At 39.9% G+C, this 202,247-nt stretch overlaps 1 protein-coding gene across 1 annotated transcript; it reads right to left on the reverse strand.

Moving 5' to 3' along the window:
* Positions 1-32,298: 32,298 nt before the first annotated feature.
* On the reverse strand, positions 32,299-168,033 carry LOC124798487 (pre-mRNA-splicing factor ATP-dependent RNA helicase DHX16). The gene is made up of 16 exons (XM_047261925.1): positions 167,881-168,033; positions 150,745-150,993; positions 150,476-150,656; positions 146,019-146,145; positions 137,486-137,707; positions 116,956-117,075; positions 114,395-114,574; positions 101,267-101,382; positions 92,722-92,897; positions 78,347-78,633; positions 73,829-73,969; positions 71,408-71,626; positions 69,564-69,694; positions 56,688-57,012; positions 39,984-40,160; positions 32,299-32,575 (listed from the first exon to the last, which is right to left on the reverse strand). The coding sequence occupies exons 2-16, from the start codon at positions 150,986-150,988 to the stop codon at positions 32,441-32,443; spliced, it is 2,781 nt and encodes a 926-aa protein (XP_047117881.1). The 5' UTR covers positions 150,989-150,993; positions 167,881-168,033; the 3' UTR covers positions 32,299-32,440.
* Between the last annotated feature and the right edge of the window lie 34,214 nt (positions 168,034-202,247).

Below are 202,247 nucleotides of genomic sequence, written 5' to 3' on the forward strand. Positions count from 1 at the left end.
TTGTGTCAAGCATTCAACAACAACATCAGCAGAGTATTATCAAAAGATTGTTATGTAGAATGGCTTGTAGTGTTAATTATCTTGTGATGCCTGTGTGTTGGTGGACAAAATCTTATTAGTGCATCCATTGTTATATTAGCTTCTGTGGCCATCATTCCTTCTTATTAGTGCAGCTGATGTTTTTATATTTTTGCAATTTTTGAAAAACAATCTTTCATTCTTTGTGTACTTCTTGCATCTGAAGTGCATTCTTCTCTAGTCAAGTAATAAAACTTGTTCATCCAAAGATGTAGTAAATTAATTACAGTCTGTCCAGCAGGTTACAGGCACAGTAAAACATGTTTACTGACTAAGCTAATGTTTGATTTTCCTTGCATTAATCAAGTCCCGGAGTGAGTTCAGTTACATTGAAGGTCTTCACTTGAGAAATGGAAATGTAAAAAATGGATCAAATGAGTTTTTTAGCATTAAGAAAACTGACAGAGGTAATTTTCAGTCATGGAAATGTCAATGGAAATTATTTCTCATGCTTAGAAATTGCTGAGCATGGGTGTTACAGACAAGACTGCCAAAATTTTAGGTGGGCTTCCGACAAACTGTGGTTTTTTTGTCATTACTTGAAACTCCTGTGACAAAAGCAGACAGATTTTCGAACATTTAACAGCCAGGTCACTGAAAGAGGAGCATTGTTTGTTGTGGACTGAAGAAATCGCATTTGCTTTCAGTGCTATTATGGTTACTCATAAACAGGACAAACATCAGTGTTCACAAAGCGGTTTAAACAAAAAATCTGTGAACAAGAAGAATGTTGATTGCTACTGCTTTCACAAGAAAGGCTGAGTGCAAAAAAAGACTGTTTAAATTTTTAAGAGAAAGTTCTGAGTGCAGAAATTAGAAACATTTTTACTGCTAATCATAATAATGTTTGGCTCGTTGATAGTTCTGCATCTGGATGGTTTTGAACAGTTTAACCATTGGGGAAGTTCAAAGTTTCTATCCACATTAGAGATAATTCAGTTGTTCATGCTGAAGATATTGAATCAATCAAGTCAAATTTTCTAGTAAATGGTGTAAGGGAACCCCTTACACTGGAGGATATATTATGTGTAGCTGGTTTGAAGAATATTTTGTTTTCTCTCTATGGGGCATCAACAACCAGTAAAGGTTTAAAATGTAACAATCCATCTTGGATTTTCCATTGTTTAAAGGTTTAAAATGCATATTAAACAACAACAAGACAGAGGCACATAGTGAGAAACCAGTGACAGTATAAAAGCTGAAAATCAGTGTTACGGAGTGTTATTTTCTATGGAGGATATTGAACAAACAAATTGTGCATCATCTTACTTAGCTCTGTTATGGTACAAGAGGAATTTGAAGTAAATGGCTGAATGTGATTTGATTCCAAATTTAAATTCACACCCTTAAATTTCTTTTGTGAATCATATCAGTATGGTAAACTGCATATGAAGGGATTTTAATCAATTTTGCCAACTTGTTCCTTTACTCCAAGAGATTTTGTTCGTACTGATGTATGTGAAAAAATGTCACTCTCATCATTAAGGGGAGCCAGCAGTTTTCTTTTTTCCTTGAACTACTGCTTGTGGTTCTTCAGAAACTGAATCACTAAAAGACAAATCACTTACTTAATTATCACTATTGAAAACACTATCCAAAAGCTTCTGTAAATCCCCCTCCTCATCACTATGAGCTATTCTTTTGGCCATGTTGGTTGATTACTAAGACTAGTTACCGTTACCCCATGGCACATGTGGTCTGTGCTTCATTTTAGAATACATATAAGAGCCACCCATTAGCTAGAAATTGAACTCCATGCATTGGCTGGAACCTGAAATTAATAGGAATGAGATTTTTGGGGAAAATATAAGTGTATATTGGAAGGATAGGCAAATTGGAAATGGAGGTGGTGTATTTGCTGCAGTGGACAAGGAACTCAAATCCACCAAGGTGGATATTGAAGCCGATGTAAGCCTGTCTGCACAAGACTCAGTATCGGGTGGGCAAAAAATGATCATTGGATCCTCCTATCACCCACCAAACTAATCTCCTGTTATAACTAAAAACTATAGAGAAAACCTCAGATTGCCAATTATATCGTAATCATCGGTGGAGTCTTTAATCACCCAACAATTAATTGGTAAAATTATAGTTTTGTTAGTGGTGGGTATGATAATGCATCCTGTGAAACTTTACTAAATGCCCACTCTGAAGACTACATATAACAGATAGTTAGGAACCCCACTCATGATGGAAATATATTGGATCTAATGGCAACAAATAGACATGATGTCTTTGAGAATATCCACATCAGAACTGGTATCATAGACCATGACACAGTTGTGGCAACAATGATTACCAAAGTACAAAGGACAACTAAAAACAAGCAGAAAAATATATATGTTCAATAAACTAGATAAAAAATCAGTAGTATCTTCTCTCTATGAGGTGCTTGAAACTTTGAGCACAGGGCAGGAGCATGTAGAGGAACTCTGGCTCAAGTTAAAAGAATAGTTGACCATGCATTGGACAGATACTTACCCAGTAGAACAGTTCATAACGGGAGGGAACCTTCATAGTATACAGTCCCTGCAGAGAAACAGATATTAAAACAGAGATACTTCATAATAGGTGTAAAACAAAATGTAGAGCTACAGAAAGAGAGATGCTGAATGAAATGCATTTGTCTGTTAAGAGAGCAATGCGTGATGCCTTCAATGACCACTGTAGTAGAAAATTGACAAGTGATCTTTCACAGAACCCAAAGAAATTCTGGTCATATGTAAAGGCTGCTAGTGGCTCCAAAGCTAGTATCCAGTTCCCAGTGAATGAGACAGGAACTGAAATTGAGGATAGCAAAGCTAAAGCTGAAATGCTTAATTCCATTTTCAAAAGTTCCTTTGCAAAGGAAAACACAAGACTGCCCCAATATAATCCTCATACTACTGAAAAGATTAGTAAAATCAGCATTAGTGTCAGTGGTGTTGAGAACAGCTGAAATTGTTAAAATTCAACAAAGCTCTAGGGACTGTTTGAATCCCTGTGAGATTCTGTACGGAATTTGCAGCTGAATTAGCCTCTCCTCTCTAACTATAATCTACCATAAATCACTCGAATAAGAAACTGTGTCCAGTTCTTGGAAAAAAGCACAGGTCACACTCATCTACAAGAAGGGTAGTAGAAGTGTTCCTCAAAACTACCATCCAGTATCCTTGACATTGTTTTGTTGTAGAATCTTAGAACATATTTTGAGCTCAAGCATAATGAGGTATGTTGAACAGAATGACCTACTCAATGCCGACCAGCATGGATTTCAGAAACATTGATCTTGTGAAACCCAACTTGTACTTATCTCACATGACATACTGAAAGCTTTGGATCAAGGCAATCTCGATTTCCAAAAAGCATTTGATTCAGTACTAAAACTATGCTTTTTGTCGAAAGTATGGTCATATGGGGATATCAAATTAAATTTGTGACTGTATTGAGGACTTTTGTAGGGAGGATGCAGCAAGTTATCGTGGATGGAGAGTCGTCATCAGATGTAGAATTAACTTCAGGCATGCCCCAGGGACGTGTGTTGGGACCATTGTTGTTCATGTTATACATTAATGACCTTGTAGACAATATTAACAGTAAAAATCATACTTTTTGCAGATGATGCAGTTATTTATAATGAAGTACTATCTGAAAGAAGCTGCATAAATATTCGATCAGAGCTTGATAAGATTTCAAAGTGGTGCAGAGCTTGGGAACTTCCTCTAAATGTTCAGAAATATAAAATTCTGCACTTTACAAAAGGAAAAAAATGTAGTGTTGTAAGACTATAATATTAATGAGTCACTGCTGGTATCAGCCAACTCATACAAACACCTGGGTGTAACACTTCATAGGGCTATGAAATGGAATAATCACATAGGTTCAGTTGTGGGTAAAGCAGATGGTAGACATTGGTTTATTGGTACAATACTGGGGAATTGCAATCGGTCTACAAAGGAAGTTGCTTACAAATCACTCATGTAATCAGTTCTAGAATATTGCTCGATTGTATGGGACCCATACCAAATAGGACTAACGGGGGATATTGAACGTATACAGAGAAGAGCAGCATAAATGGACACAAGTTTGTTTAATCTGTGGGAGAGTGTCACAGAGATACAGAAGAACTGAAGTGGAAGACTCTTGAAGTTAGTCATAAACTATCCCAAGAAAGTCTACTGACGTAGTTTCAAGAACCATCTTTAAATAATTATTCTAGGAATATACCACAATCCCCTATCAAGAGGATAAGTTTAGAGTAATTACTGCATGCACAGGGGTATTCAAAAAATCATTCTTCCCATTGTAACAATTCATGTTGAATGTTACTTAACTTGAATTTCTTCTGCCGGGTCCATTGATGAATGAATGCAAAATTTTCATGCTTCACAAAACTTATTCACATTAATTGACATCCGAACTGCACACTTGTCACGTAAACAAAACACAGACAGACTTCACTGATCTCTTTGACTTCCAAAAGTAACTTCAAAACTGACTTATCACTGCATCGCTTTACATAAAATTTTAACAATAACTTCCAAAATAAAGCATTATTAATTTTGTACAATTTTGATGTTACAATTAAAATTTACCAAACGTAAAGAAACTGATGTTACAGCCGAATAAGGTATAAAATACAATACTGAATGACAATTTTTATAGTAATATCTTTAGTTTTCCATAAGAAAATCATTCTGAACTTTAATTACAATAATGTCTCTTGTATTGTTTTAGTTATGTAATTAATTATAGTTTGAATTTGGTTACTAACATTTAGTGGTAGTACAGAGCTCGTGCTTTATCTGATTACATAAATAAAATGCACAAATAAGGCCTCAAATTCCAGAAATTGGAAAACTGTGAGATGTGAACAATTGGAGAGTTAATTAGAAATGTAATTACAAAGATTATTAATTGCAAAGGAAGACATAAAAATAAATAACAAATGAAAATACATTGCTTGGTAATAACTTTTAAGCTGTTTCTCAAGATAGTGAGGTCTTCTGTTACTGTATTTTTAGATTACCATTTTGTTAATTAGAAGCATTGATTTTTCATGCTAGCATCTCCGCAGTCTCTAGTTATCAATTTCTTGATTGGTTACTTAATTTAGTATATGTAAATAATTTTATCAATGACAACAATCCACCAATAATTACGACAACGCACGTCCTTCCAGAACATCCCACATGCCTTCGCAATGAATATCAAGTTTTTTATCAAATAGGACAGAATGATATATATAAGGACACATATACAAGGCCTTAGGAAGCAATAAAAAAAGGTGGTAGTGGACATTTCATATGATTCCTGGGGGGAGGCTGTACCGTTATACCATTCTCAATGCGTGAATGGAGCAGGAAGAAACCCTAATAAATGGTACAGTCCTCACGGTGTTTTGCAGAGTATAGATGTAGATGCATTCATGTAGTCAAGTGTGCATTTGCGAACTAAGTTTGTCATACAGTTTAAATGCCATAGCATCTTCATTTGACTACAGCTTGTCATCTGACGTGATCGACTTAAAGGTAAAATTCAACAACCTGTGGTAAATGGAGATACAGTCCCTAAAGATCAAGGACCTTGTGACACTACGAAGGTTTCTCAACTTGGAATGAATCATAGAAACAGCAGCGAATTTTGTCCTCCAATTTGTTTACACAGTAATGTAGTTACATGTAGCACCCATTGATGAATCAGACATTCCAGGAGGCAATGGCATCTAGAGACTCTAAGAAATGGTGCAGAGCAATGAAAGATGAAATTTACTCATTGGAAATAAATAATTCCCAGGACTTAGTGGACTTTCCTCCAGATCATCAGATCATCAGTCGTAAATGGCTTTATAAACTTAAACATAAACCATAGGGCAGTATAATGAAGTACAAAGCTAGATCATGTTGCAAAAGACTCTTCTCAGAAACCTGGACTTGAATATGGAGAAACTTTTCACTTATTGTTAGGTATGAATCAATTTCTATTCTTTTAGCTTTGGCTGGAAAGTATGATATGGACACAAAGCAATTTGATGTGAAAACTGCCTTTCTCACTGGTGAATTACAAGAAAATATTTTTGTGCAGCAGCCTGAAAGTTTTGTTAATAATAATATATCCTTAGTGTATAGATTAAAGGAGAGCCTTTATTGACTAAAGCAGTCTCCAAGACGTTGGAAACAAAAATTTGTTCAGTTTACAGAGTTTTTTTGATTTCAAACAATATTATTCAGACAGCTGTGTGTTTCATGCTCTAGTTGATGGTCATGAAGTGTTTTTACCTATTATTGCTGATGACAGAAAATTCTGAGTAAAGTAACCACAGCTATAAATAAAATGCTTGAATTCAGGATTTGTTCTGAAATTGTGGGTGATCATCCCACTTACTTTGTAGGACTGAAAATCAAGCAAGACTGTGAAACTTAAGAATTGTTCATCTGTTGAGGGCTATATCAGTCGCCTCTTAGAAAAATACAACATGAACAACTGTAAGCCTTATGTAACACCTACCAATAACAGTTTAAATTTGCACTTGGCACAGAGCCCAGCTAATGAAGACAAGAAGTCCATGTGAAATGTTCTACTTCACGAGACTGTGGTGGGTTGATGTTTGCTACCAAAGTGACAAGACCTGAAATAACATTTTCTGCCTGTCAAGTAAGTCAGTTTCCCAACCACCCTGGACCTGAGCATGGGACTGCTGTTAAATGTATCAGTCAACAATGTGTTGCCAGATTCACAGTAGAAGCAGAGTATGTTGCATTCTCTGACACAGCTGCTGAAATAATGTGGCTTCGCACATTCTTGCAGGTGTTCAGTGTCAACACGGAACAACCAACTTAGCCATTTGTGGACAACCAGAATGCATTGCAATTTTTAAAACATAATGAAGATCACAAGAGGACTAAAGACATAACATAAAGTTCCATTATCTTTGTGAAAAAATATATGATAGTTATATTCTTGTATCCTGTATCAAGTCAGAAGATCAGTTGGCAGATACATTTACAAAAGCAATTACTAAAGAAAAGTTCCAAACTACTTGTAGATTATCTTCAATTGTGTCTTTAAAATGTACAAACAAGAGTGGGAGTGTTATTTAGCAGGGCTCGTTGTGCTGATTATCTTGTGATGTCTCTGTGCAGGTGAACAAAATCTTATTACTGCATCTGATGCTTTTCTCTATTTGCCACTTGCAATGGACACACAATCTTTTATTCCTTTGTGTATTTTCTTTTATTGTTACCTTTGCTAATGGAATCTGTTCTGTGTCTTGTGTTTGAGTTACTTTCTTGGGTATTCGAGTAATATAACTTACTCACCCCAAACTGTAATAACTTGATTACAGTCTGCCCAACAAAGATCACTCACAAAACACAAAGTAGTTCTGCAGCATTAAAGCTTTTGCCCAGTCATGAATCAAAACTTAGGGAACAAAGAAAGCATAGAAATGCTGAATCCTATTTTTAAATATTCCATTACAATGGAAAATCCAGGAGTCCTTGCTGAAAGTGTGGAAGAATTAGTAGAGCTGCTGTATGTTTTTCTGAAGGTTGGCAACCAAAATAAGAAGCACAGTGTGAATTATCTTGGTGTGAATAAAATGTATCTGTGGTCTGTGTTATACAAAGACAGCAATAAAATAACTTAACACTAGAAGTTAAGTGCTCGAATACAGCAGTACTTTCAGCATGTGGGATGTCAAAATTAGAATACTGTTTAATATGCAAGATCTATGTAATAGTGTGGATGGAACTGAAACACTTGAAAAATGCAAAGGGTAGAAAAAAGAAGAGATGGTAGCAAGGCAAAACATTGTATAATGAGGACCATTAAGAAAAAGGTAAAGCCACATATGATGTGATGTGTTGCGTTGTGAAACTTCCAAGGCTATGTACAATCAACTTAAAGCAACATACAAAAGAAATGATTCTCCAAGAACTCAGCAGTTACTTCAAGAATTTTATATTTTAAAATATGATAGAGCTAAAAACATGACAAGTAATATAAATGTGCTGCAGAATATAGCATTTGAATTGCATTGACTTCAATGAGGAATGATGTCAGATACTATGTTTCATATCTAAAATACTATTTATTGTGCCAGACGAATTTGAGCAGGTCCCCCCCCCCCCTCCCCCCCCCCCCCCCCCCCAGCATGGAATTCATCATCCAGTTGTGAGCAGACTGGAAAATCTAACTGCAAGGTGCAAAAAATCCGAAGAATAAATAACACTGCTCTATATGCAAGAAAAATAATCACTGAGAGATGAGTGCTATTTTAAAACTAGCAAAAAAATTCAAGAATCAGAACCTAGATCTTTCAATCCCCCCTCCTACCTGCAAAAAGACAAATCTTAAAGAAGAGTACTGTAATTTTAAAAACAAATACAACATAAATAGAACATTAGAAAACTTCAGTCACTCTAGAAGATATCACTGAAGAGAAGAAGAGAAAAATAATCGCTAAAGAGAATGAGAAAGAAGACATCAATGAAGGAATGAAGAAAAAAGGCTCTGTGTCTATTGTAAATGAATGCAACAAGCAAAAAAATTCAGAAGAAGTTAATGATAGAGATGAAATGGTCATGGTTGTTCATAGTGCATGTATGAGGTCTGTTGACAACATTCTGGAACATCATAATTTCATGCCAATGGTATGTAGGAGAAAAATGTGGTTGGCATCCCTGCACACACCTGTATTTAATGTGTAACTGTCAGAATTTCATTGTTGTATGTCTGTTAGTTATTGTTCAGTGCCGCATTGAATAGAACATAGTGTCTCACAGTTTGCGAATTTCATTTCGAGATAGCAGAGTTAGAGGAGCAACGTGTCTGAATTAAATTTTGCATGAAACTCAGGAAAACCTTTACAGAGAGACACCAAATGATGCAGGAAGCCTTTGGCGATGAGTGCTTTAGCCGTACTCAGTGTTATGAATGGTTCACATTGTTTAAAAATGGCTGAATGGAAGTTAAAGATGATGCTTGTTCAGGATGCCCTTTGAAGCCTACCAACAACACTCATCTCAGGAACATCAACAAAATTGTGCATTCCAATCAAATATAAACTGACTGACTGAATGGCTGACTGAGAAATTGCACAAGAATGTAACATTTCAGTTAGGTCATGTCATGAGATCACGACACAGCAGCTTGGAATGCATTGTGTTGCAGCCAAGTTCGTCACAAGGCTCAAGAGTCAAGACCAGAAAGACCTTTGCCTAGCAATCTGTGAAGAGATTTTGGATCACACAAATGAAAACGAGATGTTCCTTAAGAGAATCATGTGGCCCCTGTGGACTTTTTTTATTTCTGAAGTTGAAAGCCTAGTTGAAAGGACGAAGATTTGCAATGGCAGACAAGATAAAAATAAATTTGCAAATGGTGCTTTGTACAATCCAGTAAGAGGTGTACCAAGACTGCTTTCGGAAGTGGAAACAGTTTTGGGAGCTGTGTATCAATTGTGGAGGATACCATCCACAATAAGTAAAAGGTAAGCGTAGAAAAATTTTGTGGACGAAGTTTCAGAATTTTCTGAATAGACCTCACATAGGAAGTATGTGTTATGAGGTGGACAAGTTAATAAACATGAAAGACTGTGACAAAGTCATGAAAGTTGCCAATCAAGGTGGATCAACAAAACTAATAGCAACAGGGAACTTTATTTGTGAAAATTAAATTCTCAAGGATGTTATGTATGTTACTGAACTGAATAGAAATCTGATGCCTGTAAATGCTATCACTGAAAAACACTGCACAGTAGTAAAGGTAAAATATCCATATTAAAAGTACAAAAACACAAAAATAGATTTATAAGGTGAACAGTAAACCAGGAATGCAATCACTACTGATAGAAGAAAAAAAACAAGGATGTCATAATAAGCTAGGTCATCCAGGCATTAGTTGTACTTTAAACATTAAAAGAATGTGTAATGAAGTTCCTAATATAAAACTTCCTGACAGATAAAACTGTGTGCCGGACCGAGACTCGAACACGGGACTTTTGCCTTTCACGGGCAAGTGCTCTACCAACTGAGCTACTCAAGCACGACTCATGACCCGTCCTCACAGCTTCAATTCTGCCAGTACCTCATCTCCTACCTTCCAAACTTCACAGAAGCTCTTCTGCGAACCTTGCAGAACTAGCACTCCTGGAAGAAAGGATATTGTGGAGACATGGCGAAAGACAAAGGTCCCGAGTTCAAGTCTCGGTCCGGCACACAATTTTAATCTGTCAAGAAGTTTCATATCAGTGTACACTCTGTTGCAGAGTGAAAATCTCATTCTGGAAGTTCCTAATAGTTTAAGCTCAGCAGAAAAATTGTGTGAAGCTGGTGTGAGAGCTAAGCTAAAAAGAAAGCCATTTTGTACAGTGAGAAAAATGGCAATAAGACCACTTGAAATAATATGTACTGATATCTGTGAAGATACCATGAAAAGGATAGTTGCTGCTCACCATATGCATGCTGAGTTGCAGATAGGTGCAACAAATAGACTGTCAGAAGGTGAGTTTTCTGCCAATAAGGCTGTTGTCAGAAGCGCATGCGCGCACACACACAGACACAGACACACACACACACACACACACACACACACACACACACAGAGAGAGAGAGAGAGAGAGAGAGAGAGAGAGAGAGAGAGAGAGAGACACACACACCACAGTCTCTGGCTGCAGAGGCCACGATGCAAACACAAGGAAGAGGCTGGGGTGGGGTGGAAGATGGATAGGAGGCTAGATGCTAGATGAGGGGGATGGTAAAGTGCTGCTTGTGGGAGTGTACAGGAATGAGGTAGAAAAAGGATAGGGCAGCTAGGTGAAGTTGGGAGGTAAGACAAAGGGTGGAACTGGGGGGGGGGGGGGGGGGGGTAGCAGAAAAGGAGAGAAGTAAAATGACTGTGGATACATCGGTGGAACAGAGGTCTGTGGGGCTCTGTAGTACTGGAAAATGGGAACAGGGAAGAACTAGGTGGGTAAGGACGATGACTAACAAAGGCTGAGGCCAGGAGAGTATGCAGGACATATATTGCAGAGGGAATTCCCACCTGTGAAATTCAGAAAAGCTGGTGTTGGTAGGAAGGATCCAGATGGCATAGGCTGTGAAGCAATCATTGAAATGAAGAATATCGTGTTGGATGGTGTGATGGTGTGCTCAACAATGGGGTAGTCCAGCTGTTTCTTGGCTGCACCTTGTAGATGGCCATTCATGAAGACAGACAGCTTGTTAGTTGTCATCCCCACAGAAAAGGCAGCACATGGTTGTAGCTTAGCTTGTAGATCACATGACTGGTTCCACACGTAGTCCTGCCATTGATGGGATAGGTGATGCTTGTAACCGAACTGGAGAAGGTGGTTGTGGGAGAATGTATGAGACAGATTTTGCATCTACATCTGTTACAGGGATATGACCCATGAGTAAAGGGGTTGGGAGCAGGGGTTATGTAGGGATGTACGAGGTTATTGTGCATGTTCGTTGGGTGGCAGAATACCACTTTGCGAGGGGTGGGAAGGATACTGGGTAGGACATTCCTCATTTCATGGCACGATGAGAGATAGTTGAAATCCTGACAGAGAATAAGATTAAGTTGCTCCAGTCATGGGTGGTTCTGTGTCATGAGGGGAATGCTCCTCTGTGGCCTGTGACTGGAGAGATAAGGCATAGGAGATTTGTTTTTGTACAAGGTATGTGAAGGCCTCAGTGAAACCCTCAGTATATTTTGAAAGGACTGCCTGTCACTACAGATATGATGGCCAAAGGTGGCTAGGCTGTATGGAAGCGACTGCTTGGTATAGAGTGTGTGGCGGCTGTCGAAGCGGAGATATTGCTGGTGGTTGGTTGGCTTGATATTGACGGAGATACTGATGCAGCTATCTTTGAGGTGCAGGTCAGCATCAAGGAAGATGGCTTGTTGGTTTGAGCAGTACCAGGTGAAGCGAATGGGGGAAAAGGTGTTGAGGTTCTGGAGAAAAGTGGATAGGGTGTCCTCATCCTCAATCCAGATCATGAATATTTTGTCAATAAATCTGTTCCAGGTGAGGGGTTTGGGATTCTGAGTGTTCAGCAAGGATTCCTCTAGGTGCCAAATGGATAGGTTGGCACTGGATGGTGCCATGTGGGTGGCCATATCTGTACCCTGGATTTGTCTGTAGGTAATGCCATCAAAGAAGTAGTAGTGGGTGAGGATATAGTTCCTCGCCAATGGACACCACCTTGACGAAGCACTGTCCATGTGGGTGGAGAGGCTTGTGTATCCACGTGAAGCTAAGGGCTATGTCAAAGGTAGAGGACCTTCTGCTGGAAAGGCCTTAGCTGATGGACCAGACTAAGAGTGTCCCACAATGTCCTGTCTTCCCTATCCACTCCTAGTCCTTACAAATTCCCTCCACAACCCAAGGTGTGATGTAATCTGTGCCAAGGGGTGGGTGGCACATGGGAAGATGTCTTGCAAATGGAGTCTCAGGCAAACTGGGTGACCTCCCTGAGTAAGTAGCTTCACACTGTGCAGGGTTTTCATGGTGTGGACCGTGTAGATTCCCAGATCTCATGGGACTAAGATGGACACAACTGATGAAAATAATTTAAAATGAACTGAGGGGCAAACTGAGACCTCAGACACCCAAACATTGGGGTCAGGACCAATCGAATGCACTCCCACTACTGAATCAGGGTCTAGACCTGTGTAAGAAGTGGGAACTGTAACTGAGAAGTTGGACCAGATCAAGATTAAAGCCTTGCCTGGGGGCCACAGGAGGAAAATTCTCAGGGAACAGAAACAAAAGGAAGGGAAAGAATGGCTTCCCAAACAAAAGTGGAGGGAATTAAAAGAGCTTGAGCTCAAGACCCCCAAGAAAAAACTGTTTCAGGGGGACACACAGACCTCCTCAACATCAAAGACAGGTAACAAAAGGATAAGGGAGGAATATAGGACTCCCTCCTCTGAGGGTAAGTGAGTCCAGAAAAAGGAGAGGCAAGAAATAGGGAAACAGACCCAAAGAACTGCAGTCTCAGTTTTTAGGATGGTGGTTATCCAAGAAGGCTATCCACTGGTAAGCATCACCTCGCAGCAGGAGGAGCTTGTGCAGATGACCCTTTTTGAAAAGATTGATCCAGGACCCAAATTCAGGAGGGTCTATCTAGATCCCGGTGCCCTCATTTTTGTCTGTGAGGCAGTGCTTCGGTAGAATGGCTCAAGGACAAGGTGCCCATGATATCCCTGTGGGAGGATGTGAAGCTGCTGGTCAAGACAGCAGCTGAGCTTCTTAAGACTGCAAACGTATCAACATGGGTACCAAAGATCTTTAGGGATGTCTCTCTAAAGACTCTGTTTGAGAAAATAGGGATCCAGAACGAAAAAGTCTTGACAGAGGATGGACAGTAATCAACCAGAAGGCTGTACTGGAAGGACGAACCCTGGTGATGAAAACTGGAGAGAAGTCCCTGAAGGTGATGTGAGAGCAAGACCTGAAATTGTTTTTAGGGTTCTCGCAGGTCACCGTCAGAGTAATAAAAGACCTCAAAAGCAATTATGGCAGCGAGGTGGAGACTTGAGGTGTTGCAGATTAATCTGCAGCACAGTAAAGGGGCCACTGCTGTCCTGAGCCATCGCCTGGGGAGGCAGGAAGTGGATGTGGCCCTGATACAAGAATCCTACTTATATAAAGGGGAGTATCAGACCTCAGTGGTACTGGAGGTAAGCTGATTTATGCTAGAAATCTAAGAAACTCCAGAACATGCATTTATGTGAGAAATGGAATTTCTTTCATGCCAATGATGGATTTCTGTTCCAGGGACCTGATGACCATCAGGATGCAGCAATGTGAGGAATGTATCACGAGAAAAATTGTTTTCGCCTCAGCATACCTTCCTTACAAAGACGGCTCTCCTCCTTCTTTGGAGGTGAGGAGACTGATGGAAGCTTGCCATCAGCAAGGCAACCAACTGTTGGTTGGATGTGATGTCAATGCCCACAACCTAGTGTGGAGCAGCAAGGGCACTAACAGCAGAGGTGAGTACCTTCTTGAATTTCTCTTGTCTAACAATTTGGAGGTCCTCAACAGGGGTGATGAACCTACATTCAGGAACAGCAGAAGGGAAGAAGTAATTGACATAACCTTTGGTTCCATCATGATGGGCAGCTATGTCAAACAATGGCATGTGGCATTAGAGCCATCCTCATCGGACCACAGGTATATTAAATTCAAGTTTGAAATGGAAATCAGACAGACCACAGCCTACAGGAACCCCAGGAAAACAGAGTGGGAGACATACAGAGGGACCTTGACTTCAGCTTACCGGAAATTAAAACCTCGATAAGGAATCCAGTAGAGTTTGAGAAAGTAGCAGAGGCTGTAACCTCTGCCATAGTGACCTCATACCAGGACAACTGCTCAATCACCAAGAAGTGCACAAATAGGAGTGTGCCTTGGTGGAACAACAACTTGGAAATGCAAAGAAGACAGGTACGAAGATTGTTTAACCTTGCGAGACATAAAGGACAATGGGCAAGATTATTGTGAAGCCCTTGTCAACTACAACCTTGCAATTAGACAAGCAAAGGAGGCACCCTAAAAAGCATTCTGTGAAGAAGTGGAGGGCACGGCTTCTGAAGCCAGACTTCACAAAATCCTCACTAGTGTACCAATTAATCCAGGAAGGAGGATGGGGAATATGCAAAGACAGCACATGAGATGCTGGAATTGCTTTTCAAAACTCAATTCCCTCAATATGCTCTGGTGGATAACACAGACCACAATGCAATCCCTGAGATACAATGGTTCTCAGACATTCAAAGAGAGGACTGGTAATCGGCCAAGGAGTGTGTCGACTTCAGAAAAACCAATGGGTGATGGGAACATTCCAATCATTCAAGTCACCTGGCTCAGATGGTATCTTTCCACTCTCCTGCAACAAGCAGGAGAGAATCTTATAAGAGTCCTATCCAGGTTATTCAGTGTTAACCTAGCAGCAGGAATCATTCCCAATGCCTGGAGGGCAGTGAAGGTTGTCTTTATTCCAAAGCCAGTGAGAATTTATCATACCAAGGCCAAGGATATGAGACTAGTTAGTCTGTCCTACTTCATTCTTACAACATGGGAAAAACTGGTTAATGTACATGTTGGGGAGAAGAGGCTAACTAGGGCTCCTCTACATTCAAACCAACATGCATATTAACAAGGTAAATCATGAGAGACAGCTCTCCACCAACTCGTTGGGAAGGTGGAGAAAGCACTACACTTTCAGGAAATAGCCCTCTACATCTTCTGGGACATCGAGGGGGCTTTTAGTAACACAACCTTTGATTCCATGGTTAGAGTAGCAGAGGTGCATGACTTAGGGACCACTATATGTAGGTGGACTAGGGCCATGCTTAGTGGAAGAACGGTAGAGGCCGCCATGACGAATGAAAAGATGGCAATTAACACCACTAGAGGTTGTCCACAAGGAGGAGTTTTGTCCCCTTTATTGTGGAATCTAGTGGTGAATGAGCTCATTGAGGAACTAAATTCCAGACAATGCTTTTGCCAAGGATACGCAGATGACCTTGTCATAGTAATACTTGGCAAATTGACTGACACAGTCAGTAATATGGCTCAAGGTGTGCTGGACATTGTGCATGATTGGTGTAGCAAACAGGATCTAAGGGTTAATGCTAAGAAGACTGTTGTGGTACCATTCACGAAGAAGCATATCCACTCTCCAGTTGAAATGTAAAGCTTTTCGATGAAACTCTACCTGTGAAGGGGATAGTGAATTATCTAGGGGTAACCTTATATGAGAAACTAACATGTACCCCTCACATTTAGAGCACTGCTCCAAGGCAAAAGGTGATCTAGTGAGTACCAAAAGAGCTTGTGGCAAAAACTGGGGCCTAAGCCGCAGAGGAATTCACTGGATATACACCATGGTGGTTAGACCTAGGATCTCCTACAATTGCGTAGTGTGGTGGAAGAAGGTAGAATAGCAGGTTGCAGCTAAGGAGCTTGCTAAGGTGCAGAGACTGGCCTGCTTAGTCATAACAGATGGAATTAGCAACACACCAACCGTGGGGATGGAAACCATGCTGGACATGCCTCCATTACACCTATGGATCAAGATGGAGGCAGCAACTGGTGCACACAAACTCAAAACTGGTAAAAACTGGATCTCATTGGGATATCCAGAATCACACACCAAAATAGTGAGTGAGGTAAGTATAGGAATGGTTTGGGAAAAGGTAGCCAGGTATATAATAACTCCCAACTACTTTAACAAGCCTACAGTACTATAATTGGAAGCAGGGAGCAGTGGGAAAAAACAGTTTGACACCATACAGGGGACATTGTCTGGTTCACTGATGGGTCGAAATCAGACCAAGGCACTGGGGCTGGGGTGTATGGGGTTCAGCCAAGACTGGAGGACTGATGGGTCGAAATCAGACCACGGCACTGGGGCTGGGGTGTATGGGGTTCAGCCAAGGCTGGAGGACTGATGGGTCGAAATCAGACCAAGGCACTGGGGCTGGGGTGTATGGGGTTCAGCCAAGACTGGAGGGCATCATCTCTCTTTGAAAACTGGCCTCAGTGTTCCAAGCTGAAATCACTGCAGTCATGGCGTGTGTGGAGGAGAATGTGTGTAGGTGCTACTAGAACTGTAGCATCTACATCTATTCAGACAGCTAGGCAGCCCTGAAATCATTGGCAGCTCCTGAACAAGATCTAAGGTTGTTGCAGAATGTCACAGGGTTCTGGTGGAGCTAGGGGGAAGCAATAGGTTAAACCTAGTGTGGGTCCCTGGCCACTCAGGAATCGGTGGTAATGAACAAGCCAACAGATTGGCCAAGATGGGGGCAAAGACTCCATTCAATGGACCAGAACCTGTCCTGACAATCACCAAGGCTATGATCAAACTAGGACTATGGAACTGGCTCAGAAGACAGCACATAGAATACTGGACCAACGTCTATAAACAAAAACATGGCAAGGTAATGATACCAAAACCACGTTTTAAAAGAAGCTCTGTAATCATGGGCTTGAACAGGAAAGAGATTAAACTCATGGTTGGACTGATGACCAGACATGGGAATTTCAAAAAACAACTACATACAATGGGTATAAAGAAAGAAGACCCTATAGGTAGGATCTGTGATGAGTGTGAAGAAACTGAATCACACCTAATCTTCGAATGCATTGCATTGAAGAGCAAGAGAGACAGAATTTTTGGGGCAACTAGACCTGAAGAAATTGTGTCTAACAAAGAACTTGTAAAGGGAGTCCTTGCACTATTTAAGGGCACTGGTTGGCTTTACTAGATATACAGGAAGTGATACCGTACAATAAAACTCAGTTTTGGTGCAGGCAGTGGTGGGTTAGACCGAAGCTGTTTTAGCTTCCCTGCTAAAATCAAATCAAATCTAATCTAACTGAGAATATAGTTGGCAACTAGGAAGGAGGTTGTAGGTTTGGAATCCATCAGGCGTTGGGAAAGATAGTGTCCAATAGCAATAAGGCCACGGGCATTAGCGATGTTAGCATAAAGGGAGGTGGCATCAATAGCGATGAGCAGAACACCATATGGTAAAGGAAAAGGTGGAGGAAATGGTTGGTATCTTTTATTTAGGAGGTTAGGTTGCAGGTAATAGACTGAAAGTGATGATCTACGAGAGCAGAGAGTCTCTCTGTGAGGGCACAGTATCTGGTCACAATTGGGCGTCATGAGTGGTTGGGTTTATGGACTTTAGGAAACATTTAGAAGATATGTGGGGAACTCTTGCAATCCAAGAACTACAGCCACATGCACAACACCACCTCAAAAAAGTCTCCACCATGTTCACTTCCTATTCCCACCTTGGACTATCCCTATCCACCACCTCTACAACAACCTATAAACCTCTGCCACATCCCCTCACAGCTCTGTCTCGCAGACCTACTACATTACTCCACCCTCAAAAACTCCCTCCCATGACCATACAGAACCCAGAACCTAAACAGGTCCAAAACACAGTCATGAACCTACCTCCAAAAGTTTTAGTCCCACAGAGGTAGCAATCCTTTCCAAAGGGCTCATCTTTTGCCCCACTCCCAAGTGGACTTGTTAAATATATTCTCTCCTTCTCCTGGTCCCTACAGTGGGAACACATTTTTGCCACCAACTGTACCAATCAGACTCAACCAAGGACCAATGTTGAATCCTGCATGAGTCAGTTCATTCCTTCACCCATCCGTGATCCACCCCCACTGCCCCCCAAATCACCCGTGGTTAACTTTCCAGAATTTCTTAACCTTGAACTTTGCCACATCATCATTCCCCAAATCCCTCAACTTGCAAACCAATCTTACATCCGCAGAAAGAATCGCATTCCACCATCTAAAAACTGATCCCAACACTATAATCCTACTTGCTGACAAAGGCTCCACCACTGTTGGATTGGATTGTTTGGGGAAGGAGACCAGATAGCGAGGTCATCGGTCTCATCGGATTAGGAAAGGATGGGGAAGGAAGTCGGCCGTGCCCTTTCAAAGGAACCATCCTGGCATTTGCCTGAAGTGATTTAGGGAAATCACGGAAAACCTAAATCAGGATGGCTGGACGCGGGATTGAACCGCCGTCCTCCCAAACGTGAGTCCAGTGTGCTAGCCACTGCGCAACCTTGCTTGGTCTTCACCACTGTTGTTTTGAACTGCAAGCATTACCCAGCAGAAGGACTTCACCAGCTCTCAGATTCATCCACATACAAGCCCTGTTGCAGTGACCCCATTCCAGAAATCCAGCAGGTTCTCCAGTCTCTCCTAAATCCTTAGGCCCATCCCAGAACCTCTCTCTGAAGTCCATGTCTCCTCCCTCTCCCTTACCACTCCCTGCACATGTACCTTCTACATGCTTCCTAAAGTAAATAAACCCAACCACCTAGGACACTCCATTGTGACCAGGTACTGTGCTCCCACTGACAGAATCTCTGTTCTCGTAGACCAAGACTTTCAGCCTAATACCCACAACCTACCCTCCTGTATAAAAGACACCAACCATTTCCTCCACAGATCCTGTCCCTTTACCACATGGTGCCAGCTCATCACTATTAATGCCACCTCCTTTTACACTAAAATCTGTAATGCTACGGCCTTACTGCTATTGAACACTGCCCTTCCCAACATATGATGGATTCCAAACCTGCAACCTCCTTCCTAGTCGCCATGACCAACTATATCTTCACCTGCAACTACTTCTCCTTTGAAGACATTACCTACAAACAAATCTACGGTATAGCTACGGGCACCTGCACAGTGCCAACCTAAGCAAACCTATTCATGGGTCACCTAGAGGAATCCTTCCTAATCACCCAGATTCCCAAGCCCCTCATCTGTTCACATTCACTGACATCATCTTCGTAATCTGGATCAAGGGTGAGGACACCCTATCCACACTCCTCCAGATCCTCAAACACCTTCTCCGCCATTCACTTCACCTGGCCCTACTCAACGCAACAAAAGTCACCTTCCTCAATGTTGACCTCCACCTCAAAGATGGCTACATCAGTACCTTCATGCATATTAAACCTACCAACCACCAGCAATACCACCACTTCGACAGCTGCCACCCATTCCATATGAAGAAATCCCTTCCCTGCAGCCTAGCCACCCATGGACATTGTATCTCCAGTGATGAGCAGTCCCTCATGAAATATAGTGAGGGTCTCACTGAGGCCTTCATAGACCATAATTACCCTCTCATACTTGTACAAAAACAGACCTCCTGTGCCTCATCTCTCCAGTCACACACCATCTCCGAAGTCCCACTGTCGGGTCACAGGAGAGGATTCCCCTCAAGACTCAGTACCACCCATGACTACAGCAACTTAATCACATTCTCTATCTGGGTTTCAAATACCTCTTGTTGTGGCCTGAAATGAGGAATGTCTTATCCACTATCCTTCCCACCCATCCCGCAGTGGTATTCCATCGCTCACCAAATCTATACAATATCCTTGTCCGTCCTTATACACCCTCCACTCCCAACCCCTTGCATCTTGGTTCACATCCCTGTAATAGAACAAAATGCAAGACTGTCCTATGCATCCTCCCACCACCATCTACCCCAGTCCAGTCACAAGCATCAGCTTCCTATCAATGGGAGGGCTACCTGTGAAGCCAGTCAAGTGGTTTACAAGCTAAGTTGCAACAACTGTGCTGCCTTCTATATGGGGATGACAACCAGCAAGATGCCTGTCCATATGAATGGCCATCGACAAACTCTGGCCAAGAAACAGCTGGACCTCCCTGTTGCTGAGCATGCTACCCAATACAACATTCTTCATTTCAGTGACTGCTTCACAGCCTATGCCATCTGGATCCTTCCCACCAACACCAGCTTTTCTGAATTTTGCAGATGGGAGCTCTCCTGCAATATATCATGTTCCCATAACCCTACTGGCCTCAACCTTCATTAATCATTGTCCTTATTCATCTAGCCTCTTCCTGTTTCCATTCTAGCACTACACAGCCCATTATTCAATATCTATATCAACATGGAGACTCCGCAAATCACATTTAAGTGCCTGGCAGAGGGTTCATTGAACTTACTTCTCTCCTTTCCTGCTACCCCCTACTCTCCATCTAACCTCCCGACTCCCCCTAGCTACCCTACCATCTTTCCGCCTCGTCCCTGAATGCATCCAGAAGCAGTACTTAACTGTCCTCCACCTCTACCATGCTATCCCTTCCCCTCCCCACCCCAGCCTCCTCCTTACCCCCACCACCCGGTTGCTTCTCGCATCATGCGCTGCTCCTTGCAGTTTGGCCTCTGCAGCCAGAGACTGTGGTCGTGTATGTGTGTGTGTGTGTGTGTGTGGGGGAGGGGGGGGGGGTCTATTCCCGATGAAGGCCTTGTTGGCTGAAGAAAGCTTACTTTCTGACAGTCTTTTGGCTGTGCCTATCTACAACTCAGCATCTCTGCTATATGGTGAGTAACAACTGTCCTGTTCATAATATTGTTACATTCCTTCCTGGATTTTCCATTGTTTGATATCCATGGAGAGATAGATCACCCAAAATTTGATGGATACAGATACCACTTGACAGTGTTAGATTATTTCACTCATTTTTGTGTAATCTGTCTATTAAGATATAGGTCATAACCTGCAAGATTCAAAAGAAAATGTGAGTTAGAAAATGAAAATCAGTTCAATCTGAAAGTGATAAAAAGCTGATAAAGATGGTAAATACATCAATCATAAATTTAAGAATTGGTGTGAAGGAAAAGGAGTTGCGCTAGACTGCAGTTTTCCTTTTCATCCTCAACTGAATGGAAAAACAGAGATACTAAATCTGGCAATAATAAACAAAGCAAGAGATGTAATCTCCAATAGCAAACTGGAGAAACAGCTATGGGGAGAAGCAATGCTCACAGCTACATAGGCCTATTTATTCAATAGGAGCCTAACTATAAACCTGTGGAAAAGTGATCTGGGAAAACACTTGATCTACCAAGACCTCAAACTTTTGAATCGAGAGTTTTTTCCAAAAATCTAGGCCACCTGGAGAAAGTAGGTTAAAGAAGTAATTTATACTTCTTTGTTGGTTATGCTTCAAATGGCTGTACACTGTTCAATGCAGAAATAAGAACTATTGTTGTGTTGACAGATGCTGAATTTGAACAGCTAGTGACAAAAGAAACTAAACAGAAAAATCTTGTTATTGGTGAAGTATCAAATGACACCAACAATCAAGTAAATGAAATTCAAGATCAAGAAAATAAAAAAGAAGTAAACTGAGGAGGAAGAGAATGCAATAAAGAAAGAAGGAATTACAATTTTTGGGATAGAACCAGTCTGAAGAAACATTTAAAATGGGAGTATTATTAAACAGCATAACTCCCATATGAATAATGTATTACTTGTTCACATACAAAAACTGGTTAAAAGCAATAGAAGAAGAAAAGAAATCACTTCAACAGAACACATGAAAATTGGTGTATCCAGAGGAGGCAAAATCGAGAGAGATCTTGACCAGCAAATCGATCTCTAAAGTCAAAGAAGATGTTCAATATAAGGCTAAGCTGGTTGTCAAAGATTGTCAACAAGAAAATGATATAGATTTCAAGGAATTATTCAGCTCTGTTGTAGATCCCTGTTCACTAAGATTGTTGTCTGATCTGTCAGCACAGAAAACTTTACACATGAGAGTGTTTTATTAATAAATGGCCTTTTTTAAATGATAACTGGTTGAAAAAAGTTTCATGAAGGAAGAAAGATTATGGACTATTTCTACTATAAGAACAGTGTGTGAAAAAAGTACTGGAGAAATTCAGTATGACTGACTGTGAGGCCTGAAGACTCCATTTGCTCCAGAAGGGAGACAGATGAAGAAAATCAAAAGGATGTATACATTAAATTTTCTTATAATGAAGCCATAGGAACAGGGCTTAATTTCAACCAGAATGGTATTCCAGCACCTCCCAAGGGATTTTTTTTAACTCAATGGAACAATTTGGCACTGGAGATTTGAAATAGTACACATGTATTAAATAGCAACGTAATTGTAATTAGCTGCTGTGCCAGCACCCGGACGGTGTAACACTGTGCCAAGATGTGCTGGCCGTGCACCAAGGCATGTTTAGCCACAGGGTGATCCTCATTACCAACAAACATTGTCTGCCTGTGTCCATTCATGCGAATGGACAGTTTGTTGCTGGTCATTCCCACATAGAAAGCTTCACAGTGTAGGCAGGTCAGTTGGTAAATCACGTGGGTGCGTTCACACGTGGCTCTGCCTTTGATCGTGTACACCTTCCGGGTTACAGGACTGGAGTAGGTGGTGGTGGGAGGGTGCATGGGACAGGTTTTACACCGGGGGCAATTACAAGGGTAGGAGCCAGAGGGTAGGGAAGGTGGTTTGGGGATTTCGTAGGGATGAACTAAGAGGTTACGAAGGTTAGGTGGACGGCGGAAAGACACTCTTGGTGGAGTGGGGAGGATTTCATGAAGGATGGATCTCATTTCAGGGCAGGATTTGAGGAAGTCGTATCCCTGCTGGAGAGCCACATTTAGAGTCTGATCCAGTCCCGGAAAGTATCCTGTCACAAGTGGGGCACTTTTGGGGTTCTTCTGTGGGAGGTTCTGGGTTTGAGGGCATCATCCCCATGAAATCCCCAAACCACCTTCCCTACCCTCTGGCTCCTACCCTTGTAACCGCCCCCGGTGTAAAACCTGTCCCATGCACCCTCCCACCACCACCTTTTCCAGTCCTGTAACCCGGAAGGTGTACACGATCAAAGGCAGAGCCACGTGTGAAAGCACCCACGTGATTTACCAACTGACCTGCCTACACTGTGAAGCTTTCTATGTGGGAATGACCAGCAACAAACTGTCCATTCGCATGAATGGACACAGGCAGACAGTATTTGTTGGTAATGAGGATCACCCTGTGGCTAAGCATGCCTTGGTGCACAGCCAGCACATCTTGGCACAGTGTTACACTGTCCGGGTTATCTGGATACTTCCCCTTAACACCAACCTGTCGGAACTCCAGAGATGGGAACTTGCCCTTCAGTATATCCTCTCTTCTCGTTACCCGCCAGGCCTCAACCTCCGCTAATTTCAAGTTGCCGCCGCTCATACCTCACCTGTCATTCAACAACATCTTTGCCTTTGTACTTCCGCCTCGACTGACATCTCTGCCCAAACTCTTTGCCTTTACAAATGTCTGCTTGTGTCTGTGTATGTGCGGATGGATATGTGTGTGTATGCGAGTGTATACCTGTCCTTTTTTCTCCCTAAGGTAAGTCTTTCCGCTCCCGGGATTGGAATGACTCCTTACCCTCTCCTTTAAAACCCACATCCTTTCGTCTTTCCCTCTCCTTCCCTCTTTCCTGATGAAGCAGCCGTTGGTTGCGAAAGCTAGAATTTTGTGTGTATGTTTGTGTCTATCAACCTGCCAGTGCTTTCGTTTGGTAAGTCACATCTTCTTTGTTTTTAGATATATTTTTCCCATGTGGAATGTATCCCTATATTATATTCATATCACAAACTTGTAAAATTGCTAGATAGAAATTTTGACAGTCAAATCCACGTAGCATGTTGGTGGTTTAATTCAGAGGTCTCACCACTCACTGCAAATTTAAATGTTCTTGTGGAATTAACTACAGTGAGGTAATGTTACGCGATGCCATTACTCAGACTGTATCAGGTGCATGGATTGGTGCTGCAGTTCTGAAATTGCCTGACCCTGATTTAAAAACAGTACTGTCTATTGTGGAATCTCAAACAACTGTAGACTCAACCAAGATTGATTTTAAGACTCCTCTTGTTTCAGTTGTTAGTACTGCATCAGACACTCAAGTCTCACGTACAGCAAAGAATTCAAGTAGTTCAGAAAAGAACTCTGACAAACAGTAAAAACGTTGTCTTGTAGTACACAGCACTTATTACAAAACTCTGGTAGAAAATTGTGTCCTCCGTGTCTTTCGAGGCATGATTGAAGAGATTGTCCATGTTGTACTGCTCATTGCTTTCAATGTGGATAGGAAAGTCACATTCAAACTGTATGTTTACACAGCTGGCAGAGCAAAGGTGACAGCCACCATCATGCTAGTGCACAGCAGCCACAGCTATGCTATCACAGTTCATGTAAAGCCACTCACACAGATGTGAGCTGAACCAAATATTGGCTTGGAGCTTACATTCATAGCATTTTTCCATAAGTCTAATAATCACAACAGATACACATAAAATGAACTTAAGTCATGAATAATATATTGTCCTTCACTGTTCACAACAGTCTGCCAGTGCTGGGGAAACTTTCCAAATTCCGCAGCTATATAAATCATGTGGTTTTGAGATGAAGAACTCATTGAACCATGTTCAGAGTGCATTTTCATCTGGAAAGGAAGTTCCTTGGTGGTTGTTCAATACGGAGTGAAAAAGGTGAAAATCTGAGGGCGTGAGATCGGGTGTATAAGGTGGGTGCAGAATGACTTCCCAACCCAATTCCTGTATAGCGTTCTTTGTTAGTCTAGCAGAATGCGAGTGGGCATTATCTTGTAGTAACAGCACTTTATGCAGTCTTCTTCATTGTTGTTCTGGGATTGTGTGTGCAAGAAATCTGAGTTGTTGACAATAAATGTCAGCAATAACGGTTACATCTCGGGGAAGCAATTCGTAGTACACCACACCATCACTGTTCCACCAGATGCATAACATTATCTTTTGTGGATGCGCATAGGTCTTTTTACGAGGAGTTGCTGCTTCGTTTGCTGCACTCAACCAATCCTTTCTTTTCCTTATGTTAACATTAAGACATAATTTCTCATCACGAGTAATGATACAGGATGAGTAAGCAGAGGTGCACATATGACCACCTGCTGGTTTTTGTGATTTTGGGTTAGAGCATGCAATTTTTGAACCTTCCCCATTGCATACAAATGTCTCATGATGGTGGGCAGATCACAGATCATAATATTTGCCAGTTCTTGAGCACACTGACAATGATCACTGTGGATTAATACATTTAAACGATCTTCATCAAACCCTGTAGGTCTTCCTGAATGTGGAGACTCACAAAATGATCCTTCTTAAAACAAGAAAACCATTTTCTTGCCATGCTCTATCCAACGGCATTACCCCACACATGGCACAAATATTTCTGGCTGCCTCTGCTGCTGCCACTCCTCCACTGAACTCATTCAGAAAAATGTGTCAGCAGTGTTCAGATTTCTCCTCTTTGCACTCCTTTTTGTAGTATCCACAGCTCCACTCACTATCTCCAAATGACAAAATTACAATATGTAAATGCAGATAACAATAGTGAAATACAAATAAAAAATGACAATTGATAAATAAACCCACAGCAACTGTAATTCCAACGTGCAAAACAAAAATGCACCAACATAAAACTTCTGCATTGCAGATTTCTTCCGTTATCCCAGAACTGGTAGTCCACCACTACAGCAGCCTACTTCTACTTTGTCTGAACAAGAAATTCCAGTATTTGGTATGGGCTATTGTATTGTAGTTTGCCAGTAACTTTCCAGAGAGTGACAAAGTGTGTTTCTTTCTATGTACTCAATTCTGAAAACAGTGCAAACATATTTGGGTTAGATTTATTTGATTTGTTCAATTTCTGCATTCAGAACAATGTGTCACAAATCAGTGTTTCTGGGTCTCACTCTAACATTTCTGACTTTTGTAGTGAGTACAAGGAACTGTTTGAACTAGGTGTAGAAAGTGCCCAAGGCTCTGAAGCTCTCATCATCGTGAAAGACAATCTGCAGCTGTGATTTTTTTGTACATATCTGTCCCCCATGCAATATAAGAGCAAGTTGCTCATGAACTGCAAAGATGGCATGAAAATAGGATTATCAAACCCATTTCTCCAAGCCAATGATCATCACCCCTGGTCGATCTGAAGGAGCCTTTAGATGGTTTACATTTGTGTGCTGACTTTATGGCAACAGTAAACCCAAAAATTGTAGTGGATTCTTTTCCCCTTTCACATCTGGAGGAATTGATGGACAGAGTAGGAAAAGGCAGATACTTTTCAAAGACAGATTTGTGAGAGGTATATGCACAGTTACCGCTGGATGAACAGTCCAAGCAATACTTTGTGATAAACATTCACTTAGGTTTTTTCCTCATTTCAACAACTACCGTTTGGAAGTGCTTCAGTTCTGGCAATTTTTTAACAGTTCCTGGAACAGTTAACAGCAAAAGTCCCTTCTTGTACTGTCTGGATGATACTGTCGTCGTGGATCGTATGCCTACAGAACATTTAGTGACTGCTTGTTTCAAGTTCTTTCTGCTGATGGCTTGAAAATGCACTGGGTACACATCCAACTAAATCACACTTGGCTGCAATTAGTGATCTGCCAACACCCCATAACATTAAACAGCTCCAATCAGCCATGGGGAAACTTACCTATTACATAAAATTTATTCCTAACAGTGCGTAAATTGTTGCACCGCTTACATGTCTACGCTGGAGAAAGACTGCCAGTCCACATTTTCAGCAATTGAAAGAGACATAGTTAAGTCATAGATGCTTGATTCACTTTGATCCAGCTAAGCTTGTCATCTTAGTTGTGGATGCATCTCCTCATAAGATCAAAGTGGTGCTCTACAATGATTGGTTCTTCTGACAGACATATTGCTTTTGCCTCAAAACCTCTTAACAAAACACATTACAACTACAATCAGCGTGAAAAAAAGGCACTCGCCATTATCTATGGTGTTACAAAACTCCACCAGTATTTGTATGGTGGGAAGTTCTATTTGATGACAGATCATCAGCCTTTGGTGGCCTTATTCAATCCTGCCAGGCCTGTCCCAGCTTGGACAGCACAAAAATTACAACATTGGGCTCTGATACTGTCTAATTATCAGTATAAGTTATTGCACAGGCCCACTTGCCAACACTAACACTGACATGTCGTCTCAGTTACTGATAGATACCAACACAGCATTTGACTCGTCTGAGGAATCATGTTGTCAAATTGACTTTCAGAATATTGAATGTTTTCAAAATTTTTCTCTCAGTTTTCAGTGTGTTGTTGCTCCACCCCCTGGATCAGCTCTTCAGGTTGTTTTGCAATACAGGCGCCTTGGGTGGCAATGCAGTTTAAAAGAAATTCACCACCCAGTGGCGCGATGCTGTTTTTGACACTGTCACACATTTTCTGCACAATCAGGTGTTCTGCTCTTGCATACAGAGAACGATGATGCGCATGTTCTGATTCCTCAATCCCTGCAGTGGGAAGTCTTGTCCGTATGTTCATATTGATTTTGCAGGTCCATTCTGGAACATGCCACGGTTGTTAGCAAACAGTTGCGGCGGGCACCTTTCATTGCGGTGCTCATGGGGATCATTGCCTCGCCACAGCTGACATCACCAGTGCCGCCACCTGCCAAGTTGCCTGAATCATGCTGCTCCAGAAGATCCTCTTGCCATTCTACCACCCACAGCATCTACATCCCTGGATGCGGGCGTGCACCCGGCGTCTGGTTTTTTAGCTGGTGTTCATGGATTCCCTCTTGGTGAATACCGGGGTGCAGCCACGGAGGTGCCATCTGCTACAGTTTCCCTCCCTGCCTCTGCATGTCTGTCCACATCCAGTCTTCCCCCGTGTTGTCATGTCGTCCACCCTACACGATCATGGTGCAGGAATATTGTATCATACAGAGATTGCCTTGTCACATCAAAGTTGGCAATGCAAATCGATACCACAGGCACTAGCGAGGGCTTGCTGTAATCCACAATGATGTATGGGAGGCACTCCTGATAACCACACCTCCCCTTTCAGCATAGCAATGGCCTCACACTGAGATCAATATAGTGCTGAGCCAGCAAGCTCTCTGAATATTGTATTGCGAGAGAACCACTTGTTCATCTGTGCATCAAGTGATGCTTTGCTAGTCCATGATGGTTGTAAATTACCCAGTACTCCTGTGGCAAAGAAGTTAAGTAAATCTTTTAATCATGTATGTAATAAAGTGAACTAATATTTCATGTGTTTTAGTTTGACGAACCTTCTCCCAGAGCAATGAAAGAACCCACTGTTGTGGCCAGATGAAAGTGGTTTTGCCTGGTCAAAACTTGAAGTATGATCACATGGACATTCAAATGAAACGTGTGACTGGATTGAGGATTTCTTGGCAGTGATTATGTACCATGTAATCTTGAATGGAAAGTTACTGACAGAAGTGACTTCACATGTGCCCCAGAGGAACTATGCCTGAACCCTTCCTGTGAACGAACTAGCTGACAATATTATTAATAACCTTAGACATTTTGCAGACAATAAAGTTGTCTCTAATGTAATAATATCTGAAACTGTTGTACAAGTATGCAGTCAGATCTTAAGAGCTCAAAGTAATGAAGAGATTGACAACTTATTTTAAATAATCAGCACTGTAAAACTGTGTACTTCACAAAATGCACAAATTTAGCTTCAATGAGTCACAACTGGAATCACCCAACTCTTACAAATACATAGCTGTAATAATTTGTTGGGAGATGAAATAGAATGACCACAAAGGCTCAATTGTAGGTAAAGTAGGTGGCAGACTTTGGTTCATTGGTAGGATACTGGGTAAATGTGGTCAATCTGGAAAGAAGATTGCTTACAAAATACTTGTGTGACCCATACCAGAAGAACATTCAAGTGTGTGAGACCCACACCAAATAGATATGGATCCCACTATAATATTACTAATCATTACATCCACAATGGTGAGACACATTGCTTAAATTGGATTTTGGAGATTATTTTATGTTAACATCCCTATTATATTAATTGATTTTTATATAGCAGAGCTCTGGTAATTCAAGCCCCAATATTTCAAGGTTCTATCTAATTCGAGCTGGTCTTAAGAAAATTAAAATTTTACATAAAACTAGAGTAAAAGCCTGTTTTCATGTATAGTACACATGTACGTTTTACACTCTTTCATACTTTCAATTTCCTGTGTACAATATAGGTACTACTGTCCCACTTAGGATTTTTCTTCATAATGCACAGAAACAACCTTGGCTTCAGACTGCTAATGAATTTCTATTACAGATGGACAGGTACCTTTAGGTTTCGAGGAGAGTGCTTCTCTTGCTCTGTAGATCCTTCACTAAATGGGATCACCTGACAATCAGCTGTACAGTGTATACCATTCTTATAGTTAACTCTACTGTTGTAGAGTTGTCATTAAGATACAGTGTGCCTAAGTAACAATACAGCACACATTTTACAACACTGACCAACCATTTTTGTATGTACTGTAGTTGGTTGTATAGCAACATCTGTACTGTAGCTAGCTCAACTGTGCCACATTAAAATTAAAGTGTTGTATGCATGTACAGTGTACTGTACATATGTAACTGTGTGCTTCTTAATGTTTCGATTCACACATTACAATGAGTAGCAGGAGTAAGAGAAAATTTGTGTTGTTGAATGTGAACATGGAGGCTTTGAAAAGACTAGCCAAAGCAGAAACATTAAAAAATCTTGCTGCTGAGTGTGTAGTCAGTGAAGTGACAGTTGGAGATTCGTCTAGAAATAGAGGCAAAATTGACAAGTTTTTGTCAAACAAGTTGTCTATTTCATAATCTGAACAGAAGTCAATGAAGAAATTTCAATCTGAAAAAATGAGTGGAGCTTTGTTCTTTTGATTTACCCAACAAAGACAAAACAGAAATCCAATTTCAGGGCCTAATCTGCAATAATATGTTATATTTTTTAGAAATGAGTTAAAGGAAGGTGGGGATGATTTTACTGCAAGTTCAGGATGGTTGGATAGGAAAGCGATATCGTGTAAGGCAGTTTGAAATTCGTGGTGAAAACTTTCTGTGGATTTTCAAAACTGTTACACAATTTTGTGAGTAATTAAGAAAAATTATACAATAACTGTGATGAAACACAGCTAAAATATAAAATGCTTCCATATAAAACTCTGGCCTCAAAATAAGAAAAGGCTGCCCTGGGCAATGAAAAAGTGAGGAAAGGTTAACAGTTCTTGCTGCATCCAATGTAAGTGGAGACCATAAACTAAAGCTGTTGGTAATAGCAAAGTCTGCCAAGCCTAGAGCTATAAAAAAATATCATGCTTCTGCACTGCCTGTTACACATGTTTACCAAAAAATCTGCTTGGATGGACAAAAATATTTTTAAGAAATGGTTACTTGAAGATTTTGTTCCACAGACAGAAAGATACCTAAAGAAAAAGTACTTACCTTCCAAAGCAGCCTTAAAGCTGCACTGTTCTTCGACCCTAACATGACAAGTTTAATAAAACCTATGGACCAAGGCATCTTACAATGCTTCGAGAAAAGACAGTGTCGTCATTTGCTTCAGATGCTTCTATGAACAACAGGAGGTGAAGGAACCATAAGAAGCTACGATAAAAGACGTAAATTACTGGACAGCTGATTCATGGTCTGTAATAAAGGTGATGACACTAAAAAAGTCTTGGAACCAGATTTTACGAAGAGAACCAAATGCCTACAATTCAGACAAAGATGACCTACAGTTGGCAGAATGGATACAAAAGCTTGCTGGATGTGAAAACGCAAATGCCAGTGATATTTCAGAATGAATGAACTGTTTGAGGTACTGGTCTTGCAATTGTTGAGATGGTTAGTGGATCCTCTGAAGACAGTGATGATGAGTAATTGCCTGAAGAAAGTGTACCACTGATCGCTCACACTGGAGATTTCACAGTGGAAAATGTGGCACAGCATTATATCTAGCAGGAAGCGGAAGTTACTCTAACTGAAACCATGCTTCTTAGAAGACTGTGTGTTACTGCTGCTAAAAAATTTGGTTCTAATTTAAAACAAAGGACTATGAATAATTTCTTTAAAATGTAACTTATATTTTTCCAAATTGGAAATGTGTGCCTATATGTATACATATAACACAGGTATGTACTACGTTGTTGTCTTATTTATTTTTTTAATCATCACTGTGCTCATTAAACATTTATTCATGATTTAACCATTAATTTAGTGATGTTTCTGTATTATCCAGGGTTTTTCTCAAATTACCAGGACTCTGCTGCATACCTATTATACGATCCATTGGAAATACTTACCTGTCCCAAATTGCTGTTCGTTCAGCATATAAATGTCCTCTTCATTATTGTTGACTGTTACACTTGATTTTACTGTTATTCATACAGGGGTCTGATGACAATGTAATGTAACATAGAAACCAGTAGCTTAATAAAGATTTTAAAATTTACAGTTGAAGGAGTACTGCAGTTTACTTGAAATAGGATAGTGTCACACAAATGTTAAGAAATCTGAACTGTCACATGCTTGATCTATCTCAATAAGGGCTACATAGAAAGCTTCAAGAACCATTATTATGGGAGGAATCCAGGAATGTACTACAGTCCCCTGCACGACCCCCGTCTGGATCATGTAGTCAATATTAGACTAATTACAGAGTTCACAGAGGCATTAAAGAAGTCGTTCTTCCTGAACGTCACACATGGATGGCAATGTGAAGTATTCTCCACCATGCACTTCAGTGGTTTGCAGAGCATGAATTCAGATAGCACAATGTGTGTAAGGCAATTCCTTGAAGTCTAAGATGCCAAGGTGCAAATGATTTTACTGTAACTTTAGTATGATCAAAGTAAATACATGTAATCCAGCACAGACTTTACAACTTTTCTGGGGAAATGTGCTGTGCCATAAAAAATGACTGCTACTTTCAGTAGTTGTTGCACAGCTATATAAAAACATGGAATTGTAAAAATACATACAACATTTATTTTCCTATAAATTATGTATTATTCAAAAGCATAATTTGTACTCTTCCTTTTTTTTCAAATATATCCTAAAGACATCAATGCAAATACAAAACAGAAGTTCAATGCAATACGATTATTAGTTACAATGTGCAACATAAGTGATGATATATCTTCAATGGTCTCCCAGTTCTGCTCTTGATTTGCCAATCTGTTTTGGCATTTTTTTGTTAGTAGAGTCTTCCAATTCACGTGGTTTGTAATAGTGTGGAGCTACTTCCAATAACCATTTACTTTCAATTTCAGTAACCTGAAAAAGTAAAATAACGAGTATGAAACAGCTATACTTGTAACGATATGGATACTTGCAAGTGAATACTCTTAAAGTAAAGTGATAAGTATATCAGGAAGGAATTATTCAAGAAACAAGTCTTCCTGAAAATGGCTCTGTGTTTCCTATACACACATCTACATCTACACTCATTGCTATAGGAACTGGTATGCCCTGTAAAAGTTAATGGTAACTACATGCATGGTAAGCAACTATGTTGACTGAAACAATCCAGAAAAATGCAACCGATGTCTGATCATTTTCATGCAAAAACCTGAAAGAAAATTATGTAGTTGGTTGGTTAGTTTGATGTTGTAAATATGGCTACATGCTGACAATTTGCAACTTCTTTTTCTCTATATGTTAAGTTGGTAATTCCTACCCATCACCTTTTACACTTTACAAAAATAGAAGTTATTCTATGAAATAGGAGTTTCCAAGGAGCAGTTATTTACTTTGCATGGTGACTACTCAATCTTATATATGGCAGTTTCCAAAAACAGGATAATTCAAATTTATCGATAATTTATACATATATGGAATAATATGCACATAATTTACACAATGTTAAAAATTAAATATTTTAAAATTTGTCATTTATAAAAGTCAATAAAATTAAACTTCAATGCTTTGTTAAAAACATAGAATTCCCTGAGATTTTATGAAATTTCTGAAATTCCCTGTGATTTACTGAGAATTCCAGGTTCTCAAGGTTTTCCAGAAGAATCACCCCCCTGCTTTGCTGCCTGTCAGACTTTTATATCACTGGATAAGTGATCAAAAATTTTGATGGCTGCGTCTTGCACCTTTTGTACTAAAGACAATCTTACTGTCGAGTAATGAATGTCATTTTTTCCTTCTCTCATTATAATTATGTAAATTATTGTTCCTTTTGAACTGCAATGAATTATTTACAACAAACTTCATGAGAGAATAAATATACTGCAAGGCAGTAATTAAAATGCCTAACTCTTTAAACAGATGTCTGCAACATAATAGTGAGTGAGCACCGCATATTATTGCTGCAGCACATTTTTGAGCAATGAAGACTTCCTTCCTTCCTTCCTTCACAATGAGTTGTCCGAGAATATAATTCCATACGACATTTTGAAGGAAAATAGGCAAAATAACCCAACTTTTTGATTTGTCTCTCCCCAAGATTTGCTATGATTAAAAGTGCAAATGTGGCTGAAGTGAGTTATTTTATCAGCTCAAAAATGGTTTTTTTTTTGTTTTTTTTTTTTTTAAAAAAAAAGTTGCCACCTTAGCCATTATTTCCTCACCACTGGTGCAGTACACCTGAATACCTGAATACACTGTGTCTTTTTGAAACTTAGACGGTGACCATTTGCAGAAAACCACTCAATAATACTTTTAAGAACACTGTATACATGTTTCGACTGATAACAATACTAGTATCATCTGCAAAAGAACTAATTTTGCTTGTTCATGGTGTATAAGTGGACAAGGGAAAATAATGCTCGGATTTTTTTCCCAGATTTCCCAGTTAAAAATAAACTTTCTCCCAGGAGAAAACGCATTTTTTCTATGTTAAGTGACAGTATATTTTCCCTTGGAACCGCAAAACTTATCAATCCTTTGGGTGGTTATGGTTTTATACATGGGTGTAGAATTTCCTGGCACGTTAGAAAATGAATGCCAGGGAAAAAAAAACAAGTTTTGGAAAGACCTTTGATTTGCAGCAACATGCATGCTGCATATTTTTGCATTACAAAAGGATGAATTCGAATTACTTTCTGAAGCACTGAAACTGAGATTGTGATGCGCTCTTGTAACACCACCATAGCTCATGTCACATGATCTCACCAGCTGATGACAGCGGATATAAAGAGCATAGGGTACATGTTGTAGTCAGCCAATAGCAACATCACTGTTAAGTAGTGCGAACACACAAACAGGAAAAAGTTAATGGTTTAAATTAACATACATAGTGTTGCTACAAGAAAAGCAAAGCTACAAGAAAAGCAAAGCTTTCACATATAATATTGGTCTCCAAGGTTAATAAACTGCAAGAGAGACTAAACTTTCACAAATCATGTTGATTTTTTTGCATATGTTACATTTTAAGATATACCACACAAATGAGCCAGTAAAATTTTTAATACTGACATAAATGTCTCATTTTCTGGGTCCAAAATTCTTCTAAAGGGCTCATCATCAAATAGTTGATTTTTAAATGAGAGTCAAAAGCTCTGTGATTTACGAAATTCATCGTACATTCTCGCACATGGTTCAACTTGCATAAAAGGAAATTTACGTTGAAGGTAATGCTTTTCAAACCACCATTCGTGATATTTTCCCTCGACATGTTAAAAATATGTTCATTTCAGCACTTGCCAGAGAGCGTCAGATAACAGGCGCCACCACACTTGTGCAGCTACGACGACGTAGGAAGCCCGTATGTTCATACATGTAAAACATTAAAAGATCTTTCATTATGTTATAAAAGAAACAAGACAAAGAGACTTCCTGGCAGATTAAAACTGTGTGCCGGACCGAGACTCGAGTCTCGGTCCGGCACACAGTTTTAATCTGCCAGGAAGTTTCATATCAGCGCACACTCCGCTGTAGAGTGAAAATTTCATTCTAAAGACATAAGAGGATCCCCCAAGAGCATCGGAATTTCGTGAACCATACTAAAATGTGCACATCTAAAGCGCATACTTAAAGGGCACATTCGTATGTCCAAATTCCCAATTAAGTAGGCCTCGACCTGATATTAAGCTTTTCAGTGTGGTTTTCAGGATGTAAATTTTCTTGGAGTACCAGTACTGTATTATCTCATGTTTGGTTCTTTATTATGGCATAACGTCGTATGTGCTAGAAGACAAAAATGTGCACTTGAAATGCAGCACACAGTTGAAACTGGCCATTAGAGTGGAATTAAACACTTCATTTCAAACACACTGACTGCCTCAACAGGAAAAATAAATAAAAGCCAAATTTGTTTAGCAAACCAACAAAAATAGCTTCATTGTTCTGCAAGGCGATTAATGCTTGACTGTCAGGAAGGTAGAAATAAAATAAAATTTGAAACTAATAACATATTGTAGCCTTCCATAATTATGTGAATGTATTTTAATTCACTTGATAGCTCCCGGCCACAGAAATCCTTTTTGTTTTCATTTGACGTGAGAGCAGTAAACAAATAGGAAACAGCAAAATCACTAAATGTAAACACGGATCACGTGGAGACTAGCCACTTCCCCACTCTAACCCACACTGCTTTGTGTATCAGCCCCAAGTCTACAATATTTCCAAACCGGTGCAATACTAGATAGTGGCCCCTCCCCCTCCCCCTCCCTCAAGCATCTGAGGTAGGACGTCAAAAAAAGTAATAATAATAAAAAAAAAAAAATGAATTTTTAAAAATAAGTTCATTTTGTAGTGCACATCTTTCTGAGGAGTCTGATACATAAAACATATGTGTTCGAGGAAGTCTAAGACATGTTATTTGATCTTAAGTCTGCCAAAGTGGAGTGCCACGCCTCTTCACACAGCTTTCTTCTATCGCAAGTCACTGTATTTCGCTCTGTGGAATTGAAACATGTATATTTTGTAACGGATGGCATCAAACTATATCCAGGACAGCGGAAATTAGAATGTCCTGCGGTGCCTCTCCCGCTCCCGTTTGGATGGTTTGACATTTTGACATCCTGCCCCCTATTTTTTTCTTTTCTTTTCTTTAAAAAAAAAAAAGACTGCAGTTAATACTGAATGGGATTATTTGCAATTGGGAGAACAAGAACTCTTCAGAAAATTTGCACTCTTTATTGCCTATTAGCTATTAACTTCCTGTTTTGTCTGACATAAAATTAACCAGCAAAGACAAGAGACAAGCAAGACAGTACACATTTATTCAATCCTTAGCTCCCAGCATTTTTTCCTCTTAACTTTGCTACAGCTTTACATGACATGCTTTCCTTTCTGTGAAAGAATCTATTACTCATCATTGTTCGTCAAACATTTTGCTACATGAAAAATCGACAGGTCGTTGTTTAACATGGAAAAAGCGGTTAATATAAATAGTGCCCAAGACTGGTGTGGTTTCTCGATTTGATAGCATCTATTTTGTCACCGTCTGCTGGATGAAACAAAATAGGTCATGTTCTACATCCTGGAGGACCTCCTCACTATGGATCAATTGGAATGAAAGTAAATCTAATCTAATCTAATACTGCAGCAATTGAAACACACACCAAATAAAGGAGACTGTTTTGGTACAAATGGTCATTTTTATAACATGACAGATTATAATTCATGAAGTACCAATATCAAATGCCTATTAGGCCTACTACAAGCAAAAGGCTTTAAGTTGGGAAATAGTTTCACATTTCATTCATACACTCCGGGTTCTCAAGCATGAGATCGAAAAGTAGTTGTACAAATTTTTTATATAAATTTGGAATTGTCATATTCTTCCATAATTTGTGTGAGTCCTCGTTTCTTCTCCTTCCTCATTCTAACAACCAATCTTGTCATCACTAATCCCGTAACTCTTCCTAACCTTGCCAAAACTTATTCGCCGGTTAACTTCACTAACCCTGTCAGAATCACTGGCTTAATTATCCCACGATTATTCTCCGGTTAGGCTTTGTTACATGTTTGAACAATGTGTTTTCCATGCTACTTCCAGAATAGAACTTCAGAGGCTGCTAGCCAGGGACAGCACAACTGGCCACTACTAGTGTAGCGATCTGGTCAAAAATTTTCTGTCAAAATTTCATTTTGTTGGATACACTGGGAAGATAATACGTAATCTTTCTTACCTGTTACTCCTGTTAGTCGTTTAATTCCACTCTGGTAATTTGAATCTATGGATTTTGCTAATAATTATTAGAACGCTAATAATCCACACCCAATCAACCACATAAACAAACAGCAATTGATATTCACCCGTTCGGGTTTATTCGGCTCAGCTTGTATAGCCTCGTCCCCTTTTGTCCGCAGGAAAGTTTATTTCTAGATGCGACAAGGATTCCGTGACAGAGACATCATATTCACTAAGCATGCATTCAAAAATCAACTTATGATTCATTCAGAAATCAACTTAGAATGTGTTCAAAAATGTTCAAAAACCAACAGGGATGCATTTCAAAATCATATAAATAATCGATAGACCAACATGTGCTGGATGCTAGGCACTTTGTGAAACAAGGTTTTTTTCCTCAAGAATATGAATGTGCTCCCCCCCCCCCCCCCCCCTCGGTTTGCCGTCTCCCCACCCCCTTCCTTAGATCTGGGTCTGCTGGGCATGCATGAATCTGGCAGCTTAGGCGCGCCAGTAAAACTTCTCCCAGTAGCATCTAGCAAGTTGCTGTGACTGCTTACACAGCCAACAGCTACATTTTTGTAGCCAGAAGTAGGAGAAGGTACTACTCACACGAGACTCAACTGCGCCTGCACATGAGCCCACTCGTAACTGGTAAAATGAATCTAATGTAACAGCTGTGATGTCACGCTCATTGGAGGCAATTTGTCCGCTTGTATGAGCACTGTGTTTTGTTGTTGCATATGGCGCATTTCCTTCGCAACTTAAATTTTATATTCGTTTCTTTCTCATTCATGTTTTATTGCTGCAGTATTATTTTGCAGTAGTGGGGTACAGTAATATCCCTTGTTAGAGTATCAGTTCTCACCAGTCAAAATTACAAAAAATTAACTGAAAATTAAAACAATGAAAAATTCTTGGGTTTCTCCCAGATCTCCGGGTCGTATACACCCTGCATTAGATGAAGGTCATTTGAGAAACAACAGTGAGCCTAGATTGAGCATTGTGTTTTCCCAAATGTGATTTCTCCCCAATCAGAAGAATCTCTACATTGGTTGAATTATTACGTACAACTTTCTGCATTCTGTTGGTTAAATATAACATTATTCATTGGTTGACTACGCCATCATTTCCATGTATCCTCAGTTTACTTAGGAGAATATTATGATTCACACAGTCAAATGCATTCTATATGTTACAGAAAATAACAACTGATGCTATTTTATTATTTGATGCTTGTAAAATTTGGTGACTGAATATGGAAATGGTCTTCTCAGTTAAGCAATTCTTCCAAAATCCAAACGTGATTTATTGAGGATACTATTGTAGCTCAGGTGGGATACTATTCTAAAACATACCTTTTCAGGAAGTCTGGAAAATTTTGTGAGTAGTGAAATGAGTTGGTAGTTATTGTCATCTCTTGTGTCATCTTTCTTGTGGAGGAGTTTAACAATGGCAGTTTTCAACCTCTTTGTAAAAGTGCCCTGGGTTTGTGATGCAGTACTTATTTCGGGGAAGACAGCACTTATTATATGGGAACAAGTCTTTTAGTACTCTGTTGGAAATACCATCAAATCCAGGTGAGTTCTTATTTTTGAGGTAATATATAATTTTCTTAATTTCAGAAGGAGAAGCGTGCGAGGCAACCAAATGACTGAATTTTATGAGATTTGCCTGTTTCTATATTTTCTGCTACATTTTTGACTGATTCAATTTATGTCAATGGTGATGTTCTCTTATTCTAAGACTTCTTGTCCTCCTCTAACTTCACTACATTCCATACAGACTTAAGTTTGCTCTTTCTCTGACATAATGTGCATGCTCTTTAATTTTTGAAATAATTTTGAACAGTTTTTGCAGCATGCAACTACTGCAGGATCTTTTATTTGTTCCTGCCAAAAGTTCCATTAACTTTTTCTTTCACAGGATACTTTAATTAACTCCAGTGATCCATAGTTTCTTACGTGGTTTTTTTTATGCCACTTCTAAGTAATTTCAAACAAATGAATTTTTTGTGAGATAGATTAAATTTTATGTTTGCATTTGATTCCTTATACTTTTCATCCCAGGTAATCTTGTCTAAACTGTTCATAAAAATAATTTTCCCAGAGTCATTATATTCTACCTAATTTCCATGGAGGAATGCCTACACTGTAAGGTATTATCTTATTTATCCTAACTAACTGTTCATCATGATCAAAGAGAGCTATTGCCTTTACCTGTGTTGTAAATCTAATTACTGAGATCAAATTTCATGATCCAGATAAGGTTTCCAGATATACAAAGATTTACAGATGAGGAATACAGTCCTATAGGGGTAAATCTGCCGCATCATACTACAATACACAGCAGAGTACAGACTTTGATTACAGTTCTTATATTAATGAGTTCTATGAAACGTTGAAATAATATTTCTCCATTCCATTATTATATGCATCAGAAAATTGTGGCAATTATGATATTTATTTCACTCTGACTCCACCTTCAAAAGGCACAAATTTGTTACATAAACATGCTGATTGATGCTTTTCTAACATAATAAATATTCCTAAGGCTCTTGGGTGTAGTGTTGGACAGTGTCTGTAAAATACTAACCTGTCTCATAAATTCTTTAGTAGTGAACACCAATTCATGGTAAAGCACCCAGCGAGGCAGGTCTTCAAATAAGGCACTGTTTGGATGAATCATAACTGTTTGCTGATGCTTAACAGTTTTGTATTGACCACCTTTTGAAAGCCGTGCAATGTGATAGAAATATCCAGCCGTAATTGCCTGTAGGATGAATTGTACATTAGTAATTACTACCAAATAAATATGTTTTACATGCAATATGACTATGCAGTAATAAATACACTATCTAAGAACATTCAGCCATAAGAAAATGTTACAAAATTGTTGCAATGAATTAGAATTTTTATGATTTTTTGATTACAAACTTCATTTTACAGAGAAAACTTCAACTAAATACACAACCTGGATTACTTTACTGTGTCTTAAAGTTAAGCTGATGTTAACACAGGAGATTTATCTGTTTGTACCTCCAGTTTGGTCAGAAATCTTGGAGATATACATTGAGAGAGAGAATGTATTTTTTGTCTCATTAAATGGAATTTAAGGTTTGCATCTAAGAATATTCCAGAAACAACTGACCTTAATTCAGAATATTCAAACATTAAACACCGCCATTAGGGGCAGGCCTGGTCTAAGACTGTAGATTTGCAACAGTTACACATAAATAAATTATTGTAAGATGATTAAACTAGGTGGTAACATTATAGTGAACACAGCTCAAATTGATGAATGTTTAAACGAATTCTTCATAACATTGTGAATGTTGATCTTGACATTATAGTTTAACAGAGTAAAGTAAATCTCTTCAGAATCCCTTTGGACTTCATCAAGAAGGTGGGTGCATTAAGAATTGAAAAAAAGAACAGGGAAAGATTTTATAGTAGATAATCATTAAAACAAAAAAGTTGCTGGCTGGGATAGGATACACATTTAAATTATAAAAGCAGTATATCACACTGTAGCTTCTTTACTAACTCTAATAATAAAGCAAAGTTTTGAATAGGGTAGCAAACTATCAAGTACAACTAGGTAAACAGCTGTACAAGAAAAGGTCAAGCGAAGATACAAGAAACTGTCAACCTACTTTTAGTCTTCTAATCCTGTCGAAAATGATGGAAAAAATCAGCTGCAATCTAAGATGCAAAATATATTGTTCTAAGTAACTAATTTGGATTCCAAAGAAGAAAGAGCCTATAGATGCAACTTCCTCTAAAAATAAACAAAGTATTTGAATGGAGGCTTCCTCTGTGAACCATGGCCCTCGGATGAGCTGCAATGGCTTGTGTGCTTCAACAATACAGATAGTCATACCAGAGGTACAATTATAGCAGAAGGGTGTCTATGGAGAGGCCAGACAAGCCTATGGTTACTGAAGAGTGGTGCACAGCCTTTTCAGAAGTTGCAGGAGAAACAGTCTAGATGACTGACTGATCTGCCATGTAACATTAGCCAACGTGGCCTCACTATGCACGTACTGTAAACAGCAGAAAGTAAGGGGAAACTACTGTTATTATTTTTCCATGAAGGCATGCAGCTGTACTGTATGGTTAAATGATAAAGACGTCCTCTTGCGTAAAATATTCTGGAGACAACATAGCCCCCATTCGGGTCTCTCGGGACAATGGTGTCAAGAAAAATGAAACTGGCACTCTCTGTGAAGGAATGTGGAATGTTAGATCCCTTAATCTTAGAGATAGGTTATAGAATTTTTAAGGGAAATGGATAAGCTGAAGTTGGATATGGTGTAACGTGGTGGCAGGAAGAACAAGACCGCTGGTCAGATGAGTGCAGGATTATAAATACAAAATCAGCTAAGGTTAATGCAGGAGTAGGAATAATAATGAATAGGAAGATATGAATATGGGTACACTATTATGAACAGCAAAGCAAACACATTATCATAGTCGAGACAGACATATAACAAACGCCCACCACATTGACACAAGTTTATACACCAACTATCTCTACAGATGTCGAAGAGATTGAAAGAATGTATGATAAGGTAAAAAGAGATTACTCAGATGGTTAAGGGAGATGAACATTTAATTATGTTCGGGGACTGGAATTTGACAGTTGAAAATTAAGACAAGGAAAAATAGTAGGATAACATGGACTGAGGGAAAGGAATCAAAGAGAAGAAGCCACCTGGTAGAGTTTTGCACAGAGCATAATTTAATCATTGCTAATACTTGATTTAATACTCATGAAAGAAGATACTTGGAGACAGACAGAGATTTCAAAATCAGATATTAAATTGAAAAACATTTTCAGAGGCACATGTGAACTCCAACCACAATTTATTGGCTATGAGTTGCAGTTTAAAACTGAAAGAACTACAGAAAGATAGTAAATTAAGGAAGGAAGATTGAAGTTTAATGTCCTGATGACATTGCACTCATTAGAAGCAGATCACCAGCTTGGAATGCTTCATGGATGAAGAAGTATATTGGCCATGTCTTTTTCTAATGAACCCTCCCAGCACTTGGGAGGCGGGCTGCTAGATTGTTGCCGGTAGGTTGGAACAACATGTCAGTTTTATAGAGATGCTTCGGGAACTCAAAAGGGAGGTAAGGTGATGTTCTTTTTGAGGAACTATTGAGAAAATTTAGAGAACCAGCTACTGAAGCCGACTGCCAAATGATTCTTCTACTGCTAACATACATTGCATGAAAGGACCACGAAGATAAGATAAGATATGAAATTACAGCTCATACGGAGACATATAGAGCGTTGTTTTTCCCCTGCTCTATTTGTGAATTGAACAGAAAGGCAAATGACAAGTAGTGCTACATGGTACCCTCCGCCACGCACCATATAGTGACAGGCAAAGTATCTTCGTAGGTGTAGATCTAGATGCCTGGAGCAATTTAGGGAAACCACAGAAAATCTAAATCTGGACGGGTGTAAGTGAATTTGAACCACTGCTCTCCTGAATGTGAGTCCAGTGTGCTAACTATTTCTACATCTATACATGAGGTTACTACTACTACTATCCTATGGATTAAATAAACCTGTGACCATTCGTGCTGCCATTCTCTGTACACGTTCAATATCCCCTGTTAGTCCTATCTGGTATGGGTTTCACACACTTGAGAAATATTCTAGAACCAGTCACACAAGTGATTCGTAAGCTGTCTCCTTTGTAGACTGATTGCACTTCCCCAGTTTTCTACCAATAAACCGAAGTCTACCACCCGCTTTACCCATGAGCGAACTGATGTGATCATTCCATTTCATATCCCTATGAAGTGTTACACCCAGATATCTGTATGAGGTGGCCAGTTCCAACAGTGACTCATTTATATTATAGTCATAGGATACCACATTTTTTTTCATTTTGTGAAGTGCAGAATTTTACATTTCTAAACATTTACAGCAAGTTGCCACCCTCTGCACCACTGTGAAATCTTATCAAGATCTGACTGAATATTTATGCAGCTTCTTTCAGACAGTAGGCAAAAAGCCTGATTTTAGTATGAATATTGCCTCGAAGGTCATTAATATACAACATGAACAGCAAGGGTCCCGACACACTTCCCTGGGGCACACCCAAAGTTACTTGTACATCTGATGATGACTCACTATCCTGTGTCCTCCCTCTCAGAAAGTCCTCAATCCAGTCACAAATTTCACTTGATACCCCATATCATCGTACTTTTGACAATAAGCGTAGGTGTGGTACTGATTCAAATGCTTTTCAGAAGTCAATAAATACCACATTATCCGACTGCCTTGATCCAAAACTTTCAGTATTTCATGCGAGGAAAGTGCGAGTTGCGTTTCACACGATCGATGTTTTTGAAATCTAAACAGGTTGGTATTGCGCACATCATTCTGTTCAAGATACCTCATTATGTTTGACAAGGGGAGGCCGCCAATTGTGAAATTCAGATTCGATTCATACTGCGCATAATAAATGCTCATGGCCAGAGGTGTAATGTGGCAAAGCACCAAGATGCACTTCTCAGCCGTTGTCGAGAAAATCGACAGTTAAAGTAAACCGTTGCGGTGAAATACTCTCTACGATTGATAATTCTCTACAGCATCGTGGCGCAGCGGTAAGCGCTCGGGTTCGTTATCCGAAGGTCGCCGGATCGAATCTCCCGCCACGCAACTTTTTTTTTTTGGTATTTGTTTTTTGTAATTCAAATGTGTGTACACACACACACACACACACACACACACACACACACACACACACACACACACACACACACAGATATAATTCCCGGCAATCAGTTGCAACAATTATGCATATAATAAGTTGTTGAAAGTCGTTTGTCGTGGAAAAACTGGCGACTTCGAACATCATTATGTTTTCCGCAAACAAAGTTGTATTTCATAAATGTTATTAATTGTCTTCATAATGTTGACCACGGATAGTTAACGGAAGACGTAGAAACGATATTCCGAAACGAATACGTATAGCGTAAGTCAAACGTTCGAATTAGAATAGAAACCCCACGAACACAAATTTGCTGTGGCAGGTATGAAATATAAACTCCGTTACTCGCTGGTTACACTTGAAGGACAGATGTTGAATGGGCCGAAACAAGCCGCCGCATAACTGCGTAGTTGCCTGCTAACTTCGAAAGAAGGTAGATGTGGTCCCTAGCGCAAGTTATAACATCGTCGAAAATCAGTGCGGACGTGAGAGCTTTGGTACACCCTGTTAAACAAACGCAAAAATGGAGGCGGTACAATTGGAGAGCGATCCGCCTTCACCAACATGCATAAGCAATTCATTAATAATGTAATAATTAAAAGTAGTGTTGCATGGCACGAGATTCGATCCGGCGACCTTCGGATTACGAAGCCGAGCGCTTACCGCTGCGCCACGACGCTGTAGAAAGTTATTAATCGTAGAGAGTATTTCACCGCAACGGTTTATTTTAACTGTCGATTTTCTCGACAACGGTTGAGAAGTGCATCTTGGTGCTTTGCCACATTACAACTCTGGCCATGAGCTTTTATTATGCGCAGTATGAATCGAATCTGAATTTCACAATTGGCGGCCTCACCTTGTGAGCTCAGAACATGCTCTAAGATTCTACAATAAATCGATGTCAAGAATGTTGGATAGTACTTTTGTAGATCACTTCTACTACCCTTCTTGTAGATTGGTGTGACCTGTGTCTTTTTCCAAGAACTGGGCACAGTCTTTTGTTTAAGGGATCTATGATAGATTATAGTAAAAAGTGAGGCTAATTCAGTACAAAAGCTGATAGGGGTTCCATCATGCGGTGGAGCTCAGTTCAATTTTAACAATTTCATCTGTTTCTCAAAACCACTGTTACTATAGTTGGAGTCATGAATGATGGTGGTCGAGTTTAGGCTTGTTTTGCGCACCTATCTCACACATTCTCCGACAGGCAATGAGCGTTCAGTAGTGTTATCAGCACTCTGTTCTGAATGCTACAAGTTGTTTAGTGAATTTTTATTGCATTTGTTGTGAATTGTCCTCACTGATTACGGTTTTATGTGATAAGTGCTGTGTAAGAAAGTGAGAGACATAATTTGCAGGATATATGCTTTCTTCAAGCAGAAAGCATGCACATGTGCATACCGTAACTCTCGCTTAATGCAATACTTGTCTGTGCCTTGACATGCGAGAACCATAATCATTTGTGAATTGGACACTAAAACTTATTTCATTCATCTTTTCAGTGGTTTGAGGATTAAACTGGGCAATTGTCGTGGGTTTTTCTTTGTAAAGGAACATTTGAAAAAGGAGTTAAGCATTTCAGCTTTTGCCTTGCTATCATCAATTTCAGTTTCTGTCTCATTCAATAGGGGCTGGACACCAACTTTGGTGCATTCACATATGGCCAGAATTTCTTTGGCTTCTGTAAAAGATCACTTGACAATTTTCCACTACAGTAGTCACTGAAGGCATCATGCATTGCTCTCTTAACAGAAAAATACATTCCATTCAGTATTTCACTATCTATACCCTTATGCTTTCTTTTACACCTATTCTGCAGTAATCTCTGTTTCTTTAGAAGTTTCTTTACAGTGACTGTATACCATGAAGGTTCCCTCACATTATGGAATGTTCTACTGGGTACATATCTAACCAGTGCATGGTCAACTATTCTTTTATACTTGAGCTGTAACTCTACAGGCTCCTGTCCTGTGCTGATAGTTTCAAGTTCCTCATGGAGATATGACACTACTGATTTTTTTTATGTAGATTACTGGAGATATCTTCCTGCTTGTTTTAGTTGCACTTTATACTTTGGAAACCATTGTTGCCACAACCACGCCATGGTCACTGATACCAGTTACAATGTAGACATCCTCAAAGGGGGTAGGTCTATTTGTTGCCATTAGATCCAATATATTTCACCAGGAGCGCGGTTCCTAACTATCTGTTCTAGGTAGTTTTCAGAGAAGGCATTTAGTACCATTTCACAGGACATCTTATCATGCCTACCACTAACAAAACTATAATTTTCCCAATTGTTGGGTGATTAAAGTCTCCACCAATGATTTCAGTATCAGTACTTACCTCACTCACTAACAAATTACTGAAATGAGACTTGGATAAGTTGAAAGATCCAGTGGTTGTTGTGAGTTTCAAAGGGAGTATTAGGCAATGACTGACTGGAACAAAGGTAAAGAACACAAATGGATAGCCTTGAGAGATGAAATAGTGAAGGTAGCAGAGGATCAAATAACAAAAATACAAAGCCCAATAGAAATCATTGGATAACTCATGAGATACTGACTCTGAGTGATGAAAGCAGCAAATGAAGCTGACAAAAGAGGACACAGACATCTTCTACCTATGAAAAGATTAAAGAGGCCTTTGGAGAAAAGTGAAGCAGCTGTATGAATATCATGAGCTCTGACAGTGAGCCAGTACTAAGCATAGAAGGGAAAGCTGAAAGACAGAAATCATATATAGAATGGCTATAAATGGGATATTAACTCCAAGGCAGTATTCTAAAAAAGGAAGAGGAAGTAGATGAAAATGAGCTGGGAGCTACAATAATGTGAGAAGACCTAAATCAAACAAGACCTGTGGAGTAAACAACATTCCTGTAGAATTACTGAGGTCCTTGGGGGGAGCCAGCCATGACAAAACTATTCCGCTTGGTGTGAAAGACAGGTGAAGCACCCTCAGACTTCAAGAGGAGTGCAATATTCCATCTCCAAACACGGCATCTCCAAACACGGCATCTCCAAACACGGCATCTCCAAACACGGCAGGTGCTGACAGGTGTGAATGCTGTTATATTACCAGTTTTATAAATAAAAGACTGACATGTATTACTTACAGAAGAATGGTAAACTTCTAGAGGCCAATTTAGGTAAGTACAGAAGAAAGGAAAACTTCTACAGGTTGACCTCAGGAACGATCAGTTTGGGTTCAAGAGAAATGTAGGAACACATGAGGCAATATGGGCCCTGTGCCTCATGTTAGAAGATATGTTGTAGAAAAGCTGGGAGATGAAAAAGCTTGCACAGGATAGAGTAGCATGGAGAGCTGCATCAAACCAGTCTCAGGATTGAAGACCACAACAACAACAACATATTTACAGCCTTTATATTTAAAGAAAGCTTCTGATAATAATGACTGGAATATATTCCTCGAAAATTCTGGGGACAGCAGGAATAAAATACAGGGAGCAAAAGGTTATTTACAAATTGTATGGGAACCAGACTACATGAAAGGGAAGCCATAGCTGACATGGGAGCAAGACAGGATTGTAGCCTGACCTCAGGTGTTATTCAGTCTGTGCATTGAGAAAGTTATGAAGGTAAGTAAAGAGAAATTCGGAAATGATATTAAAGTTCAGGGAGAACAAAAATTAAAACTCTGAGATTTGCCAGACACATCATAATTCTGCCAGAAGACTTGAAAGAGCAGTTGAACAAAATATAAGATGAACACCAACCAAAAGTAAAATAAAGAGAAACTTGGATGATCAGCAGTTCACATAAGAAGAGAAGAATGCTAAAGATTAAGTGGGTAGATTGATAAGGGGGGTATTGAATCAAAATGAGGAAAAAAGAAGAGATTGATTGATGGTATACATCCAAAGGCATTAAGGAATCATCAGTTTGATTATGCAGGCAATTTTTGGCGGGTAAAAATTGTAGGGAGAAACCAAGGAATGAATACAAAAAATGGTCCAAGTGCATATGTGAGGGGGCTTTAAAAATTAAGTTACACATAATTATGTCAGGCCAAGCAACTTTTATTGAATGCTGCCCTATACTTCAAAGAGAGACAGATACACGACACCATTTTTCATCATAGTCACCGAATCTCTGTGCACAACAATTGGAACATTCTGCCAATAGCTCAATTCCTTGAACACAGAAATCCACTCCTTGGCCATGGAACCATTCTCACTACTGGAAAGCTTACTTCATTCCAAATGTTCCTTGAGCTTGCCGAAAAGATGAAAATCACATGGTGCAAGATCTGGACTTCCCTGTTGGCATCACTGATGTCTATTTGGCCTTGGCCAAACTGTTGGCATAGCACCATTTAACTATATCTGGAAGCGAAACTGCGTTTGAGCCATGCTGCACCAGAAATTCATGTTGAACCTGTGTGCAATTTAGGCATTTTGCCCGCAAGAATCATCCTGTCCTATAAACTTCAACTTTAGAGTATATTTCCAATTTTTGTGCCTTTTCAGTTGTACACTGCAATGCACCTGTTACCTGTACTGCAGTAGGACTGTTTCTGCAGGAAACCTGGAATGTGTACTCTCCTCTGACAATGTGCCATTCTTGTTACATGATGGTCTTAGAGTGGGACAATACGTTAACTTGCTTTCTGATGTCCCTATGTATGTCTCAAGGTTGTTCAATGAGGAAGAGATTTGCACAGGATAGAGTACTGTGGAGAACTGCATAAAACTCATCTCTGGACTGAAGATGACAACAACAACAGAAACAACATGGAAAGGAGGGGTACGGCTGCAGGCATTATCTGTGATTTAACAAATGCATTTAACTAGTTGAACTGTAACTTGCTCATCTGCCAACTAACATTATACTAGCGAGTCCAGAGTGGAATGTAAATAAATAAAAGAAAGAATACAGAAAACCCAGCACACTATGGCTGAGGCCTTGTGCAGTCTACAGGCACATAAGTAGGACTGAAAACACAGTGCCTCGATAACGTGGTCGGGAGGACATAGCTGAGTGTATGCATCTGCATTTTTATAAGTTAGCTCTGAAAAATGACTTCCTGTTGACAGCACAGTTCCTCAACCATTTGATTAGTGGTAACATTCACTCCTTCTGTTATTCGTTACCTATGAATTAGATAACTATGGGATTACTGTTGTAAGTAAAAAAGGTAAGAGTGAAAGGTGGAAGCACTGTATAGAGGGTCTCCACAAATAAATTAAACTTGAAGGCAATAGAAGAGAAATAGAGGAGGAACTAGGTCAAAATGAGATGGGAAATATGATAGCGTGAGAAGAACCGTCTGCAGCACTGAAAAACTTAACTAAGACATCTGAAGTATACAATGTTCACTCGGAGTTATTGAGATGCTCATGACAGCCACTCTTGACAAAACTATTCAACTTGGTGTGCAAGATACACGAAACAGGCTAAGAACCCTCAGACTTCCAGAATACTGTAATAATTCCAGGTACAAAGAAGCTGGGTGCTCTCTTGTGTGAATATTACCAAACCATCAGTTTAATAAGTCATGCTTACAAAAGACAGATACAAATTGTTTACAAAAGAATGGAAAAGATAGTAGAAGATAATCTCAAGAATGATCAGTTTGTGTTACAGAGAAATGAAGAAACATACACGACAACACTGACCCTATGACTCATCTTAGAAAACAGACTGAAGAAAGGCAAAGCTACATCTATAGCATTTGTAGATTCAGAGAAAGCTTTTGCCAAAGGTGACTGGAGTACACTCTTTGAAATTTTGAAGGCAGCAAGGATAAAATACGGAGAATGAAAGACTATCTAGAACTCCTATGGAAACCAAACTGTAGTTATAAGAGTCAAAAAACATGAAAGTGCTACAGTAATTGAAAAGAGAGTAAGACAGGGTTGTAACCTATCCACAACATTATATCATCTATACACTGAGCATGCAGAAAAGGAAACCAAGGAGAAATTTGGAAAGAGAATTAACATTCAGGGAGAAGAAATAAAAATTTTGAGGGTTGTCAATGACATCGTAATTCTGTCAGTGACAGCAAGGGACTTGGAAGAGCAGCTGAACAGAATGTATAATGTTACAAAAAGAGATTATAAGATAAATATTTAAAAAAATAACAATACTGGAATAATAATGAATTGAATAAGGGTATTCAAGGGAATTAAATTAGGAAATAAGATACTAAACAAAGAAAATGAATTTTGCTATTTAGGCAGCAAAATAACTGACAAAGATCGAAGTACAGAAAATATAAAATCCAGTCAAGCAATAGCAACAAAAATGTTTCTGAAAAAGAGAAATTTGGCACAGAATATAAATATAAGTGTTAGGAAGCATTTTTCTCAAGATATTGTCAGGAGAGTAGCCTCGTACAGAAGTGAAAAGTGGACAATAAGTAGTTCAGAAAAAAAGAGAATAGAAGCTTTTCAAAATGTGGTGCTACAAAAGAATGCTGAAGATTAGATGGGCAGGTCAAATAATTAATGAGGAAGTACTGAATCGAATTGGGGAGAAAAGACATTTGTGGCACCACTTGACTAAAGGAGAAGGGATCTATTGATAGGACACATAATGAAGCATGAAGGATTGTAAATTTGGTCATGTAGAGGGAGACCAACGAGTGAATACTGTAAGCATGTTCAAATGCGTTTAGGTGCCAGCATTTATTAAGAGATGAAAAGGCTTACACAAGACAGAGTAACATGAAGAGCTGTATCAAATCCATCTTCAGACTAAAGAACATAACTCTGGCATTAAAGGCAGAGGCTTATAGCACAGTTATAGAAAAGAAGACACTGGGTGACTGAATTATATTAGGCTAACTGGAGTACACTATCATTCAAAGTGTGCCTCAAGGTTCTATTCTAGGGCAAGTTCTATGTGAGTGGCTTAATAATAAATATAACTATATGTAAATTTTGTTTTCAGATAAATGATCCATCTTAATCAGCAACAGAGATGCAGAAAACATTCCTAGCTCTACTATGTTCATCTTCACTAACTTCGAATAATTGTTCCAACAAACTAGGTTGAAACTGAACATCACAAAAATCTGCATGAAACAATTCAAAAGCAAACATTAAAAATTACAAGAGATTAAAATATATCATAACAATCTAATGGGTCATATTGGGCACAACAAAAAGATTCACACAATTATAGCTTTCGGCCATTAGGGCCTTTGTCAGCAGTAGACACACACACACACACACACACACACACACACACACACACACACACACACTCTAAGGAGGAGGCTGGGGAAGGGAGGGGGAGGGGGAGGGATAGTATGGTGGGAGTGGCGGACAGTGAAGTGTTGCAGTTTAGGAGGGCAGGAGAGAAGGTGCGGAGGGGGGAGGGGGTAAGTAGCGGAAAGGAGAGCCTATCACGACTCAGCAACTCCGCTATATGGTGAGTAGCAACTTTCCTTCTCTGGTATTGTTACATTCCATCCTGGATTTTCCATTGTTTGATTAATGGGTCATATTCTTGTATCTGAACAAGAATGTTAACTGGGACACACATAATGAATACCAGCAAATACTTTCATCAGTTTCAGATTTGCAATGCATATACCAAAAATGCTACTAGCATCAATATGCATAACATAGCATAGTTAATTTGAATCCTTCATTTGGTATGGTATATTTATAGTATTCCGAGGCTGTTCAAACAATGCATCTCAAATACTGAAGTTCCCAAAGACAACTGTTAGATAAATGTGAAGCATACATCCAAAAGAATCTTGTGACTCATTATTTCACAATCCCTAGCTGTCCTTTCTCTACACACTTACATAGTTATAATCTCCTTACACATCAAAGTAAAATTAATTCAAGAAAATCAATTTTTTTAAGCTGTAAGTGTAGCCAAAGTTAATTTTATATTTCCGATTCGCTAATTAAAATTATATGCAAGGACTCCATGGTATACTGTGATGAGAGTTTATAATGAATTAATAGGCAAAAATATACTTAACATGAAGCTAGATCCTATAAAAGAAGGCTACAAGACATTCTGTGAGAGACATGCTACTACTACTCAACAGAAAAATTCATACAGGACGAATTAAGAATTATAGCATGGAGTAACTTGTATGAGATGTATTGAGTAGCTTTATTCCACAACAGAACTGTATAAGTATTATGTTACTACTTTTATTATTCAGAATTCACAGTGCTAATGAACTTGCCAGCAAGGAAGTACATTAGAGATTGTAATTAACTCCCACTGCATTTGCAAAAGCCCCAAAAATAGGATATAAATATTGCTGCTTGACGGATCATATTCAATTCACTACCCGATCTCTTCTCATAAACTACACCAATCAAACAATATCAAAGCGATAAATAAAATTCTCTGAGTTTTGCATCTTAATTAACTATTGTTAAATACTGTCAAATTAGTGTCACATTTTACTGATCACAAATAGATCTTTCTTTTTTCTTTAATGAAAAGAAAATCCAGATCTCATTTCAGAACTGGCCTAAGCCTTAATAGCATAAGACAGGTAAAAAGAAGCATTTCTTAATTTTCTATTCATGAAAGGTATAACCGAATCAGATATACACAAGCAGTCAAAAAACTGGTGGAACTAGTGAGACAAATGAACAGAAATTACAGACAGGCCGAAGAATATTCCACACAGCAAACTCATAACATGTGACTTACATAAACTGTGCCCATTATATGTTCTGCATTCAAAGTATGAAACAGTAATATCACAAGCAAGTAAGGAAAATTAAGGTTTAACGGTCCACTGGTGATGATGAGGTATTTCGAGACAGAGCACAAGCTTGGACTGAACAAGGATGCTGAAGGAAATTGACTGCCCTTTTTAAACGAACTATTCTGCATTTTGCTTTAATCAAATTAGGCAAACCACGCAAACCTACATATGAACGACCAGATAGGCACTTGAATCCTGTTCCTTCCAAACCAATACACCATCTCCCTCATTGCCAGTAATGTCTAAAACAATGCTGGCTGATACTGCTGGAATCATGCATTCAATTAATGAAATCAATTTCAATGTAAAACAAATTTTAAATAAAATCTAAATAAGCAGATATTATGAGATGTAGTCAAAGTTTTAATTATAACCTTGAAAAAAAAATAAAGTTTAATAATTAAGTTTTGTTTGTTTGTAGGTACATGTCTGCAATCCTGGTAAACACCAAAATCCCCATACAACAGTACTGTACCACACCCCTTGTAAGTCAAAACAAATTGGCTTGATCCACTGATGAAATGGAGATAGGCAGTATTTTGTTTTGGCTCCTCTATCACATAAATAATAATAAAAAGGCTTCTATCCAGTCACTAATTGACCAGTCTGGTGTGGCAACAGGCATAGCTGAGGTATAGAGTTGAAAACAAAGTGGTCGCCAGGTCCAGATGGAAGTCCAATTTTTGGTTTTACAGAGAGTGTTCTACAGCACTGCCTTGTTAATTAGCTTGCATTTATCATGAATCTCTTGCCCTGTGCACAGTCCCAAGTGACTGAAAAAAAAAGTGCAGGTGAGTCATGTACATAGGAAGGGTAAATGAAGTGACCTGCAAAATTACAGACCAATATCTGGTCTGGTCAACATCGGTTTGCTGCAGAATTCTTGAAGCTATTCTCAATTTGAACAGAATAAGTTCCTTGAGAAAGAAAAGGTACTGTCCACAAATTAGCACAGTTTTAGAAAGCATCACTCATGTGACACTCAGCTTGCCCTTTTTTCACATGATATCCTGCAAACTTTTGATGAAGGGCACCATGCAAATTCCACGTTCCTAGATTTCCAAACAATGCTTGACATGGTGCCCCACAGCAGACTGTTAATGAAGGTAAAATGATATTGAATAAGTTCACACATATGTGAGAGATTCAGACTTGTTATGTAATAGAACCCAGTCCACTGTCCTCAGCGGTGAACGTTCTTCAGAGACAAGGGTATCAACAGGAATATCCCAGGGAAGTGTGATACAACTGCTCTTGTTCTCCACATACATAAATGATTTGATAAATAGGGTAAGCAGCAATCTTGGGCTGTATGATGATAATGTCATGGTGTACGCAAAGGAGTCGTAGTTGAGCGACTGTATAAGGATGCAAGATGACTTAGACAAAATTTCTAGTTGGTGCCATGTATGGCAGCTAGCTCTAAATGTAGAAAAATGTAAGTTAATTCAGATGAGTACGAAAAACAACCCCGCACTGTTCAAATACTGAATTAGTAATGTGCTGGTTGACACAATCGTGCCGATGTAATATCTTGGCATAATGATGCAAAGCAATATGAAATGGTATGAGCACCTATGGACTGGAGAAGGGAAGGTGAATGGTTGACTTCAGTTTATTACAAGAATTTTATGAAAGTGTGGTTCATCTGTAAAGCTGGCCACATATAAAACATAAGTGCAACCCATTCTTGAGTACTGCTTGAGTGTTTGGGACACTTACCAGATCAAATTAAAGGAAAGTGTCAAACCAATTCAGAGGCAGGGTGCACATTGTTTATGAGTAGGTTCAATAAACAAGTGAGTATTAGAGGGAAATTCCTGGAGGGAAGATGACAGTCTTTTTCCAGAACGCTATTGAGAAAATTTAGAGAACTGGCATTTGAAGATGACTGCAGAACAATCATATTGCGGCCAAAAGTGCATTTCATGTAAAGACCACAAAGATAAGAGAAATTAGGACTCAGATGAGATATAAAAAGAGCTATTTTTCATTTGCAAATGGAACAGGAAAGGAAACAGCTAGTAGTGGTACCAGTTAGTCTCTGCCTTGCACCAGGTGGTGGCTTGTGGAGCATTTATGTAGGTATTGATGTAGATGCAATGGTACTGTGGCATGAGGATTTTCATGTGCACCACAACTGTAGATATGCAAAAAAGCAAGAAAATAATTGCTTGACTTCATTTTCTGGGATGACAACTGAAACACAGCAAAACGTTGTACATGATGAAACAGGAGTAATAAAAGTTGGTCCAAATGAGCATGTAGCAACTTGACAAAAAGACACACTCTTTGTATTATGCTCCTAAAATCTGCAGACAGAAACAGGATTCAAAGCATTTTTCTTAACTTTTTCTGTTTTTGAAAACTGCTGAATGCCTCCTGTTGCCCCTCTTTATTCCTTTTGCTTTAGGTTCTTTCCCTTTAAGTTGTCTCATAAGTATAAAAATACTTCATTTCTTTTTCAGTGTGCCAATTAATAATTACTTTTTCCTTTCTTTAATAGAGCTGTGACATTTAGTACTGCATTTCTGCAATGGGTTGCTTACGATTTTTACTTTGCATTACTCTCATGAGACTGGCACAGCTTCATTCTCCTACAAGACCATTTTTAAATGAAACCCAAGCTGAAACTTGTATACTGAAATCTTTCCCACATAAAAGTACTTCTCACCATAAATTCTGCAGCATGTTTGTCATTCTTTTCTTCAAATTTCTGCGGTTGAGCTTCCAAAGAATTGTTGCAATGAACTAGTCATGTGGAATGTTACATCAACCCCATTATGTTTTATGTGCATTTCTACATCGTGTGGAGGGCATAAATGCGATGTTAATGGCTTCACACAGGAACCAGTGATTAAAAAAAAAAAATCATTTGGTTAACATCACATCATAAGAATGCGGTGAAAGTTCCCAATGTAAGTGATGTGGACAGAATGTAGGTCATAGCGGGCTAGCAGCTGCACATCATTAGAACAGAAATGGTGAAGCTTGTAGGGCTTTATAGCATTCCTGTAACTAATATTTATGAAAAGTGGTTTTACAGTGGATAAATTATTAAAAAATTGCAAGGCATTGATTGACTATACTTCATCCAAATCCTCGTGTCAGAATATTAAACCAGTGTAGATGGGAGTCTGTGCCACAACAGCAGAAAACGATGAAGGAGAAAGACATGAGTAGTTTGGAGCACATCATTCTTGCTAGATGTGTAGTTTATCATAAACGACACACATATGAGATCATCAGTTACAGTTTTAGTCCACATGAAAACATTGTGGAATACTTAAAATTTGTTGCCTGGTCAGAGAAACACTTCCTGTTAGACCAAACTGATGATAATGGTATGATATGCAATATCCATGACATTGCCTGTTTAACAGTAGCTCCACTGCATGCCTACCCATGCTGCATGAGGACCACATACTGATGTCTTTTACTATCCAAGCTGTGGTGATTTGCTGTTCTTTTAGCAAGTCTATGGTTCCTTTCTTTCAGGAGTGCTAGTTCTGCAAGGTTCGCAGAAGAGCTTCTGTAAAGTTTGGAAGGTAGGAGGCGAGGTACTGGCGGAAGTAAAGCTGTGAGGACAGGGCGCGAGTGGTGCTTGGGTAGCTCAGTTGGGAGAGCACTTGCCCGTGAAAGGCAAAGGTCCCGAGTCTTGGTCCAGCACACAGTTTTAATCTGACAGGAAGTTTCAAGTTTCAAGTCTATGGTTGTTCAATATAGCTTATGTGATTGGTTATAATGTTCTCACTGACCATGTTATTACCTACAAATTATCCAAAGTTTCTGGCAGAAGTAAAAGTAATATAAAATTTGAATAACACAAAATGACTGCATACTTTACGTATGTTCACAGTTTCTTGTGGGTTTGAAACGAGTTCAATTTCAACGCGCTGCATGAGGCCAGCCAACTGTTCCCTGACGTCTCGTGCACGTCGCAATGACCGATGTTGAATAAAATTTTCATAACACCACTGTGTTGAGAACTCTGTATCAGCCCACTGGCTGTAAATGTTCAGTAATGTCAAGTGGTCTCCACCAGGTACAAAAAAGTTCTTTCTTGCTGTGTCTGCATGAATAATTTTGTCCTTTGGCCGATAAAAGATTGCGCTATTCACAGAGAGCATTGCAGCAATTGTTAGTATCTCTTCTGAGCATTTGTACCTAGAAATGAAAAGAACAGAAATCACATACAACTAAGCGCCTGTCATTTGAGAAACTACAAGCGGCACATAAAAAAGAAACATTTACAACAATTTAATGATCACAAATGAAGGCTTAAGAGTATAAAATTAAAAACATTTTAGAACACATGAAAACTCATTACAGCAGATAATGAATGCCTGAAATCCTGATGGCAGTTCTCAACAGGAAATGAAATACCATCAGTTACAATGTGCACTATAAAACTAATGCTGTGAAAGGTTGGTTTGGTTGGCATAAGAGCTTTACGTGTTTGAGATTGCAAACACTGTAATATTTTTTGAGAGAGAATGCATAAGTAACTTGGTTTAAACTTTTTTAATCCTGAGTGAGAGAGTTCTGCTAAATCATTATATTATTTATAGCATTGTAGCAGTACAGTAACTGTGCACTGTACAGCAGAGATGGGACTTGTGGCTTTGACTGCGAGTGTTTTACATACATTTTCGTTGCCTAAACCATGGGCACCTCAATGTATGATCCAATAGTACTCTGTACAAGTACCAAAACACTTATATAAATTAAAATGCTACCATGAAGCTGCACAGAGTATGAGAAACTGGCTGACATACATGGACTGTTATTGAAAATCTGAGTGCAGGATAATAGTTCTGCTCTCTGCTCATAAAGTTTTGTACTTGTAACAATGGGTTGGGACCTTACCAAAAGTATAGTAACATTCACTTATATCCTCCTTGCTTATTCAATCACAGATTAATTTAATTCCAAAAGAGCAGAATTTCTTCACTTCATCTACAAGAAGGTGCCCACTTTCGATGCTAAGTTTGACAGTAAAATCATTTATGCTTCTCCTTAATATTTTTGTCATTCTTTATTTAATTTCAATCCATATTCTATGTTCTGTAAAAGTTCATCCCACTCAATGGGTCCTGTAATTTCTCCTCATATCATGGAGAACAGCAACATCATCGCGAATCTCATCATTGATATCCTTTTACCCATATGATTTCTGTAATTGCTTTTGATACACAGGTTGAATTTTAGAGGAAAAAGATTTTTTTCGTCTCAGGTAACATACCTGTCTTTCCTTATACTGTTTACCTATTTCTCTGAGGATTTCAAACATTTGTACCACTTAATACCAAGAAACACATTTATTCATTGTTGGCAAATCCTACAGAATTGTCTTGATTTTTCTTAAATTTTACTTCTATTATCAAGCATAACATCAGAACTGCCTGTCTAGTACCTATACTTACCCTAATGTTAAAACTGATCATCATCTAACAGAGCCTCAATTTTCTTTGCTCTTCTTCTGCATACCATTATAATAAGCAACTTGAACTGCCACACTTCCTGCGTGCTATTTCTCGCATTTACATGCGCTTGCTTCAGGATAGTGTGGACGATATCATTCTATACATCCAATACTGCCTCCAGTCTCATAGCTCCTACACAGTAATATGAATAATCACATTGGTGCCACCTTCTTCAATAATTTTGGAAATTCTGCAGAAACGTTATCTATCTTTCCTGCCTTGTTTAATCAGAAAACTTCAAAAGTTCCATAAAGTCTGTTCTAACAATGAATGCCCTATATCCTCCAAATCAACAACCATTTCTTCTTTCACCAAGTTGACTGACTGACAGACAGTCAGTTTCTCCATTTCATAGAGGCCCTGAATGTACTCTTCCTACTTACCTATTCCCTACTCTGTATTTAACACTGGAATTCCTTTTGTACACTTTTAAGTTGAACCCTTTACTTTTGCATTCTCCGAAATTTATACTCGATGTGATGTACATGTAAAGACAAAAATGATTACAATTTCACAAAAATTGGATTCAAGAGAAAGAGCTTAAAAAATTAAGTGGGTCAATAACGTGTTGGTGTCAATAACATTTTGGTCGATCTCTGGTCCTTAAGCAAGCAGTTATTTAGCTCGGCACTAATTGATGTAGTTGTTGGACGTGTTCCTTACAGATAATGTGCCAAACTCTGTTGAAATGGCTTGTTAGATCATAAAAATCCTGAAGTGGTTGGATGGCCCTGCCCATAACGCTCAAAATGTTCTCAATTTGGGGAGAGATTCAGAGACCTAGCTCACCATTATGAAGACAAACAGTAGAAACTCCCTCCAGGTGTGCAGGTGTGGGATGGCACTATCTTGCTGAAATATAAGCCCAGAATGGTGTGCTATGAAGAGCAGCATAACAGGGTGTAGAATATCATCAACATACCACTGTGCTGTAAGGGCACTTTGGATGACAACCAAACGGTTCCTGCCATGAATTGTAATGGTGTCCCAGACCATCACTCCTGGTTGTTGGGTCATATGGCGGGTGACAGTAACACTGGTATCCTACAGATGTCTGGAGGATCCCTAGACACTTTGCTGGTCACTGGGGCCTAGGATTCAACTGATTGGAGTAGAACTGTCTTCAGTCATAAGTCCTACTTTGAACTGAGCTCTGGTGACCACCTGGACAGCGGTGGGATACCAACCTGAGCATCACCTGCCATACGGCCAGACAGCCAGGAGTGATGGCCTGGGGAGCCTTATCATTTCATAGCAGGACCCCTTTGGTTGTCGTTCGTGGCATCCTTAAAGCACAGTGGTATACCAGCTATATTCTACATCCCACTTTGTTGATCTTCATGGAAAGCAATCCTGGGCTTACATTTCAGCAAGATAATGCCTGCCCACACACGGCAAGAGTTGCTAATGCTTGTCTCCATGCTTGCCAAACCTTGCCTTGGCCAGCAAGGTCACCAGATCTCTCTCCAATTGAGAACATTTGGAGGATTATGGGCAGGGGTTTCCAACCAGCTCGAGATTTTTACAATCTAACATGCAAATTTGACATATTTTGGATTGATATCCCTCAGGAGGACACACAACAATGCTATCAACCAATGCCATGCCAAATCAAATAACTGCTTGCATAAGGGCTGGGACTGGACCAACATTTTATTAATTTGATCGATTTGTGAAGCTCTTCCTCTTGAATAAATTGTCCACTTTTTCTGACATTCTAATCATTTGTTTGTCTGTACCTGTACGTCACATCTATTGATTTCCATGCTTCCTTGCACTTCTTGTTAGTTTCATTCCCAAGTGATTTATGCTGCTGTACTTCTTCCTTCTGTTCAATATTTTTCATTTCCTTTGTTCATCAACCCACTGAAGTATTTCTTCTGTGAGCCACAATTTCTTTGCTGTTGATTCGAGGGTAGTCCACAAAGTAAGTTTTGTTTCTATTTCTATCCGCGATAGTGCTATGACTGCAGTTCCAAGCATGAGCCGCAGTTACTCTGACTCAAGAAGAAGACAAGTACGCAATTTTCAGATCGCTGCTGCCGACGTGTGCTTTATAGTACTTCTTTATAATGTCAGCCGTAATTGAAAATGCTGCCATGTGTGAAATCAGCTCTGTGATTCATTTTCTAAATGCAAAGAAAGTTAAGCCAAAGGAAATTCATCAGCAAATCTGCGAGGTTTATGGACAAAATGCTATGAGTGATTCAATGGTCAGAAGATGGGTTAGACTGTTCAATGAAGGACGTCATCAAGTGCATGATGAAGAATGAAGTGGACGCCCGTCTGTGGTTACTGATGAACTGGTTCACACAATTGAAGAGAAGATTAATCACAACCGTAAGTTTACACTTAGTGCCCTTGCTATGGAAGTCCTGCAAATCTCACAATCACTAATTCATGAAATTGCTACTGAAAAACTGAAACTTCAAAAACTTTGCTAATGTTGGGTACCCAAATTCTTACTGAACAGCACAAAAAGCAATGGATGGGCAGTGCACTTCAGCTTTTGACACGCTACAATGAAGAAGGCGATGGTTTTCTTTCTTGGATAGTCACAGGGGATGAAACTTGGGCGTTGCACAACACCCCTGTAACAAAACGGCAATCAATGGAACGGCGGCACACTTCATCCCTAACGAAGTTTAAGCCTAAACAAATCTTGACACCTCAAAAAGTCATGTGCACCGTTTTCTGGGATATAAAAGGCATTTTGCTGACTGATTTCATACCACAAGGCCAAACAATCAATGCACATTGTTACTGCGAGACCATTAAGAAATTTTGCCGCACAATACAGAACAAGTGCCAAAGATTACTGTCAAAAGGTGTTTTTTTCCATGATAATGCCCGACCTCACATGGCGAATGTGACCAAACAACTCTTACGGGAATTCCACTGGGATGCGTTTGATCATCCTCCGTACAGCCCAGACCTTGCTCCTAGTGACTTTCATCTCTTCTTACACCTAAAATCTGTCCTTGGTGGTCAACAGTTCAACGATGATGGCGAGCTGAAAGAACATGTTACCACATGGTTGAATACTCAGGCCTTCTATGAAGAAGGCATACAAAAATTTGTGCCAACCTAAGACAAGTGCCTACAAAATTTAGGAAGCTATGTAGAAAAGTAGTTTAACAGTTGTAGATTTTTGTACAATAAATATTTCTTCTGTATCTGTACACGTTTGTTTTATATAACTGAACAGAACTTACTTTGTGGACATACCTCATATTATCCTAAATTTAACTTAACAGATCTATCTATTCCCAGAAGACTTAGTTCCCCACTCTGATGAAACTGCTTCAACTTAACAGCTGTGTCATGGTGTCTCAATGTTTCACTGAATTTCCTAATGGTCATCTTCAGGTGAAGATTTCACCTGATGATAATGAGTACAATAATAATTGAAGCACTGCAACAAAATGATGCCACAAATTGGCTCATGACCAAAATTCACCAATGAAATTCACTGCGCAAACCTGCATTCCCATATAATCTTTATCTTCTTCCCATTTCACTTCACTGACCACCCGCTACATATATATTCAGGCTTTCAATTTCTCTTTGCAGGTTTACTAGTTTTCCTATCACATCAAGGCTTCTGATACTACATGCTTTGATCTGTAAAATGCAATCTTTTCATTGATTTTTCAATCTTTTCCACATGGTCACCTCTGCATTCTGCTTCTGGAGATCAGAGTGGGGAACTAAGTCTTCTGGGAATAGATAGATCATCACGACACTTTTTTGGTTGCATATCATGTTTCCTGTGGATACATTTACATCTACATCTATTCTCTGTAAACCACCATGAGGTGCATGGCAGAGGGTACGTACAACACTGCACCGGTGGTTATTAGGGTTTACTTTGTTAACAGACTTCATCAGGATAGTTTACATCTATCTTCAAGTGTCTTCCAATTCAGTTCTTCAGTATCTCTGTGACACTCTCCCACAGATTAAACAAACCTGTGACCACTCATCCCGCCCTTCTCTGTATATGTTCGATATCCCCTCTTAGTCCTATTTAGTATGCGTCCCACACACTAGAGCAATATTCTACAACGGCTCACACGAGTGATTTTTAATTAATCTCCTTTGTACACTGCACTTCCCCAGTATTCTACCAATAAACTGAAGTCTACTGCCTGCTTTACTCATGACTGAGCCTATGTGATTACTCCATTTCATATTCCTACATTATGTTACACCCAGGTATTTGTTATGAGTTGACCAATTACAACAGTCACTCATCGGTATAACAGACATAAGATACTACATTTTTTTCATTTTGTGATGTGCAAAATTTTACATTTCTGGAAATTTAAAGCAAGTTGCAACCTCAGCACTACTTTGAAATCTTATCAAGCATTGACTGAATATTTGTGCAGCTTCTTTCAGATAGTATTTCATTATAGATAACTGCATCATCTGCAAAAAGCCTGACGTTACTATTAACATTGTCTGCAAAGTCATTAATATACAAAACAAAGAGCAAGGATCTAAACACACTTCCCTGGGATACACTCAAAGTTACTTCTACACCTGATGACAACTCTCCATCCAAGGTAACTTGCTGTCCCTCCCCCCCCCCCCCCCCCCCCTTCCAAAAGGTCCTGAATCCAGTCACAAATTTCACTTGATATCCCATATGATCAAACTTTTGTCTCTAAGCATAGATGAGGTACTGATTCAAATTCTTTCGGAAATCAAGAAATACTGCGTCTATCTGATCTCCTTGATCCAAAGCTTTCAGTATATCATGTGAGAAAAGTGTGAGTTGGATTTCACATGATCTATTTTTTCGGAATTCATATTGGTTAGCTTTCAGTATGTCATGTGAGAAAATTACAAGTTGGGTTTCACATGTCGAAGTTTTCAGAATTTTTGCCGGTTGACATTGGGGAGGTCATTATGTTCATATGTTTGGGATAAGAATATATTGTGAGATACTATAACAAACTGATGTCAAGGATATTGGATGATAGTTTTATGGGTCACTTCCACTACCCTTCTTGTAGATGGGTGAGATCTGTGCCTTTTCCCAAGAACTGGGCACGATTTTTTATTCAGGGGATGCATGGTAGATTATAGTTACAAGAGGATTAACTCAGACACAAATTCAGTACATTATCTGACAGGAATTCCATCAGGCCCCAAAGCGTTATTCATTTTAATGATTTCAGCCGTTTCTCAACACCACTGACACAAATACTTATTCATTAATCTTTTCAGTGGTACAAGGATTAAATTGGGGCAATCAATTCTCCTGGGTTTTCCTTTGTAAAGGAACATTAGAAAATGGAGTTAAGCATTACAGCTTTTGTTTCGTTATCCTCAACTTCAGTTCCTATCTCATTTGCTAGGGACTTGACACTAACTTTGGTGCCATTAACAGTCTTTACATACAACCAGAATATGTCTGGGTTCTGAGAAAGATCATTTCACAATATTCTGCTACAGTAGTCCTTGAAGGCACCACGCATTGCTCTCTTCACAGCCAAACTCGTTTCATTCAGAATTTCACTATCTATAGCCCTATGCTTTGTTTTACACCTATTATACAGTAATCTCTGTTTCTTTAGAAGTTTCTTTACAGTGGCTTCCATTATGGACTGTTCTACTGCGTACATATCTATCTAGAGTACGGTCAACTATTTTTTACACTTGAGCCATAATCCCTCTACATGTTCCTGCCTTGTGCTGAAAGTATCAAGTTCCTCTTTGAGATATGACACTACAGATTTTTTACCTAGTTTACTGAACATATATATTTTTCTGATTGGTTTATTTGTCCTTTGTACTTCGGTAATCATTGTTGCCACAACCACATCATGGTCACTGATACCAGTTGCAATGTGGGCATCCTCAAAGAGGTCATGTCTATTTGCTGCCATTAGATCCAATACATTTCACCAGGAGTGTGGTTCCTACCTATCTGTTCTAGGTAGTTTTCAGAGAAGGCATTTAGTAATGTTTCAGAGGATGTCTTATCATGCCCACCAGTAACAAAACTTATTTTCCCACTTAATTGTTGGATGAATAAAGTCTCCGCCAATGACGACAGTATGATTGAGGAATTCACATACAAGTGAACTGAGGTTTTCTCTAAAGGTTTCGGCTACATCAGGAGAAGAGTCTGGTCCACCTGGATATCTCACATTATTTGTCTTTACTGCAGTGGTTTGCATTGTCTTCTAAATCCTCATGCCTTTGGCGATTGTTGATTCTTCCATCTTTATGGAAAGTTTCGCCATCTGAAGGACAAGAACGTGCTCAGAACCTCTAATCTCTGGATGACTCCTCCATCAAGCTGCCTCCAGATGATTAAACTTAGTATCTGACAGTGATTCCTATTCCCCACCCAGTCCAAATATAAATACGGAGAAAGGTCAGAGATACGCTTCATAACGTACCTGCAGCTTGCTCCAGCAGAGTGCGCCACCGGCACATAGGCCCATCTACTGATGTGGCAGTGTTTATAAATACCACAGTCCCTCATTTGACCAATAATTCTCACTATTCTCTGAAGCCTTCAATAAGCTCTATTGATAGCAAAGTGACTGACCTTGCTATTTTTAAATTTTGTGATTTGTATCGCTCCCTGGACTTTTTGCACACACTTATAATTACTTTTGCTACACACTGGACTTTGCTTCTCGCCATTCACTTTGTGAACTCCGTTGTAATCGACCATGGAACTGCCTATTTGTTTCACTGGTCTCTGCATTAGCACCTGTGCAAATGATCGTAAACTATATTCTACTAGTGCCAAGTAGAACAGAAATTCAGTATGCACTCTGTCTTCTAGTAATAAAGTGTACTAAGTGGTGCAAAAACTGTGCCCACTCTTGGCTCCTAGCAGTTTCAGCTTTTCTACTGACTGAATTTTAAGGTCATCAAATGCACAATTAGGTTCAAATTTAATCAACGTATTAAGCAACATAAACAAACATATGCAAAATAGACTCCTGATTTGCAAAGCGTACCACACAAATGTGATTTTTTTCTGTGATGTTAGCTCCTGACGGCAAAATTAATGCAAATGATTTAATCATCTGATCCAAACCTGAACAATGTGCTGAAAATTGCCAAAGCTCACAAAGTATCGGTACCAGCACAAACTACGTTTCATGATAATTCATTCTTAATTATAGTACTAGTAGTAACAGTAGTAGTAGCATTCACCAGTCAACTGATGACAACCAATTAAAGTCGTCATCTGGTTTACCAGGTGCCAGTATTTTAGCAAGATATCATTCAGTAGCTACAGCGGTAGTTGGCTGTCCACTGTTCTCATCACTAGTAGACACACATCAAGAGACAAGCTTTGTTTGCAGTTGGCGTGTTCCAAAATGAGCATAAGTTCATACAAAAGTCTGCTCCATGTTGCTGTCAAAGAAGGAGGGAAAAAAGATTGGAGCTTATTGTTCAATCAACAATGGGGTCATTAGAGACAGAGCACAAGCTCTGATTAGGGAAGGGTGAGGGAGTAAATTGGCTATTCCCTTTTCAAAGGAACCAACCCAACATTTCCATAAATGATGTACGGAAATCACAAAAGGCTGAATCAGTATGGTGGCATGAAGATTTCAACAACCATCCTGAACGCTTGACCAGTGTACTAACCCCTGTGCTACCTCAAACGGTGTGCTGTCGAAGTTTCCCAGAAAAGTTGGTGCAACCTACTCATGTCCAAATTGTGGCCCAAGGCATCGATAACATCACTGCTGTCCCATGATGTCACCTGTTTTGCAAGTCGCAAACTGGGGCATCTAACACGCATCTGCCTTGGCAGTGACACCAGCAGCAGCAGACAGGCTGCAGAATTTCATGCTGCAGCTGGATGTTAATGGAGTAATAGCAGAATTCCAGTCGGATACAGGTGCAACCGTGTCTGTGATTAATCTGGACACATACAGGCATACCAGATCACCACAGCTGCAGCACATTCAGTGCACATTGGTGAGGTACAATGAACCATCAATTGCGTCATGGGTCAGCTTGTAGACCAAGCTAAGTAAACATACAGCTTGGGAAATAATCCTACTGGTAGTAAACTCTTGCATGACAATTAATATTTTTGGATTCGACCATATTATGCTTTTTAGTTTCTAAATTCAGACCAAAAGAACCTAGTTTGAACCACAATTCCATTCAAAGAGCTTGATACAGGGTGTGTGCAATATAGGTTTTGAACCTACATTAAGTTGTGCCCATGTATCTTTAAAGCAATCACCAATGTCTAAGTTTTGTAGAGCATGTGCAATCAAGTTAAAGCAGAGCTACTTAGATTTCATTGTATGGAAGTAATATCCCCAGTATCATCTAGCCTGTGGGCAATGCCAATGGTAGTAGTTAAGTAGCCAAATGATGGTGACTTTATATCTTTCATTAAAGCTTAAGCTTTAGATGTGTATCTCATTTGTAAGCTAGAGGAATTGTTGGAAAAATTGAGGGAAAGGAGGACGGAGAGATTATTTTTCCAAAATAGATCCTTGTGATGTCTGTTTTCAGTTGCCTTTAGCTGCCTGTAGATGGTCAGATGAAACAGTTTTTACTGATTAATATTCCATTCAGCATATATTGTTGTAACAAATAACCATTTTGAGTCATTACCACTCCTGCAATATTTGAGCACCTTCAATTCCATGGTCTGCACTGTCATCAACAAATGTAGTTTCTTTGAGCCAAGTGTAAACTACCTCAGACATATATCAAGTAAGCAAGAGCTCATGCCCACAAAGGATTATATGGACACAATCAATAACTTAACAACTCCTCAGCACCCGAAACAACTACAACTGTTCTTGGGCAATGTTCATTATTGTGCAAAATTCATTCCCAATGTGGCCCAGATGTCCTTCCTGCTTATTCAAACTGGGCAATCAGTGCTTCATCAAGTGAATGTTCAACATTTACACGTTTCCTTTTCTTGGAGAACACTGACTTGATATCACATGATTGACTGCTGTTCTTCCAGAATACATACTTCAGATGATTAATTTCAAAACCCAAGAGGTCCTTGTCAGGAACAGTTTTTGCTCTGTGTACCAGCATATTTAAAGTTGCTCTCTTCTGGACTGGATAGTGAAAACTCTGTGCACTAAGATAAAAATCAGTGTGTGTTTGCTTGCTGTACACTGAGTGGCCGAGACGTTGAGCTGACTTTCGTTGTACCAGAACATCTAAAAACTGTAGTCTTCCATCTTTCTCCGTCTCAATGGTGAACTGGATGTTTAGGTGCAAGCTGTTCGCATGTCCCTGGAAATGTTCAAGAGCTTTTACATCGTGTCACCAGATCATAAGCATGTCGTAAATCTAATGATAAAGTGAAGATGGTCAAATGGGAGCCGAATTTAATGCACATTCCCAGAAAAAAAAAAAAAAAAAAGGCATTGCTGGAGACAACCCACAGCCATTCCATCCACCATGTCATAAAATTTACTGCTGTACAAGATGTAGGTGGTCTTAATAACATGTCGGAACAACTTTATCATTTGAGGAGGAAAACGTTCTGCCAACAGTTTCAATGTGTCCTCCACATGAACTTTTGTAAATAGTGAGACCACATCCAGGCTGAATAAAACATCTTTTGGGCCAACTCTAATTTGTTTAATTTTCTCAATGAACATCTGCGAGTTTCTGACGTTATGTTCACAGTGGCCATGGCCTCAATGAATACCTTCCGTGTGGACTTGATGTAATCCATACAACCTAAGTCTGGGAACTTGTGCTCTAAATTTTTGATGACATACTCTGGTAGATGAGAATTCTCCAGGAGCTCCACTGTTTTTCTGCTGCATGACAGAGTAGGGTCCCATTTTAGGCATCTGAATAAGCTGTCTTAATTATGTTGGCAAAACTATTGATTGCTGCACCACAGCTTGGTTATTGGAAGAACGAATACATTGTCTAGTCTATATTCATTGTTGCTAGATGTTGATTGTCTTCTGTTTGGATGGTTACCTCCACATGTTCCAAAATTGCCACTCCGCAACAGAAATAATTTTGTGCTCTCGAGTTTACAATGTGTAATTCTGTGATTGCAGTGCAAGGACATTTCAGGTTGAGGTACCAAACTGATCCTCCAAATGAATAGAACACGCACATATCATACCAACAGTTTGCAGACAAAGGAATGTATATAAAGGAAAGAGTCCTGGCTGTCCTTATGTTTCCAACAAAAATGTTGCATGAATTCAAACTGCTTTCCAACACAGTCCTACAAAATCAACTTGTTGTGCCAGTCAAGGGTTGCAACGGCCTACAACAATTATTTGTCACATTCTGAGGCATCAGTTAGTTATGAAGCCATTCAAGTTACAGCTGTTACAGGCTCTATGTTATTACGACAAATGCAAATGAGTGGCATTTCCTGATGAGCTTCAGAATTTGACTGACAGTGATAACACTTTTGCCCAATGCATCAGGTTCAGTTATGAAACTGATTTTCCACCTTACTGGGAAAGCAAACAAATACAATGTTCAAATCTGGGGCCTATAGAACCCACAAGCACAGAACATGTATGACATTCACCCAGAGTCAATGTGTTTTGTGTGATATCCCACTCATCTGCTTATGGTATTTTCTTTGTTGATGGAAAAACGGTTAACAGTCAGCAGTATCTTGCTATTTTAGAAAACTGGTTGTTTCTGAAACAGAACAAGGAAAACTTCATTTTTCAACATGACAGGGTACGCTCTCTATGGAGTCCCCAAGTACATGAATATCTGAGTGAAAGTCTGCCAAGCCATTGGATTGGCCGTCAAACAGAGCAACTTAGCACTTCTCAGCTGGCCTCCACAGTTACCAGATTTGACATCCTGTGATTTTTTTCTGGAGGTTTCATTACGGACAACATTTATCCATCAACACTACCACAGACTCTAGAAGAGTTGATCCCATAATTTAGAAAAAATCAATTAAATAAGTCATTATTAATTAGTAAAATTTTTGAATGTTTCTGTTAAGGGTATCCAAATGATTCATTATTCTGTTGCACCAGTCATCTGTGTAGACATCCATACAATATTTTTTGTTTTTTTTTTTTGTCCTGAACATGAAGTCTTTGCTCTAGAAATTACAAATTTTGCTACTGTTTATTTGCTGTGGGTCACACAAGAAGCCAAATATTTCAGAAATACCTATTCACTCAATCTTGAATAAAGAATTTACACTGTGTTATCAGTTTTCAAATAAGTAGTAGAGCATGCATTCTCACTTACTTTTCTGAAGCGAGAATCATTTTGGCCATCATGGGATCAACTGGAAATTCTGCCATTCTTCGGCCAAGCTTTGTAAGTTCCCCATGATGATTTAAAGCTCCCAATGCATAGAGCTGCTCTAATGCCAACACCTAGAACATGTTTCAGAACATCACTACGAATACTATGGTTAAAGTTACATGATGTTTACACAGAAACAATCACATCTTGGTACTTCTTCCATGCATTTCTTACAATGTTTTAATTTGCAGGAACACATTTCATGTCTCATTTTTATCTTAAGTGAAATGTACATAAATAAAAGTAAATCTAAACTATGTATTCTTGTTTGTGACTCCTCTGCAGACTTTCAGTGTCATTTGCATATGGTATAAAGTGAAGTTCAATAAGAAATCTGTAAGATACATCTGTGCGTAAAACAACATGGTGTAAACAGATCTTAATTTATTTCTACAATTTGATACAACAGATCAGTCACTGAAGATATGAACTGAAATTCAGTCATTAGAAGACAACATTATCAAAATTATTACAAATGCTGAGTCTAACACCTATACATGATGATGATGAAGTCCCATACTCCTTGACAGAGCATAGGGGAGGAATAAGAGAAACAAAGTAAAGCCTTTAAATTTTACATGTCAAAAATATTATTTATTTCTGTTCTGACTACAAAGATATAAAGTCTTCTTCTATGTGATTTCACTAATCCCAGCAATGGTTTGACTTCACAAAATGACTTATCAGCACATACCAAATTATTACTGATAATAAATTACTTATATGTTTCATTTTATTTTCTTCTTTGCTAACTACTGACAAGTAGTAGTCAGAACATGATTTTTTTCATTTAGTGCTTAGCTTGTACTTATTTCCTTCATAAAAGAGTAATTACCACACATAATCTTTGACCTATGAACAAACTACGACAGAGAACTGAAACATATGGCAGTATTACTTTATGCATTACCAGATTAAGGTAAGTATTCAGATTCAAAGTTAATGATCCAAAAATGAATGTTTGACACTTGAAACAGTAGTAAATTAAAATGGAAGTAAAAAATAAATATTAATAAAAGACAAAAGAGAGAGTAGTAGTACCTATTTACTAGCAACCGAACAGGAGCAACTGAAGCAAGTCAGCGAGACAAACAAATCTAAAACACAACTGCATCTCTTTCAGAATCATAAAGTAGTTCCTTCATCAGCCACAATGAAACTGGGGAGAAGGGAGATAAGACATACACCTGTCAGAGGGCAGCAAAAGTCATTCCAAACACTGAATCAAGAAAGATGAAAATATGCAATAATGCAGTGAATGTTGTTCCAACTCCTTTCCTCCATCTTACATCACTACAAATTCTAAGCTCAGACCGACTTTTGCTACCCTTCACCACATCCTCTCACCCTTTCACACTTTTCTTTCATATGATGAAAGTAATGAAGGAAATATTAAAAAGCAGCACAAGCTAGATATATAATCAAATCTTTTAATCTGTATGTCAGTCAAATGCTCCAAATATTGCTGTTCAAATGGATGGCACAGAGACACTTGTCTTCTCACTGTCAAATATTGTAATGTAAACTGGGTGACATAAAGAAAACAAAGCTGTTTCAGTACTATATATTTAATGTACTTAGTTTATAAATTTCATGGGATTGATTTCAAAAATAGGCTAATGCAATTTAAGCTGCACCACTCCAAGATTTTTTCTTTCTACACCTCTTTTTTGTTTTGTTTTTTCCTCAGTTTATCACTTTAATGAATAATAATTATAATAATTTCTAATATGCTCTCACTCATCTTCTAAGCATACAGCATAATAGTTAAGCACTGTGCTTACCAAAGTCTCATGAGGCGGTGGATCAAGGAAATCAAAATGCAACAGGTCATTAATGCCTAAAGCCTTCAGAGTCAGGACTGCATTCCCCAGGTTGATCCTTTGTATCTCAGGGATTGTATTGTCTTCCAGCTCATGTTTGTATGCCCATGCTGTATATAGTCGGAAACACTTGCCAGCTGCCACACGGCCAGCACGGCCTGCACGTTGATTAGCTGATGCCTGAAAAATAAACCAACTAACCCTCTTTTAATTATTAGAAACTGTACTAAGATTGTAATGTTTCAACACAACATAAATATATGCTTCACTAACATAACAAACACAATTTTTCAGAAATACTGATATAAAACACAATTATGAAATAATTATCTAGAAGTAATGAGTAGTAATTTTCTAACATTACAGTTCCACAAAATAGGGTTATAAAGAAATACAACAGAAAATGTTTAGTCATTTCAATAATGAAAATGTTGTTAAGTTTCCCTTCATATGACAACAGCGGTGAAGGAAATCAATGTAATGAGATATTATTAATCATTCCTTAGTCAGTGCTTTACACACATTTGGGAGAATCACTATCTGTTCATAAAAAATAGATTGTAGATGTTAAGTTTCCTATACCAACTGATCAATGAATATTGTGTGTGTGTGTGTGTGTGTGTGTGTGTGAGAGAGAGAGAGAGAGAGAGAGAGAGAGAGAGAGAGAGAGAGAAGGGGGGGGGGGGGAGGAAGAGGGGAGTATAAAATAACACCTTTCTACAGATTCATCATTTTAAAAATAAAGAACACTGCAATGATTAAATTGTGTACAAAATTTTATCAAGTAAACTGCAAGTATTTATTTTATTGTTGAATTTTTCTCATATGACAACTGTTTTACATATTAAGTGTCCCTCCTATGAGTCACTGCATCTGGTATTTTTTTTCTTTTGAGGTCAGCTGGGAATCAGGAAAAAAGGACAGCTCACATGGTTTTTTAAATGGTGATAAATAAAAAAATAAGAAGCAATTTTGATTCATTTCATCAACAAAATATTGTCTAAAATGCAATTCACAGAGCCATCTCAAATTAGTCTGGATTAGAATAAGATTACATCTTAGTTTGTAGCAGCAGCTGAGAAATGACAGTAAATTGTATCCAGTTTCCACCCAACAGTTCCAAATTGTGTGTTTAGTTAAGACTGAAAGCCACATAACAAGATATTTTTCAAGATATTCCAAATACTACGTGCTGGGTGGCAAAAATCAGAATGTAAATATAGTAAGGAAAGTTGTGGTAGAATGTAAATAGTTTAGAAGTAAAGGACACCACACACCGAACAGTAGAAGCACCGAGTTGTTGATAAAACACTTCTACTATTTGAAGATTGGTCTCCTATACTCAGTTCTATAAAAAATCAGAACTGGGTGGTTTAGTTAGAAAATGGGGCATGTCCTTTGAGAAAAAAATCATTTAAACACGATCTATTGTTTATTGCAAATAATACAAACAGCACACACATGAAAACCTTTTTCTTATTTTTTTTATATCATCATGAACAGCAAAAAATTACAGTTAGAATGAAATTTGCCTTCCAGTGGCTGCTTTTGAAGGAAAAAGTTCTGTCTCTTATTATAGACAATCTGAGATTATGAGGAAAATTGGAGCCGGAAGAAAGTGAAGAACGTGGAGGAATCGTAACCTTGCCATATGTTGACAGTTTTTCTTTGAAAATAGTAAGATTACTGAAGAAATATGAAGTTCTCAGAGCTCTTCTAGGTTCAGTAAAAGACAAACTTGGTTTGAGAAAGCCTGGTGTCCTGTAGCTGATTGTAGTAGGCACTGTCAGTCAGTTGAACTGTGTTCTTAAGAGAATAAGGATACACGACATATTTAAATCATCATGTAAACATAAACAAGTGTGCAAATGTGCACTGTTATGCAATTCAACATCCAACAAGCATCAGTGGAATGTTACATGTGCAGACATCCCTTGTTACACAAGGTGCTTTTTAACTGTATTGTTTTCATTTGTGATAAATCTGTTTTTATTTTTAACAAACCTGTGTGGAATCTGCTATATGCTACTCACTATAATGTCAACATGGCATGTCTGACACAGTCATAACTAAAAAGGACATACAACAAGTTTTTAAAGATTAGAAGATGACAGTCTTAACCATTGAAACCAATCATCAAGAATAAATAGTACTGAATGCAATCTAGGTTGTTAAATTGTCTTTAAAAGGGGAAAGATTGTCAAAGTAAATTACTTGTGCAAGTAAAGTATTTTTAAGAAAAACTAATGCACAAGTACATAAAATTTGCACTTACTGCTTTAAAATACCTGCATTTGGGAGTCGTACTTCCTAAGTCAAATTATAGCCCACGCACATCACAAACTTGAATATACGGATAAAGTTATGGTAGTGTATGTTTACCTTTGATATTGGGACAATGATCAATGATTCCATCCCAGTTCTTGAATTAAAATTGTTTTGCTTACAAAAACCAGGATCAATAACATAAATAATATTGTCGATAGTTAGAGAAGTTTCTGCAATGTTTGTTGCTAACACAACCTGAAAACAAAAGATAATTGTTACACTCTATATGTACAAAAATAAATGTTTGTGAGAACTATTTTATTAGTAACATGTCGAGGTTGGAAAGCTGTGGCATGTAAGCATAATTTTGGAATTCCTGGGGTAGTTTCAACAATATCTGGCACAAATATGACTTACTACCTGGAAAAATATGATGTTGGGTGTGACAATATAAACTTAATTAACAATCAAATTATGGGATGGAATGTACTTAACTTCAGGAGGCAAAATATTTAGTAATGCCAATAGACAGAAATAAAAGTATCTACATAACTAAATGACCAAGGGCACCCATCCCCAGGGGAAACAGGTCCCATATGGAAACAATATAGTGTTATCAGGTGCTTTCCTTTCAAGAAAATAATTTAAAAGTCAATAATACGCAGGTTTTTAACAGGGTCAGAACAGGACTGTTTTTTATAGCTACTCACAAGTCACCCTTTGTCTTCCAAAATATTAAAAGTACTCCATAGCCCCAGGTCTACCATACCCCCCCCCCCCCAAAAAAAACTCAAACTATCATAGGGGCACCCTTGTAAGTGACTAACCTGCGGCATAGTAACCCAGTCCCAGTTGCAGGTTACCTACCAAATGGCTTCTAGGGGGCAAAAAAAATTCAATTTTCTGTATTTCATATAATTATTGGCAGAATTCAAAAATTTAAAATGCTGTCGTAATTAATTCATTAAGGGGGGTAGGACATCAAATGGGACGACTTGGAGCAGAAGAGACACCACAGGAATTTTCAATTTCCACTGTTTATACTTTTAAAAATAAATTCATAAAACTTTGTCAGGAAGACCAGAGAGGATTCAGGATTTACCCTTATACTGGTGGAAGCTCAAAAATATAAGAAAATAATTTATTTTTTTTACATTTGTATTTCACCTTTTGTTCACTTACCATTGGTTGCATTTGTTGCTATAGGTACACTTTTCTTCATAAGTAAAGGAGATCCTTTGATGAATTTTGCACAGCATACAAACCATACTAACAGCTGTATGAAACTCTAGAATTTTCCAAATCTATTAAAAACTGTGGTAAAAATTGAGATAATTAACTGTAAAATTTGAGTTTTTTCTAAGCATGAAGTTTAAAATGTAATAGCACATTCATTTTTTCATAAATAAAATAATTTCTAGAGTTTCATACACCTGTAAGTATGGTTTGTATGCTGTGCAAAATTCATCAAAGAATCTCTCTTACTTATGAAGAAACGTGTACCTATAGCAACAAACGCAGCCAACAGAAGTGAAAAAATGATGAACTTTCACATGTAAAAAAAAAAAAAAAAAAAAAAAAAAAATTATTTTGTAATTTTTTTGAACTTCCACGACATCCTACCCCCCTTTAGAGGTATAATGTTATGTTATGGGTTTAACATAGTAAGACAAATATCAAATTAGAAACTGAATATATGTCTTATGGCAGCAGAACTCATGGCACACACATACCTAGCGTGTATTCATCCAGTATGTGAGAATGAGTGCACTTAGTGACTTCCAATAAACTTTACACGTAGTTTCCAACCTTTATGGAAACTTTTGCTCATTGCGACCCCCCCCCCCCCCCCCCAAAAAAAAAAGGATTAAAGAAAAAGAGCTTATCGCGTGCAAAATTTTCGTTATTCATGCGACTTTAGCATCAGGCTACATATTTTAATTTATTATTTCTTTACTACAAACACTTTCACATTTTGTAGACAGTATACACATATATCACTGAATGTACCTGCAAAATTATATCATTTTATGATACACAGTTCATGAGGTTGATGCCATAAACTTTTAGATGCATGAAAAATTAGCTTCTACTTAAAATATAGCACAAATCACCCAGACTACACTCATCCAGTGTTTGATAATGAGAGCACTTAGTGCCTTCCAACAAACTTTAAACATAATTTCCAACCTTTTTGAAACTTTTTCTTGCATACATGTTTAACATCAAATATTTAATCAAAATTCTGAAACCGTTTTATACATGATCATTCAATTCTGTAAAGAAACCAGGATTTACTGGTACAACACAATAATAGCTTTTCGAACTAACAGCCCCTGATCACTCACACCAGGAATAGAACGGACCATTTGAAGTAGGGACGAGTTTGGAGTAAGACCTTGGACTTAACTTCCATTAATAACACGATCCCACTCCCCACTTTTTTATCATAATATTTTTCATTTATTATTTCTTATTTAATATCTTCTTTATAGATATTTTACTTTTAATCTTCCTTCTCTACTCTTCATTCCCAATTCTTGTTTTCTTCACTGCATACTATACTCATTTTAATTCTCTTCCTCTTAATTTAGCTTTACTTCTCACTCTGCCTTTATCATCTTAGGACCGAAGGTGAGATAGTGCTCACCAATGTCTTATGATTGACCTCCTACCGTATTTACTCGAATCTAAGCCGCACTTTTTTCCGGTTTTTGTAATCCAAAAAACCGCCTGCGGCTTAGAATCGAGTGCAAAGCAAGCGGGAGTTCTGAAAAATGTTGGTGGGTGCCGCCACAACTAACTTCTGCCGTTGAATATATGTAGCGCCACACAGGCATGCTTTGTAGGCACAAAGATAAATACTGGCACCAAAATCTCTGCGTCAGTAAATAAATTTAAAAAAAAAGTGGGAGACGAGCCTTTTTCCTCCACCCAGAGTTTCGACCACTGCGTTTTGGTACATTATCCAACAAAGTAAATACAAATTCTGTATTGTTGATCTTCGAATGTAGCAGCATTTCAATGTACTACGAAAATCCGACTGGCAAGATTGTTTGGGATGTTTGTCAATATGGCCAACTCTACGTTCTGAATTTTTTCCTACCTGTGAGAAGAGATGGTTGCTAATAGGAGCTTTTATGAATTGTGAATCACATGTAGTATTCTCTTCGCCATAAGATTAATACGAATATAAACATTTTGCCATGTATTGTTTCGTGTTTGCTACTATCTCATTTAAATCCTGTCTGCCTAATAAACTACGAAACTAGAGTGAGACAACAGCAAATGCGGAAGAATATACATATCATGTCATGTTTATATTCGTATTATTCTTATGCCTGATAGTGATACAGTCAGAAATGAAGCACGGCAACTGACTAGATTTTTAAATCTAAGATGACTCTAATTTCTGTGCAGAATGTAATGAACTAAAGAGGCGCCTGCAAAGATTTTCAAATGGAGAAAAATTTTCGCTAAAATTTCGTTCAGAACATCATCAATCATACACAGTCTATTAATTGGTTCTTGTTGATCATTATCAAAGAAAGAAGTAGTGTAAGTAACAACAAATGTTTCGCTAATGAGACGACTCCTCTCTATTTTTTATTTGTAAGCGGCGGTAGCGAGCACAAAAGCAAGCCACGCCGCGAGCGGCGACAGGCCGTAAACACGCACTATCAGAATGCGACAAACAAAACATGACACAGTACAGTAATGCATTTTCAGCTTAGAGTGACGTAAACACCTATAACAAAGAGAACGGCACTTATCAGATCAAAGAAAAATAAGCAATCAATTCATACCAGACGAAGCACGTGAAAAAGGAAGGATATCCGTATAAATACAGACGGAGCGCGTGACGCGTAGCAATGGCTAACTGGTAAACCGTAACTGCTAAGCTTACGACTCGAACCAAACTACTGCAGCTGTATCGTCATTCATCCGACCTAAATTGTGTCTCATATTACAACTAGGCGAACTTTGTTTCGATTTGGAGGTGCGACCTAAAACTTTTCTCTTCCCTTGAATTTCGAGTCTCAAATTTCAGGTGCGGCTTAGATTTGGGAAAATTTTTTTTCCTTGATTTCGAGTCTCATTTTTCAGGTGCGGCTTAGATTCGAGTAAATATGGTACTCTTTCTGATCCCCCACCCTCTGTCCTAAATCATCTCTGTCTGTCTCCATCCTTATAACAGCTTAGTAACTCTCTTCCTGGATGAAAGTGATCTGCTCCTCCTTTTTAACCTTCTCTAATCTATCTCTCTTTCCCCTCAGAAGATGGAACTAATAATTCTGAAAGTTAATAGGGCTTCATGTACTTTTACATGTGTCTATCAGCAATATTAAAAATTTTGCCTCCCGTGAATAAATAATGGGCAGCAATTTTGTTTCATAACTGAATGTAAACTTTCATTAATAACACAAAAATGATGGTTGTCTCTGGTCATACTTTTACATGGAAATGTTTTCTTGTTTTGGTGCAAGAAACCCTACCCCACTTTGTAGAAGTATTTCTGATATAACATGTACAGTTTTCACAGGCAGTGTGATTTCTGGATAAGATAAGTGACATACAACATAAATAAAAACCATATAAAACTTGAGGGCTTAGAAAACATGCTATACATACCTTGCGAGCACCTGGTGGTGTCGGTTGAAATATTTTTGCCTGCATATCACTAGGCAGATTAGCATATACAGGTAATATAATCAGTTCCTTTATTTTGGAACCTAGCCTCCTTGTTCTCTCTTGAAGCAGTTCCTGACAAGTTTCAATTTCATCTTGTCCTGTTAAAAAAACCAAGATATCTCCAAGTGGTTGTGTAGCATGTATCTGTAGTATCGATACAACACATGCATCTATATAGTCTGCCTCTGGAGCTTTCGTATAGTATATATCCACTGGAAATCGCCTTCCTGTAAAAACAATAAATGTATAACTGGCATAAACCAGAAAAAAGGGTAATTATCAAAAAAACAACACAGCAAGCTTCCGATGAACAAGGTGTGGATTAAACAGCTTGAATACTATCCATGTAATGTTTGATGGGAGGCGGGAAGATAACCTAAACTGTCAAATTAGAATGGATATTTTCATTTAAAATACAAATTTCTGGTTGCGAAGCTGTGTATGATGAAAACATCCACATGTGATTAAATTGTGATAACTATGCATTTGAATTTGAGCAGCTAAGTGACACAGATATAGTGAACAATGTGTGTCCAGAAGAGGAAGAGATGTGACCTAGAAGTACATTATCATGCATACTGAGGCACTGAAATGCTTTGATCTATTATTATAATGTGCAGGGCAAAACTTGTTTGAACCATACCAGTGTACAGATTCCATTAAATAAAGAGATGCCTATTACAGTGTGTTTTTAAATGTGATTACTTAAATAAATTGTCAGTTTCTGGTGAGTAATGCATAAGTAACACAAAGCGGCTATCTACATCTACATCTATATCCATACTCTGCAAGCCACCTGACGGTGTGTGACGGAGGGTACTCTGAGTACCTCTAAATCTCTCTGATTTTATCCTCATGGTCTCTTCGCGAGATATACGTAGGAGGGAGCAATGTACTGCTCGACTCTTCAGTGAAGGTATGTTCTCGAAACTTCAACAAAAGCCCATACCGTGCTACTGAGCGTCTCTCCTGCAGAGTCTTCCACTGGAGTTTATCTATCATCTCCGTAATGCTTTCGCGATTACTAAATGATCCTGCAACGAAGCGCGCTGCTCTCCGTTGGATCTTCTCTATCTCTTCTATCAATCCTACCTGGTACGGATCCCACACTGGTGGAACTTTAGCTTTTGTGTATGTGTGTGTGTTTTCAGTTTATGCTAAAACATTTATACAGTGTGTACATAAAGTTAAGGAACACTTTCAATTATTTATTTCACAAGAACCAAACATTGTACAGATATCATACATATGTCACTTTTCATGTATACTGCCACAGCACAGTTTGGTAATTTGCCGATTGCGCTAGTCGCATACACGATGAGTTCAGGTGCAGAGTGAGCTTTGTGTGTGTAGGAGTTCGACTAAAAAGTGGACAGTCATAATTGTCGAATCTGAGGTACAAAGCATCCACAACAATGCATTGAATTTGAGTGTGATTCCCCAAAGGTAAATGTTTTTTTTGTGCCTTGTCACATCAACAACTGTACGTGCCATTCTTCTTCGCCGAGAGCACTGTCACTGGATATTCCTAATTGGACAAGTTGCAGCAATGGCTGATGCCTCAAATGCAATTGGACTCTCCGTTCATCTTTTTTCAGCAGGTTGGGGTTCCACCCCATATTCATCGTGAAGTTCGTGGGTACCTGAACACGGAGCTGCCGCATCAATGGATCGGCCATGCTACAGAAGGGGACAGCCATTTCATGAAATGGGCTCCCCGATCACCAGATCTCACTCCGTGTGACTTTTTTCTGTGGGGACACATTTAAGATCTGGTGTTTATACTGTCTCTACTACGTGATGTAGCAGAGCTCCAGGAGAGAATACGGGAAGTGACTGCCAGAGTTGACGATGGCATGCTGGGACAGGTATGGCAAGAATTCAATTACCATACTGAAGTCTGCCGGTTTACTCATGGTTTGCATATTGAAAGTTTGTAAAAACAATCTTTCAGAGTTTCTCTTCAAAATGCTATATGTATGACATCTGTACAATGTTTAGATCTTGTGCAATAAATAACTGAAAGTGTTCCCAGACTTTATGTACACCCTGTATTTTGTATTACCCAATTTCTTTGCTTATCTGTACAGTCTCGAGTTTACATTAAAATGGATAAATGAGAGCTTGCTGTATTTTCTTTTACGCACATATTTTTTCTATAACTTAAAATCAATCAGGAAAGCCACCAATCTTATAATAATAATAATAATAATAATAATAATAATAATAATTATTATTATTATTATTATATAATAATTATATATTATATATTATATTATATTATATATTTTATTATATTATTATTTATTATATTTATATATATTATTTATATATATTATTTATATATATTATATTTATATATATTATTTATATTTATATTTATATATATTATATTTATATATATTATTTATATATATTATTTATTATATTATATTATATTATATATTATATTATATAATTATATAATAATAATAATAATAATAATAATTATTATTATTATTATTATTATTATTCTCTAGAATAACTAAAATTAAGATGATAATTGAGAATTCTGGGAAGGATTGAAACAATGCAATAAGTAAAGTCAGCCACTCACTATAGAGTAGAGGCACTAACTGTTGATAAGCACACAAAGAAGAAAATGAACCTATCCCCTTTATTTTGATAAATTATCCATTTGCAGTATTCTGAGCATGATGTGCTGCTCGCAAACTACTGATTCACAACCTGCGCCATCTGGATGCTTTCTACCAACACCAGCTTTTCTGGATCGCGCAGGTGTGAATTCTTCCTAGAAGTGTGAAAAAGTGACTGGTTAAAACTGGTACTGATATTTTAGTTCTGGATAATCGGCACTGTTCGGCATTTATTATCCCTCAGTTACGACAGACTTTAATTTTTTACTAATAACCGGGTCAAAAACCGAAAAACAAATTAGCCATAGCAGCAGTGCTAAAATTTTTTGTTTCCAAATGAACCTTATTTAAAAATGAGTAAATTTTATTTGTAAAATTTCTTTCACTTTCAAGTACCGTGTTGTTATTGAAAATCGGAAAAAGCAATCAGTGCTTTTTTTAATAACAATGCCAACAGAAATGAGTAAAAAGTGCATGGGACAATTCATCATATCAATATCATATGATCATGTAATCATAAGGCATAGCCAATTGGATAGTACGTGTGTACATGCAATGTCCAAGACTTGCCCCTTGTAGTCTATATTTATATGATAGTTTCTCACTGTCGTCGATAGCCACCGATTGTATTACTGAATGGCACTGTCTTAGTCTGAAAGTACTTTATGAAATGCTGTACAAGTGAAATACAATGTTCCACTTGCTTTAAAATGATAAGAATTGGGGGAGCCATATACACACTTGCAACATCGTATAAGGAGAAAACTTAAAACTTAACAATTTGCTCATAGTTTACGATAAAAATGGAAAGTAGCTAATCTGGTGCCCGTGTCTATAATATGCCTTTATCTGGTTGTAGTCATTGAAAACAGACAAATTAACATGGAAAGTAGTGTTCTTTAACCTCAGTTTTCACCCTTCAGTACCAACTATTTGTAGTGCCCAAATAGCTATGATCTACAATTAGAACATGATTTTTTTTTTTTTTTTTTTTTTTTTTTGGCAGCTTTTCAGAAAATTATCACAATATGAAGTTACTAATGACTTCTTGTAGAATTCAACCAATTATCATTTTTGAGAAAAACACTGAATGATGGACACACTAAGTTTCCTTTTATTTATCTATTTAATTTGATATTTTTGTTCTGCGTATCTTGAAAATGTGGAAATCAATTTTTTTCAGTCTTTGTTCAGGTTCTACAGTTATTACAGGAAATATTAGCAATGAAAAACAAAAAAATTGGTTATTTCAGAAACCGGTTATTTTGGACCAGTCAGGTTGAACTGGCATTGAAAGAAAAACTGATATAACTGAAAACCGAAAGTTTCAGCAATAATCACCATTCCTAACTCTCCCCACAACATATTCTTCATTGCTGTAATCCCTCTGGTCTCAACCTTCACTAGCCCCTGTCCTCCTCCTACTTATCACCTTCCCTTCCCCCAATCCAGCGGAACGCATACCTTCTATTCTGCTAATGCATCTACAGTCTTTTCCCTTTCTCTACCTCTTGTAATCTTCCCTCTCCCTTTCCCACTTGCCCCCCCCCCCCTCCATCCCTCGAGCAAAGCCTCCCAATTCTGCACTTAGCAGCCCTATCCTGTGGCCATGAAGTCCCTGCACAGTCTCAAGACAGCACAATGTCTTCCCCCTCCTACCACCACTCCCCCTTCCCCACTGCAGTCATGCTGTAGAGGGAGAAGACAATGGCCATGGGAGCAGCCCTATCCTGTGGCCATGAAGTCCCTGCACAGTCTCAAGACAGGACAACATCTTCCCCCTCCTACTACTGCTCCCCCTCCCCAATGCAGTCTGCTACATTGGGTGGAGACAGTGGCCATTTGAGCAGCCCTATCCTGTCCCCACCAAGTCCCTGCACAGTCTCAAGACAGCACATCATCTTCTCCCCCACCCCCACTATCACTCTCCCTCCCCACCACAGTTGTACAATAATGCACGGAGACAGTGGCCACGTCTGTATGTGAATCGTGCTTGTGTAAATGTATGTGTGTTTTTTGGTTCCAAATAAATACTTATTGTCCAAGAGCTTAAATGTTTAGCAGTCTTTTCATTGTACCTGTCTAAAAGACTCAAAACCTCCTCTATGTGGTGAGTAGTAATCTATCTTTTTCATAACACTGTTGTTATTCCACCCTACATTTTTCCTTGTTTGGTTGAAAACCTGAGACTTATGGCAGCTTCAGCTACAACAGCTCCTATGCCTCATGAAACACACAGTCAAATTCCAGCCATCGTATTAGAGCTATTTTCAGGAGAAATACAGAAGTGGTCTTGATTTTCAGAACAGTTTAGTCTTCTACAGACAGCAGTCCTTCAGTTTCTGCTATGGACAGAATGTCTTCCTCCATGAGTGCTTGGGTGATGAGCCAAAGAACCTCACTGAAAAAATTCCAATCACTGCCAATTCATATGAGGAAATGAAACGAATCTTTGTTTTATGCTATGGAGCCAAAACTGTATAACTGAATTTGATTATCTTGGAGCTATGAAAACAATGCATCAACAGACATTGTGAATGCTGCGTATATCACATGTAACAAATGCATATAAGCCTTACGAGCCTTAGGGGAAAATGTGGATGATTACAGCCATGTGCTGGCACCAAAAATTCTATGTGGGCTTCCTGACGAGATACAATTCGACAATGGACTATTTACGCATGAAGAGAAAAGATTTCTGAAAGCCGTATCATGAAGCTAATGGAATTTTTGACTGATGAACGGGATGTAGTAATGTTTCAGACACCTTCACATCCACAGCTGCCACACTACAAGTGAATGCCAAGGGAATGAAGCCCGACAGAAAGATGAAAAGGTTTGTGACTTATGATTTCATTCAGCACAAGATTATTCTGTGGTGTAGATAATGGTTGTGAGGCACAACTGTAACTGCATCTGAGATGGGAAACATTCTTTGCTGTGTTGGGTAGTACATGTACAGAAGCGAGGTGGGGCAGGGAGGGAAACAAATAGCAGGGTAGGGATATGGGACTACGCAGGGATGCTGGCTGGACAGAAGGTGTGTGTAGGATTGGAATGGGAGGATGGATGGGGATAGGAAGGAGGAGGAAGGAGACTTGTAAAAGCTGACACCAGAAAGCTTAAGGGAACAAAGGATATGCTTGAGGGTGAGTTTCCACCTGTGCAATTCCGTAAAGCTGGTATCGGAGGAAAGAATCAAGGTGGTACACACTGTGAAGCAATTGATAAGTCCAATACATGATGCTGGCAGCACATTTAGCAACTGAGTGGTCCATCTGTCTCTGGACCACAGTTCGGAGGTTGAGATTCATGTATACAGACAGCTTATTAGTAACCATGCTTACATTGAATGCAGGGTAGTGGTTGCAGGTAAGGTGGTAGATCATATGGCTGCTGTCACAGATGAATTGATGGGTTAGGAGATGCCACTGGCAGGACTGCAGTTGATGCTATTGGGAGGATGTATAAGACAGGTCTTGCATCTGGTCTACCAGGGGTGTGAGCCACAGGACAAGGGGGCTGGGAGCATGGGTGGAACAGGGACAGCCAAGGATAATGCATAAGTCGGCTGGGTGGCAGAATACTGCTGTGGGACGAGTAGGGATAATAGTGGGGAAGATAGTTTCATTTCAGGTCACAACGACCGGTAGTCAAAACCCTGGCAGAGAATATGATTCAGCTGCTCTGTTGTGGGCATCTGATGAACGATTTAGTTTGATAGCTAATAATATCTAGCAGCACTTTCTTCTAAGTGCCTGTTTACCACTCAGTGCTTTCTCTGTGTGGTGAGTAGCAATCTATCATTTGCATATTGTTGTATTACATCCTTGATTCCCCATTACAGTTGCAGTTACGAGGCAAACCTCAAAGAGTATTGCTTTTTTTGGGGCTGGACACTGGGTGATGTGGGGTGGTAGGTGACTGGGGAGACAAGGCACAAGAGGTCTGTTTCTAGAATAGGAAGTACTGTTGGTGGCTGGTAAATCTGATGTAGACAATGATACTAATGAAAACATCCTTGAGATGGGGGTCAACACAAGGAAGGTAACTTGTTGGGCTGAGGAGTAAGACACTAAGTGAATGGGGGAGAAAGTATTGAGGTTTGGATAATTGGGTGTCCTCACCCTCACTCCAGTTTAAGAAGACATCATCAGCGAACCTGAACCAGGTGAGAGTTTTGGGATTCTGTGTCATTAGGAAGAATTCCTCTAAATGGCCCACGATTAGATTGGCATACAATGCCATCTTGTAATGTACCACAGATCTGTCTGTAGATGATCCCTGCACTAACAAGCTGTCTGTACACACAAATGCCCATCCAGGATGAATATGCAAACAACAACAAAAAATTCCAAGATTTTTCCCAGATTTCCCGGTTAAAAATGGAATTTTCCCTGCCTGAAAATACACATTTTCCTCAATGAAAATACACTTTTCCCTGGGTGAAAATAAACATTTTCCCAGGTGAAAATACGCTTTCTCTGTGTTAAGTGAATAGTGGGGAAGATAGTTTCATTTCAGTACACAACGACTGGTAGTCAACACTACAGTGTACTTTCCCTCAGAACTGTAAAACATATCATTCCTTTGAATGGTAAAAATTTTATACACCAGGAAGGAATTACTAGGCACTTTAGAAACAAAACCTAGCAAAAAAATAAGTGTTTTGGGATGATTTTTGACGCACAGCAACATGTATGATGCACGTTTTCATATTATGGAATTATTAATGTGAACTCCACCACACACAGCGCATTAGTTTCCGAAGTACTGAAATTGAGATTGTGATGTGCTTTCATTAGCCAATCACAGCTCACGTCACATGATCTCACCAGCTAATGAGAGCAGATATTCAAAGTATCAGACACATGATGTAGTCAGCCAATAGCAACATCACTATTAAGAAGCACAAACACATAAATGGGAAAAGTTCATGATTTAAATTAGTATAATTACAAGAAGCTAATCTTTCACGTATGATATGGTGTTTTTCTGCATGTGTTGCCCTTTAAGAATTATCAAAACAAATGAAAAATTTTAAATTATGACACAGATGTCGCGTCTTCTTGACCCAAATTTTTCTAAGTGGCTGGTCCTCAATGTGTTAAGTTTTGAATAAGAGTCAAATGCTCTGTGATCAAGAAATTCATCACACATTCTCACATGTAACATAATATAGCTCGTATAAAAGGAAATTTACTTCGAAAGTAACACTTCTCAAACCTTCATTTGCAATATTTTTCCATGACCCATTATAAATATGTTCATTTGAGCAATTGCTAGAGAGTGCCAGAAAATGCACAGCTACGACAACACAGGAAGCCCGTGCTTGGTGTTTGCTCTGCCTATACACCTTTCATCGCGTTTCTGTTTGGAATTTCATTTGTAATGGGGCATCATGTGACCATGTACAGCAATGTGGTATGTTGTTCAGAGGGGACACACAGAGTTATTGTATTTCGGGGAGTTGTTTGATTGTATCTTATGCAGATAAGGCATGCAGGAATAGAAAGCAGTCCTTGGCACAATATTCATTTTCAAAACTAGACTCTGCAGTCAAAGTACCCCAATATTTTGCCATGTGGTAACTTAAAACAGTTTTTTTTTTTTTTTTTTTTTTTTTTGTGTCCTAGTCTGCAATACTGTTACATAGCATTTCTACTTAAGTTTATGTGCATTAAACACTGCAAAAAGCTAGTAAGGAGCACAAATTTGTTACAAAAATATTCAAAATATTTGTTTGTATACACCAGAATTAAGAACAATAAGCTTGTCATGACTTTTTCAAAATGTTTAAAAAATCAACAAGTTTATTTGTGAAGCAAAGAAACTGTATAACTGGTAGTTTATATTCTACTCAAGGAGTAAATATAAAGTCTTGTGGGGAGTTACAGTGATAAAACAAGGTATGTTGGCAGTCTATAATTTACTGAAGAATGGCGTTCTGTAAATTTATGATGCAAACAACACAAATTAAGAAATAACGTTAGGCGTAAAGGAAGTAGGAGACAAGTGTTGAAACATGTCTTGCAATTGGGGAGGCAGCTATGTAAAATTCTGCTAAAGCTTTTCAGTGTGGTTTTCAGGAAGCCAGTTTTCTTGGAGTACCAGCATTATTTTATCTCATGTTTGGTTCTTTACTATGGCATAATGCCATATGTGCCATAAGGTGAAAACGTGCACTCAAAATCCAGTGAATAGTTGAAACCAGCCAACAGTGTGGAATGAAGCACATCATTTCAAATAAATTGACTGCTACTGCAGTAAAGGTTAATAAAAGTTGAATTTGTGTGGCAAACCAACAAAAATAACTTCATTGTTCTGCAAGATGATTATGCTTGATTGTCAATAACATGGAAACAAAATAAAATCAGAAAACTGAAACTAGTAACATATTGTGATCTTTCGTAATTATGTGAATGTATTTTAATTCACCTGACAGCTCCCAGCCACAGAAATCTGTGGCGTTTTCATTTGACGTGGGAGCTGCAAACAATGAGAGAACAGCAAAATCACGAACTGTAAACACAGGTCACATGGAAATTAATCCCTACTACAACTCTCACTACTCTGTGCATGCACAAATCTGGCAGCTTAGCTGCACCAGAAAAAAAATTTGTGGGTAGCACCTGGCTGCTTGCTGCTACTGTTTATACAGCTAACAGCCACACACTATGTAACAAGAAGCGGGAGAAGGTGCTGTCCATAAGCAACTTTTCAGCTCTGCACATGTGCATGAACCCATTGGCAACATCAAAAGCAGTTTTTTGTTATGAAGTGTTGCATAGTCTTCATACTAAAGCCTTTGACACATTTTGCTGCCAGCAGACACTTGTGTGTGCTTTGTGTTTTGTTGTTGTAAATAGTGCATTTTCTTTCAACTTAAGTTTTATATTGCTGCAGTATTATTCTGCTGTGGCAGGCTGAAGTAAAATTCTTTGTTAGAGTATCAGTTCTTAACAGTCAAAATTTTAAAAAAAAATTAACTGAAAACTAATACAATTAAAAAAAACAGAATTCTAAAAAATTCCCAGGTTTTTCCTGGATTTCCCGGGGAGCATACACCCAGCTAAACTGTGCCCAAGAAACATCTGGACCATCCCCAACAAGATGTACTTGACTTCAAAGGCTGCTCCACATCCTATGCCATTTGGATTCTTCCCACCAACACAGGCTTTTCTTAATTGTGCAAGTGGGAACCCTCCCTGCAAACATATCCTCTGTTCCCATGACACCTGTCCTCCATTTGCCTATCTCCTTCCCGGTCTCTACTTCTCTAATGTCCCCTTCGCACAACCTCCTGGTGCTGCACCTAGCAACCCACTACCCTGTTCCCACCACTTTGTTAAACACTCCTAAAGGCTGTATTAGTATTTTCCCCCAGCCCTATCCTGCTATTTCTTCTCCTCCCTGCCCAATGTTTCTTCCATATCCCTATTATCAACCCCAGCAAAGAATGCTGCTCACTTCAGACACAGTTACAGTCGGGCCTTAGTGCCTGGCAATGACAGTGGCTATATGGGTGCGAGTTATTCATGTGTGTATGTTTTGTATTGCTAATAATATTTAGCAGTCTTTTTTCAAAGTGCCTGTCTGCTACTCGATGCCTCCTCCATGTTGTGAGTAGCACTCTATCCATTTCATATTTTCATAACTTAAGTTACACCTACACCTAGACATACTGTTACAATATTCTACTTTGCTCCCGTTGGTATGTCCAAGCCTAAGCAATCCGTGAATCTATGCATGCCAATTGGGAGGCCATTGCATGTTTACTTTTTTAATTTCATAATTTCTCTAAATAGCATTTTAGTCATACCCATCATTCTCTACTACACAGGTAACACTTCTTATTAGTCTTCTATCCTGCTCTTACCATCTTTTGACATTATTTTTACAGTCATAGTGTCCTCTTGATGCTTGCTTTTTTTGATATTGATTTGAATCAAATTAACTGTAATCCATAAATTGGACTTAACAACTAGATAACAAAGACAGCATAAGGTAAGAGCAATGAGGACAACAGAGCACCACATCATCCTCAATAACTGCAAAAGTTGTTCAAGCCCTGGCAATGTATTTAATGTACACTGTCATACAGAGACTTAGAAATTTTAATATATACTGCTTATGGATTGGAATGTATAGCGCAGAGAGAGGCTGAACAGTGAAGAGGGAGGCGTGTTTACAGCGATAAAAAGTGCAATAGTATCGAAGGAAATTGACAGTGACCCGAAATGTGAAATAATTTGGGTGAAGGTCACAGTTAAAGCAGGCTAAAAAAACATGGTAATTGGATATCTCTATAGGCTCCCTGGCTCAGCAGCTGCTGTGGCAGAGCACCTGAAGGAATATTTGGAACATATATTAAGTAAATTTCCCGACTATGTTATAGTTCTGGGAGGAGATTTTAATTTGCCAGATATAGACTGGGAGACTCAAACATTTATAATGGGTGGCAGGGACAAAGAATCCAGTGAAATTTTTTTAAGTGCATTATCTGAAAACTACCTTGAGCGGTTAAACAGAGAACCAACTCGTGGCGATAACATATTAGACCTTCTGGTGACAAACAGAACTGAACTATTTGAAACAGTTAACACAGAACAGGGAATCAGTGATCCTAAAGCAGTTACTGCATTGATGATTTCAGCCGTAAATAGAAATATTAAAAAAGGTAGGAAGATTTTTCTGTTTAGCAAAAGTGACAAAAAGCAGATTTCAGAGTACTTGACGGCTCAACACAAAAGTTTTGTCTCAAGAACAGATAGTGTTGAGGATCAGTGGACAAAGTTCAAAACCATCGTACAAATGTAGTGTGAGGAGGGCTATGCGAGAGGTGTTCAATGAATTCGAAAGTAAAGTTCTATGTACTGACTTGGCAGAAAATCCTAAGAAATTTTGGTCTTACGTCAAAACAAAATGTCCAGACACACTGTGACCAAAATGGTACTGAAACAGAGGATGACAGACTAAAGGCCGAAATACTAAATGTCTCTTTCCCAAAGCTGTTTCACAGAGGAAGACTGCACTCTAGATTGTCACACAGATGACAAAATGGTAGATATCGAAATAGATGACAGAGGGATACAAAAACAATTAAAATCACTCAAAAGAGGAAAGGCCGCTGGACCTAATGGGATACCAGTTTGATTTAACACAGAGTACACGAAGGAACTTGCCCCCCTTCTTGCAGCGGTGTACCGTACGTCTCTAGAAGAGCGTAGCATTCCAAAGGATTGGAAAAGGGCACAGGTCATCCCCATTTTCAAGAAGGGACGTCGAACAGATGTGCAGAACTATAGACCTATTTCTCTAACATCGATCAGTTGTAGAATTTTGGAACACATATTACATTCGAGTATAATGACTTTTCTGGAGACTAGAAATCTACTCTGTCGGAATTAGCATGGGTTTCGAAAAAGGCGATCGTGTAAAATCCAGCTCATGCTATTCGCCCACGAGACTCAGAGGGCCATAGACACGGGTTCCCAGGCAGATACCATGTTCCATGACTTCCGCAAGGCGTTTGATACAGTTCCCCACGGTCGTTTAATGAACAAAGTAAGAGCATATGGACTATCAGACCAATTGTGTGATTGGACTGAAGAGTTCCTAGATAACAGAACGCAGCATGTCATTCTCGATGGAGAGAAGTCTTCCGAAGTAAGAGTGATTTCAGTTGTGCCGCAGGGGAGTGTCATAGGACCGTTGCTATTCACGATATACATAAATGATCTTATGGATAACATTGGAAGTTCACTGAGGCTTTTTGTGGATGATGCTGTAGTATATCGAGAGGTTGTAACAATGGAAAATTGTACTGAAATGCAGGAGGATCTGCAACAAACTGACGCATGGCGCAGGGAATGGCAACTGAATCTCAATGTAGACAAGTGTAATGTGCTGCGAATACACAGAAAGAAAGATCCTTTATCATTTAGCTACAACATAACAGTCAGCAACTGGAAACAGTTAATTCCATAAATTACCTGGGAATAGGCATTAGAAGTGATTTAAAATGGAATGATCATATAAAGTTGATCGTCGGTAAAGCAGATGCCAGACTGAGATTCATTGGAAGAATCCTAAGGAAATGCAATCCGAAAACAAAGGAAGTAGGTTACAGTACACTTGTTCGCCCACTGCTTGAATATTGCTCATCAGTGTGGGATCCGTACCAGATAGGGTTGATAGAAGAGAGAGAGAAGTTCCAACAGAGAGCAGCGCGCTTCATTAAAGGATCATTTAGCAATTGCGAAAGCATTACGGAGATGATAGATAAACTCCAGTGGAAGACTCCGCAGGAGAGACGCTCAGTAGCTCAGTACGGGCTTTTGTTGAAGTTTTGAGAACATAACTTCACCGAGGAGTCAAGCAGTATATTGCTCCCTCCTACGAATATCTCGCGAAGAGACCATGAGGATAAAATCAGAGAGATTAGAGTCCACACAGAGGCATACCGACAATCTTTCTTTCCACAAACAATACAAGACTGGAATAGAAGGGAGAACTAATAGAGGTACTCAAGGTACACTCCGCCACACACCGTCAGGTGGCTTGTGGAGTATGGATGTAGATGTAGAAGATGTTATATGCATTCATTGCATTCATTTGAAGCTGAGCCATTTAAATTGGGTGTTGGCATTTAAAGAGTTTAATCCAGTACTAAAAGAGTTTAATCCGGTATATCATAAGTATTGAATCTGATGGTGTGCAAAAGATTATGTGTAAGAGAGAAAAGGTAACAATAATATAAGAAACCATAAGAATTAGGGTACAAAGATATTATGTTCAAAGTCACTGAAAGCTAGGTTGCGCAATCCTCTAGATATTTTTTTTTTCTTTTTTTAAAAAAAGGTAGTTCCAAGGAAACATGTAAATGACCACTGTGTCATTCAGCACTTTCACACTGGTGTGCCAACAAGGCCTGCTCTTTGGGCTACGCATGCACAAACCCAAACTGAAACCTTACAAAGTAACAGCAGTGCATCGACTGACCAATTAACGCACTACTGCTCAGTGTCAGTACTGCAATTGGATATCACAGTCAGTGGATGATGCTCTGATTTCCGATGAAGCACACCTGCATTTATCAGGGAATGCAAACATCCAGAACAATAGAATTCTGAAAATCCTCATCAAAAGCCTTATCATTGTGTGAAAACAGGAGTATGGTATGCAATTAGAACAACAAAAATTATTGGACCGATCTTTTTCCACCACATCATGGCTTTGTTAGGTTTGTGAATAATATACTGCATCCTTTTTTTGAGAGACTTAACAAAAACATCTACCATTACATCACACAGACAGTGCAGCAACACACATCACCAACATGTCTATGATAGTATTATTATGAGGTGTTTTTGATGCTCAGATGCTACTGATGCACTAGTCTGATAAGCTAAATGGTGCAAAGATTTTCTTGGACTTCTTTCCCAGGCCACACCTCGCTTGTGTACTTTATTCTTGGCAAAAACTGGTACACCATCTGCCACACTGGCCAAGAAATGGGCTGAAGCATATGCAGCAATCAAAACCTGTTTATAGGAGTAACGGTCCCTGCACAATGCTAGATACAGTGCTTGCACCATATAAGGAAGAGCCTATACAAACACAAACATCAAAGTAAGCTGGTTCTACAATGACCATTTATCTCTAGTTTTACCATACCTGGTATTTTAAATATGGGAGCATCATCAAAAAATTCAGAGAACTTTTGTGCGTCCAGTGTAGCACTAGAGATAAGCAGTTTTAGGTCTGATCTAAATCTTGCTATATCCTTTACAAGTCCAAACAATATATCTGTGTGTAGTGTGCGCTCATGAGCTTCATCGATAATCATTACACTGAAACAGACAGAAAGATAATATTGTATGATAAATATTAATGATGATTAAATCAGTAGCTAAGTCATAAATTTATTATATATTTTGAAGGCATAATACCCAAATAAATATTTGTTGTTTATGGAGACTTATCTTTTTCTACAATACACGTCTAATCTCACTGCGTAGCACATAATACAACGGCAGTATCAAACTGCAACCCATGGAATTAAAAATAATGCAAATAGATTAGAAGCATAATGCCTGTTAACACACTTCCACAAAAAAGGTGGAAAATGTCATTTGGAAAGTCCATGCACTTACAGAATGGAGTCGTAGGCAACATGTGGATTCTTATTTTTGTGCTCATGATAATGCCGACAACTGTCATTATTCTGGAATATGAAAACTCGGATGTGAGAAGCCTTAGTGATAACATATTCTTGAAAAAATTAGCATTACCCAAAGGTCCCAAAATCAAAGTCAGTTTGAACCTTTAGGCAACATTTTCAAAAGTTCTCTCTGAAACTTCGATAAGTTGCAGGTAGTTTCAAATAGTGGATAAATTAGTTGGTTGGTTTGCGGGATTAAAGGGACCAGACTGCAACGGTCATCAGTCCCTTGTTCCAAAACTTAAAAACTACCACACAGAGTAAAAAACAGATAATAGAGACAACAGACAACACAGGACAAGAAAAACTTAGACATAGAACAGACATAAGAAATTAAAGTTACACTGAGTGTGGCAGTGGTTGGCCGACCATAGAATAAAAAAGGAAAAGCCAACCACCGAGAACACATTAAAAACTCAGTTTAAAACCATAGGCCAAAGGCCAGAATCAACACAAAACAATAAAATAAAACATAAACACTCATATTAAATGATAAAAAACCCCTGCCCGAATAAAACGAAAAACTAAGCCAGCCATAGCAGGGTCATCAGTTAAAAGGGCAGGGAGCGTATCAGGCAGCGCAAATGTCCGCCTGACCACAGCTAAAAGGGGGCAGGCCAACAAAATGTGGACCACTGTCAAAGCCGCCCCACAGCGACACAGAGGAGGGTCCTCCCGACGCAGTAAGTAACTGTGTGTCAGCCGGGAGTGGCCAATGCGGAGCCGACAAAGGACGACCGAGTCCCTGCGGTTGGTGTGCATGGATGACCGCCATACAGTCGTCGTCTCCTTAATGGCACGGAGTTTATTGGGCGTGATCCGATCGCGCCATTCAGCGTCCCAAATCAGTCTCTGGGAGGCCAACATCCAGAGATGGTTGCCTGGAGGCCTCTTTCGCCAGGCGGTCAACATGTTCATTGCCCGGGATTCCGTCATGACCGGGGGTCCATACAAAGACCACAGAGCGGTCGCAACGGGCAAGAGTACGCAGGGACTCCTGGATAGCCATCACCAGACGAGAATGAGGGAAATACTGGTCAAGAGCTCGTAAACCGCTCAGGCAATCGCTACAGATCACGAAGGACTCACCTGAGCAGGAGCGGATATACTCTAGGGCTCGAAAGATGGCGACCAGCTCAGCAGTGTAAACGCTGCAGCCAGCCGGCAAGGAACGTTGTTCGGAATGGTCCCCTAGAGTTAGCGCATAACCGACATGACCAGCAACCATCAAACCATCAGTGTAAACAATGTCAGAGCCCTAATATGTGGCCAGGATGGAATAAAACCGGCGGCGGAAGGCCTCTGGAGGGACTGAGTCTTTCGGGCCCCGTGACAAGTCGAGCCGAAGGCAAGGGCGAGGAACACACCATGGGGGTGTACGCAAAGTGACCCCGAAAAGGAGGTGGAACACTGAAAGCCCTAAGCCCAGAGAGAAGCTCTTTGACGCGGACCGTGATCGTACAACCTGACCGGGGCCGACGTTCTGGCAGATGGACGACCGATCGCGGGAACAGGAAACAATAGTTTGGATGCCTGGGCAAGCTAAAAACATGGGCAGCATAAGCGGCCAGTAAATTTTGGCGCCTGAACCGCAATGGAGGGATACCTGCCTCCGCAACTATGCTGTCCACTGGGCTGGTCCGGAAAGCACTAGTGGCAAGGCTTATTCCGCTGTGTAGGATTGGGTCCAGTACCCGCAGCACAGATGGGGATGCTGAGCCATAAGCCAGGCTCCCATAATCCAGATGAGACTGGAATAACGCCTGGTAGAGCCGTAACAGGGTAGATCGGTCAGCGCCCCATCGGGTGTGGCTCAAGCATCTCAGAGCATTTAGATGCCGCCAACAGGCCTGTTTAAGCTGCCGAATATGAGGCAGCCAAGTCAGCCGGGCATCAAAAACTACACCCAAAAACCTGTGGGTCTCCACCACAGCAAGGAGTTCGTTGGCAAGATAAAGCCGCGGCTCAGGATGGACTGTTCGGCACCGGCACAAATGCATAACGCGGGTCTTGGCAGCCGAAAACTGAAAACCATGCGCTACAGCCCAAGACTGCGCCTTGCGGATAGCGCACTGTAGCTGACGTTCAACAGCTGCAAAGCCAGTAGAGCAGTAGTAAAGGCAGAAGTCGTCAGCATACAGGGAAGCGGAGACAGAATTTCCCACCGCCGCAGCAAGCCTGTATATTGTGATTAAAAACAGGCAGACACTGGGGACAGATCCCTGTGGTACGCCGTTCTCCTGGACTCGGGAGGAACTATGGGAGGCCGCGACTTGCACGCGGAAGGTACGATACGGCAAAAAATTTCGGATAAATATCGGCAGAGGGCCCCGAAGACCCCATCCATGAAGCATAGAAAGTATGTGATGACGCCATGTCATATCGTACGCCTTCCACATCTCGAAAAAGACAGCGACCAGGTGCTGACGGCGGGCAAAGGCAGTACGGATGGCCGACTCCAGACTCACCAGATTGTCGGTGGCGGAGCAGCCTTTACGGAACCCACCCTGAGACGGAGCCAGAAGGCCCCGAGACTCCAGTACCCAATTCAAGCGCCGGCTCACCATCCGTTCGAGAAGTTTGCAAAGAACGTTGGTGAGGCTAATGGGGCGGTAGCTGTCCACCTCCAAAGGGCTCTTGGCCGGTTTCAAAACGGGGATGACAATGCTTTCCCGCCATTGCGACGGAAACTCACCCTCGACCAAGAGACGGTTGTAAAGGTCGAGGAGGCGTCGCTTGCAGTCCACTGAAAGGTGTTGCAGCATCTGATAGTGGATGCGATCTGGCCCAGGAGCAGTATCAGGGCAAGAGGCAAGGGCACTGTGAAATTCCCACTCACTGAATGGGGCATTGTAGGATTCGGAATGGTGGGTGCAAAAAGAAAGGCTCCGACGTTCCATCCGCTCTTTAATGGAGTGGAAGGCCAGGGGGTAATTGGAAGAAGCGGAACTCAGAGCAAAATGCTCTGCCAAGCGGTTGGCAATTTCGTTGGAGTCTGTACAAACTGCTCCATTCAGTGAGAGCGCAGGGACGCTGACAGGGGTCCGATAGCCATAGAGGCATCGGATCTTGGCCCAGACCTGCGATGGAGAGACATGGAGGCCAATGGTGGACACATATCGCTCCCAGCACTCCTGCTTGCATTGGCGGATAAGGCGGCGGGCACGCAGACGTTTGAAGGTAATGGGGTGTTCAATGCAGGGATGTCGCTTGTGACGCTGGAGTGCCCACCAGCGATCTTTAATCACTTCAGCGATCTCAGGCGACCACCAAGGCACAGTCCGCCGCCGAGGGGACCCAGAAGAACTGGGAATGGATGATTCGGCGGCAGTAACGATGCCCGTGTTGACCGATTGAACCACCGCATCAATGCCATCATTAGAGAGGCTCAATAGCGGCAATGGAGGAAAACAAGTCCCAGTCAGCCTTATTCATGGCCCACCTACAAGGCCGCCCAGAAGACTGACGCTGTGGCAGTGACAGAAAGATCAGAAAGTGGTCACTACCACACAGGTTGTCATGCACTCTCCATTGGACAGATGGTAAGAGGCTAGGGCTGCAGATCGAAAGGTCAATGGCGGAGTACGTGCCATGCGCCACACTGAAGTGTGTGAAGGAACCATCATTTAACAGCGAAAGATCGAGCTGTGCCAATAAATGCTCAATGGTGGCCCCTCGACCTGTCGCCACTGACCCACCCCACAGAGGGTTATGCGCGTTGAAGTCGCCCAGTAATAAGAAAGGTGGCGACAATTGGGCTATCAGCGCAGCCAGGACATGCTGCGCGACATCACCATCCGGTGGAAGGTAAAGACTGCAGACGGTAACAGCCTGTGGCGTCCACACCCGAACAGCGACAGCCTCTACAGCTGTTTGTAGAGGGATAGACTCGCTGTGAAGAGAGTTAAGGACATATATGCAGACACCACCAGACACCCCTTCATAAGCTGCCCGGTTCTTATAATAACCCCGATAGCCATGGAGGGCGGGGGTTCGCATTGCTGGAAACCAAGTTTGCTGAAGAGCAATGCAGAAGAAAGGGTGAAGGCTGATAAGTTGTCGGAGCTCAGCTAGATGGTGGAAGAAACCGCTGCAGTTCCACTGGAGGATGGAATTGTCCATGGCTGAGAAAGGCGTGACGGGACTGGGAAGGCAGATTACGCTTCTGGGTTACCTGCTGCCTCTGATGGAGCACCCATGCAAGTGCTATCCATTGCGTCTGAGGGACCGGCAAGACTGAGGTCCTCAGCGGACGCAAGAATCTCCACCGCATCCTCAGACGCAGAGCTTGTAGGTGGCGGTGGAGTAGGTGCCACCGCAGGTGCCTTGGTCTTACGGGTCTTCAATGTCATTTTCTCTCGCTGTTCCTTTGGTTGTCGTTGTTGAGAGGGCTTATTGGAGTCAGTCTGCGGGACCGAAGATGATCGTGAAGCTCGACGACCAGCGACCTGTGGCTTCTTCAGCCACTGGTTGGTGTCTGCTGTGCCGCTGGTAGGAACCTGGGAAGGGAGTGACCCAAGGGATCCCTTCCGAGCAAGAGAAGCCGAAGAAGACTTACACTTCTCCGGCTTAGAAGTGGGGACTGGTGTCCCCGGTGGTTTAGTGGGTGCTGCTCCCGAGGTAGATGGTGTGGGAGCAACAGCGAGAGAAGGGGCCCCCATCGTCAAGGGGGCAGGTGAGGTCCTCTGACTCTGAGAGCTGACTGTTTGTGGTACAACTAAAGGAGCTGGACCAGGAGTGACAGTTGAGGCATAAGATGTCATCAAGCGCCCTGGATGTAGCCGTTCAAATTTCCGCTTAGCCTCAGTGTAAGTCAGTCGGTCCAGGATCTTATATTCCATGATTTTGCGTTCTTTCTGTAAGATCCTGCAGTCTGGCGAGCAAGGTGAATGAGGCTCTCCACAGTTGACACAGATGGGAGGCGGAGCACATGGAGTATCGGGATGAGATGGGCGTCTGCAATCTCGACATGTGAGGCTGGAAGTGCAGCGGGAAGACATATGGCTGAACTTCCAGCACTTAAAGCACCGCATCGGGGGAGGGATATAGGGCTTGACGTCAAAACGGTAGACCATCACCTTGACCTTCTCCGGTAATGTATCACCCTCGAAGGCCAAGATGAAGGCACCGGTAGCAACCTGATTGTCCCTCGGACCCCGATGAACGCGCCGGACAAAATGAACACCTCTACGCTCTAAGTTGGCGTGCAGCTCATCATCAGACTGCAAAAGTAGGTCCCTGTGGAAAATAACACCCTGGACCATATTTAAACTCTTATGTGGTATGATGGTAACGTTAACATCCCCCAACTTCTCACAAGCAAGTAACCTGCGTGACTGGGCGGAGGATGCCGTTTTTATCAAAACTGACCCAGAGCGCATTTTGGACAAGCCCTCCACCTCCCCAAACTTGTCCTCTAAATGCCCTACAAAGAACTGAGGCTTCACGGAGACAAAGGATTCCCCATCAGCTCTGGTACAAGACGAGCAAGACGAGATACCGGGGCGAATACGTGTCACTGTCATTCATTGCCTTTCGTTCCTCCCATGGTGTGGGCAGGGATGGGAACGATTTGGGGTCATAAAAGTTACCTTTAAATTGAGCCCTCGAACGCTTAGAGACTGCTGGTGGCTGGCCACCAGCAAGAGATGATGTGCCACGCTTCATTGCGTGTCATCCACCCTGATGCCACCTACTCCGACCAAGGGCCCTCCCCATGGGCGCCACCCAGCCACAGCAAGGGCCACCTGGCAGGATGGCCATTGCTGGGAGTCCTGATGCCCCAGGGAGATGAGCATCTACTCCTTGGCATACATGGGGAGTAAACGGCGCAGGCATCAGTAGAGCGATCCCTGTGTTGTCAGGGGGCTACAACCAACAGGGTACATGGTGGCCCCACCACAATGGACTGGCTACTGTGCTGGATCTTAGGTGCAAAAACGTATGAGGTCGTTGTCGCAGCAAAAAGCAACACTGCACAGTGCAGCGTGGAAATCGCACCCATGGACGTATCCTCGCCCAAGAGATAGAAAACGAGCTGGACACCACTGCAACGATGAGAAAGCCGGCTAAAGGTCTCAATGCACGACAGATACAGTGCACCATGTAAGGCACCCTTCCCCAATTGGCTCGCTCTTCGGAACAATTTAGAAAGATGGAGGTCAAACCCGAGAGGGGACCATCACATAAGGCCGAAACATATGAGACTCCTTTTAGTCGCCTCTTGTGACAGGCAGGAATACCGCACCACGGGCCTATTCTAACCCCCGAACCCGCCGGGGGGAGTGGATAAATTAATAAGAGAATTACCCAACTGCTTATTTTAAAACTGTTACTGTCAATAAAAATGTCCAAACATAAAAATACTAATTCCTTGTAGTACTTTATTACTTCTTACGTCCTGGAACAGGCTATAAATTCTAAAAATGTTCCAGTTACGTAAAAGAAATGCATGTTCAGTACCCTGTTTTCATTATAATCTATTTCTCATCTACCAATCTGTTACATATGACTACCACTGCCTACAAAAAAACTGAGTTAGTTCAATTTCAACATTCAACTGCCAGTACATCATCACAACTACAATGAAAATTATTTTGAATGAAACCTGTCTGTGGTATCGGGACATAACTGGCCCTTCTGTGTGCAATGCTCTTACCGTCATAGCCATGTCTCATGGCCTGACTCAAAGTTTCATTACCCAAATATGTCACCGTTACTCTTACACAGAATTAGGGATCTTCAACCCATAAGGTACCTAGTCTATGGAATTCATGAAGTAGGAGACTGACTGAAGGCTAGAAGTGGCCATACAGGTATGCTTGGATGGCACAACGGTAAAAAAAAAAATTGCCCACAAAACATGAAGTTACTAGTATATCTGCCAGTCTGAAACACAGTTTTCATCTGTCACAACAGTTACTACTATTAGGCTGCTCGTTGTTTTCTTTTCTCATTTTGAAACAAGTGAAGTGACTAATCCTGGTCCATTGTGGATTTTAATTACAACCCATACAAGAACAGATGAGATCGGCGATCCCTGTGTCAATTTGTCAGTTCAGGAAAGAGTTGCTGCCCTGCAAAAGGGAGGTGGGGCTTGTTTCCGAGTGCCGCTCCTCTCCCATCCTGTAGTCAAAATTCTAATTTGTTCAAGTTCGTGGTCATCTGCCATTATAGCCTATAGTGCCCACACTCAGTACTACAGTGACCGGGAGGGAGGGGGGGGGGGGGGGGGGGAAATCTTTAACATTTCTCAAGATTCTTCCCCTAATGTTATAGACTTAATGCACGTTCAGTTCTACTTCTATGGTAACTGCCTTGCCAGTTCTATTTGTAGCTTTCATGGGTTGCACGGCTATGAATGCCCATGAATGACTGAAATTAACAGTCTGCATATTTTTTAATCCTTGAATTGAGCATGAAAAGACAAATAATGCCTAGAAACAATTTAAATCAGAAATGAAGTTCACTGGTGGTAATATGCTCTTACTTTTCAACAGAAAAATTAAAGCTCAAAAACAGCCAAAAGAAGAAAACAAAGCCCATTTCAAAAAAAAAAGTGGTGAAGTTTTTGCACAAGTAAATATTCCAGTCACAAAATTGCCAATCAGCAATTTTTTTTAACAGTTAATTTCAAACAACTAAGGCTTTGTTTGTCTTCTCTTTTAAATATGCGTGTCTAATCATTCACAAATAAATAAATAAATAAAAGGCACAAATTTTTACAAAAATAATGTGACTTTTGCAAAAAATAGATGCAAACTTTGCCAAAAATAGATGCTACATTTTCTTGTCCCTAGCCATACGTAATGCCTCATATGATGATGTGTATTTGAAAATTAAGTTACATATTTCCGAACCATCTTCTCTAAGAAATGAGTAAATCAAGCTGCTGCTGGAAAGAATATTCTCCATTTTCAAGGTTCTTCAACTGTGGATCCAATATCCGAACTTCATCAAGATGTGGAAACTAAATCATATTTACAATGAATATCCTACCTGTAACTTAAAAGATCAGGTTCAGACAAGAATTCTCTGTGCAGGGTTCCATCTGTCATGTACTTGATAATTGTTCGTTCTGAAGTACAATCTTCAAACCTGATACTATATCCAACCTGAAACAAAAAATGGGCTGTGTATCATGGTCCCAATTATTTCAATTTTTCAGTATATAATTCATAGTTACAAACATTATACAATTTGAACATACGTACTAGAGGACTTTGCTATGGCTATCAACAATTCCACGACACCAACAGTATCATGTGCAAAAGATATGACCACTATTGAGCATTTCAAATGAAATCCGAAGCTTGAGAACCACAGTGGAAGCACTGGCAGCACAGATGCCCACACAACAGCAATGACAAGACACTAATAGTTGAATTCAGGACCAACAGAAGAGCTTCCCACAGGGTACACAGAGAATCAAAACTGTATGCACCACTAATAAACACAGCAGCGTTACAACACAGAAGAATTCTGAGGACTGTGCAAGCAATCCACCAAGTGATTTGCAGGTACAGGTTCACTGCAATAGCATCAAGTGCAATTCAGTGCATGATATCCATACAACACTCAGACAATCCAACCCACTATGTACACACAGAACTGCACCTGAATGCTCAACAGAGCCAAAAGCAATTTAGCAAGGAAATAATGCACACTGGAATTGTTCACCAGACTGACAGCCCATGGTCTCTGCCCCTATATCTTGTCCAGGAGAAAGATGGCTTATGGAGGCCATGTAGTGATTACTGGGTGTTAAATGGAAGAACAATACCAGACCGGTGTCTGGTCACCAACAAGAGAACTTCACATATGCGCTAGCTGGCACATAGCTTTTTAGCAATCTCAACTGTGCAAAAGCAAGTAACAACATACAAGTAGTGACAAGTGACATTTGGGAAGACTAGTGATCACATCTTTTGGTTTATCTGAATTTTTATTCATGTCTTTTTGCCTCAAAAACTCTGTTAGGGCATGGCAATGTCATGTGGATGAGGTACTTTCATTTTGTTTCACTTACGTGGATGAGATCTTGGTGTTCTCGTCTGGTGCGCAAGTGCATGAACATTGGTGTAATTTAGACCAATGGGCATTTGACCATGGAGCAGTATTAAAAGAAAACAAAAGCATCACAGGGAAGACTCAAGTCACCTTCCTGGATCATACTGTTTCGACTGATAGCATTTGATCGTTGGCGTAGAAGATTACAAAGCTACAATCTTTGCCAAAGCAGGCAGATTACCAGCAATTGAGATTACTGTTGGGTATGGTAAATTTCTATCACTGTCATCTCCTAGCAAAGATAGCTTTACACACACCACTTGTGGATGCACTTGTGGGCAGTGACATCACTGGAAGCAGACATGTTAAGTGGAGATTCCAAAGGGACAAGGCGTTCCGCAACCTCCAGGTGGTATCTCACACATGCCTGGCTATAGTGGTTGATGTAAGTCAGTTGGCAGTCAGAGCAGTACTCCATAAACAAGTACACCAACACTGGCAGCCACTAAAGTTTTTCTCTAAAAAGTTGCACCCAGTCCAACAGAAGCAGAGTGCATACGATAGAGAGCTGTTGGCAATTTACGAGACAATTCAGATACTTCTGACCTCAAATGGAAGCTTCACCACTGACTATTTTTACATATCAAAAACCCATTACTTCGGTTTTGTATGTCCGTCCTTTTAAGCAGGAGGTCTCTGGGATGACTGCCATTTACTATTGTGACAAATAAATAAAAACACCTACAGCTGTCCTTATTATTTTATTTTATTTTGTCGCTACAGTTTCCATGCTTCAGTGCATCATCTTCAGGCTGTTTATGATGTGATACAGGTTGATATGATCTCCATGCATAACACATCAGTTGCCAGCATTACTTATCTGCATATCCAGTAATGCTGGCAACTGATGTGATGTGTTAAGTGCTACCCAGCAATAAATAAAAAGCTCTTCCATTCCTACAGAAGATAAAAGATACCTTTGCAAAACTGAAGCTTACCCTCCTAGACTGTATGGGTTACCTAAGATACACAAGCCCAATGTCCCATTGAGACCGACAGTAAGTGCCATTGGGGCTCCTACTCAAGAGCTGGCTAGATATATTGCTTCTTTATTGCAACCGTATATAGGTAAAACTGACACGCATATTAAAAATTCCATGCATTTTATCGAAAAACTGAGGGAGATCACAGTTAGTCCAAGTGACATCCTTGTCAGTTTCGATGCAGTATCCCTGTTCACCATGGTCCCTGTTGACGAAGCTCTTTCTTACATAGCTGATATGTTTCCTACTGATATAATAGCTTTGTTTCGACATTGTCTATCCTCGAATTATTTTGAATATAACAACGAGTTTTATGAACAAATTGATGGGGTGGCCATGGGTAGCTCTCTAAGCCCTGCTATTGCTAATCTATTTATGGAATTTTTCGAACAAAAGGTGCTGCAGTCGGCCAAAAAAAGCCCTTTAAAATGGTATCGATATGTGGATGACACCTTTGTGATATAGAATCATGCTGAAGAGGAACTGAGTGATTTTTTGGTGTACATAAACAGTTTCAATCCAAGGATACAATTCACCATGGAGAAAGAGAATAATGGACAACTAAATTTTTTGGATGTATTGGTTATTAAACGGGCAGATGGGACTTTAGGGCACAAAATATATAGGAAAGACACACATACCGATCGTCACCTACATAAGAATTCGAATCATCATCCTAGGCAGAAGAGAGGAGTCATAAAAACTTTAGTGGACAGAGCTAATAACATCTGTGAGCCAATTTACTTGCAAGATGAATTAAGCCATTTGCGAACAGCTTTCAAGAGAAATGGGTACACTGACAAGGAAATAGATCGAGCACTCCACCCTAGAAGAAAAGTGTCCGAAAATACACGACAACAACCACCGTCGGCTGGAAAAGTTTTTCTTCCATTTATTCATAACATCACGGACCGTATTGGTAAAGTTTTGGCCAAGTTTCAAGTGGAGACAATCTTTCGACCTACCAAGAAAATTAGTGAAACTTTAAGATCGGCAAAAGACACACGACACCCCTTAGCTACCCCAGGTGTGTATAAAATTCCGTGTAGCTGTGGCATGGTTTACATTGGAACAATTAAAAGGGGTGTTAATACCTGCCTAACGGAACACAAAAGGAACTGTAGATTGGGACAGATAGAGAAATCAGCTGTAGCGGAACACGTTTTCAAAGACGGTGATCACGAAATAAAATTTAGTGAGACAAACGTCATAGCTAGGACCTCACAATATTATACTCACATGCATAGAGAAGCTATAGAAATCTACAAGCACGGAAATAATTTTAATAAAAAAGAAGAAGGATTAAAACTAGACAAGATATGGCGTTCAACTTTGTACCAACGAAGTGACAATCGATTACCTGTAATCGAGAGAGATGGCACTAGCCAGAGATAGTTTTGAAGTCGAAAGCACGTGACGAGTGGTGGCGCCATCTAAGCACTCTATATAAGTGGGACCACCAGCGCCTAGCAGCCAGTCGCCGACTCACCTCAGAAGATGTGGCCCGCAGCCAGCAACGAAATGTCAGGAAGAAAGAGAAGTTTTATATATGGACCATGGCAATTCAGCCCGGAAGTTTTAATTAATGAAGACATTTGACACATAAAAGGAGCTGAAAACTTAGTGGTTGGCAATTTTTCTTGTATTTGTGATGTGACAGAGAGCTTGCTGTACAATAGGCCACGGGTCCACAGAGAGGGAGGGAGGGAGGGAGGGAGGGAGGGAGGGAGGGAGGGAGGATCATCACTCACTGGACCACACTTATCGTCTCCAGTCAGCTATTGTCAAATTTCTGTGTTGTTTGACCAACAGAGGGTGCGCAGCATTATTAGCTGCGTTTGTGAGGTAGCTGACTCTAAATGTCCATTTGTGGTGTCCCTTTCACAATTTTTCCTCAGGAACTGCTCAAGATGGACTAGCATTCACTGAAAGCAGAAAATCCTGTCATGTCTGAAACTGACTGTCACTGACAAAATGTGACCCCCCCACCCCCCTGTACCTTTTGGTTACGATCTTTCTACAACCACTGTTCTTGCGCTGTTTTACACAGCTGCAATTGGTACATCAACTCTTGTGAAAATGGACAGTCTGTGAAGGTACAACAAATATGTTGTTGTTGTTGTCTTCAGTCCTGAGACTGGTTTGATGCAGCTCTCCATGCTACTCTATCCTGTGCAAGCTTCTTCATCTCCCAGTACTTACTGCAACCTACATCCTTCTGAATCTGCTTAGTGTATTCATCTCTTGGTCTCCCTCTATGATTTTTACCCTCCACGCTGACCTCCAATACTAAATTGGTGATCCCTCGATGCTTCAGAACATGTCCTACCAACCAATCCCTTCTTCTAGTCAAGTTGTGCCACAAACTCCTCTTCTCCCCAATTCTGTTCAGTACCTCCTCATTAGTAATGTGATCTACCCATCTAATCTTCAGCATTCTTCTGTAGCACCACATTTTGAAAACTTCTATTCTCTTCTTGTCAAAACTATTTATTGTCCATGTTTCACTTCCATACATGGCTACGCTCCATACAAATACTTTAAGAAACGACTTCCTGACACTTAAATCAATACTCAATGTTAACAAATTTCTGTTCTTCAGAAACGCTTGCCTTGCCATTGCCAGTCTACATTTTATATCCTCTCTACTTCGACCATCATCAGTTATTTTGCTCCCCAAATAGCAAAACTCCTTTACTACTTTAAGTGGCTCATTTCCTAATCTAATTCCCTCAGCATCACCCGACTTAATTAGACTACATTCCATTATCCTCGTTTTGCTTTTGTTGATGTTCATCTTATACCCTCCTTTCAAGACACTGTCCATTCCATTCAACTGCTCTTCCAGGTCCTTTGCTGTCTCTGACAGAATTACAATGTCATCGGCGAACCTCAATGTTTTTATTTCTTCTCCATGAATTTTAATACCTACTCCAAATTTTTCTTTTGTTTCCTTTACTGCTTGCTCAATATACAGATTGAACAACATCGGGGAGAGGCTACAACCCTGTCTCACTCCCTTCCCAACCGCTGCTTCCCTTTGATGCCCCTCGACTCTTATAACTGCCATCTGGTTTCTGTACAAATTGTAAATAGCCTTTCGCTTCCTGTATTTTACCCCTGCCACCTTTAGAATTTGAAAGAGAGTATTCCAGTCAACATTGTCAAAAGCTTTCTCCAAGTCCAAAAATGCTAGAAATGTAGGTTTGCCTTTCCTTAATCTATTTTCTAAGATAAGTCGTAGGGTCAGTATTGCCTCACGTGTTCCAATATTTCTGCGGAATCCAAACTGATCTTCGCCGAGGTCGGCTTCTACCAGTTTTTCCATTCGTCTGTAAAGAATTCGCGTTAGTATTTTGCAGCTGTGACTCATTAAACTGATCGTTCGGTAATTTTCGCATCTGTCAACACCTGCTTTCTTTCGGATTAGAATTATTATATTCTTCTTGCAGTCTGAGGGTATTTCGCCTGTCTCATACATCTTGCTCACAGATGGTAGAGTTTTGTCAGGACTGGCTCTCCCAAGGCCGTCAGTAGTTCCAATGGAATGTTGTCTACTCCCGGGGCCTTGTTTCGGCTCAGGTCTTTCAGTGCTCTGTGAAACTCTTCACGCAGTATTGTATCTCCCATTTCATCTTCATCTACATCCTCTTCCATTTCCATAATATTGTCCTCAAGTACATCACCCTTGTATAGACCCTCTATATACTCCTTCCATCTTTCTGCTTTCCCTTCTTTGCTTAGAACTGGGTTTCCATCTGAGATCTTGATATTCATACAAGTGGCTCTCTTTTCTCCAAAGGTCTCTTTAATTTTCCTGTACGCAGTATCTATCTTACCCCTAGTGAGATAAGCCTCTACATCCTTACATTTGTCCTCTAGCCATCCCTGCTTAGCCATTTTGCACTTCCTGTCGATCTCATTTTTGAGACGTTTGTATTCCCTTTTGCCTGCTTCATTTACTGCATTTTTATATTTTCTCCTTTCATCAATTAAATTCAATATTTCTTCTGTTACCCAAGGATTTCTACTAGCCCTCATCTTTTTACCTACTTGATACTCTGCTGCCTTCACTATTTCATCCCTCAGAGCTACCCATTCTTCTACTACTGTATTTCTTTCCCTCATTCCTGTCAATTGTTCCCTTATGCTCTCCCTGAAACTCTGTACAACCTCTGGTTTAGTCAGTTTATCCAGGTCCCATCTCCTTAAATTCCCACCTTTTTGCAGTTTCTTCAGTTTTAATCTACAGTTCATAACCAAAAGATTGTGGTCAGAGTCCACATCTGCCACTGGAAATGTCTTACAATTTAAAACCTGGTTCCTAAATCTCTGTCTTACCATTATATAATCTATCTGATACCTTCTAGTATCTCCAGGATTCTTCCATGTATAGAACCTTCTTTTATGATTCTTGAACTAAGTGTTAGCTATGATTAAGTTATGCTCTGTGCAAAATTCTACCAGACAGCTTCCTCTTTCATTTCTCTCCCCCAATCCATATTCACCCACTATGTTTCCTTCTCTCCCTTTTCCTACTCTCGAATTCCAGTCACCCATGACTACTAAATTTTCATCTCCCTTTACTACCTGAATAATTTCTTTTATCTCATCATACATTTCATCAATTTCTTCATCATCTGCAGAGCTAGTTGGCATATAAACTTGTACTACTGTAGTAGGCATGGGCTTCATGTCAATCTTGGCCACAATAATGCGTTCACTATGCTGTTTGTAGTAGCTTACCCCCACTCCTATTTTTTATTCATTATTAAACCTACTCCTGCATTACCCCTATTTGATTTTGTATTTATAACCCTGTATTCACCTGACCAGAAGTCTTGTTCCTCCTGCCACTGACCTTCACTAATTCCCACTATATCTAACTTCAACCTATCCATTTCCCTTTTTAAATTTTCTAACCTACCTGCCCGATTAAGGGATCTGACATTCCACGCTCCAATCTGTAGAACGCCAGTTTTCTTTCTCCTGATAACGACGTCCTCTTGAGTAGTCCCCGCCCCAGAGATCCAAACGGGGGAATATTTTACCTCCGGAATATTTTATCCAAGAGGACGCCATCATCATTTAACCATACAGTAAAGCTGCATGCCCTCGGGAAAAATTACAGCTGTAGTTTCCCCTTGCTTTCAGCCATTCGCAGTACCAGCACAGCAAGGCCCTTTTGGTTAGTGTTGCAAGGCCAGATCAGTCAATCATCCAGACTGTTGCCCCTGCAACTACTGAAAAGGCTGCTGCCCCTCTTCAGGAACCACACGTTTGTCTGGCCTCTCAACAGATACCCCTCCGTTGTGGTTGGACCTACAGTACGGCCATCTGTATCGCTGAGGCACGCAAGCCTCCCCACCAACGGCAAGGTCCATGGTTCATGGGGGTAGGACAACAAATAAGGAAATTTCATTCAAAGGCATGTCCAAACACAACTGCTGCTTTCTGCCATTCTATCACATCACTAGGTCCACCCATCTTACTGTGCCGGTTCCACACACTTGATTGAAAGTATATGGATATCTATTAGCGGACATTACCATGTGGTGTGTTTACCCTTCATCTTTATGGTGGCTTGTACTGTGCTAGGGACACCGAAGTGTCTGAATGTCTTTAGAGGAACAGCAGCTGATTCTTCCTCAAAAACGGAATGCAGAGAAGGCAGTGATGTTCAACACTGGAGTCGACTTTCTAACTGGAGTCGACTTTCTAACTAAAGTCAAAGATGCTCCAATGGTTTCAGATCCGGGTAGGGCAGTCAGTTTCAGGTATGTTATTGTACACAAACCATTGCCTCTTATGACAAGATGAATTTTTATGTTGATATAACCAGTGTCTTCATAATGTTCCTCTGCTGTATATAGTACTCAATGCTATAAAATGTGTTCATATCCTTCCCCATATAACATTTCCTTACCTCTATACAGTAACACCATCTACTTCACACATACAGATGCTACTTTATGACATGGTGCACTGTCATGCTGATACAAACAATCATCATCTCCAAACTGTTCCTCTGCTGTACGCAGAACACAACACTGTAAAATGTGTTCATAACTTGCATTTAGCATTTTATTGGATGCAATAAGTGGACCACAACTTAACAATGAAAAACACAACCTTATCCTAACACCACCTCCTCCTACTTCACTGCTGACACTACACACGATGGCAGCAATCTCCAGGCATTCGTGAAGTCCAAATCCTTCCATTGGATTACCACAGTGTATAGCATGATTAATCACTCCAAATCACTTGTTTCCAGTCATCCATTACCCAATGGCATTTCTCTTTATGCCACTTCAATCATTGCTTAGCACTGATTAACAGAAATGTATGGCTTATGAGGAACTGCTTCATCCATGTAACCCATTCTTTTTAACTCGATAGATCCAATCATTGTGCTAGTTTCGAACTCACAAGTAATTCCTTCCACTGACTTTGTGTGATTTTTTTAATACCACCCTCTGCAATGACTGATGGTCTCTGTCTGCCAGTACATGAGGTCTGCCTCATCTTATTTTCATTGTTGTCATTCCCCTATGTTTTCACTTCACAATCACATCACCAACAGTTGACTTGGGCAGCTTTGGAGGGGTTGAAATGTCCCTGATGGATCTGTTACTCTGGTGACATCCAATGACTACTCCATGTTCTATTTCACTGAGATCTCCAGAGCAATTTGTGCTACTGTTACTGTTTCTCAATTGACAACACAATAATCCCCAATTTCGTTTATACTGTTGGGTCCACCTCTCATGACATCTAGTTGTCAACTCTGCATTCCATAGGGGTACACGGATACTTTGTACCAGACTGTGTACATGTTGCTTCACTGCCATGATTTATGTCGATGGTGGAGGGCCACATGACTGCCCGACATCAGTTCTACATCATCAACACTCCAAAGCGACCAATGTGCTTCTTTATGGGGATGACTAATCTTTTGTCCAGTGAGCTTAGATAAGGAGAAAATCACCACAGTGTCAGAATTGATGGATGGACATAATGTGTCTGCCTTGCAGTTGTAATGCACTCAGTTGTTGGCATGCCCTATAGTACACCACAAGAAACTTTAATGCCTGTTATAACACACAATCCACACAGCCCGTTTTCATGATTTCCAGGGGTAGACATATCCCCTCATTTTGTTGCCCTCCTGAGTTAACCACAATTAATCTACAATCCCTTCCGTCCCCTAATTTCCTTCCTTCTTGGTGTCTGTTAGAATTTTGTATTATTAGATTTATTTATTTATTTATTGCTCTTCTATGTCCCTACTGTTCTCTTAATAGTTTAATAATTTTTCTCTCTCCTAATTATCTTTGACTATATGCATCCCTTCTAAGATCTCTGAACTGCAACTGGTACAATACTTATTGATGCACTACCTTTTATCTACTCTCTCTCTCACTAAAACATCTTCCTTCATATAAACTTGTCTTCTATATCATAAAACATTAGCTTGGGAAATTGCAGGTTCTACAAGATAGAAGAGCTATTATCTGGCTGCATATTGGGAGGTGTTCCACCTAACAGTATGTACTGGGCAGCATCTCTGTGGATTTAACAACTGTTTGAATGGAGGTTTCCTTTTTGTAAAATTAAACTGCATTAGTGCATCATTTTGCAGGCCTGCTTATGAGTGGATTAGATTACAAGATTTCTATGTTGCTACCAGAATTAAATTTCTTGTTTGCAAATGTACTGTTCTCTTTAAAGGACTTCCTTAACGCATTGCTATTGGCTATTATCTTTGTTTGCAGTTTGTTCATCATTGTTGGGAGTGTGTAGTTTTTCTACAGAGTTTGTGGAAGACTGAGGAAAGGATATGTACCATTAGCAAACAGTAAATGGTTTAAAATGGGAAGTGAAGAAGAAGAAGAAGAAGAAGATTTCTTTCTTTACTTACTCCCTCGTCAGTCACACAGGTACTTCACAACTTATTTGTTTTATTCTTCTGTTCCGCATTTTGACCCAGTTCTCCCCCCCATAAGATTTACTAACCTATGAGAAAATGTACTTAATATTCCTACAACTGCTGTTTCTATTAGTATGCCTTTGTGCTTGCTTTGTATTTTAATGTACAGGCATAGTTTTTCATGGTACATCCTATACTGCATACAGACAAGCCAGATACAATGTCTCAGAATGATTGCTTTTTGAAACAAAGTGAGCTAATTTATCACTGCAGGGAACAAATTTTTTCCAACCTGTTTAGATTTCTGAACGATTCATCTAACCTTCAATTTGCACAATGCAGTACAAATTAAGTTACTCTTCTTACAAGTTTGACTGAGTCTCATGTTCTGTACCATCCCACAAAATCTCAGATGCAGCCTTATGAACCAGTTATATAAATGAAAGGGAAAGCTTGGTGCACTTGTGCTAAATTTTTTGTTGTGTATGTTATTCTCTTAAAATGTTGTTTTAAAGGTCTATCTGATGTGCAAGTATTTTGCTATGAATATTTTGTTTCATTCCTTAAGCATGAGAAACAATAGCTAACCGCTACACAAATCATGCAGAAAATTTTATATTTAAAGAGACAGCCACAAAAGATGTTAAAAAACAATGTAATGGCATGAAACTTCCTGATAGATTAAAACCTTGTGCAGAACCTGCAGAACCTGGACTAAAACCCAGAACCTTTGCAAAGTTTCTGGCTTTGAGCCCGAGTGTTCCACACAATTTTAATCCGCAGGAAATTTCAAATCAGCACACACTCCCCTGCGGAGTAAAAATTAATTCTGGAAAGATTATAGCATATTAATGTAGGCAATATCCTGTGTCTGGTAAAGGGAGCTATCATAAAACAGAGAAAATAAAAAGTAAAAATGAGATATTTCTTTCAACGTATACTGAAAACAAAATCACAGAAAAATATTAAAATCCACGTCAGAACATTATTAGAAACAAAATTTTTCTGATCTAAGGCACACTACACTATGTTAGAGGCAACAGGATGGCACTCAACAATAGAAATTATAAAGAGGAGATGGAATTAATCAAACAAATGGCCAGGTATAATAAGTGTATTACACCTGTACAATATACAACAGACAGTTTCAGTTACAAATTTAAGACCTGATTACACAATGCAGACAATCTGAATAATAAACTGTTCCGGTGTAAAGTCAAGCATCGGCACGTCAGGCGGGAACGTTAGAGCAGAGAGGGCTGTGAGATGACGGCAGCGCCGATCGAACCCACTCCAGGATGACAAAGTGATGGCAGCGCCCTCTACACGCATTGCCTGGCCATGGCCCAGTTTTCGCAGTTCTACATGTTCTACAGCAGTGAGTTCAAGAATAGCATCAACACTAGTCATTTTGCTTCTACTATGTAGCATAGTCTATACTGAAGAAATTTGTTATTTTGTCAGTCGCCCTTTGACTGCGACACATCTGTTTAACACAAAGTTAACTATTGCAATCATTTCCTTTTGCAATAAAAATTTATTGACATGATTTGCTTGAATTGTTATGTAGTGACCCAAGAAGCACGTTTCCTAGACTCCCCATATTTGATGAGTACAACACAAACAACATACAAATATGGATAACAGTGCATACATACAAAAGTAAAGATCAAAGACTAGCACACAAACTAACATAAAGAGTTGTGTAGATTCAAATAGAAACTGAACGTATGAGCAAGATACAAAACAAATAACACACTTCAACAGGTGAGCATGTAATAATTTAAAACAGCACAGTCATCACCACACAAATAAATGGTAATAATCAACAATCACTCATTAACATAAATGTTATTGCTAGCATATCAATACAAGAAGAATTATCATTTCAAAAGAAAAACATAGTTTACTATAAACAATTGGTAAATGAACCATTCTCACAGCTTTAACTGACTGACCACACACACACACACGCACACACACACACACACACACACACACACACACACACACAGGGGGGGAGAGAGAGAGAGAGAGAGAGAGAGAGAGAGAGAGAGAGAGAGAGAGAGAGAGAGAGAGAGGTACAATTTCAGATATATCTATTGCTGACAAAGGACGGTGTACTGAACAATATTACATCAGTATTTGCAACATTCACATACTAATAATTATAGATACTAGGAGCAGTATTTTTTTGACATTGTTAGTATCTCCAAGTGGATGCAGTAAGAACAAGCCATTAATGCTTATTTTCCCCTGGGCAGCAAGTCAGGTATTGAATTATGGACGTGTTGTAACTTTGCACAAACACTGCAACAGGATACCAACCAACCAACTTTTAATTCACTTTCCCATACACAAAATTACTGATAGACTGAATGATGTACTAAACAGTACAAACACATGACATAGAGACACAATCTGACAGTGAAGTAATCCATAAGCCCCTTAAACACTAGAGTGGCCAAGGGACTAAACATTAGTGTAGCCAAGGAACCAGGGCACTTATATACAACAGTTTTGCACACGGCCGATGTGAGGCAGCCTCTTTAGGCCAGCCGCAGAGGGCACGTGCTGTCTAAATATGCATGCTCATTGTATAGGATTACAACAGCACCCTTGGAGGCAAAATGCTAAATCTATACTGGCAGACGTACTCCACTCGGTGGCGCAGTTATGTCCACGTAGCAAACATCAGGTCATAAAGTTTGTGATGTGTTTGTGGGAAGACAGTTTGACAAAGAGAAAAAACAATGAGCACACTGATGTGTGCACATATTAAGGTACCATATATAAAAATATCTGCACTTATACCTGTAACACCCTGTATATATGGAGAGAAAGAAGTGGAAATAAATATATGAGTAGAGGGTCACAGAATGCGAGAGCCACAATATCTAAAACACGTAGGTGAACAGTGAAGTCACACAAAATTGTGAATGTTAAAATAATAGAACAGAATAATTATATGCTGTTTGCTGAATTTGAATGTGATATTTCTCCTCCAAGAAATAAAACCGCTTAACCTTTAAAAGAGAGAGAGAGAGAGAGAGAGAGAGAGAGAGAGAGAGAGAGAGAGAGAGAGAGAGAGAAGTATTCCCTTAGCACATCCTACACTGCTGCTGATGAAAAAATGTTTACCTCATTTCCCAACTTCACTCCCATTTCTTCTGCTACTCTTGCTGCTACACTCATTGCTGCCACTCTTCTTGGCTGAGTGCAACCAATCTTCTTCTTGTCTGCTGTGTAGCCTGCTTCATGTAAGTACTGAGGTATCTGAGTGGTTTTCCCAGAGCCAGTTTCTCCTTGTATGATCAGAATCTGTTTTTTCGACAGTCTTTCATTAATAAAATATATTGAAGTTTATTATTTTCCATAAAACAGATCACTCATTCTTCAACAACCATTCATATTTTATTTTTTAAATGATTAAATGCAAATTAAGACAAATAGGGTTCATCACTGGTACTTTTTGCAAATACAAATTCTTAAAGAAAACTCTTCTTATAGGAACAAATATAAACTAATTCACTATGCTGAAAAACAAACCCATACACCATAATTTTGTTGACAGAAAATACGATAATTTACTATATATTTCAGCCTCAGGTCATCAGAGATTATTTAGGGAACTACAGAAAATCTAAATCTGGATGGCCTGGTAGGTATTGGGACTGCTTTCCTCCCAAAAGCAAGTCCAATGCCTTACCACTGCGCTACCGCATGCCATTACACCAAATGGTTGAGTATTTCTGCATCCATAAGCAAAAAAAAAAGTCTTCTCAGAAGAGTGCTTGTACCTTCATGTGTCACTGTACTGTTTCTTGTTTTTGACAATAATTTTAAATTCTTTTTATCTAAAGTGAGTGAAAGAATGAACACATTATTATACTCTTGTTCCATATCATTACCTCTCCAAATCCTTGCTCTCATATACGCAGCACACTAACATCTACTTTTCCACTCATTTCAATTACTTATAGTCCCATACTTCTCCAGTCAGTCCTAGGATATTTACTTGTATTTTATTATTTCTTTCACTTATTTCAGACTTTGTTAGTAAGAAAAAAGTTGTGATGCAACGTAGTCCAAATTCTACGTTAAAATATAGGTCCCTCTATAACTGGCTGGGTGAGTCAGTTCAATGGCTAGAAGAAGACAACAGCATACAACCAACAACAGGACTATGCCTAATAAAGTACTGTAGCGTTCACATGAACTTCAGGTTCTTGACAGAATTTCCTCTAACACACTTAAATTGACTTAATGGCCATAAACAAAGCAACTCAGTATCACATTCTATGGTCAGAAGTACTTTTAATGTACAACAGGAAACAAGTAATGTGTGCAATAGCCCCATTAGAGTAGCCTAATCTGATTTCCTGTTGAGTGAGAGTGAAGAGAAACCTTCCTACTGTTTGTGTCACACAGAAAACAGCTATATGTCTTTTCAGCAACTCTACAATGTTCAAAAGTATTCAGCAATATACTATGGTCTACAGAAGCCTTTCTTGCAACACCTATTTGAAAGTTTTTAAAAACAAATATTGCCTCCTGAAAATTTAATAAATAAAAAAAGAAAGAAAGAACACTTTATGATGCACTGTAAGTACATATGTAGACGGCTGAAAGTTGAATTATAAGGAATTACACACATTCCAAGGATTAATTTACATACAGGGTGATTTTAATTAAATGTTGACTACTTCAGAGGGCCCCCACAAAAGACGAGTGATTGCAGGAAAATTAAACTTTGTGAAAACATTTGTAAGGGCACACAAAAGAAATAACAAATAAACCATTGAAAGAAACACATTTTGATTTTCACGTGAGGGGGTAATATTTGTTAATTGTGTACCATGTTCACATTCCAGGTTTCAAACATTGCTCGGTGTAGTGACCATCTGCATCCACGACAGCCTGGAATCACACTAGATATTCCATTTCACAAGTGTTCGCAGCACTTTTCAAGTGGAGGACCAAAGAATGGTCAGCTACTATGACACACCTTGTGCTCTGCTTGAAGATTGCACATTGTGTCCAGCACTCTCAGCCAAAGCAACAGCAAATTCTTCGTCAACAATTTGTAACACAATTGTCCATCGACCACTCTCAGGAGAAATTTCTGAATCGTCAGTCAATTTCAACTTCTGAATCATGTTCTTCAAACCCGGTGTGGAGAGAGGTCCTCTCCGTATTCCTTTAACACATCAATACTTGTGAAGAGCAGCAGTACTATTGTCGTTTTGATAAAACGGATTTAGGAATTAAGCCCTGTTCACCTTGTCCAGACCCCTCATTGACTACCTGCAACTGTAATGCACAGTGATGCTTGTGTTTCAACCCTATGTCACCATACCAGTACAGGCGCCTAATGGGAAGTCATGAAACTAACACTCTAATAAAGCAAATCATGCAATACTCAGTCTGAACATCATTCCTATAACGTTTGGTACCCATGCGATAAATACTTTTCCATCTACACTGGCTCAAGTAGCAGAAGTTTAACTGTCCCCATTCTACGATTTAAAGCACCTTAAATTGTTCAGCATTCAAACACTGTTTCAGAAAAATACACAGTTAAAATTACAAGGAAATTTACAAAATAAACAGTATCAGTATTACCTTGTGAAGAAAAAATCTGTAACAACACTTTAAAATCACTATTTTAAAAAAACCCATACAATTTCATTCTCTCTTACCTGGTGGTCCTTCACTGCTTGTAGTAGCTGTTCCCTGTAAGTATATACTGGTAAACTTTCTTTTGTCTCCTTAATGGTTAATCTTTTCCTTTCTGCTTCCGTGATCTTTGGTTTATCATCCTGAGGGAAGGAAAAACGTAAGTAAAAATCTTCTGGATACTATCCAATAGAACACTTGGTTATTAGCTAAAATGTAAAAACAAAATGAGATTATTGCATTCATGATGTCGCAATGCATCTTTCATCAAGAACAGAACAATTAGTAAATAGAATACTACTGTGTATATGTTTTATATCTTCTTTTGGACTAAGACCACTGACCAAAGAGTATAAGTGTTCACAGTCACACACACACAAAAAAAAGAAGAATCTTTTTTTAAGCTAGAGAAAACACACACACACACACACACACACACACACACACACACACACACACACACACACATATGTGGGTGTGCCTATGCCCCTACGTGATGCTGGCTGGACGTACAATGACAGTGCTGCAGGTGGGCTAGGGTTGAGTGGGGGTTGTGTCAGGTGAGGCTGGTAGAGGGAGAGTGGGTTGAGGAGGCAGAAGAGGGGTTGGGGTGGGTGGCCAGGGAGGAAGCCAATTTGTTGGCTAGGAATGTGGGAGGGAGGGGCGGCAGCTGCACATACTGGCATGTGATGCTTGGGTGTCAGAACTGATGGGGAATGCCACACGCTGAAGGTAAAGTGGGTATGAGAGTTGGGAGCGGGGTGATAGGACAGAGGAAGGGGAAATTTTGGGTGGAAAGAAAGGAAGGAAACCTGGATTTAATGTCCCATTGAAATCAAGGTCATTAGAGATGTAACCCAAGTTTGGATTGTGTAAAGGATGGGAAAGGAAATTGGCCATGCCCTTTCAAAAGAACAATCCCGGTATTTGCCAGGAGGAATTTAGGGAAATCACAGGAAACAAGTCTGGATAGTGGGACAGGGATTTGAACCATCATCCTCCTGAATTATTGGATGGAAAGTGTGGCGAGAGTAAGTTACTGGAGACTGAGATTCTATATAAAATCACTAAGCGGGTTTAATGACTCCATTCAGTCACTTGCTGATCAGTTAAGTATGGTAGTAGAAGAAAGCAAAAGGAAGGTTGCAGTTTTAAATTCCATGTTTAAGAAATCATTCTCACAGGAGAATCGTACGAACATACCATCATTTGACCATCCCAATGGACGACATAGTAATAAGCATTCCTGGCATAAAGAACAACCGAAAGAGTTGAAAACAAATAAATTGCAGGTCCGGATGTAATCCCAATTTGGTTTTACAAAGAGTGCTGTTCATCACTGGCCCCTTACTTAGTCTGCATTTATCGCAAATCTCTCGACCATAGCAAAGTGCCAAGCGACTGGGAAAAAGCACAAGTGACTCCTATATATAAGATGGGTAAAAGAATGGACCCACAAAATTATAGACCTATATCCTTAAAATTTGTTTGCTACAGAATTCTAGAATGTGTTCTGAGTTTGAATATAATAAATTTCCTACAGACTGAAAAGCTCACGTCCATAGCTTTAGAGAGCGTCTCTTGTGCAAAACCCAGCTTGCTCTTTTCTCACATGATATACTGTGAACTTTTCTCACATGATATACTGTAAACTAAGGATGAAGGGCAACAGGCTGATTACATACTTCAAGATCTCCAAAAAGTATTCAACATGGCACCCCACTGCAGACTGTTAATGAAGGTACATGCACACAGAGTAGGTTCCCAGATATGTGAATGGCTCGAAGACTTCTTAAGTAATAGAACCCAGTATGTTGTCTCTAGTACCTTCCACTGTGGAAGTCGAACATGCGCCAGAACAAATGGACATTGTCAGCCCATAGAGGGCTCCGCCTCCGCGGCGGCTATTCCACCGATTTCGTATATAGGGATCCGCTCTGTCCTAGTCCAGTCAGTCTGGTACTCGCTCTGGATTTCGTTTCCATCTCGGCGGTACTGCGTTCTGGTCGTTGCTCGTTGTTGACATTTGCCTGGCTCTGGTTCTGAGTGGATTTACTGTTGGTATTTGGTGTTGTGGTTTCCACAAGCCTCCGTTGTTTATTTCTTCCTTGTTGTGTTGGTCATAGTTGGTCATGGTCGGTTGTTGTCAGTTGTCGTTGGTCTGTTGCCTGACTCGTCCTGTGTTTACCCGGTGGTGCGTGCTCCACCGCCGCCGGCTTCCCCGCCTGGCGGCTCCGATCTGCAGCCCAAGGCATCCCTGCAGTTGGTTTTGGTTACTACATTGTCCTTGATGGCAAGTGTTCATTGGAGACACGGGTAATATCAGGAGTGGACCAGGGAAGCATGATAGGACTGTTGCTATTTTATATATACATAAATGATTTGTCAAACAGGATGGGCAGCAATCTGTGGTTGTTTACTGATGATGCTGTGGTGTACAGGACGCTGTAACAGATAAGTGACTGTAGGTTGATATGAGATGACCTAAAGAAAATTTCTAGTTTGTGTGATGAATGGCAGCTAGCTCTTAATGTAGAAAAATGTAAGTTAATGCAAATGAGTAGGAAAAACAAACCCAGATATGTCTGGATACAACATTAGTAGTGTCCTGCTTGAAACAGTCACATCATTTAAATATCTGGGCATAGCGTTGCAAAGCCATATGAAGTGAAACAGCATTTGAGGATTGTGGAAGGCAAATGGTCAACTTTGGTTTATTGGGAGAATTTTAGGAAAAGAAGGATCCTTTCTTGATGAAATAAAAGAAATTATTCAGATTGTGAAGGGAGACGAAAATTTAATAGTCATGGGTGACTGGAATTCGAGTGTAGGAAAAGGGAGAGAAGGAAACATAGTAGGTGAATATGGATTGGGGCTAAGAAATGAAAGAGGAAGCCACCTGGTAGAATTTTGCACAGAGCACAACATAATCATAGCCAACACTTGGTTTAAGAATCATGAAAGAAGGTTGTATACATGGAAAAACCCTGGAGATACTAAAAGGTATCAGATAGATTATATAATGGTACGACAGAGATTTAGGAACCAGGTTTTAAATTGTAAGACATTTCCAGGGGCAGATGTGGACTCTGACCACAATCTTTTGGTTATGAACTGTAGATTAAAACTGAAGAAACTGCAAAAAGGTGGGAATTTAAGGAGATGGGACCTGGATAAACTGAAAGAACCAGAGGTTGTACAGAGTTTCAGGGAGAGCATAAGGGAACAATTGACAGGAATGGGGGAAAGAAATACAGTAGAAGAAGAATGGGTAGCTTTGAGGGATGAAGTAGCGAAGGCAGCAGAGGATCAAGTAGGTAAAAAGACGAGGGCTAATAGAAATCCTTGGGTAACAGAAGAAATACTGAATTTAATTGATGAAAGGAGAAAATATAAAAATGCAGTAAATGAAGCAGGCAAAAGGGAATACAAACGTCTCAAAAATGAGATCGACAGGAAGTGCGAAATGGCTAAGCAGGGATGGCTAGAGGACAAATGTAAGGATGTAGAGGCTTATCTCACTAGGGGTAAGATAGATACTGCGTACAGGAAAATTAAAGAGACCTTTGGAGATATGATAACGACTTGTATGAATATCAAGAGCTCAGATGGAAACCCAGTTCTAAGCAAAGAAGGGAAAGCAGAAAGGTGGAAGGAGTATATAGAGGGTCTATACAAGGGCGATGTACTTGAGGACAATATTATGGAAATGGAAGAGGATGTAGATGAAGATGAAATGGGAAATATGATACTGCGTGAAGAGTTTGACAGAGCACTGAAAGACCTGAGTCGAAACTAGGCCCCCGGAGTAGACAACATTCCATTGGAACTACTGACGGCCTTGGGAGAGCCAGTCCTGACAAAACTCTACCATCTGGTGAGCAAGATGTATGAGACAGGCGAAATACCCACAGACTTCAAGAAGAATATAATAATTCCAATCCCAAAGAAAGCAGGTGTTGACAGATGTGAAAATTACCGAACTATCTGTTTAATAAGTCACAGCTGCAAAATACTAACACGAATTCTTTACAAACGAATGGAAAAACTAGTAGAAGCCAACCTCGGGGAAGATCAGTTTGGATTCCGTAGAAACACTGGAAAACGTGAGGCAGTACTGACCTTACGACTTATCTTAGAAGAAAGATTAAGGAAAGGTAAACCTACGTTTCTAGCATTTGTAGACTTAGAGAAAGCTATTGACAATGTTGACTGGAATACTCTCTTTCAAATTCTAAAGTTGACAGGGGTAAAATACAGGGAGCGAATGGCTATTTACAATCTGTACAGAAACCAGACGGCAGTTATAAGAGTCGAGGGACATGAAAGAGAAGCAGTGGTTGGGAAGGGAGTAAGACAGGGTTGTAGCCTCTCCCCGATGTTGTTCAATCTGTATATTGAGCAAGCAGTAAAGGAAACAAAAGAAAAATTTGGAGTAGGTATTAAAATTCATGGAGAAGAAATAAAAACATTGAGGTTCGCCGATGACATTGTAATTCTGTCAGAGACAGCAAAGGACCTGGAAGAGCAGTTGAATGGAATGGACAGTGTCTTGAAAGGAGGGTATAAGATGAACATCAACAAAAGCAAAACAAGGATAATGGAATGTAGTCTAATTAAGTCGGGTGATGCTGAGGGAATTAGATTAGGAAATGAGCCACTTAAAGTAGTAAAGGAGTTTTGCTATTTGGGGAGCAAAATAACTGATGATGGTCGAAGTAGATAGGATATAAAATGTAGACTGGCAATGGCAAGGAAAGCGTTTCTGAAGAAGAGAAATCTGTTAACATTGAGTATTGATTTAAGTGTCAGGAAGTCATTTCTGAAAGTATTTGTATGGAGTGTAGCCATGTATGGAAGTGAAACATGGACGATAAATAGTTTGGACAAGAAGAGAATAGAAGCTTTCGAAATGTGGTGCTACAGAAGAATGCTGAAGATTAGATGGGTAGATCACATAACTAATGAGGAAGTATTGAATAGGATTGGGGAGAAGAGAAGTTTGTGGCACAACTTGACCAGGAGAAGGGATCGGTTGGTAGGACATGTTCTGAGGCATCAAGGGATCACCAATTTAGTATTGGAGGGCAGTGTGGAGGGTAAAAATCGTAGAGGGAGACCAAGAGATGAATACATTAAGCAGATTCAGAAGGATGTAGGTTGCAGTAGGTACTGGGAGATGAAAAAGCTTGCACAGGATAGAGTAGCATGGAGAGCTGCATCAAACCAGTCTCCGGACTGAAGACCACAACAACAACAACAAGGATGCAAATGGCCTAAATTGTGAGCATGTTATGTTCAGCTGCATGTTGAGCCACCAAGTGGTCAACTTCATTCTTGGCACGAGTTTGGCAGTGACCATTCATCTTGGTGGTCAGCTAGTTGGATAGTCACAAACACACACAAAGCTGTGAAGTGCTTGCAGCAAGGTTGGTATATGACAGGGCTGCTTTCACAGGTGGGGTAGGATAAGGCTGTGACTGGACTGGAGTAGGAACTGCTGGGTGGGTGAATTGGGCAAATCTTGTCCCTGGGTCTTCCACAAGGATATGATCTCTGTGGCAAGGAGTTGATTGGTTATCTATCATCATGCCCTGATATATGGGACATCCTACCCAAAGATACTTCCCACACCTCCAAAACTTATGTTCTACCGCCTACTCAACCTACACAACATCCTAAGTCCATCTCTATACCAACCCCACTCCCAACCCCACGCCACAGTTATCATATCACTGTGGAAGATCCAGGAATGAGTTACAAAAACTTTATAAACAAAATATTTTCAGCTATGTAAGAAAGGGTCCATCATTAACTGGTTCTTAAACTATTGACTTGGTTATTGATACTGCTGGTTGCATAATGTATGATTCTTGTGTTGTAAAGCATTGAATTAAATCATGTTAGCAATAAGGAACGTTGAGAGGCATGTGAAATATTTAGGTTTCTTAATATTCTGAAACCACTCTGAGTTCTTTGCAGAGAGTAATTGTCTTCCAGATACCATTCCAACAAACCATTCCACAATTTTGTTGACACAAGAACTTAGCCCATTTGGCCAACAAGATAGTGATGGTGACAACTGCATGAAAATAACAAATTCAATGGGTTGTTGGACAACAATGGACTCATTCGGTTACAGTTTTACATATCAGATGAATTATCTGAACAAACAAATAAAAATAAAAATGAATGACTGAATCAGTTGTAGTTTTATGTATCGGCTGGATTATTAGTCACTCATTTCTTTTAAATAAAACCAGTGTCTGGGAGGAACCGAAAGATAAAGTCAACAGAGCTTTATTCATTCTTTCTTTTCAAGTGAAACCAGTATGTAGTTCTTCTGTTGGTTGAATCATGTATTTATTTGTTCTTTCAACTGATACTTTCATTAGCTGAAATGAAGCAGTGGTACACGGCCGTGTACACATACCCCTAGAAGGTAGCCATACACCCAGAGGTACATGAAGACATGACAGGGTGTATGGCAAAGTTAAAATAAGTAAGCATTGAAATATGCATTTAATTTTGTACTGAATAGACTAATCCTTCTTTTCATCACTTAAAACTGATTAATATGTTGTTGTGCATTAAGATGATCCAGATGCCAATTAACATGTAGCTAATGAAGCTGATGTTTCATTGGGAGTACAGAGTTGAGCATAAAAGTGGTTTTGGGGGTATGTAAAGAGGAATATAATGTTGACAAATTTTGAAGAGCTTGCATTACATTTTACTGAAAATGGTGTGAAAAAACATTTGCCATTCCATGCAATCCTCATCAGCCTCCAGCTGTTAATGTTAGGACAGAGAAAGGCTGACAATATATGCAAGTGAAGTCACTCAAACTGAGAGACGAAGTAACCACCAAAGGCTTGGATCATCAGCCAGTCAGTTGGTTGTCTCACATAAAGTGAAAGCACTGAAGATCAGAGAGATCAAAAAATTCATACAGTTGATGTGCCACACAGACAAGTTTCATTTGATTTTTTCATTCAACTGAGAAATCCAACACAACGAAAAAACAATCGACTGGCCAATCGTCTGTTAAAACCAGTCAGTTGTCCCATCACTACTGCAAGACCCTGTGTGATGGAGTTATTTCCCTAGCTTCAGTAAGGGCACAATGATTTTTGTGCATAGCAGGTGTTGTAATGCTTCTGATGAAAATTATGTTTTCACTGGGCAACAAATGTTGTAAATTTGAGACTCTCACATTGAAACAACAGTGGTCCTTTGCTATGAAATGAACCTGCTTAGGGGTTAGGAGGTGGTGGGGCAACTGCGTCTATGAAGTCTTCTATTCAGCCTGTGACAGAACCTATGACACTGTGAGCATATTTTTGGTTTCTAAACTTCTTGAATTTCTATCATATGTATGCGCATCAGAGAGAGACTCAAAAAGAATTAAAAGTGCCACTTTTACGTTCATTAAACAACTGCTCCAAATTGAATCCAATAGGTTTTCATTTTAGGTACATTTCTTCAGTGGATGTGTGTCTAAATTATCTTAATGCTGATGTTAAAAAACAACCCAAGAAGACTGCAGGCTCTACCATGTCATAGGCTGTTTGGTGCAGGAGCAGTGAATAATGTTTCTGAAGGCTGTGTTCCCCAACACATTGAAACATAGCATGTTGGAATTACTTCATCTGTTATGATTCCAACTCCTGGTAAAGACAATTTCTTTCCTCTTATCTTTACACTACCTAGATACAGTTACTTATTTAATTTACATGTCACATATGTATCATTATTTCAAAATGTCATATAGGCTGAATTTCATTTAGATTCACTGATCAGGTTATTATTTTTAACATGCTGATTCTTCCAAGGCATGTAGTTTTCATGAAAATATTGCTAATCAAAAGATATGGGTAATTCAACTTTTCATTACAATACAACTCTGCAAACATAATACAAGCTAATATGTATTTGGGGACTTAGTGACACCACTCGGTATAAAATCTGATATTTTCACTTTTCAATAATATAGTTCAAATTCTGTGAAACTAATAAAAGGGGAAACTACAGTCGTAATTTTTTCCTGAGGGTATGCATCTTTACAATAGAGTTAAATGATGATGGCACCCTCTTGGCTAAAATATTCCAGAGGTAAAATAGTCCCCCATTCGGATCTCTGGGAGGGGACTAAACAGGACATGATTGTCAGGAGAAACAAAACTAGTGTTGCGTGGATCAGAGCATGGAATGTCAGATCCATAACTCAGGCAGGTAGGTTATAAAATTTAAAAATGGAAATTTATAGGTTAAAGTTAGATATAGTGAGAATTAGTGAAGTTTGGTGGCAGGAGGAACAAGACTTCTGGTCAGGTGACTATAGGGTTATAAACATAAAACCAAACAAGGGTAATTCAGGAGTAGGTTTAATAATGAATAAGAAAATAGGAATGAGGATAAGCTACTACGAACAACATAGTGACCGCATTATTGTAGCCAAGACACACACAAAGCTCACGCCTACACAGTAGTACACATTTATATGCCGACTAACTCTTCAGATGAGGAATAGATTGAAAGATGTATGGTCAGATAAAAGAAATTATTCAGACAAAAATTTAAGGGAGACAAAAATTTAATCACCATGAGGGACTGGAATTCGATACTACGATAAGGAAGAGAAGGTGCAATGAATGAAAGAGGAATCTGCCTGGTAGAATTTTGCACAGAGCATAACTTAATCATAGCTGAAACTCGGTTTAAGAATCATGAAAGAAGGTTGTATGTGTGGAAGGGACCTGGAGACACCAGCAGGTTTCAGGCTGATTATATAATAGTAAGACATAGATTTAGGAACCGGGTTTTAAATTGTAAGACATTTCCAGGCGCAGATGTGGACTCTGACCACAATATATTGATTATGAACAGTAGATTAAAACTGTAGCAACTGTAAAAAGGTAGGAATTTAAGGAGATCGAATCTGGATAAACTGAAAGAACTAGAGGTTGTAGAGAGCTTCAGAGGGAGCGTTAGGGAATGACTGGCAAGAACAGGGAAAAGGAATACAGTAGAAGAAGAATGTGTAGCTTTGAAAGATGAAATAGTGAAGGCAGCCCAAGGATCAAGTAGGTAAAAAGACGAGGGCTAGTAGCAATCCTTGGGTAACACAAGAGATAATGAATTTAAATGATGAAAGGAGAAAATATAAAAATGCAGTAAATGAAGGAGGAAAAAAGAAATACAGATGTCTCAAAAATGAGACTGACTGTAAGTGCAAAGTGGCTATGCAGGAATGGCTGGAGAACAAATGTAAGGATGTAGACTCGTATACTGTATCACTAGGGGTAACACAGATGCCACCTACAGGAAAATTACAGAGGCCTTTGGATAAAAGAGAACCACCTCTATAAATATCAAGAGCTCAGATGGAAAACCAGTCCTAAGCCAGGAAGAGAATGCAGAAGAGTGGACGGAGTATATACAGGATCTATACTAGGTGATGTACTTTAGGGCAATATTATGGAAATGGAGGAAGAGACAGACGAAGATGAGATGGGAGATGTGATACTGTGTGAAGAATTTGACAGAGCACTGCAAGATCTAAGTCAAAGAAAGGCCCAACGAATAGGCAAAATTCCATTAGAACTAGTGATAGCCTTGGGAGAGCCAGCCATGATAAAACTCTTTCATCTTCCTTTCCCTTCAAGCCTCTTCCTTATGCTTCAACCTTTTTGTCAGAAGGAGGAGCCGCTAGTTCCGAAAGCTTGCAAATTTAAATATCTTTATATTTGTGTTCTCCAGTCACTGCTTGGTAAGTAGATTTGATGTCTATTGAGTTACATTATATTTTCAGTATTTTAAAGAACAATTATTTTTGTTGATATATTATTTTCATACTACCACTCATATAATTGTGTATATTTTCAAGCCTATGAATGCTTAAAATCCTTGGATGGAATGCGCTATTATGGAGATCTTACAGAGTAAGTTTGCTCCATATTATGCATACTGTTCGTCCATGGATTCAGGTGGTTGAGGAGACATGGTTCAAGACTTACTCACAGATCAAATATTCCAGATATTGCTTAATTCAAGAGACTGGATTGTTGGAAAGAGTAGCACTGCCCTATATACTCATGAAGCTACAGCATGCCATCATTAACAGTAATATGGTGCAGACTACAGTCACCTTCCAACTCATGGTTGTAGGTATACGTCTGAAAGGTAGTTCATTTGTGACCAAGTCACTTTACTGCTCACTAAGACGTAGACACCTACAGCTTGGGGATGCGAGGCAACACATTAGAATGGTGTGGCTGATCTTTAACTAAGACCAAAACCTAGTATTGTTAAAATGACCTTTATCCAGGGTGGTACCTTAACCTTATTGAAGAAGCTCATTTGTTGACATCTCTTATTGTTATTGATCTCTTTCTGTCTTAATGTGACTGATAGGTCTTCAAAGAGCCCGTGGAACTGGATCATTATGTCATCCTGACCAATCATCTACTCATCTGGTCCATATAGCTGTGCCAGGCAAGTGAAACTGTAACAAAGCTCTTTGGGAAGGTTATTTATCAAGGGGAATAGAAGAAATTTTGCTGAATGTATGGCATATGATTGGTTCATAGACGTTGGAATGGTCCCATACCTGCATAACTTGTCAAGTCCTTGGAGTCTCATAGTTCCATGTTTTGGTAGAATAGTGAAAACTATTTTCAGGAATCATGAAAATTACATAGGCTACTTTGTTTTTACAGTTAAGTGGTTCTTTCCATATTTATTAGCACTGTGAATGATGGAACAACCAGGTCTGGTTTCACATTCACATGTCTTATGTATCAGTGAAAGAATCAACAGGTAAACCAATTGCTGTACAAATCTAGATGTTAACTGGTAGCTATTTTGACACACATTTTTGAGGATAGGTTTCATATAACTGTTACATGAGCAGACTCTACATATGTATTGCTCATTTGCGTTTTCAACAGGGATTTTCAGGCAGATGTTATGCAGTTCATTGCCAGTCACTGATTGAAAATTTTGGGTGATGTCCAAACATTTAAAGGCTGGTGTACGAACAAATTGTTATTTCAGAAACTAAATAAGCATTTGATAAACTGCTTGGTTAGATTTTGCTTCTCAGAATGGACTATAAGTATTAACCATAAATTTATTTGTGAGATACCTTGTGGTCAAGCAATTTCGAAAAGTTTATGAAACCATTTTTTGCATCCACATTGGGAATAAACTGTTTACAAGTGTCATATGAAAATTATGGTAGATTGTGCAGAAATCATAATTAATGGTAACTCAATTAACGAAGTACACCATCTTCCACATAAAATATCAGGTCAGCAAAAGTATAATGGAAAATAACAGAATCTAACAAGTACAGAGGCAAAATCTGCTTTGGAAAGTGTAACTGCTTCTGAACTTCACTGTTAATTATCTTCAAAAGTTTATTGTTGTCGTAGTGGTCTTAAGGCCAAAGACTTGTTTGGTGCAGCTTTCCATGCTACTGTATCCTCTGCAAGCCTTTTCATCTCTGAGTAACAATTGGCACCTACATCCTTCTGAGTCTGTTCAGTGTATTCATCTATTAGTCTCCCTCAATGATTTTTCCCTCCACACTTCCCTCCAATGCTAAATTCATGATTCCTTGATGCCTCAGAATATGTCCTACCAACTGATACCTTCTTCTAGTCAAGTTGTGCCACAAATTCCTCTTCTCCCCAATTCTGTTCAGTTCTTGGTCATTAATTACATAATCTTCCCATCTAATCTTCAGCATTCTACCATAGCACCACATTTCAAAAGCTTCTATTCTCTTCTTGCCTAAATTGTTCATTGCCGCGTGTTTTACTTCCATACATGGCTACACTCCACACAAATACTTTCAGGAAAGACTTCCTGATATTTAAATCTATATTCGATGTTAGCAAATTTCTCTTCTTCAGAAACGTTTTCCTTGCCATTGCCAGTCTACATTTTATATCCTGTCTATTTTGATCATCATCAGTTATTTTGCTGCCCAAATAGCAAAACTCATCTACTACTTTAGGTGTCTTGTTTCCTGATCCAGTTCCCTCAGCATCAACTGATTTAATTCAACTGCATTCCATTATCCTCACTTTGCTTTTGTTGGTGTTCATCTCACATCCTCCTTTCAAGACACTGTCTGTTCCATTCAACTGCTCTTCCAAATTCTGTGTGATCTCTGACAGATTTAGAATGTCATCAGCAAAACCTCAAGGTTTTAATTTCTTCTCCCTGGATTTTACTTCCTGCTACAAATTTTTCTTTTGTTTTCCTTATTGCATGCTCAATATACAGTTTTAATAACATCGTGGATAGGCTGCAACCCTGTCTTACTCCCTTCTCAACCACTGCTTCCCTTCCGTGCAGATCCCAGGGTTAGTGGAGACTTACTGGACAGGAATCAGTCTTTCCTTCGCATCCCATGTGATAAGTCTCCCCTAACCTGGGGTTCTGGGTGACTTTTCTGAACTCTCCTCATTTCCTAAACCTCACCAGTCCTTTACCTTCACCCCTATTCCTTCCCCTTCAACCCTTCTGCCAGCAAAAGAAGCCACTGGCTGCAAAAGCTTACAAATTTAAATATCTTTATATGTGTGTTCTCTAACCACCATTGTATGTAAATAATGTTTCAATTGCAACTGCCATAGTGTATGAGTAAGAATCTGTCAAAGATTTGATCTCCTTGTAATGAGATTTTGTGAATAATGATAAATTCCTGAGCCATTCTCCTTCTACAAGACTGTATGTATGATCTGGTCCTTCTGTGATACTGTATGTATGATCTGTCTGTAGAGAAATGTTTGTCACTGCAAGTGGTACATACACACCGCCTTAGAGTGGAGGTATGGCAAAGTCAGGTACAAACCTTATGAATAAAAACACCAATCAGCAAAGCTTGAAAGCAAATGATACCATGTGCATGACCTGTCTGTGGAGAAATGTTTGTCACTGCAATTGGCACATTTAATAAGGAGCATTACAAGTCTGAATTTAATGGGAACCACCACATTTAAACATCTGATTTGGTTCTTGTACTGTTTGCAGATACGTACAAAGTGTAGGCAGCTGAAGCACCACTAGGTACTAATCTCATGAATAAAAACACCAGTTAGCAAATCTTGGAAATCAAGGCTCAGAAAGCATGTATGAAATTCCAAAACATGCTTTTGGTTATTTCATTCCATTTCCTCCATTAATTGTTTGATGCTGATAACAGGTATGCCTCATTATACAACAGATTTTAGTCCACCAATTAGAGGTGGGCCAAACGGTTATTCGGGAGTAACCGTTATCACAGTTCCAGTTATTCTTTGATAACCATTATCGTTAATGGTTATTAATAACTGCCAAGTTATTTTTCGCTAGCGAATACCGATAACTCCGACAGTTAAATAACGACATAGTTGGAATCCATCAGTTTAGTTATCAGTATAACTGCGAGTAGTGTGAAATAGCAGGAATGTCGTATGAATCGTGTAATAACCTCAGCTTATTAACTCCGAGTACATTTTAGTTGATGTTAGAACGATTATTAGTGTTTCAGATTATATGTTTGTAGGTTATCGGTCGCTATTAGAAATATTATCTTCGCAGCTGCGACAGAAAGTACGCGGAACTTCGCCAAAGCACTGTTTAAGTAAAATGTTAACAACGTACGTTTTTAAGTATGAAGTAATATGTAAACTGAGTACTGTAGGTTAAATTCGAAGCTTAATTTCTTGTGCTGCTCACATAATAGAATAAAGTGTACAGCCTTGTAATACAACAAAAAATATACGTAATGTGACAGATTCGTTTACTCCTGTGCTATAAAAGCTAGTCCTATTGGGGAAAGTGTGAGTACGCTAATCCAAGTTTTATGTCAGATTTGCAAACTGCTTGATTTCTCCAGCGACAGCATGTTTATAACATATGAAGACATGCAGATCGAAAAGGTTGACAGTGTTACATTTCTGGGACTACAACTCGATAAGAAATTCAGTTGGGAAGGGCATACCACATTTTTTCATTCTATTATTTCATAAGGGAACATATTCTGTGGTAACTCATCAAACGTAGCAAAAGTTTTTCGCATGTAAAAGCGTGTAATAAAAATCGTTTGTGGTATCAATTCAAAGAACATCATGTAGGAACCTGTTCAAGGAACTTTGTATTCTAACCACTGCTTCCTAGTATATTTATTCCTTAATGAAATTTGTTACAAGTATTTCCAACCGATAGCTTAATACATAATATCAGTACTAGAAATGGGAACAGCAATCTACATAAAGACCTAAAATTACTTACCTTGGTCCAAAAGGGGTCCAATATTCAGGAACATGCATTTTCAATAAGCTGCCAGCAAGTCAGCAACCATTAAAAACTTGGTTTCAGATAAGGCACGGTTTACAGTGTGTTTGAATGACTATTTGATACGTAAGTGTCTGATTCCACCCATCATCAATATGCTGGAAATGTCTATTTTAAGTGTGTCTATGACGTCACTACATACACATGGCAACAAACACGAAGATACATATAAATAATGCAATAACATTTCCCACCAAAAATACAATCAAACCAATGGGACAACTGCGGGAAGTTGGGGGTTTTAGGGTGAGGACAAGCTAGTAAAAAAAACACACCATGATCCCAAAACACAAAATGAAGAACAAAAAGAAAAAAAATACAGCATTCTGCTACACCAACAAAAATCTGCAGGAATCGGACACTTCCCTTGAACAATATAGGTCAACTATAGGTGACCATACCAAAACACCAATACCCACAACTAAAAGTACGAAAATTGGAATCAGACATTTCCCTTGACCTACATAGGTCAACCTCAGATGACGATACTAAAACATCAACACACACAATTATGAGAATGGGAATCGGTCATTATCCGGTGACCTATGTAGGTCCACCACAGCTACTGTTGCCAAAAAACCAACACCTACAACTGCGAAAAATAAAACCGCAATCCCAAAAGTCCACAAATCAATCATCCCTACATAAATTAAATCACATTCAATACTTCATAAATACACAAAACATCACAGCTAGAAAAAAAAAAATTAATTCCACCAGCAAATTCCGGCACTGCAACCTAGATCGACAGCCCCCCCCCCCACACACACACAAAAACCAACTCATAAACACCGTGCCGTAATGACATTCACACACCACAACACCTTTACGTCGAAGCAGACGGGTGGAATCAGACGCTTCCAGTGACCCCTCCTTCTACTCTGTAGATGAATATCGTAACAGAGACTGATAGACCAGCTTAGGTAAAAATTCTGCTATATTTCAGTTTTGACAGCACTTGGTTGCAACAGTCAAGATCGGGTATTCTGTGTACGATAAATTTATTAAAAGTACGTAACTGTGTTTTATTCTGTCAGTGTACCAATTCTGTAAATATTAGCAGTTACTGTGATATATTCACGTATTTTGACAATCTCCTGACAAATGATGAGGATAATAATTATTATATTCCACTGTATTATGTTATACTTTCTGACATGTTATTTGTCATTCGTGATGGCCAGCGGCTATTTCCGTAGCAGTACGAAAATATTTGTTCGCTCCAGTTACTATCCTCTCTGGAAATATCACCTGGAACTACGACCTTTAACTGGAGTCACCGAGTCAGGAACGTCTAGACACACAGTTATTCCGTTACCAGCTTCCAGGTTATCTGTGGTGGTAGCCCGATAACTACCAGAGAACTAGAACTACGAGCCAATAACGATAACTGCCAGAGGAGAATACCGGCTCTGACAGTTATTTCCATAGTCGCTCGAATTCCTTAGTAACTTTCCTTGTACTATCCGTCCAAGCTAAATTAACACGTAAGGCGGTGGCTTAAGGGAACGACCGTACTTGTTAATGCCTGTACTGCAGCTCCTATCAGCCACGGCTCGAACATTAACTTTATTTAATTGTTTATGCTAAAAGTAACGAAGGCCCACGAAATAGTACACAGTTATTATCAACAGATGGCGCGCAGTCTCACAGTTATTCCCATGGTCTATAGAACGCCTCCAAATGTGCAGTACGATCTTCGGTCAACAGATGGCGCGAGGCACTGTTGACACTAAACAGTTATTGAAATAACTGCCAGAATCAGAGGAACGGTTATCGCAGTAACCGTTACTTCTCAGTAACCGGTTATTTCTATCAGTTACGTTATTTTTTGCCACCTCTACCACCAATAATTATGCTTTTGTTGGCACCTTTGATGACTCCCTGACTATGAGCCATGTGTGTAGGAACATGGGCCTCTAAATATTTTTGCTGCAATATACGTGTGGTCACTAATATGTTAACGCTGTCAGTGCTAAATAACTCATGTGTCTTCCAGAATTACAATTGTTATATAATATTGTCCATGAAAGGTGACTGAGTCGTAAAGTATTTTCCTCATAATCAGAAGGTGAAGTTTTCCTAGTTTCTTGTATTTTCCTTCAATAAAAACCTTAATAGCCATGTATCATCAATGTCTTTACATGTGTACTTCTGAGAGCACTGCAATTAACAGAAACTTGCGAATCATACTGTCAGAAAGTTTCTCAGGCACAAGAACAAGGAACAATGCAAGACAGTAATGACAAAGAACAAAAATGGCTAACTATAAAAAGAGCTATAGGGATTTCAGCTAAGGGAACTCTAGGGATGGAGAGAAAATCAATAAGGCCCACATGGTTTGATGAAGAGTGTAAGAGTGTGACTGAAGAAAAGAAAACTGCACACTAAAAGACATTACAGCAAACTGCACAAGAAGCTTGTTGGAGGATTATCATGAGAAAAGGAGGGTCGAAAAGATGACACATCACCAAAAGAAAAGGGAGTGGACTAAGGCTGAAATAGAATGTACGGAATTGTCCAAGAAGAAGAATGAAACAAGGAAGTTATTTATAAAAGTGAACAATGCTAGAAGACAATTTGCTCCAACAACAAGCTTGATTAGAGATAACGAAGGAAACATAGTAAGTGGGAGTAAACAGACTCAGGATAGATGGCGAAGATGCTTTAATGACCTGCTGAATCAAGAGATAGAGCAAGCAGAGGTTATCTCTAATGATTGTGAGCAAGGATTGGATGATGAACAGCCACTGGTGGATGGCCTAGGGTTGGAGGACGTTAAAAAAGCTTTAAGGAAATTGAAGAATAACAAAGCCCCTGGCACTGAAAGCATTCCTGCAGAACTGCTGAAATGTAGAGGAGCAACATTAGAGCAGTCCCTGTTTGAACTTATCACTCTAATATGGGAACAAGAAAGGATACTAGATTAATGGAATGAAGGAATATTATATCCCATACATAAAAAGGGCGACTGAATGGAGTGTAGAAATCACTGTGGAATCACCCTCCTGAACCTGGGGTACAAGGCTTTCTCTAATAAACTCCCACAAGTGGATACAGAAATTGGTATGTACCAAAGCGTATATACAAGAAAGGTCAACAATAGACCATATTTTCAACCTGCGCCAAATTTTGGAGAAAACTGTTGAATATAGAATTGGAACACATCACCTCTTTACTGACTTTAAAGCTGCATCAATAAAAACCAGTTGCTTCATGCCTTACAGGAGATGGGGATACTGATTTCTGACGTAAAAGCCTGCATTCGAGTTCGAGGAATTTACTCAGACCCCCTGGAAATAAAAAATGGGCTATGTCAAGGAGATGCATTAGCACGCTTATTATTTAATGTAGCACTCAAGAAGGTGATCAGGGAAGCAGGCCTAAAGACCAGGGGCACAATCCTCTACAAGTCAGTGCAGATTTTAGCACATGCAGTTGACATAGACATCACAGCACGGACAATACCAACACTGAAAGAAGCTTAAGTCAAGCAAGTAAGAAGATAGGTCTTATGATAATACATACGTACATACACTAATCCTTGTTCCACATATCATGAATACGACATTTCATAATGATGTGAAATGTGTCGCTTTAACATAAGTTTTCTTCAAACAAAATAATTTATTTTTTATTTTTTATTTTTTTTTTTTTCAGTTACTACTTCATATCTAAGAATTCATCTATTGAGTAGAAGGAGTTGTCATTCAGAAATTCTTTTAATTTGATTTTAAATGTTGGTTGGCTATCTGTCAGACTTTTAATACTATTTGGCAAATGACCAAAGATTTTTGTGGCAGCATAATTCACCCTTTTCTGTGCCAAAGAGAGATTTAATACAGAATAGTGAAGATCATCCTTTCTTCTAGTGTTGTAGCTATGCACTTTGCTGTTATTTTTGAATTGGGATGGGTTATTAATGACAAATTTCATAAGTGGATATATGTATTGCGAAGGTACTGTGAATATCTCAAGTTTCTTAAATACACATCTGCAAGATGATCTTGGGTGGGCTCCAGCTATTATTCTGATTACACACTTTTGTGCAATGAATACTTTCTCTCTTAATGGTGAATTAACCCAAAATATGATGTCATATGAAAGCAGTGAATGAAAATAAGCATAGTAGGCTAATTTACCAATATGTTTATCATCAAACTTTGCAATAACCCTAATCGCATAAGTAGCTGAAACTAAAAGTTTCAGCAGATCATCGATGTGCTTCTTCCAATTCAATTTCTCATCAATGCACACATCCAGATATTTTGAGTATTCTGCCTTAGCAACAGACTTCTGTCTATATTTAACAATGGTGTCATGCCATTTACTGTACAGAATTATATAAACTATGTTTTCTCAAAATTTAGTGAGAGTCCAGTTGCAGAGAACCACTTAATAATTTTCTGAAGACATTATTTGCAATTTCGTCAGCTGATTCTTGCTTGTTGGCTGTGATTACTATACTTGTATCATCAGCAAAAATAACTAGCTTTGAATCTTCAGGAATACAGAGTGGCAAGTTGTTAATACATATTAAGAACAATAAGGGACCCAAGACTGAACCCTGTGGGACACCATTCTTGATACCTGCCCACTTAGAGGACAATGCTGATTTTTGCAGACTATTTGAGCTGTTAATTTCAACCTTCTGCATTCTTCCGGTTAAGTATGAATTAAACCATTTGTGCACTGTCCCATTCATACCGCAATACTTAACCTTATCTAGAAGAATTTCATGATCCACACAATCAAAAGCTCACGAGAGATCACAAAATATCCCAATGGGTGACGTTTGGTTATTCAATGCATTTAATATTTGATCAGTGAAAGCATATATAGCATTTTCTCCTGAAAAGCCTTTCTGAAAACCAAACTGACATTTTGTTAGTACTTCATTTTTACAAATACAAATGCTACTCTTGAATACATTACTTTTTCAAGAATTTTGGATAAAGCTGTCAGAAGTGAGATTGGGCGGTAGTTGTTAGAATCAGATCTATCCCTTTTTTTTGTACAATGGTTTAACAATAGCGTATTTCAGTCTGTCTGGAAAAATGTCCTGTTTCAGTGAGCTACTACATACGTGGCTGAGAACCCTACTTATTTGTTGGGAACAAGCTTTTAGTACTCTGTGGGAAATGCCATCAATTCCATGTGAGTTTTTACTTTTGAGTGAATTTATTATTTTCCTATTATAAAATGTGAACCAGAGCTCCAGCAATGAAATTTCAGAGGTAATTCAGGGATATTTTCTAAGTAGTTTGGTGTAAGGGACTTGTGGTCTCCAGTGGCTCTTTACAGAGTAATAATGTAATTATGTTTTATTTGGGTTTGTTACCAGAATTATCTTTGTTTTTGTGAAAGTACTTTCACAACAGTAAAAAAGTGTGTAATACACAATCATTAAAATGTAGTAACACAAAAGCATCCAGTTATGCATGGGATCCTATGCATAGATACAAAACTAAAACGATGTGGGTGTCATCACTGCGCGAACATCTGAGTATAGCATCATTGTGCTCCTTTTCCACTGCATTCAGTGAGCCCACACATGTGATGTGTATCAGCTGATTCTTCATCAATAAACCCATCCCCACATTGCTGCATATCACTGTTAGTGTACAACCAGCTCCACCGGAAAAACAAACACGAGATAGGACAAAACACTACTGAATGCAAGCTTGAGGGCCAAGAGTAAAGTGTACCTTACTATTGTCATCAGCAAGTACCAGAAGTGAATGGGACAAGTTTGTTTCCAAATGAGACAAGGAGCACATACTGTCTATATTTGCACTGTTGTGCAGACATTTTTGTACGATACCAATACAAGGACGTAAGAAATCAAACTATATGTAATTACTCTGTAATGAGCCACCAGAGAGTACAGGCCTCTCATACTAAAATACTTAGAAAATATGCCGAATAATCTCTCAAATTTTGTCAGTTTAGCTCTGGTTCACACTGAATACATTCACGTCCAAGAGTAGTATTGTGCCTTGTTCGTGGACCATGCATTTCTTTAGTTCTGTAGCAAGTTAACATCATTTTTTACACAGTTTATGTTTTCTCAGAAAACAAAGTCATTAAAAAGTTATCTGACATGTGTATTATTACACTAGTAAATATTCAGATCATTACAACACAGCTATACCACAAGCACACAAGAGCTATAAAAGTTCATTAACCAAAAATCATTACCTGTCTGTCACCAGGCATTTGAAGTGCCTGAATAAATTCAATCTGATCATCTAAAACTAAATCATATTCTTTCAGTTCTTCTTTATATTTTCTTTCTTTAGCGTCTCTAGCTCCAAATTTAAAAACTGCTGATGACATCTGCTCCTCCTCCCACTTTCGCTGCTCATAATGGGGGACTTTTTCTCTCTCATCGATTTCTTCATATTTCTCATGGGATTTATCCTGAAACAAAAATTTCACTGCTATATAAATTTAACAGTTTCTACAGAATTACAGTCTGCAGTAAATAAAATCTGCTATTAACTAATATATGTTTCAGAATACCGTATATAAATGTCCTGTAATTGGAAAAAAACAGATTAATTGATAACTTTTCAAATCTGTCAAGTCACTCCATTAAACAATAAAGCATAACAATTTGCAAAGCTATTTTGCCAAAGTAGCAGCAAGCTGGAACACAAAACAATTGTACGAAAAAGTCAAGAGACTGGGAAACAAGGAGGAAGTGAAGGTGAAAGAAGAGAAAGAAATGGGACATTTGGAAAGTTCCCCAAGTTTCACGTAATAATATAAAAGAAACGAAGTTACTTTATGCAGTGAAACATGCACATACTTTCAAAAGACTGCACAGTGCTATGTTGTCTGCTGACAGCACCTCAGACATATGCATGCGCGTGCACACGCATATGTCTGTGTGTGTGTGTGTGTGTGTGTGTGTGTGTGTGCTCAGCCTCAGTACTCTATGTGTACTATTACAGAACTTTATGTACATGATTGGTTTATGCTGAATGTTACTTAAATGTTTCTGTGGAATAAAGTTGTGTTCAGTCTACTGGTCGTGTTGTACCGATATCTAATTACAACATGACTCAAGAATCATTTGCCATGGCATTGCACCACCAATCATAGGCATTGAACAATCAAACTCAGGTACTTCAATCACTGGCTTCTGTTTTGTCTACTCAGCATGCTCCTCTGTCTGTGTCACCTGCTGTTTTGCCCTCCGCAAGCCCCATGGTTTATCCACCTCCCTTTTCTACAGACAACGAGTCCATTGAGGAATGGGACGCATACAGGAAATGTCTGCAACCACACTTTCAAGCTTTTGGGATTACTGACACTATTTTATGCTGTGTCTTGCTCCTTTCATAGGTATCATCAAGAATGCATCAAATCCCGTGTCAACTCATCCCTTTGTGGGATCCATCTTCTTTAACATTTGACCAAATGTGTGAACTTTTTTCAAAATACTACTGTACGCGCACCCATCTTATTGCATCTCGGGTTGAGTTTTACCATTGTAGGAAGCAACCACATCAATCCTATCTAGCATGGGCAGCTGATCCATGGGTTAAGTCTTCATTGTCATTTTGTGTCCAATGTGCATAAAGAGCTGTATGCTAATCAGATTGTGTGAGAGGCTATCATTTATTTAGCTCTGGATCAATGAGGTGCGAGAGCGTGCCCATCAGTGTGAAAATCCATTGCTCTCTGAGGTTTCAGCTACTGCACAGTCATTTGAGGAGTCGCAAGCTGAGGGTAAACAAACTGAGTCATGGTGTGATGTATCAGCAATCCAACCCACTCCTCCACACCAAGCTTCAGATAGTTTGCAGAGGGGAGACATGGATGCTGCAGTCCGCCTACAATCACACAGTGTCAAGGTGGCCGGCCTGCTCCCAGCAGCAGCCGCATCAACAAAGCACACAGGCTAGTAAACAGCAACATATGCATTCCATGCTCCCTTCCATCCCTTATTGTTTCATTAACCTTGAGAGACCAGATTGCCCAAAACGCTAGGCTACGTGTCATAATTGCAACAAAAAAGGTCAAATTGCTTCTGTTTGTAATGCAAAAATTCAGCACAATAATCCTGATACAGATATGGGTGTAAACATTGTATCAGCTGCTTCTGTTTCACCAAACAAGCTTTTCATGGATTTTATGGTTCTTTGTATGTTCTACACATGCAAGTGGGTATAGGAGCTGCGATAACCATGTTAAACTCACAAACTTATACGGACTTGGGTTCCCCTCCGCTTCTACCTGTGTCATGAAAGTTAGTAAATCACAAAACAGAGTGCTTCTATTCTCGGCCAATACTCTGCCCCAGCGCCCTACAAGTCAATAGTCCAGTCACTTCCATTCCTTGTTGTAGATAAGACATGTACAAAGAATCTGTTTGCATTAGACACTCTTAAGTGGCTTGGTTTTACCATTTCAGATTAAGTGAATTTAGTGTCTGAACAAGTGCCTCATACATAGTTAGATGCTTTACGTTCTGAGTTTTCCTCTTTGTTCTCTCCTGGATTGGGGTGTGCCAACAATTTTCAAGTGCACATTACCACGAAACCTGCTCGACCTCATTTTTTCCAGGCCCATCCAGTTCCCGCGGTACTCAGGGAACAAGTCAAAGATGAATTAGGTCACCTCATGGAATCTGGCATTGTTCAGCCTATTGCATGAAGTACACAGTGTACCCCTCATTTATTGTAAAGAAACCGTCAGGCCAGTTATGCCTCAGATACAGTCACAACGCATGTTAATTGTCAATACTACTTTTTTACTGTACCAATATTGCAGTTGCCTTTTGGAGTTGCTATTTTTCAACATTTTTTGGAACAACTTACAGTGTCTGTGAAAGGCCGTGCAAACTATTTGGATGACATTATAGTTTCTGGTACCTTCAGTGAGGAACATTTACAAAATCTCTGTACTCTTTTTTTATGTCCTCCAAGCAACTGGGTTGAAGTGTAATTTTAAAAAACGTCAATTTTTTCAACCTTGTATTGTTTGTCTTGGGTCTGAAGTTTCTCACAAGGGTCTGAAGCCCACGCATCAACACATTTCTGCTATTGTGTCCCTTCCACACCCTTTGTCAATCAAAGTACTTCACATTTTTCTCGGCAAAGTCGCCTACTACCATCGATTTTTGCCAGGGGCAGCAACAATCGTGCAACTGTTACATGCATTGTTGTGCAAAGGGACTCAGTTTCACTGGTCACCAGCTTGTAAACCGCATTTACCACCCTTAAGACCACATTGCAGACTGTGCCCTGCTTAGTGATGTATCAACCAGGCCACCACTTGGTCCTTGCAACAGAACCTTCGCAGAATCGGCTGTAGGTTGTACTGACATAGGTAGTCCAATGGCTCTGAGTGGCCTGTTGCTTATTCCTCAAAAATGCTGACTCTTGCTCAAACTAGAGACTCTCAGACAGGAAAGGAAGCTTTGGCTACTGTATATACTGTGAAGAAGTTCCATGTTTTTCTCTATGGTACGAAATTCCACCTGGTCACCAATCACAAACCACTGGTTGTCTTATTCAGACCTTCTGCATCACTGCCAGATAAAGCGACACATCACACTCAATGTTGCACTTTTTTCCTTTTGAGTTACAACTAACAGATCCATTTCCGCCCAATGAATCAACACGCACATGCCAATGTTTCCTCCGACCTGCTGGCTGGTCCAGATCCAGGATTTGATCAGGAGGAATTGCTTTGCTTCCACAATGATGTTGCTGTACAGCAGACAGTTGACGATTTTCCTGAAACCAGCACACGGATTGCAAAGGCTGTAGCTTGAAATCCCATTTTGCAGGTCATAAAATTCGTACAACATGCTTAGCCGGATTCAGAACCTTCTCGTGTGTACGACCCCCTCCATAATTATTACTTCTTTCACCATAGATTTTCTGTTGTGGATGGTGTTCTGCTTTTAGACATGGATCATGCAACCCCTGGAGTACTGATCACCTCAGTACTTCGTTCGGAGGTACTCTGTTTATTACATGCAGCTCATTGGGTGTATCACGCACAAAAACATTGGCTTGTCAACATGTGTTTTGGCCTGGCTTGGACGGTGATGTTACCCAGCTAGTTGCCTCCTGTTCATAGCATGCGATCGCAGGTGTCATTATCTCCTTGGCCACTTTCTCAACACTTATTGGCTGTTGGTTGTTGACACATATTCTCATTTCCAAATGCCATTCATTGTGTTTCCATATCCACAACTGCCATCATCGCAGCTTTTATCCAAAATTCTTTCACTGTAAGGCTTGCCCATGATGTTAGTGTCTGGTAATAGGCCGCAATTTTCATCACAAAAGTTAGTGGCATTTTACGATTCCCATGGTACCCATCATATCCTTGCCCCGCCGTTTCATGCACAATGTAGTGGTGATGCGGAACATTTAGTGCAAACGTTCAAATCTCAGATGAAAAGGCATGCTGCCAACTCTTCGTCTGACATTGCCTTAGTTTGGTTGCTCTCCTTATACTGTTTCACAGCGTTCAGCGAGACGAGCCCAGCGGAGCTACTCCACGGGCACCAGTCAAGGACATTGCTACACCTCCTACATCCTCCACCTGAACATCAACCCATGGAGCCGCCGCGTCCCTTCCAGCTGGGTGTGGCTGTCTGGGTCCGCTGCTTCAGACAGCACGCTAAATACATTCCAGCTGTCTTTGCCAAACACCAGGGATTGTGTCTCTGAGACATCAACACGGACAACAGCCTCTGCTCAAGGCAGAATAATGAGCTTTGCCTTCGCCGAGCATCACCTGATGTCATGCCATCACCTCTCACCACATCCACATCATACGCTGCTGTCAGTTCCCTACTCTGCCTCGATGGCCAAACCAGCAGCTCCTCTATTGCTTCTCACACCACCATCAGGGATTCCATCACCCATTCCTGAGCAACCACTGATAGCTGTATCATCAGCTTTGTAAGCAATATCACCAGAGCCAATGCCCAAGATCAACATGGGAACAGCACTGCCCGTGTATCATATGATTCATTCGACACAGGAAGGTGGGTACAGAATGTGTACACGTCTGTGGCACTTCAGACTGTACGCTCCCACTGCAGCACGCCACTTTCACCAGAGCCCAACATATGAGGAGGACAGTATGGATGTCCCAAGAATCCATGATCTCCCTAAGAGAGGAGGAATGCAGTGGCACATACAGTTACTTTCAAAAGGCCATGCATGCAGCAGTACTGTGTTGCCTGCAGAGGATACCTCAGACTTACGTGTGTGTGTGTGTGTGTGTGTGTGTGTGTGTGTGTGAGAGAGAGAGAGAGAGAGAGAGAGAGAGAGAGAGAGAGAGAGAGAGAAAGAGAGAGAGATCACCATCAGACCCCATGCTATTTAAGACTAGCCGAGCTATGGTCAGTGCCAGTTCTCTATGTGTATTGCTACAGCTCTTTGTGTACGTAATTGGTTCCTGCTGAAAGATGTTACTTAAAGACTGTGTTCAAGTAGTTAATGCTTCCGTGGAATAAAGTTGTGTTTAGTCTACAGGTTGCTTTGTACTTATACCTAATTACAACACTTTACATACAATACAAACACATGCTACAGATTCCAATGATAAAGAATAAAAGAAAATGGGAGAATAAATGAGAATCGATGAGACACATATAAAAATGGATGTTATGTTTGTGTGGGTTTTAGAAGTTTTATATAATGATTGTTTACAAAGTTACAAAAATCATTGATTTGATTCAGTAGTCATTTGGGTTATATAATAACATCCTAAAACACACATCATTACACAAAAAATAGTAAAAATATTTGTACCACTATCAGAAGCACATTTATATGTGAACAGCCATAAATTTTGTTTCATTATATTATCCAAACACAAGCTACTGCAGTAACATACTCCACACATCATCCTATCTTTGACAAATTGACACTAGATGAAGACAAATGCAGCACATGAAAAGCTGAAGTCAGAATGCAATCATGAGAGTACTATATCTGCCTGTCTCTGACTGGAATAAATATTAATTTTTGAGCAGACTGCTATAAAGACAAAATATTGCTCAGATTTATGCAGAATGGAATGAAATATCACACTGTAAATAATTCAATAGATAGATCTGAAAAGGAAGTGTGGTATATGAGTGAAGCCATAACTGACAGCATTAGTAAACTGGAAAGTTGGCTACGATGGCGGAAATACTTCCATAGGATGGGTGGAACATTAAATGTGACATGGCAATAACATGTAGGAACCACGCAGTAAAATGTATCTCTTTCATAAAGCATTATAAAGACCTTTCACCTGAAACTGTAAATGCCAGTGGCAAATACGCAAGCAGCATCACCTGGCTGTCCAATATTTTTTTTAATCACAAAAATAACACTGGTCCAGTAAATGGCTGAATATCCAAAATCTTTCTGTAAAACTAACATCCTTCAAAGTTTGAGAATATGACAAAGTTATTGCCGAGTAATTTTCTACGGTTTTGGAAAAGATCTGAAGTAACACTCAACAATGTGATGGAAACAAGTAATATTTTATCTGAGTTGGTATTATGGACAGTCATAAAATTCCAATTAAAATGTCAAAAACACAATGTTCTATAAATACTTTTTTGTTGCAGGAACATGTCTGTTGTCCTGGTACTCACTGAATTCTCCACACCACAGTGCAGCAGCATGCCATTAGAGAAGCCAAAACAACATGGTGCAACCCATTGATGTAGTGGAGTATTTTGAGGTAATTTGTTTTCGGTAGCAGCAAAAATGTTGTGTTACATTCAGGCAAATTCAGACACCTAAAGAAGTCATCGCAATTGGTCTGACATGGCTACAACAGTTCGATTGCATTCAAAAACGAATTACCACAAAATACTTTATTTTACTAATGGTATATGTTATTTTGCTTTGGTTCCTCTAACAGTGTGCTATAATTATGTGGCATGGGGATTGCAATGTGCACTAGCTCTGCAGACATTTATCTGTGACCAACCTGGGTTTTGAATCCTACTCATTGTGCTTGAGATGAGGGATATCCTACCCAAAATCCTATGTGTGTCCCCCAAATTAGTGTTCCGCCACCCATCCAACTTATAGAATATCCGTCTGTCCCTATTCCAATACTATTCCCAATCCTGCACCGCATGGGTCATTCTCTTGTGGTTGTCCCAAATGCAAGATCTGCCACATGCACCACCCATTACGGTAGTCCACCTACAGGCATTTCTTAGCCAATACAAGGAAGGGTCACCTGTGAAGGCACTCATGTTATATATCAGCTGTGCAGCAATTTCTGTGCAGCATTCTATGTGCATATGACTAGAAACCAACTGTCTACTCACTTGAATGGCCACTGCCAAACTGTGTCAGACCACAAAGTCGACCATCCAGTAACCGAACATGCAGCATAGCACAACACAAAAGACTTGCACTGCTGCTTTGCTACATGGGCCATCTGGATACTCCCTTCCAGCACAAGTTTCTCTGAACTACGCACATGGGAATTCTCTCTCCTGAACTTTCAGCATTCTCCCAATTCCTTGGCCTAAACCTCTGCTAACCTATTCCCAATGCCTTCTCTGTTCCACATCACTCCTCCTCCATTCGGATTGCGTACTGCCTTCAAATACCACTCCCTCCCCCTAACCTCATTTTCCAAAAAGGCATATTCTCTCTCTCTCTCTCTCTCTCTCTCTCTCTCTCTCACACACACACACACACACACACTCTCCCCACCCCCCAATTTTCCACCTCCTCTCTCTTCTCTTCACTCCCTTTCTGCCTCTTTCTCTTTTCCTCCATCATCCTCCTACTACATCTCTTTTTCCTCTACCCACTGTACTCATTTTGTCTTCTTGTGTGGCCACAGAGCCATCTGTCCAAAGATATACCTCTTTCTCCCTATCCCCTACCCTCCCCACCTTCAGCAGCTCAGCCAACTACTTCAGTAATCAAATAACAATATTCAGTCTTTCCGTGGCCACCATAGCGTATGTTTGGGTGTCTGTGTGGCTGTATGTGTGTGAAAGTGCATACTTTTGCTAGAAAAAGTGCTGGTGCTCGAAAGCTAGTGTGAAGTGGGCTCCATACGTTCATCTGCTATAGGTGAGTGGTTGCCTTTCCCTTATTGTATATATTGCTCCATTCAGGAATTTCCCTACTGTTAAAGAATTAATTATACAACTTTATTTTTTCAATGTGATAATTAAAAATTTATGATTATCCTTTGCAGATCATCTCACTACAAAACTCAATTTCAATTGTTTTACATTGTTTACAGAGGTATGAAGGAAATAAGGAGTAAGCCTACACCTGAAAATGTGTCTAAGTGATGAAGAGATGTTCTCAAATTTAGCTTCACAAGAGCTCTTCAGACCTGGCACTCAATTTCTGACAAACTGTGTTAGTGAATTTCAAATAAATGTCTCTAAATCAGATAAAACTGGCCTCTCAATATCCACCCAAGTTGGAACTGCCATTCACTGCTAGAAAATCAGTCCTCTATGGCTTGTTGGGTGAATGAATATAATGCAACGAAGTAAGCCTGGTACATTAGGATGAACCTGCCATCATAGTACATAATACAAAACGATCTCTACACCTGACTTATTTCACCTGCCTAAAGGCTTTTTGTCCCGATGAAAATACAATAAGTGAGTTAATGTGCCATCTTCATGTGTATAAATACTGATTTATGATAAATCACAACTCTGCAATTAACAAATTTCTAGATAACAAGCTTGTATTTTATTTACCTTTCGAGCATCCTCAGGCATGTGATATCGTTGAACTTTTTCCAGTTCTCTGGCTCTCTCATGTTCTTTAGCAAGCTGAAGCAATTTTTTCTTATGATCTCTCTCCTTTCTTTCCCTTTCAGTAAGCCTGAGTGAATACACAAAAAACAAAGATTAACATCTGCAATGTATCTGTTAAGTCCAAAAACGCAATGTTCAAATTTATCAATTAGCTTTCTAGTATAACTACTTATGACACACAATGGAAAGTATGCAAAATACTACAGTTCAAATATAACATAAACACACTGTGCAACAGTGCAGCACTGTGCAACAGATCAAATGGAAAAAAAGATAGCTTTAGAGTTTAATGAGAGGGAAAATTTTTGGCAATTCTTTTGTAAAGAGTTTAATGAGAGGGAAAATTTTTGTCAATTCTTTTGTAAGTAAAGATGCCAGACAGTAGGGAAAATTTCAAGATGAAAGGAAAATATCGGTGTTGATAACATAGCTCATTTTGGTATGAGCTTGTCCAAAAATGTCATTGGATGAATGCTGCTATAGCAACTAAGAGAAATCAGGAATTAAGAAAATTCTCACTAGAATTTTTACTTGCAAAAACAAACAAAAATACACACCCTCAATCACTGTATGTGTGGGTGAGTGAGCAGGCATGTCATACTTCCTGATACATCTCTTGGATATTCAACAGCATTTACTAATAATATGGTGGTGGTGGTGGTGGTGGTGGTGGTGGTGGTGGTGGTGGTGGTGGTGCAAGCCTCTTCACCTATGAATACCTTCTGCTGCCTGCATTCATTTGAACCTGCTTATTCTATTCATCTCTTGATCTCCCTATACAATTTTTACCCCAAACACTTCCCTCCAGTACCAAACTGATACAGTAATTCCTTTATGCCGCAGAATGTGTCCTGTCAACTAATCCTTTCTTTTTGTCAAGCTCTGCCATAAATTTCTTTTCTCCACAATTTGGTTCTGTACTTCCTCATTAGTTACACACACTACTCATCTAATCTTCAACCTTCTTCTATAGCACCACATTTCAACGGTATCTATTCTCTTCTTGTCCGAACGGCTTATTGTCCACGTTTCACTTCTGTACAAGGCTACATTTCATTTCATACAAGTACCTTCAGAAAAAGACATCCTAACACCAAAATTTATATTAGATGTTCACAAAATCATCTTTTCCAGAAATTTTGTCTTCGCTAAAGTCAGTCTCTATTTTGTATGCTCTCTGATTTGGTCAACATCAATTATTTTACTGCTCAACTACCAAACTTCGTCTCATTTCCAAATCTAATTCTTCAGCATTGCCAGATTTAATTATACCACATTCCACTACCCTTGATTTACTTTTGTGATGCTCATCTTATAACCCCCATTCAGCTACTCTTCAATTCATTTGCTGTGTCTGACACAATTACAATATCATCAACAAAGCTTAAAATTTTCATTCTTTCCCCCTGAACTTTAATTCCTTCTCCAAATTTTCCTTCGGTTTCCTTTACTGATAGCTCAATGTACAGACTGTATAACATCAGGGATAGGTTATGACATTGTCTCACTCCCTTCTCAACTACTGCTTCCCTTTTATGTCCTTCAACCCTTATAACTGCAATCTGGCTTCTGTACGAGTTGTATATGACCTCTTGCTCCCTATATTTTACCCCAGCTCCTTTCAGAATTCCAGAATGTATTCTAGGTGTGGCGGTAATTTTTTAAGTTAATTAAAAGATGTGCTCTCTGGCCGCTAGATAACGATAACATCTGTGACAATGATAAAAGATATCAAGGTCAGAAAAGATTATTAATGAGCAATCCAGCACACACTAATTAATTAATAGCTGCTCATCTGTGATGAGATCTGAAAGAGACAAGATGTATATGAATGCTTGTGTAAAAGATGTACGCACACTTTGTGAATGTATTATGTAAAGTTTGCGTGTGAAAATATATTTAGGACAGTTTTTAAAAGTTGTTTGAATATTTATTTATTAGTCCATGAAAGTACATCATAATAAATGTTTGGAAGATCCTGAGGATCAGTAATAATGAAGGGAAACACCAACATGTTACTGCAGAGCTGAAGAGGTATAAAAAATCTTTTGAAGAGGGGACATAAGAACATTTTCTTATGTCTATGTACTCATAATGAAATCTTATTGTTCAATGTCTTCTTCATTAGCTACAGTGACTGTTTGGAAAGCCAAAATCCTTCATTTATCTGATAATATATCCAAGAATAACCTTAAAAAATCATTTAACCATTTAAATAATATTTCCCTTATCATTTACAGATCCTTTTCCCATAATAATACAAATGGCGACCATGACAGACCGGATGCATAATTTTAGCCACTTGTGGAAGGAACTGACAATAATAATTCATCTTTCCAAAAAAGCTGCAGCTCCTGCAAGTTTTGGGGGCAGAATCAATGGCAGAAATATTGCGGTCAGTGGGCTGAATACCTTCTTTGTTGAGTAAATGGCAAAGATATTCCACTTGCTCATGAAAAAACTGGCATTTGTGTAAGCAGCACTTGAGCCCTGCATCACACAACACAGTAAACAGGGTACAAAGGTTGCAATGATGGTCCTGACGGTTAGTGCCTGTGACAATTAAGTTGCTGAGACAGTTAGTACAAGCAGGGATCAACATGGTTAACTGTTCGAGGTATCAATGGAAAATTGCTGGAGCAGAAGAGATCCCAAAGCACAAGAGCTCGTATTTATATAAGACAAAGAAAATATTCACTCCAACAAGCTTTATGAGGAAGTCCTCTGTACGTGGTATGGGGTAGGTTTCTATCTGTGCTGGGCTTTGTTTGTTAGTTTAAAATCTCCACACAGCCAGAGGGAGCCATTGGGTTTCTTGACCACCACAAAAGTTATGGCCCACATGCCGGTTTCAACAGGTTCAATTAGCCCGGCTTTGTGGAGGTGATTGAGTTCTCGCTTAACTGCCACCCATAAGGAAGCAGGAATAGGACACATCCGGCAGAAATGGGGCACTGTGTCTGGGGCATAAGGAGATATGAACCTGAAAATCTGTTGTGCACCTCCAGTCTGGTTCAAATAAGAGGCGTTTAGGCAGTACAGATGTCGTCAAGTTCTGGGAAAGGAACCGTGCCTGAGATGACCTGAACCTCATTTTTCCACACTGTGCCCAGTGATTCGGACAGTCTTCATGTGGGTATGCTGTAGAGCAGCCAGACACAACTGGAGATCCCTCTGCTTACACCAAGTGGTGTGACAAGCTATTCAGAGGCCACTGACACATCCAAAAGCAAAGAATCATGATGCCACTATCGGGAAAAAGGCTTACGAGAATTCCACCCCCTAAGACCACAGCTGGACTGCTGCTACTTGGGGTCAAGCAGCATCGTCTTAAAAGAGAGGACGATTTTCAAAATATCGTCCAAGGAAGGGTTGTTTAGTCTGAGGCCTGCAGGGCATAGCTCCAGATCAGGAGCCAATTGGACCACTACGTCTCGTCTCAAAGGAACAGGACAGGAAGTTCTGCAAGTGAAACTACAGTGTCGAATAAATTCTTGAAAATATGTCAACTACTAACAAAGGCTGATCAGACTGCTTGTCGCAGTGATGGAACTCGCGGCACAATATAACCACATGGAACCATTGCAAATATCAATTTGACAACAACACACAAAAAAACATAAGCATACATGATCCAGAGTAAAGCAGACTTCTTTAGCAAGAAAAACATCACTGGGCAAGACCAAAAACGTAAGAGTGACCATTGTTTCAGCCACTGAAAATACGTGCCCCAATTCTCTTTTTCATCATTAAATGGCAGAAAGACAGATGGGCAGCTCTCTGCCTGGGAACCAATCACAGTCTGAATGTGTTGTAAACTCTGAAAATGTAAGAAATTTGAGAAAAGCAAAATTTTCTGATGGAGCAATTCAGTATGTTGTTCAAACTGCTGCTGCAATTATTGTTGCTGGAGCAGCTGTTGCTGTTCCACGAGTTGCAAAGTAGAAGCAACAGCTCATGCTAGCTTTAACAGATGACCAGTTGCAATGAATCCAAGTGTTCTACTGCTTCACAGTGAATGCTTGCGCAGCTTCTGCAATATCTAGTAAACACATGCCTTGGCCACACCATCAGCATATGATAAAGACACCTATCACGCCATATGCCAATGGTACAGCCTAGGTACTTGTTAAGCAACAGGAATGATGCCAACTTGGATACTACTAGTGCCAATGTATGATCCTTGACGATATGCCGGTCCCAAACAAAGGTTGAATAACAATAATAAACAGGTAGTACGCAGCATAAAGATTTCTTCTGTCAATTAGCAAATACAGTAATTTGTTGGTATATTACTTACATGTTCAATTTAATGTAATTACATTCCCATATGTTTAAATGTAAGGGCAAACTACTGTTAAAGATATCGCAAAAGCAAAAAGAAAGATAAAACATACTCTTCTTCCTGGAAAAGGTATTCATCATCAATTATGTCTGCTTCCAGCTCTGCTACTTTGTCTTCTTTTCGTTTTTCTAAGTATTTTCGTCTTGACTCCACTCGCAGCTTGGGAATCAATCTCTCTTTGTCTTCTGCTTCCATTTTTAAACGTTTCACAGCCTCCTCATAAGCCCGCTTTTCTGTTTTTGGAGACAAAATTTAAAATTTTTTAATTATTTAAACATGCAAGACAAAACAGATAGATTTAAAATAATTTCTTCCACTTACCAGCTGCAGTGTTATGTACTACATTGCGTGTTTTCTCTTGGTCTCTCTTCTTAAGACGTTCTGCAAATTCGTCTCTTTCACGTATATCTTTTAGCCGTTGTTTCTCAATGTCATCACTTTCTGAGTCTGAGTCGGAACTATATTTCTTTTTCTTGTGTTTGCGATGACTATGCCTATCCCGATCATAGTCTGAAGAATGCTTCTCTTTTCTCTTCTCATCTTTTCTGTCTTTATGTTTTCCCATGGTAGCTACAGACAACACAAGATGTAAAAGTAAATTAAAAAAAAAATCTATACGTGTATTAAATTTTTAAATGAAACTACTGTACGCCACAACTTAATTTGTAACAGAATACATTGGGGATGATTAACAGAAAGTTTCAATGAGCCCTCTTACTGTTGTTATGAATGAAATGAAAGAAGTGAGGGTACTGGTACTAAAAAAGAAGTCTGCATCAAGAAATAAGGAAGCATAACCAAAAATTAAAGCCTGTGCAAGGAGCAGGTAATTAAGATGGGGATTGGTTGGTTCGGGGGATTAAAGGGACCAGACTGCTACGGTCATCGGTCCCTTTGTCCAAATGCTAAAAACACCCACAGAGAATAAAAACGAGTAACAGAATAGATCACAGACGACACAGAACAAGAGAAACTTAGACAAAGACCAGACAAGACGAACTAAAATCACACAGAGTGTGACGGTGGTTGGCCGACCATATAAACAAAAAAGGAAAAGCCAACCACCGAGAAACACATTAAAAACTCAGATTAAAACCATAAGCCAATGGCCAGAAACAACACAAAAGAACATAACAAACGCTCAGATTAAAGGATAAAAACCCCCAGCCCGAATAAAACGTAAAACTAAGCCAGCCATAGCAGGGTCATCAGATAAAAGGGCAGGGAGCGTATCGGCCAGTGCAAATGTCTACCTGACCACAGCGAAAAGGGGGCAGGCCAACAAAATGTGGGCCACCATCAAAGCCGCCACGCAGCGACATAGAGGAGGGTCCTCCCGCCACAGTAAATAACTGTGTGTCAGCCGGGAGTGGCCAATGCGGAGCCAGCAAAGGACTACTGAGTCCCTGCGAGTGGCTCGCAGGGATGACCGCCACGCAGCTGTCGTCTCCTTGACAGCACGGAGTTTGTTAGGGGTGGGCAGACCGCGCCATTCAGCGTCCCAAAACGAGATAACTTTGCGGCGTAAGACTGCGCTCAAATCAGTCTCCGGAAGGCCAATGTCTAGAGTGGGTTCACTGGTGGCCTGTTTGGCCAGGCGGTCAACACGTTCATTGCCCGGGATACTGGGGGTCCACACAAAGAGCACAGAGTGGCTGCAACGGGCAAGAGTATGCAGGGACTCATGGATAGCCATCACCAGACGAGAACGAGGGAAACACTGGTCGAGAGCTCGTAAACCGTTCAGGGAATCGCTACAGATAACGAAGGAATCACCTGAGCAGGAGCGGATATACTCTAGGGCACGATAGATGTCGACCAGCTCAGCAGTGTAAACGCTGCAGCCATCCGGCAAGGAACGTTGTTCGGAATGGTCCCCTAGAGTGAGCGCATAACCGACACGACCAGCAACCATCGAACCGTCAGTGTATACAACGCCAGAGCCCTGATACGTGGCCAGGATGGAATAAAAGCGGCGGCAGAAGGCCTCTGGAGGGACTGAGTCCTTCGGGCCCTGTGCCAAGTCGAGCCGAAGGCAAGGGCGAGGAACACACCATGGGGGTGTACGCAAAGTGGCCCGGAAAGGAGGTGGAACAGTGAAAACCCTAAGCCCGGAGAGAAGCTCTTTGACGCGGACCGCAATCGTACAACCTGACCGGGGCCGACATTCTGGCATATGGACGACTGGTTGCGGGAACAGGAGAAGATAGTTTGGATGCCCGGGCAAGCTAAAAACATGGGCAGCATAAGCAGCCAGCAAACATTGGCGTCGTAACCGTAAGGGACAGACACCTGCCTCCACTAGTATGCTGTCCACAGGGCTGGTCCGCGAGGCACCAGTGGCAAGTCATATTATGCTGTGTAAGATTGGGTCCAGCACCCGCAACGCAGACGGGGATGCTGAGCCATAAGCCAGGTTCCCATAATCCAGACGAGACCGGATTAATACCTGGTAGAGCCGTAACAGGGTAGATTGGTCGGCGCCCCAGCTGGTGTGGCTCAAGCATCTCAGAGCATTTAGATGCCGCCAACATGGCTGTTTAAGCTGCCGAACATGAGGCAGCCAAGTCAACCGGGCATCAAAAACTACACCCAAAACCTGTGGGTCTCCACCATATCAAGAAGTTTGTCGTCAAGATAAAGCCGCGCCTCAGGATGGACTGTTCGGCGCCGGCAGAAATGCATAACGCAGGTCTTGGCAGCCGAAAACTGAAAACCATGCGCTACAGCCCAAGACTGCGCCTTGCGGATAGCGCCCTGTAGCTGACGTACAGCAGCTGCAATGCCAGTAGAGCTGTAGTAAAGGCAGAAGTCGTCAGCATACAGGGAAGCGGAGACAGAATTTCCACCCGCTGCAGCAAGCCCGTTTATTGCGATTAAAAACAGGCAGACACTGAGGACAGATCCCTGTGGTACGCCGTTCTCCTGGACTCGGGAGGAACTATGAGAGACCGCGACTTGCATGCGGAAGGTACGATAGGACAGAAAATTTTGGATAAAGATCGGCAGAGGGCCCCGAAGACCCCATCCATGAAGCATAGAAAGTATGTGATGATGCCATGTCATATCGTACGCCTTCCGCATGTCGAAAAAGACAGCGACCAGGTGCTGACGACGGGCAAAGGCAGTACGGATGGCCAACTCCAGACTCACCAGATTGTCAGTGGCGGAGCGGCCTTTACGGAACCCACCCTGAGACGGAGCCAGAAGGCCCCGAGACTCCAGTACCCAAGTCAAGTGCCGGCTCACCATCCGTTCGTGAAGCTTGCAAAGAATGTTGGTGAGGCTAATAGGGTGGTAGCTGTCCACCTCCAAAGAGCTCTTGCCCGGTTTCAAAACGGGGATGACAATACTTTCCCGCCATTGCGACGGTAACTCACCCTCGACCCAGAGACAGTTGTAAAGGTCGAGGAGGCGTCGCTTGCAGTCCACTGAAAGGTGTTTCAGCATCTGACAGTGGATGCGATCTGGCCCGGGAGCGGTATCAGGGCAAGCGGCAAGGGCACTGTGAAATTCCCACTCACTGAATGGAGCATTGTAGGATTCGGAATGGTGGGAGCGAAAAGAAAGGCTCCGACGTTCCATCCGCTCTTTAATGGAGCGGAAGGCCAGGGGGTAATTCGCAGAAGCAGAAATCAGAGCAAAATGCTCTGCCAAGCAGTTTGCAATGACGTCGGAGTCAGTACAAACTGCTCCATTCAGTGAGCGCAGGGACGCTGACAGGGGTCCGATAGTCATAGACACGTCGAATCTTGGCCCAGACCTGCGATAGAGTGACATGGAGGCCAATGGTTGACACATACTGCTCCCAGCACTCCTGCTTGCTTTGGCGGATAAGGCGGCAGGCCCGCGCATGCAGACGTTTGAAGGTAATGAGGTGTTCAATGCAGGGATGTCGCTTGTGACGCTGGAGCGCCCGCCAGCGATCTTTAATCACTTCAGCGATCTCAGGCGACCACCAAGGCACAGTCCGCCGCCGAGGGGACCTAGAAGAACGGGGAATGGCAGATTCGGCGGCAGTAACGATGCCAGTGGTGACCGATTGAACCACCGCATCAATGTCATCACTAGAGAGAGGCTCAATAGCGGCAGTGGAGGAAAACAAGTCCCAGTCAGCCTTATTCATGGCCCACCTACAAGGCCGCCCGGAAGACTGACGCTGTGGCAGTGACAGAAAGATCGGAAAGTGGTCACTACCACACAGGTCGTTATGCCCACTCCAGTCGACAGACGGTAAGAGGCTAGGGCTGCAGATCGAAAGGTCGATGGCGGAGTACGTGCCATGCGCCACGCTGAAGTGTGTGAAGGAACCATCATTTAAAAGTGAAAGATCGAGCTGTGCCAATAAATGCTCAATGGTGGCGCCTTGACCTGTCGCCACCGACCCACCCCACAGAGGGTTATGGGCACTGAAGTTGCCCAGTAACAGGAAAGGGGGCGGCAATTGGGCTATTAGCGCAGCCAGGACATGCTGCGCAACATCATCATCCACTGGAAGGTAAAGACTGCAGATGGTAACAGCCTGTGGCGTCCACACCCGAACAGCGACAGCCTCTAAATGTGTTTGTAGAGGGACAGACTCGCTGTGAAGAGAGTTAAGGACATATATGCAGATGCCACCAGACACCCTTTCATAAGCTGCCTGGTTCTTATAATAACCCCGATAGCCATGGAGGGCGGGGGTTCGCATTGCTGGAAACCAAGTTCCCAGATTAGCAATGCAGAAGAAAGGGTGAAAGCTGATAAGTTGTCGGAGCTCAGATAGATGGAAAAAACCGCTGCAGTTCCACTGGAGTATGACAGTGTCCATGGCTGAGAAGGCATGAAGGGACTAGGAAGGCAATTTACGCCGCTTGTTCACTCGCTGCCACCGATTCAGAACCTGCACGAGTGACATCCATGGAACCCACACGAGTGACATCCATGGTGTCTGGGGGACCGGCGAGATCCAGGTCTTCAGCAGACGCCAGAATCTCAACCTCGTCCTCAGACGCTGAGCTTGTTGGAAGCGGTGGGACGGGTGCCACCGCAATGTTGGGATTCTTGGGTACCTTTTTCTTTTTCAGCTTACTTCGCTCTGCCTTCGGTGATTCAGTCTGGGAGGGCTTCACTGGGTCAGTCTGAGGGACGGACGACGACCGTGAGGCCCTACGACCAGGGACCGGTGGTGGTTTGAGCCACTTGCAGCTGTCTGCTTTTGTACCGGTCGGAACTTGCGAAGGTAGGTCCCCAAGGGACGCCTTCCTGGCAACAGGAGCCGAAGAAGTCTTACGCTTCTCCGGCTGGGAAGGGGGAACTGATGTCCCTGATGGTTGGGGGGCGTTGCTCCTGAAGTAGATGGAGCAGGAGTGACAGGGAGTGTAGTGCCCCCCACCAACAAGGGGGCAGGTGTGGTTCTCTGGCTCTGAGCACTAACGGTGTGTGGTGCAGCTATAGGAACTGTAACAGGAGCGACAGTGGCGGCATAAGTGGACATCATTCGTACTGGATGCAGTCGTTCAAACTTACGCTTAGCCTCAGTGTAGGTCAGCCTATCCAGGATCTTGTATTCCATTATTTTCTGCTCCTTCTGGAGAATCTTACAGTCCGGCGAGCAAGGGGGATGGTGCTCCCTGCAGTTGACACAGATGGGAGGCAGGGCACTTGGAGTATCAGGATGGGACAGGCGACCACAATCGCGACATATGAGGCTGGAAGCACAGCGAGAAGACATATGGCCGAACTTCCAACACTTGAAGCACCGCATCGGGGGAGGGATATAGGGCTTGACATCACAACGGTATACCATCACCTTAACCTTCTCAGGTAACGTGTCACCCTCAAAGGCCAAGATGAAGGCACCGGTGGCAACTTGGTGATCCCTCGGACACCGGTGGACGTGCCGGACGAAATGGACCCCTCGTCGCTCTAAGTTGGCACGCAGCTCGTCATCAGACTGTAAAAGGAGATCTCTGTGAAAAATAATTCCCTGGACCATATTTAAGCTTTTATGTGGGGTGATAGTAACAGAAACATCCCCCAGCTTCGTACAAGCGAGCAAGGCTCGTGACTGGGCAGAGGATGCTGTTTTTATTAACACTGACCGTGACCGCATTTTGGACAAGCCCTCCACCTCCCCGAACTTGTCCTCTAAATGATCGACAAAGAACTGAGGCTTCACAGATACAAACGATTTCCCGTCAGCTCTGGTACAAACGAGATACCAGGGCGAATACCTTTCGCTCTCATTCATAGCCTTTCGTTCCTCCCATGGTGTGGCCAGGGAGGGGAACGATTTGGGGTCAAACACATTAGCCTTAAAGAGAGCATTGGAACGCTTATAGACTGCTGACAGCTGGCCGCCAGCGAGAGATGATGTACCACGCTTCATTGCGGGTCATCCGCCCTGATGCCACCTACTCCGACCAAGGGCCGTCCCCACAGGCGCCACCCAGCCACAGCAAAGGCCACCTGGCAGGATGGCCATTGCCGGGAGTCCCGATGCCCCAGGGAGATGGGCATCTACTCCTTGGCATACGTGGGGAGTTAATGGTGCAGGCATCAGTAGAGCGATCCCTGTGTTGTCAGGGGGCTACAACCAACAGGGTACATGGCAGCCCCACCACAACGGACTGGCTACCGCGCTGGATTTTAGGTGACATGTCGTCCATGGTTTTCATCTGTGCAGAATCTGGCACTGCTCATTGCATGGCGGAAAGTGCACGCAGAAACGGATCCATGCCCAAGAGATGGAGAGCGGGCAGGACTGCAATGCAACGATGAATAAGCTGGCGGAAGTTCTCAACGCAAGATGGACACAATGCACCAAATAAGGCGCCCTTCCCCAATCGGCGCACTCTTCATAAAAATTTTTTAGATATGGAGGTCAAACCTGACAGGGGACCATCACATAAGGCCGAAACGTTTGAGACTCCTTTTAGTCGCCTCTTACGACAGGCAGGAATACCGCGGGCCTATTCTAACCCCCGAACCCGCAGGGGGGAAGATGGGGATTGTGGCGAAAGAGAGGCAATAATATGTTACTACCTGTAGAAAGATTCAGGTTTTCACTAGTTTCTTAGTTTGTCTTATTGCTATTCCAGGTTTTTCCAAATTGTACTTAATCAAAATCAAAGATGTACAGACGTGTTTGCAAAATATATGGTCACTACAACTTGTTATTTCACTATACCTCCACAGCTATTTATCTTAACCATACTACTCATTAAATCCTCGTGAGCAAGTTTGAGTGTTGATGCTCTCACTATGCCCTGCAACTTTCTTCAATCATAAACATTATCTACGACGCTTCAGTACTTACTTCCAAATGTTCATTAATCAAGTCTAGATTTTCAAATAAATAACCAAAGCTTGACCAACTATAAACATTTTCATCTTCCAGATAATTTCCTATACAGGGTGATTGCTTACATGTACAGAGAATTTTGTGTTTCGCTGTCTCAAAGATGAGTGTACTTTTACAGAAATCCAAATTCACTGGTGGTTCCTCTCTCCAGTCAGTGCACAGTAGTGTTAGAACTTCAGCAGACATAATGAAATTACTAAGTAGCAGTGGCCAAAGACTAGACTACGAGCTGGCACCACAATAATGAAGTGTTTATGCTGCAAATCAAAGATTTTAGCCACAAAAGTTTTACACCTACAACAATATTCCACAACCTACATTACAGTTTTTGTTGGATGGTACTTCGTTTACCACAGTCACTTCCCTCCTTTTCTATTCCAGTCATAAATGATGCACAGGACGAGTGACTATTGGTAACCCTCCATATTAGCTTGAACCTAATTTTACCTATAGGCTCTTCTTGTGAGATATATACACGAGGACGCCCAATGTTGTCTGACTCCTGTACAAACATACACTCTTGGAATTTTAACAATAATGCACACTGTGAGGTTCAATGCCTCTCTTTCAGTCACAGCAACTGGATCTGGATGTACATTTCTGCGATACTCTCATCCTTACTAAATTAACTTGTGACTGTTCTTCTTCGAATATTCTCTGTTTACTCTATCAATCCCACCTGGAAAGGGTGCAAGACTGAAAAGCAACACCCAAGAATTGGCCGAATGAGGCTTTTGTAAGTTATCTTCATCATGAATGGATTGCACTTTTTGAAAATTGTTCTAGTGAATCTCGGTCTGACATCTACCTTTGCTACAGTTAGTACACTATGGTCATCCCACTTCCAATTACTTCATATACATACAACCAGGTATTTAATAGATTTGACTGTTTCCAGTGACTGATGGACAATAATCAAATAATAACAGGTTTTTCCACCTATTTATATGCAGTATGTTACATTTGTTTATGTTGAGGGTCAACTGAAAAATCCCTGCATCAAGCACTGATCCTCTGTAGATCTTCCTGTGTTTTGCTAGCACTGTAACTTCTTTGTACATATGGCTCATATCCCTTCCACAACAGCCAACTAGCATCAAAGCTCCTCCTTTCCTCCCTCATTCTACTTCAGTCTTTAAATCTCCAATGAAAAACTGCAACACTTGCAATGACTGTTGGCTGCCTGGTTGTGCATCTGTGTTTCAAATGTTACATAAAAGATGTGCAGTGCCAAATATTACGATTAACATTTTGTGCATATCCACTGGATCTAATAATTGGGCCTGTATGGTATGGTACCACATGCAGGCTGAATGCATAAAATAACAGCTGCCCTGGAAGTGTGTGAACTACATGACAGAAGCTCCTGTTCCTCGCATGCTGAGTAGAATTATTAATACAGCATCACTCTCATCAGTATTTTGTTTACTGGATTGTCACTTTGTTTCCTTTAGGCAGTATGCTTAGTCTATGCACAAACAACTTATCTAATGATTGCCTGCTTCCACTACACTTACCCTCAATGGTTAAACAATCAAATGCTTGGCCAATACTGCTTCACAATGACAGAAAGAACTGACAGTCAAGGGTCAAAATGTGATATCACAAAGAAAATTTGGTCAATATGAGCCAATTCTGACTGTTGTAGCTTTTCTGAGAGCTCTTAACAACCCTCCCAGAAAAGGCTATCCAAACACCATGCCTTGGAATACTCATTTTTACTGAATATAAGGGTAAAGTCAATTTTACACTGCTATCCACACTAGGTTTCTGTTCTCACACATGTTCTAAGGAAACCTTAAATTATCTCTTAACAGGTGTGACAACCCAGTCAACTCTCAGTGTCAATGCAATCAAATTATATCACATGACGAAGCAGGCAGTGCCTAATGTGTGCTTCTACCACTGCATGTGGAATCTGTAAGCTTAGGTTCACATACATCAAATGCTCAGGAAGGGTGACAGTGGAGTGCAACCTTAACTACAAAACACTAAGATGCCTATACCATGATGTACGTACGAGGCTGAGGATGAAATGAGCATGACAACCCACACACAGAGACAGAGATAGAGAGAGAGAGAGAGAGAGAGAGAGAGAGAGAGAGAGAGAGAGAGAGGGAGAGAGATAGTCCTGAGTGGGAAAATCCCCAGTCCAGCCAGGAATGAAACCTGGGGCCCCATAATTAAGAGTCAGCAGTGCTAACCACGAAACCAAAACCCGCTGACTGTACTCGGCCTAACTGATTGAGTACAGAAACAATGTTATATTGGATTCAAACATAATTACTCAAGATAGAGAACAAATACACAGACTCACACAGTTATCATTGTGCAAAAAGTATAGAAACAAAAAAGTTTTGTGTAGAGAAACATATAGAAGCATGTGCCTGTGAGCTTAAATTAAATAAAGGCACATTTATAATTGTAACTGTATATAGGTCCCCATCAGGAAATTTTCATCTATTTCTGAAAAATTTGGACTCCTTGTTGTGCTATCTGTCAGACAGGGGGAAGCAAATTATTATTTGTGGGGACTTCAATGTAGATTCTCTGAAAGAGGGTAATAGGAAAAATGACCTTGAAGTATTACTCGGTTCTTTCAATTTGACACCCGTTATTGATTTTCCTACTCGGGTGGTAAAGGATAGCAGCTCACTGATAGATAACTTCTTTATAGACCAAGATAAGTTTAACCAGATAAATGCTCAGCCTGTTGAGAATGGTCTTTCTGATCATGGTGCACAGCTAGTTACAATATATGACATAGCTCCATTCAGCAATACTAAACAGTCCTCCAAAGTAGTACGTTCAGTCAACGATTTAACAATTGCAAATTTCAGGGAAAGCCTACAGCAGTTACTGGGATGAGGTGTACCGTGAACCTGACGCCAATTTAAAATATAATTTATTTCATGACTTTTTTGTAAATGCATTTGAAAACTGCTTCCCCAAGAAAATAGTTAAATATACTCGTAAGAAACCTTGTAACAAACCATGGCTTACTAAGGGTATAAAAATATCTTGTAACCGGAAAAGGGAAATGTATCTGACAGCAAGAAAGAGTAGTGACCCAGAAACTATCAAAAATTATAAAAACTACTGTGTTATATTAAGAAAAGTTACTAAAAAATCCAGGAGTATGTGTATCATGTCTGAAATCAGCAACTCTGATAATAAAATTAAAACAATTTGGAATATTATTAAAAGAGAAACAGGTCAACCAAGAGCAGAGGAAGACAGTATTACCATCAAATTGAATGAAAACTTTACAAACAAAAAGTCAGAAGTTGAAAATATTTTTAATAATCATTTTCTAAATGTTGTGGATATAGTAGGATCCAGGTGTTCATTAGAAGATGCTAGGCTGTTAATGGAAGAGGCCATACCTATGCAATTTGATACAATTGAAATCTCACCCACTTCTCCCTCTGAAATTAGGAAAATAATAAACTTGCTTAAAAGCAAAAACTCACATGGAATTGAAACTTCCTGGCAGATTAAAACTGTGTGCCCGACCGAGACTCGAACTCGGGGCCTTTGCCTTTCGCGGGCAAGTGCTCTACCAACTTAGCTACCGAAGCACGACTCACGCCCGGTACTCACAGCTTTACTTCTGCCAGTACCTCGTCTCCTACCTTCCAAACTTTACAGAAGCTCTCCTGCGAACCTTGCAGAACTAGCACTCCTGAAAGAAAGGATATTGCGGAGACATGGCTTAGCCACAGCCTGGGGGACGTTTCCAGAATTCTGGACTCACATGGAATTGATGGCATTTCCAGCAAAATACTAAAAGCTTGTTCTCAACAGATAAGTAAGATTCTCAGCCACCTGTGTAATAGCTCTCTGGAACAGGGCATTTTCCCTGATAGACTGAAATATGCTATTGTTATACCTTTGCATAAAAAGGGGGATAGATCTGATGTCAACAATTACCGTCCAATCTCCCTTCTAACAGCTTTATCCAAAATTTTTGAGAAAGTAATGTATTCAAGAGTAGCTTCACATATCTGTAAAAATGAAGTACTAGCAAAATGTCAGTTTGGTTTCCAGAAAGGTTTTTCAACAGAAAATGCCATATATGCTTTCACCAGTCAAATTTTGAATGATCTGAATAACCGAACACCACCCATTGGGATTTTTTGTGATCTCTCAAAGGCTTTTGATTGTGTAAATCATGAAATTCTGCTAGACAAGCTCAAGTATTGTGGCATGAGTGGGACAGTGCACAAATGGTTTAATTCGTACCTAACTGAAAGAGTGCAGAAAGTTGAAATAAGTAGTTCTCGTAACACGCAAAGATCAGCACTTTCCTCAAACTGGGGAACTATCAAGAATGGGGTTCCACAAGGGTCAGTCTTGGGTCCTTTGTTGTTCTTATTATATATTAATGACTTGCCATTCTATATTCATGAAGAGGCAAAGTTAGTTCTCTTCGCTGATGATACAAGTATAGTAATCACACATGAGAAACAAGAATTAACTGATGAAATTGTTAATACTGTCTTTCAGAAAATTATCAAGTGGTTCCTTGTAAATGGACTCTCACTGAATTTTGATAAGACACAGTACATACAGTTCCATACAGTGAATGGTATGACGCCATTAATAAATATAGACCTTAATCAGAAGCATATAGCTAAGGTAGAATATTCCAAATTTTTAGGTATGTCCATTGATGAGAGATTAAATTGGAAGAAACACATTGATGATCTGCTGAAACGTTTGAGTTCAGCTACTTATGCAATAAGGGTCATTGCAAATTTTGGTGATAAACATCTTAGTAAATTAGCTTACTACGCCTATTTTCACTCATTGCTTTCATATGGCATCATATTTTGGGGTAATTCATCACTGAGGAATAAAGTATTTATTGCACAAAAGCGTGTAATCAGAATAATAGCTGGAGTCCACCCAAGATCATCCTGCAGACATTTATTTAAGGATCTAGGGATATTCACAGTAGCTTCTCAGTATATACACTCCTGGAAATTGAAATAAGAACACCGTGAATTCATTGTCCCAGGAAGGGGAAACTTTATTGACACATTCCTGGGGTCAGATACATCACATGATCACACTGACAGAACCACAGCACATAGACACAGGCAACAGAGCATGCACAATGTCGGCACTAGTACAGTGTATATCCACCTTTCGCAGCAATGCAGGCTGCTATTCTCCCATGGAGACGATCGTAGAGATGCTGGATGTAGTCCTGTGGAACGGCTTGCCATGCCATTTCCACCTGGCGCCTCAGTTGGACCAGCGTTCGTGCTGGACGTGCAGACCGCGTGAGACGACGCTTCATCCAGTCCCAAACATGCTCAATGGGGGACAGATCCGGAGATCTTGCTGGCCAGGATAGTTGACTTACACCTTCTAGAGCACGTTGGGTGGCACGGGATACATGCGGACGTGCATTGTCCTGTTGGAACAGCAAGTTCCCTTACCGGTCGAGGAATGGTAGAACGATGGGTTCGATGACGGTTTGGATGTACCGTACTCTATTCAGTGTCCCCTCGACGATCACCAGTGGTGTACGGCCAGTGTAGGAGATCACTCCCCACACCATGATGCCGGGTGTTGGCCCTGTGTGCCTCGGTCGTATGCAGTCCTGATTGTGGCGCTCACCTGCACGGCGCCAAACACGCATACGACCATCATTGGCACCAAGGCAGAAGCGACTCTCATCGCTGAAGACGACACGTCTCCATTCGTCCCTCCATTCACGCCTGTCGCGACACCACTGGAGGCGGGCTGCACGATGTTGGGGCGTGAGCGGAAGACGGCCTAACGGTGTGCGGGACCGTAGCCCAGCTTCATGGAGACGGTTGCGAATGGTCCTCGCCGATACCCCAGGAGCAACAGTGTCCCTAATTTGCTGGGAAGTGGCGGTGCGTTCCCCTACGGCACTGCGTAGGACCCTACGGTCTTGGCGTGCATCCGTGCGTCGCTGCGGTCTGGTCCCAGGTCGACGGGCACGTGCACCTTCCGCCGACCACTGGCGACAACATCGATGTACTGTGGACACCTCACGCCCCATGTGTTGAGCAATTCGGCGGTACGTCCACCCGGCCTCCCGCATGCCCACTATACGCCCTCGCTCAAAGTCCGTCAACTGCACATACGGTTCACGTCCACGCTGTCGCGGCATGCTACCAGTGTTAAAGACTGCGATGGAGCTCCGTATGCCACGGCAAACTGGCTGACACTGACGGCGGCGGTGCACAAATACTGCGCAGCTAGCGCCATTCGACGGCCAACACCGCGGTTCCTGGTGTGTCCGCTGTGCCGTGCGTGTGATCATTGCTTGTACAGCCCTCTCGCAGTGTCCGGAGCAAGTATGGTGGGTCTGACACACCGGTGTCAATGTGTTCTTTTTTCCATTTCCAGGAGTGTATACTCTCTTATGAAATTTGTTATTAACAACCAAACCCAATTCAAAAGTAATAGCAGTGTGCATAACTACAATACTAGGAGAAAGGATGATCTTCACTATTCAAGATTAAATCTAACTTTGGCACAGAAAGGGGTGAATTATACTGGCACTAAAGTCTTTGGTCACTTACCAAATAGTATCAAAAGTCTGACAGATAACCAACAAGTATTTAAGAAGAAATTAAAAGAATTTCTGAATGACAACTCCTTCTACTCCATAGAGGAATTTTTAGATAGAAATTAAGAAAAAAAAAGAAAAATATTAAAAAAAATAAAAAGTAAAGAAAAACAAAAAAACACAAAAAAATAAAGTTGTTATATTAACTTAAGTATGTTGTTAAATTAACCTAATTATGTCATGTATTGGAAAATTCGACTCGTTCCACATCATTACGAAATATCGTATTCATGATCCATTGAACTAGTATTAATCTAATCTAATCTAATCTAAACAAGTTAATGGGGAAAAATCAACATACACCACAGATGCTGGTCACAGGACTTCTTGATCTGATATGAACAGCTGAAAATCAAAAATCCTCCTATCTGCTACATACAGTGTGTGTCAGCACCTAAAACATAACCTCCTCTTTTATATTCATGTTGTGTTACTTTAGGTGATTTGCTTATGTGGTGACACTATTACTCCTTCTCACAGTATGAAAGCATGCATGCACCACAGAACAAACAGTGTAACCTAAAGCTGTCTTACCCAGTTACCTTTTCTTTCAGTTTGAAAAACCTCCACAATGCTTCACATATGGGAAAAAGACTGTCTAGACTGTGCACTTACCACTGTGCTCTCCACACTCAAACTAGTGCAGCAGCAGAGAACAGTGTAAAGGTGGACTCATAAAACATTTATTCATTGCTCAGCAGTCCAGGGCTACTGCACCACTACACATACATTTCTGCATGTTGCCAGTTTAATAAGATTTGCCAACAGCAGATACACCATGAATGTTTTATGCACTAATGACTACAATAATTGAATTGACAAATATTCTGTTAGTCAGCTTCATGGTGGTAGTCTCCTTCATAGAGTTAACAATTTTCTTGAATGTCTTTTCTATTTCTAAGAATTAACATTTGTCCTTTTTTAGCACACAAAGTGTTTCTACAAACTTGAGATGATGTTAATTACGTCTATAGAATGGATTTGTACTTTATCACTTGACAAGCTCTCAGAAAAATGTTGAAATTACTTGAAGTTTTAAGAGTGGTCATTAAACAGGTTTCACAATGTATATTTCAGTGAACTGCATCTCTAGTCATTGAATGAATAATGGTATGTAGACACTGTGAAGCTAAACATATAAGTCATTACATAATTTCAATTATTTTTTAGTCGTGTATATCAAGCCAGAAGTGCTCGTTTTCCTTGATCCAGTGGATTCTGTAATTGCATGTCACTGAAGCCATAATAACCAATACTATCATTTTTAAATAAATACAAATTTATTAACAATGATATCTCATTGATAAGTCAGGACAACACTGACTGTGGCTGGAGTGCATTAATTTACAATAACAACATAACAATAAAATTAACTCTATAATAATATCAAAGGTACAAACCAGTGTTGATGCTAGTTTTGTACCACTGAGTTGCAAGCTGGGCAACCATTTTTCTATAACTAAAAAAGAAATTATCCATAAAGTATAATGGATGTTCTTTACAGTCACTCAACATTTTTGCTTTAAACAGAGCTCCAAACATAGGGGCTCGACACCTGCCACTGGAAAACTGTCTTGTGTCTTAGTAAGTCAACATCTTGTCCTGTTTAGACTGTCCTTACTCTGCGTGTTGCGATAGTGAATTTGATGTCTGATGGTGTATGTAGAGCCGTATCTCTTAGTTAAGCAAATGGGTACCGGTTTACAGTGGACCATGTTTTTGCTATGAGTAATGATCTTCATTCCTTTCTACTGTAACACCAACACATTCACGCTTTCCTCAGAAGGCACAGGATACTGGAAAGCTTTCTGCAAACATTAAGTACAGTGTATTCTTTCCAGATTAATTTACTGTTGATGAAGGAGCCTGGAAGATTAACAGCTCCACCATTACCCACTGCTCCAGTATCATTATACCACATTGTCTTCAGCATTCTATTTTCATTTATTTTTGCATCTTATTTTCACTGGCCTCACTGAGCAGAACATCTGGTGGTAGCACAGCCTACAAATTGCTCTCCTCATCCGTGAACAATATTGTGTTCTCTGAAAACTGTACAATATATTTATTTGAACTCAGATCCTGGATTCTTGTGGCACATCGTCTTGCAAATTTTCTTCGCATTAGAGTGCTCCTTGTATGGATATGACTTGACATGTGTTGGGCTACATAAGTTTGAGAGTTGCCAGGACAGGTTTTCCAGTTCTGTGGGATTTTAATTTAATTAGAAGGTCCTCGTGTATGATTCAGTCAAAGGGAGCTTACTAAAATCAAATACCAGTGCAGCAGATTCTCTTTCTCCAATTAAGCTTTTTTTCCATGGTTGTAATAGAGTCAAGTCCCACGGCTATAATGAACTTTTCCCTCAGAAAACTGGGTAGGGGGACTTGAGAGGAGCGACATGCAGTTCAACATGGTCCCAGATCCACAATGCAACTTGGCATTTTCCATGTTAAAAATATTGTCCAAGGTGAAAGAATTGGTAAGAAACAGCTCACTCACCTGAGATCAAATTCCAGACCTTTGTATCTGTAGCCTGGCACTTAAGCACTAGGCCACCAAGCCACTCAAAGTGACTAAACTGAAAAATTCGATACCTCTTCACCAACTCACAATCACCTTTGAACCAATCTTATACCACAAGCTACACTACAGGTCAATATGTTAGCACATATAATATTCCTTATTCATATTTGTTGACAACACCAACTCAAAAACAAACTGCTGCCATCAAACCTAATCTCTACCTCAAACTAAGCTACTGATCTGCTTGCCACTACAACCCACATTAAAAAAATTTGGTATAGAAGAAAAAAAAAAAAAAATACTGTCAGTGTTATGTTATCTTTCTGTCTGCACTTGTGTGATGCCACACACCACACATCACTACGATATGGGACAATAAGAGATCTGAAGTCGGAAGGTTTTGTATGCTGCACAGCTGAAGATAACCGGAAGGCATTCAAAATATATAATGTTTTAATACTGTTTTACGTAATCTTGTAGCTTTATTAATATAAAAGCATTTTAGATTTTAGTTGTGAAAGTGTCAAGATAACTTCTATGAGTAGCAATGTACAGTAAACATGATGTCCATCCTTGTACATTGCGGATAGCAACTCATACACAAACCGCCTTTTCTCACGAAGTACACATATTCCAACAGTTCAAAATGGAGTGCCCTCAGTTTCTTTATTTATAACGTAGGCTCATTATTTTTTAATTTCTTTTAGATCAGCTAATTGTAACATTTTGCTTTTTTGTGGCATTAGCCCAAAGTAACTTTGTTAGTTTCTTTAAAGAAAGACAATATTACGCTTAGCCACATAAATATCTGAAATCGCGCTCAAACTTAAAATATTGTACACAAACATAAAAAAAAATCTGTGTCAACATAACAAATAACTAAACAGCCCTTCATAACAGTAATATTAAAGAAAACAAAAAAATACTAGATGCTTCGAAATATAAAAAAAATTCATTACTTAATACGTACCTACTACAACAAGCGTTCAAATATTAATTACCGTCCGTGTAAACAATTACTATAAACATTACTTAACACACATCTTTGGTAACCTTTAACAGGTGAACAAAGTTATAACAGTACAATCAACAGTTGAAGTCGCTGACTAGACTAATGCACAACGATATCGCTGCGCAAATCTCTACGTAATACATGTATAAAGTAGCCTAGTTTACACGACGACATTGGGTTGCGCGACTCGTTGCGTGGAATGAGTTCCACACAAATGGTTTCATATTTGACTGTAGACACGGCGAAACCGGTGTATACTGCATTTCGTCGTTTTGTTGGTCCCTGGGTCGTGTCTGAAACGAAAGCTTTGGCAGCTGCACGTCGCACGAGTTGTGATGGACTTACAGTTTGTTGCTTGGAATCGGTGCATAACAAAAAAATAAGAAACGTGTTTCGATTCGTGACTGGATGAAGAAGACGTCAGTTCAGTTGCTCAGCGTCCTTGCTGAAATAATTTATAACGTAAGATCCCAGAAGTTCTCTTAAGTATCTTACAATGTCACCAGAACTGTACGCGTTTCTTCTAAATAGAGTTAATTATTCGATAAGGAATAAAGGTACTGTAATGCATGACGCACTGTCGCGAGAACTGAAATTATAAATCATATTGCGAGCATTACAGTCGAGAACACTTGGCAGGCTATAAGATACGGTTTTAATTGGTGATGACGCTATTTCATTAACATCAATAATTATTAACATTAAAACTAATGATTATTAACATTAGCAACAATAATTGAAACTTCCTGGCAGCAACAATTATTCGAAGTAGGCCGCATTAAGAATAAAATGGTTTGCAAACTACACTCTTGAAGACAGATCTGTACAGTGGCAATATTTCAAAATTCTAACATATATTAATGGGGAGCACTGCAGCGACGTTTTAAATAGATGAATACTGAATAAAGAATGCAGCATCTTTAATTTGTATAGCCTTCCCTCCTGCCAACAATATTCCTTAACAAAGAGTTGGCCAACTCGAACAATGGGATTTTAGTCTCGTAGACGAGGGCATTGCCACAGCTAGAATTGCACTTGCTTGTATTTTTCTTGATTCAGTTGTATATGAGCTCCTAACTCAATAAATTTTGCCCTGCACCTCAGATATTGGCAAACCATCTATGTTATAATCAAAATATCCACGGGTGTACTGTCGGTCTGCAGTATCCAACGGGCACAATATTTCGGCGATCATACATGTCACCATCATCAGGTGAACTGACGGACTGAGCTCCTGTGAACGTGCCGGTACGGAGATCCAAGCCTTGCTACATAAAGGCTTGGGAACCAGCGATTGGGCTAATCAAGAGTAAATCGAGCAAACGTATAGTTGTGACGACCACGGCGGACAGAGCCATCACACCGACGTCATCTCAGATTCCGTCGCAATCTGTTCCACCGCGCGACCGTGGCGCGGGGCGCGGATGGCGGAGGGAGTGCGCCGCGGGCGGAGGGTATTTAAATCGGCCGCTGCCTGAGCAGCCATAGTGTACGGATCTCCGTACCGGCACGTTCACAGGAACTCAGTCCGTCAGTTCACCTGATGATGGCGACATGTATGATCGCCGAAATATTGTGCCCGTTGGACACTGTAGACCGGCAGTACACCCGTGGATATTTTGACTATCAAATACGCCGGGAGAAACTCAAGAATCACATCTATGATATGATGGCACACGACTGTCTCAGCGGCAGCAATATGTTGCTTATTTTCGTAATCAGCATCACTGAAATCCCACAAACACCCATGCAAAGCATAGATATCCAAAAAGCGAACATTATTCTCCGTTCCCCACTTCATATTTCAGTTTGTCTACAGTCTACGACACACATAACCTCAAAACTCATGCAACTAGTTTCGCTAAAGCTGGAACACGCCGAAAGTGTATAGTTTCACCAACGAGAAGCGCAAACGCGCGGTGCGCATGCGAAGTGGCCGGTAGCGCAGTTGCCTGTAACCTAGTGTCGCCGTGTAAACTAGCCTTTAGGGCGTATGTCCACAAACAAATAAACTTCTGCATTTCGCTTGATGAAGGTACTTCTGCAAATTATATCGACGTGCAAAGGATAGTAGGGAGTGAACTTCCGCAAGTATCATCAACTTATGGAAGTAGTTCCCGAGAGACAATGGAAACTGATCCATGTATCTTGCTGCAAGTACTTGCCGAACTTGACAGTTGCCAGAAGTTTTTGTTCGGACTTAAATCAGTTTTATGTGTTCAGCACCAATACTAAAATGACAGTGTCGAAAAGGAGGATGGCCAAAAGACAGATGAGCCGAAACAAATGTACCACTGGAACCGCTAAACATATATAACGGGTCACCAAGCTTGGGGAGCTCAGTTGGTAGAGCACTTGCCCACGAAAGGCAAAGGTCCCGATTTCGAGACTCGGTCCGGCACACAGTTTTAATCTGCTAAAAAGTTTCATATCAGTGCACACTCCACTGCAGAGTGAAAATCTCATTCTAAGAGCAAACTTAATTTACATATTACTTTGTTTCTCCGGAAGGGGGAGTAGAATTGAGTAGTGATGTCTCTAAATATTTGCCGATGTCAGCATGAATAACAAAGGAATTCCATTTGTGATAAAAGTAAGAATAGGTGTTTGCCAAAATCCAAGAGTAATTAAAAGCCCATCTCCTCATGGTTTAACTTGTCACATATTTCTATACTATTTTCGAAAATTTGATATTACAATTGACAAGAAAAGTACGAAATTAGTGTATGACATTATCAGAAAGTTTTTAATCTGAGTGAAGTCCTCTGACTTATTGTAATCATTAGTGAGTGTTGATAACTTAAATATGTACACCTCTATACCAATTTCTACACCCAAACTTTTCTTTGTTTCTTTATTTTATTTTTTGTAACAAGTATTCTTCGATAATGATGATGGAGCATTGATAGTGGTTGCTTTGTTTTTAACAACACCACCATAAATATCCATTTGGTTATCTCACCACAGAACTCTAGTTGAAATACTTCTGCAACTACTTGCAGCAAGTCACTGAAATTAACTTAACGAAGTGACATGCAAAATTAAACTTGCTCAAGTTTTTGTTCTAATGTAAAAACCCCAGCAAGTGCTTGCAGAAGTTACTTGCTAGTGGGCAAATGCCTAATTAGTTGAAATGTAGTATCGTGTAGACAAGAAATTTTCGCAAAGGAGCACATCTGTGTAGATGCATCATATTTTTGAATTTATAAAGACACATCTTGTATGGGTACTTTTTTTTGATCTGGTTGAAAAATATGATGCCAAGATATTTATAAAAGTGGTGGATCTTTGTTATTCTGATTTATGGCATGCCAATTACATGTTCATTTCTTTTATCATGGGGATGTAATGTGTTCCTGAGTTACACTGACTTATACACTCCTGGAAATTGAAATAAGAACACCGTGAATTCATTGTCCCAGGAAGGGGAAACTTTATTGACTCATTCCTGGGGTCAGATACATCACATGATCACACTGACAGAACCACAGGCACATAGACACAGGCAACAGAGCATGCACAATGTCGGCACTAGTACAGTGTATATCCACCTTTCGCAGCAATGCAGGCTGCTATTCTCCCATGGAGACGATCGTAGAGATGCTGGATGTAGTCCTGTGGAACGGCTTGCCTTGCCATTTCCACCTGGCGCCTCAGTTGGACCAGCGTTCGTGCTGGACGTGCAGACCGCGTGAGACGACGCTTCATCCAGTCCCAAACATGCTCAATGGGGGACAGATCCGGAGATCTTGCTGGCCAGGGTAGTTGACTTACATCTTCTAGAGCACGTTGGGTGGCACGGGATACATGCGGACGTGCATTGTCCTGTTGGAACAGCAAGTTCCCTTGCCGGTCTAGGAATGGTAGAACGATGGGTTCGATGACGGTTTGGATGTACCGTGCACTATTCAGTGTCCCCTCGACGATCACCAGTGGTGTACGGCCAGTGTAGGAGATCGCTCCCCACACCATGATGCCGGGTGTTGGCCCTGTGTGCCTCGGTCGTATGCAGTCCTGATTGTGGCGCTCACCTGCACGGCGCCAAACACGCATACGACCATCATTGGCACCAAGGCAGAAGCGACTCTCATCGCTGAAGACGACACGTCTCCATTCGTCCCTCCATTCACGCCTGTCGCGACACCACTGGAGGCGGGCTGCACGATGTTGGGGCGTGAGCGGAAGACGGCCTAACGGTGTGCGGGACCGTAGCCCAGCTTCATGGAGACGGTTGCGAATGGTCCTCGCCGATACCCCAGGAGCAACAGTGTCCCTAATTTGCTGGGAAGTGGCAGTGCGGTCCCCTACAGCACTGCGTAGGATCCTACGGTCTTGGCGTGCATCCGTGCGTCGCTGCGGTCCGGTCCCAGGTCGACGGGCACGTGCACCTTCCGCCGACCACTGGCGACAACATCGATGTACTGTGGACACCTCACGCCCCATGTGTTGAGCAATTCGGCGGTACGTCCACCCGGCCTCCCGCATGCCCTCTATATGCCCTCGCTCAAAGTCCGTCAACTGCACATACGGTTCACGTCCACGCTGTCGCGGCATGCTACCAGTGTTAAAGACTGCGATGGAGCTCCGTATGCCACGGCAAACTGGCTGACACTGACGGCGGCGGTGCACAAATGCTGCGCAGCTAGCGCCATTCGACGGCCAACACCGCGGTTCCTGGTGTGTCCGCTGTGCTGTGCGTGTGATCATTGCTTGTACAGCCCTCTCGCAGTGTCCGGAGCAAGTATGGTGGGTCTGACACACCGGTGTCAATGTGTTCTTTTTTCCATTTCCAGGAGTGTATTTTCTGTAGTGAAGAGAAGGAAAATACACATACATAAACATGGTACTGTCATAATATTTCGTTCCTTAAAATAATTTCTACAAGATTCTAGTGTTACACACCCACATCTAAACATCTTTTTCTGCCACTGAAATATTATTTTTGCCCCTCTGTAATTTCAACACATCAGAATTCCGTAAGTGAAATGAGAGTGGAAGAAGGCAAAGCATGCATATAATTAGAGCGTTTTCCTGAAACAGCCTTTCAGTATATGTAGTAAGTTAGTGCATGAGAGAGTCTGTTGGATAGTTTGTCTGTATGAGTACATGTAAATCTTCGGTCGCTATGAAAATCAAATAGTGTTAGTGTTATATTGTACTGTTTCAGTATATTTAAACTGAACAATATGTCTTTAATACGTCAAAGGTCCGCTTCAGTTGCGAAAAGTTACTGGTCTTCACCCAGGTTTCAGCCAGAGTAATCTAGCCTTCTTCAGAAGCATAAAATCAACTAATACATGCCAGAATAAGGCGTGGTCAAACATAAAAAGCTTAAATAGTGTTAATGTTTTATTGTACTGTTGCAGTATATTTAAACTGAACAATATGTCTTTAATACGTAAAAGATCCGCTTCAGTTGCGAAAAGTTACTGGTCTTTACCCAGGTTTCAGCTACAGTAATTTATCCTTCTTCAGACGCATAAAATAAACTAATACACGCCCGACTAAGGCACGGTCAAACATAGAAAGCTGAAGTACCGTGGTACCGCCTCAAGTTAAGTAACATAGCTTGACGTGGTACCACGGTACTTCAGCTTTTTATGTTTGACCGTGCCTTATTCTGACATTTATTAGTTTATTTTATTCTTCCAAAGAAGGTTGGATTACTCTAGCTGAAATCTGGGTAAAGACCAGTAACTTTTCGCAGCTGAGGTGGATCTTTGACATATTAATTTATCACAGTTGCTGACAGGGCTGCGACATGTTAAAAATTCTTAAATATGTCTTTAGTTTTTGTAATATATACCTGGAGTGCATTTCCCTTAAACCATGCTGTGGTTCTGTCTGTTGCTATTGCTACATTAACTATAGTTTCTCCAGGCTGTTACTGTGTGTAATTAGTATAGTATCAGCTCATAGAGTAGTATCTCACCAGGAGACAATGTGGGAAAATCATTCATATGTAATAAATAAAAATGATCTGAGTACTGAGCCCTGAGGCACTCCTTTTGCGACTGGTAGACAATTTGATTTATGGGTCTTACACACAAGCTTCTTCCTGTCATGTCATTTGAGGGTACAGAAACTCCAGAGTTTTAGTTTGGGAAGATTCCCATTAATGTCTTCTCCAATTTAAAATTTCTGTACTCTTTGCATTAAATATGAATGAGCAAACATTCTATGTCCTAAGTCTGAAGTAACACAAATTACCATTAAATAAGGTTTCGAGTTTGATTTAATTATGTAGCATTACTAGATTAACTTTCTGCTTGTATTTCGTAATTTATGTTTGAGGTACTCATTGGGCTTCGTGCAGTGTTTCAGATGCAGTCATTGATGCTTTAAAGTCAGCAGAGTTGTAGCAGAGTGTCCCCAGCGCCACACATTCTTTGACAGAATGTGTCAAGCAGAGGCCTTTCCTGTGAAAATGTGAACAATGTTATATACAAAAGGAATGTCTGTTGGGCAGGAGGGAGAGTCAGTCAACTGAGATATTTTAAGTTGAAAAGGTCTGTGTATTTAACTACTCGTGTATACATATATAAAAAAAAAGTTTTGCATCACCCTGGTTCCCAGAACTCCTGAAGATAGAAGTTGAATGTGGATATTGTATCACAGACACAGTCCATTTTACTGTTCCGAGAGGTCAGTAAATCCACCCACCGATGTAAACAACCATGCATGAGCAGCACTATTAGATGGAGGGGGTCCGACAGCCAATCAGTTTCAGCCATTCCACCAGGATGGAGGTACACAGCTCGTGTTGTCTGCAGTTCAACCATGCCTAGGCGGTCAATACTGCTGTTCTATTGCGTCTGCATTGTTACTTGGTGCCAGGAAGGGTTCTCGACAAGGGATGTGTCCAGGTGTCTCCGAGTGAACCAGAGCGATGTTGTTTGGGCATGGAAGAGCTACATAGAGAGAGGAACTGTCGATGATATGCCTCGTTCAGCTTGCCCAATGGCTACACTGCAGTGGATGACCGCTACCTAAGGATTATGGTTCGGAGCAACCCTGACAGCAACGCTACCATGCTGAATAGTGCTTTTAGTGCAGCCACAGGACGTTGTGTTACGACTCAAATTGTACGCAATAGGCTGCATGATGGGCAACTTCACTCCTGACATCTATGACGAGGTCCATCTTTGCAACGACGACGCCACGCAGCGCGTCGAATGGAACACTCAGGTTTGGCATCACGTTCTCGTCACCGATGAGTGTTGCATATGCCTTCAACCAGACAATCGTGGGAGATGTGTTTGGAGGCAACCCAGTAAGGCTAAACGCCTTAGACACACTGTCCAGCGAGTCCAGCAAGAAGGAGGTTCCCTGCTGTTTTGCGGTGGCATTATATGGGGCCGACGTACGCCGTGGTCATGGAAGGGGCCATAACGGCTGTACTATACGTGAATGCCATCCTCTGACCGATAGTGCAATCATATTGGCAGCATATTGGCGAGGCGTTCGTCCTCATGGATGAAAATTCGCGTCTCCATCGTGCACATCTTGTGACTGACTTCCTTCAGGGTAACGACATCGCTCGACTAGAGGAGCCAGCTAGTTCTCCAGACATGAACCCTATCGAACATGCCTGGGATCCATTTAAAAGGGCTGTTTATGGACGATGTGACCCACCAACCACTCTATGATCTCCGCCGAATCGCCGTTGGGGAGTGGGACAATCTGAACCAACAGTGCCTTGATGGACTTTGTAATATTATTGGTATTTCCGCCCTATGAAAGGTTTGAGTATTCTTTGAAAGACATTTATTTTGTATAATTTACGTAACTGTAAAGATGCGCATCTAGCGCGGACGCTAATACATCGATTGCGCAGTCAAAGAAACATTTTAACAGAAGCTGAACTGTCGTTGCGCTTCGATCTAAATAAAAGATGACGGTAACAAACTTTTGTAGATCTTCAGATTTTTAATGTGCTACTTCTGCTTGTTATGTGAAAACGTAAAGGAGGTCGACTTTAAGCTAAAAGAGTGAGCGGTCTTGCCAGCGTGCAGACAACATTATTAATTAATAACATTCAAGTAATTTATGTTCGAAATTGTAACTCGGCAAGTTATTGTTATCGGAGGTGTTGAACAATGCAAGAATTGTCTTCAACGAAAGGAGAAAAGTAGTGACTATAATTTGTGAAGGAAAAAAAAAAAAAACCTGAACCAAGGAGACAGCAAAGGACAGGCTGAAATCTGATCGCACCATACTGTTAGAAAAATAATTATGTAAGTTGTATTGTTTATAAATAAGCCCTAATTTGCTAGTGAGAATTGTTTGAATATATTTAGTGTTTACCAGACTTCTTATTCTGTTCTTTTCCTTTATACTTTTTTATCCTCCGTGCCATATTATTTCTGTAAATGTCAAACAGCCTTTACTACAGCAGAGAATACTGCGGCATCCTGGTCGTAGACAGAAGGCCGCTCCTTGTCTTCTATACAACTCATAGCTGCCCCATTTATTAATGATTTCATTTGCAACAGCAATTTTTTTTTACTATTCATTGTTAAAGGTCCCTTAGGTAATTTAAAAATCATACTGATTACGTAAAGAAATCCGGGTTGTTCTTTTCCAAGTAATAGAAGTCTTTGCGTATTCAAAAACTAGTCTCCTTCTGACAACGATCAGGAGCCGACCAGAAGACGGACGTCTTCGACCGCTTTCGTGTCTCCTGTGGCAAAGCTGTGCCAAACTGGGAACACGACATTCTAGTATGAAACACAGATTTAAATTGAAAGAATTGAGATATATATATTAATAATAATTTTTTTTTATCATACTAGATCTGGCGCCCGAACAGGGACATGATAAAAAATTTTAATCTGTTCTGTTATTGTTTCATGACATCATCCGGTGGACATCGGGAAGCCGTAAATGAAGTACTGAACAAAACTGTGGAAGTATAAAAAAAAAAAAAAAATTTTTTGAAAAGTAACAGCAGTGCGCAAAACGACTGATGTAAGTACGGTTTTCATTACGCATAAAATCTCGCGTCTTGCATAAAAAAACTGATTTCCGGAATTTCTTTCCTTACTGCTGTATTTTATCCTATCGCTGTTATTTCCTTGCAGAATTGCTTATTTACGTAGTTAGAATTCATTTCTGATCATCTCTTCATGCAAAGTTTATTTGTTAGTATTATGAGCATCTTCATTGTTGCTACGGTTAAGAACACAAGATGGATGCCATAATAGCAGGATTCAGTGTCTAGTAGGTGTTTGTCACTTATTTTCAAAGTTAGGTGCCATCTTGTCTTCTACCCGGTATAGCTCGGCAATTGTCACCTACCGCGGTGTGACGTTTGACTATCAGGAAGCGTCGCAGCGTGCGCATCTGAGAGTTGACGATCGGCGTGCTGCCAAAGATTTCTTTGAGCAGTTACGTCACAAACTTGAAAATAAACATGTCAGATGACAAAGGAAAGCCGACAAACAGTGTGGATGACGTTGATGACACTGTTGTCAAGTCATACCCACTACGTTCGCGAACGGGAACAGGCAGACCCGATTCGCGAATGGAGAGAATGGCAGACGATGATGGTGTGCGTGACGTATCGTCACAGCAATCATCGTCACAGCAAGCGGGAGAAAATTCGATGGTTGAAATGATGAGAATTTTTTTTCAAGAAAGAGAACAGGAGAAACTGGAAAGGCAAGCTTATAAATTACAAAAACATCGTGATAGAGAACAGGAGAAACGGGAAAGGGAAGCTTATAAATTACAAAAACAACGAGATAGACAAGAAAGGGAACAAAAAGAAAGGGAAAAGGAACGGGAGACAGAGCGAAAATGGTTTGACCTGAATACCATGATTGGTACAATGAAAAATAGGTTAGATAATATTGATGCCAACTTAGAGGCAAGAATAAGGAAAGTCACGGTGGAATATATCTCGGAATTAAGTACTAAAGTTAATGAAAGGATAGAAGATATTCTGCAGAAGGTAGATGCATGTGAGAGCACAGCAGGTAACGTGCACAAAGACATCAAAGTACAAATCGAAAGTTGCCAGGCAGTTACAACAGAAGTTTCAAAAAAATCCGCTGAGGTCGGAGCTAAAGTAGACAAGCTTGCAGACAATGTCGTCACTCTGCAAGGCCAGGTCAATGACCTGACACAGGCGCTATCCGAAATAAACATTGAAAAGAGGGTGAATGATGCTGCAGCAAACGTACGTTCCACGATAGGAAAAGAATTTGTAGAATGGGTCGAGACTAAGGAACAGTACATAGAAAACAAGGTTCAACACGACTTAAAAGAAGCCGTTAAGTCAGCCACAGTTGAAGTTTTAGCTGCTCCAGGTACATCAGGAGATACGATTCTCACTGAATTAGGGGAGATTCGTAGAGTTTTTCACCGAGATCTTCCCGAGTGGAAACGACACCTCACTGAGGAAATCGAGCAGTTGAAACAACAAGTCAATAATTTTCCTAATGACAATAGAAGTGAGCATTCACACTTGCTTTCTTCAGAACATGAATACAATAATAATCCCGTGTCTCGTGTAGAATTCTCTCCACTTGTACATGGACACAGCAATAAGAATCCGTTAGTACGCAACCAGAATGATCAAGTAAATCTTGTCGACCTAATGAAAGAAGAAAGCGTTCTCAAGCACCGCGTGTTCCAGCCTTTTCTGCCAGAGAAACGCAACATCCACCCAATGGTTTTTCTGAAGTCATTTAATGGTGTTTTTCCTGAGAGCTGGGATGACAAGCAACGTATGCGCTTTATAGTAGGTTACATTCAAGGAGAGGGTTCTGTCTGGGGAACAGAAGTAATTGACAGATGTAATAATTACGCTGACTTCGAAAAGCAATTTCTGAACAAATTCTGGAGTTCAGGCATACAACAACGCCTTAGAAAGGAGGTATATAATGCTGAACCGTTTAATACGAGAAGTGCTGGTCTCCGTAGGTACTTCGAGAAATACCTGCGAAAAATACAATATTGGGACACGCCCATTTCCACGAAGGACGTAATTATGATCCTTAAGTCAAAGCTACCGTTATCAATCAGGGAGAAGTTAGTAAATGTCAGTGACGACGACACGGAGGCTTTTCTGTCAGTACTTGACAACCTTGACATGATTCAAGAAGACGTGCGTGCTAGTGCGCGGAGTAATTGTAATCTTGGCCCGCACACTACACAGCCGCACGGTGTAGGCGCAGACTCAGGTATGTCATACCAACCCAACAACAGTAAAGGACACGACGTTCCGTGTGATAATAACAACTACTATCGCCGTAACGGGAAGCAGAAACATAAATTCCAGGATCAAAACAGGTACCACCCCATATACCAGACAACACAACAGCAATACGGTAATTCACCAGTTAATTACAATGATCGCTATCACTACAATAACGATCGCCAAAATAAGAATAATTTCAATGGAAAAGGACGTTGGATTAACACCAACAGTCAACAGCAGTATGGTAACCAGCCTAGATTCCAGCACTGTTCTCAAGGGAGAAATGCTCCAGATCCTTCCAAGCAATACAAACAACAGTATGCTCCAAACTTTAGGAATAGTCCTCCACCTTTTACTAACTATCAAAGTCAAAATCATGAACCTCAAAATTCTCGCATCTATTATGCCCGAGCAAACCCGCCAACACACACCATCTCCACTGAAATTCCGGCAAATAGCTCGCAACTTAGGTGGAATACGGAAGCAAACTTCGTACCGAGCGTACCGCCCGGTACTTCAAAAGTAATTGTGAGCGAAATTCAATCTAATGAACATGCGGAAAACTAAAAGCACACTTCTACCGATTTCATACCTTCACAACTAATCTCCATGCAAAAGGAAAGCAATGAATGGACTGATCCTATCCCCAAAATACAAGGTCCAGAAGTCAACCTAGATAATAAGTTACGACAAGCCCTGGTCTCCCTCACAACTCATGCCAATTTAAGAAAAAAGGCATTTGACAAGCATGTCAATAAAGTTCTGTCGTATCGCCTGAACGAGCGTGTTCTTCTGAGGACACACTTCAAACCATCTCTCATCTTACGTAAAAATCGTAAGTGGCAACACCTACACGAAGGACCGTTTGTTATAGTCAGGAAGCCACATATTGGTTGTTACGTGTTGGCAGATCCAGTTAGTGGACGAATAAAAGGACTTTACCACCATGTAGACCTGAAGAAGTACCATGAAAAACATTTTAAAAAAATATCATTTATTATGTTAAGCTGCAACTTGAAACAAGAGTGTGATCTGTTTAGAAAGTATGTGAATCAACAGCATGTACAAGTATTCTGCAGGTGACGTAATCATTTGAGTGAGGTGGACACAAAGTAATGATGGAGCTTGAAAGATATGAAGTGAGTGAAGAAGGTACTCTACGTATTTGGAAAATAAGATTTGCTTTAGTTTTAAGGTAGTTTTAAGTTTCTTGAGCAATTGAAGTCTGCAGTCGTTGAATTGGGTAAGGGATGTGCCAAAGTGCCACCTGCTGCTTTAGTTTTAAGTTACGGCAAATCTTTTTTTTTTTTTTTACCGAGTACTAAAGGTTTTCTTTAAATCCCTCATTCAGACCATAATGTCCGTATATGTGAAGTATTAACCTAAGATAAGCTTTCAAAGGATTTATATTTTAAGTCGCTAGAACCATGTACGATGCAAAACTGATACATTGTAATCTGTAGATTACACCGAGTATAAGCAGCAACATATAGTTAATGTACAAAGAAATGAATAATGGTACCCGCATCTGGAGAGCAACTTTAATTTATTTATTACTATGAGTCAACCAGTTAAGAAATGTGCATTTATAATAAGAATCAGGTCCTGTACTGGAGAAACTTAGAGAGACTATTCCTATGTCACGAGTATTATACAGAAACCTTCGATATTAAGACACCTAGTTGAGAACTGAGATAATCTGCTTATATTCTTCTGCTATGTCCGCATGCCATGATTTTGAGATATATTTGAAGATGCTTTGGAAGCGGATTTGTGCGACATTTTAATACTGAAGTCAAGTTATGCCATGTGGATGACATTAAAAACGGTGGAGCCGAAGAATGAATTTGCTCAATTGATTATTTCACCTATTATCTATCTTCGTATCTTTCATTTCCTTGCACTATCCTATTGTAGTTTTCTTCTTTAGCGTTCTTACCTTTCTACCCTACCCGGTAGGGGAAGAAATTTGGAAATTGGTTCAAAAGACTTGACGTGTGTATGTTGTGTGTATTGACGATCGTGGCTCGTTGGTTAATGCGTACCTGCAGTTACTTATCGAAACGTGATGTAAATCTGATTTGCTGTGAACAAAAGCATCCTAGGAAATAGGAATAATTTTCCCGATTTCTGTTAGATGAAGTTTTGAACGTGAACTGTTCGGCACGCCAAAGTGGGTATATTTTACTGATTATTGATGTAACCGAATAAATGAACAAGAAAAAGGGCTGTTATAGAACAATAAGGAAAAGAATCAGATTTAAAAAATATGTAAAATCTAACGTGCTTCAGAAGCACCATTCAGAATAGCAAACACGTTTTTCGTTAGGTCTTGGACAGTAATAAAAAAAAAAACTATGTATATTTTGTAAATGATCCTTTCATGATAAGTAATTTTAGCATTACCTGTGCTAATCTCTGGTATAGAGAGACCTATATGGACACGTATGGATTGCTGCGTGTGACTCTGTGACAAAATGATGGACACGTGTGTAAAATAGTAATTTGACACATGTATGGGCACGAGAAACTAGTTATCTCTTGTGTGAATCAGAACTGTAATAAACTTATGGACACGAGTGATGTTCCGCGTGTGAAGTAGCATTACAAGTATTCTCACGTTGCAACGACGATACAGTGACTATCAGTCAAAGGATAGACAAGCTATTGTACTTACTGCAATAGGTGACAGTAGTCATTTTCATCGATGACTGTTCTTCGTCGCTGGTGCAGTCAATTTACCGTCCAGGTTGACCATGTCGCCTTGACGAGCTGCTCCAGTACCCACGATTCAACAAAATGCACAAGTTAAAAGAAAGGTTGGCAGCCACAGAACTATCTGCCTCGTGCAGGACGCGGACTGCCAACGCTGTTAAACCGCCAGTTCGTTACCACGTGACTGTGAAGCACTGTGCCAACATTTAATGACTGCTCGCCGGCCCGTACTCAACAATAAGCATTCCTCTCCATAACGGGCGCGAGCGTGCTCCAGATTTGAGATGAAAATGGACATAAAAATAATAAAACGTTGATAAACTACGCACGATTTTACTATATTTACATTTAAAGGACACTAATGATGACTTTTCCTTAACTATAAAAAATTGCTACGGCAATATTGCTAAATACATTGCTTAAGAAAGACCTGTACAAGACGAAACGTGTTTTGCTAATATTTGCTAACGAAAGAATGTAAAACCTAGACACAAAATATGAATGATATATAATGTATATGTACATAGTCTATGTAGTAATTTTTATTGTCTTAAATTCTTACTCTATATTCCCTTAGATTAAGATGCTAGTTAATGAGCAAGTACTAATACAGATTTTTTTTTCTGTATTTTCATGTGCTGAAACATGAATTGGAATGAGATTAAGACAGCCACCAAACGGACTCATTCGTCATTGAACCAGTCATCAACTTTCCTGATTCCGACATGACCCGATGGATCGTCAAGAAATATCACTTCCCCCTTCACATAGTGAAATTCCCAGTGTTTTTCCACCAGAATGTGAAAAGGTGATCCCCAGTTTTAGTGCAGTGAAAAGTGACAGGTGATGAAAGAATTCCCCTGTGAAAATCACCCGAGTTCATGGGAAATACTCCCAACTACAAAGTGAAGAGTGACGTCGCTACGAGAAAGACTGATAAATTTTTATGTTCTGTTCAAAATTGGTGGAAATGCACCAATACAGTAATAGAATTTTTTTCTTATTGTCAATATTTATGTATATTTGTATCTGTATGTGTATTTAATTTGTACTTGTATCTATGTTAGTATTTCAATGTTTCGATTGACTGAATGAGAGTCATTCTTGAGAACCTATGTTAAATCCTTGAACACTTATGATGAGATCATGCCACAACCAAGTTTGTTAATGATCAAGCAACTGTGAGTAGCTTTGACGACTTAGTATGAAACGCATATAATTCTATGTGCCTTATGTTATGTCTGTTTTGCTCCCTACAAGGAGACATCCTTAAATACTTCATTCACTAAGTACGTGAATCCAATAATATTACGACTGCGCGTGAGTCGTAACGATCTTTCAGACTCATTACTCCTCACGCGGGAAGCGATGTAATATTATTGGTATTTCCGTCCTATGAAAGGTTTGAGTATTCTTTGAAAGACATTTGTTTTGTATAATTTACGTAACTGTAAAGATGCACATCTAGCGTGGACGCTAATACATCGATTGCGCAGTCAAAGAAACATTTTAACAGAAGCTGAACTGTCGTTGCGCTTCGATCTAAATAAAAGATGACGGTAACAAACTTTTGTAGATCTTCAGATTTTTAATGTGCTACTTCTGCTTGTTATGTGAAAACGTAAAGGAGGTCGACTTTAAGCTAAAAGAGTGAGCGGTCTTGCCAGCGTGCAGACAACATTATTAATTAATAACATTCAAGTAATTTATGTTCGAAATTGTAACTCGGCAAGTTATTGTTATCGGAGGTGTTGAACAGTGCAAGAATTGTCTTCAACGAAAGGAGAAAAGTAGTGACTATAATTTGTGAAGAAAAAAAAAAAAAAAAAACCTGAACCAAGGAGACAGCAAAGGACAGGCTGAAATCTGATCGCACCATACTGTTAGAAAAGTAATTATGTAAGTTGTATTGTTTATAAATAAGCCCTAATTTGCTAGTGAGAATTGTTTGAATATATTTAGTGTTTACCAGACTTCTTATTCTGTTCTTTTCCTTTATACTTTTTTATCCTCCGTGCCATATTATTTCTGTAAATGTCAAACAGCCTTTACTACAGCAGAGAATACTGCGGCATCCTGGTCGTAGACAGAAGGCCACTCCTTGTCTTCTATACAACTCATAGCTGCCCTATTTATTAATGATTTCATTTGCAACAGCAATTTTTTTTTACTATTCATTGTTAAAGGTCCCTTAGGTAATTTAAAAATCATACTGATTACGTAAAGAAATCCGGGTTGTTCTTTTCCAAGTAATAGAAGTCTTTGCGTATTCAAAAACTAGTCTCCTTCTGACAACGATCAGGAGCCGACCAGAAGACGGACGTCTTCGACCGCTTTCGTGTCTCCTGTGGCAAAGCTGTGCCAAACTGGGAACACGACATTCTAGTATGAAACACAGATTTAAATTGAAAGAATTGAAATATATTTAACCAAATAAAATAATAATTTTTTTTATCATACTAGAACTTCTGGATAGTATGCCAAGACGAATACAGGTATGCATCAGTGCAAGAGGATGTGCTGCTGGGTATTAGAGGTACCGGTGTGTACAGCAGTCTAGACCACCACCTCTGAAGGTCTCGCTGTATGGTGGTACAACATGCAATGTGTGGTTTTCATGAGCAATAAAAAGGGCGGAAATGATGTTGATGTTGTTCTCTATTCCAATTTTCTGTACAGGTTCCAGAACTCTCGGAACCGAGGTGATGCAAAACTTTTTTTGATTTGTGTATATATCCTATTAATGAGTGTGTTGTTGATCTGAATGTGTTTTTTTATTATTTCATTTACTTTAATTTGATTTTGGTTTCACTGCAAAGATATGTGGAGGCACGGATCATTCTTAGATTTTACTGACACAAAAATTTAGTGTGGGATCCTGTATAATTATTGAAGTTACTTAGATGAAACCGAGCTCAAAAACAGTTAATCGTTATAGGCTACATACACACAAAAAAAGTATTTGACCATTTTCAATGTGTATGGATCTACATGTCATTTAATTTCGTCTTAGTGCAGGCCAAGTCTCAGTCCTATTGCACCTAACAATAATCGTCTGAAAAAATCGTTAAGCGCTTTGAAAATGTCAGTTTCCTATAGATCATGAATGAAGGTAGTAATATCGCCGGTCTCCAGCGTCGCCTGTGGAAAGAACGGGGTAGTAATTACGATAATTTGAAATTGCCGCGTAATGGCGGCCAATAGTCGCCGTCCAGCGATGTTAAGCTTGTTTCCCGTGCAGCGTCTGAAATTCTTTCAAAAATGATGGGACAAGGAAACGGAATATGTGGTGCAGGTTACAGTTAAAATTAACAACAGCATTACTTTAGACATATATTGTGGCTCACTGGTCAAATAAGAAAACATGTACACACCTTATTGTGGAGATTGTGCACAATGGAGTCCAATCCGAATAAGACAAAGCAAGAGAGAGTCTGGCACTTTTTGCTTCACGCCGATACCAAAAAGAACAAAGATAATAATAATACTTATGTTACAAATAATAGTTTTCTTTATAATCGCAATATTCCTTGACTTTCAGTAGAGTTTCTTTCACATATGACAAAATAATTGATTAATATCGTGGAAAAATATTTAATAATTTCTAGTTCTCTTAATCTGGACCATGGGACATCATAAGGCTCCCTGGAATGCCATAGCCACAGGTTCTAATGTCAGGGAGTGGCATTCCACATTCCGTCAGATGAAGCACGTTCGCTAAAGTTTTCACTTCGCATCACAATATTTAACATAGAATTTTATGATTGTCTGATGCATTGAGTTCACATCAATATGCTTTACATCGTTCAACAAGGTTTCAAACTTTTAACATCGTTGGTACATATATTTATGTAATAATTTTTATTTTAGAAAGGATAGTCTGTTATTAACTGAAGCTGTGTACAATTACTTTTTATCGCTCTCCATTCGGATGTGGGCCCAGGGGGAAACCGCAGAAAACCTGGGTGGAGCAAAACAGACTATCTTTCATCTCTGTCTGTTACTCATGTTTCAAATATTATCAGGTATTGCATTTCTGATTTGAAAAGATTGCATTTCATGGATTATATACATAATTGGACGGTTGACTGACGATGCTGTTGGTTGATGGTGTTGCCAGTTGGAAGGGGTTGACATTGACCATCGTCTGCGTGCGTGGGACGTTGCAGGTACGGCGTCGCATAGTGGATGTTGCGTCATCATGGATACACCCGGCAGAAACGTACGTAGCGTCGGCCCCCCTCCCCCCTTCGTTGGTTGACGTTTAACCGCGATACCGGCCGCCATCGCTGCTTCGGCGTCGCTTCCTGCGTTGTCGTCTCACCAAACCGCTCGCAACGCCAAGGAGTGACCATGAAACAAGTTATATTACGAAGTATTATTTGTATGACACACAGATGGGAATTCGAAATGGGAAAAAATGCACACATTATTAGTCAGTGCTATTGTATATTTCAGGGTCAGCTCTGTAACTGTTCATTACACCCCACCTGCGTAATTCCAGTAATCACATAGTCCTGCAAAAATGTTTGTTTTTCTCACTTGTTATGATGTTCTTAATTTTTCGCGCTATATATGCGTCCTAAAGTCGTCAAACGCTCTACACTTCATCGTGTCTAAGAACGATTACTATTCACTGTTTATAACCTGTTCTAAAAACATCACTCCGAGCGCGGCACGTCACTCGCCGACCAAGTGTCCGATTGCTGCAATGTTCATTGTTGTCGCGCGTGAGACGCTGTTTATTCTAAATACATTGTTCGCACAGTTTACAGGAGATGAAATTACACAGTTTTCCCATATTCACGCACTGTGTTCGCTTAGCAACATCTGTTCGATAAGTTGTTGTTGTTGTGGTATTCAGTCCAGAAACAGGTTTGCTGCAGCTCTTCATGCTACTGTATCCCGTGCAAGCTTCTTCATATCTGAGTAACTACTGCAAACTACATTCTTCTGATTCTGCTTAGTGTACTGATCTCTTGGCCTACCTCTACTATTTTTACCCTCCACGATACCCTCCAATACTAAATTGGTGATCCCTTGATGCCACAGAATGTGTCATATTGACTGGTCCGTTCTTTTAGTCAGGTTGTGCAACATTTGCCTCTTCTCTCCAATTTAATTCAGTACCTCCTCATTATGCATGTGATCTACGCATCTGATCTTGAGCATTCTTCTGTAACACCGCATTTCTTCTTGTATAAACTAATTATCACCCATGTTTCACTTCCATACATGGCTAAACTCCATACAAATACTTTCAGAAAAGACTTACAGACACTTAAATGTATACTCGATGTTGACCAATTTCTCTTCTTCAGAAACGCTTTCCTTGCCATAGCCAGTCTACATTTTATATTCTCTCTACTTCGACCATCATTAGTTATTTTGCTCCCTAAATAGCAAATCACATCTACTACTTTAAGTGTCTCATTTCCTAACCTAATCCCCTCAGCATCACCTGACTTAATTCGACTACATTCCATTATCCTCATTTTGCTTTTGTTGAGGTTCATCTTATATCCTCCTTTCAAGACACTGTCCATTCCATACAGCTGCTCTTCCAGGTCCTTTGCTGTCACTGACAGAATTAAAATGTCATTGGCAAACATCAAAATTTTTATTTCTTCTCCATGGATTTTAATTCCTGCTCCAAATTTTTCTTTTGTTTCTGTTACTGCTTACTCAATATACAGATTGAATAACATCTGAGATAGGCTACAATCCTGTTTCACTCCCTTCTCAACCACCACTTCCCTTTCATACCCTTCTACTCTTATAACTGCCATCTGGTTTCTGTACAAATTGTAAATAGCCTTTTTCTCCCTGTATTTTACCCCTGCCACCTTCAGAATTTTAAAGAGAATATTCCAGTTAACATTGTCAAAAGCTTCCTCTAAGTGTACAAATGCTAGAAACGTGGGTTTGCCTCTCCTTAATCTATCTTCTAAGATAAGTTGTAGGGTCAGTACTGCATCGCGTGTTCCAACATTTCTATGGAATCCAAACTGATCTTCCCCGAGTTCGACTTCTACCAATTTTTTCATTCGTCTGTATAGAATGCATGTTAGTATTTTACAGCCATGACTTAGTAAACTGATTTCTTTGGGACTGGAATTATTATATTCTTCTAGAAGTCTGAGGGTATTTCGTCTGTCTCATACATCTTACTCACCAGATGGTAGAATTTTATCATAGCTGGCTCTCTCAAGGCTATCGGTAGCTCTAATGGAATGTTGTCTATTCCCAGGACCTATTTTTGGCTTAAGTCTTTCAGTGCTCTGTCAAATTCATCACACAAAATCGTATCTTCCATTTCATCTTCATCTACATCCTTTTCCATTTCCATAATATTGCCTTTAAGTGTATCACCCTAGGATAGACTCTCTACATACTCCTTCCACACTTCTGAATTCTCTTCCCGTCTTAGGATTGGTTTTGCATCTGAGCTCTTTATATTCAAACAGGTAGTTCTTTTTTCTCCAAAGGTCTCTTTAATTTTTCTGTAATCACCATCTATCTTACCCCTAGTGTTATCTGCCCGTACCTCCTTACACTTGTCCTGTAGCCATCCTTGCTTAGCCATTTTGCACTTCATGTCAATCTCATTTTTAAGACGTTTGTATTTCTTTTTGCCTGCTTCATTTACTGCATTTTTATATTTTCTCCGTTCATCTATTAGATTTAATATCTCTTCTGCTACCCAAGGATTTCTACTAGACCTCTTTTCACGTACTTGATCCTCTGTAGCCTTCACTATTTCATCTCTCAAAGCTACCCATTCTTCTTCTACTGTATTTCTTTCCCCTGTATTTGTCTATCGTTCCCTAATTCTCTCTCTGAAACTCTCTACAACCTTTGGTTCTTTCAGTTTATCTAGGTCCCATCTCCTTAAATTCCTACCTTTTTGCAGTTTCTTCAGTTTTAGTCTACAGTTCATTACCAATAATTTGTGGTCAGAGTCCACATCTGCCCCTGGAAAAGTGCTACAGTTTAAAACCTGGTTCCTAAATTTCTGTCTTACCATTATATAATCTATCTGAAATCTTCCAGTGTCTCCAGGCCTCTTCCATGTATACAACATTATTTCATGATTCTTAAACCAAGTGTTAGCTGTAATAAAGTTGTCCTCTGTGCAAAATTCTACCTGGCGGTTTCCTCTCTCATTCCTTACCCCCAGTCCATATTCACCTTCTTATTTTCCTTCTCTTCCTTTCCCTACTATTAAATTCCAGTCCCCCACGACTAGTCAGTTTTCGTTTCCCTTCACTATCTGAATAATTTCTTTTATCTCATCATACATTTTATCAATCTCTTCATCACCTGTGGAGCTAGCTGCTATACAGAGTTGTACTACTGTGGTAGGTGTGGGTTTTGTGTCTGTCTTGGCTACAATAATGTGTTCACTATACTGTTCGTAGTAGCTTACCTGTGCTCCTACTTTTTTATTCATTATTCAACCTACTCCTGCATTTTCCCCGATTTGCTTTTGTATTTATAGCCCTGTATTCACCTGACCAGAAGTCTTGTTCCTCCTGCCACCGTACTTCGCTAATTACCACTATATCTAACTTTAACCTATCCATTTGCCTTTTTAAATTTTCTAACCTACCTGCCTGATTAATGGATCTGACATTCCATGCTCCAATCCGTAGAACGCCAGTTTTCTTTGGTATGATAACGATGTCGTACTGAGTAGTCCCCGCCCAGAGATCCGAATGGGGGACTGTTTTACCTATGGAATGTTTTACCCACAAAGACGCCATCATCATTTAACCATACTGTAAAAGTACATGTGCTCGGGAAAAATTACAGCTGTAGTTTCCCCTTGTTTCAGTCATTCTCAGTACAAGGGCAGCAAGGCTGTTTTGGTTAATGTTACAAGACGAGATCAGTCAATCATCCAGACTGTTGCCCCTGCAACAACTGAAACGGCTGAGGCCTTCTTCAGGAACCACATGTTTATCTGGCTTGTCAACAGATTCCCCTCCACTGTGGCTCAAGCCTCCCCACCAACGGCAAGGTCCATGGTTCATGGGGGGTGAGTCTTTAAGGATGCCTGCCAAAGCGTGTACATGGTACGTTGATCTCTCACTTAATATTTTCTCATACTATAGATTGCGAATAACACAGTTCCATATAGTTCAAGTCACGATTTTTATTGTCTCTGTGACTCCACAAATTTTCTCCACAGAACAAGGTAATCACATATTCTGTTGCTTACATTATCTGTCTTTTCGTTTAGAGGCCGGTGTTACAATTTGTGAATTACACAATTCATTGCTTACGTTCCATCACCCATGTCACGTTTGTCTGACCAATAGATCATCAGGACTTGTACTCAGGCTCTGGTCTGACTTAACAATAATAATGGCTTTACCATATTATACTCAATAAATTGCCTATATTTGTATATTTTCTCAGGACTAGCATGCATTTTCCTGTGTTACACAATGTCTAATACACGTTTCTCAAGCCAAATCTAAGTTTAGCTATGTATCCAAAAACCTAGCAAAGTCATGTTGTAAAATGGCATGACTTATCACTGCTAGATTAATTCTAAAATTGTTTCATCGAAATCTGCTTTGCTGATGAGCCACAGTGTTTCCCTCCAACATGAGTTTTACTCATGGTCATCTTTCTTTTTACTCTAGTGTTTGAAATATTACCTAATAAATGCATATTGTATATTTAAGAAAATTGAACTTACATGTCTAATAAATATTTCACAAGCTGAACATTCCAATGAAATAATATTCCTAACTTTAGATTACAGTATGGAGTTAAATCAAATGATCTCATTAAAAACTGATATCACTTGATAGTCGCTATTCTACTTCAGTTTTTTGAACTTGTGTTCTTTCAATACACAGTTTAGTGTAATGTCTTTCCTATGCATCTTAGGAAAGCAAGTAATATTGTTCTTTAGTCAAGTAAACTCACCTGGATGGCACTTTCTACGTCCTAAATACAGAAAAATATACCATGGATAACACTTCTATACTACTATTTACATGAAAAATACATCAAAAACTGAAAGAAAATTTTATGTATCTACATTGTCATTATGAATCATTTTATATACAGTTTGACGTCTTTACAACAGTACAGAATATGTGGCGTGACAGAAGTTTCATGGGGCAACATCCCTATGTTATATTCATAACCATTTATTACTCCAGCTTTCTCAGAGAAAACATTCAAATGATTTGACAGCATACGAGTAAGCTCATGTTGCTGGCTATTGTTCAGATAACCCGATTCCTTAACCTTGTTGTAAACCATTTCCTGTATTTCCATAGTGTTCTCTATTCCCTTTTCAGGATAATAGTATTCCTTCACTTTAAATTCACAGTGAACTTGTAAAATCTTTAATCCATGGCATTCGATTTGAATGCTCTGGCAGTACTTGCTATGTACTTCGTTCATTGTGACCAGCTCCAGTAAAATTCTCCTTCCACCATACATTAAACTAATTTCCCCCGTGGAAAGGTCTATATTTGCCTTTATGCTCCTCAGGAAATCACAACAACCGAGGATACAAGCTTCTGATAAACCTTTTATTACTAGGAAAGTGCACGTGATCGCTCCTTCCCTAAATTGAAGGTCAACCTGTACCTGGAATTTAACTATTTGCGCCTGTGCCCCAGTAGCTTCAAACAAGCGACAGCTTTGTACTGGACAAGTTTGTATTTTATTTGTCTTACATAGTGCCTTATACAGTTCCAAACTCACAACACTAGTGGTCGTGCCATTATCAATGTATGGTGTCGACTGGAATATCTTCATCTGCGTTTTAATTACAGCCTGTATCTGTTCTAGGTTGTTACTTTTGCCTTTACTAGGTTCATTTAATAATTTATCCTGCATTTCGACATCACCATTATGGCGCATAGATTTTTTGTTTATATTTTTGTTTATTCTTGAATTTCTGCTTCTGTGGGGTGTGTGTAGTTTTTGGTGGCACTAGATCACTTAAAAGATTTGAACTTGTATTGAGATACCTTGCCCAAATAAAGACAAGTTTTCTTGGATCAAAAGAAACCTTTACATGTTGTTACTTAGTAGCTGTTGCGTGTAATTCATTGTGTTGTAGTTGCAAGTTTATGTGTCACCGTAAAAGTGACGTGTTTGAAGGATATTTCGTTTCAAGGCGCAAGGGAAACTTATTTGGTCGAAATTGAGTGATGAATAATCTCTGAAAACAGTATTGTTACGTAAAGCTGAATCACTAGAAATGAGGAAAGCAAAGATGTAAGCTTCTTGCATAACATAATCCGAAGTTGGTATTAGGTAGTTTTCGTTTCAGTGTAATTAACGTAATTGCTTAGGTACAGAAAATTACACAAGAGCCTGATACTAATAAAAACTAACAAGATTACATTTACGTAATGTAAGTTCTAAGTGAGTGAAAATCAGAATTGAAGTTTTTTGAAGTTGTTACGGAAAGTCAGCTGTCATACGCAGAAGGGAAGCCTAAAGCCCGGTCCACACGCAACGATCTGTCTGCGCAGACATCGGCACAGATGTCTGTACATGCAAAAGATCGCTGCAAATGTGGTGTGTTCACACGACACAAACCCCAATCTATTACTCGCCCGCCATCTGTCGGTGTAGAAAAGAAATATCAGTGGCAAGCGACTACGCTCCCCGTAAACGTCAAAAATTTAATTCAGTTATTTTGAATTATAGAAATAGAGAAAGTTCGGTTGTGGTCTGTGTTCGCAACTTGTGTTGGAAAAAACATTCAGACCAACCGCAGGAAACAGAGAAAGCGGTCAAAATGGTGTAGACAGTGGCTGCTAAAGCGAAAGCAGTTTTCTCACGTAAATTTACTGCGAGAGTTGCTGGGCGAGCCTAACGACTGGCGAAATTATTTGCAGATGGATGTCGAAACTTATAATTATCTCTTAAAGCTTGTAACCCCTCATATTATGAGTAAAAATACTTGTATGAGAATGACAATTTCTCCTCACGAACGGCTGGCCAAGCAGATCAAAATACCATAACGTTGGCTGGTATACTTGATCTACTCCTACAACAGATCTTCTAGATTTCTGAACTTTGGATAACTCTTTTCGGTAAACAGTTCGCAACGAATTTTTTAAAAGTATATATTACTGTTTCTCTGTTTGCCGAGGCGTCAACTGCCCGCAATTTTTCAATTAGAGCATTCATTGTATGTTGCTCTCTTTTTGTCTCGGTCATTGTATTCTTTACTTTTAATCTTCCACTAACATGGGTGGTTTCTATATATTTCAATGAATTCACTTACAAGCTCTCGAGGACACTAAAGAGTATCAGCCATTTTAATGCCCTGTGCGCACAAATACAAACACTAGACTGAGCAAACAGCTGTTTCGCGCCAGATTTGCGGCGATTTCCTGTCCACACGCTCCAACTTGTCTGCGCAGATGTGGTTTGAACCCATAGATTTGAGAGGTTTCGCTCAAACCTCCTACTCCAACTTCCAGGTTTGCACACACCTAAGGTTGGTGCAAATCTTCTGTCCACACGCAACGATCTGTCTGCGCAGATGTGATGTGCGCAGACATTTGCGCAGACAGATCGTTGCGTGTGGACGGGCCTTAACAGACACATCATTGTGGTCCAAAACCACTCGGAAGTGACGTCAAAATGACGTATAAGCAAACGTGCTGCACACTTGTCGAGTATCGAGATCCGTGGTCGAGTCGAGTTACGTGAAAGTCGGTGCGTGTCTGCTGAATCGTCCTGAAACGAGTGTGATCCGCTGATATGTGACCGTAATGTGAAAGAAATGTGGCTGTTATCGCACGTACACTGTAGCGGAGAAATGGAAATGTATTTATAAATTACGTAGAAGTAAATAAATCGTACAGATTCTCAGCTTATCGGATTTTACCTGTTTCTTGACCATGCTGTGATTGATCTGCTTATTCTGTCGAGGACCAAATAGGTAGCATAAAATGTTATACACCTTAATAATAAATGCAGTATTTCCGTTACACATTTCATAAACTATCATGTATAACCGTTGAGAGAAGCTAAACATTGCCATTGCTTACGAGAAATAGCATTTGTTGTCGAGTATGCAGCTCATACTGGGGGAAAAAACAAACTTAAGAATAGTGTCGTGATAAGGCTATAAATTTTCGTTTCCTGGGATACGTAAGATTCCAGTGCAGTTATAATGAAATATTGGTTTACCAAGAGCTGTTACTTGTGTTAAAAAAAATAGATATGTTTTCTAAATTATGCCTCACAGGAAGTTAATTGTGAAAACAACTTTTCAGAAGAAGCAGGCTTTGTTATACATTTAAGGGGTAGTTGTTTGGCTATACATAAGACAGCTAATCTTTTATATTAATAATAGCTTCTATGATCATACAAATGAATTTTGATCATGCAAAAGCGGCCTTAAAGGATCATGAAAGAAACCTCCAAGGGCAACATAAAATTCTTTAAAAAACTACTTCCTGTGTTCATTATACCACAGTTAAATTAGTAAGAATACTTGTGTGTTGTGCCATGCAGTGTCACACAACAACTATATATGATTTAAGAAGAATGGGTAAATAACTTGACTGCATAAGAAACAAGGCAGTTTGCTATGGGGTGCATAGCTCACTCAGCAAGAAAGAAGAGTAAATGACAGGCTGTGTTACAAAGAGTGTTGTCTTAAACCTTTCACATTATTTCCACTTTCCTGGCAATTCCACTTTCCTGGCAATTTAACTATGCACAATTCATAGCTGAATGAAATATTTCATGTGGACTTTCTTCTCATGTGGCTGTGACTTCAGTTTTGGAAAATTTTACTAAAAATTTACAAACAACAGAACGCTATGAAGCTTTCCATAAAGCATTCTTGTAACCATTCTTACTGTGAGAGCATATAAAAATTAGTTCTGCACCCCTCCAGTATCACAGTACATTTACATTTTGCACCACATAATGCAGAGTAACTGTAGATTTGATTCAGATGTTCAAATACTGAGAGATGTAAGGTATTTATTGTGCTACACAGTTTTGATTAAGAAATTGTCTCCAGAAAACACTTGTTTTAGTAATGCATCTGGTATCCTGTAAATAATAAGATAATCTGATACACTACAGTCTGACAAGATGACCAAATTTAAAGAGACTACAGTAACAGCTATGTTACATTAACTGTGATTAGGAAGACAGGCTACTGTTTGCCTTACAGATAACACTGAAAGAAAATCATTTCTGCTGCCATCTGTAAATTAAGTAGCAGTCTGACTTCCTATTGAGATAAAGCCATGTGTTATTTAAACTTGTTGTTGATGCTGTGATACATACAGGTTCTGAATTTTGAAAATTCCAGTAACACTTCAAATTAAAGTAAATGAGACATTGGTAACAAATGCATGTAGTGTTGCAAACTTCTTAAATAGGTACAGTACTTTGTATCTGTTACTGACAGCTTCAAGTTATCAGGTTCAGTTAACAGTGCAATTGAACATCTGAGACCACTCCCTACAAATAACTTCAGTAAAATGGAAATGACACTCACTTCTCCCTAAGTAGCAGCATCCATCATAAAATCCTTAAAGTATTCTAGTGAAGTTTTTCAAAGTGTATTCATGTGAGTTGAGTTGTACCTCAAATTATTTGTGTAATCAATCTCTTATCAGTGGAACATTTCCAGGCTGGCTAAAATATGCCTAAGTTAAGCCTCTGTACAAGAAGAGCGTTAAAGAGATACTATCAAATTATTGATCATTTTCACTTTTGCTGGTGTCTTCAAAAATATTTGAAAAGGTTGTGTCTAAGCATCTTCTTAAGCATCCAACTGCAAACCATATATCATCCAAGCCACAGTTTGGGTTCCTTATGCTTACTGATATAGAGAAGGGTATTTGCACATACAGTGGGAATAATTCATAAGAAAATAAGTTAGAGGCTACTGGCATTCTCTGTGACCTGTCAAAAGCCCTTGACTATGAATCACAGCTTTCTCTCAAGAGAATTAGAATATTTTGATGACTGGCAGTGCTGCAAAATGGTTAGAGTCTGACCTAACTAAAAGGAAACAAGGGTGTCACTGCAAATACATGCAGAGTAAGCAAATAGTCTTCGTCTGATTGGGAAGTAATTACATGTGGTGCTCCTCAAGGTTCCATCTTGAATCTGTTGTTTATTCCTGTCTACAGTAATGACCTCATCTGTTAAATTGCCAGATGCTAAGTTTGTTTTGTTGGCACATGACACAAACATTGCAACAAATAGCAAGTCAAGTACAGATTTAGAAATTGCTACTAATCAATTTTCACTTACAATAAATGGTTTAGAAGTAATTTACTGTCATTAAACTTTTGGAAAGACCCACTATATGCAGATAAGAACCTGTAAGAAATTTGTTTCCAGGATGTGTATAATGTACAAAGACACGCAGATAGAAGCAGTTGACAGTGTTAAATTTCTCAGGTTACAACTCAGTAATAAATTCAGTTAGGAAGGGTGTGTACCACAAAATTGCTGAAGCACCTAAACAAGTTTGTATTTGCAATGGGAATGATGTCAGATGTAGGAGATAGAAAAAAAACTTGCTTACTTCATTTGCTTTCATATTTTGAGGTACCTCGTCAAACCGAGCAAAAGTTTTTAGACTGCAGAAGCATTTAATAAGACTCAATTGTGTTGTAAATTCCATATAATCATGTACAAATCTGAGCAAGGAAGTGGGTATTTTAACCAATGCTTCAGTATATTTATCCCTTAAAGAAATTGGTTGCAAATAACATGTTTATTTCCAGACAATAGCTCAGCACATAGTAAAATACTAGGAACAGTAAGACCTAAAATTGCTTACCTTGGTCCAAAGAGGAGTCCAGTTTACGGGAACACACATTTTCAATAATGTGTCTGTGACTGCAGCCATACTGTTTGTACATCGCTGGCGCGGCCCAGCGATGATGAAATAAACCAGCTAATCATCGTATCTGTGCATTTAACACACTACAACACTGTCAACCTCACCTGCTGAGCTACGTGCATACGAACAACGATATTTCCACATGGGAACTTATGGCAGGTACAACGACACACTTTCAAGTGAGATTTGATACAAGCACTATGTGGGTTGCACATTTAGCACAGTAAAGAAACTTAAGACTTTTGATGCTTCAGCACGTGTTATAGAGTTCAATCGGCGCTAGAATAACATTGAAATACCTAAAATCTAAGTATGACCTTCTTCTGGTAATCATATGACACCAGATGCTTGAGCAATGTAACTGACAACTGCTGGCAGATATGTATATGTTTACACAAGGAAATGACTTAGATGAAAATATCATAGCTGTCTATAGGTATTATTTATCAATCAGATAAGGCTTTTTCTTGATTTCTTTTTTAATTATACAGGAGGTGGTACCAACTCAATCTCGGGAACAGCAAAAGCGCTGGTTGGAAGGACATACAATATTACAAATCTGTCCATATTTTTCCCTTACTTCTTCCACTGTTGCATCCCACTTCAGTCTTGAGTCGGCAGAAACCGGGTAAAATCGAGAACATTCATTCAAATAGCACACTTGCTTCCGCATTCACTCACCAAGGTCAGGCCTACTAAAAAGCAGGAGAGGTTACAGTTTTCAAAACATAGCTGTCTCTTAGCAACCGCATATAAGTTTTAAGGTAGGAATCCCGTAGTTCAGTACACCCTAATTCCAATGAAAAAATAATCTATTCAGCCATTCATTGTGCCATTTGTAAATCTTTGTCACCTGACAGGCTTAATGAAGAGGTGAATTAAATAAAAGCTATTGCAGTTATAATGGCTGTGATCTCTCATGAGTTGAAAATATCTTCAAAGTTAAAACTGACGCTAAAGTGATCACTTTATGTATTAGGGCTGTTTCTGATACTAACAAATATAAAAAAGTTTTCACGATTCCATTTTAGGCCCTATTTCGTATAGAATTCATTGTCTTCTAGTTTAAAAAATATGGATGCAAAGCACCTTTACCACCTACAATAACTTGCAAAAGAATCTTCTTCACAATCTCCAGACCACAGTTGCTCTCACACACAGCTTAGCAGTTTATAAAATCACTTGTGACATGTGTCCCGTTTATTATATAGGACAAACTGGAAGATGTTTCAGTGTCATTTAGAAGGAACATTTATTGGGAAAAAGAGGCACTAACGTACATAATTCCACGTTTGCTGATCATCTATCAATGTTGAAGACATTTCCATTGTACATAGGGAAAATAAAGGTCATAGGCTCGATGTACTCTAAGGGCAGGACATTTTCAAGCATATTTCTAAGAACAATGGCCTCATCCTCAATAAACAATTACAATTACGTAAAAAAATGTTTAATGGCTTCAATCTACTACTCGCAGAATTTCGATTCCTTTGTTTTTTACTATGTTTTCCTGCCTCTTGTTCCGAAACATCTTTTTTTCGAATCTTATAGATGTGTACTACTGAAGTTATCTTCAAGAAGATTTTTTTGGATTCTACATCTGTTCCTATAAATATTCTATAATATTCTGTGCTTTATGTAATGAGAATTTCTGTAATGCCTAATAGCTGGCTCTTAGTTATGCAAGGTGACACAGAAGAACAGGAATGTTTGAAATGAGTAGTGGCAGCTATGGGCAGGTGGCAGCACTACGGAACTGTGACAGTTAGCGAGTAAACAGCCCGCCATTTCAGTAATCATGAATCAATGGAACGTGAGTTAGCCATAAGAATGTTTTATAAAAACAATGAAAGTTTGGTAGCAGCGCAGAGGGAGTTTCAACGTTTATAATTTAGGACGTCCTGTTGTCGTTTCGTCGAAACACGCGATAACATGTTGGATTGATAACTTTGAAGAGACTGGATCTGCCCTTTTAAGAAACCAACAGGCCGACCAAGAAGTGTGCATTCTCCAGCGCAGAATTCTTCATCTTGATTTAAAATTTTATCTGTACAAACTACAGATAGTGCAACAATTGAAGGATAATGAATACTGGTTACGATTAGGATTCTGTCAATAAATGATAACAAAAATAACAATGATGATGAATTTCTAAACAAGTTATGGATGTCAGATGAGGCACATATTCATCTCACAGGTTATGTGAATAAACAGAACTAACGTTACTACAGATAGTGCAACAATTGAAGGATAATGAATACTGGTTACGATTAGGATTCTGTCAATAAATGATAACAAAAATAACAATGATGATGAATTTCTAAACAAGTTATGGATGTCAGATGAGGCACATATTCATCTCACAGGTTATGTGAATAAACAGAACTAACGTTACTGTGCAAACGCAAATCTTAACGACATTCATAAGCGTCTTTTACATGCTAGTAAATTGACAGTATGGTGTGATGTTTCATCACATGATATTATGGGACCGTATTTTTTCGCAAATGAACAGGGAAACATAATAACTTAATGCCGATCGTTACGTGGAGGTGTTACGAACTTTCGTTACACCTGCATTGAACAACTTTCCAAACGTTCAAGAAGACTGGTTTCAACAGAATGAAGCGACATCACACTCTGCAGGGCAATTAATGGCATATGTATGAGAATTGTTTGGCTAACGTGTGATCTCACGATTCGGTAACATTCCCTAGCCCCCTAAATCGGCAGGTTTATACATTTGTGATTTTTTTCTTGTGGGGCTACCTCAAGGGCAAAGTCTACACGACTCGACCAAGAACCCTGGATGAGTTAAAACAGAGAATTCGGGATACAATTCACAGTCTCCCAGCTGAGATGCAGCGATCAAGGTGGAACCTCAACAGCCGCTTTCACGAATTGCTCGTACAGGAGGACGCCATCTAAAGTATGTAATTTTAAAAAAATGACAAATGACGCCAATGTCTCGTAAATGGAAAATTTGTAAGGTTTCAATTACTATGAATGGAATTTCTTTCCTTCATCGCTTCTAGTTTTATTGGATTGTGGAAATGTTCCCATTTTTCTGTGTCACCCTGTACTTTATTTGCTTGTCTACTGTGTATTTTCAAAACTATGCTAAGTTCCCGTCCTTTGTATTTTGCTTTATAATTAACTCATGTTTAATTCAAATATTTCTGTTATAATGTTTCAAATGGGCACATGTCACTGTCCATGCCCAATAGGCGGCGCAACTTGTATTGTTTTCATGGCAGCAATGTAAGCCACTGGGCCAATCAGTCTGATGTCCCTAGCAAGGTATATGTACCAAAGGCTGAAATGTCGTTCATTTTAATTTTTAACTTGAGCATATCCGCTCTAGACTTTGACCACTGCCTTCTCACAGTTTAACTTTACGAAAGTATACTTTGAATGTCATGACAATTGTCGCCTTCATTAATGTTGTTGTCAAACTTAATTTTCTATTTATTATTTTGAAGGATTTCTTAAAATTTCATTCTAATAAATACATCCTTAGAGGTGTCGAAACGTAAGTCAAAGTACCAAACAATTATTTGCAACTGGTTGGCTGTGATTACTATGTTTATCGATCGACGAGTGCCACAAAAGTTTCAGCTGTGAGTTCAAGTGGTGCATCTTTTGATTTTTCAACTTGATAACAAATTCATTATATAGACTGTTGATTTATATCATAAACTCCATTGTTGAACATGAGTAACTCTGCTGGTGGCAGTTACATGACACAAACGCAGCCCATATGTCATATTATCAATATACAACTGATTCACAGTAGTTATTTCTTTATGATTCTACATCAACAAGATGACATTTTCAGAAATTGCACGGTAATAGCAGCGTGCATTTAGAAGGGAAAAGCTCCTTATCGCAGGAAGAAGATAAGAACACTTGTGGTAGGAGAAGTCACTTACCTCTACTGGTTAATTCTTAAACCATATTTGTCTCTTGTTTCTGTTTGGTCAGTTTTTGTAACCCTATGTGCCTGCAGCCTTGACAAGACCCATTCTTGCCATCCCATCGGTGGCTGGATTTCACAAATTTAAATCAGTCAATATGGCGAACTGAAACCAAGTAAGTCTGTTACGTTCACAAGAATCCACTGGATGTATCCACTCGTGGAGGGGGTCCTTTATTCGAACAAATCACTTAAAGGCTTCTACAAGATGGCGCCGATAGAAGAGTGTTGTGACACATCTCAGTCCTCAAAAAAGGTTGAATTAAATAGTTCATCGTGTAGGGAACGTTCGAAACGCGTCATGAAAGGCATCTTTTGTGTGAAGTGTAACTCTTGGTTTCAGGAAATATGTGCGAAAGTGAATTTAAAACTCATAAAAGACGAGTTTCCATTGACGTGTCCATGTTGTTTATGTATTGAGATGGCTGAACTCGTATGTACCGTGAACTGAAAAGAAGAAATTATTAAAGTGCTTCAAAGTGACACTGAAGCGCTGAAGGCGGAAATTTTAGCACTGAAACAAGAAAATTCTGAACTAGTTACTGAAAGAAAATCCTGTGTGTGTAGAAATCAACCCATTACTGAACAAAGTGGCAAACATCCGCATATGTGTAATATGGCGAAAAATACTACAGAGAAATCAGTAAGTGAAACAAGTGATAAGTATAAATGGAAAACAGTTTCCTATAAAAAGGGCAAACGTAAAATTTCAATGAACAAAGAAGATGACAAAAACAATTTTCTGTTGATAGGTGATTCTATATTAAAAAATGTTATTGTGACAGACTGTATGATAGATGTTCGACCTGGTATTCGATCGCATCAACTCAACAAACATTTTAAGCATGTATTGTATACGAAAAGAAACACGGGCGAAAGTGGTAACAAAACTTTAAGTATCGACGATTACAGAGGTGTCTTAATCCACGTAAGCACAAACTCCATCCACAGTAACAGTGAGGAAGAAATCATGAATGAAACACGGAATCTGATTAGATTGGTGAAAACTGTATACCCAACATCCAGGCTGGTAATTAGTGGAATTATTCACCGAAGATAGGTAAGTGATACTTATATCAATAGGATAAATACTGGCATTAGGGAACAGTGTAACAGACTCGCTGCAGCGTTCATTGACCCAAACAAGTTCTTAAGGGGATACGGAATCGGATTTTGGGTTAAAAAATCGAATTTTTTTTTATTGGCGTATTATATTCTGCCATGTTTCCTCTTTAAAATGACGTATCATACATAGCTCTACTACAATTATAACTATTTTATTTTTATATATTTGTGAGATCGGGTATTGCGCTTTAGTTATACACGTCTCTCGTGGCTGACCATGAACTTTTTGGCAGTACCTTTAAAGTGACATGAATTCAAATATCCCGGTTTCCAGCGACTATTTATACACTAGTTGCCCGAAAATGTTTCTCTCTGGTTTCCTCAAGTTACTCTTTGACTTTGTGGCGGGACTGTTTTGTAAACAGTGTGATATAAGAAAGTAGTTGTTGTTGAGTTATTTCGTATTTAGTGCTTCATTTTTC

This window comes from Schistocerca piceifrons, chromosome 5 (assembly GCF_021461385.2).
Source record: "Schistocerca piceifrons isolate TAMUIC-IGC-003096 chromosome 5, iqSchPice1.1, whole genome shotgun sequence".
NCBI classification, from domain to species: domain Eukaryota; kingdom Metazoa; phylum Arthropoda; class Insecta; order Orthoptera; family Acrididae; genus Schistocerca; species Schistocerca piceifrons.

Bases quoted from the DNA above. Each gene is read 5' to 3' on its own strand.
- LOC124798487 (XM_047261925.1), bottom strand. From the start codon at position 150,988: ATGGGAAAACATAAAGACAGAAAAGATGAGAAGAGAAAAGAGAAGCAT. The intron at 78,634-92,721 runs GTATGGTAAAAC...TTGTTTTTACAG, and splicing joins TCCCATATTTAAAATACCAG to GAAGGCGATTTCCAGTGGAT. The intron at 73,970-78,346 runs GTATGTATAGCA...TTTTGTTTTCAG, and splicing joins CACCACCAGGTGCTCGCAAG to GTTGTGTTAGCAACAAACAT.